Source organism: Heloderma suspectum, chromosome 3 (genome assembly GCF_057233095.1).
Source record: "Heloderma suspectum isolate Gila_16-S chromosome 3, 16-S_ref, whole genome shotgun sequence".
NCBI lineage: Eukaryota > Metazoa > Chordata > Lepidosauria > Squamata > Helodermatidae > Heloderma > Heloderma suspectum.
The window spans coordinates 224,786,473-225,058,831 of NC_139460.1; the positions used below are offsets into that span (position 1 = coordinate 224,786,473).

The 272,359-nt window shown below is 43.1% G+C and overlaps 2 protein-coding genes and 1 long non-coding RNA gene across 6 annotated transcripts; 1 reads left to right on the forward strand and 2 right to left on the reverse strand.

The window, feature by feature from the left end:
- Window positions 1-9,710: 9,710 nt before the first annotated feature.
- LOC146350823 (uncharacterized) lies at window positions 9,711-64,479 on the reverse strand. Its single transcript, XR_014789414.1, has 3 exons — window positions 64,114-64,479; window positions 40,134-40,303; window positions 9,711-10,108 (listed from the first exon to the last, which is right to left on the reverse strand). It is a non-coding gene; the product is annotated as an uncharacterized LOC146350823 (long non-coding RNA).
- Window positions 64,480-65,018: 539 nt separating this feature from the next.
- HECTD2 (HECT domain E3 ubiquitin protein ligase 2) lies at window positions 65,019-150,939 on the forward strand. Its single transcript, XM_084845816.1, has 21 exons — window positions 65,019-65,353; window positions 80,628-80,757; window positions 92,374-92,512; window positions 95,485-95,587; window positions 97,587-97,676; window positions 113,071-113,135; window positions 118,456-118,501; window positions 119,501-119,610; window positions 121,599-121,747; window positions 123,153-123,276; window positions 126,740-126,836; window positions 131,842-131,949; window positions 134,776-134,908; window positions 136,358-136,446; window positions 136,954-137,112; window positions 141,992-142,066; window positions 144,630-144,717; window positions 145,048-145,154; window positions 147,726-147,841; window positions 147,945-148,088; window positions 149,608-150,939. Exons 1-21 carry the CDS (start codon window positions 65,084-65,086, stop codon window positions 149,726-149,728), a joined length of 2,463 nt encoding a protein of 820 aa, XP_084701942.1. The 5' UTR covers window positions 65,019-65,083; the 3' UTR covers window positions 149,729-150,939.
- Window positions 150,940-230,016: 79,077 nt separating this feature from the next.
- Window positions 230,017-235,916, reverse strand: PPP1R3C (protein phosphatase 1 regulatory subunit 3C). 4 transcript variants are annotated; one of them, XR_014789415.1, is made up of 3 exons: window positions 235,694-235,916; window positions 232,469-233,810; window positions 230,017-231,098 (listed from the first exon to the last, which is right to left on the reverse strand). XR_014789415.1 is itself a non-coding variant. In XM_084845818.1 (3 exons), the coding sequence occupies exons 2-3, from the start codon at window positions 233,807-233,809 to the stop codon at window positions 231,074-231,076; spliced, it is 969 nt and encodes a 322-aa protein (XP_084701944.1). In that variant the 5' UTR covers window position 233,810; window positions 235,694-235,916; the 3' UTR covers window positions 230,017-231,073. The 4 variants fall into 4 exon arrangements, 2 of the variants coding, with proteins under 2 accessions (XP_084701944.1, XP_084701945.1); XM_084845818.1 differs by having other exon boundaries at window positions 232,866-233,810; XR_014789416.1 differs by having other exon boundaries at window positions 230,057-231,098; window positions 232,663-233,810.
- Between the last annotated feature and the right edge of the window lie 36,443 nt (window positions 235,917-272,359).

The following is a 272,359-nucleotide window of genomic DNA, read 5'->3' on the forward strand; positions in this document are numbered from 1 at the left end:
GCTTCTTCATAGCCTCGAGGTCTGGGGAGAGGAATCTGTGCCCCCCTCCATTGGTCACGTTGGCTAGGGCTGGCGGGAGTTCATAGTCCAACATCACCTGGATGGTCCCAGGTTCCCCACTCCTGCTTTAGGTCTAGATTCAGGCATTGCTCCCTATGGACCTTGTAATAACTTTGGGGCCATGAATATAAACCATAGGATGAGCACTGGTACAAAAAACTTCAGTGTGTACAGTCAGTCAGTAGTTTGTACAGCGGTCTCAGGCCATGCTCCAACAGCCCCAGGACATGTTTCAACAGTGATCTTAGGGCATATGCACAAATTACTATTTTTTAATAAATTGTTGACTAGTAGCAGGAGCGCCCTAGCTGCCTCTTGCAGTCCCCACCAATAGCCAACTCAGGACACAGGCAACAAGGATTCTTTCCCAGACTTTATTCCTTTATTACTTTATGACTCTTTCAGATACTAATCACTAGCAACATAGCAAGGAACAGCAATGGGGAAAGATAGCAGAGTAGCCTAAGCTCCAGGTGAGGCAGTTGGTCCCCGTTTGAAGGAGAATCACGAGAAGACCCTGAACTTATGGGCTAGGGAGAGAACCTCCCTCTTTCCCTTGGGTCCTCAGGATGCGACCATTGTTTGAGCGCCAAACAAGCAGTATGCCTCCTTTCTGCGCCCTCCATCTGTCATCGCTCCCTGAGTCTGCGCCGAGTGTCCAGCAAGCCCCCCTCCAGCGCTCTCTCACTGCCAGGGTCACTATTTCTCCCAGGAATGCTGGCAGGAGGAATCTCTGTGAGAGATGAGCGAGCTCCTCTCCCATGGATTGCTGTTGCTCCTCAGAATCAGAATTGCACTGGGGCTCTATTGGCTCAGTTTCCACCCTGACAACTAGTGCCCCAAGTAAGGGAATATCTCTAAATTTGAACCATTGGCAGTATCCAAGAGGGCTCTTCTGCACGTGGCCAGCACTGCCGGTCCGTCTGCATATGACCAGACCTGCTGGGCATGCGGCCTCTACCACTGGCAGCCACGATGTAGTGCTTCTGGGGAGATGCCCCGAAACAAGTGAAAACACTTGTTTCTGGAAGGGGCCATCTGAACGTGCATCAGGACCAGCAGGTCTGGCCACCCATGCACGGGCACAGGTGGATCCTATCGAATGGCTACAACCCTGCCTGGGGCAATAATCCAACTGAGGTCAGTGGATATGTTGTTTTTTAAAATATGCATAACTGAATTCTGTTGCTTAAAGAAAGAAAGAAAAAAACAGCTTCAGCAGTGAGGAATTTGGAACAGACAGTATGGTGAGTATGGGCATTTCTTTTTGTTGTTCAGTCGTTAAGTCGTGTCCGACTCTTCATGACCCCATGGACCATAGCACGCCAGGCCTTCCTGTCCTCCGCTCTCTCCCGGAGTGTGCTCAAGTTCATATTCATTATGGCCATTTCTACACCAGCCTAAATTCCTGCACTTAAAACGGGGCTTTCTGCTTCCATTTTCAATGCAGGATCACAACAACTCCCATTACATCTGCTTCCTTCCCCCCCTTCTCCCCGTATCTGACTGTTCCATTATCTTTCATTGATCTCGCTCCTCTTCTTGCCGCTTTAAGTCTTTTCACAGAGGAAACTGAAGCAGAACACCCCAGGGTACTTCGGTAGCTCATTATCTGCGATCTATTTAAATACAGAACAAAGGGCATTTAGTGCAGGAGGGTCACGGCAGGGTCACAGCTTCATGTAAAGAGCCTGCAAACTTCCATGAAGGAGCAATCTCAATTGCAGGATAAAAGCCCGGTGTGAAGGAACCCTATAAAGAGCAAAATCTAATGGGGCACTTATGCCCCCACCGATTCCCATTTGCCAGACAGAGATTTAGCACTTCCAGGGGCAACTGGAACAAATGAAAATGCTATTTTCTAGAATGGAGCAGGTTGGTGGAGCTCCACCAGCCTGTCCAGATCCAGAAATGGGTGTTTCCACTTGTTTGGGGGTTTCCTCTGGGAAGCATTAAATCTCTGTTATGCAAGGGGTGGGTCCCACTTGCACAACTGAACTGGCACGACCCACTTGTGCAACAGAATCTGCTGAGCACAAGAATCGATGGGAGCTATGTTTGAGCACATCTCCTATATCTGTCAATCTCATATGGATGCTTACTTAGATATATGGAGTGCTTATATTAACATAAATATTTGAAATACAAGTGTCAAATCCTTCTTTTCCTTTAATATTAAGAGTGATGTAAATGTTCATTGTGTATTGTTTCATGATATGTTCTTCCTTTTTTATGTTTAAAAAACCCCCTATCATTTCTTCTTCCAGAGAATCCTGGCTGTATTTCTAGTGAGGAAGCCAGTGTTCTCTAACAGAGACTCCCTAGCGCCTTTGCCAAACTACAACCTCCAAGATTCTTTTGGGGAAGGATGATAGATGGTTACCAGTGGTGTAATGGTAAATGTTGATGTGCAGGAGCTCATCATGACAGCCCCCGTAGCCATGCCCAAAGGGTAGTCAAATTCAGGCAGCTGTGTTGATCATTCATATATATATATATATATATATATATATATATATATATATATATTTCTCCCAAATATGCTGATTCAAAGTGGCCGCCCTGAGAGAAGGCATGCTGTTTAACTGGCATGGGCAGCTGGCAGTGTCTGGTGCACACACTGTTTGGCCACATCACAGCACACAAACCATTCCATGGCCAGTTGGCTAAGGGCAGGGGGGTGCTCAGTGCACTAGAGTGGTAACTCCTCCACTCCTGTCTATACTTGAACTATAATTGCATGCTTACTCCAAGGATGACACCAGTGCATGCTTTATTATTTTGATGGCCTCATCTCACATGTACATTGCACTTTCTGCCACTATTTGTACAATTACAACAAGGTGGTCTATTACAAAATGAGATGTCATTGTTTTGGAAAAGGAAGTGATAAAAGCAGTGTTTTTGTTGCTGTTGTCAATTCTTTCTGTTTCAGCCACCCTGCAAAGATAAACATGCTGCATAATTTGAAATGACAGTCAAATGGCAGCAGAAGTCATTTTGGCTCTTATTTTTAAGTGTTCTTTAGCATTTTTCAGCTTGTGATTTGATTTGTTATGTTTGATATGGAAACAATATTAGAGTGAAACATGCGGCATTCATGCATGCAAATGCTTTGAAAAGTCAGTATTGTGTCATCTAAGTAAAGAAAATAACAGAATTTGCAATGCAAATAGCCTGCTTTTGGAATGATTGGAATTAATGAATATACAATGTGTAAAATGTTGGGATCATTCATGCAAACTTTCTAAAGGATAATCTGTTACACCAGAAGCATTTCCCCTCCCATTTTTAGCTCATGGGGGGTTTTGTTCAGAAAATTGCAATAACAACTCATTTTGATGAAATACACTCAGGTATATATGTATCCTCAAAGAACTGGAAAAAGCCATACCTTGGCCACAAAATATTAAATGAAAGACTGTCTCTAAGAAATTGTTGTTCTTCCATCCAAAAGCTTGGACACCAGACATCAACAGAAATCCTGTCTTAGGTTGCAATCCTATATAACCACTTTCCTGGGAGTAAGTTCCATTAAATTCAGTGGGATGTACTTCTGAGTAGACATGTAGAGAATTACATTGCTAGAAATTCTCTTCTATCTGGTCCCAGAATGCTCAATAACAACATCCCATTATACACTTCTAGTGATTTTTCAAAAGAAGAAACAACAACCCTAAGAAATCTTCAGGTGAGAAGAGAGGTGGTGATTTAATCAACTGATAAAAGTGATGTGAAAAAGCCGCAGACTACACCTCGGAAAGCTTGGGACAACTAAATGATGACAAGACATACAAACTTCTTGACCAGAATCTCATAGCAGATCTCAAGTGATTATATTTCAAAAACCATAATCATTCAAAAACAAAAGAGTTGTTCAATTAAAAAACACACTGAGGGAGAAAATGACGGAGCAATGAAATAACTAATCTTACCAACCCATATCCCACTGCTGGAATGTTTTACGTATTACTCAGACCTAAATAAAATAAATAACCCACTATTGTGGCTATTGAAAGGATGTATTTGAATCACAATGTATTATACTTATCAAATGTGGTACAAAACTTCCATTGTATATCACTGATTTTCTATATAAGACTGAAACATTGAATAAACAGCATCAATTCAATTATTTAAAAAATATTTGTCATATATTTTATGTTATTTCTCTTTATGCCAATTTTTACCACCTCATGATGGGAGGCTCTAAAGCAGAGCTTTCCAAACTGTGTGCCGCAACACATTAGTGTGTCGGCGGTAGTGTGTAGGCGTGTCGCGCGAAATGCAGAAAATTGTGCAGAAGGGCACCGCGGAGCTCCCTTACTCGCGTTTGCTTCCCTTGGCCCCTCCCCCAGAACTTCCTAAAGCAGCTAATGTTAAAGCAGCTAAGGCTTAGCTGCTTTAACGTTAGCTGCTTTAGGATCGTGTGGCGTCTTGATGTAGGACGCACGTGACTGGCGGTGTCGGAGCAGTACGGCGAAGAGTGTGGTAATGCTGGCTGCACGAAGAGTGTGGAGAATTTGGAATTCTCGTTGGAGACTCCTTTAACGGAGCAATTAGTTGTGAGTTACACCACCCCCAACTCTCGGCTGTGCTGAGCAGAGGAGTCCCCCGGAGGTCCTGGACTGGGACTGCACCGAACGGGCCGTCCGCCATCTTAGCCAATTGGAACGGAGCTCAGTGGAGGCTAGAAGCCTCAGGATCAGCCTGCTCCCAATCACCCGGGCGAGCGCAGCTGCAGGCTGTCACCCAGTCAGCCCACCTGCTGCTGGCTGAAGGTAAGCCACCGTCCCACCCAATGTGGCAAACAGCAAGCCACCCACCACGTGGCACTTATAATTTGATTTCTGCCATTTATTTTTACTCTGCTGTAATCATGGATTGACCACCCACTGGCAGTGTACCACCGGAGAGTGCTGGAGCTGGACTCTGGACATAGGCATTGCAAATATTTGCAGCAATATAGCCTTGTAGTGAGACATATATATTTACATCATTTTTGTTGGACTTTTGCTTCTCTACTTCTTGTGTTTTTGCAGCTGAGCTCCTACCTGGGCCTATGTGTCCTAATACGTATTGTAAATACTTTAGTTAATTTTGTTTATTTTTCACATTTTCTCCTGGTCCTGATTCCTATCTTTATCTCACCTTATCACTGTGGGAGTGGCGCGCAGGTGTTGTTATTTCCATAAGAAAAAACAGAGAAAGATAAGCACTAAAAACAGTCCTGTTATTTTCATATTTAGTTAATGCTAAAACCTAAAAATAAATTTGCATAGATTTATTCATTAAATGGCAGTTGAATTACCCATAAAATGGATACGTTTCTAATTAAGAAAAGGAAAGCTGGTGAAGATGACGTTTGCGATGAACAAAATTTAGCCGCTATAGAGGAAACTATGCAAGAATCAACTGTTGAACAGTCTGTTTTAGAACGTAAGAAATATAAAGGAAAAATTTCCAAGCCTGGTTTATACAGTAAAGATTATATGAAACTGGGGTTCACATTTTCTTGTAATGAAAACAATCCTTGTCCCTAGTGTTTAGTTTATGGGGATATACTTGCAAATGAAAGTATGGTACCAAATAAATTAAAGCGTCATTTTACCTCAAAACACTGTCATTTGTCAGAAAAACCAGTAGAATACTTTATTGAGCTTTCAAAATCTATAAAGAAGCAGTCTGCATCATTCACAAAGAGAATGAAGACATCAGAGAAAGCTCAAAAGGCAAGTTACTTGGTTGCTCAAATAATTTCCAAAAACAAGGACTCACACACTGCTGCAGAAACCACCATAAAGCAATCTTGCTGTGCTATTGTTCGAACAACGTTTGGGCCCGAATTTGAGATAGAAGTTAATAAAATCCCTTTGGCAGATAACACAATTGGAAGACATATTCAAGACATGTCTGATGACATTAAGCAGCAAATGAAGGATATTTTTCAAGACGATAATATGATCTTTACATTGCAATTAGACGAAGCAACAGATGTCAGTGGGTTAGCACAATTATTGGTTTTTATACGTTTCATTCATACTGACAGAATTACTGAGCAATTCTTGTGTTGTCTAGAACTTCCAATGAGAACTAGAAGTGAAGATAAATCTAAAACTTTAGATTGCTTCATGAAGGAAAATAATTTGTGATGGTTAAATTGTGTAGGAATATGCACAGATGGCGCACCCTCAATGGTTGGTTCAACAAAAGGTTTTATAACTTTAGCAAAGAAAGAGAATAAAAATATTATAATTACTCATTGCTTTTTACATCACGAAGCACTAGTCACGCAAACCACTGGAAATGAATTAAGAAAAGTTTGGACAAAGTGGTTCAAATGGTCAATTACATTAAAAGTAGACCTCGTCAATCAAGATTATTTGCTCATATTTGTGAAGAAATGGGGGAAAGGTTTAAAATGCTTCTACTACACACAGAAGTTTATTGGCTCTCAAGAGGTCAAGTGCTTTGTCGTGTATACAAATTGAGGGAAATGATGCTTAAACTTTTTGAGAAAAATCAGCAAAATGAATTCTGCGATCTAATTCAAAACAAACTTTGGTGCACAAAATTGGTATATCTTGCTGACATATTTGAACATTTGAATAAAATAAACACCAATATGCAAGGAAAATGAGAAAATATCTTAACAGCGGTAGATAAAATTTGTGCTATGAGAGACAAAATAGCAATTTGGAAAACGAAAGTGAAAGAAGGAAATTTTGAAATGTTTTCCAAAACTGCTGAGTGCCAGCTAAAATGTGATATCAGCTCACTAATTGTTGACCATTTAACATTGCTCGGAGAGAAAGTTCATCATTACTTCCTAAATGTTGAAATCCAAGACTATGATTGGATCAGAAATCTATTTCTTTCAACTGCAACGAGGAACTTTTCACTTATTGAAGAAGAAGAATTAGCTGACATAAAAATGATGGAAATCTGTTAATGATGTATGAAGAGGGTGACTTAGACACCTTTTGGATTCGCATTTCAGAAATGCATCCAAACATAGCTTTAAAAGCACTAAAAATTCTTCTGCAGTTTTCTACTACATACATTTGTGAAGTATCCTTTTCAGCGATGGCAAACTTAAAGACACTGAAACGTGGAAGCTTAAAAATGCTTGATGACGAAATGCGAGTGTCTTATCTAATATTCCACCAAATATTGAAAAGCTGTGTTCATCCCATCAACCTCATACATCCCATTAAAATGGTAAGTAGTTATTGGTGTTATTCAACTTCTTTTAATTCTTGCACATATTTACATACTGTTACTCATAAATGACAACAATATATGTTATTATCTTACAAATCATATATTTTTAAAAATATAAATGAAAGGTTTTCATGAGATATGTTGTGTCCCCATACATTTCATTATTACAATTTATGTATGTGTCCGTATCTCTTATAACGGGTTAGTTTAACCTCCAGTTTGCTAGTAAAACTGAATTACTGTGTCGCGAAATGATGCTTGTCTAAAAAGTGTGTCACCAACATGAAAAGTTTGGAAAGCTCTGCTCTAAAGACATTTCTAAACAGAAGACTCTGATAAACTCCCTACACAAGCTATCACCATCTTAGCAACACTGGTTGTGACCTGCAACTTTAAAGTTTAAACACTACCTACAAATAGAAGGTACATCTATCTTATGCCTGTTTATCTGTGGACATACAAGGGCCAAAGGCATCTTCTCTCTTGGGGTGGATAACAACTGGTGGGGAGGATTATCATCAGGACCAAGATGCAGGAGGAAAAGGTTACACCCCCGCCCCCCGGATGCTGCAGTCTTGCTCCTGATTGTGTCTCCCTGTGGGTGATATTTAAATAACAAAAATCAGACACAATTTACTCATCTAACATATCATCTAGTTTGGTCCCAAATCATCCTTTAATGTCTGGTGGTGATTAATTGATACATCTTTGTAATCAGGGTCAGTGGCAAAGCATTTTTGGAGGAATTAATGACTTTATCAGCCCTTTCCACCCCACAGTGGAATTTCATGCACGCACGTGCGCACACGCACACACAAAAGAACCAATGGCCATTTATGCATCCCTTTCATTGATGCTCTTCTCACCATAAAGCAAAAAGGTCACAGATCTGCACAGTAAGCCCACTGATACTTCTTTAAACTGCCATCCAAAATACATCAAGGAAACCCATAATTTTTTTTTTTAGTTTGTACCTTAGAATTAAACTGCAACAGCAATGAAATTTATCTCCCAAAGAAACCAACAAACTTAAAGAGCATCTTCCCAAGAGAAGATATCCTAATTCTTGGGTGCTTTCAGACATGGGGGTCTAGTGCTAAAAAATCCTAAGGCACTGTGCAGTGATTCCATCTTTTCTTACTTAATGGATTTTCAGTGGTAAGAAAAAAGATGGAAGAAGCAATGGGAAAACATGAAAGGGCCCAATCTACACAGCTGATTTAGTGCAGGGCGACAGCACATTGGGGTCATTTGCTACAGATGATGCCATCACCAGTCTACAGCAACTGTGCAGCTTCCCTCTGGAAAAGGCACATTTTCAGAAAGTTCTTTTAGTGTGTCTTTTTTCCTTGAATGGGTTCGTGTGCAGTTCTGCTGCAGTGTGCTCCTTCCCCCTGTATTAAATCCTGGGCATGCCTATTTCTGTAACCTGGCAATGATCTGGTCAGGGGTGGAGCCACCCCCTTTTCCCCTCCATTCCCTCTTCCCTGCCCATTCACAGTAGGGCTGCTTTCCCATTTACAATATCTAGCTTCTTTTTCCCATTCACAGTATCAAAGTATTGAAACTATATTGTTTCAGGCATTCAGAATAGTGCAATAGCTACTTTCCCCATTCAGATTAGGTAGCCTGTTTTTCCCATTCACAGTAGTGCAGTATCTTTTAACCTTTGACAATATCCCAATGGTGGATGAGAGAAGAGAGGGGTGAATAATTTTTTTTATTCACAAGCCCAGCTTTTACAGGGGCTTTATTCAGCTTTTCCAGTAAACTTCCCTGAGCAGGGGAGGGTGGACAGGGGTGGGGAACAAGCTTCTCTCATTCACTGAGCAGCACCTACATGGTTGATGATGTTCAGTTCTACTCCGCCCACCCAACCTCTAAGTATGGGGATTTCAAGTGCTGTGTGACCCATGAAAGCAGGTTTTTAGGTATCGTATACTATGTGTTTCTTGCTTCATGCACCCCTGATGGGCCAAAGCAATTTCAGGAAAATCTGGATATAACCAGAAAGCACTTCTCATTCTGTTTCCATGTAGATGGACCCAGGATTATGATGATGTTGGGACCCACTGTGAAATTCTGAGAATGAAGCAGGGTGATTGCACATTAAAAGCCTCATGTTACTGACTGTAACATTGCCAAGGCACCCCTGATCCATCCTCCACAAAGGCCAGGAGGATCCTAACAAGGAATATCATGTCCCTTCTGTGACAGACTTTCAGCTCCTGCCTTTCACCTTGCAATTAAGGAGAGCTATCCCTTGCTTGCTAATTCACAATGCCTGGAGAAAGCCATCATCAAGCTTCCTTTCATTGTACTCTGCCAGCCAAATGATAAACATCCTAGTTTGGATCTTGTTACCATGATCACAGTTCTATACTATGGATGAAGAGAGGCAGATGGCCAATCACTCTGGAGTCTAATGAATATGAAAAGTAGATCTTTATATTTTAGAAGTTAATGTGATCAAAGGCTAACAAATATAACAACATACAAATGATCCGATGACCAAACCACTGTTGATTACTTGTCATGGTATTGATTAGCTATTGCTAGTTGAGTAGCAGTTTCTGCCATAGTTCGTCTAGTCTGTTGCTCATGTTCCTGTTAGTGATTTCTGTCACTAGTGTTTATTGTCTGAAGTCTTGTCTGTCTGCTTCTTTCTCTTCTCCCTTGGCTTCTCTACTGAGTTGCTCCTCTTTATTCCCACTCATCTGTTCTTCTCTGCTTCTTGCACTTCCAAGATCCTCTCTCCTCAGTTTCACCAACCAATTTTTCTTTCTTTCACTCTCCCCACATCCTATGCTCTCCTGTCACTAATCTGGAAATAAATAAACAAGGTGCTCATTTACGAATCAATTAATCAATGCTGTACTCATTTACCATTTAGCTTCCATGCATCCAATTTAGCTTCTTTCAGCCCCAATCTTCTTCTTCTGTAAGTTGGGGGTACAATGAAGCTGAGATCAGTGTACATCAAACTTTAATAAGGTACATGCATTTTCATTTCAGACTTTTAATTCTGACAACCAACCTCTTGTATAGCTTAGCTTATGCCTCAGATTGCAAACTTGAGCATATTGAACCAAAAGTAAATTTAGCGAAGTAACTATTCAAGTGTATCAGACTGACATACATGCTTTGCTCAGCTTGTAAATTCGAAAGATTTATCCCCAGCCCTATATATGTTGTTCACTCATATGGAATTTACTGAATTCAGTGGTTTTTACTTCCAGATAACTGTGCACAGCAATGCATCTTTGCTTGTCTTTATTTATTACATTTCTATACTGCCCAATAGTGGAAGCTCTCTGGGCAGTTCACAACAATTGAAATACAACATAATAAAATATGAAAGTTTAAAAGTTTAAAACTACAATATAAAATAAAAATAAAAACCAAAGTAAAACTTAGCAGCAGTGCAAAGATTTAAAACACAGTAACAGACTTAAAACAACAGAAACTGAAAATTAATTCATTTTAAATTGAGCCGACTTCTTGAAAAGGTCAATCCTAAGCATGTTTAGCCATAAATATAGACTTTACCTCTTCCTTTCTCTTGCCAGCGATATGTCAGCAAATACATGCAGTTTAATTGATTAAAAAGCAAACAAGTCCTCATTAAATATCTTCTTTAATGGGGTGGAGCTCTAGCTTGAATGGTTTCCCCATCTTTCAATATTTGAGCGTCCTTGTTTAAAACCCACAGGAGGATTTCTATTCTTAGTGACATACGCTTGCCGGCTCTGAAGATGTCGACAATGTTCTAATGACTTCCTGGGCAGATCCCCCAGCACAGGCCAAGATCAATTAGCGGAAGATGGAACGGCACTGGCTAGCTTGAGCGTACACTGCAGGCAGGCAGGTTGCCGACATCTGTGGCCCAAATTGCCAGAGAAGATCAAATGCAATTTCCAAGTGGCACAGGAAGAGTATTCCACTCATGACTTGCTAACCAAAACATAATTGCAAAGATGTCAGTGCAGAAAAGGAGGTAAGGCCACAATCCAGGGTCAAAGGGGGGGAGAAAGCTGGCACTGCACAACCTACTGCTTATTTGGCTCAACCTGTTTCAAAGGAAATCTTTCCCAGGGTCACTGTGACATATATATGATGACCATTTAAATAATATGAATTGGTATTAAAACAAAACAAAAATAGCAAAAACATTCACAGTATTAACATACTATTAAATAAATAATAAATAACATTTTAAGAGTTGTTGTGTGGGGTGGGTGGGGTGGGACACTACAATAGCAGCAAGCCCTGAAAACCCAAGGCAGCCATTTTTCAGTGTTGCTCAATTTAAAATGTGGAAAAAGTGGCTATGGAGGGCACCTATTGGTTAACACCTGTAACATCACCACCACACAGGCTTGCATCTGTGACATTAGTAACTAATACAGTCCTTGGAGTTGTTTTGCATTTGTTGAAAATGTTTACAAGGGGATGGGCTATGCAAAGAGTGAGTCAACTGTGCAAGGCATTTGTTCTTAATGCTAAAGATTATTCTCAATCAATACTAATGCTGGCTGGGGACTTCTGGGAGTTGTAGGACTTTTTTCTGTCTAAACATGCATAAAATTGTGCCTTTAACTGATCTACAGAACAACACCATTCTATAATCCAGTGGGACTTGCTCCAAGTCGCTCAGTAATCTCATGAAAGAGTTTAGATTTGAATGCAACTTCAGCACTTGAAATGCACATTTTTAGTGATTTAAAAGAAGAAAAAATGTGGGATAAATCTGCTCATTTTGCAAATATTTTGTCTTGAATAGATATTTGCTTGAATGTGGCATTCAGTACAATAGCTGCAGGATGATTTCTAGGATTAAGTATTGATTTACTACCCTTTCCCAGAAAAACTATTCTGTCCCTACCAAAATAAATCCCATTTATACTCTTCTCAGACAAAACATTATTTGTCCCCTTTCCACTGCTTTTGGGGGTGGGGTTGGATGCCACCAAAACCCATTAAAATAGGGGCTGCAAAGCTTGTAAATATATCACAAACAAAGGCGGCATGTCTAAAATAAGGAATGTCATAAATTATTATTGAGCTCCTTTATCTCCCTCCAGCAAAATCAACAAGCGCACTTTAGCTGTACTTGGCGTCAGGGAGTGTTTCGTAAAACAAAATAAGCATTCCTCAGCTATAGCTGGATTGGAGCCTCCTCCTCTACTGTGTGTGATTCCTGTTTGTACATATGGGGCTGAATCAGGGGAGACTGAGGGCCACTGAACTCTGTGTGCAAGGGGCTTGTGGGTGTGCATATTTGAACATTCTGTTCATTGTAAGCCAATTTGAGGATCACTCAATCAAGAGGCAATTTAGAAATCTTCTAAATACATAAATATTACTGGGTCTCAGCCAGTGGCTATTAACTAAGGTACCACAGACATCCTGAAACATCAGACAGATGGAGAGTGCAAGAGATCAACACCTGTCACGTGGCAGCAGCCTTTCCAGCAGGCTGCGGCAGTGGGAGATGAGAAGTAGTGTTATTCTATCAGGTTGGAGCAGAGGGGGATGGGAAGCAGGGTCATTCCATCAGTACCAGTGAAAGACCAACTCCACTACACTCCTTCTTTTACTGTCACCTGGCAGCAGCCATTCCATCAGGTTGAAGCAGAGAGGGATGGGAACCAGGGTCAGTCCATCAACGCTGCTGAAAGGCCAGCTCCATTGGCCTCCTCCTTCCACTGTCACCAGGGAGCAGCCATTCCATCAGTCTAGAGGAAAGAGGATGGGTGGAAAGCAGAGGCACTCCATCAGCTCTGCTGAAAGACCAGCTCCATTGGGCTCATCCTCTCCCTCAACTGTTTTCATTCCAGCTGACCTTTATAAGAACTACTATTTAACTTTAAGAACTGGTGACTGAGTTTGGTTCCCCACCACGCTTTTCTTCCAATCGCCTTTTCCATTTGCAGAATATCTTTTAGGTTTTAAGCTTGAGGGTGGAACTGTCTTGTTTTATTGATTTATGTATGCTGCTCTGGGATCTTTTTGGGTGAAGAGCAGAGTAACAATGCTTTTATCATCATCACCACCACCACCACCACCACCACCACCATCAACAACAAGGGCTAGTGGCTTGCAATTATATAGACTTGCTTTGGAGCCTCTGTTAACTCTTGGATCCTACATTTGATGGATCCATGTTTCTATTATCCCTGGCAACAAATTATTTCCTAAGCACAATGATTACTCTTTTTCATTACCCATTTTACACTGGAAAAATGGAAAATGTACATCAGGGCTTTTTACACAGGAAAAATACAAGATGTACATCAGAGCGTTTGGCTAATATGATTCGTTATGCAGTTTTCTTGCTACAAGAGAAGCCACTTAAGAAAATGGTTGTGTATGGCTCGGAATGAGTAATTCTTCAAAGATTATCATGCTTCATTATAGAAGGAAAGTTGATACAGCTACTCTACCACGTGGCATGTGGTACACCCACTGATCTACATTATTTCATAGAGAAGGTATTCAGACTATGTTACCAGTAGAGAACTCTGCCTTATTAGGATGAGACAGGCTTCTCGGAGAGGCTATATTTTTCCATGTTCCAGCAAGATTGTGGATAACGAATGCCCACCCAAAAGTACCTTTTATGCTAATGTAAGCTATAAAGTACACCTTTAAAATCCAAATGATATAATCTGTTATTAAGAGAAATGTTTCATGGCATGGCAGAGTCATCAGACTGAGTGGGGACCGCGAAGAAGTTTTGCCTTGCTCTGGCATGTGTGACACGACATGCTTGTTTGAGCCATCTGGCAGTACGTTACTAAAAGTATTCCATGGTCTGCTGCAGAGTTAAACTGCTGAGTGGTGTCTCCCTCCTGGCCTATATTTCCTTATGCTGCTGGGCATGAGCATGCAGATGTGGTCAGTGTCAGAAACTGACCATGCTAACATTTACGAACCATTCTGAAGGTTTTAAAAGGCCCAGAAGTTAATGTCAAGAAAATTATGGCATGTAGCAGAAAATGTCAAAGCCAAGTGAGTGCCTTCAATGAATGTCCAAATACCATCCTTGCTTCATCATATACCACTGAAGAACATTTTAGAGCAACCTACTGATTGAGGTGGATTGTGCCGACATCACCAAAGAATCCATGGGGGAGTACTGTTCTTTTCTTTTCCAGGTATGTATTTTCTTTTGTTAACTGTTTCCCTCCCATTAATGCCAATTGGAAGGAAATGAACTACAGGGCTGGCATAGTTCTCTCTCCCATTCTTGGTGTGTGTTGGGGCCTGAAGGGCTGTGGATCCACATCTTCCCCCAGCATGCCCATGGAACACCCCCTGATTTGTCCCCTTTTCCCCTCTACTGATATCAGAGTTCCAACGTCAAAGAGGTAAGGGCTGCAGAGATTTCCATGGGAAATCAGCCGCTAGTTGGTGCTGTGGTCCAGCTCCTTTTATTGCAGCTTTTCCTTTTTCACAAGGGAACTGAAATGGAACTCAAGTGCGGTAATTTGATAGCTCAGTATCTCTGATCTTTAAAAAAAATGGAATAAAGGTCATTTAGTGCGAAAGCCCCCTGGAGGTTAATGACATCATCTAAAGGGCCCACAAACTTCTGTGAGTGAGCAATCTCAATAGCAGGATAAAAACTCCATGTGGAGAAGCCCTCTGTCAGGGTTCCCCTTATGACCTGGACCCCCTGAGCATCCCTCCTTAAGGATCTCTTGCCTCCTTAAGTGTCCCACCTTCCTTCTTTTACCATCCCTTTTCCAATAACGTGGGGTTTAGGCTGTTGATGTGGGCCGACTGACACTCTAGACATGGGGTTTAACCACAACATTTACTGATAAATTATAACAAGCAAACCACAACTAAAGGTATTTACACAACAGAGCTGCATGATACAAAAGGCATCAAGAGAAAATAAAAGTTGCAAAACTTAAGTTCTTTTACCCTAGCTGTACTTAAACTTCTCCAGGCTGCTTATTCCTACTCCCTCTTCAGGCTCTGGTCTCCCTGACCCTGCTCTTACTCTTCTGGTCTCTCTGACTCTCTCTTTTTATACCCTCCTCCCCCAAAACCAGAAGTAATGCTTCAAACTTGAAGAAATGAAACTTAGTTGGGGAAATGAAACTGAAACTTAACTAGGGAAATGAAACTACTCCTCTCAGGGATACCCCCAACAAAAAACTCCAGGCCTCTAGGCCTGGCCTTTTTCCTTGCGTCTGTAGGCCTCAAACCTTCACAGATAATGACCACAGACACTTCCAATTTTTATGCAAAGGAATATCTGGTTGGAAATGACATTTGCAGAGTCAGGTTCCCTCCAGCAAATGGGATCCTCTCAGTGCTGTATTGTCATACCCTCCATCATTTCACAGGCAAAAAATAGGAATTCCACATGAACTTGTAAGACCTCTCCTCAAACTAAGGATCAATATATGCCATTGAAGGCTCTTCTCCACCTGCCATATTATATTCATTTATGTTGCAACAGCTCCCAGAGAAGGACTGCTGATCATGCCACCAAAGTGTAATGCATTTTGCAAAGAGGACAGTCCCTGCCCCAAGGAGCTCACAATCTAAATTCAAGACATGAGACAACAGAAGAATGGGAGGGGAATGGAGGGTGATCAGAGGAAGAATATGGTGGAGTGTTTGGTGTTCATATGTGTGCAAGTGTGCATCTATGTGCATGCACACTAGAATCCAGATGTATCTGTCCAGGGCAGAAACCTGAGGGACTCTAGTTAGTGCATGGTGCACACTAATGTTTTTAAAAGGCACCACCAATGTTTTTTTAAAGGGACAGCACTTTACTAGGGATATGTACCACAGAACATACATTGTCCCTGATTAATAGAGACTGTTGAAATGGATGGCCATGCTCTATACAACTTTCTTCAGAGGGTATTATTAATCATCAAACCTCCTATCTTTGCATTCTGTTCTTAAAGAACAAGTTTCCCAGGTTAGACTTTTACTGAATGTTATAGTGTGGAATCTTTATTGCTAGTATATTCCTGACTACCTAGTAATTAAGACTTTTTCTCTTTGCAGGCTCATTTGTTAATATCCTGTTTGCATGAATCTCAGCTCTTCAAGGAAGAGCATATAATAGCAAATGGGGCATATGTTCCCATTTTCCGATGTTTTCATTTTAGCACACACCCATTTCTGGGCAGCTCTTGAGTCTTGGACTAATAATAGCTTACACTTCTTTAGGATTCAGTTCCCTCCACAACACTTAATACTTCTTTTGAATTTCCCTTAAGCAGATATTTCTGAGATTACAAAAACAAACAACAAAACTCCCATCTAGTCCATCAAAATTGGACATGTGTGACTGCCACGCAAACCTGTTCCAACTTTTAAAATTTATTTTCTGCAAATTTATAGCTTTTACTTCATAAAGTCCCCCACCCCGGAACATTCCATAATTTCTCATTCACTAAGCTTTTTACCAAGCTGCAGTGGAATTACACCCATCACTTCCTCCAATGCATGCCAAAGAGAAAACAATCTTTGTGTGTGTGTGGTATCTTGTTCAGTCATAGATGCCTTTCTGTGCTCTTCCAAGCCACTTAACACTTCCCATGTTCAGCAGTTAAATGAGAAAGAACCATTTGTATATTTTATGGCAGGGGTGTGGAACTTCTTTCCGCCCAAGAGCTGAATTTAATTTCAGAAAAGCTTTTGGAGGTCACGTTCCTGTGGCGGGTGGGGCCTAAGGCAAATGGGGTGGGGCCAAAGACAAGGGGATGGGGCCAAAAGCAAAGGGGTGGGTGCAAAATGCAACAAGTACTAGTACCGTTTAGCTTAAAGTTCTTACAGCCAATATTTAAGCCTTAGGAGACACATATCTACCTTTTAGAATGGAAAAAACTCCATGCAAATGCCAGGAAGCCACCACATGATTGATCGTCAGGGGAAAAGGGATAGGGCCGGGGAAAGGAGACACGGCCATCTGAGTAACCCCAGAGGGCCAAATTTGTACCCCAGGAGAGCTGGATTTGTCCTGCAGGCCAAATTCTGCACACCTGCTTTATGGAGTGCATATCATACTTTTAAAAGTTAACCCTCTCAGAAAGCCTATTTTTGCCATCAAGATAATGACTTTTGTTCTTTTGCCCTACTAGAAGTGCATCTAATTTGACTTAAAAGCATTTTTTGGAAACAAATCTTGCTACCATTTCCAGGTTACAGCCCAAGCCCATAGAGCTTTCAAATCCCAGTCTTTCACCTCAACTATGACTCCACCGCCCCCCAGCTGGAAAATGGGCACTGGCCCATGCATCCTTATAATGTCTGGCTGGCGATGCATATGAATGTAAATGTTAACACTGAATTCAGAAGTAACACTGGCAGTTAAAAGAAATCCATATGTATGGAGTTACACATGACCAAAGTTACATTTGAATTAGGGCGTCGGTTCCTGCATGTGCAGCATTAGCGTGCCAGAAACCCCAGCTTAGCCACTGGTATGCTAATACTGCACAGATAAGAATGGCACATAGCTGTCAATGCTACATCCTAATGCTGCACATAACATTAACTGTGACACCGGCCACATGTAGCCCAGCATAGGTAACCTTCTTTTATGTATCCATTAAATGCATGGCTTGCAAATAGGGTGGCCACTTACACGTCACCGAAAAGGAGGAAATGCATCACCAAAAGAGGACAAAAGCAGACACACTAATTTGCATAATGATTGCATATGCAAATTTACATGTAGAGGTGCAAATTTAGAAATAACTATAATTTAAATTAAACAATGTATCTCACCACACTAGGGAAAACTGACTAGATGACCTGCGTGCCTGCCTGCTCAGGTGCTGAGTGTTGATGGGCAACTTCAAGGCCGCTGCTTTTCTCCCTCCTGATAGTTCTTTGACTTTAAGCCAGACTTGGACTGGACACCTCTTCAAATAGAGGACTGTCCTCTGCCAACTCTCCAAAATAGAGGACTGTCCTCTGTAAAGTAGGACACCCTAAGCTTCCAAAGGAGTCTAACAGATGAAGTTCTTTAATTTGCACCAGATGACTCCATTTTATTTTCAGGCCAGTTCCTTGTTACCTGGCACAGAAAGAGGAGAGTGACAGCCAGCAGGAGCAAGAGTACAAATGACTGATGTCATACTAATGGTCAGTTGGCCACGACAGAGTCAGCTGTGGTGGTGACACAACGTGTAATAAGACATTATAATGGGATTAAAACTAATGAAGTTTTAGCTCCCAATTGCCTACCATATGACAGTACCATAGGGGATTAGCGGAATGGCTAGCTAGCTAAAGTCCTTAACAGGAGTGTTGCAACATTTTGTTGCTGATCTCACTTTTTAAAGTAGAACACCTTCATGTCCATCCTCTTCTAAAAGAGTAGGAAACACCAGCCGTCTTCATGTGTGACTCTTGTGAAGGGGCTGCCATGCTCCCACTTGAGGAGTCCTCCTGAGATGAAGGGCTAGAGGCCCTGGAAGCCCAGGGTGCCCGAGGCCAGGGACTGCCACCAGACCCACACGAGCCTGGACCCTCGGGGGAGGTGGCTGCAGGGCCATCCCTGTCAGGAGAGGGGACTCTGCCTCTGAGGCAGAGGCTGAGCCACCCCCATCCCCCGAGACAAGCTAGCAGGGCTCCTATGTGAAGGAGTGCTCGCCTCCAGAAAAAGTCTCCTCAGGAGACAGTGACCCCTCAGGAGGTTGCTCTGGAAACGGAGTTTTGATTACTGCAGCTGAGCTCTGGATGGGATCCAGCTTAAAAGCCTTCACTGGAAACCCAGCCAGTGTTGGAACATTGTCCATCTAAGCTCTGTGCTGTGCACCTTGCCTCCTGAACTGTGCCCCGTGATTGATGGTTCGTTTCCTGACCTTTCGGGCTGCCTAACGATTCTGCTTTGGGACCGTGTAAAGTACCCAATTGTTTTACTGTGTTTGACCTCTGGCTTGTTATATGGACCACTCCTGCTGTTGCCTGATCCTCTTTCACTGACTGACTGACTGTGTTCTGACTTCTGCCTGGATTTAGACCACCTCTGTTGTAGCCTGAACCCCACTGGATGTTGGCCGACTTCACTTTAGTTAGAGTTTGCTCCAGTCAAAGCAGGACAGGGACAACATGGATATAAAAAATGGAAGATCAGGATTCTAAATTGTGCTGGGAGCCTCCACAGATATAGAAGGCTCCCTCAACACATGAAGGAACCACAAAACCTTGTGGGCAGGGCTAAACACATGGCCTCAGCACCCGTGTTGCCCCTTTGTGTGAGTGATGCATGAAGCCAGAACCAGCATCAAGGGTAGGCATGGTTGGGTATCTGTCAAGGGCCCACACCACAGCAGGGGCCCACCAAAAGCTTCCTGGAGTTGCTCTTCCTTTTCACCTACCTTGTTCACCTGCTTCTTGGTCTGGCCAAGACATGGTGGTGGTGAGAAGGAAGAGCAGTAGATGCCACTACCTACTTGCTCTCTGCCTGTCTAGCAAGCAAGTGGTAGCAATGAGGAGAGAGAGGATGAGGAGCAAAAGCAGCTGTTGACAATGACAGCGAGATGGTAGACTCACTGAGGGAGAGGGCCATTGACGGTATTGTGCCCAAGGACCCTCAAAAACCTGGAGCTGGCACTGCATGAAGCACTTATGCCCCCAGATTTCCATTCCCACTACCAGAGGTATATCCTATACATTTTTCTCAGGGGGCTGCTGGGGGCAGACATCCCAGCAACATACCCTCTTTAACCAAGGACAAAGCGTCATTGCCATCTAAGAGAGGTTCATGCTGACCCTTACTAGACTTTCTTTGAACTTCTTAATGAGATTAGCTAATTCTTATAAAAACATAAAAAGAGTTCTGCGGCTTCAGACCCAAGACCCACTTGGTTTCAGTTTCCAGGTGTATCTAGCCCAGGCTTCCCCAACATGGTGCCCTCTAGATAGGTTTGACTTCAACTCCCATCATCCCTGCCCATTGGGCATGGTGGCTGGGGCTGATGGGAGTTGTAGACCAAATATCTGGAGGGCGCCCTGTTGGGGAAGGCTGGCCCAGCCAGATGCTTCTGGTAAGCTTACAAGCAAGACATAAAGACCGAAGCCCTCCAGTTTATTCCCATTGATTGGTATTGATCTACAGACCAAACTTACACTTCTCTCCCTTGCAATATTATATGCTCTCCTATGCAGTATTTCATGCTCTTTGGAGGGGGCAAGTTATAGCAATGAAGGTGGGGAAGGGGTCCTTAACCTTTCCCCAGCCAGCCAGCCAGCCAGAAATCCGTCCTCTAAGTTTATTTTCTACCCCCACGGTTGATGATCTAAGTTTGTGAGGTAAACCCAGGTCTGGCCCTGCAAGAAGGGGGGATAGCTGGAGGTGGGTGTTTCTGGGCAAAAGTGGGGGAAGGGATAAGACACACACACTTCTCTACTGAAAAAAATCCCTTCCCAGCAAAGGAGAAGTAGCCATTAGACTAATGTTACACACAGTTGTGGGCATAATCTTATGCTTTGCCTTAAGCGAGTGGCCATAATCGTATCTTGCAGTCGTGAATTTCGCAAGTCTTGCTTTGCCATGTCCTTGGGATGTCTTTGCATGACTGAAGTTCTCCCTAAGGGAGACTGGTGCTGCCACTCGGCATTTCAGACCACTCTGCCTGGCTATTTTTGAGGCTGCTTGTTCAAATGATGATACATCACGTTCCCGCACCCACCCACCCCATTGGTTTCTGTCAAAAGAACAGTGAGTGGCATGATTCCAAATGGATTCTGTCATGCTTGATGCCACAGACTGGTGTCTTGATAAGGATCTTTAGCAGAAGTAAAAACTGTTGTCTTCATGTTGGCCTCTGGCTTCTAGCTAAATGTCCATTTTCAGATACATTTAGAAAATGTTGTCCAAAGCTGTAGAGAATCAATGTGCATTCCTCCCCCTGCCCCTGAAATCTTTAGCACTTTCAGTTCAGTTCAATTTTATTGTGTATAACCCTTGGTCATCACAATTTAGTTTAGCACTTTCTACAACAGCCTTCCCCAACTGGATGGCCAATGGCACCCAGTTGGGAAAAGCCATTGTACAATATCCCACCAAAAGACCTGAAATACAACTGTGCAAGCAGTGCCTTGGCTTATCCATCTGTGAAAGAAAGAAAACCAAACATTGCGTTCATTTCTCTTTGCATTCACAGTAAAATGGAGTTTATTGAAGTGAACATTCCTGTGCAGAAGGTATTTTGTTTTGCAGAAGTCCTTTTCCCACTCCCCACTCCCCAAGGAGTTACTATTAAAGCTCTACCTTGGTTAGATTACAATACAAGAGGTGGCATCTAAGGGTGTGAGAAGGGGCCAGTTTGAAAGTTCAGTCTGCACCTGAGCCACAAAGTTGCTCAGACTATGGACTAAACCACACTTTTTGTGGAAGACACTTTAAAAAAAAAGCATGCTTAGTAGCAGCCACTTTTTTGAGACACAGCAGCTGTGCAGGGGCCTGATCTTGATCGGAAGCATGGTGGGCAGGGAGAGTGATTTAATTATTTCCTCCCAACTGTTATTTGCCCCTGAAAGTGCCATTTGCAGTAAACAGCACCTTCTGAGGATGACAGCAGTTGGGAGGGGAGGCAATTTTCAGCAGGAAATCTGCACAAGGAGAAGGGGGCTTTAAAACACCCCTTCCCCTGTGGCATGGTCACAGTCCTGCTTGGGACTCCTCATGGCTGCTCTTTCTGAGAAGAGAAAGCAGCCAGTGCTAAATACACTTTTAAAAATGTGTGCTGGAATGTAACATGCAGTTTGTCTCTAAGGAGCACATGGAATGCCCCGAGCAGTTTCAAACAGTCTTCCCCACCTGGTGCTCTCCGGTTGTTTTGGGCTACAACTCCTATCATCCCAGACCATTGGCCATTCTAGCTGGGGCTGATGGAAGTTGTGTCTGGAGGGCACCAGTTGGGAAAGGCTGCTTTAGATTCTAAAGGTTTAGATCAGTTGTCTATGCTCTGGTTAGCTCCAAGTTAGATTACTGCAATGTACTCTATGTGGGGTTGCCACTGAAGACAGTTCAGAAGCTGCAGCTTGTGCAAAATGTGGCAGCCAGATTGATAACTGGGACTAGAAGGTCCACACATATAAGACCAACTCTGGCCCACTTGCACTGGCTGCCTATATGCTTCCAAGCTCCTTTCAAGGTGCTGGTTTTAATATATAAAGCCCTACACAGCTCAGGACTGCAGTGTGAACACATCTCCCGAAAGGAGCCTACCTGTACTCTACGTTTAGCAGCTAAGGTCCTCCTCTGGGTGCCTCCTCCGAGTGAAGCTTGGAAGGCAGCAATGAGGGAAAGGGCCTTCTCAGTGGTGGCCTCCCATCTGTGAAACAAGCTTCCTGATGACAACTGCCTGGCACCAACATTGCTATCTTTTATTCGCCAGGTTATGACCTATCTCTTTTCCCGGGCATTTGGCAGTACATGATGAGTTGTAATCCATCCTGGATGTGTCTTTAGTTATGACTGACTGTTCAAAGTTGTTTTTAGTTATATACTGTTTGTGTATATTGTCTGTGTGCTTTTATGTAAACAGCTTTTAAACTTTGTATATTGTATTTTAATGTTTTAACTTCTGTAAACCACCCAGAGAGCTTTGGCTATGGGGTGCTATAGAAATGTAATAAATAATCATAATCAGGGGTAGGCAAATTGGTGCCCTTGAGATGTTTGGACTTCAGTTCCCATGTTTGGACTTCAGACCATTGGCCATTCTAGCTGGGGCTGATGGGAGTTGTGTCTGGAGGGCACCAATTGGGAAAGGCCACTTCAGATTCTAAAGGTTCAGATCAGGGGCGAGCAACCAGGTGCCCTTCAGATGTTTTGGGCTACAGTTTCCATAAGCCCCAGCCATCATAGCAAATGGTCAAAGATATGGGAGTTGTAGTCCAAAGCATCTGGAAGGACGAAGGTTGCCTACCTCTGATTTAGATTCTAAAGTTTATAATGTTGGGGAGGAGCTATGTTTGAGTGACAGCTGCATTCATAGAATCATAGAATAGTAGGGTTGGAAGGGGCCTATAAGACCATCAAGTCCAACCCCCCTAGGTACTTTACACCAATGAGCTGAGCTGATGGAGTGTGTCAATGATGTTTAGTTGGAGACAGGGAGTCAGTTTGACATTGCCACTTTTAGAATAAGTATGTTTAGTTATTTAATTGTTGTTGTTCATGTTTAATTTGAGAGCCAGTGTGGTGTAGTGGTTAGAGTGTTAGACTAGGAGTCAGGAGATCCGGGTTCTAGTCCCCTCTCAGCCATGGAAGCTCACTGGGTGACTTTGGGCCAGTCACAGACTCTCAGCCCAACCCACCTCACAGGGTTGTTGTTATGAGGATAAAATGGAGGAGGAGGATTGTGTAAGCCACCTTGGGTTCCTTAAGGAGGAAAAAAGGCAGGATATAAATGTAATAAATAAATAATTTGTTTTCAGAATGACTTCCCAGTTTTTGGATACCAACAAGTAATCGTCAGTGGCTACTAGCCATGATGGCTATAGGCTACCTGCAGGATCAGAGGCAGCTTGCTCAGAAGACCAGCTGATGGGGGACAACAGCAGGAGATGGCTGCTGCCTTCATACCCAGCTTCTGGGCTTGCCATTGGCTGGCTGCTGTGGGAAACAAGGACAGGGGCGGGGAAGAAGCCTCTCATTTGCTCAGCAGCATCTGCCTGTTTGATGACGTTCAGTAATAATGGCGGGAATCCGCCCACACGACCCCAAAGTAAGGAGCATTGATTTGCAGTGTGACCTGTGAAAGCTCATTTTAAGGTACTGTATACTCCACTTTTCTGGCTATGTGTGTCCCTGACGGACCAAAGCCGACTTCATGAAAATCCACATTAAACATGAAAGTGCTTCGCATTCCGTTGCCATGTAGATCTGGCCCATGCCCGTGCATCATTTAACACAAGATACATTCAGAGCTCCAGTCCAGAAAAGAGAGATCACATTTTGAGTGTTAGCTTCAAGAGCTTAAGCAGACAAGATATTAACTCACTAGTCATCGTTTTTGTCAAGAAATGATAGAAAGTCAAAGCAAAAGCAATATTTGCTATGCAATGTATCACTGTATGTTCATAATGTCACACAAGAGCAAGTGAGAGAGAGAGAGAGAGAGAGAGAGGACATTCTATTGGTGCTTCAGTTACAAGCGATAGTATTCTCCAGTGTTTATCTGCTGAATGTTTCAAATCGCACAGAAGTGAAACTCGATCGCAAAGTTGTCAGCACTCAGGCAAATGACTTCATGTGCATTTTTAAAAATAACAGTTTGCAAGGGCATTGGATGAATGTGCACTGCAGACTTTTGAGAGAAAGTGGTTTGAAGATGACTGCCTAACACTGGAAAGTACCGTAGCTCTAGAACTTGCACAGCGGAAGCTAATAATAAACACTCAGCACTCGCCCTTTCAGGTCGGTTTACTAACATGCGGTCACCAGCGCTCATTTCTGCTTCCTTGAACAAGAAAGGCAAACTCTAAAAAGCAAAAAAAAAAGAGCAACCTCCCCCCCCCCCGCAGCAAAGTTGCAAGTACATCTAAAACAAATAAAATACTCCAAATTGTTGATACACCTTGCAGATTTGAAGAAGTCTCCTATGCGTGAATGCTAACTGAAACTTTTGCACGAACAAACCCACAATTACACTAAACAACTCTCATAATTTTTTTCAATTAATTTCTAGCCTACAGTTTAGAATGTGCACCTTTGCATTAAGAATCAGACGTGATACCATTCTGACAGGCCGCAGAGCAGAGAGAGAGAAAAGTTATTCCATTGCCTCTTCTGAAAGATGAGCTGCCTTTGGCCATCCCTCAACTGTCACCTAGAACCAGCCATTCCATCAGGCTAACTCAACAGTTTCTGTTCCAGCTCATCATGATAAGAACTGCAACTTTAAGAACTAGTGTTTTCTTCCTCCCCCCCCCCCCCATCCCTCATGTATCATGTCTGTCTTTCAGATTGTACGCCTCAGAGCAGGGACTGTCTTACTACTGATGTTCATAAGTCATTCCCGGAACCTTACAAAGATCAGCTGAAGAGTGGGGTAAAAATTCTTTAAATCAATAATAATTATGGGTTAAATCCAAGACTGGACTAGCATGACATAACTTTCTCCCTCTCTTCTCTCCCCCTGCAGCCCTCCCTACGCACCACCCGAAAACCTGCTTCTGAGGATTTCCTAGCCCTCTGGAGCAGAATTTGACTGAACATGGGGGGCTGCAGGGAGGGAAGAGAAATCACCCCTCTCTTGGTTCCACCAATGGAGCTGCTTCCATCAGTGGAATGACACCATCGAATACAACCCTATGTTGCAGTTTGAAGATTCATGGCTACACTGCTGGATCTAGAGACAATGAAAGAGCCTGCAAGGTCCAATATCATGGGCCATAACTCGACACCTATGCCCAGGGGTGGAAGTCGCACTCGAGAAGCAGGTAGGTGCCCACAGATGATATGAAGCACTCAAACATTGTGCCCCTCACGGATCATCATTCAGTGTTAAGCACCCAGACCAAGAGGCAAGCCAAAGAAACATGATGAATAATGGGAGGTGTTCTAGTGTGTGTATATAATCTTTCGAATACAATAAAACTTAATAATAAACTGAATATTAATTTCCTAAATATTTCTGTTGCTTTTTATTACAAGTAACACAAGTAAAAGGTTAATACTGGGACCCCAAGATAATAATAACTAGGCAGGGCAGGCCGACTCTTTAAAATAACCAGGGAGCTTGGACCCAGCCTCAGCTCCCTCCCCTGAATTCCACCCCTGCCTATGCCTAGTCTCCAGATTGACTCCTGCGTGGCACAGCTGTTCATTGGTAGAAAAAAAAGACTGCTAGCACCACAGTACTCAGACTGCAATTGGGTCCATAGTCCAATCCTGGAACCTCTGCACCCAGTGCTCTAAGCAGCTGTCTCAGAACAGAGCCACACTTTGTGTAACAATTGTGTTTGCCATGGGGCGATTCGTGTTTCACTGGTGTCTCTTGCAGACCCATGTAAAATGTGAATGACAGCTGTATGTTCCTAAACACCCATGCACCTAGAAATCCAGATTGGGTTGCAGCTCCTCTGTGCATACACACAGGTGTTTAAGGACATGCATTTGTCACACTTCATATGTTTGCTGTGAGAAACAGCAGTATATACCCTGGTGTACCCTCAGCAGGCACAATTGCAGTGGAAGCTGGCGCCCACTATGGCTGGTGGGGCAGGGGCAGGTCACCAGAAGCAAAGCCAAGAGAAAGGAACATGTCTAAACTCAAATTAACTTCTTGTGCCAACCAGCCAGACTGCAATATTGTCCTGTGGGGAATGCTCCTAGTGCAGTGACTGAAACAATTGGGCTATAAGAAACATGGCAGGCCATGTTGGGTTGGGTTTCTTTTACCATAATGTAGTAGTAGTAATTACATTTCTATACCTCCCCATAGCCAAAGCTGTCTGGGCAGTATACAAAGATTAAAAGCATTGAACATTGAATTACGGTTAACAACAAAATTAAAATGCAGTGTAAAAGTTTAAAAACCATTTACATAAAACACACAAACAAACAGTATACATGAAGACAACATATATCTTAAAACAACACTGAGCAATCAGCCATAACCATAAGACAAATCCAGGACTGATTAAAAAACTCCTGATATGCTGCCAAATGCCTGAGAAAAGAGATAGGTCTTAACCTGGCCCTGAAAAGATAATGTTATTACATGAACTATACATACCTAGTACATGAATTCATGGTGGTGGTGGTTTTTAAACAGTTATAAATATAGCACAGCTACCTGCTGATGCTAAGAAGGTTCCGGTCTGGACAGTGCCTGGATGAGAGAGCCCATCTATGCCACCTTGAATTCTATGATGCCAAAAAGGTGGAATGTAAACGTGCTAATAAAAGAGGGAATGACAAATCAGTTTAAATTTATTGTATGCAAATGCCTATTATGTCACCTTCCTGAATGTTTTGTAAATAGGCTGAACGTGCTTCACTGCGTTCTTCTCATACAAGTCAGTCTCCAGCTACATCTGTCATCAGAAGAGGCTTTAAATAGCAGCAGTAGTTCCAGGGCCAGATGAAAACAAGAGGCACTGGCAGGGCACATAAAGCCTGACTTCTCCCTATCATCCACCATGAGTGAAGAACACAATGGTGTGATGAGAGGTTGCTGGGAGAAGGTAGCAATCACAAAACAACACTTTTTAACAACCATCAATAAGCATAAAATCACAAATATGGCCACAGGAAAGTGAGGCCCATTTTCACCACAGGGTGAGCAAGTCAGTTTACTTGGCTCTGCAACGAGGGAAATCTAATATCAACCCAGAGCCCTGGAAGACTTACATGACATAACACTGGTTATGTAAACTCAAAGCTGGAGCAAAAACTAAGACAAACTATTAAGGCTGCAGCCAGACAGGGGGCACAGGTGAACCTACTGTGGGGACTCCAGAAGCACTCTTACGTGGCCAGGGATTGTATGAGCCAGGGTGGGCCTAAACACAAATAGTCCTGAAAGCTATGCTGAACTGACTGTTGGCTATGGGATACTTCTTTGTCTACTTGCACGATTCCTTTCTCGTTTGTTGATTTAGGGCAGGGTTGGGCAACTTGCGGCCCTCCAGATGTTTTTGGCCCACAACTCCCATTGGATATTGCTAGGGCTGATGGAAGAGAGTCACAAGCCCATCTCTGGTTTAGGGGATGCGGTGTGTCAGGAAAGCAGAACATCAAAGAGCATTTCCAGACAGAGGGTTTTGCAAGTGTAAGCCATGACAAAGCAGTGCACCTGACACCCACAAGCCACACGGGGAATGTGACAATGCCCATGCTGATTGCTGCTAACAGGATCAGCATGAATGGATAATTTCAGTAAGCGTGTGTATATCAACTGAGGGTGCAATCCTACTCATGTTTAGACAGAAAAAAGTCCTACAACTCCCAGCATTACCCAGCCAGCCAGCATGGACTGGACTTGGCTAAAACTGAGGCACGCTTGAGGTGGAGCTACTGTCTTTGGAAACCTAATGCCAGGTAAGGGGTTGCACCATCTGCCTCTAGGAGTCTGTTTTCTCCCAAAGCTGCCCTGCTTGTGCATTTGTAACTAAACAAATATTACAAAGACATCATACATCTGCAGCGCTCTCTCAACCAAAGAAACAAGATCCTTATAATATTTCACCTGGGCTGTCCTTACGGGAGATTTGCTGCGAAGTGAGAGCATTTTGAGGTTGTTGGTGGCAGATGATGTTGCGGCAAATTTGCCACCACACCAGAGATTTCCAATGGAAAAGCTAGATTGTCTGAGACTACTTGTACTGTTTTATTTTTTTAATTCAGGTTTTCCGCGCTTCTGGTGCTGTGTGCCCCCATCCTCCGCATTTACTTCAGCATGATAGCCCTGCCCAGGGGTGTGTCTTTCACCTGACCTCACTGAGCCCTTCCAGCCTTCAGACTCTCCCTGCACTCCCATTCCACTAGTAATTAGCCTCCATAATGATGCACTTCTCTGATATTTGCATTACTTTGCTTCTCCACTGTTGTGTTAAATTGCATCTCCAACATTGTGTAAAGTCACTTCTTCGATGTTATGTAAAGTCACTTCTCCAATCTGGCGAGGTCTCAGGATCCTGCCATTGCAAGCAGGAAGAAAGTATCCAAGGAAGGAGAAAGGGTGGTGGTGGAAGCATTAACTCTGTGACAGTTTGCTGGAAAGGGACAAAATTGTGGGGGGGATGCTCTCAGGAGGAGCCTTCAGATGCTGTACTGGAGAATTGGGGATTTTGCTTCTTCAGGCAAAAGTGCACACACTGGGGAAAGCCGGGGGAGCAATAACTCTGTGACAGTTTGCTGGAGTGGGACGAAATGTGGGGGGATGGTCTCATAGGGAACATTCAGATGCTGTACTGGGGAAGCGGGGGGGATTTGGGCTTCTTTATGCAAAAGTAGGGGAGCCTGGACAGGGGCAGGAAACAAGCCTCTCTCATTGGTTGAGCAGTCCCTGCCAGGTTGATAATGTTCTGTTCTACTCCCTCCGCTGTGACCAGCGAAAACAGGATTTTAAAGGTACGGTACACTCGGTTTTCTTGCTTCGTGTGTCCCTGATAGACCAAAGCCAATTCCATGAAAATCCGGCTAATACTCCGAAGTGCTTCTCATTCTGTTGTCGTGAAGATCCCGCCCTGGATACCCTCTGCTATGGGGAGATGGGAGCGATTTAACAGTATTTTTATTGCAAACTGAAGCTTTTTTTACTGTTAAAAATAACCTTTTTGGCTAAAGGAAATTTGTTTCCTAAGCCTTGCTGATGACAGAATAAATGATCCTTTCATTTGCTAACACTTTATAGGTGCATTTTTGCTGAGACATCAGAGTTCATGGATCCTTTGTCCATTCACAGGCTTGGCCAAATGCCAGGCGTATGCAAACCCACTCGTAGAAGCAGCTTTCATCTGCAATTGGGTATCTGAGTGATGCCGCCTTATTTTAGTCTCTTCAAACCAATTTCTCTTATTATGAGTTCTATGAAGAACAGCCTTGCTAGGCAAATTAATGTACTTTAAAGTCAACGTTGCAAAAGATTGGAAATTGCATGTGCATACAGCCATAGGGGGTGGAGGGAGAGAGAATCGGGCCAAGGTGAAGAACTGAATGTAATGTATCAAAACAGAACAATCCTTTCCCCACCTCACTGCAGTTCCTGAAATACTTTTGCTAAAACTTTTTTGGTGTTCAACACAAATGAGCTTGTGACATATTTTCTGTTGTTTCATTGTGTCTAGATTTTGTATGAGTGTTTTTCCTCTTTTTTAGGCTATTATCAAGGAGAGATGGCTTAGCCATAGGCAGGGCTATCCGGCTGCTGGATAAAGGAAAGAATCCCATGAGATTCCACATTCATCCCTACTACAGCAACAGGAGGCTAGAGTGCACAAGGGACTCATAATGCCTTGCATTTAACCTATTAGTTTTATCCATTCACTTCACAGTTATGCTTCCAAAATTTAGATCAGAGTCTTAGTTACTCCACTGTTAGAACACAATGACTAAAGGTCAGCTCATACAACCAACACTTGCCATGTGGCCAATTCAGAACAGATCACATGTTCTAAATGTATGACAAAGACTGATCACCACTCCATCACATGTGCTGAACTGAACAGGGTGAGTGGAATTCTCACTACATTGCCCCCAGACGTAACTGTAGGCCTTAGTTATTGACGTTGGAACTGCCACTGACTGGTAACTGTGGGGGAAAGGGCAGAACACTGCTGCTGCAACTACTCTCTTTACTGATCTTTCCTCGGCTTCCCTAGGACCTCTCTGTTCAGTTTCTATCTCTCGATCCTCACACTTTCCTCAGAACCTTTCTTCCGGATCTACAGTATGTCCCCTTTTCTCTCTCTTCACAGTCTTCTCAGAGTCTACCCTTCTACTGTAACTCCTCAGGGTCAAAGAAGCTTGAACTCTAGGCATTCCATCAGGGGGCTGCACTGCACAGGGTTATAAATATCTTTAGCTTTGTGAGGTTTGCCTGAAGAAAAAAGAAAGGTATATAAATACCTTAAATAAATATGCTCATGGTATTGCCATGATTTGTGAGTGGTTGTCCATCTCTGATGGAGCCATTTGCTCTACTTGACATTTACTTTCACAGTGGGCCCATATTCTGAGAACTTGCCCCACTAAAAATGTATGAAGAAGATGTGAAGCTCCATTTTGCTGCCACCTTATTTGGAATCTTCCAGTGCTAGAGACTGTAACCAATTGTTCTCGGGGATAATGGACAGGATTACTGGTGGGGTTTAAATAGGAGCTAGCAGAATTAACACTTAACCATATTTCAGTAAAATATTTTCTAATAACAAAAGTGGGATGGAACAAATTATTGAGAAAAGGAATATAGTCCCAGTCTTGGAACTTCAAAGATTCTGAACAAATAAACATGTCAGGTAGGACTCTATTATATGAATAAAGATAATGCGAAGAATTAATTCTAGTGGGGTAGTTTTTGTAGCAAAAACATGGCATCACAGAGACCATCAAATCTAATCCACATAAGCTTAAGGTGCCATAATATTCTTTGTAATGTTATTGGGTCATGAACCTTTTCTGGACCCGAGCTCATGTGCATCTAGAAAAATGGGTTCTGGCCCATAAAGGTTTAAGTCTTTGATGTGAAGAACTAAATTACCTTCAAATGCACTTTAAAAATCTGCTGTTCTGTGTGAGGGCAACAAATAGGTCTGTTTCCACGTGCCTGGACGTGTTGTGGATCATAATAAAGAAATTAATGTTCTGTTCACGACCTTAGAATAGCAGATGCTAGGGTGCCCCAAAATTAATCACAAAGAATCACAAAAAAAGAGAAAATGCATCAGCAAAGAAGAGTACAACGATTTACATAACATTTGCTTATGCTGATTTATATGTATACATGCATATTTGGAAATAATAATTATTATTTAAATAAAAATACTGTACAGTCACCATGCTTTGGAAGACCACGACCAGGTGACGAGGTGCCTGCATGTTGTCAGCTGTCCAGGTGTTAACTATGGATGGGCAACAATTCTTGTGGTTCTTGATGTTTAAACTGGAATTGGACAGGACAGCCCTTCAAATGGAGGATGGTTGTCTGGCAGCCCTTCAAATAGATGACTGTCCTTTGTAAAAAAGGGCCACCCGGGCAGGTACTAAGGCCTAGACTACACAAGCAACAGAATTAGCTAATTAAGTGGTGGCTTCCAGAAGGAGTAGAATGGATGGCACCAGGCTGAAGTCTGTACCAGTCTGTAGTGGTACAGTCTGCTCTACCATCTCAGGATTCTGCCACTTTATTCTGCTGTGTGTGTAGACCAGGCCTAAATTGTGAGCCAATGAACATATGTAGGGACTGATAACCTTACACCCTTGGGCAGAAACTCTTGAATAAAAGTAAAAGTTGAGGCTACAGCAGAAGCTCTGTGGTTTTAATATTTTGTAAACCGCCCAGAGAGCTCTGGCTACTGGGCAGTACAGAAATGTAGTAACAGTAACAACAATAACTATCTGCCTTTTGTGGTATTCATTTTATGTACAAGGCATGTGGGAAGAAAGGGTATGGCATTTTATATATATTATAATAACCAGGAATTCAGTCTGCTCCTGTGAAGTCAACTGGCTAGCAAGAAGAATTTGGTCTATTTAAAAAGAATATAACAAACAGAGAATTTGCAGGTGAGGTGGGAATAACAAGAGTACAAGTAATAAAAAGACACTGACTATACAGTATACAGATTGCTCAGACCAAGCCTATTGTATGTGTGTGTAAGTTCTATTTAGAAGCTATGATGAATGTGTGTAGGGCAGCCTTCTGCAACCTGGTACCCTCCAGATGTTTTGGATCAACTCCCATCAGCTCCAGCCAGCATGGCCAGTGGTCAGGAACACTGGGAGTTATAGTCAAGGATGTTACTTGGATGAAAATGGCCATTTTGCTGGTCCCATCATGTGTGGGCTGAATTTGCTTTCTTCTGTTGTAGCAACTGTTAAGGTCACAATCCTATGAGAACTTACTAATGAATATCCCATTGAAATCAGTGGGATGTCTGATAAACATGTATAGAATTGCACTGTAAGATAACCAAGTCAGAAGGCTTTACAGCAGCATTTCTTTTCACAGTTTGTACTTGACAGAAGATTCAGAGAGATAGCGAAGCATAGCTGAAACCAAAAGAACAGTCAACATCCCTTCTAAGGCTCTCTTCACACCTGAGTTTTTTAGCAGGATCATTCTACTTTAATCACTGGTTTTCACAGGAGCTTTAAACGATGATGCTGCTCTCCTGCTGCTAACTCACAACTTTTCTTTCCTCTCCCTGTGTTATCTGAGAACAGGGAAACCCTGGCATTTTCTGTGCTTGCGACTGAAACAGTAATTTCCCCCGTGAATTTCCCCTTTTGCACTTTGTCCCGCTTTGTGTGGGCGTGTGCTACGGGGTGTTGCTGATTAACATTGTCATGACAACAGATCGATGGCGGGGGGGGGCAGGTCACTGAACACGTTTCCAGTGACCGTTTCTGCCTCTCTCCCATTCCACTATGGGCTCCGAGATCCCCTTGAACACAGCAATCCTTTGTTGTTGTTGTTCAGTCATTCAGTGGTGTCCGACTCTTCGTGACCCCATGGACCATAGCACGCCAGGCCTTCCTGTCCTCCGCTCTCTCCTGGAGTGTGCTCAAGTCCATATTCATTGCATCAGTGATGCTATCTAGCCATCTCATCCTCTGCCGTCCCCTTCTCCTTTTGCCTTCCATCTTTCCCAGCATCAGTGACTTTTCCAGTGACTTTTCTCTTCGCATTTGGTGGCCAAAATATTTGAGCTTCAGCTTCAGTATCTATCCTTCCAATGAGCACTCAGGGTTGATTTCCTTTAGGATTGACTGATTTGACCTCCTTTGCAGTCCAGGGGACTGGTGAGAGTCTTCTCCAGCACCACAGTTCAAAAGCATCGATTCTTTGGCGCTCAGCCTTCCTTATAGTCCAGCTCTCACAGCCATACGTTGCTACTGGGAAAACCATAGCTTTGATTATACGAACCTTTGTCGGCAAGGTGATGTCTCTGCTTCTTACTATGCTGTCTAGGTTTGCCATAGCTTTCCTCCCAAGGAGCAAGCATCTTTTACTTTCATGGCTACAGTCACCGACTGCGGTGATCTTGCAGCCCAAAAAAATAAAATCTGTCACTGCTTCCATTTCTTCCCCTTCTATAAGCCAGGAAGTGATGGGGCCAGATGCCATGATCTTCGTTTTTTTAATGTTGAGTTTCAAACCAGCTTTTGCACTCTCCACTTTCACCCTCAACAAGAAGCTCTTGTGATCCTCTTCACTTTCTGCCATTAGGGTGGTATCGTCTGCGTATCTGAGGTTGTTGAGAATTCTCCCGGCAATCTTAATTCCGACCTGTGATTCATCCAACCCGGCATTTCTCATGATGTGCTCTGCATATAAATTAAATAAACAGGGTGACAATATACAGCCTTGTCGTACTCCTTTCCCAATTTGGAACCAATCGGTTGTTCCATGTCTGGTACTTACTGTTGCTTCTTGACCCTCGTACAGGTTTCTCAGGAGACAGGTAAGGTGGTCTGGTACTCCCATCTCTTGAAGAATTTGCCAGAGTTTGTTGCGATCCTCACAATCAAAGGCTTTAGTGTAGTCAATGAAGCAGAAATAGACATTTTTCTGGAATTCTCTTGCTTTCTCCATGATCCAGCGAATGTTGGAGATCTGATCTCTAGTTCCTCTGCCTCTTCGAAACCGAGCTTGTACTTCTGGTAGTTCTCGGTTCACTTACTGCTGAAGCCTAGCTTGTAGCATTTTGAGCATCACCTTCCTGGCATGTGAAATGAGCACAACTGTATGGTAGTTTGAACGCTCTTTGGCATTGCCCTTCTTTGGAATTGGAATGTAAACTGACCTTTTCCAGTCTTGTGGCCATTGTTGAGTGTTCCAAATTTGTTGGTATATTGAGTGCAGCACTTTAACAGCATCATCTTTTAGGATCTTAAATAGCTCAGCTGGAAGACTGTCATCTCCACTAGCTTTGTTGTTAGTAATGCTTCCTAAGGCCCACTTGACTTCACTCTCGAGGATGTCCGGCTCAAGTTCAGTGACCGCACTATCATGGCTATCAGGGACATTCAGATCTTTCCTGTATAGTTCTTCTGTGTATTCTTTCCACCTCTTCTTAATCTCATCTGCATCTGTTAGGTCCCTGCCTTCTTTGTCCTTTATCATGCCCGTCTTTGCACAAAACGTTCCCTTGAGATCTCCGATATTCTTGAAGAGATCTCTAGTCTTTCCCATTCTGTTGTTTTCTTCGATTTCTTTGCATTGTTCATTTCAGAAGGCCTTCTTGTCTCTCCTTGCTATTCTCTGGCACTCTGCATTCAGTTGGATCTATCTTCCCAAATCTCCCTTCCTTTTTGCTTCCCTTCTTTCCTCAGCTACTTGTAAAGCCTCATCAGACAGCCACTTGGCTTTCTTGCATTTCATTTTCTTTGGGATGGATTGAGTTGCTGCATCCTGAACAATGTTACGGACCTCCGTCCATAGTTCCTCAGGCACTCTGTCTATCAGGTCTAATCCCTGAAATCTATTCCTCACCTCCACATTCACAGGGGATATGATTTCGGTCATACCTGAATGGTTTAGTGGTTTCCCCTATGTTCTTCAATTTAAGCTGAAATTTTGCAACAAGAAGCTCATGATCTGAGCCACAGTCAGCTCCAGGTCTTGTTTTTACTGACTGTATAGAGCTTCTCCATCTTTGGCTGCAAAGGACATAATCAATCTGATTTCGATATTGACCATCTGGTGATGTCCATGTGTAGAGTCACCTCTTGTGCTCTTGGAAAAGAGTGTTTGCTATGATCAGTGTGTTCTCTTGGCAAAACTGTATTAGCCTTTGTCCTGCTTCATTGTGTACACCAAGGCCATGCTTGCCTGTTATCCCAGTGATTTCTTGACTTCCTACTTTGGCATTCCAATCCCCTATGATGAAAAGGACATCTTTTTTGGTGTTAGTTCTAGAAGGTGTTGTAGGTCTTCATAGAACCGATCAACCTCAGCTTCTTCGGCCTCAGTGGTTGGGGCATAGACTTGAATTACCGTGATGTTGAATGGTTTGCCTTGGATTCGTACTGAGATCATTTTATCGTTTTTGAGATTGTAACCCAGTACTGCTTTTCCCACCCTTTTGTTGACTATGAGTGCTACTCCGTTTCTTCTAAGGGATTCTTGCCCACAGTAGTAGATATAATGGTCACCTGAATTAAATTCTCTCCTTGCTATTCTCTGGAAATCTGCATTCAGTTGGGTATATTTTCCCCTTTCTCCCTTGCTTTTTGCTTCCCTTCTTTCCTCAGCTACTTGTAAAGCCTCCTCATACAGCCACTTTGCTTTCTTGCATTTCTTTTTCTTTGGGATGGATTGAGTTGCTGCCTCCTGAACAATGTTACGGACCTCCATCATAGTTCCTCAGGCACTGTGTCTATCAGGTCTAATCCCTTAAATCTATTCCTCACCTCCACTGTATATTCATAAGGGATATGATTTAGGTCATACCTGAATGGTTTAGTGTTTTTCCCTACATTCTTCAATTTCAGCTGAAATTTTGCAATAAGAAGCTCATGATCTGAGCCACAGTCAGCTCCAGGTCTTGTTGACTGTATAGAGCTTATCCATCTTTGGCTGCAAAGGACATAATCAATCTGATTTCGATATTGACCATCTGGTGATGTCCATGTGTAGAGTCGCCTCTTGTGCTGTTGGAAAAGAGTGTTTGCTATGATCAGCGTGTTCTCTTGGCAAAACCCGATTAGCCTTTGTCCTGCTTCATTTTGTACACCAAGGCCATGCTTGCCTGTTATCCCAGTGATTTCTTGACTTCCTACTTTAGCATTCCAATCCCCTATGATGAAGAGGTCATCTTTTTTTGGTGTTAGTTCTAGAAGGTGTTGTGGGTCTTCATAGAACCGATCAACCTCAGCTTCTTTGGCATCAGTGGTTGGGGCATAGACTTGAATTACTGTGATGCTGAATGGTTTGCCTTGGATTCGTACTGAGATCATTCTATCGTTTTATGAAATTGTATCCCAGTACTGCTTTTCCCACCCTTTTATTGACTATGAGTGCTACTCCATTTCTTCTAAGGGATTCTTGCCCACAGTAGTAGATATGATGGTCAACTGAATTAAATTCGCCCATGCTTGTCCATTTTAGTTCGCTGATTCCCATGATGTCAATGTTCAATCTTGCCATCTCATGTTTGACCACCTCCAGCTTACCTTGATTCATTGATCTGACATTCCAGGTTCCTAAACAATATTGTTCTTTACAGCATCGGATTTTCTTTCACCACCAGACACATCCACAGCTGAGTGTCCTTTCGGCTTTGGCCCAGCCGCTTCACTCTTTCTGGCACTACTTGGAAATTTCCTCTGCTCTTCCCCAGTAGTATATTGGACACCTTCCGACCTGAGGGGCTCATCTTCCGGCGTCATCTCTTTTAGCCTTGTGATACGTTCCATGGGGTTTTCTTGGCAAGAATACTGGAGTGGGTTGCCATTTCCTTCTCCAGTGGACCACATTTTGTCAGAACTCTCCACCATGACCTGTCCGTTTCGGGTGGCCCCGCACGGCATAGCTTATGGCTTCACTGAGTTATGCAAGCCCCTTCACCACAAGAAGGCAGTGATCCATGAAGGGGTCAGCAATGCTTACTTCTGAGTAAACTCATTGGCTGTAAGGCTTTCCTTTCCTGTGAGTAAGTGCCATTGAAATCTGTGTGGCTTGCTTCCGAGTAGGCATGCATAGGAGTGCATTGTAAGTCTACTTAGAGTAGCAGTCTTAAGATCTCTCATCCCCTTCAATGCATTTACTTTGAACCTCCCCCTCCCATTGTCTTCACGGACTGCTTCTTCTCCCTTTTGCTCACCAGAATGATGGGGTTATTTTCCTCCCAGGGTGGATGGGGAATTCTCCCTTCTCAGCCACACAGGAGAAAGGCTTGACAGTTAGGATTTCAATGGGTATTAAAATGGGTGTCTTTTCTCCTCCCCTGAATAAATTCATCATGCAGAGCTTGGAATTGTCATTTTTAATGGTTTCTTTTTTGTGTGTGGAGTTGTTTTAGATAAAGCAGTAATGCTGGGGTGGTTTTCCATAGTACTCCCTCCCACCTAGCCAGCCACTATCTCTTCTCCTAGCCCACCTTGCAGGGTCGTTGGGAAGCCAGAATAAGTGGGGAGACCAACAACAGGATGGGGGGCAGGAGGCAGCCACTATCTCTTCTCCTAGCATACCTTATAGGGTTGTTGGGTAGCCAGAATAAGTGGGGGGGGGGAAGCAGCAACAGTGCATGGGGGGGGCAAGCCAGGTCTAATGAAGAAGGTTCCGTTGTGAAGCGGTCACCAGGGGCAGGAGGGGGCTGCTAGGGATGGCTTGGTGTATTGATTGGTGCATAAAGTCCATTCGTAGATTTCTTACTTCTGTAGTTGGGAACCTGGAAATTGGTATACCCTTCAAACTCAGTAGTGCAAGCAATATACTGCATTTTATTCCATCACACACTGACATATTTAGCACATAAGGACTAGCAGCACCAGCAACCTCGGGGTAAGCCACTGAGAAGACTCTCTCTCCCTCGGAAGAAGGAGGAGACCAGTTCCCATAGCCCCCTATCAGGTCACTAGAAGTGCTTCCAACTTCCCTCCTGCTGTGGAGGAGTGGAGGGATGGGGCAGAGCCATCAATCATGTTACAGGAACCAATGATCAGGGGAGGGGAGGGGGGATGGAGTCAGCAGCCCCTTGCTGTCCTGACTGTTCCATGCAGCTCCACCCACCTATGAAAAGATACAATGCGGAGGGATGCGCTATGAGAGATGCCTGTATACAGGGCCAGTGTAAATCCTAGAAAGGATCTGGAATTAAAAGGGCCGGTTTTGTAGTGGGATAAAATGCCAGGTGTGAAGACAGCCTAATTCTAATGCTTACTATTCCTTCACATGTTCTCAGCCCTTCTACGGGGCTTAATTCTATAACAAGAGCGCCACATTCCTGGAGAGCAGGAACCATTTCTTATTGAAGGCTGTTTACTTCCTAGACAGCACCTAAGGCAGGAGTGGGGAATCTGTGATCCTTCTGATGCCGTTGGACTCCAACTTCCATCAGTCCCAGCCAGCATGACCAAAAGTCAGGGATTATGGGAGTTGTAGCCCAAAAACATCTGGAAAACCACAGGCTCCCGATCCCTGATCCAGGATGGGATTTAAGATGGGTCTCTTTTATTCTGCAAGCGTTTTGTTGATCAAAACCTCTTAAAAAAAAAAAAAAAGCCCCCTTTTGCAGTGTTCTCTTTATTGCAGGATAGAATTTCTTAGTACAATCTTCAATTTAATGAGGAGAATTCAGGAGTGCTTATATGGTGATAATGGTGCCTTTATGTATAATACTATCCATCCCATCCTTTTCAATTAATAGAAAGCTGATAGCCTTTAGAATCCATATGCCTTCCAAAATACATGCAATACCTCTTCCCTGCTTAAGACTCCATCTAGTGGTGCTTAAAAAAATTAAGTCACAGAAAGGATAAAAGAAACTTGAAAGTAATTGTGTACATGAACATGATGTTATCATTATCCACTGGGTCAGTGGCTCTCTCTACCATGAAGGAGAAGCGTTCCACCACTATGAATGCTGTACATTATATCAAATATCCATGGCAACATTCTAAATAGAATGCCATAAAATTGTGCCATTACCCAATCTTGTGCTGCATTTTGGACTGATTACATAAATATGTTTGTTTTCAATCCATCAGCGTGCGATGGAACTATATGTCTTGGCACTGTAGGTCAAATTACAATAGAAATAGCTGGTAACAGAGGAAGTACTTATCAAAAGAGATGTTCCCACTGAAAGGCAATAGTAGTTGTCAGAACATAGCATAATCTAAGAGTTCTCATACTTGGAGTGGGCCTTATGATGAAGGGGAGTGTTAGGCTCCTGGAGTGGGAGGACACAACATTCTCATGGGAAGAGGATTCTGCACCAGTCAGAGACAAAGACACTTTCGTCCTACTAGCAAAGGTTTAGCAGTAGTCACAGCCATCCAAACTGTAGGCTGGTCACTTACACATCACCAAAATAAAGGAAATTCTTCACCAAAAAGGAAGACAAAAAAAAAAGACACCAATTAGCATAACATTTGCTTATGCAAATGTACATGTATAGGTAAAATTTAGAAATAATACCTATTATTTAAATAGAAATACAATGTATCTCACCATAGTGGAGAACACGGACTAGGTGACCTGTGTCTGTGTGTCTGCTCAGGCTGTTGTCCAGGCCCTGTTGATTGTGCAGCTTCAAGGCCCCTGCTGCTCTTCCTCCTGATGGTTCTTCATCTTTAAGCTGGACTTGGAACTGGACAGCCTTTCAAATAGAGGACTGTGCTCTGCAAAGTAGGACACACAGCCATTCTAACTTCAAGGTCTTTGCTCTCCCTCCTTATCTTCCTTTGACTTTAAACCAGAGTTGGACTGGATACCTCTTCAAATAGAGGACACCTTCAAATAGAGGACAGCCCTCTGCCAACTCTCCAAAATTAAGGACTGTCCTCTGTAAAGCGGGACCCCAATGGCGGGGGATGCTGCCCCCAGTGGATTCCAGGGGGCAGAAATTCCAGGGGGCCTAAGGATGCGGACAAGGTGCTTGGCCAAGTCCGATCGACCACTTGTGTGCTTGACCCTTGCCCTTCATGGCTTATTAAATCAAACAAGGAGGGGTTGTCTGGCTGGGTCCAGGAGGTTGTAAATTCCTCCTTGAGAGAGGGAGTGGTGCCTGCCACTTTAAAAGAGGCAGTAATTAGACCACTCCTGAAAAAGCCTAACCTGGACCCAGAGGATGTTAACAATTATAGGCCAGTGGCCAACATCACCTTCCTGGGCAAAGTGCTTGAGCGGGTGGTTGTAGGACAGCTCCAGGCACTGTTGAATGAAACGGATTATCTAGATCCATTTCAATCGGGCTTCAGGCCTGGTTTTGGAATGGAAACTGCCTTGGTCGCCCTGTGGGATGACCTCTGCCGGGAGAGGGACAGGGGGAATGAGACCCTGTTGATTCTCCTGGACCTCTCAGCGGCTTTCGATACCATCGACCATGGTATCCTTCTGGATAGGTTGTCTGGGTTGGGAGTTGGAGGCACTGCACTACAGTGGTTCCGCTCCTACTTGGATGGCCGATTCCAGAAGGTGGTGTTGGGGGATTATTGCTCTGTGCCATGGCAATTGTGCCATGGGGTTCCACAGGGCTCTATTTTATCCCCCATGCTGTTTAACATCTACATGAAACCGCTGGGGGAGGTTATCCGGAGGTGTGGGCTGAGGTGCCATCAATATGCGGATGACACCCAGCTCTACCTCTCTTTCTCATCAAAACCAGGTGAGGCAGTGGCTGTTCTGAACCAGTGCCTGGGCACAGTAATGGACTGGATGAGGGCTAATAAACTGAAACTCAATCCAGACAAGACGGAGGTACTGTTAGTGGGTGGTTCGTCTGCCCGGCTAGGTGATATTCAACCTGTTCTGGAGGGGGTTGCGCTCCCCCTAAAGGATCAGGTTCGTAGTTTGGGGGTGCTCTTGGATCCAGAACTGTCACTTGAGGCACAGGTGAACTCAGTGGCACGGAGCACTTTTTATCAGCTTAGGCTGGTATACCAACTACGCCCTTATCTGGACAGAGATAGCCTAGCTACAGTTATCCATGCTCTGATAACTTCTCGTCTGGATTACTGCAATGCGTTATACGTGGGGCTGCCTTTGAAAACGGTCCGGAAACTTCAGCTGGTCCAAAATAGGGCAGCAAGATTGTTAACAGGGACTGGCCTGCGAGCTCATATTACACCAGTACTTTTCCAGCTGCACTGGCTGCCAGTCCATTTCCGGGCCCGATTCAAAGTGCTGGTGTTAACATTTAAAGCCCTTAACGGCTTGGGGCCAGGTTACCTGAAGGATCGCCTCCTCCCATATCTGCCTGCCCGGACCTTAAGATCATCATCAGCGGCCCTTCTCCGTGAGCCCCTGCCAAAGGAAGTGAGGCGGGTGGCTACTAGGAGGAGGGCTTTTTCTGTTGTGGCACCCCGGCTCTGGAATGAGCTCCCTAGTGAGGTTCGCCTGGCGTCTACATTGTACTCCTTTTGGCGCCAGGTGAAGACCTTTTTATTTTCACAGGTATTTTAGCATTTTAGCTTTCTAAATTTTTAGCTTTGCTGTTTTAAATCTGTATTTTAAACTCCTGTACTGCTGCTAGGTTTTATTGTGGTTGTATTGTTATATTGTGGTTTTAATGTTCTATATATTTTAAATTGTTTTATTGTGTGTTGTTTGGTTTTAATTTTTGTGAACCGCCCAGAGAGCTTCGGCTATTGGGCAGTATAGAAATAAAGGAAGGAAGGAAGGAAGGAAGGAAGGAAGGAAAGAAAATTGGCCCCTGGACCCAAGGAAGTTGTCCACTCCTGTCCTGCATGACACTTGCAACTACTCCATCCAGTGCTTGGAGTAGAGAGCAATGTTGTCTCTAAGAGCCAAACCTACATGTGATGCTAAATGCATAATTTCAAGTTCTTTGTTGACTTAACTCAAAATAGCAAGTGTGTGTGTGTGTGTGTGTGTGTGTGTGTGGAGGTGGGTGATCAGGACTGGGTCTGTGGTAACAGGGTAAGAGTTTTTAAGCTTTTCTTCCCCTTCCATGGTCTAAACAAAATTCCCACCTCCCTGAGGCGGTTTTAGCCCCCTTGAGTGGGAAACTCACACTGGCCCCATGGAAGCTTCCCTCCTGGGTCTCCTGCACTCCTACCACCCTGCCACCGAAAAAGGGGGGGGGGTTAGTTTGCCACCAAAATTCAGCAGCGAACCTCTACAGAGACGTCAAATGGATAAATTTAGGTTGAAAACAAACAAACCTTATCCATTTTAATTCTTTCTAGCCACTACAGAGGCTCAGAATGGACTAATTTCGTGTATTTCCAAGCTAATTATTTTCTGTTTTAAGCCTCCATAGTGGTTTGCTGCCACATTTCAGTGATGAACTATGACCTTTACAGTAAAAAAAGGGGAAAAAAAGTGTGGCCAGGGGCAATGCCCACAGACTGCATGTTCCCAACCCCTGCTTTAGGCTTCCTGGATCTGCATTGTTTTTCACTAGAACCCCAAGGTTCACCAACTTGGAGTAAGGTGAAAAATAGTGGCATAAGAAGGTAGGGATGTCAGAGAATTCCACCACGGACCTCAGTGAGGCCGAATGCCAGTGCATTTGGCCCCCCGAAATCCATGGTGGAACCGCCTGCCACCCCTCGCCCCCCCCCGCGGATCCCCCCTGGGGCGAGACTTACCTGGGGCAGATGTTCTAGACAGCGGTGGCTCCAGCAGCGGCTTCGGTGGTGGCGGCTGGTCTTCCGACCGGCTGCCACCACCATTTGCAGTCTGGTCTTTTTTTTTTTTTTTTACATAGACGTGATAGGCTACATAAAGACTTACGTAGCCTATCACGTCTGGGTTAAAACAAAAACCAAAAAAAACGCGTACGCAAATGGCAGCGGCTACGGCGGCCGCCATTTGCGTTCCTTATTTTTCGCCGTCTTAGTCTAGGTAAATATTTACGTAGGCTAAAACGGCGAATCAAAAGGGAATGTAAATAGCGCCCACTACGCTATTTGCGTTCCCCTTTATTTTCACTGTAATAGTCTAGGTAAATATTTACGTAGACTAAGACGGCGAAAAATAAGGAACGCAAATGGCGGCCGCCGTAGCCGCTGCCATTTGCGTACGCGTTTTTTTTGGGTTTTGTTTTAACCCAGACGTGATAGGCTACGTAAGTCTTTACATAGCCTATCACGGTTGAATACAGGGACACAAACGGCGGCGGCTACGGCAGCCACCATTTGCGTCCCTACTACCCAGCGGCCGGATGTCCAGCTGCTGGCGGAGTGGGCCAGCAGCTCCGCAGAATCCCTGCAGAACGGAGCTGGCCGGGCAGGACTCTGGGGGAGGGACGGAGTGCCTCCCCCCTGTCGAGGATTCTGGAGGGAGGGATGGAGCACCTCCCCCCCCCACCGCGAAGCAGATCCGTGAAACGGTAAGTAACTTTCATACATCCCTATAAGAAGGCAGACATAGAATTGAGGAACTGGGTGCCTCTGAATACATACTCAGCTCAGGAATTTGTTTTCAGGACCAGAATGGGACTTCACACACAAATCTACAGGTATTTCCTAGGGATGTACGAAAGTGACTTACCTTTCCGCGGACTATGTTGATGGTGGGGGGGAGGCGTTCCGTCCCTCCCCCCGGAATCCTGGCCGCGGGGGGAGGTGCTCCGTTCCTCCCTCCCGGAATCCTGGCCAGCCGGCTGTGCTCCGCAGCGATTCTGCAGAGCCGCCAGCCGGCTCCGCCAGCAGCCGGACATCCGGCTGCTGGCTAGCAGGGACGCAAATGGCGGCAGCCGTAGCCACCGCTGTTTGCGTCCCTGCAGTCAGCCGTGATAGGCTATGTAAACGTTTACGTAGCCTATCACGGCTGATTAAAAAAAACAAAACATGCGCGTACACAAATGTTTACGTAGACTAAGACGTGCCAAAATAAGGAACGCAAATGTACGCGCGTTTTTTGGGTTTTTTTAAGTCAGCCGTGATAGGCTACGTAAAGATTTACGTAGCCTATCACTTTTTTTTTTTTTTTTTTAACCTGGAAATGGCGGTGGTGGCAGCCGGTCAGAAGACCGGCTGCCGGAGCCGCCACCGCCGAACCACCGCCAGAGCCACCGCCGCCAGGAAGATCCGCCCAAGGTAAGTCTCATCCCGGGGTGGTGGCGGGCCATTCCGCCACCGATTTCGGGGAGCTGAATGCACTGGCATTCGGCCTCCCCGAGATCCGTGGCAGAACTTTCGTACATCCATAGTATTTCCTGCATAACCCCTCCCCCACACACACACGTTTTCTTGATTTCAGCAGCCTAATTTAGAGAAGGGAGGAGATGTTTTGTTGTCATTATTGCTAAACAACAGGTGTCAGAAACCCTTGCACCCCCCCCGAGATCTAGCATTTCAGCCTGATCTACCCTCTGCCCACTCCTGAGATAAACCTCCGCCCCATGCACAGTAGTCCCGATCTTGATCAGTTCCATTCCCAGCCCAATTTAGAGTCTAGAGAGATACAGAGCTTGCAGTTACATGTTTAGCATCATGTGTTGTTTGGTTCCAAGTGCAGCACTTTTCTGCACAGGAGTTAATGGCAATTTATAGAGGAGAAAATAAAAGGGCAAACATGTGTAGGTATGAGGTGGGAGCTAAATCTGCTCACTGCCCCTGGTGACAGCCAGTGATCTTTGGCATTAAGAATCAAGCCTCCTTCTGACTCCACTGTCCAATCCTATGTTCCTTTGAGGCGGGGAGAGATCATGGTAGAATGTGACAGAATATTCTGAACGGGTTTATACAGAGATAATATTTATATAGGACCATCAATATACAGGTAGAATTACAGAGTGACATAAAAGAGGCAAGTCCCTTTAGATAAGGCCTGGCCAAGTTGTGACCTACCAAACCTAACACAGCCATGTATTGGGTTCTGCCAAGTGCTTGATGCCACCCCAGGCAGGCAGCTAAACCAGAAGATTTATCAAACCCCAGGCAGGCCATCATATATGCCTGGTGGGTTGCATTCAGTTTGGTGGATCACACAACTTGGGTAGGCCTGCTTTAGGAAAAAATGCTGACTATAAAATACCAAACATTCACTTGTTGTCATCTGGAGTGCTGGGAAGAATGTATACAAAATGGGTGTACTGTCTTTTATTGGATCACCTTCTGCTGATGAAGAAATATGCAGCCTGAACAGAGCAATCCTAATGGGGTAGGAGAGGGAGAATCCATGTCTGAGGAACCGCCAAATCCAAAGCACTTCCAGGCTCGGGCCAACAGGGTGGAAGGGGGGTGGGTAGCTTTTGATCTTTTTTTCCCCTTTCCCATGCCACCAGTTGCTCTCCTTTTTTATTTTCCCTCCCATTGCTTACAGTGGGAGAGAAAGTAAGAATACTAGCTCAGTGCCAGCTCCAGGTTTTTGAGGGGCCTTGGACACAAAAATTTCAATGGGCCCCGTCTCTCAGTGAGTCTACCTTCTTCTCATGGCCATTATCACCAGCTGCTATTGCTCCTCATCCTCTTTCTCATCATTACTACCATTTCCTTGGTTGGCAGTCAGTCAGCCAATAAGCACATAGTCAGTTGTGTCTCCTGCTTGTCTTTCTCACCACCACTATTGTCTGGGGCACAAGAGAAGGAGCAACTCCAGGGATCGCTTGTCAGTGGGACCCTGCTGGAGTGTGGGCCCTTGGCAAGTGCCTGAGCATGCCTACTCTTGACACCGGCCCTGCACTAGCTCCAGGGCTGGCATACTTTCTCCCGCCCATCCTGTTTTTGGAGGGATGTCCAGGTGGATCCAAAGCCACCCCCCAATCCACCCCTGACATGCTCCAGAATACTTTCTTTGGTCTGTTAGCACTGACGGCAGGGGGAGCCATGGAGTCAGAGGTTTCTGCCAATGCACCAAGCAGGCATCAAAGGGGGGACCTCCCTCTACTGACAGAAAGGGAGGTCTGCTGTATCCTATGGGACACCTCCCAGGGACCATAGGATTGCAACTTTAAAGTTCCTTGACCCTGTTCATCAGAAAAGGTAAATGATTTCCAGCTACAGAGAATATAAAGCTGATTATTCATGCCAATACTTAATCTTTTTTTATCTCTCATTAAATGCATCTGCAAAATAGAGTAGTAATATAAAAATTCACCCTCAACAAAACAAAGAGGATATAAGTCATAAATCGTTAAAACATACATTATGTGTTGCAATAAAAATAGACCTTTATATGGTGATAATGTAACACCCAGTACCTGTGACTCATTTCTAAATATAGATCCATTTTCATTAGGGGAGGGAAGGCAGGGAATTTGAACCAAGCACTGGCATGTTTTGCTAGCCTTTAAATTTTTAAATCTAAGATTTCAGTGCTCACTCCTCTCCTGTGGCAACTGACACCCTGTCTTTCCATGCTGCATGGGGTAACATTCCTTATTTCCATGCACGCAACATAGGGTATTTTTAGGCACACATTACAGTTCCCTAGAAGGGAATCAAAACCACAACATCATATCTCACTCCATAGGTATCATTTCTAACCACTGCCATTCAGGTGACACTTAAGTCATACATCCTTAATTGAATTTGTCAAATACTGGGCTGGAGACTTTGACCTTGGGGGATTGCATGATAGGTCCTGCATCAGTTCAATAGTAACAACTCAAATTGTGTATTTGTTTCCTTTTTTATTCGGTACACAGGGATTTGTTTGTTGGTCTCAACGGGTAGGTAAAATGTTTTCATTTATTAGATTAACCAAGGCTAGCATATGAAGAGATTATGAAAGTAAAAAACATGCAGGTTTTTAAAGAGACCGGAGTTGGTCCCATATAACATATCATCTTTGCTTTCTTTGGACATTTCTTGCCCTAGGTAACAATGGATAGTTATTGTTTTTACTTTAATCACCCTGATGCTTCTTGTCCCAAGAATGGCCCATTCTCTGTTTTCAAACTCAAAGGGTCTCAGATTAAACCAGGAATGGGGGAACTTTTTCTGTTCAGGGTCACATTCCCTCAGGGGTAGTCTGTCAGGGGGAGGGGGTGGCATTTGCCCACAGTGGGTAGGCCTGCAGCCAGTGTGGGTTAGGCCAGAGCCTAAAGAGAGAGGGGCTACCCTTTTCTCTTTCTTTCTGCCGCTACCTCTCTCTCACTCCCCCTGCACAGTGGGCTGCCAAGAGAGGGACAGAGCACTCTTGCCAGAGACCTGAACTGATGGCTGGCAGAAGGCATTTGAAATTGGGCTGAGAACAACATTAAATCAAATGCTGCTGACCATATGGCAATGGCCTTCTAAAAAACATAAGACTAGCCCTGCAGGATCAGACCAAAGGCCAATGGAGTCCAATATTCATAGCGTCTCAGCCTCCAGTTTGGATCACTCATCACAAAAGTTCTTTACATCCAGGGCCCACATTTAAGGTTGCATCCAATGTTAGTCTAACTTAAGTCCCATTCATTTAAATGGGGCTACTCTATGTAGGACTAACATTGGCTATAACCCTCAGGATCCAATCCTCAAAAGACTTCGCAGGAAATGTTATCATCATCATCCTTAACGTTTACATAGCACTTTCGAGTGTTCAAAACGCTTCACACAATGTATTGTCTAGTTGTAATCTTTCAACAACTCTGAAAGGTATGTTGAAACAATATGTCAGTATTGTTATCCGCCATATTGCAGGTGCCGGGGGGACTGAGACTGAGTGAGAGGGGCTTGCCTATGTCAGGCGTAACACCCTGACTTTGTTTTTCTGGGGAGGCTTTATTGTTTTATTGTATTGTATTTTGTATAGATTGATAGTTGATTTTACAACTTTCTGTAAATTGCTTTGGGAGGCTTGTCCTGGAAAGTATACTAAACAAGCACACAAATAAATAAACAAAATGGGGAAAAGTATATGAAAGTACTCGGGTATGCTATCCGGATAATGATCAAATCTGCTGCTGCTGATCCAGTTAAGAATCAACTCTAATCTCCTTTGCACCATCATTTAAAATATGTCAAGCTCTCTCAAAAAAAAGGATGCAAAACTAATTCTACACCCACTCTTGAGAAACTATTGTCAATCTCCAGCCAAAAGCTGCTAATGACTGGCTGATGGTGTGGTGCTTTGCTAAACAAGTTCACTCTGTTTAGCAAACCAAATCATCATGACATAGCTAATTTTTCACAGACTATTTCCCACTTGACCAAAAAGGCCACATTCCCCAGCTGTTTAGGCAAATGCATTGCATGGGAAAATGTCCCATTAATATGCTGTTACAGATGCTGGCTGACACGCGCGCGCGCGCACCCCCCACCCCCCCAATGGGTGGCTATAGTCTGGCTTTGTTTCTTCAATGGAAGGTAATGAGAGGAGAAACTCTCCTGATAGCTAGTTGAGCTTTTGGGTGTGATAGGCCTCAGAATTTGGAGGGAAGCTCCAGATGATGGAAGGAACAGAGAGAGAGCAATAAAAGCAGTTGGCAGTTTCAATTTGTGCACAGCTCTACTATAAATGATCCAAGAAAACAAGAGAATGGAGGGTTTTCAGCTAGAGCTGTGGACAAATAGCCTCTCAAAATGATCCATCCTATTTGTGGGAAGAGAAATTGGGGGTGGGGACAGAGAGACTATTTCACAAAATTTCTCCAGGGAAGGAGAGATTCTCCAACAGTTTATTGGGGCTTTTCATTAGCAGTGGCAGTAACACAGCTTCTTTCTTTTTCCCTAAGGCTTTTAAAAAAATGCTGCTGCAAGTGACAACAGCAGCAACTGTGTTGGCATCCTGGCCACCATTTTGCATCATACAGAATTCCCAGACATAATGTTGTTCCAGGGCATTGTGTTTGTGCAGGAAGAGTGGGGAATGGCAGTCGCCACAAAAAACAATAGTGGAGAATATTTGGAACAAATTCTGCAAAGTGGCCTTCTTTTTCTAGTGGGGTGAGAAAAAGAAAAATCTCATGCATTTTTTCAGAAAAAATGCCTTCTAAGACATTTGAGCTCAGCTCTATTTCTAGCGGGAGTCAGCTGAAATGGAGAGCGCAACATTGGCATCAGTGGTACAGAAGTTGCTTTCTGGCTATCTGCTATCTGCTGAAGGAGGGCTTGCTTACTTCAACAGTGCTTTGAACATATATTTGTAAATAAAGCCATTATAAAGATGATACTATAAATTTCCAGAGCTCTTTTTCCCCCAAAGGAAATGGAACCCTGGAACTTTGTCCCTGGAACTTCTCACAAGGAACATAGCACATAACAATACTCTGAGCCAGCATATGGCAATCCATAGAATGTGTAGCCTTGTCTACAAGTAGATTAGGGATGGGAGAAGACAACAAGGTGAAAAACATCAGCAGTTAGTTCTGAAAAGTTAGTTCACTTTTCAGTTTGTAACACAATTAGGCCCCTTCATGGATCACTGCCTTGTTGTGGCGAAGGGGCTTGCGTAACTCAGTGAAGCCATAAGCTATGCCGTGCAGGGCCACCCAAGACGGACAGCTCATGGCAGAGAGTTCGGACAAAATGTGGTCCACTGGAGAAGGAAATGGCAACCCACTCCAGTATTCTTGCCAAGAAAACCCCATGGAACGTATCACAAGGCTAAAAGAGATGATGCCGGAAGATGAGCCCCTCAGGTCGGAAGGTGTCCAATATACTACTGGGGAAGAGCAGAGGGTATTTCCAAGTAGCACCAGAAAGAGTGAAGCGGCTGGGCCAAAGCCGAAAGGACACTCAGCTGTGGATGTGTCTGGTGGTGAAAGAAAATCCGATGCTGTAAAGAACAATATTGTTTAGGAACCTGGAATGTCAGATCAATGAATCAAGGTAAGCTGGAGGTGGTCAAACATGAGATGGCAAGATTGAACATCGACATCTTGGGAATCAGCGAACTAAAATGGAAGGCATGGGCGAATTTAATTCAGGTGACCATCATATCTACTATTGTGGGCAAGAATCCCTTAGAAGAAATGGAGTAGCACTCATAGTCAACAAAAGGGTGGGAAAAGCAGTACTGGGGTACAATCTTAAAAATGAATGATCTCAGTACGAATCCAAGGCAAACCATTCAACATCACAGTAATTCAAGTCTATGCCCCAACCACTGAGGCCGAAGAAGCTGAGGTTGATCGGTTCTATGAAGACCTACAACACCTTCTAGAACTAACACCAAAAAAAGATGTCCTCTTCATCATAGGGGATTGGAATGCTAAAGTAGGAAGTCAAGAAATCACCGGGATAACAGGCAGGCATGGTCTTGGTGTACAAAATGAAGCAGGACAAAAGCTAATCGAGTTTTGCCAAGAGAACACACTGATCATAGCAAACACTCCTTTCCAACAGCACAAGAGACGACTCTACACATGGACATCACCAGATGGTCAATATCGAAATCAGATTGATTATGTCCTTTGCAGCCAAAGATGGAGAAGCTCTATGCAGTCAGTAAAAACAAGACCTGGAGCTGACTGTGGCTCAGATCATGAGCTTCTTGTTGCAAAATTTCGGCTGAAATTGAAGAACGTAGGGAAAACCACTAAACCATTCAGGTATGACCTAAATCATATCCCTTATGAATATACAGTGGAGGTGAGGAATAGATTTCAGGGATTAGACCTGATAGACAGAGTGCCTGAGGAACTATGGACGGAGGTCCGTAACATTGTTCAGGATGCAGCAACGAAATCCATCCCAAAGAAAAAGAAATGCAAGAAAACAAAGGGGCTGAAGAAAGTAGGGAAGCGAAAAGCAAGGGAGAAAGGGGAAGATATATCCAACTGAATGCAGAGTTCCACAGAATAGCAAGGAGAGACAAGAAGGCCTTCTGAAATGAACAATGCAAAGAAATCGAGGAAAACAACAGAATGGGAAAGACTAAAGATCTCTTCAAGAAAATCGGAGTTATCAAGGGAACGTTTTGTGCAAAGACGGGCATGATAAAGGACAAAGAAGGCAGGGACCTAACAGAAGCAGATGAGATTAAGAAGAGGTGGAAAGAATACACAGAAGAACTATACAAGAAAGACCTGAATGTCCCTGATAGCCATGATAGTGCGGTCACTGAACTTGAGCCGGACATCCTCGAGAGTGAAGTCAAGTGGGCCTTAGGAAGCATTAGTAACAACAAAGCTAGCGGAGATGACAGTATTCCAGCTGAGCTATTTAAAATCCTAAAAGATGATGCTGTTAAAGTGCTGCACTCAATATGCCAACACATTTGGAACACTCAACAGTGGCCACAAGACTGGAAAAGGTCAGTTTACATTCCAGTTCCAAAGAAGGGCAACGCCAAAGAGTGCTCAAACTACCGCACAATTGCGCTCATTTCACATGCCAGCAAGGTGATGCTCAAAATCCTACAAGCAGGGCTTCAGCAGTATGCGAACCGAGAACTACCGGAAGTACAAGCTCGGTTTCGAAGAGGCAGAGGAAATAGAGATCAAATCGCCAACATTCGCTGCATCATGGAAAAAGCAAGAGAATTCCAGAAAAACATCTATTTCTGCTTCATTGACTATGCTAAAGCATTTGATTGTGTGGATCACAACAAACTCTGGCAAATTCTTAAAGTGATGGGAGTACCAGACCACCTTACCTGTCTCCTGAGAAACCTGTACGAGGGACAAGAAGCAACAGTAAGAACTAGACATGGAACAACCGAGTGGTTCAAAACTGGGAAAGGAGTACGACAAGACTGCATATTGTCACCCTGCTTATTTAATTTATATGCAGAGTACATCATGAGAAACGCCGGGTTGGATGAATCACAGGTCGGAATTAAGATTGCTGGGAGAATTATCAACAACCTCCGATATGCAGACGATACCACCCTAATGGCAGAAAGCGAAGAGGATCTAAAGAGCCTCTTGTTGAGGGTGAAAGAGGAGAGTGCAAAAGCTGGTTTGAAACTCAACATTAAAAAAACGAAGATCATGGCATCTGGCCCCATCACTCCCTGGCATATAGAAGGGGAAGAAATGGAAGCAGTGACAGATTTTACTTTCTTGGGCTCCAAGATCACCGCAGATGGTGACTGTAGCCATGAAATTAAAAGACGCTTGCTCCTTGGGAGGAAAGCTATGGCAAACCTAGACAGCATAGTAAGAAGCAGAGACATCACCTTGCCGACAAAGGTCCGTATAATCAAAGCTATGGTTTTCCCAGTAGTAATGTATGGCTGTGAGAGCTGGACTATAAGGAAGGCTGAGTGCCGAAGAATTGATGGTTTCGAACTGTGGTGCTGGAGAAGACTCTTACGAGTCCTCTGGACTGCAAGGAGGTCAAATCAGTCCATCCTAAAGGAAATCAACCCTGAGTGCTCATTGGAAGGACAGATACTGAAGCTGTAGCTCAAATATTTTGGCCACCTAATGCGAAGAGAAAACTCTCTGGAAAAGACCCTGATGCTGGGAAAGACTGAAGGCAAAAGGAGAAGTGGACGGCAGAGGATGAGATGGCTAGATAGCATCACTGATGCAATGAATATGGACTTGAGCACACTCCAGGAGAGAGCGGAGGACAGGAAGGCCTGGCGTGCTATGGTCCATGGGGTCACGAAGAGTCGGACACGACTGAACGACTGAACAACAACAACAACAACAACAACAACAACACAATTAGGATTTTACTTTTATTGAATACACCCAGAAGTGTTTTACGTATGTATTTTGGATTACAACCCAATGTTGTTTTCATATGCAAATTAGTTATGCACAAGGAAAAGGTCTTCTGAAGGGCATGCATGAGATGGTGAACATATTTTCTAGTCATCCCAAACAGCTGTTAGGAGAGGCAACTCTGTGCCAGGTTTCCCACATATTAATGATGAGGAAATGGAAGGTGTGTTCTTCCTGAACTGGTGGAGTTTTATTTGTAAAAACTGATGTCAAAGAGTACTCTTCCTGGAACTAATTCAAAGCATGGCCAAACACTCACTCTGTATAAGATGCGGTTGATCAGCAGTGCTTGAAACGCAAGGTCAGATCCCTTACATATATCCACACTGACATAATGGGGTAATTTTGAAAGCTCTTTTTGTTTGTTTTGGTCATACACTGGGGCTGGGGTTAAATTTCTGTGTTGTAATCACAGGAAATGCATTTATCAGGTTTCACGCTACACTTTCAACAGGTTTGTTGTTCATGTTGCCTCTTGGGGAGGACAGTCAGTCAGTGATCTTGCCCAACATGGTGCCCTCCAGGTGTTTTGGAAAATTCCCATCAGCTCCATCCAACATGGCCAATAGCAAGGGAGATAGGAGCTGTAGTCCAAAACATCTGAAAGTACCACCTTGGGGAAGGTATTTCTGAAGTGTAAAAAATGGCAGCATGTGCACATCCCACGTTCCTAAGCAGAAAGTAAGGTGGGAGACAGTCTTTATTAATCATAGAAACTCCAAACCCTTGCAGAAAAAATAGTTGTTAGAATCACCCCTGCCTCCCCCAAAACTGCCCCATATTTTTTTTTAGCTTTAATTGGCCCTTTTAAAATCTGTTCAAACGCAGATAGTTACCCATTATCTCTTTTGTCATGCAGAAATGTACCAGTAGTAAGGGACTTTAAGTATAGCTATTTCAGTTTCCCTTAAAACATCTTGAAATGAAAAATCACACACTGTCTTAACCCTTTTTATCCCCCAAAGAAAACTAGGTACCTATACTTATTCTATCAAATTCAGCATGATACAGTACTGAAATTAACAGAGACAACTCTGACAATAATTTATTTTTATATTTATTCTAGGTTTTCATTAAGACAGCTTAATTCTGTATATAGGATGGTCTAAATCTGGCATTTGTTGTTGTTGTTCAGTCGTTCAGTCGTGTCCGACTCTTCGTGACCCCATGGACCATAGCACGCCAGGCCTTCCTGTCCTCCGCTCTCTCCCAGAGTGTGCTCAAGTCCATATTCATTGCATCGGTGATGCTATCTAGCCATCTCATCCTCTGCCGTCCCCTTCTCCTTTTGCCTTCAGTCTTTCCCAGCATCAGGGTCTTTTCCAGGGAGTTTTCTCTTCGCATTAGGTGGCCAAAATATTTGAGCTTCAGCTTCAGTATCTGTCCTTCCAATGAGCACTCAGGGTTGATTTCCTTTAGGATGGACTGATTTGACCTCCTTGCAGTCCAGGGGACTCATAAGAGTCTTCTCCAGCACCACAGTTCGAAGGCATAAATTCTTTGGTGCTCAGCCTTCCTTATAGGCCAGCTCTCACAGGCATACATTACTACTAGGAAAACCATAGCTTTGATTATACGAATCTTGTCAGCAAGGTGATGTCTCTGCTTCTTACTATGCTGTCTAGGTGTGCCATAGCTTTCCTCCCAAGGAGCAAGTGTTTTTTAATTACATGGCTACAGCCACCGTCTGTGGTGACCTTGGAGCCCAAGAAAATAAAATCTGTCACTGCTTCCATTTCTTCCCCTTCTATATGCCAGGAAGTGATGGGGCCAGATGCCATGATCTTCGTTATTTTAATGTTGAGTTTCAAACCAGCTTTTGCACTCTCCACTTTCACCTTCAACAACAGGCTCTTGAGATCCTCTTCGCTTTCTGCCATTAGGGTGGTATCGTCTGCGTATCTGAGGTTGTTGAGAATTCTCCCGGCAATCTTAATTCCGACCTGTGATTCATCCAACCCGGCGTTTCTCATGATGTACTCTGCATATAAATTAAATAAGCAGGGCGACAATGTACAGCCTTGTCGTACTCCTTTCCCAATTTTGTACCAATCGGTTGTTCCATGTCCGGTTCTTACTGTTGCTTCTTGTCCCTCATACAGGTTTCTCAGGAGACAGGTAAGGTGGTCTGGTACTCCCATCTCTTTAAGAATTGGCCACAGTTTGTTGTGATCCACACAATCAAAGGCTTTAGCGTAGTCAATGAAGCAGAAATAGATGTTTTTCTGGAATTCTCTTGCTTTCTCCATGATCCAGCGAATGTTGGCGATTTGATCTCTAGTTCCTCTGCCTCTTCGAAACCCCGCTTGTACTTCCAGTAGTTCTCGGTTCACATGCTGCTGAAGCCCTGCTTGCAGGATTTTGAGCATCACCTTGCTGGCATGTGAAATGAGCTCAATTGTACGGTAGTTTGAACACTCTTTGGCACTGCCCTTCTTTGGAATTGGAATGTAAACTGATCTTTTCCAGTCTTGTGGCCACTGCTGAGTGTTCCAAATGTGTTGGCATATTGAGTGCAGCACTTTAACAGCATCATCTTTTAGGATTTTAAATAGCTCAGCTGGAATACTGTCAGCTCCGCTAGCTTTGTGGTTAGTAATGCTTCCTAAGGCCCACTTGATTTCACTCTCGAGGATGTTCAGCTCAAGTTCAGTGACCGCACTATCATGGTTATCAGGGACATTCAGATCTTTCCTGTATAATTCTTCTGTGTATTCTTTCCACCTCTTCTTAATCTCATCTGCTTCTGTTAGGTCCCTGCCTTCTTTGTCATGCCCGCCTTTGCACAAAATGTTCCCTTGAGATCTCCGATATTCTTGAAGAGATCTCTAGTCTTTCCCATTCTATTGTTTTTCTTGATTTCTTTGCATTGTTCATTTAAGAAGACCTTCTTGTCTCTCCTTGCTATTCTCTGGAACTCTGCATTCAGTTGGATCTATCTTCCCCTATCTCCCTTCCTTTTCGCTTCCCTTCTTTCCTCAGCTACTTGTAAAGCCTCATCAGACAGCCACTTTGTTTTCTTGCATTTCTTTGGGATGGATTTCGTTGCTGCATCCTGAACAATGTTACAGACCTCCGTCCATAGTTCCTCAGGCACTCTGTCTATCAGGTCTAATCCCTGAAATCTATTCCTCACCTCCACTGTATATTCGTAAGGGATATGATTTAGGTCATACCTGAATGGTTTAGTGGTTTTCCCTACGTTCTTCAATTTCAGCCGAAATTTTGCAAGAAGCAGCTCATGATCTTTACTGGCTGGATGGAGCTTCTCCATCTTTGGCTGCAAAGGACATAATCAATCTGATTTCGATATTGACCATCTGGTGATGTCCATGTATAGAGTCACCTCTTGTGCTGTTGGAAAAGCCTGTTTGCTATGATCAGCGTGTTCTCTTGGCAAAACTCTATTAGCCTTTGTCCTGCTTCATTTTGTACACCAAGGCCATGCTTGCCTGTTATCCCAGTGATTTCTTGACTTCCTACTTTAGCATTCCTATGATGAAGAGGACATCTTTTTGGTGTGTTAGTTCTAGAAGGTGTTGTAGGTCTTCATAGAACCGATCAACCTCAGCTTCTTCGGCCTCAGTGGTTGGGGCATAGACTTGAATTACTGTGATGTTGAATAGTTTGCCTTGGATTCGTACTGAGATCATTCTGTCGTTTTTGAGATTGCACCCCAGTACTGCTTTTCCCACCCTTTTATTGACTATGAGTGCTACTCCATTTCTTCTAAGGGATTCTTGCCCACAGTAGAAGATATGATGGTCACCTGAATTAAATTCGCCCATGCCTGTTCATTTTAGTTCACTGATTCCCAAGATGTCGATGTTCAGTCTTGCCATCTCATGTTTGACCACGTCCAGCTTACCTTGATTCATTGATCTGACATTCCAGGTTCCTAAACAATATTGTTCTTTACAGCATCGGATTTTCTTTTCACCACCAGACACATCCACAGCTGAGTGTCCTTTCGGCTTTGGCCCAGCCGCTTCACTCTTTCTGGCGCTACTTGGAAATTCCCTCTGCTCTTCCCCAGTAGTATATTGGTCACCTTCCGACCCGAGGGGCTCATCTTCCGGCGTCATCTCTTTTAGCCTTGTGATATGTTCCATGGGGTTTTCTTGGCAAGAATACTGGAGTGGGTTGCCATTTCCTTCTCCAGTGGACCACATTTTTTCAGAACTCTCCACCATGACCTGTCTGTCTTGGGTGGCCCTGCATTGCATAGCTTATGGCTTCACTGAGTTACGCAAGCCCCTTCGCCACAACCAGGCAGCGATCCATGAAGGGGAAATCTGGCATTACTATTTTATTAATATTACTATTGATAATATTAATATTATTTTAGAGGCTCTGAGCTGGAATTGGTGCCAGTGCCAGTACACTGGTGCAGAACCACAAAAGGGGTTGGAAGGTTCACTTCCTTTCTGGAATGGGAAATGATTTTGGGTAGGCGGCTTAAAGTTTGGTGCTCAAACCCATCTCTGACTTGTACTCAACTGCTGCTCTTGGCAAGACACTTGTCCCCCAACCTCACTTTTTTCTGTTAAGGAGAAGTTTCATTGCTGCACCAAATGTAGGGTCAAAGGAGTGGGCTCAGACCCAACTCTGGCTTGTACTCAGTTTTATCTTATCTTCATCTAGACCAGAGCTCTGTTTCCAATTATGGACGCCAAATGCCTCTCGGTAGCTCTCAAGCAGAGCATGAAGACAAGAGTATCTCTCCACCCCCATGGTTTGTCCCCAGCATCAGGGCTGGGTAGGTGTCAAAGGTAGGCATGGTTGGGCACCCCAAGCAGGGAGCACTGACAAGAGCCCCCTGGACTTGTTCTCCTCCTCACCATTGCAACCTGCTTGTTCACCTGCCTCTCACTCTGGCCCAGGTGATGAGATGAAGCACTGCCTGCTTGCTCATTGGTTCTCTGTCTGTCACACAAGGAAGTGGTAGCAATGATGAGAAAGACGATGAGGAGCAATAGCAGCTAGTGACAATGGTGGTGAGAAGATAAGAGTCCCTGAGGGAGGTAGCCCATTGAGGGCATCTTGCCCAGGAGTAGAAACCTGGAGCCAGTATTGCCCAGCATCTAGTCTTTAGAGCAGCCTTCTCCAACCTAGTGCCCTCCAAATACATTGGACTACATTTCCCATCATCTCCAGCCACCATGGCTAATGGTTGTGCTGCACGATAGGAATTGTACTACACCAGATCTGGAGGGTGCCAAATTGGGGAAGGCTTCATTAGAAGTGTATTGTCTCTGAACATGGAGGTTTCATTCATCTATTATGGCTGATAGGAAGGGCTTCTGTGAGCAGAGCCCTTCCAGATGAAGGGAAGTTTGATAGGAATGATTTGGCAGGGTGGGGAATATATATCACCCTATTTTTCGGAGGCATCATCTACTCCAGGGGTGGGAAGAGAGGATGGAAGATTGGGAGTGAGGGAAAGGCAAGCAAGGGTTGAGAACAAGGGGTGAAAGGAAGGGAGGAAGGAACAGTGTTTAAGGCAAGCTAAGGGAGAAAGCTGAACAGGAGTACTGAAAGTGCATAGTGATAGTAAACAGGGAGAGGTGGGGGAGCAGGATGAAGTGAGAGGTGGAAAGAGAGGGGCTACGAGGAGGAGCAAAGGATTTTCCCTTTTCTCTTCTTTCACCACACCTCTTCCCATTGCCATTTTTGCTGTTCCCGCTTATGTCCCCTGCTCTCTCAAATATAATTATATTCTGGCTACAAGTATTATTTGAAGTACTACTGTGGAAAGACAATCTCCACTATTATAATATCATGGTTGCATCCCTCATTTTCTTGACTGATTGACTGAGGACAATAACTGACAGGAAGTGAAATAAGGCATTTTGATCTTCATTTGTGATGCCTTTGCATAGTTAGAGCTGCTGCAATAATAAAAAGATCTGCATAAATAAACCACTTGTTCCTCTAAAAAAGAAAAAAGAAAGACTGGCAGCAGGGGTGGAGGAGAGAATGCTTTGACGTTCTATTTATAGAACAAAACTGGGATGCCAGCTTGGATGCCAGCATTCAGCTTAAATCTATAAATTTTAAACAACCAGGATAAAAGAACCCTGGTTGTTTAAAACGGAGAGCCACAGGATTGCAATTGACACACATGATATACAACAGATGAGTTACATGATTCCTTACTCAGATGCTGGCAAAGTTCTAAGTGTTGTCTACAACAAGAATAAGCATTGGCCACCTGAAAGGTTATTATAAATAGAACATGTTAACTCAGTTTGAATAGAAATGACTTAATCACTTGACAGCCCCAGTGACTGTGAAAGAGACAGAAAGAATTCTGCCAAATTCCTGTCCAACTTCAGATTGTAATCTTAAATCAGAGGCTGCAATCCTATGCACTTACCTGAAGGTAAGCTCCACTGAACATAGTGGCACTTACTTCCAAGTAAACATGCAGAGAATTGCTGTTACAGGCTAAGCTTCTCCATATTTACTTAGAAGTAAGTTATGCTATGTTCAGTAGGACTTTGGAAGCTTCCAGATGGAGGGGTCCGAGCACTACCAACCAAAAGAGACTGTGCGCCTATTTCTCCCTTTTCCTCCTTGATAGATTTATTTTTCTGGTAAGAAAAAGATGGAAGAAGCAGTGAAAAAATGCAGGAGGGTTACAAGCTGAGGGTTACATTGTCTGCACCACCACCATCCCCATAAATTTCTGTGAATGAGGCAGGGGAATCACACACGAAAAGCCTTGCCTGGAAGCAATCTTACTCTCTAGTATATGTACCTGGGATTGCAGTTTTAGGCTGTAATCCTAAACACATTTACTACAGTGTAAGTGTTATTGTACTCAGTGGGATCTATTTCTAAGTAAATTTTCATAGGATTGCCGTCTTTGACACCTCTATATGTACATGTACAAACAATGCAGTTTCTATCACCAACTGAAAATAAGGGAGTTTTTAAAGTGCAGATTCAAGCAGCTAGTCTTTGACTGCCCCTTGATGGCAAGAACAGGAAGAGGAATAGCATCCAGTCGCCTGATGTGACATTTATATACTTTGAGACTCTTGTCTAATACCACCATTTCTAAAATGTGCAAGAATATATCCATACATAGTTCTTTCAAGAAGTTGCAAAAGTTAATTAGTTTACAGGATTCACATGTTTCATACATGTATGATTTGGATTTCGGCATTCTCTGTGTGTTTACTGGAAAAGAAACAAAAACAATTTTAAAAATGAGTCTCTTTCTTTAAAAAAAACATTTTACAGAGGTCCTCGGAGCAAGGTCCAACAAACTTTGTACACATTTTTTGAGAGGGGAGAAGTTGGGATAAAAGTTAGGAAAAGAGAACCCTTTATTCCCTTCTGCCCTCTTACCAGCAGTGGGAGCACGTGCTGGTGGCCGTAGTGGTTGGGTCCCCCCAAACAACCCCAAGGCAGGCAGTAGTAGTGGCCAGGCAAAGCTTGGCACACAGTACAGGAAAGTGGTACATCAGCGAGTTCTGTTTGCAGCCATGCGCCATGTTAAATCACAATTTTTTCCCTATTGTGAGAGTGGCGTATCTATACAACACATCAAATTCACATGTTCTCTCTTGCTCTCTTTTTAGCTTTGTTTGCTAAATGTGTCAAATAAATATGCTAAATCAGGTCCCAAGTGAGTTACGTCATAAGAAAAAATTCTAATTCAGAATTTTCTGTAAAACCCACATCACTCTCTACCCATCTCTAGTTTCTCCCTATCATCGGCAGCATCTTGTCCACCAAGGAATGAGTCCTACTGCCCTGAATATTCCTGATAACATGTAGTTGCAAAAAAAGGTGTGAGGTGACATAATCATACTAATAACTCCCCACACCCCACATGTGGCAATCAATGAAGTGGAGCAGGGCATGGGGATATTTGTGTGATGATGCCATATAATCATGTAAACCACAAAGCCATCAGGATGCCCATTCCATCTGCAAAGTGCACATATTTGTGGAGAGCCAAGGCACAGGCCAGCAAGTGACACCAACTGATATAGAATAAAAAGATACAGAGTTTGGAAACAACTTAGTTGCAAAAGACAACACAGGTTATCTCTAGAATTTGGGGGGCCTAAATTGTTTCCAGCCTCTTCAGAATATGCTACTTTCAGAAAATGCCAGTGCTTCTTGAATAGAACTTCAGGATCATTTTATTTTAAAGTAATGACAGACATTCTAATTCTTATAAATAGGAATGCCTTCAAATACTTTTGCACACAACCACACACTCTTCTTGGAAGGGGACTGTGGGGGGGATCAAATGTGCTCAAACTTAGGTACTGAATTACACACCTTTGCTGTGAAAAGGCTTTTAAGAAGAGTTTTGAGAAAACAAAATGAGGGAAAGAGGACAGAACAGACCAACTGAGCTGACTGAGAACAGAGGAAGAGAGCCTCTATGGATCTTTAAAGGCTCAGAGAGACAAAGCACTTTCCTATTTTATTTCAATGGCTTTAAATGCCACAATCCAATTTACTTGACACCGAGGTATACAATTTGACCATTTGAAGATAGTTCCAAAGACCACGGTATAAACCACCAATCATCACTGATTGGTTATATAAAATCCATTTATAAGGCCATTTAGAATCTCCGTGTATTCTAAGGCCATCTGCATTCCAGTGGCTATTTGATGTTATTTTTGTTTGTATGCCTTCACAGCAGAACATCAAGTGGGATACTTGGAAGATTTCCCTTTAACCCTTAGCAGACAGAATCCCAGTTATGTTCAAGTCCCAACACATGCCTACAGTTTCACTTGGTTTGGATGAACAATGCATTTCTAAAGCTATTCCAAAGAAGTGATAAGCCTCACCGATACAATTTATTAGAGTATGGGGAAATCTGGTTATTCTGTACCTCTGGTATTACTGTTCCAAAATAACACTAAGGGTGCAATCCTATGCCTGTTTACACTTTTTTTCTGTCTTAACAAACATAGGATTGCACCCTAAGGGACTAATAATACATTATATGGAAGCATCCACCTGTGCCATAACACTGTTTTAAGAGAAGAAAGACAGCTTTCCGTCTGCAGTCTTGAGCACAGAAGCACCAAGGACTTTTAATCACTTCTCTGACACCTTTACTCTCTTCCAAATTCCCTTCCCCAAAGTGGCTCTCTCTCATAGCGGACAAAATGGAGAAAGCATCCAGCTCGTCCATCACATGATAGACCACCAGGCCCATTTCTTTGGGGTGCCAAACTGGGCAACTGCCTTGGGCCCCAAATTCTGGGGGCAGCAAATGAACTTTTAAGGTGGCAGCGCCGGCTTGTGATGGTGGCGGCCACTAGTGGGGGCACCACTAAGCTGATGCTGGGAGCCACAGCTATACACCTCTCTGCTGATGGGAAAACTGTGCCGGAATCAGTGAGCCATGAAGCAGTTAACCCAGTGGAGGGGTTCTCAGAGTGAGGCATCAACACTTCAGAGATCCACAGTAGGGATTCAACTGCTAGAGAGTGCCCGGTGCAGCTCTCTGAAAAGCCAACCATCCAATACCCCTCCAAGCTAGGCATGGGATGGGGTAGGCTCTCTAGGAAGCTCTGCCAGCCACTTCCCTGCTGTGGCAAATTCCATAGCAGAAAAACAACAGGTGAGGCTCTCCAGAAGGCCCACAAGGCAGCAGCCCAAATGCTTCACTGTGAAGGATCCTTCCTCATAGCGAGGCATTCTGGGTGAGATAGCCCTGGAGACTGCCTCTGCTGCCACAGCACAGGCAGTCTCAAGGGCCACCTCACCCAGAATGCCATGCTAGGAAGGATGCTTCATGGCAAGCAAGGCAGTCAAGTAGCAGCAGCCAGGCAGGGAGGTGGAGGATGGTGGTGGCAGAGGGGATGGAGAAAAGGGAAAGAGGAGGAGCAGGAGATGGTAAGAGCAGATGCATGCGGAAGGGAAAGAGAAGCTGAGAAGGAGGCAGCACTACCAGGAGTTAGGAGGGTGGTGGTGCTGGTGGGCTGGAGGCGAGGTGGTAACAGTGGCATTGGTGGGCAAATTTTTCCCTGTGGGATGCCAAAATATTACCTTGTCTAGAGTGCCAGAATAGGTCAAGATGATCCTGTGGACCACCCCTTCCTTCAGAACAGCCTACAGGTGCCTCAGTTTTTACCATTTTGGTCCTACAATCCTAAATTCTGCTGCCAATGTGGTAATGGGGGACAGTTTCCTGTCCAGATTTTATCTATTAAAATATTTATGTACCAATTTTCTGAAAAGGCTCAAAGCAGTGTATTTGTTTTTAGATGTTTATAGCTTATAAAATAGAATTTTAGGGGTTGCACACAACATCCTGCTTATTTACTGTTAATTATTGTCAATAATAGCTCAAATATTGTGGCCACCTAATGCGAAGAGAAAACTCCCTGGAAAAGACCCTGATGCTGGGAAAGATTGAAGGCAAAAGGAGAAGGGGACAGCAGAGGATGAGATGGCTAGATAGCATCACCGATGCAATGAATACGAACTTGAGCACACTCCGGGAGAGAGCGGAGGACAGGAAGGCCTGGCATCGAAGAGTCGGACACGACTTAACGACTGAACAACAAGAAGTGTCAATAATAATTATTCCATCAATGTACTACCACTTTAGCATAAGCCCCCAAAAAGGAAAAGAAAAAATTCTCTGGCCTTAAGAGCTTGCAGTCTATATTTTGACAAAGGGGAGAGATGCAAGGAAGGAGACTTGGGAAAGACAGAAGGAGAACAAGCGATGTTCAGGTCCTGCTGTAGGCTGAAGAACTGCCTCAGTGCGACGAAGCCCGCGCTCTGCATCCCTCCTTCCAGCGAGGTGCGGACCAGAGGAAACCTGCCCGGCGCCCACTACGTACATGACGTAGAACCAGGCCAGTTCCGTTGCAAATCGTCTGGCAGAGAATCTCTCTGAATCGCTGCACTTACGTGGAGGGCGATCGGGTCGTTCTTCTCTCGCACTGTTTCTAGGGTCACTGCAGCTCCCCCCCCCCCCCCGGCGCTACGGAGTTTTCGTAGCCGCGTGGCCTTTCACCCACGCGCCCACCTAGCCACCGGCCGCGTTTCTTTCCACAACATGGCGGCCCCGCTTTCTCGCCCCGGGCTGTAGGTGGCGTGGTGGCTCTGCGGGGTGTGGAGAAGACGCGCGAGCGAGCCGCGGGTGGGGAGGGCGAGAGGGATCGCCGCAGTCTGACAGCTCCGTCTGCGGTTCCTCCCTCACCAGCCGGTGGGAAATAAATTAGTGGGGGCGGCGGCGCGCTGAGGCGACCGCCACGTCTCGTCTCCCTTCCGCGCGGGGGTGTCTCCGCTACCGGCGGGGTAGCGCGCTGAACGCTGCCCTGCCGCCGCCTCTCTCCCCCTTTTCCGGGGGCGGCCTAACGAGGTCGTCGTTGTTCTGAGGCTGGCAGAAGGAGCAGCGGAGAGGCTGCCGCTGAGCGGGGGAAGGCGGCTGGCATCTTCTCGCTGCCTGGCTGTGGGATTTGGGAAAGGCGGGGAGGCGCAGAGAGGAGGAGCGCTGTGTGTGGGGTGTGTGTTCTGTTAACCCTATGAAGCCGGGGGCTGTGGGTCGCGGGTAGGAAGAAGCTGCGGGCAGATCCTGAAGGGGCGGGGGCGGGGGCGGGGGGGGTAAAGATTATTAGGAAGGCAGTGACGGGTAGAGGATTTTTAAAAATATATAAAACAACACCGTTGCTGCTTGAGGAATTGTGTTTCTTCGAGGCGGGGGGCCGGTGGTGGGTGTGGGTTGCGCGTGCTTCTGAGGTAGAGAGGTTATTTGAGGTAATTGCCGGTGTGTGGGGAGGAAGACAGAAGAGGACGAGGTGCGACCGGGGGGCGTTGAGAAGGGCCGAGCATGGCAGCTCTAGCGATGGTTGATGGGGAGGAGCGCCGTTAGAGAGCGATGTCCCTGCAAAGCCCGCAGCCTCCCGCGGCGGCCGCCTCGGATGTGCCCCTGCCCGCCGCGGTCGGCGACAAGCGTTCCTTGCTGGGTTGCAAAATGAATGAGAGTTTGGATCCCGCGTCGGCGGAGGCGGTGGTGGGATCGGAGCAGGAAGAGGGGGTGGCGACTGCGGAGGAGGAGAAGGAGGAAGCGAAGGAGGAAGGGAAGAAAGCGGGGGAAGAAAACGAGGAATTTCCGCCTCGTCTGACTGAATCTAGGACAGCTTCTGGGGTATGTACCAGCGCCTGCTTCTTTAACTGATGCTAGAAAGCTTTGTGCACTCGCACAGCCGCTTCGCTGAGCTGCTCACAGGGAGATGCTTGGATGAATGACTCGGTCTTTTTAATTTCTGTTTAAAAGCAGCTAAAAGCCAAATCTTTCACAATGGCGATGTAAAACTCATGGGGCTTTCTTACTGTCTGGTGCAGTCTGCCTCATAATTTACGTGTTGACTGGTTTCACTGAAGCAGCAGCACCCACTGAGTTGCTGAATAACTTGGGTATTCATTCATTGACATAAACTATCAATAGACATACAGCCATTTTTGGCAACGCTCCTGAAACCATTAAACTGGTAAATGGAATAGATTGCTTATTGCTATCTTTTCGAGGGTTAAATTCTAATAGGATATCGGTAGATAAAAACAACAATTTTTAGTTTTAAATTAAGTTTAAATTGTTGTTATAACATCAATATATTGACGATTAAATATAAATATTTTAACATTTATATGTAAAATATATGGTTTACATCTTTGTGTGTGTGTTCATATTCGTGGATTAATGTCAAGGAAGTTTTCTCAAGGTTTTGGAGGAAAGGGGGTTGCAGGGACAACTCCAGGAAAACTAGCTTGCAAGTGCTGCAACTAGGTAATTTTAGATACTTGACTTAGGGTGGAATCTTATGCATGTTTTTACTGAAAAAAGTCCTACAACTCCCAGCATTCCCCAGCCAGCATGTGCCTTTAATGGTTTTACGGGGGGGGGGGACACCCCTCCATACTTCAAATGGAAAGCACACAATGATCCCCACCATCTCCTCAGATAAACACATGTGGTATAACCTGATCCTATGCATGTTTATTCAGAAGTCTCACTATGTTCAGTAATTAGTTTCTGCATAAAGTTTGCATGATATACCTAATATAAGCCAGGAATGAAGGAATCAATTCATCATATTACTCACTGGTTCCTGTGAATTTAATTTTCCCCCAAGTAATTTCAAGTCAATTCCCCTTTAGCATTTTTTTTTAATAGGAAGGGGCAAAGATCTATGCAGAACAAGGAGGCCCTGCCTCCTGGAAATACTGCTGTTTTCTCCACCTGCCATCTAAAGGGATACAGAAAAGCTTTGCCACTTCATTCAGTTAAATGTATAAACAGACCATCAGAATGCTGAATTCTGAGAGTGATTGGTGCTCTAGATTTCTGGAGATGAACAGCATGGTCCATCACCAATGTTTGAACAAAATTTCCTCAGATGGGATGACATGCAGATGTAGAGCAAATACAAATCAGTAGCCTTGAAGAGAATTTGGTTTTAAGTGTTTAAACATCCACCTCTATATGACATGGAAAAGCAGTTCTCCCCCCCCCCCCGAAGCCATCTCAAAGGAGCAGGCAGCTTTCATAACTTCAAACTGTTCCAAATCACCCAGAAATGTCCTTATTATCATCTGATAATCCCAGGTGAATCACTGACCTGAGAAAATGTTTATACTTGCACAGTAGAGTCAAGGGTACTCAGTTGTGTTGGTTTTGGAAAGCTAAACAAGCATATTGGAATTTCTGAAAAATCTCATGTGCTGCAATGCCTCTTTAAAAGACATTTGGAGGCAGGCTAGTTCTGAACTGATAGATGAAGATCTGAGGTGCAACAATTCCAAAAAGCAATGTGAAAGCAACATCAGTCTGTATGACTTCCTTCTGAGTAAATAGGCGTAAATACCTGAATAAAAGGGGGGAAAGCGGGGGGGGGGGGGCGGAGGACAGCAAGTACCTGCATTTCCTGTCTGTTCCTCTTGACCTCCACCAGCCAGCACCCACTTCTCCTTGCAGAAGCTGCCCACTTACAGCTGCAGCAGCAAAGCTAGACTGGAACAAGGGAGTGCTAGCTCCCACCCATTTCCCCTCCCATCTGGTTCATTCTGAAAGGAAGGGAACAGCTCCATTTTCAAAACAACAGCTGGCAGCCCAGGCTGTTGCCCAGCGCAGCGCTTGGAGTTGGAATTTGGATTTTAAAGTGAATTTTTTCCTGTTTCCAAGCTGTTGCTACAAGTATGCTCAGTCAGAGTCCCTATGCTCAGTCAGAGAAAGAATGAAAATCCAGGGTGTATCATTGGGGGCCCTCCTTGCGCACTGGGGCTGCAGGGTCCTAGACTTCTGTCTCAAAATCTGGTGCTCAGGATCCTTTGCTAACAGCACCACTGCTAGCCTGGGGAAGTAAAGGGCGGCAAAAAATATTATTACGGGAGCAAGGATTTTGTTTATATACATTCGATATAAATATGCTGTGACAGAAAGCTGGGAGGGCAAATGGGATTCTAGAAATATTTTGGAGGAGCATTACCACGTGGAGATCTCGGGGGATGGACTGGATTGTGTTTTGAACTACCGCTTAACATGTCAGTAGGACATAATATAAACATTTATGGTATGTCGGAGTCTACTACTGGTCACCCAATCAAGGAGAAGACGAGGATGAAACGTTTGAAAAGCAAATAGCCAATGTTTCAAGGAAGCATGATGTAGTAATAATGGGGGACTTCAATTTTCTTGATATTTGTTGGGAGACAAATTCTGCAGAACATGGCCCCTCCAGGAAATTCCTGACTTGTGTGGCGGATAACTTCCTCCTACAGAAAGTAGAGGAAGGAACTAGAGGATCGGCTATCCTTGACTTGATCCTAACCAACAGAGATGACTTAGTGGATAAAGTAGCAGTTACAGGAACTCTGGGGGAAAGCGACCATGTTGTACTTGAGTTCTTGGTTCTAAGGGAAGCAAAAGCCGAGTGTAGTCAAACGCGTACCCTGGATTTTAGGAAAGCTGATTTTAATAAACTCAGAACAATGATAAATAAGGTCCCATGGCAAGCGACTCTAATGAGAAAAGGAGTCCAAGATTTTAAAAAAGGAAATTCTCAAGGCAAAATTACAAACAATTCCAACAAGAAGAAAAGGTGGAATACAACAGAAGAAGCTAATATGGCTTCACAAAAGCTTAGAGATGGCCAGAAAACAAAAAAAAGGACACATATAGGAAGTGGAAAGTAGGGATGTTGGAGAAATCCTCCACGGACTCCAGTGAGGCCGTGGCGGAACGGACGCCACCCCCTGAAATCCTCCCCCGGGACGGACGTACCTGACGGATGTGGCAGCGGCTCCAGGTCGTCTTCCAGCCGCAGCCGCAAATGGTGGCCATCATAAGTAAGTAAATACTTGCGTAGCCTATCATGGCCATTAGCAGGCACGCAATGGCAGCTGCTATGACGGCCGCCATTTGCAGCCGCAGTGTTCCAGCAGTGGCCGGAAGTCCGGCTGCAGCCGGCTGGCAGCCTTGCTGTAGAGCGGAGCCAGCTGTCAGGAATGCCCTAGCTGCCTCTTACAGTCTACTCCAATAGCCAACTCAAAACACAGACAAAAGGATTCTTTTCAAGGCTTTAATCCTTTCATAACTTAATGACTCTTTCAGATGCTAATCACCAGCAACTAAGCAAGGAACAGCACTGGGGAAAGATAGCAGAGTAGCCTATGCTCCAGGTTAGGCAGTTGGTCCCCATTTAATGGAGAATCACGGGAAGACCCTGAACTTATGGGCTAGGGGGAGATCCTCCCTCTTTCCCTTGGATCTTCGGGACGCAACCATTGCTTGCGCACCAAACGAGCGCTGCGCCTCCTTTCCGCGCCTTCCATCTGTCGTCGCTCTTGGCGTCGAGCGTCCAGCAAGCCCCCCTCCAGCACTCTTTCACTGCCAGGGTCACTATCTATCCCAGGAATGCTGGCAGGAGGAATCTCTGCCAGCTGCTGTGCCTGTGAAGATGAGCGAGCTCCTCTCCCGCGGATTGCTGTTCCTCCTCAGTATCAGAACTGCTCTGGGGTTCTGTTGGCTCAGTTTCCACCCTGACATCATCCCCGCTCCCATGAGGCCCCCCTTGTGCTCCTCCTCTGGGGCCCCAGGTTTGTGGGGGTACAGCTGGTCGAAGCGCCTCAGCAGCAACAGAGCATGCACATTTTCCGCGGGTTCCCAGGATCACTCATCTGGCTCATACCCCTTCCAGTCCACTAGATATTGCAGGCGGCCTTGAGAAAGGCGGGAGTCCAGAATCTCCGCGACCTCAAACTCCTCCTCTCCCTCCACCAGCACTGGTGGCGGGGGGGAGCCGACCAAGCAATGAGGGTCGCCAGAAACCAGGGGGGACAGCAAGGACCGATGAAAAACAGGATGGATCTTCATGGAGCGGGGGAGAGCCAGGCAAAAAGCAACAGGGTTAATTTGGGCCGTAATCTGGAAGGGCCCTGTTTGGCGAGGCGCGAGCTTCCTTGTGGGCGAGTGAGAGGGCGGTATTGGGTGGAAAACCAAACCCAGTCCCCCAGTTGCAGAGACGGACCCGGCATGTGCCGCTGGTCTGCAGAGGCCTTGTAGGCTGTCTTAGCTTGCTCGAGGGAGTCCCGTAAGAGGTGGTGTACTGCTTGCAACTCCTCTAAAAAGTAATGGGCTGCCGGCACTGAAGAGGGAGCTAGGGTGGACAGGAAAGCCTTGGGGTGGTAACCAAAATTGGCAAAAAATGGAGTTTGGCGGGTGGAAGCATGGCAGGCATTGTTATAAGCAAATTCTGCGAGAGGCAGCAAGGAAAACCAGTCATCTTGTTGGTAATTGACATAACAACGCAAATATTGCTCCAGAGTCGCATTGGTGCCCTCAGTCTGACCATCCGTCTGTGGATGGTGGGCGGAGGAAAGATGGAGCGTCACATGGAGAAGCCCAAGTAGCTCCCTCCAGAAATGGGCAGTGAATTGGGGGGCCCTATCCAAAATGAGACCCTCGGGCCATCCGTGGAGCCGGAAAACATGTGCCAAAAAAAGCTCCGCCATCTCCCTGGCTGTGGGCAACCCAGAGCAAGAGATGAAATGGGCCATCTTAGAAAACAAATCCACCACCACCAGAATAGTGGTCTTACCGTGTGAGCGAGGCAAGTCAGTGATGAAGTCAAGGGAGAGCAGTTTCCAAGGTCCTGAAGGGGTAGGCAGGGGGTGAAGCAAGTCTGTGTGTGGGCTTGCCTGAGGGGGCCTTCGCCCGCTGGCAGGTTGGGCAGGAGGCGACATAGGTCTTGATGTCCTGGCACACACGAGGCCACCAAAAATCCCACGTCACTCCATGCAGGGTCTTGGCAAAGCCAAAATGACCAGTGGGGGGGGAGTCGTGGCACTGATGGAGGACCTTATCATGGAGGGGTCTAGAAGGCACATAGACCCGGCCAGAATGGTAAAGCAGGCCACCTCGCAAAGAGAAGAGGGTAGAGTGGGGAGGACCAGAGGGTAGCCCCAGTTCCTCCACTTTTGTGCGGACAAAAGCATCCTGAGCCTGTGCAGAGTGAAGGAGCTACTCCCAAGAGCGAGGTATCGCAGCTGCCGTCAGGCTCTGGGGGGGAAGAATCAGAGGGGGGGATTTCCCTCACCCCCTGGCTGGAGGTCCAGCTTACGAGAAAGAGCGTCTGCTTGTAGGTTGTTGGAGGCCTTCACATGGCAAATCTTAAGGTGGAACCGGGGGGAAAAAAGCGACCACCTAATCTGCCTCTGGTTTAAGGCACAGGCTATCTGAAGATGTTCCAGGTTGCAATGGTTGGTTCTAACTTCGACTGGGTGCTGTGCTCCCTCCAGAAGATGACGCTAGGTCTCTAAAGCGGACTTGATGGCCAACAGTTCCTTCTCCCAGATGGTATAATTCCTCTCAGACATGTTCAGCTTCCTGGAGTGGTAGGCGCAGGGTTGCCTAGCATCTCCAGTATGAGGGGGAGGGGGTACTTGTCGGGAATTGAGATAGAATTCAACGCTCTGAAATCATGCACCGGGCGGAGTTCTCCTGATTTTTTGGACACGAACATGGTAAGGGCGCAGGCGGGGGAGGAGGGGCAAATGAAGCCACATCTGAGGTTTGTGTCCAAAAACTTCCGCAGAGCTCGAAGTTCCGGCTCCAACATCGAATACAGCCAGCCAGTGGGGATTGTCGCCCCAGGAATGAGGTTAATGGCACAGTCAAAAGGGCAGTGGGGGGGAAGTTGGTCGGCCTCCTTCTTGTCAAAAACATCCCGAAAAGCCGCATACTTCTCTGGGAGGATCACAGTAGCTGAAGAACTGCCAGAAGTAGACAAGGAGGGGGAGGAAAGAGTTAAGGCCTGGACTGGGACTGACGCCTCGGTCGGGAGGCAATGCTCCCGGCAGTAGGGAGACGCAAACTCCACTTGCTGAAGCCCCCAAGAAATCTGAGAATTATGCTTAGAGAGCCAGGAAATACCCAGCACGATAGGGTATTGGGGAACCTTGGCCAAGTGAAACTGAATCTGCTCAACGTGGGACTGGGCGCGCAGAGTGAGCGGAGCTGTAATCCGTAGGGATGGCAGGGAATTCCGCCATGGATCTCGGTGAGGCCGAATGCCAGTGCATTCGGCCCCCCGAACTCTGTGGCGGAACGGCCTGCCACCCCCCGCCACCCCCGCAGATCCCCCCCGGGACGAGACTTAGCTGGGGCAGATCTTCCGGGCGGCAGCGGCTGGTCTTCCAACCAGCCGCTGCCGCCACCATTTGCAGTCTTGTCTTGTAAAAAAAAGAAAGACATGATAGGCTACGTAAAGATTTACGTAGCCTATCATGGCTGAGTTTAAAAAAAAACAACAACTGTATACGCAAATGGCGGCGGCTATGGCCACCGCCATTTGCATTCCTTATTTTTGGCCATCTTAGTCTATGTAAATATTTACGTAGACTATGACAGCGAAAATAAAGGGGAACGCAAATAGCGTAGCAGGCGCTATTTGCATCCCTTTTTGATTTGCCGTTTTAAAACGATGAATCAAAAAGGGACGCAAATAGCGCCCACTACGCTATTTGCGTTCCCCTTTATTTTCGCCATCATAGTCTACGTAAATATTTACGTAGATTAAGATGGCCAAAAATAAGGAACGCAAATGGTGGCAGCCATAGCCGCCACCATTTGCGTACGTGGTTTTTTGTGTGTTTTTTTCTCCAGAGCCCTCCGCGGCCGGAAATCCGGCTGCGGACGGCTCTGGCCTGGGCTGGGCCTGGCCGGCTGCTCCACGGAGCTGCTGCGGAGCACAGCCAGCTGTGGAGGATTCCAGGGGAGAGGAACAGATCGCCTCCCCCCCGTTGAGGATTCCGAGGGGAGGGATGGAACACCTCCCCCCCCCATCAACATAATCCGCAGAAAGGTAAGTGACTTTCGTACATCCCTAGTAATCCGGGTCACTGCGCCCAAAGAAAGAGGACACCCATCGATGGCCTCCACTGCCAAGGGGGCAGGAAGAGGCAGGGTAGGAATCTTGTGGAAGAGAGCAAACATTTCATCCATTAAACTGGTCGTAGCCCCAGAGTCCACTAAAGCTAGGGCGTCCACCCCACCCCACTGGGAGGAGCAAAGGTGAACCTGCAATAGCAGATTGGAGGGTGGGGGGGTTGTGGAAGGCACCCACCTGGTGGGGAACCGACTCCCACACTGGAGACCCCCAACAGGCTTGGGGGGCAACCTAGGCAGGCCTGGGGGCGAGGAGGAAGGAGAGGAGGGGGAGGCAGTGGGGCTGCGAGTCTAGCGCGGCAGGTTTTGGCGAAATGTCCCAGCTTTCCACACCGAAAGCATCGGCACTCTACATGCTGCTGCTCTAGCTCCTCCAGCGGCAGTGGGGCTCGGATAGTTCCCAGCTGCATCGGGGTCTCCTCTGCCCCCACCGCAGGGGCGGGGGGTGGGTGAGGGGGCAGGAAATGTGGGGGAATGGGAGGAGGAAAATCTCAACACCCAGTGCCCCGCCAGGTCTGCCAGCGCCCCTCCAGCCAACTATCTATCTGGAGGCAGGTCTGGATGAGGTCCTCCAAAGTAGGCGGGCTAGGCGTATGTGCCAACTCATCCAAGACCTCATTCAAACCGTCCAAAAACTGAGCCACCAGCGTGGCATCATTCCACTGTAAATCCTGCATCAGCAAGCGAAAAGTTGTCGCATAGCTGGAAACTGAGTCCTTGCCCTGCCTGAGGTGGCAAATCTCCCGAGAAGCCGTCTGCGTGCGCAGGGGGTCACCGAAAAAACAGGCCATCACTGTCATGAAACCTTGATAGTCCCCGAGCAGGGGGTCATTAGCGAAAAGAAGTCCCGAAGCCCATTTAGCTGCCACGCCTGAAAGTAGGTTATGCTCTGACTTGGATTCCTGCATTGAGCAGGGGATTGGACTCGATGGCCTTGTAGGCCCCTTCCAACCCTATTATTCTATGACTATTCTATGTATTTAGAATATATTGTGTATTAATGCATACTATATTACATTCCTCATAATTTAACATTAATTTCCCAGCTTTCTCCCACAGTTTAATAAGTGACTGCATATTCTCTGTAGAATGATAATTTTTCAAAGTCAACAGATAAGCAAGGAATGAATTATTAGAACTGCTTACCTACAAACTAAATAACTCATCAACTTTCTAGTGATCCACGAATCTATATTAAATTAAAAGGATGGATGAGTTTGGGTTGTCCCTCAGCACGTTTTAGTCTACATCATTGCTCTGAGCCAAGATCTCCCATACATTAAATGGCATCCATGCACAAATGACATAAGTGCACATCGAAGCAAAATGAATGAGATGCCCCACTCTTGAGGGCCAAGTAAAACACTGTCCACTGGGTACTGAATGTACAGCCTTAAAAAAAAAAAAAGAGCTACATTTAGTGCATACACAAAAATAAAGAAAAGAAAGGGTCATTGAGGTGCCAGAAACACTGTTGCAGAAAGAAGGGGCTGCCTTGTTGTTTTTCACAATTTACTTGTGTTTAAAAGGTTACATGAGCATGCTGCCACACACTTAAATAGTACAGTAAGAGGAGTGCTCATCTTCTAAAAGATTTTTTTAATGACTAAAACAAAACTTAAAAGTAGAAAAGGACGTGAAGCAGAGTCATTCACCAACGATGTCATGGGCACTGACGTTCAAGTAATCTCATTCTGTGCACCGCTTAGGATCACTATATATGCACTTTATTCACAGAGGACTGGGCAACTTGTGACCCTCCAGAAGTTTTGGCCTACAACTTCAGTCAATCCGAGTCAGCACAGCTAATAGTGAGGGATCATGGGAGTTGTAGGCCAAAATGTATGGAGGGCTACAAGTAGCCCACCCTTGCAATGAATGGAACAAAATCTTATATTACCAATGTTAAAACATTGTGATTTATTGCTGGGAGCATGCATCTTTCCAACAACAGATGCTATAAAACGGGTGCATAACATTTTTAGCCCCCACGGTTACACTGGGTGTCTGCTGGTGTGGTGGGGGCTACACACATGTGTACATTCGCATCCAACTCACGCTATGCTTGTCTTGTGTACGTTCTGATATTAAGGCCGCAATCCTATGCATATTTAGACAGAAAAACATCCTATAACTCCCAGTTCCCTGAAAGACCTACATTTTAAGATGGAGGGGGGTGGCAGGCAACTTGTGGACTATGGCCCCCCTCTTTTATGCACACATGTACTACCCGCACTCACTTCTCCACTCACTTGTACACAGTCACTTCCTCCTACTCACAGCTTTAATCATTCCCTTCCTTTCATGGCCAAAAAATAAGAAATGGGAGCAGTGGGGGTAGGGGGAGAGGAAAATGGTTCCTGCCATAGAAGCCTTGTTCCTAGAGCATCCTAAGAAGCAGGCAGGAACCTTCAAGCACTGCTTCCTATAATGCTCTAGGAATGAGGCTTCTATGGCAGAAACAATAGTGCCTGTTCCTAGAGCATTTTTCCACCCACCCCCCTTTTTTAGCAGTGGCACATGATGGGGGTTTCAGGGACCCTCAGACAGGGCTTCGGGGACCATCTGCTGCCTGCAGGCCACATGTTTTGCACCCCTGCCCTAAAAGCTGGAAAGCCATTTGGATCTTTGCATCAATTGAGTGACAATGCGCATTTGCCAAATGTAGCTGAGCATAGGAATGGTACTGGGGAAGATCCTCTTCCAAAGATCTTCATGAGCTGATAGGTTCATGTGAGGAGGATTTAAAAGCTATCTTTCAGGTAGCTTTTCTCCTACTAAAAGAAAGTTCAGTTTGCCAGCTGGATGAAAAAGCAGCAGGGGGTGAGAGTCACTAAGTCTTTCAGCTAATAATGAGCATCCTTTTTCTTCCTGGCCAAAAAGCAACAACAAACATTTTGAAACCTTTATTTTTAAAAAAATTTACAAAGTAAAGGTTTCAAATTATAATCACTCATGTTTGTGGTGATGGTTATTCATAATTTAGTGAAAACTTTTGTTAAATTAGTTTGAAGTTAGGTGCCTAGCTCCCCTAAAAAAATCCAAATACCTGGGACTATTTCCAGGTGTATACAATGTATCATACAAGTTATATGTTAAAGCTAAACAAAAATACTACATGAGAAATAAGATTTTTTTTAATGTGGTTGCTGTAAAACTCTGAGGGCCAAATTAGATAAGACAATGAGTGATTTGTAATTGGTTCTCCAGCATTGTGGCCTTATCCAAATTGAGGAGGGGCCTGTAAGTACAATTAGCTTATTTTTAATGCCAGAGATCTAATTGCAGATCTCCCACTGCCTCACAACTTCAGATTTGTTGTAGTTGCATAAGAAAGAAACTACTATTATATATATTGGGAAGAAATGTGAGTGTGTGTGTGTTTGGTTTTTTTTAAAGACCTTTTAAATTTACAGTGCAATCCTATACATGTCTCATAAGCAGTGTTGAATTCTGTGGGACTTATTCCCAGGTACATGTATATAGGATTACACCCTTAAAGACGATAAAGTTGATGTATGTATTTAAAACTGAAGTTAGTATTGGTTATCTTCTTTGTAAATGTTCAGAAAGATAGCTGTAACATTAAGAAAGCCAACATATCTATTTTAGTAGAAGCATAACAAAACACGAATCTATATTAAATTTATTTATCTGAATGGCTTGGGTGAAGTTGGCAAAAGAGGAAGTAGGAAAATGTGTTAAAATTATAACTCCATTACAGAAATGCTTCATTGTATCTAGTGAAGGAACAGATGGAGATACGGGAACACAATGATATTTTGGTAATGAACGTCAAGGCTTATAAAACATTTTAAAACAAGAAAAAAAGAACTATGTTGCACTGGACCTCATTTACCCCAAATGAATTTTTTCTTTAATGTTCTAAACAAGAATTTCTGCCTTAAATTGTTTAATGTGTACAATATTATATAGCTTGAGCTGCAGATATTTGAATTAAGAGACAGGACTGCATATGCTGTGATTCTGTGGGAGTACAGAAAAGACATAGATTGAAGTAGTGAATAGAGAATCAACATCCTGAGAACCTTGGCTTTATTTTATTTTTGTTCTAAAAATAAGTTTGTAGCCCTTATGGTTATGTGGGCAATTCCTGTTGAAGTCATGGGAGCTATAGAGATGACTGAATGAAATTTTCAGTTGTTTGGGGGTTGGGATTTGCCCATTCCATGACTAGCAAAATCAAAATAAATTATGCAAACTAAGAATTTTTTCGGTTTGCATAATGCATAAATCAGAATTCAGGTTTTCATAATTTGAATTGCTGGGCTATGGAATGTTAACTTTTTTTAAATCATGGAATACAGATGGCTGTAGACTAGCTTCAGGAGTGTGTGTAAAGAACTTTAACTTGACTTTTGCAAGTGCTTTGCCTGAAGAAAATAATATGAAGGAATACAGACTCAAAATTTCCTTTTTCATAGTTCAGTTTTTCCTGTGGCTGGACCTATGCCCTGTTTTCTTCAACCTCAGCTTAATAAGGTACTCTGTAGAGCAGGAATGGGGAATGTGTGGCTCTCCAGATGTTGTTGGACTGCAACTCCCATCATCCCTCACCATTGGCTGTGCTAGCTAAGGTTGATGGGAATTGCAGTCCAACAGCATCTGGAGGGCCACATCTTTCCCATCCCTGCTTTAGACTTTGGACCAATCTTCCCCAGCCTGTTGCCATTTGGGTGTTTTGGACTACAATGTCCATTGTTCCTGACTTGGTTGTGCTGGCTGAGACTGATGGAAGTTGCAGTCTGAAACATCTGGAGGGTACCTGTTTGGGAAGGCTGGTTCAGACATTCCCCGCGCGCGTTGGAGTTGCTTGCCTGCAGCTCTTGCACAGGCTTAAATGGCCCAGCTGATTAGGCAGGGCTTAATTTTGTGAGTCTTTTCCATGAGATTGGCACTACATCAGGAGGAATGGGTGCTGACTCTATGAAAAAGATCCATCTGATTGGACCCTACCCATGTGTCTGGGTCATTTAAATGCTCTCCCAGCTTTACAGGAGCTTCTAGCTGCTCCCACATGGTTGGGAGAATATCTAGATGCACTTTCAAGCAATGGTTTTGAAGGGGGATATATGTGCCTACAGTGTCCCCAATAGTCCACATATGCTGGTGCATCCATCTTCCATTAGCCTCTGTTTATTCACTCCTACTCTGATGCAGAAACTTCAGCTCCAATTCAGTCAAGTTGTTTGCAGAACCTAAGTAACTTTGATTATTCAAAATGTAGTGTACATTCTATAGGTATCCCACCCAGCCACCCACACTTCAGCTTCCCACATTATTTTGTAGGCACAGAGGCATTGAATTGGCAGCGCCTTAAACCTTTTGAAGAAACTGACTCACATCTTTAGCATGTGAAACATACGTTTTTGTACTATAGGAGTCCTTTCGCCATTATGAGAATTCAGCCTACTAAGATTCTCTAAATGGTTCTTAATTTGTAATGAAATCAGATTAGTGAATGGTACACTGTAATTTTTGAGAAGCAAAGTAGATCAGTTTTATTTCCTGTGCTATTTTTAATAGTGAGTGACATTGTTTCGTGCTTTATACAAGTTTTATTTTTTCCAAGAAGTAGATTTTTCTATCTCAGAACAGCCACCTGGAGTGCATTACATCTTTGTTCCATTATATATCATCACTGTACTAATTGTCTGCCCTAATTCTTAAGCATTATTTGTGTATAGCAAATGGTGTGGTAATGTTCTATCTAGAATCCTTGCTGATAAGAGACAAAGGAATTCGAGAATACTCTCAGCACGCCGTAGGAGAGCTTATAGTCCCTAACCTCTTACTTCTTGTCAGCTATGGAAAAAAATGAGTAATTTGCTATTTAATTAGATACTGATTTAATATTATCATTTTTTAAAGCCTACATAGAATTCTTGACTTCATGGGAACACTTTAAAGTACTGACCTTTTACACTTGTAACAGTGTTTTTTCTTATATCAACATGGGAAATATATTTATATATCATATATTAAAATACAGGAAATTATAAGAATCAGTTTTCTTTATTGAACTATGTGATAGTTTCATTTTATATGCAAAACTTTTAATTTATTTTGTATTACTTTTATTCAAAGGAATGTTCATATTACAATGACCTGGTTCACATGATTGGTGGGGGAAACCATGCACTGTAGCTTGTTTCCCCCACCCCACGCATGCTGCTTGGCACTTGCATGCCCACCATTTGCTTAATCATCTGCACCGTGGGTTGCCATGTCATCTGAACCCAGCGCAGTGCATGGCAGAAGTGGCTTCTAACCCACCCCACAACCCTTACTACAAACCATGGGTTGTGGGGTGGATTAGAAGCCACCCCTGGCACACACTGCACTGGGTTCAGACAACATAGCAACCCGCAACACGGCGTGTGTAATTAAGCAAATGGCAGATGTATGAGCAGCATGCGTGGGGGAGGGGGGAACAAGCTATAGTGCATGGTTCCCCCCTGCTAATCATCAGTTTTAGAATGCAAACTACCAGTACAAATGATTCCTGGAAAACATAGTTTCATGCCCTTTCTGGGTAAAACACACCAAGGGTTCAAGAGTTTGTTAACAAAGCATCCAAGTTTAGAGAGTAGGTAGTGGCTCAGTCTCTCTGTGCAGGTATCATTGATCTGGGCCAATCTAGTTCTAATGGGCTCAGCCTTTGGTCGTGGTCCTTGACAAGGGAAGTTCTGTTTTTCAGATCCAGGGATTCTTCTATAGACAGTCACACAGGGTTTGTTCCAGACTGAGTGATGTTTAGAGTAGACCCATTGAAATAATGGGATAAGCTAGTCATGACTAACTGAAGTTACATTTATTACAGTGGGTTTAGTCTCAACATGTCTAAAGGTAGATCCAACCCATAGATTTATCCAGTCTCCAAATAGTCCAGTTGCTTCTTGAGGTTGCTGGAGGTCTTCCTGAAGATTTTGACATCTACCTGCAGAGAAGCACTTTATCTGCTGAATGCTTACTTGCACGTACCTCTTAGGTACATATAACTTTCTCTAGATTGTATTCTAACAACCATTTCACATGTTACATTTTTAAAGTATATGAACTTAAAATAAAACATGACAGATACACCATATGATGGTTATATGACCATAAAATGTTAACATGTTCCTTAGGAGCCATGATTAACCACAATTCATTGACATATGCATAAGTATTTAAATATGTCTTTGTCTCCCATAATATTTTAAGTATTCTTACATTCAGTTAAAGTCAATGGAATGTTGATGTTTAGTGGTATACTTAAATCCCATTGATATCAAAAGACTTAGGACTATGGGTTACACCTTTGTGAGGTGGAAGCCTCTGAACTTGGAGGCTTCCATATATCTAGTGCCAATGCCCTACTGAGCTGCTGCCAGCAGGGCAGGAAGAGCAGCAGAGGAAATTCTTGCCTCTCAGTCCTCCTTGTTTTTGTTTTTGTTTTCTGTCCTCTAGACGGGCCTCTGAGCCAGTTTAGAGAGGACATGTGGGTGGGACTTGGACTGGGAAGGCCATCAGATTCCTCACATCCTGGTCTTTCCCCTCCCCACCCACCAGAACGCTACCCTTACAGACCTCTCTGAGGTCCACTTTTGTGACTTCAGAAAGCAGGTGGCATGGTTCTTTCCATAGCAGCTAAGAGGCAGCAGGGGAAGAATTAGATACTGGAGTCCCCCTTCCGACATCAGTGTCTACGGCCTCGGAGGGGAAAGTCCGAAGAATTCTGTGGTCCCTGGGACACTCTCCCAGGAACATAGGATTGCTCTCCCTAGCACAGATTACCTTCTCTGAATTTCACTTCTGATAGTTTTGTTTTAAACATGGAAAAAATTACCTTCATGTTCATTCAGATCTTCCTGTTCCTATGCCATTATGCTACTCTTCAGCAAAGAGATGTTCCGTGAACTAGAAGCTTTGTAGTATTAAGTTACAGCATTTGTATTGTTTTTTCTAATTGCAGGGTTTAGAGAGAGGTCCCAAAAATGATATTTCCCCCTTCAGCAGTTTCATTTCAACTATCAGCCAGAAGAAAGAACACCCTGGAAGTGGAAGTTCCCCTACACAATTTGTTATTGCAGATATAAAAAATGGTAAGAGCACAAAAGGCTTCATTATCTAGACACTTCTAACTGTGGGAGGTACTTGGTGCACTACTGTTAGTGGCTATTTGTGTATTTATTTGTGTTGTGACGGTGCTTTAGGTAGTTGCTTATAAAGCTGTCTTTGTGTAAAATGCTGTATAGTCATAATAAATGTCACTGCAAAATAATAACTAACATTCTAACAAATGTAAGTTATAACAGAAAAGTCAGTAAGGAGTTGCAGCATGAAGTAACGATGATGAGCTTTAGCATAGACTGTGTGCAATTTGCACATGTAGTAAGCTAATCAGTGGCAATAATAATAGCCTACCACCTGCTTCCTCTTCATGGATCACTGCCTTGTTGTGGCGAAGGGGCTTGTGTAATTCAGTGAAGCCATAAGCTATGCTGTGCAGGGCCACCCAAGACAGGCAGGTCACGGCAGAGAGTTCTGACAAAATGTGGTCCACTGGAGAAGGAAATGGCAACCCACTCCAGTATTCTTGCCAAAAAAACCCATGGAACGTATCACAAGGCTAAAAGATATGAGGCTGGAAGATGAGCCCCTCAGGTCAGAAGGTGTCCAATATACTACTGGGGTAAAACAGAGGGTATTTCCAAGTAGCACCAGAAAGAGTGAAGCGGCTGGGCCAAAGCCGAAAGGACACTCAGCTGTGGATGTGCCTGATGGTGAAAAGAAAGTCCGATGCTGTAACGAACAATATTGTTCAAGAACCTGGAATGTAAAATCAATGAATCAAGGTAAGCTAGAGGTGGTCAAACATGAGATGGCAAGATTGAACATCGACATCTTGGGAATCAGCTAACTAAAATGGATGAGCATGGGTGAATTTAATTCAGGTGACCATTATATCTACTACTGTGGGCAAGAATCCCTTAGAAGAAACGGAGTAGCACTCATAGTCAACAAAAGGGTGGGAAAAGCAGTACTGGGTTACAATCTCAAAAACGATAAAATGATCTCAGTACGAATCCAAGGCAAACCATTCAACATCACGGTAATTCAAGTCTATGCCCCAACCACTGAGGCCGAAGAAGCTGAGGTTGATCGGTTCTATGAAGACCTACAACACCTTCTAGAACTAACACCAAAAAAGATGTCCTTTTCATCATAGGGGATTGGAATGCCAAAGTAGGAAGTCAAGAAATCACTGGGATAACAGGCAAGCATGGCCTTGGTGTACACAATGAAGCAGGACAAAGGCTAATACAGTTTTGCCAAGAGAACACACTGATCATAGCAAACACTCTTTTCCAAGAGCACAAGAGGTGACTCTACACATGGACATCACCAGATGGTCAATATCGAAATCAGATTGATTATGTCCTTTGCAGCCAAAGATGGAGAAGCTCTATACAGTCAGTAAAAACAAGACCTGGAGCTGACTGTGGCTCAGATCATGAGCTTCTTGTTGCAAAATTTCAGCTTAAATTGAAGAACATAGGGGAAACCACTAAACCATTCAGGTATGACCGAAATCATATCCCCTGTGAATGTGGAGGTGAGGAATAGATTTCAGGGATTAGACCTGATAGACAGAGTGCCTGAGGAACTATGGACGGAGGTCCGTAACATTGTTCAGGACGCAGCAACTCAATCCATCCCAAAGAAAATGAAATGCAAGAAAGCCAAGTGGCTGTCTGATGAGGCTTTACAAGTAGCTGAGGAAAGAAGGGAAGCGAAAAGGAAGGGAGATTTGGGAAGATAGATCCAACTGAATGCAGAGTGCCAGAGAATAGCAAGGAGAGACAAGAAGGCCTTCTGAAATGAACAATGCAAAGAAATCGAGGAAAACAATAGAATGGGAAAGACTAGAGATCTTTTTAAGAAAATCGGAGATATCAAGGGAACGTTTTGTGCAAATACAGGCATGATAAAGGACAAAGAAGACAGGGACCTAACAGAAGCAGATGAGATTAAGAAGAGGTGGAAAGAATACACAGAAGAACTATACAGGAAAGTTCTGAATGTCCCTGATAGCCATGATAGTGCGGTCACTGAACTTGAGCCGGACATCCTCGAGAGTGAAGTCAAGTGGGCCTTAGGAAGCATTACTAACAACAAAGCTGGTGGAGATGACAGTATTCCAGCTGAGCTATTTAAAATCCTAGAAGATGCTGCTGCTAAAGTGCTGCACTCAATATGCCAACACATTTGGAACACTCAACAGTGGCCACAAGACAGGAAAAGGTCAGGTTACATTCCAATTCCAAAGAAGGGCAATGCCAAAGAGCGTTCAAACTACCATACAGTTGCGCTCATTTCACATGCCAGCAAGGTGATGCTCAAAATCCTACAAGCTAGGCTTCAGCAGTAAGTGAACCAAGAACTACCAGAAGTACAAGCTGGGTTTCGAAGAGGCAGAGGAACTAGAGATCAAATCGCCAACATTCGCTGCATCATGGAGAAAGCAAGAGAATTCCAGAAAAACGTCTATTTCTGCTTCATTGACTACGCTAAAGCCTTTGATTGTGTGGATCACAACAAACTCTGGCCAATTCTTAAAGAGATGGGAGTACCAGACCACCTTACTTGTCTCCTGAGAAACCTGTATGAGGGGCAAGAAGCAACAGTAAGAACCAGACATGGAACAACCGATTGGTTCAAAGTTGGGAAAGGAGTACGACAAGGCTGCATAGTGTCGCCCTGCTTATTTAACCTATATGCAGAGTACATCATGAGAAACGCCGGGTTGGATGAATCACATGTCGGAATTAAGACTGCCGGGAGAATTCTCAACAACCTCAGATACGCAGACGATACCACCCTAATGGCAGAAAGCGAAGAGGATCTCAAGAGCCTCTTGTTGAGGGTGGAAGAGGAGAGTGCAAAAGCTGGTTTGAAACCCAACATTAAAAAAACTAAGATCATGGCATCTGGCCCCATCACTTCCTGGCATATAGAAGGGGAAGAAATGGAAGCAGTGACAGATTTTATTTTCTTGGGCTCCAAGATCACCGCAGACAGTGACTGTAGCCATGAAATTAAAAGACGCTTGCTCCTTGGGAGAAAAGCTATGGCACACCTAGACAGCATAGTAAGAAGCAGAGACATCACCTTGCCGACAAAGGTCCATATAATCAAAGCTATGGTTTTCCCCGTAGTAATGTATGCCTGTGAGAGCTGGACTCTAAGGAAGGCTGAGCGCCAAAGAATTGATGCTTTCGAACTGGGGTGCTGGAGAAGACTCTTACGAGTCCCCTGGACTGCAAGGAGGTCAAATCAGTCCATCTTAAAGGAAAATGAACCCTGAGTGCTCATTGGAAGGACAGATACTGAAGCTCAAATATTTTGGCCACCTAATGCAAAGAGAAAACTCCCTGGAAAAGACCCTGATGCTGGGAAAGATTGAAGGCAAAAGGAGAAGGGGACGGCAGAGGATGAGATGGCTAGATAGCATCACTGATGCAATGAATATGAACTTGAGCACGCTCCAGGAGAGAGCGGAGGACAGGAAGGCCTGGCGTGCTATGGTCCATGAGATCACGAAGAGTCGGACACGACGTAACGACTGAACAACCACCACCACCACCACCTGCTTAGCTGTGTTCTCAAATGGTAGATGTTTTTCTGTAGGCACTATAGAAGAAGTGGGATTGCAGAAAGGAGTTGACATAGTTTACATGTTTTGAAAGGCCTCTTTTTTATTATAAGCTTTTGAGAATAGTTGGAGTTGAGTCAGCCATAAGAGGAGAAAAAAGCATTAAATTATATAGATAAAAACTTTGGGACTCAGTGGCAAAAAATATTTATGGAGAAAGCAATCCTGTCTGGATCAACAGTCACCTCCAAGCCCGGGGCAACCGCCTATCCAGTGCAAGGCGGGAGGAGTGGTGAGGAGCAGATCTCCTCCTTGCTCCCCCAGCTCTGCTTTTGAGGCTAGACAGCCGATTTCGTCTGTCTAGCCACAGGACATTGGAGTGCAGGAAGCAGCAGCCGGACAACACATAGGATGTGTCGTTATCGGCATTTCTGACCTCCCTGCCCCGCCCCCAGGAATGCCCCATTTTTGCCATTCCACACTGCTCTTACGAGCAATGAGTGTAGGGCCAATCTGCACTGCCTACAAGGCAGTGCTGGAAGGGATGGGGGTTGGTTCTCCGAGAACCAACCTATCCATCTAGCTGCTGACTAGCAGCCATAGGATTGCACCCTTAGTTTTATTAATATTTCTGTAGGTCATTCAATGTACAAAGTGCATTCTAATTCTTAACAACAAAACTTAACAAAAAGAGCCCATGAGGTTGGTGACTGTTCTATATACAGGAACTGTAGCTGCAAGATAAAAGTTAATTCATGATTGCATTTGGGTTTGAACTTTGCTGCCCCTCATCATCCAAGTTTAAACTCTATCTGCTCTATCATACTGTTCCTCTTTCTTAGAACACACTAGGACAATAACAAGCTATGCCAAAAAGCAAAATTCAGCAAGGAAGAAAGTAGATATGCATTCTCTGCAGTCCAGCAAATACCTTGATCCTATAGATATGAGTAGCTTCAACAGCATACAGAGCAGTTTGGAGCAGCATAGCTTTGCAAGCATATTAAGCTCAGCATGTTTGGCATGTGCACTCTGTTATGCAGCCTGTAGGTGCAGAAAGTTATGTCAATGTGACTGGCTCTGTGATGAACCAAATGTCTTTCAGATGCAGCATAGATGAGCTGTTTCTTCCTTCCCACCCACACTGGTACATCTTTTTCATCAGTTCTTTGCCATGCAGTAACATACACAGTATTACTGTAATCCCTTCGCCTTGTGATTATGGTTACTGGCATAGCACAGTTCTTGCATAGGCTGAGGGTTGGATCCAATGGTGCTTTTTCACCTGTGGAATGGAAACCACTGGTAGAACAGATTCCCCTCCCCTCCCCTCGTGTACCCAACAGATCTGATCTGGAACGTTCGGGGAACCTCCAAAGCTGATTTTGGGGACACGGGGAGCTGCAGTTGGGAGGAGAAGATGGGGAAGTCTCGCTGCGTAAGCAGGCTACCACTCACACACAGTTGAATCCAAACCAGAGTGTCCAGACTCTGTTCATGGTATTAGCACAAGATCGCAATCTGGGTGGTGTGCTTGTGCAGCAGTAATTATTTCCTTTCCAGCACAATGAGTCCTGCTGATTCATGGTATGCTATACATGATTAATTCTTCTTGCTGTTCTCACATATGCACTTCCATGTGTAACATAACGTCAGCTTGTCAATCATGGAGGGAGAGCTGGAAAAAGTGCCACAATACTTGCAGTTGTATCTGTGATAGCTTTCATGTTATATTAGCATTTTTTAGTGTATGGTGGAGTATGGTTGGTACAGCTTGGGTGTAGAACAAAACCACCGGGCATTAGAATTCAAAACTAGAATTATATCATGTTGCCATGTGACGGTTTGGAGAGTACCACCTTTTCAATCATTGTATCAGTCATTGAAGAAATGCCACTGTTTTACACCCATTCATTTTTAATTTAATCAGTCAAGGCTCCATTCTCTTACAATAAATGTTTTGTCCATCAGATTTTTCTTTTACACTCTTGCCTCTCATGCATTGGTTAAGTGATTTTTACATAATGTAACCAAGCAACATTCAAAAAACAGGTATTCAGCATAACAAAAAAGAAGAAAAATCTATCACTACTTAACAGTTGAGCTCATGAAGTTCCAGGTATTCTTAGAATGGAATTCAGGCAGGACTTTAATTATTTTTACAATGAATATATTTCAGGGTGATACACCCTGTTGTACTGTTGTAGACTCTGATACCACTGATACAACTATTTAAAACTTTATTTTAAAATTTATGTAATAGTTTGTCTTATTGCCGATTACTTGTTATATAGATGATTCCATGGTCATACAAGAAAAGGAATAGTTTGATTTTTATTTTGGGGGTTTTAAATTTTCAATTATTTATATTTTTGAATAATTTTAATTTTTTTCTCAGTTTTTATGCAATAAGAACTATTCCGATGATGTTTGAAATGGTTAATGTAAACTAAGGATGTATTTGTCATATCACTAACATTATAAAAATTTAGTTATTTCTTGTAAATCTGGAAAGAAGTGTTTGGGTGGAGGGGCAAATAATTTGCTTTTGCATTTTCAATGCTTAACGTGACTTCATGGAACGTCAAGGAGCTGCGAAATATAAATAAGCAGAAAAGAGTTCTTTCTAAGTTAAAAGAGCTTAATGTTGACATGGCCTTTTTACAAGAAATCCATTTGATCGCTGCAGATGGACAGATGTTGTGAAAGGACTGGGTTGGTGAGGCTTATGTCACAGATATTTCAATACAGTGTAAAGGGGTTACAATTTTAATTTATAAGCGACTTTCTATTTCAGTTCAACAGATGTTTCTTGATACTGAGGGGTGTTTTTCAATTCTGGTAGGGAAGTATACGGGTAAATTAATTGCTATGATCAATGTATATTGGCCGAATATTGATTCTCCGGCTATGTTTCATGATTGTTTTGCTAAACTGATATCGCGTATAATTATTTGGTTGTGGGTGGGGACTTTATCGAGGTCTTAGATCCTTTATTAGATACACTTTCTTCTAAGACCCAGTCTGCTGTGAGACTGGCACTCCAGGCTTACATGATGGAATATGGTTTAACTGATGTTTGGAGAATTTTACATCCTGCCGACAGAGAGTATACTTTTATTTCACCATAATTGCTTTAGATTAGAATATTTTTTCATCTCTCCATCTTTAGTATGTCAAATTAAAGATTGCAAGATTGACACATTGGTAGTGTCAGATCATGCCATAGTATGCTTGGAAATGCAATTTTCTGACACTCCTAGGGCACCCGGTCTTTGGCGTTTTAACGTTTCTCTACTCAATGATGAGAAGTTTAAAACTCAGATGTTAGCTGAACTAACAGAGTATTTTAATTCTAATGAGGCTATGCGGGTTTGTGTGCCATTGAGTGGGAAGCCAATAAAGCTTTTATAAGGGGCTGAATTATTTTTATGCTTCTTATCAAAAGAAACTTATTTAAAAACATCTGTTGAGGGGTTTTTTAAGAAGCTGAAATCTCTTATAAGTCAGCTTACCATTTCTTATAAGTCAGCTGTACCCCAGTGTACAGCCTTATCAAGAGCTGCAAAACACTAAGCATGAGCGGAATAATATTCTTTCTCAGCAGGTGGAATTTGCTCTGACCTGTTTACGACAGAAATACTGGGAAAATGGTGAATGTCCTAGTAATATCCTTGCACATCAACTTAAACAGCATCAACATCAAAATTTCATTTCAGCTATTATAGATGAGAGTGACAAAGTATATACTTCTCCTATAGACATAAATTTACAATTTTTAAAGTTTTGTTCTGATCTTTACAGCACCGGTAACAAGTTATCAGAGCAAGATATAGATGCTTTTTTTCTCAGATTAATCTTCCATCTTTCGATTCTTCACAACAACAGCTCCTTTCAGTTCCTCTGCACTTAGGGGAAATTATGAATGCAGTTATGAAAATGAATACTGGGAAATCACCCAGTCCAGATGGATTCCCAATTGAGTGATATAAAGCATTCTCCAGGTTTTTAGCTCCAAAGTTGTACTGCCTCTAGAACCATATTTTTGAGATGGGCTCCCTTTCTTCTTTGTTAAATGACGCTTATATTACCGTGATTCCTAAGCCTGGAAAGGATCATACCTGTTGTGCTAATTATCAGCAGGATGATAATCTTAGATTAGTCGTTGATCTGGTCATTTTAAACTCTGAAAGAACTGACCAGGCGACCATCATTTCCTCAGATGCAGAAAAGGCCTTTGATAAAATTCATTGGAAATTTATTTTTACCACATTGATTAATTTTGGTTTTCGTGTAGAATTTTTGAAATGGGCGTATAAAATTTTATACTCAGCTCCAAGACTGAGAGTAATGACTAACGGTTTGTTTTTGGCTTTTTTTTTTTACTTGGGCGGGGCGCTAGATGAGGTTGTCCACCTTCCCCACTGATATTCAACTTATGTTTGGAACCCCTGGCATGTGCTGTTAGTCAAAATAGTAGTATTCATCGATTTGTCCATGTTGGCTTAAAATTAGCCTTTATGCTGATGATCTTTTGTTGCTTATCTCGAAACTCCAGTCATCAGTTCCAGCTTTGATGAAATTAAAATGATTAATACTTTTTGGTGAACTGTCTGGCTATTCAATTAATTGGTCTAAGTTGTAAATAATGCCAATTGGAGGTAGGGTATACTGTAGTGTATTGGCCAATTGGCAATTTCGACAGTGCCCAGAGTCTATTACGTATTTGGGAATAATTATCCCTAGAGATATATCTCAAATGATTAGGTTAAAATTAAATAAGTTGATTAATGATATTTCAAGAGATATAGATAGATGTGCATCTTTAAAGTAGAGTTTATGGGGCAAGGTTAATACACACTATACCTCGAATTATTTATATTATGTGTGAGATCCCCACACTTATACCTGGCAAATATTTCCAAAAACCTAGTGCTTTGTTTTGTAAATTCTTTGGGGGGTTCCTTTCCACCAAGAATATCTTTGAAAAGGATGCAACTTCCAATTAATGAAGGTGGGTTCAGTTTTCCATATCTTGCTACATACCATCGGGCTTATTTGCTGACCTGGACTAAATTTTGGTCTTTTCCACTCAGATTTGAATTTCCACCCTGGTCAGTGTTGGAATTTTCTTGTCTGGAGCCTCTCTCTAAATGGATGGCATTAGGTTCTCAGCATATTGAGGCTGACAGAGCTCCTCCCACAATCTTGGCAGTTAGGGATGTGTGGCGTATAATGTCATGCCACTTACAGTTTGACCCATTTTCCCATGCAAAATTGACTTTATGGGGAAATCCAGATTTAAGAATTGGAAAGAAAATGTTATTTTGGTGGACCTGGACAGATAAAATGATCGTTACCCTGGATCAATTATTGGGTGTAGATGATGAGTTTTTGCTATTTTCAACTTTGCGAGATACATTTGATTTCCTTCTACAGCGGAATGGCAGTATTTGCAATTGAAACATTTGTTAGTATCTAGATTCGGTCCTGCTGCTTTTACTGCCTCGGAGTCTCCTTTGCTATTGGAAAAACGTATTGAACCTGACCACAAATATCGACCCATGATTCATGCTTACAAATACTTAGTATCAATGAATAAATATGATACGTGTGGTCTACAGTAGGAATGGAACAGGGAATTGGAATGTCCTATATTGTCTAATCAATGGACTGCCGTTTTGGTGTCTGTATCGGATATCTCTGTGGATCTTCGGTTACACCTTATTTAGAAAAAACTTTTGTTTTGGGTCTATTGGATACCACAACATCTCTTTAATACAGGTTTGTCAAACTTGGCTAATTGTGGGTGGTGTAATGCAGTTAATGCTTCTCTTATTCATATGTTCTGGAAATGCCCAATAGGTGCCTACTTTGGGGAAGAAGTTATTATACAGATACATTTTGTATTGGAAAGCTCTTTAATTTACTGATGTAAATGTTCTCTTAAATTACTTATCTGCTTTTTGCAATGTAACACATGGTCAGCGTGAATGGATTATTCGTGCCCTTATGGCTGCTAAAAGACTGATATTACAATACTGGAAAGATAAGAGCTCACCGCCTATAATGCAATGGATTGAAGACTTAACAATGCTAGCAACATTTGAAAGAGTGGTATATAGGCGTAACTTGCAAATGAACTTATATTTGGATAATATAAATCTGGTCTGCTTTTACTGAAGTTTGTGTGTAACCTATTCTTTCTCTATTTTTTTTCTTCCTAGAATATTGTAATATTTGAAACTGAGGATTTTAGAATATGTTGTTATATTTTAATTATTTCTTTGGTTTTGTTATGTTTTTTATTTGTTTTGTTTCTTAAAATTCACAGTAAAAAATGGGGGGGAAGAAAAAAGAATTGAACCATATGTTAGTGATATTCAGAAGCATAAGGATGCTGAAACATGTTTATTGTAAGCCTATCATATGAATAATTTCCTTCTTTGGTTATATTATCCTACTGAGACTATAAACATTAATCTCCAGCTTAAATAGGTGTAGTAGAAGGTAGTTATTCTTTTCTTCCATATTCTGGGACTTAGAACAAGAAAGATTGCAACAGTCCCAGAGGCATTACATTGGAAAATATTATATCGTATAATATAATATGAACCTATAACTATGACTTTTAGGAAATTTGTATGTGTTCTTTGTGGTTGGGTTCGCATGCTCCCCCTTTCCATCTTTCGAACCAGCAATAATTCACTTCTGATTTTAAGCAAACCACCGTTCCCTGTAATGTCCAAACTAAAAAAATGGAGGTTTGTTTAAACTGTAGTTAGTGAAAACAAGCCATAATCAAACTATGGTTTCAGATCCGGCCTTGTTCTGAAACCATAAACAAATCAAAGTTCTGAGTTTGGATGTCAAAATAATTTGTAATTAGTTTAAAACTGGAAGTGGATGCATTTTACCTCCTCCTTCTGATGCACAGAAGAGGGGAAGGAAGGAGTATGCCAGACTGAGGCTCCCTACAACTCATTCATATATGTCTGAATCAGGCCATATTCCCTGAGATTGTATTACCAATTTTAATCAACTGGCCTTTGAGCAACTGAGGGCTAAATCATTTCCCCTCCATGCTTAAGACATTGGCCATCCCTGTAATAAAGTAAATATTCCCTAGAGATTTTTAAATCACATTTCTATATATGCCTGTGTATATGTTTACATTTAATGGTGGCATTTCTGTGATGACTTTTTACCCTGAAACATTGTTATTTGCATGAATAGGTTATTATGCATATACTTTGGCTGGGTTCAGACAACACGATAACCCATAATCAAGGGTTGAGTGTGGCTTGTTGAAACATGGGTTGTTGTTGAAACATGGGTTATCATGTTGTCTGAACCCAGCCACGATAACAAACTATGGTGAACAACCCACAGTTCATAACCCAACAACAAACCATGGGTTCTCTTCATGGGTTGTTTGTGGTTAACAAACCATGATTTGTTAGCGTAGATGGATTCAGACAACACGATAACCCATGGTTCAGCAGCAACCAACAATCAACCCATACTCTTGAGTATGGGTTACCATGTTGTCTGAACCCAGTCATTGGCTTGAATCCATATAAGTGCTGGCAGAAGGGGGCTGGTGGAAGTTGACTTTCCTACCCACTCTTTCTCCCAGCAGCCTTGAAAATCCTCTCTTAAGGGTCAGGGCCTCTCCAGAAGATGGTAGCTGTTGAGGAGGAAGGAGATTTAATAAAAATCAGTTTCCTTTCCAAGGGCTGCTGAGGGAAGGAGGGGGCAGAAAAGTCAACTCTGCCAATCCCCTTCTGCCTGTGCTTCTTTGGATCCAAGCCACAGAATTGTAATTTTTTTATGTATACTGTATGGCTTGTGCAAATCTAGAGTCATGAGTTTTTACTTAAACTTAATCCTAGCCATGTTTACTTGGAAATGCCGTATTTATTTCAGTGGTATTTACTTTTTAAGTATGCATGTTTAAGTAGTCACACTTTCAAGATTTGCTGTTCATTTGAAGGCTATATAGAGTTATTTGTTTTTGTAGTTACAATTTATGATTTGTTAAAATTTATTTTTGAATCAGCAAAAGAGCTCCCTTCCCTGGGCCATGATGTTAGACAAAAACAGCGCACCTCTGTTGATATACTTTCACCAGAAATGAAAGTTTCCATTCCTCCAGAACCTCGTCTTCCCATCCAAACAAAAACTGTGAAAGATTTCCGGTAAGGAACATTATTGTTTTGTGAATGTGTACTACTAACTTACATTTATTGTGTGTGTTTTTAAAATGTAACTAATTGCTCTTAGTTGCTGCTTGACTAGGACCTTGGGATTAATACATTCAGGCATATGGCTGCTGAGTAGGTAGCATTGCTCAATGCAGACATGGACCATAACATCAGTGGACCCATGCTAGGCACCTCTACCCATTCCGTAACCATGTACCTGCACAGTGCTAAGGTAGCCACTCCTGTTCCTTCTCCACCATCTCATATAGTTCTCTGATGAGGTCATGTAGCCCTCCTCTCCCACATAGGGGCGCTCAGAGACAGAAGATGGTAATTGTTCAACAAACCACTGTATCCACTGTTGTGGATGAGGCAAGAACTGTAGGATTGGCAGGTGGCTCATATGGAGAGGGCCTTTTCTGTAGTGGCGCCCTGGTTGTGGAATCCCTCACCTGGCACCTAAGTTGTAGTCTTTTCAGACCCAGGTGAAGACCTTCTTTTTCTCCCAGGCATGTTGGTCCTTTAGTTTTTGTTATTTTAAAATCTGTTATTGTATCTTTAAATCTTTACACTGCTGCTGGTTTTTACTTTGGTTTTATACTGTAGTTTTAAACTTTTAAAAGTTTTATATTATGTTTTATCATGCTCTATCTTATGGTTTTAATTGTTGTCAACCTCCAGAGAACTTCACCCTTGGGTGGTATAGAAATGTAACAAAATAGACGTTTGTACAAGCATGAATATTGCAACTATAATTTTTGGAGCAAATCCTCATCCTTCTAAAAATAATCAGGGTCTCTTTATAATAATATCACCTCCTAAATAAACAGAAGATCAGTTCAACTTTAATTATTTTAAAAGGTGAATTCTGGCCGTAAGAGTTTTCTGGGTCTAGGTAAAACTTTGATGTAGAGCTCCTTAATGATGTTGGTGTCAGGAACAAATAAACATTTTGGAGCACTGTAATGTCACAAAGTAAGCATATAATAAGAATGATATAATATTTTAATTATTTGTTTTTACTTTAATTTTCTTTCAAAATCTTAGTTGTTTGGCAAGTTTGCTTAGTAGCATCAGATAGGCCCAGCTAACAATGGAAATTCTTGACTTTCAGGCTTTTAGATTTTAGTCAAGCGCATTTTTCAGCCTCTGAAAATGTGGGGCTTTGGGTATAAGTTCATGTGACTCCTGAATAAGGCAGAAAAACGATACAAGGGTTATTTCTAGAGCAGAGGTGAAGCAGAGAGATAGTCGTGCCACTGATACCCACTTGCATAGCATTTGAAAGCTGATGAAAATGGCTCCATGGCCATAGCACCACTGCAAATTTGTACTGGCAAAAACCTAGAAAGAGAAGCAGAAGCTTTTTTTCTTAACGCTTCTAAAATAATCCCTTACTGATTCTATCAAGACCTTGATAGATTAATTGTAATGTTTTATTATCTTCTCAAACCTCCCTAGTCCCAGTCCTACATTCAGTTTCATGTATTTGATCTTGCTTGTCACTTTGGGCATATATCTCTTCTCTACAACTCTCTTTATTGGATTCCTTTTCTTCCCATACTTTGTTTGCAATTCTACTTTATACCTTCACCTCCACATTTTCACCATGCTGTACTTGTTTCCGTTAATTTGTTGTTTCATTCTTGCTCATATCTTTTGTTCTTCCAACTGTAATTTACTTGGTAATCCATCATCATCATTTGCTATCTTTTATTTCTGTCCATCTTCTCTTGCTTCTCCTTGAACTAGGAATTCTGAGTTTCTTGAAATACATCTTGCTCCTTCGTTTTCTTAGCCTAAAAAAACCCAATCTTTTTCCTCTTTATTTTCCTCCTTGAGCTTTCATCTTTTATCATTCTCAGTGTCATTCAGCATATAACCTAATGTTCAACAATGTTCCCAGGTCATCCACTTCTATTCAGTTGTTTTAACTGTTGTACTCCGTCTAGTAAATTACTGTATAAATAGTGGATGGTGGTGGTGGTGATGCCTCCAGTTGAATATTGCTTTAGTTGTCACAGTAGACGTTTTATAGCACAAGAGCTGAAACCTTACAATCAAGGCTACCTAAATACCCTAACACAAAATCATGCATTGTAAAACAAAGGGTTCAATAAATAATTTACATGTTAAGTACAACTGGATATATGATGCACATTGTCTATGAATTTTACACATTTGTATGTATATTATGTTCATTTAACTATGAAATTATATGAAATGATATTTGTACCAGTAAATACAAACAGTCATATAGATAAAACTTGCATAAAATGGTGAACAGGCATTATCCACCTGCTCACTATAGAGAAGCAGCGCTCTTATGGCCAGATTCATTGCTGGGCTCTTTAAATTACTTCTCCCAGGCTGTTAAGTAAAAGTAGAAGGAATGCCACACATGCTGGTGTGAGCATAAGAAGGGATAGATCATCGCTTCAGACACGTGGATGTGTATATCTATTTATCTGAAAAATATCCAGACCAGGATCCAAAGATCTAATTTAGGTGAACTTTAGGGGTTAGATACAATAGTGACAGTTTTTTTAGCTTTTTTCCTTTGAACAACTGACCTCATGTCAAATCACAAACTACCTGTGACCATTCTCTCACTTACAAAAGTAATTTTCTGTGTGGCATTGGGAGCTTTTGTTCTAGAAACACAAAGCTGACCTTAGATATATGGAATCAGTTGAGCAGATCTTTGGATCCCAACCCCAGTTTTCTCTGTTATTTCATGCCTAATGGTTAACCAAAAGTATGTAAAGATCAAGGATTTGAAGTTTGTGTGTTTATTAATGTTATAAATGTGATTACACCTGTTTGAATGTAATTTAAAAATTCCGTGTGATTGGGATGCTTCTTAGTATTTATAATTCTGGATTTCTAAAATGTATCAAAAGTTGTTTGTGTAAAATGTTGTATTTGCTGTATAAATTGGTTGCATTTTGTCCTTTCATGTTTAGGGAAGACGTGGAAAAAGCTAAATTATCAGGAGACTGGAAAATAGTGTATGATTTTTATTCAGCGACCTTTGATTCTTTTTCAGAAGTCAATATTGCATTTAAGGTAAAAATACTACCACAATATGCACACACACATGAATTCACTTTAAACAGCAGCTACTAATAATGCAAATATGTGTTTTATATGTTATATAATTCAATGATCAAAAAACCCTGCCCATTTAAGACCAGAAATTAAAAAACCACAAACTAAAAAACAACACAAACACGTCATTAACTGAGTAGATGTGTACAAATGACTGGATGTGTCCCTGTATAGTCAGAATAGCTTACTTCTGAGTAAGCTTGCACAGGATTCCAGCATAGCTTTTTCCTTTTCTTCCCTCTCTTTGTTGATGATCTGTCAATCAGCGAGAGTGATTCCTTCAGCCTTCAAAACTATCTTACTCTTATCTTAGTTTAAGTTTCCTGCTACCCCTCCCCACTGTCAGAATGCTAACAGTGGAATTCAAAACACTGGAGTACTGGGCACATTCTAGCTTCAGAGTGAAACGGAGCATACCTCACATAACTTTGCAAGCAGTTCCTGGCATGGGCTTTCATGAGGCAGAAAAACCTTGATAACTTTTAAACCACTGCTCAGAATTTCACCTAACTGATGAGAGGCACACCTTATCAACAAGCCTGAATAAAGTACATCTGTAGATTTCCTCAGAGTTTGAAAGAAATATATGATATGCTGACCTATAGCTTGGAGTAAAAAATACAAATGTATCAATTTTCAGCACTTTTTAATGTGCTGTATCTGTGGCAATTTATATTGGATCAGTGAGAAATTTTGCATGATTGCAGATCTTGTCAATTAGGTTATGGATATCAAGTTTCACATCATTAGTTCCACAGGTGTCATTTGTATAAGCAGTAGAAGTTTGAGCCATATAATGGCAGAACCAGGGGCGGGGAGCAGCTCACCTTAACTATAGGGCACTCCCGTGCCCCTTTAATTAAAACCAAATAATTAAAAATAAAAGATAGATGAATGAAAGGAAAAGGCACACTCTTAAAAAAACTGGTTCTGTATAGGAAAATACTACAGGCAGTATCCAACAGTGCTGCTTTGCTTATGTGGAAAACCCATCCTGCCAGCATATGGTATTGGAGTTGCACTAGAGGTTGCATATGCTAGCACCACATCAGTTGTGTACATGGAGCAGCAGCGTTGGATACTGCCCTAAAATTAGTTTTCTGTATTGGTGTTTAAAGCTGATTGTTAGGCCCTTTTCACAAGCTTCTGTGATTTTGCATTTATCATATTTGTAAGTAGGATGAAAACCCTACAAACATTGCAGTCCAGCAAGAGTGAAAACAGCATGCACACTACATTCACTCATAAGGGTGAATGTAAGCACTGCACTGACAATTATCTGTTCAGTCGGTAAGGGACTGAATCTGGTCACCACTACCCTTTTACAGGTGATCATTGCTGTGGATAGTTCTATGGCTTTTTTAAATGAACTGTGCTTATGAGTAACTGCTCAGTCTAAGTCTAGTCCAAGACATATTAGCAGGGTCTATTTTTTAGAACTTGCCCCTACATGGACATTACTGCTGGCATCCTAGAGTACTTAAAAAGAAAGAACAAGTCGAATTTATAGTTCCCTTGGGTTAATGTTGACAAGAATCATCCAGTAAGTATGAGGTAGAGCAATGTAAGGCTCACCTTTGCCTTACATCTATATAAGGCAAGGGTGAACAACTAGATGTTTTGGCCTACAACTTCCATCATGCCTTATCGTTGCCTATGTTGGCTAAGGCTGATGGGAGTTGTAGGCCAAAACATCTGGAGGGCCACAAATTGCCCACCCATGCTATAAAGCTATGTGTAATCCCAGGCAGTAGGATGGCATCAGTATAGCAAGGCTTGTGTATTGCACTCTTTCTATCAGAACTTAAGAATTAATAAAAATATTTAAAATTGTAATTGAATGATTTTTATAAAGGACATCACTCTAGAATTTGCATTTGTAATGGAAGTTTTAAAATGCACCTGACATAACCAGTCTCATGAAACACTGTTTTTAATGTCTTATCTTAATTTACAGAAATATACTGAAACTCCTCTTAATTCTATTGAAGATTGCAGAGTTGATGTTAAATTTGTGAACGCTGTTTATGATACCTTACTAAATGCCGTAAGTAAGATGAATGTGTGATTTTTATAAAATATATTTTATACACTGGTTATACTGATTCATTCTTGTACAAATTCTAATTGTTATAATACAGCTAGAACTTTGCTATGTATAGATCACTAATTCATAGTTCAGGTATCTTCAGTTCAATAATTATATATTACAGATAACGGGTTGGATCCAGACTAAATTAATATGCTTTGGTTCACTGAAATTAATGGGTCAAGTTAGTCATGACTAAAGCATGACTGCCTTGGTCTGGATCTAAGCCAATATAGATTTTAAACATTTATATGGAAATGTGTTATGTTATATATTTTCAAGAGATTATAAGAACATAAGATAACTCTTGAATTAATCCAGGGATCTATCTAGTTCATAGCAGCCAGCCAACTACTTCTGGAATACCCTTAGCAGTGAAGGCAAAAGTCGTCCTACATTGTTTTCCCCCTAATAACTACTATTCAGAGGCACAATATCTCTGAGTATGAAGGTGCTATTTAGCTATCAGAGTTTATAGCTGTTGATAAGCCTATTATCTGATAATTTGTCTAATCCTCTTTTAAACTGTAGTTGAGAATTGAGGTACAATGTTGTAAACAGGTTTATTAAAACACAGCATTATAAAACAAACTTTAAAATGTAAAACATCTATTAAATATTTCAAATTGTTATATGTCATTATGTGTTAAGATGTTTAGGATTGTCTGATACAGAAAAAGACAGCATATAAGAATCCTGGTGGAATAGAGAAAATGTATGGGATATGGTTAGCCCTGTATAGAGCAGCGGTAGGAAACCTGGTGCCTTCCTAGTGTTTTGGACTACGACTCCAATTATCCCTGGTTGGGTCTTATGAGAGTAGTAATCCAAAACATCTGGAGAGCACCTGGTTGCCTCCCACTGTTATAAGGAAGTACAGGAAGGTCATATTGGGTATCATGTTTCTCTACATTAAAGAAGGCATAGTCCAATAAACTACAAAATTTAAAAGGAATAAGTTCTTCCACAGAACCACTGTGGGTGGAAATCCTAGGTCTAAAAGTAATTTGTACTTGAACCGTAGTATTGCCTCCCTGGATGATCTTGAGATGAAATCAGGGAAACAGACAAAGGATAAAGTGTTGTAATAATGGGTAACTTTAACTATCCTCACCCTGACATGTAGTACATGTTCTCAAGGTACATTTTTAGGTACAATGAATGACTGTGTGTTAGAACAGTTGGTCATACGGCTGACTAGAGCGGATACTGAGTAGTATCCAATAGGGGCAGTGCTCATGCAGCCAACCCCACTGGCCCAGGTCCGTGCGCAGCTGCAGTATAGCATTCTGGAGGCAAGCCCCAACAAGGGGCGCAGCCTGCCCCTTCCAGAAACCAGCACTTTCCCACTTGCCCCCAGAAATGCTATATCATGTTCACATGTAGTAGGGGCTGTGCATGGACCTGGGCTGGGCGCGAACAGACTGGGGCCTGGCAGGGCTGTCCACACGCACACGGCCCCATTGGTTGCTACCCACTATATTCTCAGACCTCTCTGAAACAGTGATGCTGGTGATATCAAATTCAATGACCAGGTTTGCATGATCACTGCAGGGAAATAAGCCATAGTGGCTTATTTTCCCTGCTGTGTGTGCTGGCAGAATTTGCCTAATTATCCTTGCTGGCACGGGTTGCCGTGTCGTGCAAATCCGGGCAACATGGCTTGTTGGAGTGGGCAGCAACCATCAAATAAGCCATGAGCTTTTGTTGGGTTGCTGCCCCCTCCCAAGAAGCCATGTTGCCCAGGTTGGCATGAAATGACGAGCCGTGGTAAGCAGGGTGCCCATGGGCAACTGGCACAATACAACAGTCCTTGCGGCTAGATTAAGCCATGGTGGGCTGTGACATCATGCGAACCAGCCGAGTTTATATACAAGTGGAAAGTTGCCCATAAATTCTAGGGCAATCACATTTAATTTCAAAAAGGGAACCTTTTAAAAATGAGAGAGAGAGGATAAGTTGAAGTTGAAAGTGAGAGTAAAGGGGGTCAGGTCTCTTCAGAACACTAGGATTTAAAAAACACACACCATGATAATACTTCAAGAGGATGCCAGCATGCTTAGTGAGCAAAGTCAAGGAGGGTAAAAAAAATAAAAAGTAAAAAGGCTCTGTTTAAAATAAATGGTGTCTTGCCCAAATGAGGACATTGGAAATTCTGGGCAACTTTTTTCTTACATATTCATTTGATAGAATTGGTCACTGGTCCTGAGCAATTCCAACAATTCTTTCACCTCACCAGGTCCTGAGCATCAAACAGATTAGATCTAGGGTTGCCTCCCTTCTGGTCAGCTCCATGGGTGCCTGTCTTAATGCAAAGTTATTTGTCATACTTGGAATTGTTAAGTGCATGCATGCATAAATCAGTGGGAGGGTAGTTGGAAGTCGCCCAGTATTAACCTGTTTTCCTTTAGGCTGTCTCCATGATTTTGTTCTTTATCCCAAGATCACCCTCAGTTTGGGTCACAATAGTATATTCTCATTACTGTGTTTCTTTTTGGGACAAGTATTTCTATTTATACTGATTTTGAGGAGAAATTTGTTCCTCCAAGAGGAACTACATTGTCCTATAAGAGGAAGTACATAGCTGCTATAATTGTGTGTGTGTGTATACATGTGTGTGTATGCGCTCTCTCTCCTTCTCACTCTGTGTGTGTGTGTGTGTGTGTGTGTGTGTATATATGTATAGTCCCAATCCAGAGATCATCAGGCTGTATGCAGGTCCATCCCAGGCTATATATCTGTACTTCTCACTTACGTTCACATCACTTATTTGACAGCTGGTGTGTGCCGGGTGGTTTTTGTATATTCAAGCCGCAGCTTGAATATTCAAAATTACCACCTGCACATGCTTATTTAACAAACAAGTATGGTATTCTGTTTGATAGTGCTAACTGGCCCATAGAGTGCATTCCAGTAGTCTGAATGTGATGTAACCAAGGCATGGATAACTTGCCAAGTCAATCTGATTCAGGATGTGTTGCAGCAGGCGCACACAACATCATTGTGCAAAGGCATTCCTTGCCACCATCATTACCTGAAGATCCAAGGACAGTATAGGATCAAGGAGCACTCCAAGCTAGGAACTTGATCCTTCAGGAAGAGCACAGCCCCTTCCAGTACATGTTGAATCCCAATCCTTGAGTCTCGCTTTCTACTGACTAGCAACACTTGTCTTACCAGGACTTAACCTCTATATCAGGGGTGAGCAACTTATGGTCCCCCAGATGTTTTGGCCTAACATCACTCACTATTGGCAATGCTGGTTAGGACTTATGGGAGTTGTAAGCCAAAACATCTGGGGGGCCACAAGTTGCCCATCCCTGCTGTATATAGTTAAACCACTATATAGTACTAAAAGCTTGAGTGCTCAAACCAAGTAAACCTTATTCACTCACAAAAATTTGATTCAGTTCTTATTCTGGCCCACAGCCAGTTTCTATCAATCAGCCCAAGTGCAAGAGTACCTTGCTTTTCTTCTTCATGTCTCTTTGCATCACACATATGGTGCAGAGCCTCGATTCAGGAAACTTCTATAGCTGTGGAGTTTCGGTAGGAATCCTTACCCCACCATCGCAGTGTGTATGTCCCTGGCGGGTTCCCACCTATTCACTCAGTTGTCTTTCGACCGCCTTTGTGGTGACCTCGTTTGGGAACTTCTGCGATCAGATCTTTCTCTGATAGTGTTTTTTTTATCAAAAAGCTGAGGTTTTCTTCTCTCTTTTTCTCTCTATTGTTTTCTGACCTATCCTTTGCATTTATATTATTTTTCTATTATTTTTTGCGATCCTGCAATTGCCATCACAGGTGTATCAGGCTCTGTTTAGAAAGTGCTCCCATTGTGGAGCAATGTTGGTTTGCCACTATCGATCTCACCTACTTTCACATTGCCATAGTGAAGCCACACCAGTGTTACCTGTGTTTTCCCATCGATCTAGACACCTACCAGTTTTGGGTGCTCCTGTTAGGCCTGTCCACAACTCCAAGAGTATTCACCAAATGCATGTCAGTGGTCTGCTCGCATCTCAGACTACAAGGGGTCAAGATATATCCGTGCATCAACAACTGGTTGCTGGTAGCGTCAGCACGAAACCATCTTCTGTGGTCAATAGAGGTCTCCTCCAAAGGTTGGGACTTTGTATCAACTTTGAAAAGCCTCATGTACAGCCAACCCAGAGTGTGCAGTTTATTTGGGTACACCTAAACTCCAGGTCAGGCAGAACATTCCTTCTTTGGGACTGACTGGAGAGACTGATTTTGATGGCAGCGGAGCTACATTGCTGTGTGACTATCTCTGCACTAAAACTGCAGTGCTTGCTATGTTTAATGGCTGCAGTGACATTGGTGGTCCAGTATGCCTGACTGCATGCAAGACCTTTTCAACACTGGCTGATATGTAACTTCAGTACCGAGCAAGACACTCACCGAATAAAGTTCCATCTACCAAGCAGAGTAAAGGGCTCCCTACAGTGGTAGACATTTCCAGGCAACCTGTCAAAGGAGATGCCCTTCTTGCAGCACTGGTCATCCTGAGTACAGATGCCTTGCTCTCAGGATGGGGAGCTCACTGCTTGAATTTATTTATTTATTTATTATTAAATTTATTAATCGCCCATCTGGCTGGTCACCCAGCCACTCTTATGGTCCATGGACTGTGGTCAGCCACAGAGACAATGCATCACACCAAACTCTTAGAGCTCAAAGCGGTATGGAAGGCCCTTCAGGCATTCATACTGGATCTAGTGTGCAGACTAGTCCAGGTTGCATCAGACAGTTGCATACTTGAACAAGGAAGGGGGCACGAGATCACTCCCTCTCCTGGCCCTAACGCTGCAGATTTTCAATTGGTGCCTACCTCATCGGATTGGACTGGTGGCGACACATGTAGCAGGCATGGACAATGTATTAGCGGACCAACTCAGCCGGACTGTGTCAGCATCCCACGAATGAAAGTTAGACAGGTCAGTCCTGGAGTCTCTGTTTCACACTTGGGGCAAACCCCAAATGGACCTGTTTGCCACCCTGGACAATGCAATCTGTGGCAGGTTTTGCAGCAGAGCAGGCAAGGGCCAAGGCTCTCTGGGGGACACCTTTCTCCTTGATTGGACATGAACTTTATTCTACATCTTCCCACTATTTCCCCTAATTACCAGGATCCTGGCCAAGATCAGAAAGGATGGCACCAAATGCATCTTGATAACACCTTGGTGGCCTCACCAGCCATGGTTTGCTCCACTTCTGCAGATGGCCTGCTGCTGGCACCATTCCATCCCATCCATCTCTTCTCACCAGGGAGAAGGGCCAGATCCATCACCCAACTCTGATGACCCTCCAATTGAGAGCATGGAGGATCGGATGATAGGGTTGTTCCAAAATCAGTACAGAGAATCCTCAATGCCATCACAAGCGATCAACACAATGTTCATATGTGAGAAAATTGACAGCTTTCACTGCCTTTGCTTGCAGCCAGGACTTTTACCCTCAACGATGCTCTTTGGCACAGATACCACAGTTACTTTTCTTGCCGTTTGACAAAGGACTGAAGTTATCATCATTACAAGTTCATTCGTCTGCTGTTCCTGCCTACCACCCTCCTGTTGAGAGTTGTTGTGTTTTCTCACATCTGATGGCAAAGGGATCAGGAATCTCGCACCACCAGTTCGTCCTACGATACCAAGCTGGAGTCTTTTGTTGTTGTTCAGTCGTTCAGTCGTGTCTTGAGCCGCTTGCAACAATGCCTTCTTTCGTGGAAGGTAGCATTTCTAGTGGCCATCACAACTGCGTGCAGAACTAGTGAGCACTGTGCACTCAGAGTGGACCAGCCTTACTTAACTTTCCACAAAGTAGTGGTTAGACCTGACACAGCCTTTATACTGAAAGTTGTGTCTGATTTCCATTTGACTCAGGACATTGTATTGCTTTCTTTCTTTACATCCCCATCTTCACTGCTGGAATCGACTTTGCACACTTTGGATGTTCGTCAGGCGCTGGCTTTTTACAAGACCAGAACTGAGCAGCTCAGACTCTCCCTCCAACTGTTTGTTTGTTATGGTGGGAAGCACAAAGGTCAGCCTCTCTTGATCCAGCACCTCGTGTCGTGGGTTGTTAACACAATTGAACTATCATAAGAGCTGGCTGGACTCAAACTGTCTGCCCCTGTCTGAGGTCATTCTACTCGTGTGGTAGCAACATCGGTTGCATTTGACAGGGGTTGCCGTCCCTGAACTGTGCTGTTCTGTGACTTGGTCAACACCGTCCACCTTTGTAAAGCACTGTAAATTGGATGTCTGGGCTAGAGCTGATTGTGCCTTTGGACGTGCTGTCCTCTCGTCTGTCTTGTAGCTGGACACTAACCTACCTCCATGTAAGTTAGCTTGCTACTTGCCGATATGTGTGATGCATGGAGACCATGAAGAAGAAAGACAAGTTGCTACCTCTAACTGTAGTTCTTCGAGTCGTCATCTATGCGTTCACACAACCCACCCACCATCTCTCTTCAGTGTCATAGTCGAGTTCAATGTTGGGTACTGAAGGCATTCCTTCTTGGTTCCAAGGTACAATGTCAGTCTCCAGGAACTGAGGGAATAAGCAGGAACCTGCTAGGGACATGTGCACTGGGATGGTGGGGGAAGGGTTCCCACCGAAACTCGTCAGCTATAGAAATTTCCTGAATCGAGGCATCGCGCAGACACAGAGCCCATACGTGTGAATGCATAGATGACTACTCGAAGAACTACACATAGCAACCTGTCTATACCCTCCAAAGTCTGCATGTATAGTAGAGAAACAAGCAAAAGATAAACCCACCCACAAGAGCTAAATAACTAAGTGCCAGCTTCACTCACCACTGTATATAATGTACTTCTTTCCTGATTGTTTCAGAAATAACATTGTTACCTTGTTTGCATAGTTTTGTCTGCCCTCAGAAACCTGAGCTGAACTTCAATCCAGGGTCAGACTTTGTTCATTTCCTTGGCATGACTTGCCAAATCTTCTCTAGCTTACATCAACGCATAAGTTTCTCTGTCTGGATAATCTAGTTCACTTTGCTATTCTGAAGTAGTGAATAATTCTGTATTTTTATTCTGTCTGGCATCATCTGAGATGGATCCTGCCAATTAATTCCTATCAGCTATTAATCTTTTTTGCCAAAACATTTTTGCTCATTTCCCTACAATCTCTCAAGGTGGAAATATAGCAAGGATGACCGAAATATGAATTTGCAAATATATTCATTTTGAATTAGTAGTTCTAAATAACATTTTAATAATAATAATAATAATAATAATAATAATAATAATAATAATAATTGAATAATGTTGGTATCCTTGTACTGATGCTTAGGCCCAAACCTTTTATGCAGATGTGTGTAATGGTAGCCTGATGGCCTTTTTCAGCATGAAAAGCCTTTTTGAGAGGAATGACTGAAAGTTCATCCCTTTCCACACGCACACTTATTTGTAAGAGTTAGAAGCATTGTCTGACAGGCTCTGATTCATAGATGCAGGAGTCAATTAAACTGTTCCCTTAGACCTTAAAAACCCATAGTAACACCATCCGTAATCACTAGTGTTCTGCAGTCCTGAATGATTTAGCATGATTTTTATGTAAATTAATTTGAATTTCTATGGTACTTTCTTTATTTGAGTATTTATTCTTAAATGAAGGTATAAAGGACTGGGAAATACTCAAAATGAGTGATCCACTGATGGTTCAGTCCTATAAGCCACTGTGCTGGTAAATAAGATAGTGGCTCAGCAGTCCTTGTATCACAGCTAATATCACAGCTTGTATATCTTTTATTTTATTTTTGCTGCTGCTGTACATTTTCTTTTGTATGTTTTACATTTTCTCTTGTAGCTGTTTTATACTGGTAATTTCACCCCACCCCCAGGAATTCCCAGTTTCCTTGTCATGGGCAATGACCCAGGGATGGAGCATCCCTGGGTTGTTCAGGTCAGCAGGAACAGGTGGGAGGCTGGGAACCAGCATGCTGGCTCTCTTCCACGTGTTCACAGCTAGTAGATTGTTCCTGGGCCTTGTTAATCTGTTTTTTCACTGAGTTGGGTGAGTGTTGTAGCCTGAGGAATGCCTGATTTAAATCCTGAAGTTGTGAGTCTCTGTACAAAGACTCTGAACAGATATGGTTGTATTGTAGGGCTTGGCTTGTAGACAATGGATCTTGTGGTATCTTCTGGGTGGAAGCTGGAAGCATGTAAGTATGTGTAGCAGTCAGCAGGTTTCTGATATAAGGGAGTGCTTCTTTGTCCATATATAGTAAAGAGAAATCTGTTCTCATGGTAGTGTTGCCACACATTATGTTCTTCAGCATTGTCTGAAGCTGGTGGATTGTAGTCTACAAATGAGTCGCAACTGATCTAATGTGGGTTGCATTCATGGAATCATGATTATCTTTTGGAAAAAGAGAAAAGGGAGAGGAAGAAAGAGCATATGAACATATAAACCAGGTCAGTTATGTCCTGGAGGCTGAAAACCCACTGGGTTTTTTTTTATATTGCCATTTCTGATGTCAGATTTTTGTCCATTTATTTTTTTGCATAGAGACTGGCTTGTTTGCCCTATGTAGAATGCAGAAAAGCATCACTTTTGGGCTTGTTTGCCCTATGTAGAATGCAGAAAAGCATCACTCAAACCAAGTAAACCTTATTCACTCACAAAAATTTGATTCAGTTCTTATTCTGGCCCACAGCCAGTTTCTATCAATCAGCCCAAGTGCAAGAGTACCTTGCTTTTCTTCTTCATGTCTCTTTGCATCACACATATGGTGCAGAGCCTCGATTCAGGAAACTTCTATAGCTGTGGAGTTTCGGTAGGAATCCTTACCCCACCATCGCAGTGTGTATGTCCCTGGCGGGTTCCCACCTATTCACTCAGTTGTCTTTCGACCGCCTTTGTGGTGACCTCGTTTGGGAACTTCTGCGATCAGATCTTTCTCTGATAGTGTTTTTTTTATCAAAAAGCTGAGGTTTTCTTCTCTCTTTTTCTCTCTATTGTTTTCTGACCTATCCTTTGCATTTATATTATTTTTCTATTATTTTTTGCGATCCTGCAATTGCCATCACAGGTGTATCAGGCTCTGTTTAGAAAGTGCTCCCATTGTGGAGCAATGTTGGTTTGCCACTATCGATCTCACCTACTTTCACATTGCCATAGTGAAGCCACACCAGTGTTACCTGTGTTTTCCCATCGATCTAGACACCTACCAGTTTTGGGTGCTCCTGTTAGGCCTGTCCACAACTCCAAGAGTATTCACCAAATGCATGTCAGTGGTCTGCTCGCATCTCAGACTACAAGGGGTCAAGATATATCCGTGCATCAACAACTGGTTGCTGGTAGCGTCAGCACGAAACCATCTTCTGTGGTCAATAGAGGTCTCCTCCAAAGGTTGGGACTTTGTATCAACTTTGAAAAGCCTCATGTACAGCCAACCCAGAGTGTGCAGTTTATTTGGGTACACCTAAACTCCAGGTCAGGCAGAACATTCCTTCTTTGGGACTGACTGGAGAGACTGATTTTGATGGCAGCGGAGCTACATTGCTGTGTGACTATCTCTGCACTAAAACTGCAGTGCTTGCTATGTTTAATGGCTGCAGTGACATTGGTGGTCCAGTATGCCTGACTGCATGCAAGACCTTTTCAACACTGGCTGATATGTAACTTCAGTACCGAGCAAGACACTCACCGAATAAAGTTCCATCTACCAAGCAGAGTAAAGGGCTCCCTACAGTGGTAGACATTTCCAGGCAACCTGTCAAAGGAGATGCCCTTCTTGCAGCACTGGTCATCCTGAGTACAGATGCCTTGCTCTCAGGATGGGGAGCTCACTGCTTGAATTTATTTATTTATTTATTATTAAATTTATTAATCGCCCATCTGGCTGGTCACCCAGCCACTCTTATGGTCCATGGACTGTGGTCAGCCACAGAGACAATGCATCACACCAAACTCTTAGAGCTCAAAGCGGTATGGAAGGCCCTTCAGGCATTCATACTGGATCTAGTGTGCAGACTAGTCCAGGTTGCATCAGACAGTTGCATACTTGAACAAGGAAGGGGGCACGAGATCACTCCCTCTCCTGGCCCTAACGCTGCAGATTTTCAATTGGTGCCTACCTCATCGGATTGGACTGGTGGCGACACATGTAGCAGGCATGGACAATGTATTAGCGGACCAACTCAGCCGGACTGTGTCAGCATCCCACGAATGAAAGTTAGACAGGTCAGTCCTGGAGTCTCTGTTTCACACTTGGGGCAAACCCCAAATGGACCTGTTTGCCACCCTGGACAATGCAATCTGTGGCAGGTTTTGCAGCAGAGCAGGCAAGGGCCAAGGCTCTCTGGGGGACACCTTTCTCCTTGATTGGACATGAACTTTATTCTACATCTTCCCACTATTTCCCCTAATTACCAGGATCCTGGCCAAGATCAGAAAGGATGGCACCAAATGCATCTTGATAACACCTTGGTGGCCTCACCAGCCATGGTTTGCTCCACTTCTGCAGATGGCCTGCTGCTGGCACCATTCCATCCCATCCATCTCTTCTCACCAGGGAGAAGGGCCAGATCCATCACCCAACTCTGATGACCCTCCAATTGAGAGCATGGAGGATCGGATGATAGGGTTGTTCCAAAATCAGTACAGAGAATCCTCAATGCCATCACAAGCGATCAACACAACGTTCATATGTGAGAAAATTGACAGCTTTCACTGCCTTTGCTTGCAGCCAGGACTTTTACCCTCAACGATGCTCTTTGGCACAGATACCACAGTTACTTTTCTTGCCGTTTGACAAAGGACTGAAGTTATCATCATTACAAGTTCATTCGTCTGCTGTTCCTGCCTACCACCCTCCTGTTGAGAGTTGTTGTGTTTTCTCACATCTGATGGCAAAGGGATCAGGAATCTCGCACCACCAGTTCGTCCTACGATACCAAGCTGGAGTCTTTTGTTGTTGTTCAGTCGTTCAGTCGTGTCTTGAGCCGCTTGCAACAATGCCTTCTTTCGTGGAAGGTAGCATTTCTAGTGGCCATCACAACTGCGTGCAGAACTAGTGAGCACTGTGCACTCAGAGTGGACCAGCCTTACTTAACTTTCCACAAAGTAGTGGTTAGACCTGACACAGCCTTTATACTGAAAGTTGTGTCTGATTTCCATTTGACTCAGGACATTGTATTGCTTTCTTTCTTTACATCCCCATCTTCACTGCTGGAATCGACTTTGCACACTTTGGATGTTCGTCAGGCGCTGGCTTTTTACAAGACCAGAACTGAGCAGCTCAGACTCTCCCTCCAACTGTTTGTTTGTTATGGTGGGAAGCACAAAGGTCAGCCTCTCTTGATCCAGCACCTCGTGTCGTGGGTTGTTAACACAATTGAACTATCATAAGAGCTGGCTGGACTCAAACTGTCTGCCCCTGTCTGAGGTCATTCTACTCGTGTGGTAGCAACATCGGTTGCATTTGACAGGGGTTGCCGTCCCTGAACTGTGCTGTTCTGTGACTTGGTCAACACCGTCCACCTTTGTAAAGCACTGTAAATTGGATGTCTGGGCTAGAGCTGATTGTGCCTTTGGACGTGCTGTCCTCTCGTCTGTCTTGTAGCTGGACACTAACCTACCTCCATGTAAGTTAGCTTGCTACTTGCCGATATGTGTGATGCATGGAGACCATGAAGAAGAAAGACAAGTTGCTACCTCTAACTGTAGTTCTTCGAGTCGTCATCTATGCGTTCACACAACCCACCCACCATCTCTCTTCAGTGTCATAGTCGAGTTCAATGTTGGGTACTGAAGGCATTCCTTCTTGGTTCCAAGGTACAATGTCAGTCTCCAGGAACTGAGGGAATAAGCAGGAACCTGCTAGGGACATGTGCACTGGGATGGTGGGGGAAGGGTTCCCACCGAAACTCGTCAGCTATAGAAATTTCCTGAATCGAGGCATCGCGCAGACACAGAGCCCATACGTGTGAATGCATAGATGACTACTCGAAGAACTACACATAGCAACCTGTCTATACCCTCCAAAGTCTGCATGTATAGTAGAGAAACAAGCAAAAGATAAACCCACCCACAAGAGCTAAATAACTAAGTGCCAGCTTCACTCACCACTGTATATAATGTACTTCTTTCCTGATTGTTTCAGAAATAACATTGTTACCTTGTTTGCATAGTTTTGTCTGCCCTCAGAAACCTGAGCTGAACTTCAATCCAGGGTCAGACTTTGTTCATTTCCTTGGCATGACTTGCCAAATCTTCTCTAGCTTACATCAATGCATAAGTTTCTCTGTCTGGATAATCTAGTTCACTTTGCTATTCTGAAGTAGTGAATAATTCTGTATTTTTATTCTGTCTGGCATCATCTGAGATGGATCCTGCCAATTAATTCCTATCAGCTATTAATCTTTTTTGCCAAAACATTTTTGCTCATTTCCCTACAATCTCTCAAGGTGGAAATATAGCAAGGATGACCGAAATATGAATTTGCAAATATATTCATTTTGAATTAGTAGTTCTAAATAACATTTTAATAATAATAATAATAATAATAATAATAATTGAATAATGTTGGTATCCTTGTACTGATGCTTAGGCCCAAACCTTTTATGCAGATGTGTGTAATGGTAGCCTGATGGCCTTTTTCAGCATGAAAAGCCTTTTTGAGAGGAATGACTGAAAGTTCATCCCTTTCCACACGCACACTTATTTGTAAGAGTTAGAAGCATTGTCTGACAGGCTCTGATTCATAGATGCAGGAGTCAATTAAACTGTTCCCTTAGACCTTAAAAACCCATAGTAACACCATCCGTAATCACTAGTGTTCTGCAGTCCTGAATGATTTAGCATGATTTTTATGTAAATTAATTTGAATTTCTATGGTACTTTCTTTATTTGAGTATTTATTCTTAAATGAAGGTATAAAGGACTGGGAAATACTCAAAATGAGTGATCCACTGATGGTTCAGTCCTATAAGCCACTGTGCTGGTAAATAAGATAGTGGCTCAGCAGTCCTTGTATCACAGCTAATATCACAGCTTGTGTATCTTTTATTTTATTTTTGCTGCTGCTGTACATTTTCTTTTGTATGTTTTACATTTTCTCTTGTAGCTGTTTTATACTGGTAATTTCACCCCACCCCCAGGAATTCCCAGTTTCCTTGTCATGGGCAATGACCCAGGGATGGAGCATCCCTGGGTTGTTCAGGTCAGCAGGAACAGGTGGGAGGCTGGGAACCAGCATGCTGGCTCTCTTCCACGTGTTCACAGCTAGTAGATTGTTCCTGGGCCTTGTTAATCTGTTTTTTCACTGAGTTGGGTGAGTGTTGTAGCCTGAGGAATGCCTGATTTAAATCCTGAAGTTGTGAGTCTCTGTACAAAGACTCTGAACAGATATGGTTGTATTGTAGGGCTTGGCTTGTAGACAATGGATCTTGTGGTATCTTCTGGGTGGAAGCTGGAAGCATGTAAGTATGTGTAGCAGTCAGCAGGTTTCTGATATAAGGGAGTGCTTCTTTGTCCATATATAGTAAAGAGAAATCTGTTCTCATGGTAGTGTTGCCACACATTATGTTCTTCAGCATTGTCTGAAGCTGGTGGATTGTAGTCTACAAATGAGTCGCAACTGATCTAATGTGGGTTGCATTCATGGAATCATGATTATCTTTTGGAAAAAGAGAAAAGGGAGAGGAAGAAAGAGCATATGAACATATAAACCAGGTCAGTTATGTCCTGGAGGCTGAAAACCCACTGGGTTTTTTTTTATATTGCCATTTCTGATGTCAGATTTTTGTCCATTTATTTTTTTGCATAGAGACTGGCTTGTTTGCCCTATGTAGAATGCAGAAAAGCATCACTGACAGAAGATAGCATATATCATATTGGAGGATGAGAAATTGAATGAATTCCTAATGCTGTGGCTGACATTATTAGGTCCTGTAAAAGTGTTTCCAGAGTAGATATGGGGACAGAGCTGACATCTGGGTTTGTTGCAGGGTGGTCTCTGCGTTTGTAGCCTTGGTATGTAGTTTGGTGTTTGATAGTGAGTAGTTGTTTTAGGTTAGGGGGCTGTCTATAAGCAAGTACAGGCCTCCCACCCAAGGCCTGTGAGAGGGAAGTGTCATTGTACAGGATGGGCTGTAGGTCATTGATGATACATTTGAGTGGTTTCAGCTTGGAACTATAGGTGACAACAAGTGGTGTTCTGCTGTTTTCTTTTCCGGGTCTGTCCTGTAGTAGATTGTTCCTGGGCCTTGTTAATCTGTTTTTTCACTGAGTTGGGTGAGTGTTGTAGCCTGAGAAATGCCTGATTTAAATCCTTAAGTTGTGAGTCTCTGTACAAAGACTCTGAACAGATATGGTTGTATTGTAGGGTTTGGCTGTAGACAATGGATCTTGTGGTATCTTCTGGGTGGAAGTTGGAAGCATGTAAGTATGTGTAGCAGTCAGCAGGTTTCTGATATAAGGGAGTGCTTCTATGTCCATATATAGTAAAGAGAAATCTGTTCTCATGGTAGTGTTGTCACACATTATGTTCTTCAGCATTGTCTGAAGCAGGTGGATTGTAGTCTACAAATGAGTTGCAACTGATGTAATGTGGGTTGCATTCATGGCACCATAATTATCTTTTGGAAAAAGAGAAAAGGGAGAGGAAGAAAGAGCACTAACAGAAAAGGGGAGGGGGAGAGAGAGAGAGGACAGATCTAGATTCATAGATGTACCAAAGGTAAAAATAATGCATGGGTCCCATGTTTTAGGTTAGGGGTCTCCAATGCTGCGCCCACAGGAAATCGCTCCATTGTTTTGTATAGGGAGCAAAAAAGCCCCCTTGTTGAAAAATACCTGGAGGCTGGGCACAACCCTAAAACAGGCCATGGGCTCTGGGTGGTACAAGCAGAACTACATTACCACACTGTACATTTGAACAAATATGAGCATCAAGCCTCTGATTAGCCCATTAAAGCTGGATAAGAATACAAAGACAGGGCAACAAAAGAGTTGAGAGATTTTGATGGCTTTTATATGGAAAAGCTTAGGAATTTTGAACTTAGAGAAGACTATCAACAGGAAATTCAAGAAATAATTTGATAAATGGGTTGAAAATATGGAGGTTTACGCTGAATTTTTGAATTATATTATGAATTGGAATTTTTTGTTGTATCTTGTGTAACAGTATAAGTGCTGCTTTACTGCAATTTCAAAAATAGAAACCACCTCTAGTCCTTTTGATAAGAGAACTCTTTTGAGTCATGATCCAGCCACATGGTGAAAATGATAACTGTAGAAGTTGCTTCTTCGTTAAAAAATGCTAGTTGTGGGTTTTTTCTCTTTTCATTTGTTCTAGCCTCAAGATATCCAGAAGTGTGTCCTAAAAGGAATAATTAATGGTTTATTACAGGAATGGAAAGGGTAATTATAACTAACTTTTGTATATTTTTATATCATTGAAGTCATTTAAAGTTTCTGCTGAGATTGGCTGTTGAAAAGTGAGTAACCTGTAGCACAAATGATGGAGTCCTATGGCAATCAACTCTATTTAGTTTTTTTCAACAGGAGCTCACTCAGTCAGATTTAGAAAGCATTACCCTTTTTTAACAATATATTTACATGGGTTCAGAAAAGAAGTTTGTAAACAGTGAGGCCAAAAGGCTGTAACATTTTTGTGTAGCAATAGGTATTTCCTTGAGTACACAAGATAAGAACAGAGTGACCCCTACATAACAGCAGTCACTGGTTTTTTATTTTGTTGTTGTTGTAGTAGTAATTATTACTATTACTATTACTATTATTATTATTATTATTGATGATGATGATGATATTGTTATCATCATCATGCTAGATTCCAGGACACTGCTAATAACTACAAAATTGCCATAGTTCAACCTCATCATCATTCACTTGTTATTTTTAAAGCTCCTAAAATTTACTAGCTGCTGCATAGAAATAAACAGCTTCCTGACTACAGGCTCACAATCTAAAAATCATGAGATAAACTGAGAGGACACATGGAGAGAAAAGAAAAAATCAAAACAAAAAACATTCAAATGGAGGCTGCAGTGTGAAATTGAGCTATGATTTATCTGCAAATTCGGTTGCAAATTCTTTTTGGGCTTAATTGAAATTGCGGATATCTTTCCCATTTCAGAAAGGTATTATCTGTCTTCAGGTATTAAATTAACCCATAAAATCAGTATTATCAGTGAGTTACTCTGTTCTATTGTTCTTAAGAAGAGAAAAGTTCTGCTGAATGAGACAAAAGGTCTATCTAGTACAGCATCCTGTTTCCCAGAGGAGTCAACCGCATCGCTCTGAGAAACCCACAAGCAGAACTTGAAGGCATGAGCTCGTCCCTGCTTTTTTCCTTAACAATCTATCCTCCAGGGCCCCATCTACACCGGGCTTTTACTCCAGGGTGGGTGCGAGTCAAGCTCCCTCGTGATAGATGATGTAGTCGCAACTTCGCAGCCATCTGTAGTTTTCGCCTGGAAAATGTGGAGTTCCAAGGAGTTGTTTTACTGCAATTTGGAGGGGTAGCTGCGGTTTCCCCCACGGTTGCGGGCCATCTGTTCCTTCCCCGAACCGACTTTGCATTTTACAGTGGGCATGTTGTAGGCATGCGTAGTGCCTGCATCAGTCTGTGATGCCCCTTGACTCCCCCCTCCCTTCACAGCTGCATAGTTACAGAGGCACAGAGGGGTGTTTTCATCTATTTAATCACACTTTCGCACAGTTTTGCAGCTTCATATCTTCGCAACAGTTGTGGACTCACTACCCAAGGGCCAGGGGGGTGGGGTCTTGGGGGAGGACCAACATCACTCCAGCCACCATTTCAAAGCGATGGCTAGGCACATAGCGCTCACGCTTGTGAGTGTGAACCATTGTGAGAGTCTCGGGCTAGGGAATTGACAAACTGATGGTGCAGAAATGGAGGAGCACAAAACACCCACTTTTTACCTAAAAAGGGACGGAATGACATAGCAGAGCCCCTAAAATACAAAACAGCCACTGAAGTGTCGCACCCCCACACTCACGAGACTGCACAGCTGCATATTTCATTATAATGGCAAAAATACAGGGCATGGCGAGTCTGTTAGGGAATGTGCAGTACATCACAAGTGTATTGCAGGGTGTGCTGACTCGAAGCTGCATTGCTGCGCAGTTGCGACCGGGGTGGGTGGGTGTCAAAGTGGTGCCATATAGATGCAGCCCAGGAAAGATTGCTGCATACTCTGGGGAAGGCCAGGGTACACATATCTTTTCCTAAAACAAGCATTCCAAGGGGACCAGTTCCCCCAAATGAAAATAGCCCTTGCTCTTTGTGGCAATTTGCATTTTCTCTTTATGTGTGGAGGTCTGCTTTTTTCCTTATGATAGAAATGGATATGGTGGGGGAGTTGTGCCACTGCTGTACGTCATTGTCAGGCCAGCCCTTTAAGAGGAGCTTGAGCCAGCATGATGGGAGGTGGAGGCAGATGGGAGAGCACCTGTCCTGTGGACTCCAAACAGCATATGCAGCAGCTTCCCAGAAGTAAAACTAGCAGGGCTAGCTCCAATTTTGAGGGACCCTTGGCAAAATGTGCTCTGAGAGCACCCTCCTCTGCCAGTGGGCCCTGGCTATAGTGGCAGTGCTCCAAGCAGCACTGGGTAGTTTAAAGGGTGTAGGGACCCTTTAAATTTCTATTTCCTCAGAGAGATGCAGAGTTGGGAGAATTATGGGAAATTAAAATGGCTTCTCAGATCCCCAGGCCATTAAAAAAAATTAAGGGGACTCCAGAGCAGGCATCAGCCATGGGCCCTGCCAGGGTGTTGGTGCCCTGGCAGCTGCGCAAGGAAGCTGGCACCTCCCTACAAACCAGCCTGCTTGTTCAGAAAGTTGGCTTTCTCTCCTCCCACCCACAGAAGCCTGCATGAGCCAATGAGAGGAATAGGAACTAGCTCTCCATCAGCCCAGGGCCTTTGAACTACCTAGATCCAGGCGCACATGTCTGCACATCCCCAGGAGTCACCAAAGCAAGAACAAGCAACAATGGCTACTCACAGTCATCAGAATGTGGATAGTACATAGCATAATTATCGAATCCTCCAGCCCCATAAGTGACTATATCTGTAATTTTGAAGAGACAGACATTTCATTTGACAAGCGATGAAATGCTCAATGCCCAATGCTCAGGATCAGAAATCCTGTGCAATATCATGTTGCAGGTCCCATGTGTCTTTTTTTCTAAACTAAAAAGCTGGAGCACTTTAGCTTTCTGTTGTAGGGGATACTCAACGCCCTGACCATTTTGGTTGTCTTTTTCTGCACCTTTTCCAGCTCTCTGAAATCCTTTTGAGAAGGAGTGACCAGACCTGTACATAATATTCCAAATGCAGCCACACCATAGATTTATGTAAGGCAGTGGTGCAGAACCAGAATTGAGTAAGAACCAGATGATCCCCCACCCAGCCCTCCGCAGGCCAAATGATGTCAGATGGGCATAGCCACATCCATCTGATATCATTTGCTACTGGCTGAACCATGGGCCAAGACCAAGGCATTGCTGCATGTCAGCTTTCATAGTTAGGGAAATCCCTGCGTACAGCAAAGTCAAGCTAGTCAAGTCCCCTTTGCCCCTCCAAAGGAAGTGTGAGAGGGACTCAGACAGCTCTGCCCCAACTTCACCCACCTTGCTTTCTTCTTCCATAGAGAAGGAGGCGGGGTGGGCACAGCTGACAGAGAAGTGAAAGGGACTCGGCCAGCTTGGCTGCATGTAGACTTTCTCAGTCAGGGAATCCCTGTGTGCAGCAAGGCAGCAGCACAGTAGAATCCCCACTGTTATCTGGAGCATCCAGAAAATTCTGGAGCAGATCATAAAGCAATCCATCTGGAAGCACCTTGACAACAATGCCGTGATTACTCGAAGCCAACATGGATTTGTCAAAAACAAGTCCTGCCAGACAAATCTGATCTCATTTTTTGATCAAGTCACCTCCCTTGTAGACCGTGGGAATGCTGTAGACATCATATACCTCGACTTCAGCAAAGCTTTCGACAAAGTGCCCCATGATATCCTGATGAGCAAACTTGCTCGAAGTGGGCTAGATGAAACAACGATCATGTGGATCCACAGCTGGCTACAGAATCGGACTCAAAGAGTGCTTATCAATGGGACCTTCTCAAGCTGGGGAGAGGTAACGAGCGGGGTACCGCAGGGCTCAGTCCTGGGCCCAGTGCTCTTCAACATTTTTATTAATGACTTGGAGGAGGAGGTGCAGGGAATGCTGATCAAATTTGCAGATGACACAAAATTGGGAGGGATAGCTAATACTTTGGAAGACAGAAACAAAATTCAAAGTGATCTGGATAGACTGGAGTGCTGGGCAGAAAACAACAGAATGGCATTTAATAGGGACAAATGCCAAGTTCTGCACCTAGGAAAAAGAAACCAAATGCACAGTTACAAGATGGGGGATACGTGGCTCAACCACACTACGAGCGAGAAGGATCTTGGAATTGTCGTCGATCACAAGCTGAATATGAGCCAACAATGTGATGTGGCTGCAAAAAAGGCAAATGCTATTTTGGGCTGCATTAATAGAAGCATCGCTTCCAAATCCCGGGAAGTACTAGTTCCCCTCTACTCAGCACTGGTTAGGCCTCATCTGGAGTACTGTGTCCAGTTCTGGGCACCACACTTTAAGAAGGATGCAGACAAGCTGGAGAGGGTTCAAAGGAGGGCAACAAAGATGATCAGGGGACTGGAAACAAAGTCCTATGAAGAGAGACTGAAAGAACTGGGCATGTTTAGCCTTGAGAAGAGAAGACTGAGGGGAGATATGATAGCACTCTTCAAGTACTTGAAAGGTTGTCACAGAGAAGAAGGCCAGGATCTCTTCTTGATCATCCCAGAGTGCAGGACACGGAATAATGGGCTCAAGTTACAGGAAGCCAGATTCCGGCTGAACATCAGGAAAAACTTCCTGAGTGTCAGAGCAATACGGCAATGGAACCAATTACCTGGGGAGGTGGTGGGCTCTCCCACACTGGAGGCCTTTAAGACGAGGCTGGACAGCCATTTGTCAGGGATGCTCTGACTTGGATTCCTGCATTGAGCAGGGGGTTGGACTCGATGGCCTTGTAGGCCCCTTCCAACCCTACTATTCTATGATTCTATGATTCTATGATCTCCAACCAATAGTGAAGATTCCCCACATCCTCCACAATCCTTGATAGCAGTGGGGCTAGTGGAGGAGGTGGGGCCCACAGAGGGGATGCAAGCTGCCACAGGCCAGATGCAAAGCCTCCACGGGCCAGAAGTTCTGCACCCTTGATGTAAGGGCATAATAATATTGAATATTTTTATTTTCACCCCTGTCCTAATAATCCCTAGCATGGAATTTGCCTTTTAAACATCTGCTGCCCACTGTGTTTATCCAAGATCTCTCTTCTGGTTAGTCACAATCACTTCAGACTTCATCAACATAGATGTGAAATTAGGATTTTTTGCTGTAATGTGCATTTCTTATTTACACTGAATCTCATTTGTTATTTTGCTGCCCATTGTAAGGCCCTTTTATGTAGCCTGAAAATAGGTAAACGACTACATAGTTTTTGTGCATGGGCACACATACACGGGTACATATCCTGATTGGTAAAAAAGAAGTTGAAACTGATGTTAAATGCATTTGTGGCAAGCAAACACAAACGTACATTTTATCTTTCATTCTTCGTCTATTCATCTGCTTTCAGGCCACGAACAAAAGAAGATCTTAGAGCATATTTTGTACTTCTACAGGTAGGAAGAATAGAAGCATTTACTTATTACAAGGCGGTATGTACAGCATTAAGATTCCCTCTGTTGCTGTTGATTTTAGGGGTTTTGTTGTGTTTTTTCTTGCTCCTAATCATATACCATTGCTGCTCTTTGCATGCTGCAGTGCTTACGCACAAAAAGGCAACAGAGCAACAATGAGGAAAAAAATGACCTGAGAACAGACAAACCAGATCAGTTTTTCATTTTGAAAAAGCATATTGGCACATCCACTGAGAAGTGTATTTGTTTGTGGGTAGGCATGGCCTGTTGGCACATTAGAGACCTAGTTGAGATAAATTTCTAACCAGTTAGCATGTGTCACAAAACTGTTCACCTGACAGGACTTGAGCACTTCCTTTTACACTGTGCCTTCCAGGTTTTGACTAAAATATGTCCTCTGGGACATACCACAGAGGTAATTTGCTACCCCCAGACCCCCTAAATGATTTTTCTCCCCCAGGATACCACCACCACTCCACTTAGGGAGATTGTTAAGGAGGGCATGTGCTGGGTACATGTTCTATCACCTTCACTCTGCGTATGTGTGGTCTTTTCAACCTTACCCAGTACCTACCTCCTTTACAGGCCACTAATCCTGCTCAAGCATGTAAATATATGGGGTTATATTTAAACTTGTACATTACACCAGGCTGAAGTCTTTAACCAAAAAAAGTATTTATTAGTAAAACAGGAGAAGAAAAAGTAATAAATACTAATTTAGAAAACAAAAGAGGAATATAATTATCTACTCTGGCTTGGAATTGATGGTAGTTTGCTGAGCCAACTCTACAAATCAGTACAATGGGGGGGGACGGACTTTCAGCTATAGGCCAGTGGACAGAAGAATTGTGTAGCTATTGCACTAAATAGGTGTTGCAGCAAATAATCTTATTATGATCATTTTTGTAATAGTATTTTAATTATAACTTCAAAAGGTATAATTTATTTTTACACTAACTCAGTGTTTTTAATCTTTTTCAGAATCCTCTGTTTAGTAACACATCAACATATGTCATATATGCTCACTTGCTAAGACAGATTGCTGCCTTAACAGAAGGCGATCATCACTTCCTAATTCACTGGTTTAAAAAGTAAACTATTTTCTATTGTCTTGGATCACAAATGTTGTGCTTTCAATGGCAATTGGTTTATTCATTGATTTTGGTAATTGACTAGTTCTAAATACGTCCACTGTTCCCTTTAAAAAGTCATTAGAATAGTGGCAGCTGTTAAAGAAATAGCTCAGTATTTGCAGCAGCAAATAAAAAATACATAAATTATAGCATGTTTTATGTAGTAGTCCATTACTGTAGCATGAATATGAAGACTGGGAACCTAGGTGCAGTTTTGCTGAAGTCAGCCTAAAAGCATCTTAATCATACCTATATTATTTGGGTTGAAAACTAGTAGTACCCCGATTTCACATTTTTCATGTCTTTTATTATATATATAAATACATATTTTGTTGTATAGTGAATGAATTTCCAAATATAATGCTTTTTCTCTGCCTTACTCCATAAGAAAAAATAAAAGACTGAAAAATTTCAGTTTCTCAACATGAAAAAATTCATACTGAGCAGAAAAAAGTTGAGCCGCTCAACCTTTTTTTCTTGGTCTTTTCTAGCTCAAAAGCACCTTTTCCAAGCTGATTTTTCTCCCATGGTGGGAAAAAAATGGAGAAACTACAGGGGTATTGTAAGCGCTCTCTCTCTCTCTCTCAAACACACACACACACACACACACCCTCATTTAGAGAGCAATCCTATGGTCCTTGGGGAAGTGTCTCAGGGACCATAGAATTGTTCAGATTCCCCCTTCTGAGGTCGGAGACAGTACTCTGACCTTGGAAAGAGGAGTTAGCGATCCGACCCCTGCCCCTGCCACATTGCAGCTAGCACAGAATGACTGCACCAGCTGCCCTCTGAGGTCAGAAAAGCAACCTCAGAGGAGGAGGAAAGGAGGCATTCCACTAGGTGAGGAGGGCAGAGTTATCCTGAGCCTCCTTCCCTCCCACTCCGAAGCGGCCTCACTAGGCAGGTGAAAAAGTCTGTCTCGCGAAATCTGAAGGACAGGGATGCAAAGATAGTCTCTGCCACTCCACCTGCCCTATGTTGGATGATTGGATACCCTTGAGTTCAAGGCCTTCTGATCATCAAGGGTGCAATCAACAGGATTGTGCCTTCAGTCACTGTGTCTCTGTCTGTTTTCTCTCTGCAAGTAAAAAAGCTGCTTGAGGAGAGTGATTTTGAGCTGGAAAAGGACAGAGTAGGAAGGGTTGAGCAGGCCCCCTCTCTCTCCAACCTTCCTCCACTAAGAATTGCACCCTGCCCCAGCTGGTTTGGATGTTTGTAAAAGCATAGGAAGGAATTAATAGAATTCTGGCTAAGGCAATCTCAGATTAAGGGCAATAATTAAATCTCAAATCTTCGTCAATTATTAAGGTGTCAAATGGAAATAGCCTTAGTTATTTGGATATTAGTTCCAAAGTTTTACGGTGTGTAATATTTCCCTTTTTTTTTATTCCATCCCTCTGAGATATGAATATTTCCTCATTCTGCAGGGAAGGAGGGGTCTAGGAGTGAGGGAAGCTTGACAGACAACCATTTTCCTGAATGTTGCACAATAAAAATGTGTGTGTTCCTTACCCATGAGCATATACATGCTGTTTTCTACATGTGTGAAGTAGTCCTGAGTGATCTGGACTTTCTCAAGGCTATAAAAGGAGTCTGGCTGGACTGGAATACATAACCATGTCTCCCACGTCCAAGGCAGACCTTTTGTCCATTAGACCGCACTGGGTCTAATGACATAAATTCACCAATACACATACTCTGAAATAACACTGTCAATACCATGCTGACAGCAGTCAGACAGAATTGGTCCACTGGAACAGTTAACAGCTCTGCTGACCATTTAATACTATTCCTTCAAAAATATTTAGATTCCTCATTAATGCTGTAGCACAGTTTTCATGGAAAGTTGTCAACTCTTAAGTATTTTTCATAAAGAATTATGATTTCCATTCATGTTCTACAGCTGAGATGGTATCATCAAAATTACTTCAGTATATTTCTTCTAGGATGTCACAGAAAAGATTCAAGCAGGTGATAGACAGACTGCTACAGTTTATTTCTTTACGTCTGTTCCCCGCAAAACCTGAAGAATTGCCTCCTATGGAGAAGTGTACCTGGTGGATTCCATCAGCAACCAAAGTCTTGTCTTTATTTAGTAGGTTTTCCCAGGTGCAATTAGTTTTTGTTCCTTCTTCTAATGTGATGCTTTTCTCACTATAGTTACTTTTTACTATAGAGTACAACTGAATATCTGCCAATGACCTGACTATTCGGTCAGATCTATATTCTTATATTTGTTTCCTCCCCTTACCTTTTTGGCCTCCCTTGCAACAGTGACCGGCCTCACAGTCTCCTTTGCCAGCAACAACTCCGCCATCCATGAGCCCAGTGTGAGATTTTTCTCACTGTGTACCCCGTTGAAGTTGGATGGAATGTTTTCCATCCAAACTGAATTACTTCTCTCACATAAGCTGCACTCTTCGTTCAGCATTCTATTGCTGACACCTTCCACCTCAACAAAATGTATATAACAGCAGGTCAGCTAATGGCTTGGCAGATTTGCAGACTAATGCCAATGTTTAGCCTATTGCATGTATCTAAGATAAAAATTAATACCAATGTAAGTAAATAACATACTTTATTATGGCAAAGATTTTGTTTTCTGTTGCTTAAGAATATAACACTGAAAACATCATTACCTGAAGAAAGTGTCTAATAATGGAGTACTCTCAAATGTTGTTTAGCTGTTAGTAAAACTTCATTTAATTAAGCAGTTGCATATGACTACCAAGATGCTTTGTATAGTCCTCTGGTTCCACAGATAAGGTGAAAAATCTATGCACAAATGCTGAAAGTTCAGGAAATTATACATTCCACAGGTTAAGATTTTTTCAAGGGTTGACTCAGGCCTTTCATGTTTGACTAAGAATATTATACCATAAATGCAGTTTGGTATATTCCACCTTCATGGAAATTAGACTGATTAGTTGTGATTAAGGTGCAATTATGCTGTGGCCATCTTCCTATGATCTTTTCCAGCATGTCCCTCAAAGCAAGTTACTCATAGGAATCTAAGTAACTCAAGTGATGCCTTTTTAGGTCGGCTTCTTAGATTCAATACTTTATAGAGCTACTTTTCAGACAGAAAACACTCCCAATTAATTACTGTGGAGGCAAAGAACACATCCAGTCCAAAGGCCTTCTCTCCACAGTAGCATACATTAAACAGCCCCAGGAAGCCAAACATGAAAGACAAAAAAATATGGAGGAGCTGGCATGGTATTTGATCTTCAGTTTTTTGCCCTAGGACGAGTACAAAACATGGTGGGATTGCTGGATGCAGGGATTCATCAGCAATGGGCTGTAATAAATGTCCTACTTCAAGTGAGCTCCTCCTTGCATTGATTATAAAACGCAAATGGCCTGGATATAATACAAATAATATGGGATCAAATTGTGCATCATAAGATATTTTTGACAAGTCTTAATTTCATTCCTTAAACAAACTTGGTTGTCAAGAACTATTTCTGAAAACTCATTATTTAAATATATCTTTACAGATGCTTCAAACAGTCTAGTTAATCCTTCTGTTATTCCATATATGGATTTCTATAATTCAACACTGGATCATATTGATCTCATGGAAGAATACCATAATTGGCAATGTTACGGAAATTCTCATAGGTAAGGAAAACTGTAAAAGTTTAGCACCACAGTTGAGGGATTACTAAATGTCATGGAGTGGGGTTATCAACAATAAAGAAAGAGGATCATTCTTGTATGTAATATTTTCAGGATTTGCTTTTTACTAAAATGAAGCATTCCACCTATAATTGTTCACAATCTATAATTATGCTCATGGCATCATTTTGAATTATAGTTGTTTAAAAAAAACCAACTTATTCTCAAAAAGAGCTCTCTTGTAAATAGATTATCAAACTGGTACAGATTATAACTTTAACATCTTTTTTAACATCTAAGGTACAATTCTTTACCTTTTACATTTCTCATATGTTTTTTGAATATAGCGTAGTGCTTTTTCAGACACATTCTTTCAGCAATGTGTAAGTCCTTTCAGAAGACCTTGACCAGTTCCATTCTTAATCAGCATTTACCATAATCTGTACTGCTTGAAACATTAAGGTCAATGCACACCAGATTGCAAACACTGGAAGCAAATAAGAATTGGCCAAATGTTATCTCTTACTAGAGCAATAAAAATCTTGCAAAATATTTGTTCTATAATAATTAAGTGCAGTTTCTGAAGCTGCCAAACTGGATTGCAATGGATGGGCTACTGTGACCGATTACTGTACCATGGCTGGACTTCTGTTCCATGGCCAATAGCGTTCAGTGTGTATTGCTTTTATATATCAGGTATACTGTTTTCGTATTATTCAAAGTTAGTAGTTTTATATTCAGGGGTTATATGCTATCACCTATTCACTACTAACCTACTTATGCTTCCTTTCAGCTTCTTTAACAAAGTGCCCCTCCCAGCCCACATATACCAAAGTAGGGTCAAAGCTAACTGTATAGGAAATCATTATCAGAGGATGGCTTAAGCTTTATAGTGCATTGTATGTAATCAATGATGGCATGATATATTATGTCAACACCATGTTTCTAATCCCATGCTTGCTGAATAACAGGAGTATGGGGGTAGGGGCTATTCTTCCTCAGCAACAATGCAACAACTTGGGCATATGAGAGGGCAACTCCTCTGGAATGATGAGAGGTAAGACCCAAACTGACAACTCCCTGCCAAGGGAGAAGCTTCCTCATAAGGCCAGTCTGAAGAACACAGCAGGATGTTACCCAAGGCACAACTCAACACATTAAAAACAAACATTTTTTAAGGAAGAGAGTAAATAGCAAGAAGAAGACCAAGTTGGAAAGCACTGAACAGTGGCACCCTGCCTTTCTTCATTTCCAGTCTCTACCCTAGTATAGATAGGTGGGGCGGGTGCATAGAAGACTCCAGGAGGCAACATCATGTGGAATGATCACTATGTTAGTTTCTCTGACTCCTGTACTGTATTAATTTATCTAACCCCTCTGCTCTACTCAGTTATACCAAGTGATTCCTGAGTCTCCTCCAGGTGGACTGTTTCCTCCAGGGCTTTGCATCCTTTTGGTATGGAACTATTAAAATCAGTGAGTCCTAAAATGGTGAGGGAAATGCACAATGGAATATTAGCATATTCTAAAAGACAGATTTCACCCTATACTGAGATCAAAGAAACCCATCAACTGTGGAAGCCATAGATCACTTGCAGATTTGCACTGTAGAGGTAGTTTGTGTCCAAGATTAATTGTGCAGTCTTCTTTATCATCACTATTCTGAAAAGAAACAAGTAAATCTGGGTTATTCTGCATCTGAAGCACCTCAACTTATCTTTGGTAAGTACATGGATACCATCAGTTCCATGGTGGGAGCAGAGGAACTAGAGAATTAACTATCCTCCATAAATTTAACAGGAACTGATTTGCATATCCCTAGTCATTATGCATACAGTAGGTATCTGTGCTTCTACTATGATAGCAAGGCATACCAGTACCATGCCCTCTCATTCATCCTGGCCTCAGCATTTCACCAAGGTTCTGGTTGCCCACGTCAGGACTCAAGGCTTACACTTATCTATACCTAGACAACCTTGTGAGCCCTGTCACCAAAGGCAGATGTACAAGTGATGGTAAATTGCCAGCAAAAAACATGGATTTGGTCTTTTTTTAAAGAGTTTCTTATAGTTGAGTCAATAATTTAGTACATTTGTGTCTGGGAGTGATTTTTGACACTTAGAAGGGCATGATAAGCTTATTACTAGAGATTCAGAATCTTTCAGTTTTGCTTTACGTGTATGGAGGGGGGTCCACAAATAAAATGAGGAGTGGGACAGTGCCACTAGCTCCATCCCTGACGTTACACAGATCTATATGGGCAAAGGCATCCTCTCAGGTATCCAGGTTGCTAGGGCCTTGTAGTTTAATACCAAAGTCGTAAACCTGACCAGGTAGCAAATTGACAGCCAGTGGAATTCTTTCAACAATGATGTAAATAGGCACTTTGTCTAGGTTGGTTGCAGCTGTAACCATTGTAGCTGCCTGTAATGCCATTGGTGTAAAAGTACTTGAAAGTACCACAGCCTGTTCCATCAGCTTCCCCTTCTGTGCAGTTTGGGAGTAGCGTACCCTTAGAAAGACCCTCTTTAGGGTCTACGATTTTTATGTTTCAAGAGTTGAGGCTATCATCCTACTCCTGTGGCAGAAATGGAGATTTTACTCTTCATTCACTTGTACATTTCCATTCTCCATGAGTTGCAGGATGACAGCTTACACCATGACATCTTGCACCACTATATCAGTTACTGGACCAAGGCACGGGGAGACCTAGTAGCTGATAGGTAAGCTCTGGAGAGACTCCCCAGTGTCGGATCCTTCATGTCTTCTAAGAAGCAGTTTGGTGTGAATGATCTTTTATTTTTCAGTAACCTGAGTGTATACAGCTTTTTTTCTTCAAAAAGGATTTCAACATACTGACCTTATGAAGAAGCCCCTCCTTTAGGAGGAAGTCATTCATTTGGATTCTGTCTTCTATCATCCCAAGAAGAGGACACCCCAAGTGTCTAGGCTGTCCTCCTGCTACACAAGGAGAATACAGACAGGTGTTTAAATAAAAAAAAAGTCAGGTTCTTGTGGGGGAAGAAGCAGGTGCTTAACGCTTCCCCTGTCTGATGTCTTTCTCCCCACAACCCTTTGCCACAGATTGTATTGCCCTGAACTGATCTTATTTCTGGTCTCTGAGTCGAGCTGGAGGGAAATATTGGCAGAGACGGCAGGGAAAAGAGCTGCAGAGGAAAAGCAGTAGGCAGGAGAAGGGTTATACGTATACCATCTGCCTCTTCTCCCCTGAAAATATACACATGCACACTTATTCAGGAAGCACAGCATTGGGAACTTGTGTTCACTGATATAATATGTAGTTCTGACCCTTGAAATAGGCAAGTGTCTGCAAGAAATTATGAACTGTTAGGCAGTTAACTTCTTTTGGCATTTGTTTTTTATATTTAGCTACTGTGATTTATAGTGAAGTTTTTTAATATGTTACTTCCAAAGTAATTCTCTTTCTATCCATTTTACCTTTCAGGTTTTCCTTCTGTCAATACCCATTCATTATTTCTATAGCAGCAAAAAAAATGATTATTCAAAGGGATTCGGAACAACAAATGATAAATATTGCACGAGTAAGCATTCTTATTCATAAAAATATAAGATGTATTAAAATCAGTATAATGAATATTTTGTACTGTTGTGCAAAGACTAAGAGAAAAATGAGAAATTGCAGGATTGCCCATTTGCCGGATGCCCTTTTAAAAAACTACCCTTTTAGGTTTGAATATTTTGATCTGCAATAACTTTTGTTTGTTTGTTTTTGCCTTCTTGTAGCATGTTGCATGGGTTATTTACAATTTGTAATTTGTGGGGTTCTGTATGGAGGATGATATGTGGAGAGGTTTCCAGGATGGAGAGACGGACCAGTTTTTCTTCATGGTCTCTGTGCATCACACATATGGGCTCTACGCCTGGGCAGAGCCTCATTTCGGGAAACTTCTATAGGTGAGGCACATTCTTCTCTAACTGATAAAGAAGGCATATGCCTTGACCTACTTGAGAGGAGATTGTATTCTTTGGCAGTGATGGGTTTAAAAATCTCTGATTATCAGGCAGCTATGTCTGGGTATCAGCTGCTTCTGTGGAACAAGGGTAGCCACCATTTTGAACATCTTCCGGATGACAAGAAGGAAGTGGCCTGCATCTTCGAATCAGAGGTGATGAAGTTGTCGAGACAGCAAATAAATACGTCTCACCGTCAAGTTGATTGTGACTCAACAGTACTTGTTAGTTCCATCTCTCTGTGTCATCACCCCTGGTTGATGCCTGGGTCATCTGGCCTCCCCCAGGAAACTAGAGCCCGGATCAAGGATCTACTCTTCGATGGCCAGGGCATGTTTAATGCAAAAACTGACGACGTATTAGACTCAGTGCAGAAGGCCTGGACCATGGCACAGTGTATGGGATTCCGGCCCCAGCAGCCACCAAGGCTAAGGCGCTAGTTCCAAACATCTTCCATCAGATATCAACCCCAATAATGGAGGTCTTCACAACAGCACCACCCTCAAGCGGTGGCACCAGGAAAGTCTTTATTGACTTCGAAGTTTCGCAACTATCGCCATAAAGGAGACAGCAGAAATAAGTGGCGACTTTGACTCAACCCCCCTTCTTATTCATCCCTCTGCTCAACTCCACATCTTCGGAACTCTTCTATCCTCTTATCATCTGGCCTGGCACAATATCACATCAGACTCATGGGTCCTCTTCATTGTCCACAGGGGCGCCACTCGGTACCATGCGTGTGAGAGCTCTGTCTCAAGTCCTCCACCTCAAAGTTCAGGCATTGCTTGAGAAGGGAACAATGGAACCTGTCCCACACACCCAGCTGCAGAACAGCTTATATTCTAGGTTTTTCACAGTACTGAAAAAGGATGGAGGACTTCATCCGATTCTGGACCTACGGGAGTTGAACCTTTACATTTCTCCCAGGAAGTTCTGTATGATCTCCTTAGTGTCAATACTCCCTCTTCTCTTCAGAGGAGATTAGTTTGCCTCTATTGAACTCAAGGGCACGTTTCCACATCACCGTAGAAAAATCGTACCAACATTACCTTTATTTTGTCTTTGGTACTGCCGCCTACCAATTCTGGGTGCTACCCTTTGGCCTATCCAACATTCCAAGGGTATTCATGAAGTGCATGGCTGTGGTGTGCTCTCACCCCAGACTGCTAGGTGTCGAGATATAACCGTATATAGACGATTGGCTACTGGTGGCGTCAGCATGGAACCGTCTCCTTTGGTTAATAGAGGTGACCTATAATCTCCTTCAGAGCTTGGGACTTTGCCTCAGTCTCGAGAAATCCTATCTACAGCCTACCCAAAGTCTTTAGTTCATTGGGGCATTGCTAGACTCCCACTCAGGTCGGGCTTTTCTCCCTCGAGATTAGATGGAGATGCTAACTTGATCGGCAGCATAGTTAGGCCATTCCAGGTCCACTTCGGCATTCAGGATCCAGTGTCCGCCGCCGCCATTCCAGTAAAAGTAAAAAAAAAAAAAACGCCCCCGTGATAGGCTACGTGACGATTAACATAGCCTATCACGGCTAGATTTGCAAAGTCAGCTGTGATAGGCTACGTTAATCGTCACGTAGCCTATCACAGGTGACTTTAAAAAAAAAAAAAGCGCGTACGCAAATGGCGGCCCCCATAGACTACAGCGACCAAATAAGGAACGTGAATGGCAGCTCCCTATGGGGGCCGCCATTAGCCGTACGCGCTTTTTTTTTTTTAAGTCACCTGTGATAGGCTACGTGACGATTTACGTAGCCTATCACGGCTGACTTTGCAAATCTAGCTGTGATAGGCTATGTTAATCGAAAGACCGGCTGCCGCCTCTGCCCCTGTCGTAGACCTGCCGAACCACCGCCGGGACCCACCGCGGGAGGGACATTCGGGAAAGGTAAGTCCCATCCTGGGGGGGAGGTGGGGGGGCATAGAATTTCTCCCCGAAACTACTTCGGGGGGCCGAATACGTTGGCACGAAGTTTCGGGGAGAAATTCTCCCCCATCCCTATCAAGTGCATCCTTGTGACCCCATGGTGGCCTTGTCAGCCTTGGTTTGCCCCTCTACCCAGACTGGTGCAAGGTCCATACCATCATCTCCTTTTGCATCCGTCCCTTCTCACCAGGGAGAACAGGAGAGTCTGGCACCCAGACCTTGCAACTCTCTGCTTGAGGGCATGGAAGATCAGGTGACAGAGGCTGACCTGATCTCGGCATCAGTACAGAGCATTTTCGATGCTGCACCTAAGCCTTCCATGCAGCACTTGTATGCAAGGAAATTGACTGCTTTCTCATCCTTTGCTCGAGCACAAGAGTTTCATCTGTCATAGTGTTCCTTGCACCAAATCCCCCAGTTTCTTCTGTCCCTCTTTGAGAACAGACTCAAGCTGTCATCTTTGAGAGTTTATCTGTCTGCTATTTCTGTGTTCCACCCTCCCATTGAGGGGTTTTCAGTTTTTCACATCTGACTGCAATGAGATTTCTGAAGGGGATAAGGAATCTGGCACCACCTGTTCACTCCACAGTACCGAGCTGGAACCTGTCTGTGGTGATAAAGGCACTCTCATCTAAGCCCTTTGAGCCACTGGTGACTACAGTGTCTTCTCCCTTGGAAGGTGGCATTTTTGGTGGCCATTACATCAGCACATCACGTCAGTGAACTCTGTGTGCTCAGAATAGACGAACCTTTTCTCACCTTTCATCAAGAGAAAGTGGTGCTCAGACCTGATTCTGCTTTGCTGCCAAAAGTTGTGTCAGACTTTCATTTAAATCAGGACATTGTTTTGCCTGCTTTCTTTACTTCCCTGTCTGTGCTTCTGGTATCGACCTGCACATGCTTGATGTCCACCGCGCTTTGGCCTTTTACAAGTTTCAACTTTCACCTTGCCTCTTTGCATGCTACAGTGGAAAGCGCAAAGGTCAGACTCTCTCGATTCAGTGCTTTGCCTCCTTGGTCGTGAAGACTATCAAGCTATCATATGAGCTGGCTGGACAAGAACTGTCTGCCCCAGTCTGAGTTCACTCTACTCATGCAGTAGCAACATCGGTTGCGTTCAACAGAGTGGTTGCCATCCCTGAACTGTCAACACCGTCTGCCTTTGTTAGACATTACGACTGGATGTTCAGGCTAGAGCTGACTAGATTTGGCCGTGTTGTCCTTTCCTGTGTTTCTTGATAGGACACTGATCCACCACCTTGTAAGTTAGCTTGCTCCTCGCCCATATGTGTGATACACAGAGACCACAAAGAAGGAAGACAGGTTGGTACCTGTAACTGTCGTTCTCTGAGTGGTCATCTGTGCATTCACAGAACCCACCCACCATCCCCTCTTCAGTGTTCCTACTCAAGTTCGATGTTGGGTACTGAAGGTATTTCTTCTTGGTTCCGAGACTACAATGTTGGTCTCAAGGAGCTGAGGGAATAAGCAGGAACCTGCTAGGGACATGTGCACTGGGACGATGGGGGAAGGGTTCCTGCCAAAAGTCCTCAGCTATAGAAGTTTCCCAAATCGAAATTCTGTGCAGGCACAGAGCCCATATGTGTGAATGCACAGATGGCCACTCAAAGAACTACAGTTACAGGTAGCAACCTATCTTTATCATTCAGATCCCCTCCAGCAGCCTTGTAATTTAAAATAGTTTCATCTGCTGCTTATCTGCAGTGTACTGACCCAATTTCTACCAGATCTAACAGACATACCAAAACAATTAAAATATTAATGAAGTGGGAAAACATTTGTCTGAAACATTTAATCAGTTGTGTTCTTGTTAATGCCAGGAGTGGAGTGGCTCAATGGCAAGCCATGATTTCCAGAATTGCAATTTGACATGTTGAAGCATGTATACCTCTTTTTTTTTCACCTAACCGTCTCTTTTCTGCCAGTAGTGATTATCCCCAGCTGTGGTATGCCAGGCGTGCTTATGGTTGTAAGGAGGTGCTCGTTACTGGCAAATATCAACAAACAGATTTATGGTTTACTTCATTTTCTGACAGTGTAAACCAGGGGTGGGCCCATCAGATGTTTTGACCTACAACTCCCAGCATCCTTCATCACTGGCTATGTGGGATGATGGGAATTATAGGCCAAAACATCTGGAGGGTCCCAAGTTGCTTGCTGGTGTAGACCTAACAGTGCTGTGTCAGTACTGTCCTTCCTGTTGCCAGCATATTGCTCCTGAAGCTGTGCACAGAGGAAAGATGTGTGTCTTGTTAAATAGCTTGTGTTTACATTTGTGTAGTATCACTTTAAATTGTTGTTCCAAAGACTCTTTCTGATGGGCGTCTAAAGACTATTATGCAACTTCTCACAGCCATTGCATTTGTTTTGTCCTTTCTGTTTTTAAAAATATATTTTCTGTCAACTAGTAGCACAGCTGCAGATTTTGTATTTACAAAGATAATAAATTAAGTATAGATTACTCATGCAAAGTAAGCTTTTGTATAAATGATTAGACATTAAATTAGAAGTTTGTTGAAACAGTTAGTTCATTAATTCAGAACCCTACATAAGACTCAGAGGATAATAATATATGGTAGTTAATCCTGTTTTTTCCCTCCTTCCTGAATTCTAAACAGCAAAGCCTTGTGGACAAAGTCTCTCGGAGGCAGAGACCTGATATGAATATGTTGTTCCTAAATGTGAAAGTAAGAAGAATGCACCTCGTTAGTGATTCATTGGATGAGGTATACAAAATGGTTTCTATAAAGATTGTTGAAAGATGTCTGTAAAGCTCTGAACTCCTGACAGGTTCACATTGATACCCTGGAATACCCCACATAAATTCGGATAAAGTAGACATAAATCTGCTTTACCCGAAGGTACTTCCCTAGTTTCATATCCTGGTTTGTATTTGAGATGAAACCACAGTTTCCTGGTTCAGATGTAATTGCAAACTATGGTTTAACAAACCCCAGAAGTCTTCCACTTCAACACTTGACCAGAGAAAATAGAGCAGGGGAGGGGAAAGCTCATGGGCACAGCACTCATTGTAATGAAGCATGATCTATTAGAACCTTATGTCTAAACCAGCCCAGTGTGTTCAGTGTTGCATCTACCGAATTGAAGAAAGTGTAGGGACGTCGGAGAATTTCTCCATGAATCTCCGGGAGGCCGAATGCCAATGCATTTGGCCCCCTGAAATTGGTGGAGAAACGGTCCGCCACCCCCCCGGAATGGGACTTACCTTTGTCGAATGTCCCTGGCGCTGGCGGCTCCCGGCGGCAGTTCGGCGGCAGCTCGGCGGCGGCAGCCGGTCTTCCAACCGGCTGCCACCGCTGCCATTTCAAAGTAAAACAACAACAACAACAACAAACATGATAGGCTACGTAAAGATTTACGTAGCCTATCACAGCTAGATTTTCAAAAAACACCGTGATAGGCTACGTAAATCCTTACGTAGCCTATCACGGCTGACTTTGGGGGGGAAAAAAAAGCGTGTACGCAAATGGCGGCGCCCATGGGCGCCACCATTTGCATTCCTTATTTGGGCACGTGTAGTCTACGTAAACATTTACGTAGACTACAGCGAAAATAAGGGCAACGCAAATAGCGTTCCCCTTATTTTTGCCGTAGTCTACGTAAATGTTTACGTAGACTACACGTGCCCAAATAAGGAATGCAAATGGCGACACCCATGGGCGCTGCCATTTGCGTACGCCCTTTTTTTTTCCCCCCAAAGTCAGCTGTGGTAGGCTACGTAAGGATTTACGTAGCCTATCACGGCTGACTGCAGGGACACAAACGGCGGCTGCTACGGCCGCCGCCATTTGCGTCCCAGCAGGAGACGAGATTCGTGGCCGGAGGGATGGAGCGCCTCCCCCCCGGCAAGAATTTTGGCGGGGAGGGATGGGGCGCCTCCCACCCCACCCAGAATTTCGGGGGGAGGGACGGAGCGCCTCCCCCCCACCGCAAAGCAAGCTGCGGGATAAGGTAAGGGACTTTCATCCATCCCTAAGAAAGTGGGATGTACTCATACCTAACAGATGTGTGTGTTGTGTACAGTGCCTTTTAACTAATTTAATATTACTACTGATATTACCAAAAGGATGGATCCTCTTCCTTACCTTTTGAAACTCACATGAGATCTCTGAACACTCATTGTTAACACTCATTACCATAGAATGAATGGAGATAAACTGCACTGAACCTAGGAAATCTTAGGATTATGGAACACTCTACTCAAGAGAGCCTTGACTGGTGCTTCCTTGGTGCTTTTTTGGTGCCTGGGGAAGACATTTTTATTTTTTCAGAATTTTAAATCTGTTTTAACTTCTAAATTGACTTTTATCTCCACAAAATGATGCTATGCTGCTTTTATATATTATCATTGCTGGTTTTATTCTATATTTTATTTTTAATTTATTTTTATGTATTCTGTTTTCAGTAAGCTGTCCTGGGAACTATGTTGAAGGGCAGGCTATAAGTTGTTAAAAAAAATAAATGAAATCTATTTGTAATTTTACAAAATAAAATAGTGGCAGGGGCTTCCTTTTAATTTTTGTGCATAGGAGCTGACTCACAAATGATTACCATACTGTGCATGTAACTGTAACAAATGTTTTAATGCACTATCAGCTGGATCTCCTACGTTCTCTAGGCAAATGAGAAAATTCCTCAGTCATTTCTTTCCATTTGGAGACTATACTTGGGACTCTTTAGGAAAAACTGAAGTCTGCACAAACTATCCCTGCCTGCCCATGTCTTGCTCTTCTAGTAAGAACACAATGACTGGGCTTGGATGATACAACCCATGATGAGCCACTGTCTCCATGAGCACCATGTTGAGTATGCAACCCCCTGCTTGGGGGCTGTCATGTCATGTGAACCCAGCAAGTGTGGATTATGCGAGGGTTAAACAACCCTCTCATAACCCTAAAACAGACCATGGGTTTTATGAGGGTTTTTTAACCCACTCATAACCCATGCTCACCGGGTTTGCACAACACAAGAACCCCTGAGCGGATGTTGCATATTCAAAATGGTGACTGCGTACACACTGCAGCCTCACTGTGGGTTACATAACTGTAACCATAGCTTTCAAAGCTTTTTCTATGATTCAGAATAGGAAGAAAATGCTGTTCCACAGTCATGGACAGTTGATTTCTCTAAGACAGCCTTCCCCAACCTCCAGATGTGTAGTACTACAATTCCCGTTATCCCCAGCCTGCAGCCAGGTTGGGGAAGGCTGCTCTAGCTGGATGTGTTTCTGTGTGTTTGAATTTTAGTTCACAGAATAAACTAGTGTTGTGTACAAAGTGCTACAAAATTAAAGGGTTGGATTCAGATTTAGTCATACATAGAGTAGACCCAATGAAATCAATGCGACTTACTAATGACTAAGTTACTAATGACTAACTTAAGTCCTATTGATTTCAGTGAGTCTACTCCACTTACGTCTAAATCTGGACCCAATCCAAAATGTTCTGTTAAAAGAAATGTTAAAAGAAGATTACTGTTTTGTTTCTTGTTAAATAATTGAAGTAGTTTTATGCCTGTGTTCTTTTAAACAGCTGACAAGGAAGAGAGCAGATTTGAAAAAGAAATTGAAAGTTACGTTTGTAGGAGAAGCTGGTCTTGACATGGGTGGCCTAACAAAAGAATGGTTTCTTCTTCTAATTCGACAGATTTTTCATCCAGACTATGGTGAATATTTAAATTGAAGTTCTTCTAACTGTTACCAAAATGAGATTAATAAATGCAAATGTGGGTTGATTTTGAAGGGTTTTTAAACAAAATGAACCCCTTCAGATCTACTCTTTTATATAAAAAATAATTATTCCTAAACATCTGGGACTTCATGGACTCCTTCTATATGAACCTGGCTGCACACTTAAGAGAGCAATCCTATGGCCACTAGACACTGTCTAGAGGGCCATAGGATTGTTCAGTTTCTGGAAACCGAGCTCGGAGCCAGGGCTCGGAGCTCTGTTCCCAGAAACCACACTTCCTGCCCCCTTATAAGCAGTGCAGTTCTTTCCATGCCCGTTACTTTTCCACATTTGGGAAGAGAGCATGGCGAGGGTGAGTAGTGGGCGGTCCTGGGTTCAGGGAGGGCAGGAGACCACAGAAGCCTCTTTATGAGGCTTCCTATGCACCGCGCCGCCTCCCCGCTCCAGCTCTGACGTCCCCAACTAGATGTGCAAAATTGTGCATCTAGCCAGAAATGTAGGGCGGCTGGAGCATGGAGGAGAGGATTCCCTCCACGATCCGACCGCCCTGCATTGGTTAGGCATCAGCGTCCGAGTTCGGAGGTTGATGACTGTTTCCATAGGATTGCACCCTAAATCATCTGTGGAGGCCTTGCTACATGCTACTCCACTGTCAGAACTATGGAAGGTGATAAAGCAGGACAGGGCCTTTTAGTGGCTCTACTGAAGTAGGCTCGTTTTGCCTCCTCTCCATTGCTGTTCAGATGTTAAATGAAAAAGTTTAATTGCAAAAGGCATTTTGAATCACCTGAGTTAGGAAATCGTTTTAACTGCTACTGCTTGTTTTATTTTTTAATTTGTTCTTGTTTTATATTTATACTTACATGTGTAATCATAATTATATACCGTATATTTATAATGTTTAACTTTATATGGTTTTATTGTTTTATGTTTGTTTTATTGGATGTTATTTATATTGTTATGCTTTAATTGCGTTATAAGCAATTTTATGGAACCTGTCTCAAATAAATACCTCAAATAAATAAAAATTAGAACATTGTTGATAACGTCATTATTGGTTAGATTTATGGTACCCTTTTCTTCAACTCAGCTTCCAGCTTTACTTATTTCAGAATTATGGTACTTGCATTTTACTTTAATATATAATAACTAATGATATGAAAGGCGAAGGCAGTACCTGAAATAAAACCAACCACTAATACAGTCTGGGAACTAACAGAAATTATATAAAGGAATTGTCTTTCTAATGCTCTTATAATACATGCATGCAGTCAATGGAAGTCATCATTTGAATAAATCTGAGAGCAAATTTTAAGTCTATTTGAAATCAACAGGGGTTGAACATTCTTGGTTTTAGCTGTATCACTGAATATGGGGCAGGAGTAATAGAATTTTAATATAAAACATTTGTTCTATTCTACAGGCATGTTTACATATCACAAGGACTCTCACTGTCATTGGTTTAGCAGCTTGAACTATGACAATTATTCTGAATTCCGATTGGTTGGAGCTGTATCCTTTTCTGCCCACTAGAAGGTGCTGTATACACAGTTCCCAGAACTGTATACACAGTTCCCAGAAATATTCATCATGTCAAGAATATTTGAATTTGTTATAATTTATTTTTCGTTTCATAGTCAGCATTACATTTTTTGTTTATGCAATGTAGAAATATTTATGATTGAAAAGGAAAATATATACTTCACTGATTGTGTAATTCACGTATGAAAATTCAACTCAATACAAAAAATAGTATATAATTTGTATTGCACTGATGTCAGTGTCAGAACTGATATAATGTTAACTAAATTAGGCTTGTGTTATAGAACATTATAGTATAGACTCCTAAGGTATTACTGGTAATTTAAACATAAATTAAAATTATTTTTCATCACCTTTAAGTGTTACTTGATATTATTTACAGGTCATCTCTAATCTTTTTTGTTCAAGTATTACTAAAACTATACTGTGATACCTTATTGCAAAAGTATGAGTTTAAACTTAACATCCAGCATTTAGCTTATGGGGCTAGCTGTCTATAACAGTATCACTTTGGATATTCGATTTCCACCATGCTGTTACAAAAAGCTGCTTAGTCCTCCCATTGTACCATGTGACCAGAATACACCTGTAGGAATTGGTAGCGTTACTATTGATGACCTATGTCAAGTTATGCCGGTAGGTAAAAAAACATTATTTTAAAATTACACTTTAAAGTAATAATTTTTGTCCTGCTGTTTTCTAGGTTTTCATAACAATTTAACTTCAACCATATTTTTTATATTCTCCAATGTTGGTTTTGATTGTACATTTTCAAACTGTAATTGTATTGGAGCACTTACAGCATGTGTTCTGCAAGGATAGATACATTCCTGGTTGCCATTTGAAAACTCATACATTACGATGCCAGGAAGCAGTACATTTCATACATCATTGATGAGGGCCAATGCTTACAGTGCTTTGTGTCACTTGTAGCTTTACGCTTGTCATGAATGGCCATGTGAATCTTCAGCCATAAGCCAAAGCTGCAAGTTAGCCCTCAGCCACAATTGGGAGGTTTGCAGTTGTGAGCCAAAAGGAACTTCCATTTGGATGTACAATTAAAATCATTCATTGCCACAAGAATGGAGCTATAATAAGTAGTGAAGAAAGCAGCCACTGGAAGCAGACAGATATGTGTTTGCCCTAAGACTTCTGAATCTACAATTGTAAATGAGCTTAGAACACTTCAGGGCCCTGTTCATATGAACAATGACTTCAATTTAATAAACATCCTTTAACTTCTGTACTATTGTCATATAGTTTGATTTACTCCTGCGTGTTCTTGATGATTGCTCAAGATTTAATGATTTGCAACTGAAGTGTGCATTGCCTCTTTTGACAAGTATTGTAGTTAAGGTAATATTTACTTCCATCTGTGTTGTTCAATAAGTGATGGCTATTTCACACATAGAATCATAAAATAGTAGGGTTGGAAGGGGCCTACAAGACCATCGAGTCCAACCCCCTGCTAATTGCAGGAATCCAAGTCAGAGCATCCCTGACAGATGGCTGTCCAGCCTCATCTTGAATGCCTCCAGTGTGGGAGAGCCCGCTACCTCCCTAGATAAACAGTTCCATTGTCGTATTGCTCTAACACTCAGGATGTTTTTCATGATGTTCAGCTGGAATCTGGCTTCCTGTAACTTGAGCCCATTATTCTGTGTCCTGCATTCTGGGATGATCGAGAAGAGATCCTGGCCTTCCTCTCTGTGACAACCTTTCAAGTACTTGAAGAGCGCTGTCATATCTCCCCTCAGTCTTCTCTTCTCAAGGCTAAACATGCCCAGTTCCTTCAGTCTCTCCTCATAGGGCATTGTTTCCAGTCCCCTAATCATCTTTGTTGCCCCCGCTGAACCCACTCCAGCTTGTCTGCATCCTTCTTAAAGTGTGGTGCCCAGAACTGGACACAGTACTCCAGATGAGGCCTAACCAGTGCTGAGTAGAGGGGAACTAGTACTTCCCAGGATTTGGAAGCTATGCTTCTATTAATGCAGCCCAAAAGAGCATTTGCCTTTTTTGCAGCCACGTCACATTGTTGGCTCATATTTAGCTTGTCATTTATTTATCTATCTATCTATCTATCTATCTATTTATTTACTGCATTTATATCCCACCTTTTTTCCTCTTGCAAGGAACCCAAGGCGGCTTACATTATCCTCCTCTCCGTTTTATCCTCACAACAACAACCCTGTGAGGTAGGTTGGGCTGAGAGTCTGTGACTGGCCCAAAGTCACCCAGTGAGCTTCCATGGCCAAGTGGGGACTAGAACCTGGATCTCCCGGTTCCCAGTCCATCACTCTCACCACTACACTACAGTGACTCTGATGTACAACAATTCCAAGATCCTTCTCACTTGTAGTGTTGTTGAGCCAAGTCTCCCCCATCTTGTAATTGTGCATTTGGTTTCTTTTTCCAAGGTGTAGAACTTGGCATTTATCCCTGTTAAATGTCATTCTGTTGTTTTCTGCCCAACGCTCCAGTCTATCAAGATCACTTTGAATTTTGTTTCTGTATTCCAAAGTATTAGCTATCCCACCCAATTTTGTGTCATCTGCAAATTTGATCAGCATCTCCTCCTCCAAGGCATTAATAAAAATGTTGAAGAGCACTGGGCCCAGGCCTGAGCCCTGCGGTACCCTGCTCGTTACCTTTCCCCAGTTTGGGAAGATCCCATTGATAAGCACTCTTTGAGTCTGATTCTGTAGCCAACTGTGGATCTACCTGATCGTTGTTTCATCTAGCCCACTTTGAGCTAGTTTGCTCATCAGAATATCATGGGGCACTTTGTCAAAAGCTTTACTGAAGTCAAGGTATATGATGTCCCCAGCATTCCCACAGTCCACAAGGGAGGTTACTTGATCAAAAAATGAGATCAGATTTGTCTGGCAGGATTTGTTCTTGACAAATCCATGTTGGCTTCGAGTAATCACTGCATTGTTTTCAAGGCACTTACAGATGGATTGCTTTATGAACTGCCCCAGAATTTTCTCAGGGATTGATGTCAGACTGACTGGTCTGTAGTTCCCAGGTTCCTCCTTTTTACCCTTTTTGAAGATAGGACAACATTAGCCCTCCTCCAGTCATCTGACACTTCACCCGTCCTCCATGATTTCTCAAAGATAATAGACAGTGGTACTGAGAGTTCTTCTGCCAGTTCCTTTATTACTCTAGGGTGCAGTTCATCTGGCCCTGGAGATTTGAACTCATTCAAAGTCATTAGGTGTTTCTTGACCATATGCCTATCGATCTCAAGGTGTAATCCTACTCCTTCAGCCTGTACTTCACCTTTGCCAGGGAGGTTATAGACTCTCTTTTGGGAGAAAACTGAGCCAAAGTAGGAATTGAGCACTTCTGCCTTTTCTTTCTCATCTGTTATCATTTTGCCATCCTTATTTAATAGCTGAACCACCATTTCTTTCCTCTGTCTTTTACTATGCACGTAGCTGAAAAAAGCTTTTTTGTTGCTTTTAGCATCCCTCGCTAACCTCAGCTCGTTCTCAGCTTTAGCCTTCCTGATGCCATCTCTGCATTTCTTTGCTACGGTACCTGCCTGTACTATTCCTTTGTTGTTTGGCCTTTCTTCCACTGCCTGTATGTGTACTTTTTTGTTTTCAGGTCATCTGTAAAGTAAGTAATTATGTAAGTAATCATTTGATGTTGTGCCACCTGTAGAGCTGCTTAGGATGTTAAGACACTGAAAATATGAATTTTACTTGCAGTACAATTTCTGAAGAGGGAATTTGTGCATCTTTGCAGTGGTGAGATTATGAGTTCCAAACTATTACAATTTTTGATCTTATTTGGTAGTCAGTTTGGGAGAGACTGACTACCAGAGTTGGCTACAGATGTCCATAGCCCCCGCTACGATATATTAAATATCTACTATGGGTGCTTCCAGACCGAGGGCTTGTAGCGCTAACAGTCAAAAGACATTATGCAGCTATTCTGTCTTTTCTTCCTTAACTGAGTTTTTCTGGTAAGAAAAAAGGTGGAAAATGTGGTAGGGAAAAGGAGGATGGCTACAAATTGAAGATAACATTGTCTGACACACACACACCCCAAATTCTGTGACTGAGTCAGTCAAACTGCGCAATAAAAACTTCATCTGGAAGCATATAAAGGGTATTTCGAGGCAAGGCTTTGGTTGTGCAGTTGCACTGCCTTGTTCACATCTTCAGCAGCATCTCTGAAAATCTACATTGTGCGGAGGGCTTCCATTGATAGAAGAGGCATTTTGCTTCAGAGATTTGCCATAAAAAACAAGGGGAGTGACGAGATTCGAGGCTGAGGGGGGCAGAGCTACCATGCTTGTTCTTGCTCTCCCTCCTTGCGTGTTGTTTTACATAACATTTAAAACACCTGAAGAAGGTTGTAATCTCCCTGTTAGGTCCTTGGTACACCAGAAAAATTAGTGTACCAATCCAATGTTACAAACAAAGACTAGCGTTACGTGCGGAGGTGTCTGCCTAAACGTTTAGGGTCAGGGATAAACTATTTCCAGAACCTTGGTATTGGCAGCAAAATCTAGTAAAGAAACCGGCAGTCTGCTCTTTTTAAAAGAAAAACTGCTTCAGGTGATTTTGAGCATTAAAGTACCTGGGGTGGTGCTTAACTTTTTCCTGCCTGTGATTTCCTCATTCAGATTCCCCCAAAGTGGCTCCCAAATATGGCACTTAAAATGCATATTAAGAAAATAATATAATTGATGTTTGCATGTAACATGTAGTTAGACTAAATTGGAATGGGGAGCTTTCTCTTTAGGTAACGCTTGCCAACAGTAGATTCCATTTCTGAACACACAAATCTTCATTTTGTTTTTGCATTCATATGGAAAAGTTAAAAGCAAGTATTGGAGTCCTTAGGACAAATACTTTGCTAATACTTCCCGACACCAGAAAGATGTGGCACATGGAAGGGTTTCTTATTACTATATGGACTTACTACCCTTACTGAGAGCAGCATTTAAATAGGTAGCCAGGAGTCAAGTCATCTTTATTTCTTTTGTACTACCATTCTTAACTATTACAATGATGGTGAAAGAAGCTCCATGCTGAGATGGAGATTCAAAGCAAGAAGAAAATCCACAAAACATTGTACCACAATATATTAAATCAGTATAGCTGAGTTTCTGATTATGAGACTTGGGCAAATTGATGTCCTTCAGCTGGCCCTGTAATGAGACAGAGAAAACAGATGGAAGTGGTCACAAGGCAGCTTTTCACACTACGTTTTGTGCTGCACTACAGAAACACAAGTACAAAATATAAGCGTACGTGAGCAGCAACTAGAAAAGGATTGAACCTGCTATGTGTTTTAAAGGGGAAAGCAGCAGTTTATACATGCATATAACCATCACATTTGATGCAGAATTAGTATAAATAAATAAATATATGATTTGATATCTGTAGCATGAGATGCTCATGCCTTCCCAATTGACCTCCTGCACTTCATGCTTTGAGATTTATGTGAAAAGAGAACATTATATGTATTATAAATGTTACAACTCTTCTTACAGGAGCTAGCTCATGGACTAAATGAGCTTCTGTCCTATGAAGGGAATGTTGAAGAAGACTTTTATTCGACCTTCCAGGTACAGTCGGTATACAATTGTAAAATACGATATATATTAATCAGCAAGTGCTGTTAGACTATTTAGCTTTTCCCATCTTCCTTTGTGGATAGCCGTATCGTGTGTTACATGCCTGGTCAGAGATAGCAGATTAATTTATCATAGTCCTCAGCTGGTGAGGAAACATTACCCTCCTATCACTTCCAGCCTGGTGACAGGAAAGTCAGTCTTGTAACTCCTGTGGGTACTGAAGCTCCTAGACTTCTTTTTTTCTTCTTCCTTTATCATTTTCCCTCTTATCATAGGGTCCTGAGGGTTGTGGCAGCAGATCTGTCTTAAGAGGGGTCATTTTGAGGTCTTATTCCATGAGTTATTTCCTTCACTCTTATTTCCCTCTCCCGCACAAAGAAAAAATCTACTTCTTTAATGATGGGTGCCCAGTAGAAACAGGATATCTGCCCTCCCATTGCTCAGACTAGGCTGTACTATGCCCAGCAACCCTAGACCCTCCTGCCTTGCCACACTCCCTTCCCCTTAATTGGGATCCAGGCAGCTCTTTAACTGCACGGTGGGTGGGTGGAAGGAGAAGCCCCACCCAAGTCAAGCAATCCAAGCACTTCACACTTTATTTAAGTTCCGCAGGCCACATTCAGTTTTGAGTCTCCCATTAGCCCTTCATGGGTAGCTCTGAGCTTTTCAGAGTAGTTTAACCAGTGCCAACTTATCATGGGCAGCTCAGGCTCTTGAAGTTTTCAGAAGTCCCTCTTCATTTCCACCATCAGAGTTTCTACAAGAGTGCCATTTTACCTAATCCTGGGACCATGACCATTTTTGTCGCCATCGAAGAATATTTGTAATAGGAAGAAATCTTTAGAAATCTTTTTAAAAAAAGATGATCAGCAGAGCAAGTACTTGAAAACTAGACCAAAGACAAAGATAACATACAGGCTGTGGACAAGGACACTGTATATATCCTTGATGATTCATGACCAGAACCACTAGCACACAGCCTGTATCTACTCAGGGTGCAGTTAGCTGTACTGTAGGATACTGATCAAGTTAAGAAATCGCTAGGATCCAATTCAGGGACCTGAAACTAGATAAAACTTTTAGCAAAGTGTAGAGAAGTTCTCCAAATAGAACTTCCCTGAAGAACCCAGTGGTACGACCACTGAAAGGCAAATAAAAGGGAGTGGCTGGCATTTGATTATCTGTTGATAGCCATATAATTTCCTCTGATGTGTTCAAATGGATCTGTCAGCCCTTATATAGTACATAAGCTTAGGGGAAGTCTGAGTCCAAATAAGCCCATTAAGGGAATAAAATCCACTCTGATCACTATTGAGTGTATACAGATGGAACTTAACAATAGGACGTTTTCTTCTCCTACGATGAGCCTGACTTCCACTCACATCCCCTGTGAGAAGGGAAAAAAGTACATGCCACCAACTTCAGTGCTGATCTTCAGATTGCCTGTATCCCCATAATTCAGGCAAACTGTCTGCCTTTAAAAATAAATAAATACAGTGCTACATATATGTACATTTATTTGGTTAAATATACATTCATCCCCCTTAAAAACAAGAAGTAGGGTTACATTTAAAATGTTGAAAATTTGCTCTAGGGAGGTGGGTCAATGATGTCACTAATTACAGCTAATAAATGCTCTGCGCAACTAGTATCTGCTGCAACGAGGCATGACCAGTTTGCCATGAACTTGTTTTGGTAAAAATGGTACATCTGAACAAAACTGGTGATGTGTTTCCACAGCAAGGTTACCACTAAAATTAGGTACATCTGTATACACTCTTATGACCCTAAGTTTCAAAGGCTCTGGACATCAACTCCTCAGATCACAAGACTGATATTGAAAAGGCAGGAGCGTCCCTAGGTCACTAATGATAGTCTAGGATTTACAAAGTCAAGCAGGGTTGCAGGTGGCCTGTTTGGCTTACAGTTGCAAATGGCACTAAGATTGAGAGCAAGGTTGAAGCCAGGAGCAAAACATGATTAGTGTGGTCAGGAGTGGTAGTAGGGAAGTCTTTTTTAGAGATGAGCATAGGAGATTCTAGGTAAGCCAAGATTAGTAGCCATAGTCTATATGGAGGCAGAATAAACTGGGTTCAGTAAATGAATAATCCATTTAAAGGTAGGAGCAGCTTGACTCTTCAACTTCAATTCTAGCTTAAGGGACAGACAATTCAGGAGCATTGAGACATTCTCACCTTATGTTCATATGTGAATGGTATTTTTGCTATAACTACTAAGATGTCTTCAATGGCTAAGCAACATATGATATGGCTGATTGTCCTAGATATTCTGACAAAAGAATTTCAAGTAACAGATATATGCATGCATTTATTTATTGCATTTATATCCCAACTTTCCTCAAGGAACTCAAGATGGTGTACATGGTATTCCCCTCCCCATTTTATCCCCACAACAATCCTGTGAGGTAGATTAGGCTGAGAGATACTGACTGATCCAAAGACATCCACTGAGTTCCATGGCTAAGTCCTAGTTTCTCAATCCTAGTCCAACACACTAACCATTACACTACACTAGTGTTATCTTTTTTCATCAGGTTTTTCAAGAAGAATTTGGAGTCATCAAATGTTACAACCTAAAGCCTGGTGGTGACAAAATTCCAGTTACCAACCAGAATAGAAAAGGTAAGTTGACCGCCTAACTAAACTTGCAGATATTGAGATATGTTTTTAATTAGTTGAGCTGATTTGTAAAAATACACCTGGTAATAATATAGAAACTCTTAAGGGTGCAATCCTATGCATATCTAGACAGAAAAATGTCCAGCAGCTGACAGCATTCCTCAACCAGTGTGGCTGGCAGGGGAATACTGGGAGTTGTAGGACTTTTTTCTGTCTAAACATGCATAGGATTGCAACCTAAATATTCTTATTGTAGCAGAGTTTAAAAATAAAATGCAGTAAATAGCAGTGACTAATGTTGACAAAAAGAAAATCAAAACTATTTCTTTTCAGAGTATGTGCAGCTTTATGTAGACTTCCTTCTCAACAAATCAATCTACAAACAGTTTGCAGCATTTTATTATGGATTTCACAGCGTCTGTGCTTCATATGCATTGATGGTAAGAATAAAAGTTGAAAACTCTTTGAGAAGTTTATTTAACAAAAAGGTTGAAGAATTTCATATTTACTAGACATTGTGGATATGCACATATACTGTGAATAAGGATTGTGCATATAATACAGTAGACATTATACTCTGTGATGCAGGACTTAGAAACCTATTTGAAAAACCTTTTGTCCACAAAAGAAACAAGGGAAACACTCCCACCCCTAAGTGCCAAAACACAGAAGCACTGCAAGTTGGATAGTTGTGGAAATATTTAACAGAGTGCAACAGAGTTTTTAAGAGTGACCTTGAGAAAGGTTTTTTACAACCCAAAACACGTTGAGCTTATATTAAACATTTTTGCAACTATCCAACTTGCAGTACTCCTGTGTTTTGGCACCTCGGGGGGGGGGGTCCCCTCCTTCAGTCTGTTTGGTGATTCTCTCTCTTGTGCTTCATCACAAAAGAAACAAGTAGTGATGTTATGGTGCCTAATGCTGCTGATGAATGACTAGTCAATTGCTACAGTACATCAAAGTCTCTGTGGCCCTGTTCGGACATCACGCTAAGCCAAGATAGTTAGGAGTTTTGAGCTAACCCTTAGTGTGATGTCTGAACAGGCATCTGTCCCAACCATGCTGGTTTATTAACCACAGACTAACCACATTTACTAACCACTTGCTGCATGATAGTTACTGAGCTCTATCATGGCTTAGCGTGACGTCTGAACAGCCTCTGTGGTTAATTGACAGCTGCCATACAGCCCCATGGCAAGAGTGGCCAAAGATGGAGTAGCTGCTCATAGCTGAGCGCAGATCTCTATGGTCGAGATCTGCCTAGCAGCAAATGATGCGGCTGCCAAGAGCCTGCCAATACGCTGCCCCTGGCAACAGGCCACTGTAGACCAGCAGAGAAGCGAGCATAGAGCTGTGGCTCGCAGCCACTTGTGGCCAGCCCACCACTACTATGGCCATGTCAGGCATCGCCACGTGCGATTGCACCTCTTACAGTGCAACTGCAGAGGCAGCATGGACTCCAGCACTGCGCCTGCAGCAGCATAAATGGTCGGCGGAAGTGATGGAAGCTGATTCCTGATGGCCGCCTATGTCCGTTTGCGCCGCAGGGGGCGCTTGAATTAATTGTGCATCGGGGCAGTGGATTACGGTGGTGAGCGGCGATTATAGGCCTCCAGAATGGGAAAGACGGATCTCAGACCATGTGAGTCCATGCTGCGGGATGTGCCCGGGGGCCATATGCCATGGCACGGGGCAGCAGGCTGCTGAAGTGCTGACCACCAAAATGGCCAGCAGCACCAAGCACCAAAATGGCTGACAGTGCAAAGACTGCTGGGATGCATGGCCACTCATCCAGAGGACTGTGGTTAGAGACTGGATAGTCTAACCACGATGCGGAACATGGTTCCCTGCACGTGTGGCAGTAGCACTTGCAGTGGTTAGTGGTAAGCACCATGCATCATGGTTAGCCTAACCACCCTTGCCCAATGTGTGTCTGAACAGGATCTATATGTGCATAAGAGGTTTTATGTGCTCACTGGACACTCATTGACCAAGTTCGCATGATCACTGCAGCCCACCGTAGCTTATTTAAGCCGCGGTGGGTTGCGGTATGGGTGGGTTGCCATTTTGAATATTCACCCCTTGTGGGGGGCTGCTATGATCTTTGTTATCCAAACCCAGCCAGCAGGGATTGTTTGAGAGTTAAACAACCCTCAAATAACCCATGGTCTGTTGTAGGGTTATCTGAGGATAGTTTAACTCTCAAACAACCCCTGCCATTTGGCTTCAGACAACACAACAAACCATGGCAATCACCCACTGGGGGTTGAATATTCAAAATGGCTGCCTGCACATGCCACAATCCACCCTGTTTTAAATAAGCCACGATGGACTGCAGTGATTGTGTGAACCAGCCCATTTTGTTGTTTCTTCACTTCTGCTCTAAACTGCAAATAACCCCTTGGCTTAGGGAGAAGGATGGGTGAAAGAACCCTATGAGAAATAGGTGGATGTTTTAGCAGCTGCACTTTCTCTTGGTGCCTCAGAGCTTTTAAAGGTATAGGGACCATTTCTGGGCAAGCACTTGGCCTTCCTAAGAATAATATGATTATCCAAAATATATAAGTAAACTATCTCACTCATTTTGTTTTAATCAATTTGTGGTGGTGCTTTTTAAAAACAAACTCTTTAGAAGCCAGTGTGGTGTACAGCTGGATTGCTCACCTCAGATACAGGAAACCCAGGCTAAATTGCTACTCTAAGCTCCTGGAACACAGGGTGGGATATATATGCAATAAATAGGAGGATCATTGTACAAAGTACTGAGATTTAAATATAGATTAAATATAGATCCTTTTCTTTACTCTTGTTTTGTACAGGATAGTAACAATGGGTTTTCCCCTTTAACACCTCAGTAATATTGTATGTTAATAATCACAGTCCAATCCCCACAGTACAATCATTCTGAATTTGTGTTTAAGTGCATAGGAATAAGTGGAACTGAATTAGTATAAATCTAGTACTTCCTGATTTGTGTGATCTAGTTTTCAAATATAATGATTTGGCAGCTGCTTCGTCCTGAAGAGGTTGAAATTCTAGTTTGTGGAAGTCCAGAACTGGATATGCATGCTCTCCAGAGGCACACACAATACGATGGCTACCAGAAAACTGATCTTACTGTCCGGTAGACATATTTTTTTCCTTGATTCTTAATGCAAATTTATATTGACATACATTAGGAACAAATTGCAAATGGAACCTAACATTGGACTTTATGCATGTCATAGGTATTTCTGGGAAGTAGTACTTGAATTTCCTCTTGAGCTTCAAAAGAAGCTCCTGCATTTTGCTACAGGAAGTGACAGAGTACCTGTAGGGGGAATGGCTGACTTGAATTTCAAGATTTCAAAGAGTGAAGCATCAACAAACTGGTAAATATCTTCTGTTTCCATTCTTATTATTTTGACTTCAAATACATTATTTCATTGTTCCCTGATACTAGTTTCATGTGCTTTGCTAAAAAAAAAAAAAAAACACCTAAATTTATTTATAATAAACATTTAACTTAGTTCACTTGAAATTTTTTAAAAATTGTAAGTAAACATTTCACAATCAATTTAAGCCATGTAAGCCAAATAGCTGATCAGTGTTAATTTTTAGGCTGTTTGCTTTTTTAGATCCATACCCCAACACCTAAAGTGTAGGTAGTTTAAACGTTATGAAGTAATCAGTTGTGAAAAGTGTTCAACCACAGGTGATAAAAAAAATTCATGGCTTTTATTGTTGATGAGAAAGATCATAGATGATGCCTTTGGTATTTTCATGTAATTGCCAAAAGAAGCACTACTTGTCATGAAAGCCACTTGTGCTGTGTATATAAGTAGCATATTTTGGGCTCTGAAATGAGAGGCAGAATTCCTCCAAATGAGTATTACTCAGGGACCAGCCACCTTGAGATAAAGCATGATAAAGTAATATTTTATGAAGAACTATGGATCTTTGTGCAATAAAATAATTGGAGAAACCAAATGGCTGGTTGCACTATAATGATGTAATGCTCAATTACATAATGATGTAACTGAGCACCAATCTCTTGACTAGACTATACCAGATTTCACAAATGGTGGCTATACAGGTACTTTTCCCTGTGCTGCATTAGGAAAGTAGTATTTTTCTGATAGAATACAATCCATTTTGCTCTCAACTGTGAATCGTATTTATTGAACCTATGAATGTACAATTTCTTTGAGCATTTCCTTAATATATATCAGCTTCATATAAGAAAGTAATGTACTTTTGGTTATGTTGATCCTCCAGTGTAACTAGATAGTGAGGACTGCCTCCGCTTCCTTCACAGGGGGAGGGTATTGCTGGGAACTAGCCCCTGCCACTTTAGATTGCCCAGGCCACAGGTAAGAAGTATAGATCAGCTTCATCAAGAAGTCACCAAGGGCAGGAAGAGAATCTAACCAAACTGCCACCACTTGCCAGGACACAGTCCATATTTCTGCCCCCTTTCCACACTTGGCCCACTGCTAAGGCGGGCTGACATTCTGCCAGCCCTCTTCTGTTCCACCACTGAGTCAAGGCAGCAGAATCCATCATAATATTCAGTTAGTCCCAGGCATCGGGTGAGTAAAGCTAAAACTGTGGGGAATTGCCAAAAACAATACTTATGCAATTCATAAGTCACATAAGCTATCCGGGCACAGAAATTCCAGTTCCTGGTGCTCTGCCCAGAATTGCGCTGTATTAATTTCAATGGAGAGAGACAATTCATGTGAATTCATTTGAGCAAAAATGTATTCCTTCATTGAAATGGATGGGATCAACCTCACTCTGAGCACAGCGTACATATTTACACATGTGGAACACTGAATTTCAGCAATGGTTTGAGTCAATGGAATTATTTCTTATGAAAATGTGTACATTCTTTTACAATATTTGTAGGTTACCTGTTGCCCACACGTGCTTCAACCAGCTCTGCCTGCCTCCTTACAAGACTAAAAAGGAGCTGAAGCAAAAGTTGACAATCGGAATTTCAAATGCAGAAGGCTTTGGTTTAGAATAAGAAGACTTGAAAAGCATAGCAAATGTAGCACTTGCTTTCCTCTGATGGTGCCTTTAAAGCTTTTCATGTTGTTGGGTAGTATCCAATGTTAATCCTACATAGCGTAGACCCATTGAAATGAATGGAACTTCAGTTAGTCATGACTAACTTAGCTCTCATTCATTTCAATGGGTCTACGCTACTTAGGACTAACATCGGATACTAGCCTCTGTCTCTTAATACTTACCTAGAACTGTGTGGAACTGTTGTTTTTTAAAATGAACAGTGCACTCATTTTTTTCTGTATAAAAGTATATTTACTCTTTCTTACAGAAATTTTGTACAATATTCATAATATTTACAATACTTGATAGAGGAAAGCTGCCAAGGCTGTCAGATTTGAGTTTATATATATTTGCCTAGTCTAGCTGAAAATAATTGCCTCCATTCTCATTACCAGAGCCAGCTTGTTTCATCAGGTCGCTCAAGCTATAGGCAAGAGGTGCAGAATACTTTACTGTTGAACATAATTGATTTGGCTCATGTATATTCCCTGGGAAGTGCAACATATAAATAATATATTTCTTGATTAGTTAAGCCCAATGAAAGATCATCTTCAGTTCAGCAAAGCTTATAACTGCCATTAACCTGAGGCATGTGGCTGTGTTTTCAAGTTGAGGCAAATAACAGTTTTAAGGCTGATTAAATATTTTGGTTGTCATTTTCAAAAATGAACTGTTGATATAAAAGCATGTAAATAACTGCCTGTGGGCCAATATGATTTTGATAGTGCCATTTACAGCTAAAGATTTATTTTTTACAAAGTATAGGGCTTCAGATGTTATATATTCAGCTTTTACAGTTGAACAGACTTGATTGTACAGGAATGTAAAAGCTGCTATTTTAAATTACCTAGATTCATGGACCAACTTTAAGTATCAAACTGTTTGCATGTTTATGATATTGAAATGGCAGTAAATTAGACAGTTTGACTGTTGTACTTTTGTAATTGTAATTTAAAGAGAGAAATGTAATGTTTAATAATAAATTGAGTTTGTTTATTTGATGGAAAGCAAGTCATCTCTCAGCACAATGAGATTTTGATAATTTGATATTTGTAAATTATGCATATTTTAATTAGGAGCTTCATACTGTAAATCTTTTACACAAAGTTTAAAATAAATTCAGCACGTTTTATACAAAAGTGAATGTAATAAAACTGTATCAAATGTTCCAGCTTTTATTTAACTCACTGCCACAAGATGTGATGGCAACTAGTCTAGATATCTCCGTGATTTTAGCCCTATTCTTGCATTGCCTGCTCGCATCTAGGGGGATGTGGGTAGGCACATAAGCCCCACTCCCAACATCCCCCCACACCCGGTTTCTGTGTAGACCTTTGCACATTGAACGCAAAGGTCTATATACAGTCAGGGCCAGAAATATTGGAACAAGGATAACTGTTTTGGCAGTTGGCCTCTGTACACCACCACACTGAAGGTGAAAGAAAACACACCCAGATGGGAGCGAAGTCAGGACTTTCAGCTGTAATTCGAGGGGTTCAACAAAAGTGGGGCACTAACCATTCAGGAAGCACAGCCAGTGGCATACACACACCCCCATCATTGGTGGCTCATAAGTAATGGAACGAATGGCTGACAAGCAGCTGCATGGCCAGGTGTGGCCTGTTTCCTGGGCACCCCATGACCAATCAAGCAGATAAAAGGCTTGGAAGTGGTTCTCAGTGTTACATTTGCATTTGGTAGCTGTTCACTGCAACTCCCAACATGAGGCCCAAAGAGGTGTCCATGCGAGTGAAGGAGGCCATCATTAGGCTGAGAAAACAACATAAACCCATCAGAGAGATAGCAGAAACAGTGGGAGTCGCCAACACAACAGTTTGGAACATCCTGAAAAAGAAGGAATTAACTGGCAAGCTCAGCAACAGCAAAAGGCCTGGAAGACCACGGAAGACAACTAAAGTGGATGACTGCAGAATTCTGCTCATGGTGAAGAGGAACCCTTTCACAACATCTAGCCAGGTCAAGAACGCTCTTGAGGAGGTAGGCATGTCATTGTCAACATCTACAGTCAAGAGACGGCTTTATGAATGTAAATACAGAGGCTTCACAACAAGGTGCAAACCACTGGTAACGCTCAAGAACAGACAGGCCAGATTAGCCTTTGCCAGCAAACACCTAAAAAAGCCTGCCCAGTTCTGGAATAAGATTCTTTGGACTGATGAAACCAAGATTAACTTGTACCAGAATGATGGGAAGAGAAAGGTATGGAGAAGGAAAGGAACAGCTCATGATCATCCAATCATGATCATGATTGACTGCAAAGGATTTTCATCCAGGTATTAAAGGCGATCCTTAAGTTTGAAATGATGTTGGTTTGTTCCATTACTTATGAGCCCCCAACGATGGGTGTGTGTGCGTATGCCACTGGCTGTCCTTCCTGAATGGTTAGTGCCCCACTTTTGTCCAACCCCTTGAATTACAGACGAAAGTCCTGACTTCGCTCCCATCTGGGTGCGTTTCCTTTCAACTTCAATGTGGTGGTGGTGTACAGAGGCCAACTGCCAAAACAGTTATCCTTGTTCCGATATTTCTGGCCCTGACTGTAGGGTTCTGTAAGCATGTTCAGCTGAACCCGCTAACAGACATTCCCTAATCACAAACCCTATTTTATCAGGACTTCTGATCATGGAATCCCTGTAAGCCCATTCAGCTGAACGTACTTATGGAACCCTATACAAACCTTCGCGTTCAATGGGGATGGGGACATTGCGGGTGGGAGGCTTACATGCATGCCCATATCCCCATACTCAGTTTAGCCCTTCATGCAAGCAGGTGAATGCCTTAATAGGACTTTTGTCTAATCCATTTTTAAAGCCATCTGCCATGGTAGCTAAGTGGAACCTCCATCTTCATAGACAGCAGCATACCTCTGATTTCCAGCTGTTAGCAACAAACAGGGACAAGATGTTATCTTCAGGTTGGTCATTTGCTGGAGGTATCATGATGACAACTTTTGAAAACAGGATGGTAGACTACATGGATCCATGCTATGGTCCAGAAGTTCTCCTCTTTTTCAGAGAAGGCTTAAACCAGATAACCCCCTGTGAACATATGGGGCTTTTGCATATGTAGGCTGCCTCAATCACTTCTATGGTGGGAAGGGAGTTCCATATGAATTCTAAAAACATTGCAGCTCTCTCTAGTGTGATTCATGGAAAACTGACTCAACAGCTCTATATAAGCCTTTTTTTCACCATCAGCCCCACATCCAATGAACAGAGTGCTAGTATTCTCCTTTTTTCACAAGCAGCTATAGATTTCTATAGGCACAGTTAGTTTGGCACACTGGGGGAAGTTATTTGAAAGGAATTGACTTGTAAGCCACATACCAATTTTTTGCTGTGGGTGGGCAGGTAGGAATATTGACTCCTGGCCTGCCTAGTAGCCCAATAAAGTCACAATCTCTGGGACTGCTTTCACCTATAGCTCTTCCTTGAAGTTCCTGGCTCCCTTCCAGTGCCTAATTAAAAGTCAATATATGTTGATTTTAGTCTTGGTCATTTACTCTCTTGGCAAGAGTGAAGAGCTAAGAAGTGAAAGGGAATGTGAGTGTCAAACACATAGAGGGTAGTATGGATAGTTTATGACAGTTTGAGAAGAAGGGGAGACTTCTCTCCAGCAAAAACATTAGTGCCATCAGGAACAGAACAGAAGGGCTTATTAGAAGAAAGTGCCAGTCAATCCACATGGCACTCAATATTTTTTCTAAATAGTGGATCTCTTAATTCAGAATTATCTGAAGACTTTTATTTCAGACAACTCTGGAGCAGTGCCTTGGGTGAACAGGTTAAGGAAACAAATAACGTTTCTACATGAGGCATTTGTGCGCTTGTCACTCCCTACTCATGGTTGTTTACAGGTTCTTTAGATGACATTGTGACCTTCCAGTTTCGCTTGTTTTTAAACAGCACATTCAGCTAGTTTTTTTAGAGCAGGGAAAACTTGGTATTATTTGTGAAAGCAAAAGAAAATGCTTTTTCCACTTGTGTAATTGTGCTATTCTGCTATACTACAGTGCCACCTAGAGGTTATATAGTGAAAAAGGAGGAAAGGAAACACTGTGTACTGCTCAGATCTCAGTTCTGCAACAAAACCAAAAGTAGATTCAGCGGATTAATAGCTGATTAGCAGCCTCCTGTAGAAAAGTTCATTGTTGCCCACAGCTCATTCCAAGCATAAATAGAAATACTGGCATTCAGGTAACTACTGGCTACAAGTCACCTTTGAATCAGAGAGGGGGCATATTTATAATCCACTGCACATTATATACTCCTTAAATGGTATCCAGTAACCTCTCTGAATTTTAAATCTCTAGCTTGCTTGTTTGTTACAGGTATATCCCACCCATTATCCAGTGAGTTCAGAGTGCTGTACATTGTTTTATCCTCACAAAAATATAAGCTGAGAGATAATGGTGACTGGCATAGCTGCTGAATATTTTGTTCATCCAATAAAACTAGTTAGCTGGGAGTTACAAAACATTTTCACAGTAGGGGTGTACGAAACCCCGCTTACCTGGTTCCGCTGGGGGGGGGAGGCGCTCCATCCCTCCCCCCAGAATCCTTGCCGGCCAGCTCCACTCTGCGGAGATTCTGCGGAGCCGCCGGCCGGCTCCGCCAGCAGCCGGACATCCGGCCGCTGGCTAGCAGGTACACAAATGGCGGCGGCCATAGCCACCGCCGTTTGCGTCCCTGTATTCAGCCGTGATAGGCTACATAAAGACTTATGTAGCCTATCACGTCTGGGTTGAAAACAAAAAACAAAAACGCGTATGCAAATGGCGGCGGCTATGGCCGCCGCCATTTGCGTTCCTTATTTTTGGCCGTCTTAGTCTACGTAAATATTTACGTAGACTAAGACGGTGAAAATAAGGGGGAATGCAAATAGTGTAGCGGGCGCTATTTGCGTTCCCCCTTATTTTCGCTATCTTAGTCTACGTAAATATTTACGTAGACTAAGACGGCCAAAAATAAGGAACGCAAATGGCGGCGGCCATAGCTGCCGCGATTTGCGTACACGTTTTTTTTTTATTTTATTTATTTATTTCACTTCTATACCGCCCAATAGCCGAATGGGCTATGTAAGTCTTTACGTAGCCTATCACGAATGGGGGGAAAAAACAACAACAGACTGCAAATGGCGACGGCGGCAGCCGGTCGGAAGACCAGCCACCGAAGCCGCCCGGAACATCCGCCCCAGGTAAGTCTTATCCCGGGGGGGATCCACGGGGGGCGGGGGGTGGCAGGTCATTCCACCACGGAGTTTGGGGGGCCGAATGCACTGGTATTCAGCCTCACCGAGATCCATGGCGGAATTCTCTGACATCCCTATTTCACAGTAGTTAATTTCTTGGGTGTTCCTTTGCCTGGAAAAGGCAGGGTAGAAATTGGAGGTATAGATATAGATGGGTGTTTGGACACAAAATCCCAACACTAATGTCTGGGGGGTGGGGTCAATGGATTGACTGACTGCAACAATTCAGTGTTGAGGGAAATGCACTCTGCATAGGTTCAGAGGCATGTTGGTGAACAGAAGAAAGGCACAAAGAAAAGCCATTATGATATCCCCGCAAAAGATCTTTAAACAATTACCTAAATACTAAGCCTCCTCTAATGAAATCAAATGGACAAATTACTTTCATGCTTGATAACAGAAAATGTGTGTATATACCAATTTCAGCTATGGAAAATAAATTATGCAACTGTCAGTGAGACATTCATACCTGTGGTCATGGTATTCACTTGGTGGATTGTGGGCACTGTCTTTAAATTAGAGAGAAAAGTAAAATGAAAAAAAAATAAAGCAACAGAAGAAAAGGAAGTGAGGCAGCATGGACAGAGCGTAGGAGAGGTTAAATCTGAGTTGTCTTGAACTGCTGTATCAATGCAAATTAAATAACAAAATGAATGGTTTAATATATATGTCCTGAAAAGGAATCAAGTTTTTAACGTACCATTCATGAATATTTCAGAAATATATATTTACAGTTGTGGGGCAGACCTAATGAGTCTCTCTCCATGATACCTTTGTTCCTGTAACATTTGACCTTTACTGCACAGATTGTTTGTTCCATGCCCTTGAAAGATGGCAGCCATATGAAGACCTTGAAAGATGGCAGCCAGATGAAGGCAAGGGGAGTGCTGAAGTAAGTATGCAGGTAAAGTAAGGGGGGGCAGCCTGAGCTAGTCAAAGTACCCTACATATTGTAAGGGGGACAGGGATAGGAGCCTAGCACCCATGATGATGGTGTAGTGACAGCCACTCCTCACACTCCCTGTCTATTCTAAAAGAACTGTCTTACAGTCACTTCTTAGTTCAGTGCTGTGAGATAAGGGCACCAGACCAGAAGGGCTTTTGTAAAAGTTTCCATTCATCTTAGAATATTGTTGGACTTTCATTGGTTTGCTGCCCTTGTTAAAAACTTTCCCAGTCTCCTGAAATTTCCAGTTCTATTTCTGACTTCTCAGTCCTTTATTGGAGCAGGTATTCTTGCAGCAGACCATAGCCAAAGAATGAGAACACCAATTGCTCTCAGGTTCATTCCCACTGGGGTTCTTCCAGTGAGCTTCGGAGCAGCATCATTGGCAAAAGGCTGCAATCATACTGAGGGCTTCCCACCACCATTTTGATGATTGTATTGCCACGTCATTGCTCACAGTTAATCTGTATAAAATCTGCTCACATTTCAAGGTTCTGAACTTTTTTTTAGATCTGTTAACTTATTAAGGGCACAATCCTATGAAATCTGCCCTTGGTGCTCATACACCTCCAAACCCAGAGGCTTATGAGCATTCAGTGCAGAGCAGGAGGTGTGGCAGAGGCAATCGTCAGCTCCACTGCATCTCCCACTTTGCATTTTAGCTAGACGGGCTTTTTTGCCCATCTAGTTTGGGCCCTGTGGAGGGGTAGGGAAGGAGGCTGGGGAGGCCTGTGGATACTGCGTAAGCTGGCCTCTCGCAGTCCACTCCCCACCCATGGAAATGACCCCTTTACTTCCTCTCCAAGGTCGCTTTTGCAACCTCAGAGGCACAGCTGGCATGGTTCTGCGCCAGCTACAAGGGGTGGGGTGGGGAGCGCAGACTCCTGGGTCCAAGGTCAGAATGCTGTCTCCAACCTCAGATCCAGGAATCCAAAATATCCCCCCCCCCGACACTGTCTGGGGGCCATAGGATTGCTCCCTAAATAATTTTTAATTGAACAATAACTTGCTTACATATTTTACTCCATCGTTGGATGCTGTGGCATGGGGCTGTCTTCCCACTCCTGGTTTCTTTTATCAAGTCTCCTTTAAGATAGTCAGCTTCTTGGAACTGGGCCAGGTATCTTTTCCTTACTTAAGAGATGGCCCCTTTCTTTGTTCCAGCTTAACCAGGAGTAGGTGTGTGACTCTTTTGTCTTCCTCCTTTGGCTAGCCTGGATAAAAGGATGTGGAGTTCCTGCTCCTTTTGAGACTGGGGTCTGTTAGTAGCTGGATGTATTATTGGCTCCCCTCCCAGTGAGGAGGTGGTGGTTTGTGAGGAATTCCTTGGTAACTAATGTGGGAGGAAGTTTGGAGTCTGTGCAGGTTAGTTTAAAAGGATAGGTTTGTTTTCTGTTTAAATGTATCCTCTGTTCTCCCTTTGTATCTGTAAAAGCTTTTTTTCATAAGAAATGTATTTTTTTCTTCTAGTTTGGATGAGAAGTGTGTGATTTTGGTTTCTGACCAAGACCCCAGGGTGAGGGTTTTCTCTCCCCCATGTGGCCCTACCACTCAGGAACACTACCAAAGCACTTTAACTAGGCCCTGGAAGGGGGAAATGGTAGCATAAATGAGCTCTCGTAATCTCCAGCTCCATCACAAATGCTATTCCCAGAATATAGTTTAGCCATCCAGTGCTGATTGGCTTGTCTGTCACTTACAGTTAGTAGTTCTATAAAGAAAACCAAGGATGCCTTCTACTCCCATACCACATTAGAAGAAATGGTGTCAAGAGGAGTTTATACTACATATTACATGTACTACATCCTTAAGCATTTCTTCTATTTCTTTTCATTGTTTTTCCTAAAGCTATATATAAAAATACAGTATTCAGATTCTAGAATTTGGTATGTAGAATCTTAAGCAGGCCTTGTGGCTTTATTCTTGTTGCCCAAGCACCATGAGTGCCAATTTGCCCATGGATGTGAATGTCACCCATTCTGGGAACATGAACTGAGGAAATAAATGAGAAAAAAAAGGATCTTATGGGAAGTTTTCCATGTCACCATCCCAACTGGGGAGAGATACTGGGATGGGAACTTTCTATGATTGTCCTCTCCCATGTGAATTATCTTGTCATGTTTCCACAGCAGAATGAGAAGTAACTTGAGGTCATGTATGGATTGGGCCTTTGTCTACATACATAAGTTATGTTGCCCTATCTCAGAAGGTGTTCTCATACCATTGAGCATGGTTTTAAAAGCACTAGAGCTGAAGTAAAGCGTCATACATACCTAAAAGTCTACATCTGAGGTTGTTGATTACTACTACCTTTAGACTTCAAAAGATGGGGGGGGGATTTAGCCCATTACATTAATCAGTTGCTTGGAAGTCTCAGTAACACTCGGGTCAATCATGTTGCATGGTTCCTGTGTAATTCAAAACTTGTGCCAGGTTAGTCTAGCTCAGGGGTGGGCAACTTGGGGCCCTTGAGATGTTCTGGCCTAGAATTCCCATCAGCAATAAACAGCCTAGCCAATGGAAACAGATGATGGGAGTTGTAGGGCAAAACATCTGGAGGGCCACAAGTTGCCCACCCCTGGTCTAGCTATATCCAAACTCAGAGGTTCCTGATCCTTTTAAGGGTTGCACAGAATGGAGAATTTTTGCCACATATGGTGATTTCCATTACACACTTGGCCAAATTTTCCCTTCTAGCCCTATGCAACTTTAAAAGTTAAGCCCTCTTAGGGTCTGGATGTAGCAACTGAAAGCCATATTTGATATATGCCTGCCCTTCCTACTTATTTATTATCGAATAGGGGAAATTAAAACAACTTGATATTGTCTTAATCTGCTTTCCATATCAAGTATTTAGCTATGCATATCATTTCGCTACACACATCAAGTATTTTAAACCCCTTCTGCTATAACAACTTCCTGATAACTGCTATATGTCTGTAGAGCTTCACCATGATCTGACAACTAAGCTAATGCTAAAGGCATCCAGAGAATGTATGTGAACATAGGACATGTTTAACTTTCTATACTGCTAAGCAATGTCTCATGGTAGTTATACTGGAAGTGAACTGGAAACTTAGACCAACTTTTGTTACAGTAACATTAAACCTCTAGTATATGACTGATTTACATTAACAATATAAAAAGTCTGTTGTGCTGCAATCCACAGTGAATTTTCTTCAGAAAGTCTTATTAAAACTAGTGCAATGATGTTGGAGTCAGTGAGTTGTGGGTTGTCGTTAATGATACTGACAATCTCACTAACAGTATTTCATAGATGTACAACCATAGAAAATAGGAGACTACTGGGGCATATTTATCAATAGATACTATGTTTCTTATAATTCAGGAGAATCCCACTTGTCGTTTTATAGTTTCTGAGATATGAAATGCAGTTGAAAGAAAATATATATAACTGTTCAGCGCATCAGCATATTACTTTTTAAGGAAGCAACTGTCTTGTCTCAAAAAAGGTTGCTGCTATGCTTGGCATGGAATGCACAATACAGCTGCAGAACATTTTTCATTGTAAAGTGGGTGTCATGCCATCATTAAAAGCAGCTCTCCTACTGATAAATACAAGACACATCAGAGATGCTACTCCTTTATGGTGCATAAAAAGACTTAAGTCCTGGGGAGAGGGAGAGGGTGTTGCATTTCCAGTGTGCAGTTCAGATATTAAAGTAGGTTGCACGATATTGGCTCCTTGCATTAAAATTATGTCTCCAAGAACTCTCAAAACTACATCCAGCATGGTGCCACTCTTCTTTAAAGTCCCTTCTCAAAAGAGTTTCATGGAAGTTTTGGTCCTTACCCTTAGCAGATTTCCCTAACGTGGGCCCTTTCAGATCCGCCTTCACCAACCTGGTGCCCTCTGGATGCTTTGGACTTCAGTCCCAGCCAGCATGGCCAATGGTCAGGAATGCTGGAAGTTCTACTCCAAAATGTTTGGAAGGCACCAGGTTGGGGAAAGCTGGCATAGAGATAAGCATCATCATTTATTACGTGTCTATACGGACAGTTTACAAAGATTAAAAACATTTTAAAAATACAGTATACAGAGGTTAAAAGCCATTTACATAAAAAACACATGAACAGACAATATACACAAGACCCTATATCTAAAACAACATCAAGTAAGCAATCTCAAGCAATCAACCATAACCATAAGACAATCCAGGATTACCACTATCTTACCATTAGATAAGCTAATGTGTGCTGAACAAGCTGCTGTTAGAGGGCCATGAGAAACAGACAGTAAAAAAGTTGGCAACCTTATCCACGAAGTTGCAGCCTTTTTACTGGCCCTCTTTTTTGCCTTTGCCATTTGTGAACGTACTCGGAATCCAAAAACTTGACATTGTCCCCAGCTGTCAGTAATTCTTCAAATGACTCCAAGGTGCTTGACATTCATGGTCTCCTCTCCACAACCCCACCCAGCATTTTCTACAAGAATTGTATGACAACTGCCAGATTCTTTTTTCTTTTTAATGCATGAGATTGCCAAATTTTGATGAGCATTATTTCCCCTTCAGGAGGCTTTTTTCATTTGTGCTGAGTTATTATTGTGTCCTGTCGCTTAATGTACCCAAACTGAGTTTAGTAGTAGCTCACTGAATTGAGCTACTACTATTTATTTATTGGATAAATAGTTCTATTAATATTTGCCCTTCCTACTTGTTGGATACCTATGAGAGTCAGCAAGAGCCTTTAAAAACAGGATTTATGGATTATCCCTTCCACCCCCACACCCCAAAGAGCATGCAGCTAGCCTTTCCGTCCAGCCCTGCTGACAACAGTGTGTTTGACTTCCAGCAGTTATTCCACTCCAAAGCTAGATATTTATGCCAAATCTGGAAATTTCTCCCAGTTTCTGAAGTTAAGCTGTAGAAGAGATTCAGCAAGATTTTCAAAGAGCAGAGAAATCAAAATGCACTTCTTCTTTTAAAGCTAAAACCTATCAGAATTGTCCAAATCCAGATTTCATACTTTCCTAGTCAAACTAAGGTGACAAATTCCAGAGAATCTGAACAGGGTTTCTGTACCTTTGAGAGGTCCATAGGTGGTACAATTTTGCCAGGTGTTGCCAGGAGGAATTATGGTCACCAACCAACAGGTGGGCAAGTGAAGAACAAGCTTGGCTGAATTCTCAGGCCAAGTGCCAGGCCACCTCTTACAGGAGCCCCCTCAACATTTAGACCTGGGAATTGTAGGTCTCATTTTATGTTGTTCTTGTAAACTGTTCTGGAAGCTCCGTTGAAGGACAGCATAGAAATTTAATAAATACCAAAGAGTTTTAAGTAAAGCGGTGCTATGATTACAAAATGCCTTTGTTCCACTGCCAGCATGCAGAGCATGAAAATAAATGATATTTTAGGTTAGATTCTCTACCGCTCCATGTCATTGTTTAGGGTGTGGCAGAATACCATTGCTTGCCATTCTCTGATCTTGCCAACTGGCCCTGGCATAAATTAGAAGGAATATAATGGCATAAAATCCACATCATAATATACTTCGGATGACTGTAAATTCCAGCACATGAGAACTCCTGTTCACTGTCCCATTATTACCAATTTCCAAGGGGTAGCTCAGTTGTGAACATAAGAGCCATGCTGAATCAGACCAAGAGTCCATCTAGTCCAGCAATCTGTTTACACAGTGGCCAACCAGCCGCCTGTGGGAAACCCACAAGTAGGACATGATTGCAACAGGCCCTCCCAGTCATGTTCTTGTGTTCTGTGGTGGTCTCTTGCAGCAAAACTAACAAAGAATCTTGTAGTACCTTGAAAATGAACAAATGTATTATGAGACATAAGCCAAGTATAGGCTATCTGGCGCCCTCCAGATGTTTTGGACTATAACTCCCAGCAGCCCCAGCCAGTTATAGCCCAAAACATCTTGAGCATGCTAGGTTACTGCCCCTAGATAAGCTTTCACAGATAAGAGCCCACCCTACATAGCTGATGATGTTGACTCTGGTCCAGGAAAGCTTATGCCATAATAAATTGGTTCATCTTTCAGGTGCCATTATTACCAACTACAAATTATCATCCTGCCAGTCACAGAGATCTTCTGATGAGATTCTCCTGATGGTCCCACATGGGTCAGAGATCCACTTGGAAACCACTCAAAGCAGGGCCTGTAGTGTGGCAGCACCCACCCTATGGCAGGCCTTTCCAACTGAGATCAGGCATGCACCAACACTACTCTGCTTTCAATGTTTGCTGAAGACTTTTCTTTTCAGGCAAGCATTTTCTGACTAATGAGTGAGTTTGAGCCACTGTTTCATTGATCTGTTTGCTTTACTGTAACTTTTTGTTTTTTGCTTTAATTTATTGTACACCAAGCAATACAGTGGTTTATAAATTCTATAATTAAATAAATAAAAATAAATGATGGAGGAACAGGGCAGGTGAATCTATGTTTGCATCTTCTTCTGCAACTTCGTAACTTTTAAAGGGAAATAACATCTCTAAGCTGCAACCTGGCAACCCTAGCAAGTCTTTGGAGTCGAAGCATCTAGTAGGAACCAGATAGCAGATAGTGAGAATGTATTCACAAATGGTTTATTGCATGGAGCACCTGACAGGTGGAGGCAGTTCTGAGCGGCTATTAAAATAAAAAGTTGGAAATTTGGGAAAACACAGCTTTATAACCAAACTCCTATATTAGTGCAAATTGATTTGATCTTGTCACACAATTATGTGATGTAATCAGTGTAATAGAAAGGTTTTAGAATAATTGTCAAGGACTCCCATGGGAAATGTGTGTATGTCTACATAATCAGCCCCCTGGTTCCATTAATATGTCAGCATTGCAAATCACTCCAAAACTGCTGTCTTTTTTTCTTCTCATGTACATGCACTTAGTACAGTACAAACCTCCCACAGATACTTTGGAATTCATCTATTTGGTTATCACAAGACACCTGTTCTTCCTTTATTTAGAACCTGCATGTCACAGTGGAAGAATGGGAAACGCGCCACAGTGTCATTTTTGAGCTTTGCCGTCCATCCTGCAAATGCATTTGACTTCTATGAGATTCATTGTTTTCATGCCTTATTATAAGTGTTCTTTACCCGCAATTAACATTCTAGCAAACAGGACCTGAACGAGCAGAGTAGTTTATGGTTTGGACTGCAGGTTTGTGCAATGCCCTGTGCAAAGAGTTGATAACACAACCAGAAAATGGTGACAATTTTCTGGTTTTGTTATCAACTCTGCACTGGCCATTGTACAAACTTGGAGTCTCACACACACACACAGACACACACACACTGTAAATTTCCCCTCCAACATTGTGACTTGTAATGTGCCACTGACATGATCCAGCACAGGATGTGGTGTTGGTGCAATCCTTCTGATATGTCCATATCGGGAAAAGACACCATCGCCACATAAGAAGTACTGTCGTTGCTCATGGCTGTTCTACAGCACAAGGAATAAATGGAGAAGGCAGGACTGATTCATACATACGCTGTCCTTAAGTGGCTCACTCACCTATCACACATCAATGACACTGACTTCCAAATAAACATAGAATTACACTGCAAATAGAAAGCTGCAAGTGGAACCTGCAAACACATTTTGTATTGTGAGGTGCTCCTGTGGGTTCCAGCCAGCCCTGCCTTTTCTAGGATACTCCATTCTGTTCCCCATCCCATCTCTAGTTTTCCTTTATTTCCTCCCAATAGTCAGCACTCTGTGCCTACTGAGCATGTTCATTCCTCATTGGCCTGTTTTGCCCCTCCAAACTTTTTTCTAAAGACTATTTGTACTTCTGCAATCTGTGGAGTTCCCCCCAAGCCTCCTGATATTTCCCTCTTGTGCATGGATGGTGCTGTTTTAGCTACATAAAGATCTGCACCTGGAGAAAGAGTTTGTTAATAGAATATAAGTTACTATTGGAATATCCAGCAATGGTAGAAAAAAATGACTTGCCAACTGAAATTAGCTGATGACAAAGGCAAAATATCTGATTTCTATGAAATACAGCAAATAGCTCAGATCCCTGCCTCCCCAGTCTCCTCCCCTCCCCTCTCCACCCACCAACACACACCCTTTCACCCCTCTACAAGTTCACATATTTGAGCTTGTAAAAGCAGCTGGCATGGTTCTCTTTGCATTGACTGGAAGGAGAAAGGGGAAGGGAGCTCAGTTTCCTTCCAAGATCAGAGCACTGTCTCTGGCCTCAGATACAGGAATCTGAAATATCCTATGTCCCCCAGAAGCTGTCTAGGGGCCATAGGATTGCTCTCTTAATTAGTTTAAATATTGTTACTCACTCCCCACTACTCTGAATGGTGAGAAGTCCCCAAGGTAGTTAGGGTGAGAGAACACTGGAAACATATGGCATCTTGATAATATTTACTTCGTTTCATATGTGATCCTATGCATGTTTAGACAGAAGAAAGTCCTACAACTCCCACCATGCCCATCTAGTTTGAAATGGAAACTTGTAAAAAACTTTATCTTCATTACTCCACTTACCTTCATAATTTGTCCTGCCAGATCCATAAGAAAACAATTCTTGTTTTATAATATCCTGTGAGCTCATCTAATTTTTATGTTGTTTTTTCAGTGGTTAAAAAAAAACTTAATTGGTGGTACCCTGGGAGATGACCATGGGATTGAATTCCTCTCTCAAAGAGTCTGTATAATTTCAAATCAATGTATGCTGTCTTTGTGTCTTGCTGCTCTGGCTGTAAAATGAGAATATCTTCTCTAGTCTCAGAGGGAAGAGCAGGTTTGGAAGAATAATTCTAAATTCTTGGTAGGGATTCAGTTGGTATGATGAAAGAACCCCCACAATATAACCCCAAGAGAAATAGGCCAGTTTTTGAATGAATCTGAAATGTTACGGAAAAAATGAACTGTTTTTCAAATACAGAGTACCTTTCGATTTCACACAGAGGAAGAAGTTGGGGCACAGAAAACCAAGAGGGAGACTAAGGAAGCTAGAAACTGCAGGATAGCATTAGAGAGGATTACAAATTCAGAGGACTATACGCATAAATGAAGGCTAGGGCTCAGTGGTAGAGCACATGCTTTGTATGCAAAAGATCCCAGGTTCAATCCCTGGCATCTCCAGCTAATGCTGGGGAAAACTTCTGTCTGAAACCCTGGAAATGTGCTGCCAGATCAAGGGTAAAGAACATTTATGAGCTCATAAACCCCCATGGACAAGCTCTCACGGGTTGTGTTCCTGCCAGAGGCAAAAGTAGGCCCAAGGATGTACATACACACACACGTGTGTCCACATGGACACACACAGAGGCAGGCATTCTCAGGGCATGCAGGAAGAGAGCGAACTCTTCCTGCATCTTCAGCTAGCTGCATTTCCTCTCTGTGCACAGAGAAAGGCTTCCCTGTCTCAGGGCGCAGAGAGAATCCTTTGGGAACTGCTGGAACAGTTCCATCTTGGCTGCTGCTTCCTAATCAGAGGATACAGTTGAGCAGCAACGTAAAAGGAACCTCCTCCCCAAAGCTGGATGGGAGGCCTGGTGAGCCAGAGGTTACCCACTACTCATCTATAGTGCCAACCTTCCCCAATCTGGCGCCCGCCAGATGTGTTGGACTGCAACTTCCATCATTCCCTGACAGCATGGCCAATGCTGCTCTAGAGGGACCAATGGCCTTACTTGTTATACGGCAGCTTGCTGTAAACAAGTAACTCTCTGCTGACTTACGCTGAGAAAAGGCTAGGTCTGCAGTCAAGAGAAACATTGCTGGCACATTCTCTACCTTTATGGCCATTGTTGGAAGCACTGGGGCTTGAGGACCCCTATCTCAAGCAATATTATCTTTGCTGGGAAATACAAGTAGTTTAAAAAGCACATATAGACGTTGGGACAAAATAATGATAAGCAGTGGCTAATTACTTTGATTCTGGGTTTGTGGTTTGGAGTTAAAACAGCTATGCCCTGGGCTTCAGCTGAAATTGCTTGAAGCAAAAATGAACTACTTTTCTGTTCCTTTCCTTTGAAAATCTAGCAGCATAAGTGGCTGCCAACAATTGTTGGCTCACTTACAAGATTCTCTCTTTCTTTTCCCCTTCAAGATCAGCTTTACAGATACCTTAAAATTTCCGGTATATTTGCTTTGGCTTGATGTGGTGGTTTTATCCCAAGACAGGCAGCTTCACCCACTTGTCATAGCATGCATTTAGTTCATGAAATGCTAGGTCTTGTCTTAATAAGGATTCTTTGCTATTGGTAAAAGCTTTATGTTGAAGTAAAATGTGGATTAACCTAACAATTGTTCATTTACATTTTGAAGCATAGCGTTCTGAAGAGGGAGTGAGGATGGAACACAAGGATCCTTTAGCACCGCTGAGACATTGCTTTTCTGCACTCAGCTTGAAGTGGAATTAAAATAGTTGTTCTCCACAGCACTTAATATGGCACCATTATATATAGCAACATCCATTTCTATGGCCAAGATATTTCTTTAATGTTTGCTCAAAAGTAAGAACTATTTAGCAAGGATCCCCTGCTATGCCAAGTAAAAGCTTCCTCTTTGTAGTTTCTGCCCTTTGTGTTTCTTTCTCAGAATGGCAGTGAGGTTGCTGGTGAATACCTTGTAAATTCCCCCTTGAATAGCCCCGTAATGTCAATTCCTGGGGGGCAGAGGAGGCTTTGATTTCTGATTTCCTGTTACTATTTATTCCACAATACACATGAAAAGAATAAATAATTAAGGAAATCTGAGAGCTTCCTCCCCATCTCACTGTATGAACATGAACTTACATTAAGGGTGCAATCTTATCGGGATACTCGGCTGCCTCCGAACTCAGAGGCGGCTGATTATCCAGTGCAGGGCAGCTGGAGCACAGATGGGATTCTCTCCTTTGTGTTCCAGCTGCCCTGCATTTGCCGCTAGACTTTGTGTTCCAGCTGCCCTGCATTTGCCGCTAGACTAGACCGCAACTAGACAACTTTTGCTGTCTAGTTGGGGACTTGGAGTCGGAGGGTGGAAGGCCAGACAGCGTATGGACTTATAGAATCATAGGGCTGGAAGGGGCCTACAAGATCATCAAGTCCAACCCGCTGCTCAGTGCAGAAAGACTTATTCCCAGGCAGTCTCCTATCCAAGGACTAACCAGGGCTGACCCTGTTTAGAAAGTGTCATAACGATGCTTCCATGGTCTTCTCCCCTCCCCGCCCCCGGGAACATCCCTTTTCTGCCCACTCTGTGCTGCAGTTATGAGCACGGGGATGGGGAAGAACCACGCTGCCTACAAGGCGGCAGGGGAGGGGGCGACGGTTTCTGGGAACTGAGCTCCGAGTCCTGGCTCTGAGCTCAGTTCCCAGAATCTGAAAAATCCTATGGCTGTCTAGACACTTCTAGCGGCCATAGGATTGTTCCCTAAGGGGCAATTAAGAGGCCATTCCTTAGTAATCCTGCTGCTATGCTCAACAGGAAGTAATAAAAGGGCAGAAACTATAAGCAGGGAGCTTTTAACTTAAGGTACAGAAGCTCTAAAAAAACCTCTTCACTTGCACTTTAAATGTTAAAATATCACCACAAATCAGGTCTACAAGCACTGGAACGCAATGGACTGGTAATACCATCATCTGGGCTCTCTGTAAAAAGTGAGTTAACAGAGCTGGCAATTCCAAACTATACTGTTAGTGTAGAAGCAACGCGTATGATAGCCTACCCCAATCTGGTGCACACTAGACGTTTTGGGCTACAACTCCCAGTATTCCTGACCATTGGCCATGGTGGCTGGGGCTGCTAAGAGTTGAAGTCCAAAACATCTGGAGGGCACCAAGTTGGGGAAGGCTGCTCTATGAGGTAACATTTTTCTCTTTCCAAACAGTAATGGACTAATAAACTTTCCTTTCCTTGGCCCTTCTTCTCTAGCACTTGTTTCCTATCAGACAGGCCCCTCATTTCAATATTTGGGGGAGGGGGTGGAGGAAGACATTTCAATCATACAGGTGCAAGTCTCCTACCAAGATCCAGAGGCCTGGTCTTACAATATACTCAAGCTTAAATTGCAAAACACACACACACGCTAAAACCACACTGGTGTATTCTTAGAACAGTTTCTGTGATTACTTTTGTATCATCATATACTCTATTCAGCAATCAAGAAACCTGCCAGTTTAAGAACAGAGTTAATCACATGTGGGCCCAAGCTTCACAAAGCCAGGAAATTGGAAGCTAAGGCTGAAGCCTTAACAGATGTGCCCCATGATCAGTAATGATATTGTGGAATATCACAAGCTGTGCTTGCTTACAACTTATCCGCCCCGCAGCCACATTTTCCTTGGTCTTTCAGGCCCAAATCCATTCCAGGAGATTGGCCAGCAAAGATGTTCCACATTGTTCTGGTCCTGTAATACCTTTTGAAGCATTCAGTATTATTAAGTATTAAAAAAATACTTAATGAGGAAAGGAAACCCCCAAAACAACTCAATGTGGACAAAATGTGCCCATTGCTCATGGAAAACTGACTGACTTCTGAGAGGGGGAAAAAATGAAAACCAGGTTGGAGAGGGAATGGAATGGAATCGCTGGGAAAGGAAGATGGACAAAGAGGCACATAGATATAAAAAATGTATTGAGAACCATCTAATTGTTCTGGATAGCTCATTTTCTGGTTCATTCTGAGAAGCTATTTTTAAATGTCCTCAGGAATGGACGTGAGAGCTGCCCACAGAATAAATGGGGAAATCCAAGATTTTATTGTAGCTCACATTGAGCACCTGTATGTTCACCCCTATCCCATCTCAAAAAGCCTGCATGGTGGAGGGATGGAGAAAAAAAACCCTTAAAAACAGCACAGCGGGAACAGAGCATGTGCAGTGGGTGTAGAATGCTGACTGAATGTTGGAGGAGGGGGAATGGAACGGAGTGGCAGCAACCCTGAACACAAGCATGCCACGTGGCAACAATTTGTTGTAGGGACTCATTTGCTTCATTATAATCAGAGCTATAGGTGCTCCTCAGGTATATTTTAATGTGATCTGCAACTTGGGAGTGAAGGAGAGAAATGGCTACTGCTGTCCCCCTGAATTGTGCTGTTATCATGTTTCTCAAAATTTGTAATCACTGACTAAGCTTTTAAGATCAATATATCTGGCCACTGTAAAAAAAAGAAAAGAAAAAAAGACCTTACATTTTTCTTAATGCTAATGAGAAAAGTTCTAAATGGTTTCTGTGCAATTTTGCAATTAACCTCAAAAATAATATCACGTGGAATAAACTTTGCACTATTTATTTTTAGATAGAGATCATCTCCAGAGTGGCCAAATAACCCAGGAGCTGCATTCTGAAACCTGAATACAGCCAAGAGCCATAAGAGACTTTTCTCCTTCCAGCAAACCAGTGACTTCAGTCTGTCCCAGCAGCTCCTCTGCCTCTGCTTCTGTACTTCTACCTTCACTGCTGGCTCCAGGGTTTTGAGGGCCCTCGGGCAAGGCACCCTCAATAGTACCCTTCCTCAGTGAGTCTGCCTTCTCACCATCATTGTCACCATCTGCTATTGCTCCTCACTGGCTGGCTTGACAGGCAGAGAGCCAGTGAGCAAGTAGGCAGCAGCGTCTACTGGTCCTCTTTCTCATCACCATTTGTCTGGGCAGGAGCAAGAGGAAGGTGAACAAGCAGTTTGCAGTGGTGAAGAGGAGGAGCAAATCCAAGGGGCTCTTGTCAGTGGGCCCTTGCTGGGGTGTGAGCCACCAGCAGGTGCCTGACTATGCCTACCCTTGATGCTGGCCCCGTGTACCTTCTTCCCAACCTGCTTCTCAATATGAAATGCCCAGAATCTCTGAAGAAGACAAACAAAATCTCAGAAGGAAAACAAAACTGGCCTTGTGCCAAAATTCAGCCACTTATGAAGGACACTTTTCTTTCTTTCTTTCTTTCTTTCTTTCTTTCTTTCTTTCATTCATTTCTATACCGCCCAATAGCCGAAGCTCTCTGGGCAGTTCACAAAAATTAAAACCAAAGAGCACACAATAGAACAATACAAAATATATAAAACATTAAAACCACAGTAAACAATACAGCCAGAATAAAACCTAGTAGCAGTTGTTGTTCAGTCGTGTCCGACTCTTCATGACCCCATGGACCATAGCACGCCAGGTCTTCCTGTCCTGCGCTCTCTCCCGGAGCGTGCTCAAGTCCATATTCATTGCATCGGTGATGCTATCTAGCCATCTCATCCTCTGCCAATCCCCTTCTCCTTTTGCCTTCAGTCTTTCCCAGCATCAGGGTCTTTTCCAGTGACTGTTCTCTTCGCATTAGGTGGCCAAAATATTTGAGCTTCAGCTTCAGTATCTGTCCTTCCAATGAGCACTCAGGGTGGATTTCCTTTAGGATGGACTGATTTGACCTCCTTGCAGTCCAGGGGACTTGTAAGAGTCTTCTCCAGAACCACAGTTCGAAAGCATCGATTCTTCGGCACTCAGCCTTCCTTATAGTCCAGCTCTCACAGCCATACGTTACTACTGGGAAAACCATAGCTTTGATTGTATGAACCTTTGTCGGCAAGGTGATGTCTCTGCTTCTTACTGTGCTGTCTCGGTTTGCCATAGCTTTCCTCCCAAGGAGCAAGCGTCTTTTAATTTCATGGCTACAGTCACCGTCTGCGGTGATCTTGGAGCCCAAGAAAATAAAATCTGTCACTACTTTCATTTCTTCCCCTTCTATATGCCAGGAAGTGATGGGGCCAGATGCCATGATCTTAGTTTTTTTAATGTTGAGTTTCAAACCAGCTTTTGCACTCTCCACTTTCACCCTCAACAAGAAGCTCTTGTGATCCTCTTCGCTTTCTGCCATTAGGGTGGCATCGTCTGCGTATCTGAGGTTGTTGAGAATTCTCCCGGCAATCTTAATTCCGACCTGTGATTCATCCAACCCGGCGTTTCTCATGATGTACTCTGCATATAAGTTAAATAAGCAGGGCAACAATATACAGCCTTGTCGTACTCCTTTCCCAATTTGGAACCAATCGGTTGTTCCATGTCCGGTTCTTACTGTTGCTTGTTGTCCCTCGTACAGGTTTCTCAGGAGACAGGTATGGTGGTCTGGTACTCCCATCTCTTTAAGAATTTGCCACAGTTTGTTGTGATCCACACAATCAAAGGCTTTAGCGTAGTCAATGAAGCAGAAATAGACGTTTTTCTGGAATTCTCTTGCTTTCTCCATGATCCAGCGAATGTTGGCGATTTGATCTCTAGTTCCTCTGCCTCTTCAAAACCCCGCTTGTACTTCTGGTAATTCTTGGTTCACATATTGCTGAAGCCTAGCTTGTAGGATTTTGAGCATAACCTTGCTGGCATGTGAAATGAGCGCAATTGTACGGTAGTTTGAACACTCTTTGGCGTTGCCCTTCTTTGGAATTGGAATGTAAACTGACCTTTTCCAGTCTTGTGGCCACTGTTGAGTGTTCCAAATGTGTTGGCATATTGAGTGCAGCACTTTAACAGCATCATCTTTTAGGATCTTAAATAGCTCAGCTGGAAGACTGTCATCTCCGCTAGCTTTGTTGTTAGTAATGCCTCCTAAGGCCCACTTGACTTCACTCTCTAGGATGTCCAGCTCAAGTTCAGTGACCGCACTATCATGGCTATCATGGATATTAAGATCTTTCCTGTATAGTTGTTCTTCTTTGTATTCTTTCCACCTCTTCTTAATCTTATCTGCTTCTGTTCTGTCCCTGCCTTCTTTGTCCTTTATCATGCCTGTCTTTGCACAAAACGTTCCCTTGATATCTCCCATTTTCTTGAAGAGATCTCTAGTCTTTCCCATTCTATTGTTTTCTTCGATTTCTTTGCATTGTTCATTTCAGAAGGCCTTCTTGTCTCTCCTTGCTGTTCTCTGGAACTCTGCATTCAGTTGGATATATCTTCCCCTTTCTCCCTTGCTTTTCACTTCCCTTCTTTCCTCAGCTACTTGTAAAGCCTCATCAGACAGCCACTTGGCTTTCTTGCATTTCTTTTTCTTTGGGATGGATTGAGTTGCTGCCTCCTGAACAATGTTACGGACCTCCGTCCATAGTTCCTCAGGCACTCTGTCTATCAGGTCTAATCCCTGAAATCTATTCCTCACCTCCACTGTATATTCATAAGGGATATGATTTAGGTCATACCTGAATGGTTTAGTGGTTTTCCCTATGTTCTTCAATTTCAGCCGAAATTTTGCAAGAAGAAGCTCATGATCTGAGCCACAGTCAGCTCCAGGTCTTGTTTTTACTGACTGTATAGAGCTTCTCCATCTTTGGCTGCAAAGGACATAATCAATCTGATTTCGATATTGACCATCTGGTGATGTCCATGTGTAGAGTCGCCTCTTGTACTGTTGGAAAAGCCTGTTTGCTATGATCAGCGTGTTCTCTTGGCAGAACCCTATTAGCCTTTGTCCTGCTTCATTTTGTACACCAAGGCCATGCTTGCCTGTTATCCCGGTGATTTCTTGACTTCCTACTTTAGCATTCCAATCCCCTATGATGAAGAGGACATCTTTTTTTGGTGTTAGTTCTAGAAGGTATTGTAGGTCTTCATAGAACTGATCAACCTCAGCTTCTTCGGCCTCAGTGGTTGGGGCACAGACTTGAATTACTGTGATGTTGAATGGTTTGCCTTGGATTTGTACTGAGATCATTCTATCGTTTTTGAGATTGTACCCCAGTACGGCTTTTCCCACCCTTTTGTTGACTATGAGTGCTACTCCATTTCTTCTAAGAGATTCTTGCCCACAGTAGTAGATATAACGGTCACCTGAATTAAATTCGCCCATGCTTGTCCATTTTAGTTCGCTGATTCCCAAGGTGTCGATGTTCAATCTTGCCATCTCATGTTTGACCACCTCCAGCTTCCCTTGATTCAGTGATCTTACATTCCAGGTTCCTAAACAATATTGTTCTTTACAGCATCGGACTGAAGGGATGAGCGAGAACTAGTGTACCCCGCTCCCCTCCCCGTTGACTGGTTGGTGTAGCCCTGTGAGGGCAGAGTCCTTTGGGGAAGAGCTGTTGTTGTTGTTGTTGTTGTTCAGTCGTTCAGTCGTGTCCGACTCTTCGTGACCCCATGGACCATAGCACGCCAGGCCTTCCTGTCCTGCGCTCTCTCCCAGAGCGTGCTCAAGTTCATATTCATTGCATCCGTGATGCTATCTAGCCATCTCATCCTCTGCCGTCCCCTTCTCCTTTTGCCTTCAGTCTTTCCCAGCATCAGGGTCTTTTCCAGAGAGTTTTCTCTTCGCATTAGGTGGCCAAAATATTTCAGCTTCAGCTTCAGTATCTGTCCTTCCAATGAGCGCTCAGGCTTGATTTCCTTTAGGATGGACTGATTTGACCTCCTTGCAGTCCAGGGGACTCGTAAGAGTCTTCTCCAGCACCACAGTTCGAAAGCATCAATTCTTCGGCGCTCAGCCTTCCTTATAGTCCAGCTCTCACAGCCATACATTACTACTGGGAAAACCATAGCTTTGATTAGACGGACCTTTGTTGGCAAGGTGATGTCTCTGCTTCTTACTATGCTGTCTAGGTTGGCCATAGCTTTCCTCCCAAGGAGCAAGCGTCTTTTAATTTCATGGCTACAGTCACCGTCTGCGGTGATCTTGGAGCCCAAGAAAGTAAAATCTGTCACTGCTTCCATTTCTTCCCCTTCTATATGCCAGGAAGTGATGGGGCCAGATGCCATGATCTTAGTTTTTTTAATGTTGAGTTTCAAACCAGCTTTTGCACTCTCCTCTTTCACCCTCAACAAGAGGCTCTTGAGATCCTCTTCGCTTTCTGCCATTAGGGTGGTATCGTCTGCATATCGGAGGTTGTTGATAATTCTCCCAGCAATCTTAATTCCAACCTCTGAGCAAGTCAGCTTCTTTTGCTGATGAGTTAAATAATAATTCTGGGCTATTATCACTTTGTATAAGTACACTGAATTGATGTTGTATATGCGTGACTGATTAGCAAGGGGATGGGGAATTCATTTGTGTATTTCTGGTATTATTTGTTACATTTGCATTGTTATTGCTGGGCTACGTCCTTCAAGATGTAATTTATAAGTTTCTCATTTTTCTCTTGGACAAGGAAGGTTATTGGTTGCATAGTTTTGTGTTAAATAGATTACTTACTCATTTAGCTCTATGTGGGCAATTACTGTGTTGTTCTGTACAACTGGGGTTCCAACGAAAGAAATTTTATTGAGTTCAAATCTTTGCCAGTTTTATTCCAGCTCAGTCCCCTAGGACCCAACCAGGGAGAGATGATATCAGCCCCGCCCAGCTTGTTTGACTCTGCTTCCTCCTTCTCTGTAGCCCTTGGGACCCCCACCTCAGTCCTTGCTTCATCTTTTTATCAGACTCCTGCTCCTTTCCCTCTTGTTTTCAGCCCTGTTCAGCTGTAGCTAGTCCCTGCTGCATCATCAGCTAGATGTTAACTAAGTGGGGAAAATATGTGTGGACTGGGAATGTTTGTGTGAAATGGCTTAGATATGGGTGAGTCTCTACATAAAAAGCAGCATTTAGGAGGGGGGAATTGGGGGAGTGTGTGTGTGTGTGTGTGTGTGTTTGTTGCCCTAAATCTTGGAGAATGTGTTCCTGCTTCTCCAAGTCCATTAATCCAAATTTTAGAGGAGAAGATAGGAACAGAGAAGATGGCATGCATTGATGTCATGCATACATTATAACCTTATCTTTTAAAACAATATTAATGTTCTAGACATTCTGGGAGCCACGTTTTGGAGAGCTTAGGAGACACATATAGGTCCCAAGTCAAAATATGTCCACACTCAGTGCCTGTAGTGAGCCCTTGGGCAAGGTGCTTCCAGTGGGCCCCACCAGTGGGCCCCCATCTTCATCACCACTTTTGCTGCTATCCATTCATTTACTTCTTCCCTGGGTCTAATCCACACCACCTCCTAGATGGAGAGAACGAGGTGCATGGAGGTTACTGCTCTGTCTCCTCTCTTCATTGCTTGCTTATTTGCTCAGGGAAGATGGGTGAACAAGGCAACAAAAGGAAGGAAGAAGAGGAGGAACAATACTAGAGGAGTCAGCAGTGCCCCTGCTAAGGCAAGAGCCTTGGCAGGTGCCCAGTGATGTCAACCCTTGTCCACACCTGATGACCACCTATTCTAAGTGTGTGTGTGGGGCTTTTTATTTATTTATTTATTCAAGTTTTTACAAACAAAGAAAAAATTGGAAAGCTGAACAAACAAATAAAACCAACATCATTTTTAACCATACAGAATAGATATATTATTATGAAGGGCTAACATATAGAAAGGGAATTAATAAAACTCAGAAGAAACCACCATCTGAAACAGCTTCAGGCAATAAAATCAAACCTACAGAGAACTCAATAGATTTTTTTTCCACATAGGCCAACAAGAACCCTTAAATGTTACATGTTAACAACTTCACTAAATGCAATGAAAGAACTTCTGAGTTCAGTGTTATGTATGTGGATTTTGCAGAATCAATAAAGTTAAGAAAAGGAAACTAATATTGGATTATTGAAATTTTCCAAGTTTAAGGATGATTATTAACGGGTGGGGGAGGGATGAAAGCACTGGAATTCAACCTGAATCCAGTTTTGTTCTGATGCCTAGACACATATTTGTTCAGTGTTTTCTGTGCATTAGCAAGGAATAAGGAGAAAATATGTGAGGTAATAGCCAGTCTATACGGCAGAGAAGCTGGGTAAGTTTCCACATACACTATAGGATTGGATTAGAAATCTGTATAGGAGTCTGTCACCACCGCCACAACACTGGTTTGTCCCAAAAGGTAAAACAAGGAATGTAATACTTTTCTATATTTATACACACATAGGTCTGATTTTACCACATATTTTTAATGATTTGCAGAACGGAAACAAATTGAAAAATTAGGCTCAAACTTCACATTACATGGAGCTCCATCATTCTTTCCTTTGCATTTTATAAAACCCAAAGCAGCCTGGGCAGGCTGCAAATTTGAGGGGGAGAAGCAGGGCTGGAAGAGACTGCTTAACTCTTTCTCCACCAGCTGTTTTTCAGCTCAAAATCAACTACGTTTTTCACCCATGGGGAGAACAACCCCTATCTTCCCTTCCGTGGGTGAAAAAGCAGCTTGGAGAGGGTGATTCCAGGCTGAATGCATGATCAAAGGAGAAAGGGTTAAACAGCCTCTCTCCACCCACCCACCTTTTGCTCCAAGACAGATTGCCTAGGCTAGTACTACAAAAATTCAAGGCCCAAACAGACATTACTTTAAATGTGTGTCTATGTATTTTCCCCATTTTTACTCTAGAGTAGGCACAGGGGGCCTGAACTGTATCTTAAACGCCTCCCTACTCCCCACACTAGAATCCCAATCTGATTTGAGGCCCCTGCCATTCTAGAGTAAAAACGGAGAAAAGATGTCGCTGCTAGACGTACATTTAAAGTAATGTGTGCTTTGGCCCAGAGGCGCTAATCTTAGAACTCTGTGTAACATGTAATTTGAACCTAAGGCTCCTGTGGAATCGCCACTGAACCTCTGAGATATAAATTTAACAGATATGAACTGATAAGATCTTAAGAACATGAGAAGAGCCCTGCTGGATCAGACCAAGGGTCCATCTAGTCCAGCATTCTGTTCACACAGTGGCCAACCAGATGCCCATGGGAAGCCCACAAGCAGGGCATGAGTGCAACAGCATCCTCCTGCCCATGTTCCCCAGCAACTGGTATACATGGGCTCACTGCCTCTGGTTCTGGAGATAGCACCTAGCCATCAAGGCTAGTAGCCACTGATAGCTTTTTCCTCCAGGAATTTGTCCAATCCAAGCCATCCAAATTTGTGGGCATCACTACATCTTGTGGAAGTGAATTCCATAATTTAACTAAGTGCTGTCTGAAGAAGTACTTCTTTTTATCTCTCCTGAATCTCCCATCAATCAGCTTCATGGGATGACCCCAGGTTCTAGTATCATGAGAGAGGGAGAAAAATGTCTCCCTATCCACTTTCTCCATACCATGCATAATTTTGGACACCTCTATCATGTCCTTGCCCTCCTTTTTTTCCAAACTAAACAATCCTAGATGTTGTAAATTTTCCTCATAGGGGAGTTGCTCCAGCCCCTTGATCATTTTTGTTGCCCTTTTCTGAACTTTTGCCAGTTCTACAATATCCTCTTTAGGCACACTGAAGAGCAGTAAACTGTCAGTTACTTTGTTTACCATTATTGCCACCACAAGGAAGGGAAAATGCCATGGATGGATGGATGGATGGATGGATGGATGGATGGATGGACATGGCAGTATCCAACTGTGCCCTTGCATGGGCCACCAGGCCCATCAGTCTGGTGCACGTGCAGCCCCTACCACTGGCACCCACGATGTAGCACTTCCAGGGGCAAGCCCTGAAATGAATGGAAACACACCCCTTCCAGAAACGAGAAGTTCTGCTTGTTTGGGGGCTTGCCCTCAGAAGTGTTACTTCGCTGCTGCCAGTGGTAGGGGCTGTGGGTGCACCAGGAATGGCGGGCTTTGCCACCTGCACAAGAGCAGGGCTGGATCCTTCCCATATATATTTGCCTCAGGCACCAAAATGTCTCAGTCCATCTTTGCTTCAAGATATTCCATTTGTTCTTCCAAAAACACAGCTAATGATGGCAAAGAATTCAGAACCAAGGAAGTTCTGAATATGAACTCCTACAGTTCAAAAAGCCTTACCCTACAAGCTGAACTCCAACCTTCCTGAATTCAGACTTGGTTTGTACTGGGGTTCATCCAGCCAGCCAGCCAGCTGTCCCTCCCTGCTCCCCTTCTCCAAAACCTACCTGGCAATGGCAGGGACTACCTGGAGGCCTTTGTACATGGCCTCCTTCCCTCCCTGATGCCTCAAACCCTGACAAAGGGTTGTCCAGATGTATTCCCATTGGCATCATCAACAGCATGACAGTATTCCTGAATATGACATGGAGCACAACAAAAGAGCTACTTTCCAATGGTCTTTTTTTTTTTTAATGGCTCATTTTGCCATTACCAGTTCCCAATCACATTGAGGGAGTTCACCCATTAACCCATTACTGTTATAACTAGGAAAATTCAGACGAGGAAGAACAGAAGGACCAAACAAATGTATTAAGACAGGTTCTGGCTGTCAAGGGCTCTTTGGTGGCCTCTTTCAGTCTAATCAAGTAGCCAAGTCCAGACACAGACAAAGGGATTCTTTTCAAAGCTTTATTCCTCTTTTACAACTTAATAACTCTACTGTTAGCAACTAGCTATGAGCAGCAGAGTACCTATGCCCTAAGTTGGAACAGTTGGTCCCCGTTTGAAGGAGAATCACTGACAGACCCTGAACTTATGGGCTAGGGAGAGTCCCTCCCCTTTTCCCTTGGATCCTCTGGGCACAACCGTTGTTTGCACGCCAACCGGACACTACGCCTCCTTTCTGTGCCCTCCATTTGGCGCCGCTCCCTGCGTCAGCGTTGCTCGTCCAGCAAGTCTTCTTCCCGTGCTCTCTCACTCCAGGGACTGCTATCTATGCCAGGAATGCCGGTAGGAGGAATCTCTGCCACCTGTTGGCCCTGGGAAGGATGAGCGCGCTCCTCTCCCAGGAGCGGCTGCTCTTCCTCAGAATCAGAACTACTCTGGGATTCTATGGGCTCAGTGTCTACCCTGACACTGGCCCACTTGCACTGGCTGCCTATATGCTTCTGAACCCAATTCGAAGTGCTCGTTTTGACCTATAAAGCCTTACACGGCTCGGGACTTCAGTACCTGATGGAACACCTCTCCCAGAATGAACCAACCCACACACTACACTCTGCATCTAAGGCCATCCTCCGGGAGCCTCCTCCAAGGAAGGCTTGGAGGGCGGCAGCAAGGGAGAGGGCCTTCTCAGTGGTGGCCCCCCATTTATGGAATCCCTGATGAGGCCCGCCTGGTGCCAGCATTGCCATCTCTTCAGCACTAGGTTGAAACTTCTCTCTTCTCTCAAGCATTTGGCAGCATATAATGAGTCTCTCTTATTTTTTCTTGCTGATTGTTTCAAATTCTTTTAGATAAATGTTGTTGTGTGTGCTGTTCTGTGTCATTACATGAATGGTTTTATACTTTATATAATGTATTGTAATGGGGGGGGTTAATTTTTGTGAACCTCTTCCACTATGGGCTGGTATAAAAATATAATACATGAATGAAAATGAATTAATTACCAGAGTACATATACACAGAGATACACCTTATGCAGACTTTTTCCTCATGTGTTCAACGTGTGAGGAAGAAGTGGGGGGGGGGGTTTGACAATGAATAGCCGCACCCTACCTTGTGCATGCTAACCTGCCCTGCCCCCTAGCATCCATGCATACCACATGAACATCTGCAGGGTGGAGGACAGGGCACATACAGCTGTACAAGCGAGGACTGCCATATGATCGGGAACCCTGCACTGTGTGTGTGTGAAGGCCCCCTCCCTCAGACAATTGCTGTGTGCATGCAGACACCAGGGGGCGAAGCTAGTTGGTGCACATTATGTGGAGATGGGGTAGGTGGTGCAACTCCACTCCCCCCCGCCATCATGCGCTGATAGAATGTGTGAAGGAAACATCTGCATAGGGCTACATTCACACATAATAAATGCAGACGACAAGACATAATAGCCCAACCTTCCTCAACATGGTGCCCTCCAGTTTTATACTACAACTCCCATTAGCCCCAGCCAGCCTGGCCAATGTGATGATGGGAGTTCTCATCCAAAATATCTGGAGTTCACCAGGTTGGGGAAGGCTGTAATAGCCTATTCAATATTGAACTCTGGAGTACTTTATTTTTGACCAGGCTACGCATCTTTTCACTATTTTGGTTTAATGTGTTTCTTTCATTTTAAGCCAGTGGATGTTGAAAAAGACTACTGTTTTGTGAAACGGGTCCAAGAGAATATTTCATCACGATCAAAGCAAGCTTTTATCAGACAAGAGCATTTATACTGGCAATTTTTCGAAGGCTACCTACTAACCATTCACAAATCAGGGTAGCGATACAGATAACACCTTCTTTACTCTGGGCATCGCCTCTGAGATTGTAATCTTGTGGTAAAAGCAATGTGTTAAATTTTAACTGACATTTAAGGGACTTCTTAGTTTTCCTATAATGTATAAACTCAAGTTAACTAGGAATAGTAAATACCTGTATTTTTAGTTTTGTGAATATTCGCAAACAACCGAAAGCTTTAATTCCTTTAATTTGCAACTCTTTTTGAGGTATTTGTCTTTAATAAAATAATATCACTGATTTATGTTCACTTCCCTATATTAAGCTCTCTTTTATAGTTCTGTTATCTATGAGCACATTAGTAATCTTAACTAAGACCTAGGCTGAATCTACACATAGCAGTTATACCGTTATCATGCCATTATCATAACTATTGGTACACATGACACCAATGGGCACCAATAGTTATGATAACGGTATGATAACGGTAGAACTGCTATGTGTAGATTCAGCCCTGGCGCAGCCATGATAGTAGTCAATCTCTTAACCATGGGTAGGAGCTAAAGAGCACCCCACAGGCCTGTGTGTTCCTCTCCAGCCCTTTTCATGCATATATTTCTCCCTCTATTAAACTGGGTGGAGGGGGGAGGGAATTAACCATGGTTAACATTAGGTCTGTCCAAGTATTTTTTGCTAATCATGGTTACACCTAAATCAGTTTGCAGCCATGATTAGAACCAGATTTTAGAAAATGTATTTTAAAGTATCCATAATTAGCAAAAGTGCCAATGCAATAATCATGGTTACTTCCAGAAATGAAAAGGAAGGAATGCACATTCAACAAGTGTTCATTTCTTTTAGCAGAAGCTACACTTGTTTCCTTCACAACCCGGTAATCTGGCAAACTCGCAATTCCATTTCATCAAAAGTTATTGGAAGGTATATACAGTGCTCGAAGTGGGAGGGGGGAAAAGGGAGTAGGATGGCTTTGTTTCATATTTAGTCCAGATTCAGTTCTGTCCATTGAAAATAAGTGGTATGGTTTTAGGGCCACCTGAAAGGGAATGGAATTACATTTTATCTCATCCCAAATCACTTTGAGCATTGTATGTATGGTTATATGAGGGCATGGATTCAACTGCACACATTCAGTATGTATTAAGAAAACATTACAATACAGAAACTCAAATCTGCAGTTCCAGAATGGCGAATAACACATGCCCAAGGTAATGACTGTTCAGACTTGTTTTTAGTTGTATCTTGTTTGTGTATATTGTCTGTGTGCTTTTATGTAAATGGATTTTAAACTTTGTATATTGTATTTTAATGTTTTAACATCTGTAAACCACCCTAAGAGCTTCAGCTATGGGGCGGTATAGAAATGTAAGTAACAACAACAACAACATAGTTTCCTCCTCTTGTCCAAAGATATAATAGCAAAAGCAGGGTTTCTAGGTAAGGTTTAGAAAGACACTTTAGAGCAGGGACAGGCAACCTGGTGCCTCCCAGAAGTTTTGGACTGCAACTACCAAGAGTTCTGACCCTTGGCCAGACTGGCTGAGGCTTATGGGAGTTGTAGTCCAAAACATCTGGAGGGAACTAGGTTGCCTACCCCTACTTAAGAGTCCAACTATGCCATAATCCAGCTATGCTCACGTGAAACTAGTCATGCATAACAACTAATGCAGATGCCTATCCCTATTTGCATCAAAAAACACACCCAGCCCAGTCCAGTAGAGCTTGGATAAGCTTTATGATGTACATCTTCTTTACAGAGAGGCTATGCAGACATCCCTTTTTGACTTGCCCAGTATGAATAAGCCTTAGAGTTTTTCTACACGAGGCTGTTAATCGGCCGTTAATCTGCTATATCTGCTTTTGGGTTTGTTGCAGAATTGAGATCCGAGAACTACACAAAGAGGGTTTCCTTTCCTGCTTTTTGGCTACATAACTTCTAGGTGGCACTGCAGTATAGTGGAGCAGTGAAAATACACAAGGGAAAACAGATAAAATTCTTTCACTTTCACAATTAAATGCCACATGTTCCCTGCTCTAAAAAACCTCACCGAAAGTGCTTGTTAGACACAGAAGCGAAACTGGAGGGTCAGACATTGTCTAAAGAACAACCATAAACAACCACGAACAGGGAATGATGAGCACACTATAAATGCCGCATGAACAAAAGCCCTTAGATCAGAGGTGGGTAGAAGATAGATCTGGATGTACTAGTAGATCTCTGAGTGGTTTGCAGTAGATCAGCAAGGATATCTGACTCCCAACTGTTTAATAATAGCAGCAATAAAATGATTCAAGGCATCCCTAATGTGTGATAGAAGACCTATATTATAAATAGAGTTGTTTCAGTTGCACTTGCTGCTCTGGGCTCTCCCACACTGGAGGCATTCAAGACGAAGCTGGACAGCCATCTGCCAGGGATGCTCTCTGACTTGGATTCCTGCATTGAGCAGGGGGTTGGACTCGATGGTCTTGTAGGCCCCTTCCAACCCTACTATTCTATGATTCTATGAGTCTATGAACCCTACCCTAAATTACACTGCTGAAATTAAGAAAGCTTGGAGTAACCAGGAATGGATTTTTGTGTTGTAAGGACTGAGAGCTTCATTCAGTTCCAGTTCTCAGGGGGGAAAAATCCCTTCAGATCAGAATTATGATGTGTATATCTTTTGCACCAGGCCCTGGTTGGGGGATCTCAGGATTCTAGTAAAACAAAGGAGTAGATCCCACAAGCCTGAAGTCTGGCCACCCCTGCCTTACATCATAAAAAAGTATATAATGACTGATAAATGCACTAAAAGGCCACTCCCAAGCAATTCAGAAAGGATAATGCTTGACATTCTCCATGCATTGTCCTATTACTGAATGGGCAGGATCCATAACTCATTGGTAAAGTACCTGTCTTACATGTAAGAGGTCCCAGGTTCATTCTTAGGGTGCTTCTAGATGGATGGCACCCTAGTGCTACAGTGTCAAAAGACATTTTCCTTCTATAGTAGATCTTCAGTGGTAATAAAAAGATGGAAAAAGCATTTTGGAAAACACAAAGGGGTTACAAATGAAAGAACCTGTCACCTAGACCCCCCATAAAATTCTGTGAATGAGGCAGGATGATTGTGCAATAAAAGCCCCACCTGGCAGAAGGCTCAGTTAAAAGAGGGGGAAGGACTGGGAAAGACTTCAGCCTGAGGTCCTTTTGAAGACACCCTCACTGACAGAGGCTTGCTGTCAGACATGCAGGAAAGGGCTTTCTGCTGCTGTTGCTCCCAAACTCTGAAGCACATTACAACTGGTCTCCACTATCTCTGCATTAAATTTTAGAATTTAAAAGTCTCCGCCATCCATCCACTCACTGTTACTGTAGAATTTTTTAATTGTTATAGTTTTTGAAATTGTTGATGTTGTTTTTAAATGTTTATTTCTGGTTTTGTTTCTTATTCTTGTTTTTTTTTATTATTCTTGTAAACTGCCTTGGTTGGTTGCAGAAAGGCAGTATATAAAAGCAATAATAATAAATAATTGTAATAACAAGACTTAGAGCGGACAGTCCCAAAGAGAAGACAAAATATTGGTTGGGTGAGATGAATCAGTCATGTGTTTCAGAATAAAGCAAGTTCATAGACACATCATCCAGAATAGAACTCTGTGTTGCAGCCTATTTGTGCATACTGATTGCTGTTGTTGAATCATCAGACAGAAGATGCACAAAATGAATTTTGGTATGACTCTTTGGCTGAAAACTGCAATTGGGACAAAGCGTTCTTTGTGCACTGCCTGAGTCAGAATTTGACTTTCTTAAATGTCAACAGAACACCAGAAGGCGACTACTGATGCAGCCTATAACAAATACTTCTTTATGTATAATTAGCACAGGCAAGAATACCAGTGGTACTTCTTTTCTTGTCAGCATCCTATTTTCTACCGCTGTGTGCAAAAGCCAAAAAAACATCTAATGATGATGTTTTTTCTTCTTCCAGAAAAAACATCCCCCAGAAAAACATCTAATGATCTACATGCTGCAAAATAATTACTTGCTTCCCAATGGGGCCTCTTGGACAACAGTGGTCATGTGTAGCTTTTCACATATATTGGGCGATGTCCCAGTAGGACAATGAACTTGGAAAAATGTGCTGTTGAGAGGCCTGCTCACTCCTTACCATTTTCTGTTGCACAGCCTTGAACTTGAAAACACTGCTGTTGTGCCACGCAAAGGCAATCAGTCTCTCCCCGTGACCAGAACTTGAGAGGCCAACACAAGCGTAAACATGATTTCTAACATTATTTTTATCTTAGTTGTAGGTTTTCTTTGACCTGTAGTAGTTTGGTCTTATTCCGAAATGGGCATACCAGGTGAAGTATAATACACTCCCTCATTCTGTATTAAGTTACATCCCAATGTGTTCTGTGTATTAACAGAGGAAATATTTAGGTCAGGTATATAGAGTAGATTTGTGATGTGTCGTTTACATAGGCTATTTTTTTCCCCATTTCAAGGACTCCTTTGTGTGGGTAAAATAATGTGTGAATTATTTTTGCATGAAAGAAGAAATCCTGTGAGACGAACTCAAAATACATTGGTCCAATACCACATTATGCTGCTTGGGGATTTTAAAAAAAGTCTTGGTTTTAAAAGTTGTACAAATACAAGCATAGGACAGCCATGCTTCCAGCAAGACTCCCAGGTATAATGTTAGACCCAGTGGGGAGACAGCACTGCTACATCAGAAGAAATATAGCAGCCTTCCCCAAGTCAGTGGCCTCCAGATGTTTTGGACTACAACTTCCATCATTCCTGACTATTGGCTATTCTGGGCTGACGGGAGTCGGAAGTCCAAAATGAGTGCAAGGCACCAAGTTATGGAAGGCTGAACTATAGCAACATCCATGAAAATTCAATGCAAAGCCTTTCAATCATATATAGTGACCCACCAGGTACCCCTTACCTGTTTTTGTGGTCGCACAGTGACTATCTATCACCTGGGTGCTGAGGGTGAGGGAGGTCTGGCTTAGTAAGATAATTCTTTGGTCCTGCACTGCCATGTAGATGTTTTAGGCAAACATGTGCCAAGTCTGGTTCCTAAGGGAAAATGATGCCAAAACTTAGTTTAATCTCTTAATGCCTATAATTGCTTCCTTCTAAATGAGATATGATTACTCCCATGCCTGAAGAAACAGTTTGGCAAAAGTTATTCACACTGTTTCTACAAGGGACATCATCATTCAAATGGCAATAGACAGCTTCCCCTCTAGTGAGTGAGTGTGGGCCGCAGCTCACTTGCTTGAGCAAGTGGTTATTACACTTACTACTTTGTACTACAGTGTTCTTTTCCTTACATGACACACCTCAGTCTCTCCTTCCCCTCTTCCCTGTTGGTGGCAAACTCTAATCTTGTCAGGTGTTTCCAGTCTCTGCTTCTTCCACAGGCAGAGTTGGCCCCCTGAGGCAAGAGGCCTGCATGCCTTCCCCACTGAAATCATACTACTCTCTCACTTATATGAAGTATTATAGGATGCTTTTCCTTATTTAAAAGCTGGACTTTAAATAACATAGGAGGGCAGGTTCATGCAGTTCACTCATATATGGCTGCTCTTTCTAATAATAAATTGTATTAAATGAATTGGCTGCCATGAGGACAGAGGTGTTTCAGTACTTTGCCCAGGATTACAGTCTCCAGGTCACCAACAAAAGCTCCAGAAATTTATTTTATTTAATGTATTATTATTTATTGGTTACGTTTATATCCCACCTTTCTTCCATTGTGCAACTCAAGGTAGCTACGATTCTCAGGTGGTCTCCCCTCCAAGCACTGACCAGAGCAGGCCAGCTAGCTTCAGCAAGGTGGCTGCCTCATGTGCCTTCAGACCATGTCTTGGGACTAAGATTTTGAAGGTCAATCTTTCACAAAGACCAGCCAAAGGTCCATCCACCACCTCAACAGGCATCTCTACACCAGCCTAAAACGCTGCATTTAAAACGGAGCTTTCTGCTTCCTGCTTCCCTTTTAAATGCAAGATCACAATGACTCCCTTTTTCACATGCTTCCTTTCCCCCCCTCCCCCCCGCTCCCCGAATCTGAGTCTTCCATTATCTTTCACTGGGCTTGCTCCTCTTCTTGCCGCTTTTACACTTTTCACTGAGGAAACTGAAGCAGAACAGAACAGGGTAATTTGATAGCTCATTATCTGCGATCTATTTAAAAATAGAACAAAGGGCATTTAGTGCAGGAGACACCCTGGAGGTTTAGGGCCTCATGTAAAGAGCCCACAAACTTCCGTGAAGGCGCAGCCTCGCAGGATAAAAGCTCAGTGTGAAGGAGCCCACCATTCTCACCTTGCATGGAGTCCCTGAGAATGTCAAATGCTGGTGAGAAAATGCTAAATTTGTATGCCCCACCACTTCCAGTTAAAGGGAGAGAAAGAAATTATATAGCTAAAACTATGTGATAGAACGGATACATATTGTTCATCACTATATGCGTATTATCTTCTTAACGTCGTATGAGATAAGTCCTGCCACTTTGGCCGTGGGTTGCCAACTCTGCAACTGTAGACGGTTGACCTCAGTTTGAACCTCATTTATTTTTGCACATGGAGCTTGTAAAGTGATAACAAGAATGAGGGGGGGTATTTTTATTTTATGATTCAGGCACAGTTAAGTATATCTGCCAGAGCTAAATTCAGAAGGCATTTAGCAATTTAGGGCTGCTTGTGTTTCCTGCTGTTTTTTTTTTTTCTGTACCCTCAAAATATTATTTGTAGTAGCTCACAGAAAATGGCAAAGCAGGAGAGCTGAAGGCCTCTGTTCATAACATAAAAAACATTTATTCATGCCTGTGAACCCAGTCCCATCCAGGGAGGAGACCCTGCCAAAGTAAATAATTCCAGAGAGCGCCAGAGATAAGAATGAGGCAAAGGAAAGGGCTTAGCAGAAATTACCGAGCTATAAAGAATAACAAAAACTTTTCATAGGTTAAATCTTACTTGCAGATATTGAAGCCTCCAACAGACTTCCAGTGTGATGGATTCAAGGGAGGTGGGGAGGCATTGAATCTTTGCCTCACTACACTCAGTTTCTGATAAACATTGAAAAGCAATTTCTAGAGGTATCAAAGGACCTCTCTCTGAGCTGTAGATGCTGAACTGTGACAGCAAAAGTACAAATTTCTATTAGGACTAGATCAACATTTCAGATGTAGTTTGCATCTTGGTAACATTAACTTTTATATTAAGACTTGAAGAACTGCAAGAATTTCATAGGAACATTGTGTCATTGGTCTGTATCTTTTATTGTACTTGATTTTGCCTTTGTTGTTGTTCAGTCGTTCAGTCCTGTCCGACTCTTCGTGACCCCATGGACCATAGCACACCAGGCCTTCCTGTCCTGCGCTCTCTCCCGGAGCGTGCTCAAGTTCATATTCATTGCATCCGTGATGCTATCTAGCCATCTCATCCTCTGCCGTCCCCTTCTCCTTTTGCCTTCAGTCTTTCCCAGCATCAGGGTCTTTTCCAGAGAGTTTTCTCTTCGCATTAGGTGGCCAAAATATTGGAGCTTCAGCATCTGTCCTTCCAATGAGCACTCAGGGTTGATTTCCTTTAGGATGGACTGATTTGACCTCCTTGCAGTCCAGGGGACTCGTAAGAGTCTTCTCCAGCACCATAGTTCGAAAGCATCAATTCTTCGGCGCTCAGCCTTCCTTATAGTCCAGCTCTCACAGCCATACATTACTACTGGGAAAACCATAGCTTTGATTAGACAAACCTTTGCCGGCAAGGTGATGTCTCTGCTTCTTACTATGCTGTCTAGGTTTGCCATAGCTTTCCTCCCAAGGAGCAAGCGTCTTTTAATTTCATGGCTACAGTCACCGTCTGTGGTGATCTTGGAGCCCAAGAAAGTAAAATCTGTCACTGCTTCCATTTCTTCCCCTTCTATATGCCAGGAAGTGATGGGGCCAGATGCCATGATCTTAGTTTTTTTAATGTTTAATCCTGCAGTTGCCCTCTGGCAAACAGGTTTGCAGGGTGTTGCCTTGTTTCAAAAACCTGCAAAATCTGTTTAGCTAGAGGCAGCCGTAGGACAAAAGAAATGTGCATGCCCATAATGGGAAGCAAAGCCTCTACAGTCTCAAACCAGTTTTAAATTCTCTTTAAAATGATTGTTGGTCTCCAGCCAAGGAGTTATGACATTTCAAAGGTGGAGGACTTTTGCAAAATATAATTAATGATGAATGATCAGATATCTGTATTATTACTGCTTTGTGAATGGTGACTTAATAACATAAGTGTCACAGTCCATACTTCGTGCATTTCATTTCCCTCTGACATCACTACTTTACAGCACACACACACACACACACACACACACACACACACACACAAAACACCATGTGTATATACACCTGCAACTTAGGAAAACACTTCATGCATCTGATGATGCCGACTCCAGTACACAAATGTTTATACTAAAACAAAGGTGTTGGGTCTTCACAAGTGCCACAAGACACTCAGTTGTTTTAGTGCAACTGACTAACACTGCTACCCCTAGTTTTAAGCTATAGAGCTGCTTTGATCTGGATTTGCAAAGATTTAACAATAAGAGTGTCTACTGACACAATTTGTTGTTCAAGTCAGTTGAAAATACCTCCTTTCCTAAAAGAAAGTAATATTTTCCCACACACCATAGGTCTTGAGGTTTTATACCCCTGCACACATAGATAATGCTTTAATCCTCCAGTGGTATAGTGCCACTGCTTGTTCCTCTGTGGAACTGTGTCAACACAAGTTTTTTGCAGTGGTATTTACTTCCTTTCCTTCTGTTTGACCTACATACAGTTATATCCCAAGGGCTTTGTACAGGTAACAGCAAATCTTTATTATGAGAGAAAGAATGCAACATTCTCAGCCCTAGGAGCTCACATATCAGCCTCAACCATTGGCCATGCTGCCTGGGGATGATAGAGTTGTAGTCCAAAACATCTGGAGGGCACCAGGTTTGGGGAGGCTGGGCAAAATTCTCAGAAGACGTGGGAAAACAAAAGCATAGAAGAAGCAACTTCTCAGCAGCATCTGAGTTTGATGAAATGACACTATCAAAGCACATAGGGATACTTAGGCTACAGTCCCATAAACACTTACCTGGAAGTCAGTCCCATTGAAGTAAAAGGGTCTTACACCTGAGTAGACACATATAGGATTTCTCTGTAAGGCTGGAGACACAAAATTGTTTTTGAGAGCTGGAAATAGTTTGAGAGGGGTTTACACTGGTCTGTTACATACATACTTTTGTCCCACTATCACCTCTGTTCAAACAGATATGGCAGGTTTATTTAAACAATAAAAACCTGCAAAAACTATTTAGAAGAAAGGAAAGTGCAGTGAGTGTACACATAACAAGCACTGATCCCTCTTTCAAATCACATTTGACTCTATGAAAATAGACAAACAATTGTTCATCTCTACCACCTTTTTGCCATTGATTAATAGTAGCATGGGCAAAAGGAGAAGGGGACGGCAGAGGATGAGATGGCTAGATAGCATCACCGATGCAATGAATGTGGACTTGAGCACACTCCGGGAGAGAGCGGAGGACAGGAAGGCCTGGCGTGCTGTTGGTCCATGGGGTCACAAGGAGTCGGACACGACTGAACGACTGAACAACAATAGTAGCATGGCTGCCCAACAGCACAGCTTATTTTTCTCAAGTTCTATCACATCCTGCCATTTTATATTCCTTCCCTTTGCTTTCCCCACTTTAAATTCAGTTTTGCATTCCCCCCCATAGAAATAATGATTTTACAAATTTCCAGTGCCTGCAAAGAAGCAAACAGCAGGGGGAAAGCACAGAGCTGGAACTACAGAAAGGGCCACCATGAGGGATTGTCGTGGATGGCTGTGAAAAACACCGTTTTGTCCACCACTACCACCGCTCTGCATTATTAACATAACTCATTCCTACAAGTTAAGCACCGATAATAACAGAATCAGCAGTTTCAGACAACATGCCATGGTTTGTCATGAGCTGAATAACCTGCGATGAGCCATGGCGCCAACAGGTGCCCAACTGCACATGCAGTAGGGCTGTGCAGGGACCCCCTGACCTTCCTCGAAGGCTGCTTTCTTTGGGTTCAACCCGACCACCTTCAGGCTCCGGGCTGAAGCAGGCTTTGGGTGGCCGAAGCAGACTTCTCCCCTGGTGCCCCTGACACACCACGCAAGCCCCCTGCTCTGTACCTGGACCCTCAAGATGTGTGCCGCTGGCCTCTTCAAGGGAGCCACCATTTTGGTGACTCCCTCTATTTTCAGAAATTGAATCCTCCAGAGATGGAATTGCGGTGAAGTGCTTCCGAGTGACCTGACCCATTTCAGGTTGCTTCAGGCCGATCCTAACCCACTTTGGGTGTGGCCCAAAGCACCCCACTTCAGCTCAGAATTTGGCTCCAGAGCAGAAGCAATGCACAGCCCTAACATGCAACCCCTGCTATCGTGTCGTGTGAACCTGGCAAGTGTGGGTTATGTGAGAGTTAAACAACCCTCGCATAACGCTAAAATAGACCATAGACTATGCAGTCTGTTTAACCCTTGTATAACTTATGCTCACCAGGTTTGCATGACACGATAACCCCTGAGCAGGGATTGCATATTCAAAATGGTGGCCACGTTTACCCTGCACACACGATAGCCTTACACGATAGCCTGCACACACGATAGGTAAACGGTCATGTTGTGGGAGCAGCTTCAGTGTATCCTTCCTATATATTTTCACTAGTGTTTACACTACAGGTTTTCACATATACTGTTGATGATAACAGAAGTATAGTTGTCAACTAACCAGGGAAAAAATGATTCAGCCATTTTTGTGCCTTTCTTAACGGTGTCTGCTGCAGGAATCAGCAATTGAAACTTTTCATGACATGGAGAGAAGTATTATCACCTGCAGATCAAGCTTCTGTAAAGGCAGTCTCCCCCAACCTGGTGCCCTCCATGTGTTTTAGACTACAACTCCCATCATTTCTGACCATTGGTCATGCTGACAAGAGTTGAACCTGGTGCCCTCCAAAACATTCCTTAAAGAAACATCTGGAGGGCACCATGTTGGGGAAGGTTGATTAAAGGCATTACAAGAGGAACAAGATGTTTCTTTAACAGGGAGGCAGTTGCTGAAGTTAAATTCTGCAATGTTGAAGAGGGAAAAGATGCAGGGCAATTTCCTGCATGGGGTTTAAATTATTTCTTGCTTGAATTGGCTTATAAGGTGAATGAAAAACCTACTTTGGCTAAAATACACATGTACAGTGTAACCCTATGTGCAAAAGTCTCTGTGTTCAATGGGCTTTATTTCCTTGTAAGTGAGCATAGGGCTCCAGCTTTTCAGCACAATCCTATAGACGTTTACTTGGAAGTAAGTCCCACTAATACCCAGGCAACTGGGTATATGATTGCAGCCTTCTAGCACAATCCTATGCATATTTCCTCAGGAGTATATCCCCTTGTGTTGGGTCTTACTCTCAGGTAAGCATGCATAGGATTGCACTGTTAATTTTTCTTCTGAGGTCCACCATGTATTACCAATATTCATACCTAGCAAAAGCATTTTTAGTGTGATAATGGTCAAAGAGCTGCCCAAAAACAGAGCTGTCTTTTCTTGTATAGTCAGGGCCAGAAATATTGGAACAAGGATAACTGTTCTGGCATTTGGCCTCTGTACACCACCACATTGAAGTTGAAAGGAAACACACCCAGATGGGAGCGAAGTCAGGACTTTCAGCTGTAATTCAAGGGGTTGGACAAAAGTGGGGCACTAACCATTCAGGAAGTACAGCCAGTGGCATACACACACACCCATCGTTGGGGCTCATAAGTAATGGAACAAACCAACATCATTTCAAACTTAAGGATCGCCTTTAATACCTGGATGAAAATCCTTTGCAGTCAATGACTGCCTGAAGTCTGGAACCCATGGACATGACCAAATGCTGAGTTTCCTCCCTTGAGATGCTTTACCAGGCCTTTCCTGCAGCTGCCTTCAGCTGCTGCTTGTTTGTGGGTCTTTCTGCCTTCACTCTTGTCTTCAGTAAGTGAAAAGCATGCTCTATTGGGTTGAGATCAGGTGACTGACTTGGCCATTGCAGAACATCCCACTTCTTTGCCTGCAGAAACTCTTGGGTAGCTTTTGCTATATGTTTTGGGTCATTATCCATCTGCAATATGAAGCAGCATCCTATCAGTTCGGCAGCATTCAGCCGAATGTGAGCAGAAAGTATAGCCCTATACACTTCAGAATTCATCCTGCTGCTTTTATCAGCAGTCAGGTCATCAACAAACACCAGTGACCCGGTTCCATTGGCAGCCATACATGCCCATGCCATAACACTGCCTCCACCATGTTTGATAGATGATGTGGTATGCTTTGGATCATGAGCTGTTCCTTTCCTTCTCCATACTTGTCTCTTCCCATCATTCTGGTACAAGTTAATCTTGGTTTCATCAGTCCAAAGAATCTTATTCCAGATCTGGGCAGGCTTTTTAAGTGTTTGCTGGCAAAGGCTAATCTGGCCTGTCTGTTCTTGAGCGTTACCAGTGGTTTGCACCTTGTTGTGATTGAAGCCTCTGTATTTACATTCATAAAGCCGTCTCTTGACTGCAGATGTTGACAATGACATGCCTACCTCCTCAAGAGCGTTCCTGACCTGGCCAGATGTTGTGAAAGGGTTCCTCTTCACCATGAGCGGAATTCTGTGGTCATCCGCAGCTCCAGCTGGTCCAGGGACTACAGAAGCAAGCAAGCTCCCAGATAGCGAGCGACCAGAGTGAGCAAACAGGGGGAGCAAACAGGAGTTGGCCAGGGGAGTTGCAGTGGTAGAAGAGACAAAGGAGACAGAGGCTAAAAGGTAAGTGGGCTGCAAGATGCCCTTTATCCTTCTGAGTGGCTGTGAGCTCACCAGGTGCTTCTGAGAGCTCCAACTGAATTGGGGGGGGGGGTGGCCTGAGTACTCCCAGCAGCTGAGTGGGCAGGAAGCTTCAGTCTGTTTCTGCCTCCCAGCTGAGCAGAGCAGAGCAAGCTGTTCCAGCTGGTCTAGGGACTACAGAAGCAAGCAAGCTCCCAGAGAGCGAGTGACCAGAGCGAGCGAACAGGGGGAGCAAACAGGAGTTGGCCAGGGGAGTTGCAGTGGTAGAAGAGACAACGGAGACAAAGGAGACAGAGGCTAAGAGGTAAGTGGGATGCAGGAATCCCAAGGGGCTGCCCTTTATCCTTCTGAGTGGCTGTGAGCTCACCAGGTGCTTCTGAGAGCTCCAACTGAATTGGGAGTGTGTGGCCTGAGTAGTCCTAGCAGCTGAGTGGGCAGGAAGCTTCAGTCTGTTTCCCGCCTCCCAGCTGAGCAGAGCAGAGCAGAGCAAGCTGCTCCAGCTGGTCCAGGGACTACAGAAGCAAGCAAGCTCCCAGAGAGCGAGCGACCAGAGGGATCAAACAGGAGCTGGCCAGGGGGATTCGGCAGGGGAGGTCAAGGGGAATGCCCCTAACATTTTTTTTTCATTTTCAACTTTTTTTCCCCATTTATTTGTCTTGTAACACACACTTCCACACCAGTGGGACTCTGCTTTTAACCTCTACTGAGTAGAGGAGCAGGCACAGGCTAGTCTAGAACAATCACAAAGCTAGACACACTCCAGTGGTGGTGACCTGCAAGGTGTGTGCAATGTTTGTTTTCTTGCCTGAGAACAACATGGCCTACACCTGCAACAAGTGCAAGTTGATCACGCTGCTGGAAGAAAAAGTAAGTGGACTGGAGCGGCGACTGTCGACCCTCCGGGGAATAAGAGAACACCAAGAGTTCTTGGACAGAATGGGGGAACTACAGCAGCAAAGGGAAGACCAGAAGCTTGAAGAGCAACAGCAAGATGAGACAGAAGTGGGAAATGCTGAGGTGAAGAAAAATGGAGTAGAGGATACTCCTTGGAAAAGGGTGACAGTTAGGAGAAGAAGAACTAGATGCTACTCTGCACCAGTGGAAACAGTGGAGCTGTGAACCGATTCCAGGTACTTGCGGATGAAACTGGAGGACAGCCTGCAGAGGAAGAATCACAGGGGAACCTACATGAGAGTGAGCAAGAGGCTGAAGGTCAAACAGAGGCGATGAAACCCAGGCCTACAACAAGAAGAAGAGAAGAGTGGTAATAGTGGGAGACTCCTTGCTGCGTGGGATCGAGATCCAAGTATGTCGTGAAGACCCGTGGACTCGCCAGGTATGTTGTCTCCCAGGAAGACGGATTAGAGACGTGACTGAAAGGTTGCCTGCACTCATAAAGCCCACTGACAGGTATCCCTTTCTTCTCATCCATGTGGGAACAAATGATACCGCCAAGCGGAGCTACAAAGAAATCATGTCAGACTTTGAAGCTTTGGGAAGGAAACTCAAGAACTTTGGGACTCGGATAGTTTTCGCATGCATACTTCCAGTAGTTAGAAGAGGGATAGAAAGGGAACGAAAAATACTCTGGGTGAATGACTGGCTATGAAGGTGGTGCCGACAAGAGAGATTTGGATTCTGGGACCACAGGCTATACTTCCTGGAAGATAGGTTGTTGGCAAGGGATGGGTTGCACCTCACAAAGGATGGGAAGAATGTGTTTGGCCACAACATGAAGAACTTCATCAGGAGGGCTTTAAACTGAATCCTACAGGGAAGGGAGATGTAAAGTTGGGGGTAACAATGGATGTAGGCTCATGCACTGCAACGGAGAGAACAGCTCTGATAGCGCCCAATAATAGTCTTCAGACACATGTAGGAAGAAAGCCAGACTATGAAGCACATGGTCTTCGATGTCTATATACTAATGCCCAGAGTATGGGAAACAAACAGAACAAACTTGAACTCTTAATACAGGAGGGATATTATGACTTGATAGGTATAACTGAGACTTGGTGGGATGACTCTCATGACTGGAATACAGCAATTGAAGGATATAACTTGTTCAAAAAGAACAGGGGGAACAGAAGGGGAGGTGGGGTTGCACTGTATGTGAAAAATACATATCTCTGCGCAGAAATACAGGAGGATGAGCTTGGTAGCCCCATCGAGAGCATCTGGATCAAAATAAATGGAGCAAAGAATAAAAGGAACCTGATGGTCGGAGTCTACTACCAGCCACCCAATCAAGGAGAAGACAAGGATGAAACTTTTGAAAAGCAAATAGCCAATATTTTAAGGAAGCATGATGTAGTAGTAATGGGGGACTTCAATTTCCCCAATATTTGTTGGGAGACAAATTCTGCAGAACATGGCCCCTCCAGGAAATTCCTGACTTGTACTTTCCTACAGAAAGTAGAGGAAGGAACTAGAGGATCGGCTATCCTTGACTTGATCCTAACCAACAGAGGTGACTTAGTGGATAAAGTAGCAGTTACAGGAACTCTGGAGGAAAGCGACCATGTTGTACTTGAGTTCTTGGTTCTAAGGGAAGCAAAAGCCGAGTGTAGTCAAACGTGTACCCTGGATTTTAGGAAAGCTGATTTTAATAAACTCAGAACAATTATCAGTAAGGTCCCATGGCAAGCGATGCTAATGAGAAAAGGAGTCCAAGATGGGTGGGAGCTTTTAAAGAAGGAAATTCTCAAGGCACAATTACAAACAATTCCAACAAGAAGAAAAGGTGGAATACAACAGAAGAAGCCAATGTGGCTTCACAAAAAGCTTAGAGATGACCTGAAAACAAAAAAGGACACATATAGGAAGTAGAAAGAAGGCCAAGTAACAAAGGAAGAGTACAGGCAGGTAGCACAGAATTGCAGGGATGGCGCCAGGAAGGCTAAAGCTGAGAACGAGCTGAGGTTTAGCAAGGGATGCTAAAAGCAACAAAAAAGCTTTCTTCAGCTACGTGCATAGTAAAAAGCAGAGGAAAGAAATGGTTGTTCAGCTATTAAATAAGGACAGCAAAAACAGATGACAAAGAAAAGGCAGAGGTGCTCAATTCCTACTTTGGCTCAGTCTTCTCCCAAAAGAGGGTCTATGACCCCCCTGCCAAAGGCGAAGTACAGGCTGAAGGGCAGGATTACAGCTTGAGATCAATAGGCATATGGTCAAGGAACTCCTAATTACTTTGAATGAGTTCAAATCTCCAGGGCCAGATGAGCTGCATCCTAGAGTAATAAAGGAACTGGCAGAAGAACTCCCAGAACTGCTGTCTATTCTCTTTGAGAAATCGTGGAGGACGGGTGAAGTGCTAGATGAATGGAGGAGGGCTAATGTTGTCCCTATCTTCAACAAGGGTAAAAAGGAGGACCCTGGGAACTACAGACCAGTCAGTTTGACATCAGTCCCTGGGAAAATTCTGGAGCAGATCATAAAGCAATCCATCTGTAAGCACCTTGAAAACAATGCAGTGATTTCTCAAAGCCAACATGGATTTGTCAAGAACAAGTCCTGCCAGACGAATCTGATCTCACTTTTTGATCAAGTAACCTCCCTTGTGGACCGTGGGAATGCTGTAGACATAATATACCTCGGCTTCAGCAAAGCTTTCGACAAAGTGCCCCGTGATATCCTGATGAGCAAACTAGCTCAAAGTGGGCTAGATGAAACAACGATCCGGTGGATCCACAGTTGGCTACAGAATCAGACTCAAAGAGTGCTTATCAATGGGATCTTCTCAAACTGGGGAGAGGTAATGAGTGGGGTACCGCAGGGCTCAGGCCTGGGCCCAGTGCTCTTCAACATTTGTATTAATGACTTGGAGGAGGAGGTGCAGGGAATGCTGATCAAATTTATAGATGACACAAAATTGGGTGGGATAGCTAATACTTTGGAAGACAGAAACAAAATTCAAAGTGATCTGGATAGACTGGAGCACTGGGCAGAAAACAACAGACTGACATTTAATAGGGATAAATGCCAAGTTCTGCACCTAGGAAAAAGAACCCAAATGCACAGTTACAAGATGGGGGATATGTGGCTCAACAACACTACAAGTGAGAAGGAACCTGGAATTGTTGTCGATCACAAACTGAATATGAGCCAACAATGTGATGTGGCTGCAAAAAAGGCAAATGCTCTTTTGGGCTGCATTAATAGAAGCACAGCTTCCAAATCCTGGGAAGTACTAGTTCTCCTCTACTCGGCACTGGTTAGGCCTCATCTGGAGTACTGTGTCCAGTTCTGGGCACCACACTTTAAGAAGGATGCAGACAAACTGGAGAGGGTTCAGAGGAGGGCAACAAAGATGATCAGGGGACTGGAAACAAAGCCCTATGAAGAGGGACTGAAAGAACTGGGCATGTTTAGCCTTGAGAAGAGAAGACTGAGGGGAGATATGATAGCGCTTTTCAAAGACTTGAAAGGCTGTCACAGAGAAGAAGGCCAGGATCTCTTCTCGATCATCCCAGAGTACAGGACACAGAATAATGGGCTCAACTTACAGGAAGCCAGATTCCGGATGAACATCAGGAAAAACTTCCCGACTGTTAGAGCAATACGACAATGGAACCAATTACTTAAGGAGGTGGTGGGCTCTCCCACACTGGAGGCATTCAAGACGAGGCTGAACAGCCGTCTGTCAGGGATGCTCTGACTTGGATTCCTGCATTGAGCAGGGGGTTGGACTCGATGGCCTTGTAGGCCCCTTCCAACCCTACTATTCTATGATTATATCCACTTTAGTTCTCTTCCGTGGTCTTCCAGGCCTTTTGCTGCTGCTGAACTTGCCAGTTAATTCCTTCTTTTTCAGGATGTTCCAAACTGTTGTGTTGGCCACTCCCACTGTTTTTGCTATCTCTCTGATGGGTTTATTTCATTTCCTCAGCCTAATGATGGCCTCCTTCACTTGTATGGACACCTCTTTGGACCTCATGTTGGGAGTTGCAGTGAAAAATGCAAGTGTAACACTCAGAACGACCTCCAGGCCTTTTATCTGCTTGATTGGCCATGTGGCACCCAGGAAACAGGCCACACCTGGCCATGCAGCTGCTTGTCAGCCATTCGTTTCATTACTTACGAGCCACCAACGATGGGGGGGGGGTGTATGCCACTGGCTGTCCTTCCTGAATGGTTAGTGCCCCACTTTTGTCCAACCCCTTGAATTACAGCTGCAAGTCCTGCTCCCATCTGGGTGTGTTTCCTTTCACCTTCAATGTGGTAGTGTACAGAGGCCAACTGCCAAAACAGTTATCCTTGTTCCAATATTTCTGGCCCTAACTGTATGTGATTCTGCCTCATTTCTACTAAACAAGACAAACATTGTTGCCCATTAGGTTATACATTTTCCTTCTTTCTGTGCAGCTTCTAACTTTTGGCACAGTGCTTCTTGTGAATCTTGTCAGCTGCAAGGCAAACCAATTTAGTGACAGAGGATGAGTCAAAGTGCATTTTGTGATGTTTTTGTCTCTCTGGCTCTCATTCAGCTTCTGACCACAGTTCAGCCAGCAACACATTCTTAGGGTAATTGCAATTGTGTTAAAGGGAGTAGGGGAAGTTTTGTGGTTAAGCCACAGGAATATGTCAAGAAATTATTTGAGCTGCAGTCCCCAAGTCACTTCCTTCTCTGCACAGTTTCACTGAAGCCTTTGGACCATCTTTAGAATAATAAGTCTTACTCCTTCCAGTTGCACCCACTATGCAAACAAGTTTCTGGAGTTTGTCAGATTTGAAGCTTGGCTTCTAATGAGTCTTGCATATTGAAATTTTCTTGCTGTGGACTGTTTCAGGAATGATCTGTTGTGCAACAGGACAAATGCACACATTTATGATACTTACACATGAAAATATACTTTCTCCATTTCATGGAAATGTATATTTAAAGTTAATATATTGCAAACGTTCTTGAATGGAGCATATTATGAAAAAAGCCAAGGGAAAGCTCACTCAGTTACTCAGTCTCCTAAAAGCCTCAGAGACTCAGAGACTCAGAGCAAACAGGAAGAAATGTGCAGATATAGCATCTGCAATAAAGGGCTTACAATCTAAGATCTCAGAACTAACATTCCTCAGGGGAGGAAGATTGGGGGACAATTATGAGGGGGAAACAGATAATGGATAATGGGTTGAGCATCCTTCTTCCCACTGTTCCTCCCCAAATTGCATCCTCCCAAGGCTACTTTTCATTTTTAAAAAATCAAGACAAATCTGTGACAGTGACACCCCCCCCCCCATATTCCGATGTAGCTCAGCAGTGCTCTCTAGAGCATCTGGTAAACTGAACCCTGCCAGAAAAGCCTGAATAGCGCAAAACTTATCTTTTGTCTCCAATAAACATTTGCACAGTAATATCTTTTTCATAATAACCAATCAGATTGGACCCAACTGTCTCTTTTGAGACATAAGATTGAAGTTGTTAAGAAGATGGGTCCAGCCATAAAGTAATTCTTTGACTTGCTGGCTAGACCACTGACATCAGAAACAGAGCTTATTGCCCCGTTGGACAAAACAAGAGTCAGTCTCCGTTAAGAGGCTAGGTTTCACTGATCTCAGATTACCATAAATATGTAATTTCTTCTCAGTCTGAGTCATCCTAGCAACACTGAATCAGCAAGCTATGATGTATTCTCTCAGACCCTCTTATTTGCAATGAACTCTGTATATGCTCTGAAACCCAAGATTCTGCTTAGATAAGTAAGATGTAACTAGCTAAATTAGATTGACTTCATTGGTTTTTATTTAGAATTCTGTGTGCGTGATTTTTGCATTGCCTCATTATTCCTATTTTCCCAAATAAATTCCTTTTTATATCAGCAGATTCATCTGTATTGTTTTAAAAAGGAATTTCTCACTAACGTGTTCCCCACTTGCAGGACTGCATGGCTGCAAATCTATCCCTTGTGTTCTTAGAATTTTCAAAAGATTTTGTTAAATTCTGAATTATGGGCAAGATAATCCAAAGTGCCTTCATTTTATTTTTTGGTACTCCATTTTTGTATACTCCATTTTTTAGAGCTGGGCTGAAGGGTGGGATCCTTGGCAATAGGGCTCAGAAAGTCATCTTCACTCCTAGATCCATAACAATATCACATCTAGTTTCAGCTCCTGTTACTAGGGCCCAATCTACATGGAAACAGTGTGAGAAGTGCTTTCTGGTTATATCTGGATTTTCATGAAATCGCTTTGGCTCATCAGCGTCACATGAAACAAAGAAAGCAGAGTATACATTACCTAAAAACCTGCCTTCACAGGGTCAAACAGCACTTGAAACTGCCTTACTTTGGGGTTGCGTGGGCAGAGTCCCGCAAGTAGAACTGAATGTCATCAACCGAGTAGATGCTGCTCAGTGAATGAGGGTGGCTTGTTGCCCAATCCTGTCTATACTGCCCTGCTCAGGGAAGTGTATGGAATAGATGAATGATGCCCTTGTAGTTTACCCCACATCTCTCCCCTCACATCCACCATTTGTCTTCAGAAGTGCACTCCACTTCTAGAATGGTTACATTGATAGGAAGATAGGCGTTGCCATAGCACCGAATATATTTTTTGCATTATTGAAGCCCTGCTCCCTGCATCCTTGGTCTTTGTAATGGTGGAGAATGAGTTACTACCCCATACAAGTCGATTATGAGTATCGTGCTAATGTTATTGCACTATTGCGCGATTACAGCACTGCGAAGCAGCAATACTGTGAAATCTGAAATCCAAAACAAGCAGGAGTGCTTTTTCTCCAGAAATTTTCCTACATTCCTGAATTTGTGATCCCACCCAGTACAAGTGTGTAACCAGTACCTCTTCCTGTCAGCCTCCTTTCTCCACAGAAATGACTGAGTGACTCTTCTATGGTCATTGTAAGTGGCAGTGAAGGTGTGGCAGGAAAACTTCTTAAGCCCCTGGTAAAAATACTGAGCTCTAAACTGCCCCTGAAACACCGAAACAGTGCTACTGCAAAATAGTGCAAAGTAAAAATAAACAGGGGAGAAGTGCCCTGGCTATATCTAATGCACATAACTGCGAAGTAGTAAGAGACTGAAACCACGCTACTGTGAAATAGCGTTACTGCGAAATAGTACTAACTGGTGGGAAAAGAAGCCTGTATCCAAAAAGCACGTAACTCCCAATGGTAGGGAAAAAATGAATGGGGTGGAGAAGGGATGGCCCCACCACTTGACCAGGTCACAGCCAGGTCACAGACGCACCCCTAGGTATGCCCAGTATGCAGGATCTAATTCAGGGGACAGGGCACACTACAAGTGAACTGCGGGGGAGCTGGGTTTAAGGGAAGAAGGCAGTAAAAGGACTTTGCGAAAATGTGACATTTTTAGGGGAAAGGTGTGGGGTTGCTGCAGAGTGGCAACAATGTCATGTGTCATGAATAACCCTGATATACTCTTGCTCCATGCTAAATCACCCATGTAGATTGGGTTTAGGGCTTAATACATTGTCAATGCTTTTCTTTCTTTTTTCGTTCTTCAGCTACTGTTTATCCAGCATTGGCAGTTTTATTTTGGCAAACTTGTTGATGTGTGGGTGAAGGGAGGTGGGGGGAAAAGCAGTAATAATGCAATTATCCAGGGTCCAGATCCCTGGTGTCTTGAGAGTAATATAGCAACATTGGCAAGTTTTTTGCCAACTATGGTTCTGCCCCATAAATCACATTTTTATTTTGGGGGCCTAGCCATGCTCTTAATGGGATCATGAGGGCCATTCTTGCACATTGTCAGCTTCTTATTTTCATAAAGGCAGGTTTTTACATTCTCCTGAAATAAAAGTAAGCTGTGTAAAGAAGCAAAAACCTAAATTGCATCTGAATAGGTTTTCCAAGTCCAGTTGTACGCAAAAGTGTAAATGAAACAGAGCCTTTTGCTCATATGGATTTCTTGCATGTGCAGTGCTGCATGTAGATTTAACATTTAATTACACATCTTTGGGGTAAAACCAACCAGAAACTGTAATTAGATTCCATGTACAGTGAAGATATTTCTGGAGATAATCATGTGTTAGTAAAAGAGGGAATTCATGCATGATCTTTTTTCCAAATGTTGTTTTTTGAAACACAGGCTGTAGGAGCAAGTATGCTATTTTCTATTATCTTAATGTAAGAAATGTCTATTTTCTATTATCTTAATGCAAGAAATGGCAGGAATATTTTAGTAGCATGCAAAGACTGTACTATGAACTGATTTAAGCTCCAAACAAAATCACAGACACAGCATCTGCAACAAATGACTGACAATTTAAAATCTCAGTACTAAAATAAGATCTTATTTCTTCCATTTCAGTGACACATTTATGCTAACCTATTTCATGCAAACATGTTAAGGTATCTTATGCAAACATTTATGCTAATGTATCTGTCTGCAACACAAAGCGCTGTGATGGTTCAGCAACATGAGCATAATATATTACTTTGTGGTGGTATGAATTGGAGGAACAGTATGAATTGTTCTCTTTCCCCAGATCTGTCTTTTCAATTACACTGAAAACTCACTGGTTTGCACAGTTTGCAGAGTGGCTACTATCTCCGCTTCATCATAATTTGCTTAGCATAACTGTATCCATGTTTGTCAAATTAAGGAGCAGCATAACTCTATTACCCCTTCATGGATCACTGCCTTGTTGTGGCGAAGGGGCTTGCGTAACTCAGTGAAGCCATAAGCTATGCCGTGCAGGGCCACCCAAGACGGACAGGTCATGGCAGAGAGTTCTGACAAAATGTGGTCCACTGGAGAAGGAAATGGCAACCCACTCCAGTATTCTTGCCAAGAAAACCCCATGGAACGTATCACAAGGCTAAAAGAGATGACGCCGGAAGATGAGCCCCTCAGGTCGGAAGGTGTCCAATATGCTACTGGGGAAGAGCAGAGGGTATTTCCAAGTAGCGCCAGAAAGAGTGAAGCGGCTGGGCCAAACCCGAAAGGACACTCAGCTGTGGATGTGTCTGGCGGTGAAAAGAAAATCCGATGCTGTAAAGAACAATATTGTTTAGGAACCTGGAATGTCAGATCAATGAATCAAGGTAAGCTGGAGGTGGTCAAACATGAGATGGCAAGATTGAACATCGACATCTTGGGAGTCAGCGAACTCAAATGGACAGGCATGGGCGAATTTAATTCAGGTGACCATCATATCTACTATTGTGGCCAAGAATCCCTTAGAAGAAATGGAGTAGCACTCATAGTCAACAAAAGGGTGGGAAAAGCAGTACTGGGGTACAATCTTAAAAATGATAGAATGATCTCAGTACGAATCCAAGGCAAACCATTCAACATCACAGTAATTCAAGTCTATGCCCCAACCACTGAGGCCGAAGAAGCTGAGGTTGATCGGTTCTATGAAGACCTACAACACCTTCTAGAACTAACACCAAAAAAAGATGTCCTCTTCATCATAGGGGATTGGAATGCTAAAGTAGGAAGTCAAGAAATCACCGGGATAACAGGCAGGCATGGCCTTGGTGTACAAAATGAAGCAGGACAAAAGCTAATAGAGTTTTGCCAAGAGAACATGCTGATCATAGCAAACACTCTTTTCCAACAGCACAAGAGGCGACTCTACACATGGACGTCACCAGATGGTCAATATCGAAATCAGATTGATTATGTCCTTTGCAGCCAAAGATGGAGAAGCTCCATACAGTCAGTCAAAACAAGACCTGGAGCTGACTGTGGCTCAGATCATGAGCTGCTTCTTGCAAAATTTCGGCTTAAATTGAAGAACGTCGGGAAAGCCACTAAAACTTTCAGGTATGACCTAAATCATATCCCTGATGAATATACAGTGGAGGTGAGGAATAGATTTCAGGGATTAGACCTGATAGACAGAGTGCCTGAGGAACTATGGACGGAGGTCCGTAACATTGTTCAGGAGGCAGCAACGAAATCCGTCCCAAAGAAAAAGAAATGCAAGAAAGCCAAGTGGCTGTCTGATGAGGCTTTACAAGTAGCTCACGAAAGAAGGGAAGCGAAAAGCAAGGGAGAAAGGGGAAGATATACCCAACTGAATGCAGAGTTCCAGAGAATAGCAAGGAGAGACAAGAAGGCCTTCTTAAATGAACAATGCAAAGAAATCGAGGAAAACAACAGAATGGGAAAGACTAGAGATCTCTTCAAGAAAATTGGAGATCTCAAGGGAACGTTTTGTGCAAAGACGGGCATGATAAAGGACAAAGAAGGCAGGGACCTAACAGAAGCAGATGAGATTAAGAAGAGGTGGCAAGAATACACAGAAGAACTATACAGGAAAGATTTGAATGTCCCTGATAGCCATGATAGTGCGGTCACTGAACTTGAGCCGGACATCCTAGAGAGTGAAGTCAAGTGGGCCTTAGGAAGCATTAGTAACAACAAAGCTAGCGGAGATGACAGTATTCCAGCCGAGCTATTTAAAATCCTAAAAGATGATGCTGTTAAAGTGCTGCATTCAATATGCCAACAAATCTGGAACACTCAACAGTGGCCACAAGACTGGAAAAGGTCAGTTTACATTCCAATTCCAAAGAAGGGCAACGCCAAAGAGTGTTCAAACTACCGCACAATTGCGCTCATTTCACATGCCAGCAAGGTGATGCTCAAAATCCTACAAGCTAGGCTTCAGCAGTATGCGAACCGAGAACTACCGGAAGTACAAGCTGGGTTTCGAAGAGGCAGAGGAACTAGAGATCAAATCGCCAACATTCGCTGCATCATGGAGAAAGCAAGAGAATTCCAGAAAAACGTCTATTTCTGCTTCATTGACTACGCTAAAGCCTTTGATTGTGTGGATCACAACAAACTGTGGCAAATTCTTAAAGTGATGGGAGTACCAGACCACCTTACCTGTCTCCTGAGAAACCTGTACGAGGGTCAAGAAGCAACAGTAAGAACCAGACATGGAACAACCGATGGGTTCAAAATTGGGAAAGGAGTACGACAAGGCTGCATATTGTCACCCTGCTTATTTAACTTATATGCAGAGTACATCATGAGAAATGCCGGGTTGGATGAATCAGAGATCGGAATTAAGATTGCCGGGAGAATTATCAACAACCTCCGATATGCAGACGATACCACCCTAATGGCAGAAAGCGAAGAGGATCTCAAGAGCCTCTTGTTGAGGGTGAAAGAGGAGAGTGCAAAAGCTGGTTTGAAACTCAACATTAAAAAAACGAAGATCATGTCATCTGGCCCTATCACTTCCTGGCATATAGAAGGGGAAGAAATGGAAGCAGTGACAGATTTTACTTTCTTGGGCTCCAAGATCACCGCAGACGGTGACTGTAGCCATGAAATTAAAAGACGCTTGCTCCTTGGGAGGAAAGCTATGGCAAACCTAGACAGCATAGTAAGAAGCAGAGACATCACCTTGCCGACAAAGGTCCGTCTAATCAAAGCTATGGTTTTCCCAGTAGTAATGTATGGCTGTGAGAGCTGGACTATAAGGAAGGCTGAGCGCCGAAGAATTGATGCTTTCGAACTGTGGTGCTGGAGAAGACTCTTACGAGTGCCCTGGACTGCAAGGAGGTCAAATCAGTCCATCCTAAAGGAAATCCACCCTGAGTGCTCATTGGAAGGACAGATACTGAAGCTGAAGCTCAAATATTTTGGCCACCTAATGCGAAGAGAAAACTCCCTGGAAAAGACCCTGATGCTGGGAAAGACTGAAGGCAAAAGGAGAAGGGGACGGCAGAGGATGAGATGGCTAGATAGCATCACGGATGCAATGAATATGAACTTGAGCACGCTCCGGGAGAGAGCGCAGGACAGGAAGGCCTGGCGTGCTATGGTCCATGGGGTCACGAAGAGTCGGACACGACTGAACGACTGAACAACAACAACAACAACACAATAACTCTATTTGGCTCACCATGGAAAACCTGGGTTGAATGGCAGTGAGCAATGTTGCAATGTCTGCTCATGGTACAGAGGGATGATTATGATTATTCATTTGCCATGCACATAGAGTTCCCTTATTAAAGCAAGAAATCCGCCATTGCTAGCAGAATGTATATGGCAATAAAAACTTATGTTACAGCATGCATTACAACTTGCAATCCAATAGGGGGAGCTGTAGTAATGATGCTCTGAGCATAGTAACAACAAAGAATAACAATAATAGTAAGAAATATAGATAATAAGTGGCAAAGAATTGTGTACGTTGCACAGAGCTTGAGGAGACAGATACAAATGTAGGCCTGTTCCTCTGAGTCTCAGGGGCACTATTAGAATGCTTATTTCCACCGAGGTCTCCTGTGCCAGGGTTTCCTAAATCATGAAGATTTTTGCAAACAGAGAGTAGCTCCAAAGATGCAATTTGTGGTTGGTCTGATCCTGACTGGTGCAGTGGAGGGGGAATACAGAGGAGCACAAGTCTGGGTCTTTTTTCAGAGCAGGAACAGTGACATTATCTGCCGGAGCAGTAGGGTAATTGATGGTTCCTCCTTGCTGTGACAAGTGAATGAGGTGATAACAAGGCTTTCAAGTTTTACTACTGTTTGTGACAGATTAGCATAGAGGAAGTAGGAGAATGAGGAACATAATCAAGCACAGGCTGCATACTTCTTTCTTTTGTTTGATGGGGTTCCTGCGTCACAGGAGCATATCAAATGGTAACACTTCTTAGTAAGATTGTTTGCAATCCTAATTAAAAGCTAAAGGTTGCATTTCAGCAGACTGCATATCTTTTATTAAAGCTCAATGTGCTTTCCAAGTTGAACCTATGCAGTCAAAAGTAAGCACCGCTGGGCTCCGTGGAGCTTACTCCCAGGTTAATATGGATAGGATTGCAGTCATGCTGATCCTAATAGCCTGGATATTATGCTATGTACTGCTGCTGCTCTCTGTCAGGATGAGCTCCTGTACTTCAAATTGGAACCACGACACTTCTGCTGGTCACTGATATTTACTGACATTGAAAAACAAGCACATTTGTTTGAAATGCTCAGTAATGATTTCCTGTGGGAAAATACACAATTCAGCACTTCGTACAAGCCATTTTTTCTTGACAAATAGAGTATACAATAGTGATAGGCACTGTTAGAGAGATGGCAAGCAATAAAGGCCAAGGCATTTAAATGTCCTTCTGAAATCCTTCCATAAAAGCAGGGTTGGCAGCAACATATGGCCATGGGCCAGTTGTATTAAACATGCATGTTCCTTCTGGGTTGAACAAGATTGCTAGGACAACGGATGGAAAAAGATACAAGTGTGTGCCCTCAGTACCTCCTCCCCAGCACCAGTGTAATTCAGAAGGGATCTATATGCTGATTGCATTGAAAAGAAAAGGCACAGTAATAGCAGAGTAACCGAGGAATCTTAAAATGTGTGCAAAACATAATTTATGGGTAAGAACTACTATAGCCTGAGGGACAAAATGTTGTGCTCTTTCTGGCACCAACCTTTTAATTTTCCTAGGCATTTTAACATTTTAGCATCTTAGTCTTTTAGCTCTGTTGTTTTAAATCCATGATTGTATTTTAAATCTCTGCATTGCTGCTAAGTTTTATTCTGATTGTACTGTTATACTGTAATTTTAAGTGTTTATATTTTATATTGTATTTTATACTGTATTTTGTAGTTTTAATTTTTGAGGACTGCCCAGAGAGCTTCAGCTATTGGGCAGTATAGAAATGTAATAAATAAACAAACAGATGTTGCTTTAAATCTGTGTCTAGCAGCTGTGTCTTTTTTCATTTTCACTCTAGAGCAGGTGCAGGGCCCCCAATCTGGATTGAGATCCTACTGTGCTGGATAGGGGTCCTTTTAAGGTCCTGACTGGGGCCTCTGCATCTACTCTAGAGTAAAAATGAAGAAAAGATGTACCTGCTTGACACAGATTTAAAGCAATGTCTATTTTGGTCCAGAGTGTGAGTCAGGGCTGACCTAACCAAAGTTCCTGGAACAAGAAGCACTGACTCATGTCAAATAAAAGAGGGGATGTGGCCATCCATCCACTCAGCGTTCATCTTGCTTCATTTTGCTAGGGTGTTATGCGAATGGGGTATCTTGTAGAAGGGCACCATGCTTTTTACGCCATGAATGGAGCCGAGCCGCTCCATCGGAGGCTGCTCTATCCACCCCTCCCAGCCTGCCTCAGCGCTTGGCTGCTGCTGCTCTCCGTTCATGTCACATTACAGGCAGAGCATTCATTTGGGGGCAAGCATCATGTGTCACCCTGAAGCACTGAGTGACCTAGCTCTGCCCTGTCACATGGGCTGTGCTTGGCAGACACAGGAACAGTGCTGCGTGCCAGGATCTGAGGAAGCGATGCTTGCCTGCAGTAGAGAGTCACTCCATGTCCTGCTCTCTGTGCATGGAAGAAGCAGGAGCACAGATAAAATTAATAGAAAGCTTTTTCCCAAACAGCCTACGTGGCTACAGTGTATAAATTTGCATGCTTTGTGCAGAGGTTCAGATTAGCATGTGGAACTCAAGGCCAGCGTCAGCAGGCACAACACACACACGTGTTAATTGTCCTCAGAATTTGGCCAACCTACTGAGCAAGTCTTTTTTTAACCACCCTTATGTTGGTTCAAATTGTGTGAATTGATTTGGTTAAATTCCCAAGGTAGTTGTGTGTGGCATCCAAATGATCTCTTAGTAGGGTGTTAATACCGGCAAAAGTTGGCTCATTATTCCCAGGGGAACTGTGTGTTCCTTTGCATTAGGGTTAGAGGTGGGTGAACCGTTCTTCTGTATATACAGCTTAGTAGCTGAGTTGCAAGTCTGGAAGTCCCCTGTTCGAATCTTGCCTCTGCCATTAATTCACTAGGTGGCCTTAGACAAGCTACTCTCTCTCAGCCTTAGTCCTCCCCTCCACTTGCCATATCCGCAATATGGAGGATAACATTATTAACGTACTTTACAAGATTGTTGCAAGGACTGACAACAAGATAATCCATGTGAAGCTCTTTGAACCTTTGAAATAACTCTACAAATGATGATAATTATGATGATTATGATAATGAGGGAGGCTTAGAGAATGGCAACAAAGGAGAGGGCCTTCTTGGTGGTAGCCCCATCTTTTCGGTGCCATGTTAAGAATTTCTTCTACTTCCGGGCATTTTATTGGCATATCATGGGGCTTTTAATGTCAGTTGCTTTATTGGGTCCTGGTATTTTATTGTTAATTGTTTCTACCTGTTTTAAATTTTAACTGTTTTAAATTTTGCTTGAATTTTTTTAGCTGTTTTACATTTTGTATGTTAAAGATTTTATGTTGTTCTCATTATGTTGTATTTTGCGTTTTCATTTTTGTCAGTTACTCAGAGAGATTTAGCTATGAGACAGCATAGAAATGAATGAATGGGCAGTATCCAATGGGGCATTTATACCCCCACTGATTTTGTTGCACCCCGCCAACTCCCTTCCACAACTGGCATGCATCTAACGCTTGTGGAATGGAGATTTAGCACTTCTGCGAGCAACCAGAAATGAATGAAAATGCTAATTTCTGGAAAGGGGCAGGTCAGCGGAGCTTGCATGGGGGAGCTCCTCTGACCTGATCCATTCCAGAAATTAGCATTTAACACCTCTAGGAAGCATTAAATTTCCATTGCACAAGGGGTGGGGGATCTTTGTGCAATGGAATTGGCAGGGCGTTAACAGAATTAATAGGGGCATAAGGGCGCTATTGGGGCCGCGGTGGCTTAGTGGTTAAGACGCTGAACTGCAGACTGGAAGGTCGGCAGGACAGCAGTTCGAGACCCGAGTGCTGTGTGACGGAGTGAGCTCCCGTCTTCAGTCCCAGCTTCTGCCAACCAAGCAGTTCGAAAGCAAGAAATTGCAAGTAGATAAATAGGTACTGCCTCGGCGGGAAAGGTAACAGCGTTCCGTGCACCTTGGTGTTCAGTCATGCCGGCCACATGACCACGGAAGCATCTTCGGACAGCGCTGGCTTTTCGGCTTAGAAACGGGGATGAGCACCGCACCCTAGAGTCGGACATGACTGGTTGGGGACACCTTTGCCTTTAAGGGCACTATTGGATACTGCCCAATGAATTATAATATTGGTTCTATTTTTCTCCATATTTCTAAGATGACTCTTAGGAGATTAGACACACACACACACACTTAATTCTCAAATAAATGAATTTATATGATCATGTGAAATCAAGCTGTCATTGCTCAAGCATCAAGGTTTAGACTTGTTGGGTAAATTTCTGAGATAGGAGTTCTTAGCTAATGCCACGGGAAAAGTTGCTGAGCTCATGAAACTTTAGAGATCTAATGAGCTCCTGCTCTCACGACATTGTTTTCTACTTATAGTAACTGGATCTAGTCCAAGAGCCTTATCCCCTCTGCTGCTGCAATTCTATGCTCCGCTGAGAACTTGGCTTGGAAGGGGCTCTGCATTCCTCTCTGACTCCCGTCACAGACACTCAGCTCCAGGCTGAGAATAAACCCAGCAGTCATTAGCACTTTGGAGGCACGCTGTCTGCTTTCCCTCCTTTTAAAACAACCTTCTGTCAGCACTGGGCTCTGCTCAGGGAAGCCTCCGCGCCCCTGCTAGATTGGGGCGATTGCATTTCCAGCTCCTCTCCTTTCTTTTCTCCAGAGCGCTGGGAAGGGAGCAAGCAAGTGCTGGCCACTGAAAAACAATGCTTTGTTTTTCTTGGGATTAATTTAAATTGCAGCTGCCTGTAGTGGATGCTGTGTAGTGGTTTGAAACAATGACCCACCAACAAAACAAATAATCTCCAGAGTGTGTTCATAGCTTCGGGTTTCATAGGTTTTAATGAAAGCTTTAATGGAATAATTGATATATGCATTACTTAACTGGTTAATTCCACTCAGCTTAAAACATGCTTATGGCGTTTTAATCAAAGCTGCCTACTGTAGGTGGTTCTAGGAAGTAACTGGATGCAAGCCCAGAACTTCTCCTGTTCAGAAGTTAAAGGCCAAGAGAAAGAGAGAGTGGAGCATGCTGCAGCAGTGAGCAGGCAATGGCGCAGCGAAGAAAGGGCGTTGGGACCAGTGTCCAGGGACCCGCAGCCCAGAGGACTCCCAAATGACCACCTAGGGAGCAGCAGATAAAGACAACCAGCCAGCAGACACATTCATTTTATTCCTGTAGTCATGATGGTGCTATGATTTAAGGGAGCTTAAAATACAGAACTGCACATGCTCAGAGTATTTCTTTTATCAGGGTTGGCAAACATTTTAGCATATAAGGAATGTAGAAGCAGTTGTAAAGCATGGAATGGCATGGGGGCAGCAAAGATAAATGTTAGTATGTGCTTCACAACTGAAGTAATACACAAGGCCATTTAAAGCCTCCCCCCCCCCATTAGACCATTAGGTCCAGGGTCTCAAATTACCTAGCTGCACCATTAGCAGGAGCAGGTTCTCCCTCTCTCCCTTATGCCTTTACACACCCTAACCTTACACAGAAGCAGGAGGGGGCCTCCGTTTCTGTCTCTGCCTACAGCCTTTCAAAACGACAGGCAGAGTTGCTGGTTTTGCATCTGGCAACCGCAGAGCTGATCTCAGTTGTCAGTGTTGTTGTTAAGAACATAAGAAGAGCCAGGGTGGATCAGACCAAAGCCCTATTTAGTCCAGCATCCTGTTTCCCACAGTGACCAACCAGATGTCTATGGGAAACCCACAAGCAGGACCCAAGTACAATAGCCCCACTCTGCACATGCCCCCTAGCAACTGATATTCCGATGCATACTGCCACCAATACTGGGGGTACTATAGAGCTATAATGACTAGTAGCCATTGATAACCTTATCCTCCATGAATTTGTCTAACCTTTTAAAGCCATTCTAATTGGTAGCCATCGTTACGTCTTGTGGTAGTGAATTCCATAGTTTTAACTATGAGCTGTGTGAAGAAGTACTTCCTTTTGTCTGCCCTGACAAAGATATATTAGACATTATGGTGACAGTCTTCAAACCAGTTATCCTCCAATATTGGACAGGTAAAAATATCCTACATCTATTTTCTATTCAGTGTACAAAGCTCTGAATGAGAACTAACACATAAGAACTAAGCATCGTGTTGTAATACAGATGGAATAGCTGGACATTATGATTTAACTAGCAAATAAAATCATAGGTTATGTTATACCAAAGGCAAAGTATAGCTCTGACTACTGTAATAGGAAGTCAGTGCTGTTTATTATTTATTTATATAGCACACCGTCTATATATTTATTGTTTTACAAAGTACAGTTATGACAGATCCATACCCCAAGGGGCTTATAATCTAAAACAGACCCAGGGAACCAACACAGGAAGGGGAAATGGAGGCATGAGGAAGTAGGGGTGGAGAAGAATATGTAATTATTTCAATTACACATACTTTGGCTTAGTTACAATATAAGGTATAAGGGAAGAGGGAATAATACAAAGGCTTCCTGGAAAAAGTGACTTTTGAGAAGGGACTTAAGGGAGACAAGGGAGGTGGTCACACTGAGGCATTCTGGAGGGCGTTCCAGATATAAGGGGCAGCAGGAGAAAATGGGTGGAGTCATTTAAGGGAGCAAGAGACCTTTGGACTGCTGAGGGTGATGGAGCTGGACAAACAAAGGTCACAAGAAGTGATGTGCTGGGATATAAACAGAAAGACGCAAGAAGATAACATCACACATGAAGAGGTCCTGACAGATCTTAGATGTCAGAAGAGTTCCCCTTTGTTCTTTTTAGAGCAAAAGAGGAGCAGGACATTTAATGGACAGCTCTGTAATGGAAAATTTTCCCACTGAGAACTGGAGAATGTTACCACTGTGAGAGTGTAAATGTGGAGATACTGATATACACATTCCAAACACTTAAGACAGGCTCTGATACGTAGACCAATTTGGAAGCTCTCTAAGGGGCTTTCTCCCCCTTCCTAGCATTTACTTGATGTAGCCTGTCACACATTGAGATGAATGAACGAAGGACATGCTCATGGCTTTTGCCTCAATAGTCTTTCAGCATCTTGGTGCTAGGACCAGCTTGTGTTTGGACCCCAGGCCTGATGAAATTTCCTCTACAGAGAGATTACTGCAAGTCCCAACGCAATCAGGGTCCATGGAGAATTAATATCCCCTTAGGGTCAGTTGCCATGCATCCTCATTCACACAGAGACATTGACTTTTGTCTATACACTTATAATGATGAACACAGGGCTAAGGGGGCCTTTAACGAAAGGTGCGGTGTGCACACAGCAGATTTATGCACTACACCAGGGATCCCCAACTTTTTTGGACCTCTGGGCACATTGAGAATTTGAGACCATGCTGTGGGCACCTCCACAAAATGCCTAATCAGTGGGTCGCCACTTTGGCATCTGACTTTTGTATCTATGGATCTTAGGCTGCATCTTATTCAGCAAAAACGTTTGCTTTGTGTCTTCTGGACGCTGCAACGTCTCTTTAATACGGGATTGTCTAATTCAGCTAATTGCTGTCAGTGCAATACAGCTGATGCTTCTTTTAAACATATGTTTTGGCAGCGTCCAGTAGTTGCTTCTTTTTGTGGGGAGGTTATTACACAGAAAAATTTTGTACTGGAACAGTTGTTAATATTCACTGATGTACATGCTCTTCTAAATTATTTACCTGCTTCATGGAAATTAACAAATGGTCAGCATAATAGGATTCTCTGCGCCCTTTTGACAGCTAAAAGGCTGACATTACAACACTGGAAGGATAAACACTCACCTCCAATAATGCAATGAATTGAGGACCTGACAAAGCTTTCAGTATTTGAAAGGGTAGCACATGGACGTACCACTCAAATGGATACATATTTGGATATTTAGTCCACTTTTGTTGCAGCCTATGTATAATTGCTAGAAAGCTGTATGTATTTTGTACAAATCCATGTATGTATATTTAAAAAATAGAAAAATAATAAAAAATAATAAAAAATGTGGGTGCCCACAGGCACCACATTGGGGACCTCTGCACTACACTTTTAGGAAAGTGGAGTATAGCTATATCTATGCAAGGATTAAATGTTAGAACTACATGAAGCTTATCTCCATTCCTACCCTCAGAAATGCCCTAACCAGACTAATGATGCAACAGATGTTAACCGCCATTTTAGAAGGGCAATTTAACAAAATAGCATAAGATTCCAGATTGTGCCCATGCAGCAGTGGGGCACTGGAGAGCTTCCTTCATTATTTGCTTAACTGTCCTGTTTTTTTTTAATAAAAATCAAACAACGTTTTTAGATTCTGTCCTCACGGAAAAGATGCTTGGTCTGATTTGGAGAATATTGTTTTTGTTTGTTTGTTTACATCTCACATAATGGGGCTATTTTATTGGCAGTGGCAGACTTTGTTCTTATGGCAACTAAACTTTGTGCCAATTTTTACTCTCTATGAGGAATGACAAATATGTTTTATTGATTATGAATAGGGATAGCTTAAAGAGTTGGCATGGTTGGTCATTAACAGCAATAAATTATATTGAACAGATAATAAATAAAATATTCTTGGTAATATGAAAATTTAGTAAGAAAACTATTTAATTGAGATTGGGAATTTGCTCAGAAATGGGCTAGTCAAGAGTTATGGGAAAATTATTGAACAAACAGGACAAAACAGTAACCTGTTTTTTCCAATACTTACAAGCAAGACACATAATTTTAAATTTAATAGTTAAATATGGTTCCTTGAGGGGCTGATCTGAATTTGAAATGATAATTACAGGTAATTTATCCAGAGGAACATTAAGTCAAATCTATATAATACTGGCTAAACAAGATGTCAGGGAAACATAATATCAGATCATAGGGGGAAAGGATTTAGGAAGAAATATTGACCAGAAGATATGGGAGTGGATTTGGAAGATCAACCCCAAAAGCACACTATGCATGAACATCAAGGAAAGGTTTTTTTTATAAATGTATGTTTAGATGGTACTTAACACCAGCTGGACTTAATTACATCTATATGCAGGCTGAGGATAAATGTTGGAGGTGTGGCTCTGAGAAAGAAACCATTCTGCATATCTTTTGGACTCGCAGAGTGATTTTGACTGTGGTCCTCAGTGTTGAATGAGATCAGTTTAATTTTGGGATATGTACTCCCTACGGACCCATTAGTAGTTCGTTTTGGATATCTTGAGGGCACAGTTGCTTGTGAGGATATTGAAATGGTGGCCCAAATGGCAATCAGTTTTAGTTGAAAGGTGGTTAACCCACCTTTAATTAATGCTTGGTGTCTCAGGGTCTGGGATATGGCCACTATGGCTGAACTGATTAACATGATAAGAGCTGTGGCTTAGTGGTTAAGACGCTGAACTGCAGACCAGAAGGTCGGCAGGACAGCACTTCGAGACCCGAGTGCCGCGTGACGGAGTGAGCTCCCGTCTTCAGTCCCAGCTCCTGCCAACCAAGCAGTTCGAAAGCAAGAAATTGCAAGTAAATTGAAGAACGTCGGGAAAACCACTAAACCATTCAGGTATGACCTAAATCATATCCCTGATGAATATACAGTGGAGGTGAGGAATAGATTTCAGGGATTAGACCTGATAGACAGAGTGCCTGAGAAACTATGGACGGAGGTCCGTAACATTGTTCAGGAGGCAGCAACGAAATCCATCCCAAAGAAAAAGAAATGCAAGAAAGCCAAGTGGCTGTCTGATGAGGCTTTACAAGTAGTTCACGAAAGAAGGGAAGCGAAAAGCAAGGGAGAAAGGGGAAGATATACCCAACTGAATGCAGAGTTCCAGAGAATAGCAAGGAGAGACAAGAAGGCCTTCTTAAATGAACAATGCAAAGAAATCAAGGAAAACAACAGGATGGGAAAGACTAGAGATCTCTTCAAGAAAATTGGAGATCTCAAGGGAACGTTTTGTGCAAAAACGGGCATGATAAAGGACAAAGAAGGCAGGGACCTAACAGAAGCAGATGAGATTAAGAAGAGGTGGCAAGAATACACAGAAGAACTATACAGGAAAGATCTGAATGTCCCTGATAGCCATGATAGTGCAGTCACTGAACTTGAGCCGGACATCCTAGAGAGTGAAGTCAAGTGGGCCTTAGGAAGCATTAGTAACAACAAAGCTAGTGGAGATGACAGTATTCCAGCCGAGCTATTTAAAATCCTAAAAGATGATGCTGTTAAAGTGCTGCATTCAATATGCCAACAAATCTGGAACACTCAACAGTGGCCACAAGACTGGAAAAGGTCATTTTACATTCCAATTCCAAAGAAGGGCAATGCCAAAGAGTGTTCAAACTACTGCACAATTGCGCTCATTTCACATGCCAGCAAGGTGATGCTCAAAATCCTACAAGCTAGGCTTCAGCAGTATGCGAACCGAGAACTACCGGAAGTACAAGCTGGGTTTAGAAGAGGCAGAGGAACTAGAGATCAAATCGCCAACATTCTCTGGATCATGGAGAAAGCAAGAGAATTCCAGAAAAACGTCTATTTCTGCTTCATTGACTATGCTAAAGCCTTTGATTGTGTGGATCACAACAAACTGTGGCAAATTCTGAAAGTGATGGGAGTACCAGACCACCTTACCTGTCTCCTGAGAAACCTGTACGAGGGTCAAGAAGCAACAGTCAGAACCAGACATGGAACAACCGATTGGTTCAAAATTGGGAAAGGAGTACGACAAGGCTGCATATTGTCACCCTGCTTATTTAACTTATATGCAGAGTACATCATGAGAAATGCCAGGTTGGATGAATCAGAGGTCGGAATTAAGATTGCCGGGAGAATTATCAACAAGCTCCGATATGCAGACGATACCACCCTAATGGCAGAAAGCGAAGAGGATCTCAAGAGCCTCTTGTTGAGGGTGAAAGAGGAGAGTGCAAAAGCTGGTTTGAAACTCAACATTAAAAAAACGAAGATCATGTCATCTGGCCCTATCACTTCCTGGCATATAGAAGGGGAAGAAATGGAAGCAGTGACAGATTTTACTTTCTTGGGCTCCAAGATCACCGCAGATGGTGACTGTAGCCATGAAATTAAAAGACGCTTGCTCCTTGGGAGGAAAGCTATGGCCAACCTAGACAGCATAGTAAGAAGCAGAGACATCACCTTGCCGACAAAGGTCCGTCTAATCAAAGCTATGGTTTTCCCAGTAGTAATGTATGGCTGTGAGAGCTGGACTATAAGGAAGGCTGAGCGCCGAAGAATTGATGCTTTCGAACTGTGGTGCTGGAGAAGACTCTTACGAGTCCCCTGGACTGCAAGGAGGTCAAATCAGTCCATCCTAAAGGAAATCAACCCTGAGCGCTCATTGGAAGGACAGATACTGAAGCTGAAGCTCCAATATTTTGGCCACCTAATGCGAAGAGAAAACTCCCTGGAAAAGACCCTGATGCTGGGAAAGACTGAAGGCAAAAGGAGAAGGGGACGGCAGAGGATGAGATGGCTAGATAGCATCACGGATGCAATGAATATGAACTTGAGCACGCTCCGGGAAACAGCGCAGGACAGGAAGGCCTGGCGTGCTATGGTCCATGGGGTCACGAAGAGTCGGACACGACTGAACGACTGAACAACAACAAAAATAGGTACCACCTCAGCGGGAAAGGTAACAGTGTTCCGTGCACCTTGGTGTTCAGTCATGCTGGCCACATGACCACGGAAGCGTCTTCGGACAGCGCTGGCTCTTCAGCTTAGAAACGGGGATGAGCACCGCACCCTAGAGTTGGACACGACTGGTTGGGAACACCTTTACCTTTTTAATTTATAGAAAAGTGGAATCTTTGTATTATTTATTGGAATAAAAAAGCTCAGGAATCATTAAAACCCCTTTCTTTACTGGGGAAGATTTCCATGTCACTTTTGGTATAAAAATTATTGTGTTTAAATTCTTAAGGCTGCTTTTAATTTGTGACTATCTTTGATGTTAAAATGTGATCATTTTAGCGTTATTCCATATTGGGCATTATTATATCGCTATGTATTATGTAAATAACAATGAAATAGTCATAATTTTAAAAAAGAAATAATTTGGGGGGAGTAAAAGGTGGGTAGCAATATATAATTGGGGAGGGGAGTAAAGGCTGGGTAGCAAAGGAGTCCTTGTCTTAAATTATTTATTCATCATCCTAAAAGAAAATATTTCATAAGCCAAAGCTGTTCAAATGGGGGGGGGGATAAAAAACAGAAAAAAACATAATCCCCGCCCCCCAATTTTTCAGTTTTTTCCCCAGGCTTTCATATCTCTACGTATGACTCCCTGAGGAGTATGCACTGTGCACACTGAGGCTCCTGTACCTTTGTGACAGTCCAAAGCTTTACTGACATTGTGCCTGACAGCTTTTCAGGTTGTGCCTTCTGGAACCAAAATGGATTCTTGAACTATGGTGTTGGGGCAATGCCGATTAAATACATGGTACATAATGCACATTTCAGAGAGCCTGCGCAGCTGAGGTTCCTCTGGAACAGGACAGCCTGCTTGCATCAGGAGGCTGTGATGACAAGGACCCAATAGCCCCTAATGGGACCTGCCCAGATCCTTAAGCAACAATAGGTTAGTCAGTCATAACTAACTTAAGTCCCACTAATTTCAGTGGGTCTACTGTAAGTAGGATTCAACCTAGTGGCCCATGCCAAAGCCCAGCACTGGAAACATGGCACCTGTTTGACAGCCCAAGGCTTCTCCTTCCACAGTCCTACTCAGGTTACGAGGAGGAGACAAATACTGGATCATGGCCTACTGAGCTCCAGGATGAGGGGGATTATTTATTTAATTTATTATTACATTATATCCCATTTTTTCCTCTTGTAAGAAACCCAAGGCAGCTTACATGATCCTCCTCTTCCTCTCTAGTTTACAACCTTGTGAGGTAGATTAGGCTAAGAGTCAGTGACTGGCCCAAAGTCACCCAGTGAGCTTCATGGGCATGTGGGGACTAGAACCTGGATCTCCTGAGTCCCCATCAAACACTAACCACTGCATTACACTGACTCTCCACTGGGTTGCGGATTTATTCCAAAATAGAATAGAACTCTATTCTCACCCACAGCTGCTCAGTGATGTTCCTCATATAACCTTGCTACCCCAGCTTTGACTTCGACTGGGTGGCTCCCCTGATAATCCAGGTTGCTGGTTTATGGTGTAATTTTTGCTTAATAAAGATCCTCTAAGCTCAGAGAATGGGTTCGCTATTAGTATATAGGATTTTATTAAATCTAATCCAGCAGATAATTGTTCTTAGCCTTCTGGAACAGAGTGATGGCAGAAAAACATGCAGACCGCTTCCATCGCTGTGTGACAGGATTAAAGTTTAGCAGTATCTGTGAAGGAGGAGTGATGGCAGAACATGAGATGTGGCGCTTGGGTTTATGGAGCATATTGTTGAACGGCGGCTCATCATGAGAAGGTTTCAGAGTTTCCCTTGCAGCTGCTAATGCTTGGGGAAGCATCTCTGAGCCAGAAATCACTGGCAAGGAAAAAAGGCAGGGTGCTCAGAACATTGTATGCTCTGCTTATTTGGGACCTGCCAGGAAACTCAGTCATAAGGGGCTATTTAAAGGTACTGCCAATTGAGGGGAAAATACACCGGCATAAGGATTCAGCCACTGAAGTCTCCTCTTGCTCAATAGTGGGCTGGATGGATAACATGGAAATGCTGTTCGTGGGTATGTAAATAGCTTGTTCTTGATACTGTTGCACTTACTTGAAGGGCCAGATTCACAGCAAGGACAATTTCCTGGTCCAGCTCTGATATCAGGCAGCTGCTGTAGCTAGGGCTGACTTCTACTACCAAGTTCAGCTAGTTCACCAACTGTGCCCTCTTTTGAGTGATCAGGATCTAGTCATCACAACACATCATGCCTTGATCATCTCTAGGCTAGGCTACTGTAATATAGTCTACATAGGGCTGTCCTTGAAAAGTAGCCAAACATTTCAGCTGATCCCAGTGCCTGGTCTTGGCCACTGAGAACATAAAACGTCAAATTTGAAAGATCTGTGCTGGCTTCCAGTTGATTTCTGGGCAAAATTAAAATGTGTAGAGTTAGGGTATCTTAATGGTAGCCTCTTCCCATATAGATCCCCATGTACACTGAGATCATCTCGGTAAGCCCTGCTACATATGCTTCTGCCTCGAGAGGTAAGGTGGGTCACCAGGAACAGGACTTTCTTGATAGAATTTCCCATTATATGGAATCAGTTCCTTGGGGAACTGCCAAGTCAGTTCCTTACCATGTATTTTGATGCGTGATCTACTCTTTCTAGAACGATCTGCTCTTTGGAATATTTTCTGTTGCTCTTGTATTTCATGTTGTTCTTCCATGGTATATACTTTGTTGTAATTTTTGATGTTTTAATTGTAAGCTGTTTGAGAATCCACATTGGGTTATAAGCAGGATATAAATGTCTTAAAAGAAACAGACAGTGTGTTCTAGTGGTTAGAGTGTTAAATCCCCACTCATCCATAAACTTACTGGGTGGCATTAGGCCAGGCAGTTTCTCTCAGCCTAACCTACCCCACAGGGTTGTTGTGAGAATAAAGTGGGGTAATGAGACCATGTCTTGAGTTCCTGAGAAGAAAGGTGGTATAAAAATAAATAAAAATTACTTCCCTCTGCAATCCACAGCATGGATGTCTTCTAAGCTATAATCTCAGTTCATGTGATATGACAGCAAAGTTCAGCTGGCAAACTTGCACACAAACTGCATAGGAGTCCTAGAACATCTCCTTAGAATCCTCTGGAACATTCTGGAGTTCCTTGGAAGATGGGGTAAAAGTTTGGAAACCATTGTGTTTGGGGACATTGACAACTAAATGGGAGGTACTGTTGACTCTTGCTAAAGGACAGGGAGGCAAACTGATAATTTCATTTTTAAAAAACAGGCAAAGGTATGAGGAAATTATATGATCTAAATGATGGTACATTTTTTTCTACCAAAGAAACCACTCCCTTTCAAGCAGTTAACCAACTTTGGACAACATCCAGTGTATACTTTTTTTGCTCAATGAAGGGTGCAACAGCTGCTGACATTATAGCATCAAAAAAGCATTCGGTACTTCAGAGAGATCTGCTGCAGTGCTTTATTTTGCTACCACAGAGTGGTTCAGCAGCCTTGTATGAAATGTTAGGGATTTCTTGATGAAGTGTGTTCTATGCAACTAGTGTTCTGAATCAGAATATTGGGCACCTGCAGTTCACAGGCTGAGGGTGCAGATCCCTTTGCAAACTGTTAAAATCCTTGAAGGATTCATATTATTAGCACAGGGACGCAGCTTAAGGCTCCTCACAACAGTGATGGTAGTTCTGCACACTTGCAGTGGTGACCAGAATTTGAACTGAAAACTTCACAAATTGTGGTGAGACCTAGTTTGGTGAACTATGTAGAACTTCTTTCAACCTGGGCAGCTCGCTCTTGGAAACTGTATTCTAGTGGGACCAAAGGCAAAAGGAGTGTGGCAAAAATGCCAAACATACAAAAAATACCAGCATATTTTAACTTAAAAGTCTTACTGCCAGTAATTAAGCCTTAGCTTTTAAAATGGGGAAAAAACTCACAGAAGCACAAACTGCACAAAACAGTTGGTGGTTTGGAGAAGGGGCGGGGCCTGGCCAAGGGGTGTGGTCATTCAGGAAACCTGGAGGGCTGGATTGGGATCCCAGGAGGGCTGGATTTGGCCCCCTGGGACTGAGGTTCTGCACCCCTGTGAATATCCTAGACTTGGAGCTCTTCAAGTGCAGCACGGAATTAGGTATGTGTAGCATTAACCCTGGCAACCGGCAGTCAGAATGAAGCCTCTGTATTGGTCAAACCTCATATAAATACTGTGACCCTGGCTGTTTGATGTTGCCTAGTCAACACAGCAGCACTTGAGATTCTAGCTGCCTCCAGTTTCCAACTTCCCTTTTTTCCCAGTTTCTCCACATCCTCCAGGTCTAGATTTGGGTATAGATGCCCACAGCCCAGCAAGGTCCTGGCAAAGATGCTTCCTCTTTTATATTGCTGCTGGGTCAGTGCAACATCTGGAACTGCCCTAAGGAAACACTTAAATCAGCCAACGCCTACAACCCTACCCAGTCCCCATCACCACGCAACAAGACTAAATCCATATCAGAGAGAAAGCTGACTTTAGTTAGGAAAAAAGAGAGAAAGAAGTTAACCAAATGCTAGAATGTTCAAATCAAGTTTGATTTCCTTCTCTGGCACCTCAGTGCAGCTTAACGTCCAAGTCCTATGCATAAGACCACAGGTGCTTGCAATGCTAAGCATGCTTACTTGGAAGCAAGTTCCATCATAAACAGTAGGAATTACTTCCAAGTCCAAAAGAAGAACACGCTTTCAGTTTAACTGGAGAGCAGTTGTTTTTTCATGCCCATTGTAACATAATTGATTCAACTGAAGAGGTGAATTGAGTTATACCTTTCTCTGCATGCTAGGCTTTACTCCAGTCCCCTTGCATGCATGCCATATTTCCCCCCATCCCACCTTATTTGTGCATGCGTGCGTGTGAGAGATGGATGTGGGGCAAATGCTTGGCAATCAGCGTGGGAAGAGTGAAACTGGTGGTGAGTGTTAAATACAGCACTGTGGAAACCAGGGACTCTTGTCTACCACTCTCTCATTGTTCCATCTCATGCAACACACGCTGCCAATTTATAACAGTACAAAGACACTTAATTTAAACCACTGCATGAATGAATCTCCTGCTTAGGGAGAGAAGGAATGGGGGCAGGGATAGTAATGGCCTGTGGCATCAGAAGTAGTTGCCCTGTGTAGAATCTCAGGGAAGGGAACTTGAAGGCACTGGGAACAAACTCTGCTGAAATGGAATGAAGGCAGAGCCCTACAGGTTTAAAACAAATTACCCACAAGGGCCAAATTTACCTCATGACTCAAACTGAATTAAACAAGCAGTGTGCAGAGTTAACAAAAATAGGCAGCAGCCTGAAAACACCTAGGTTTTTTATTTGACAGCGAGAGTCAAAGATAATTTTAATGTCTAAAAGTTAAATAGGAATAGAAAATAAAAGCAAATAAATGCTCCCACCGGCTGTTTGTAAGTCTGAGATATTTGGAGCTAATACTGCTGTAACATTTTTTTTCTGCATAGCACATGTATGTATGTATGTATTACATTTTTATATCACCCAGTAGAAGAAGTATGGTTCTGGTTTTGGTGACATGGATTATCCACCTCTTAACTATTAGTGGGATAATCCTGTAAAAATGACCCTTATAGGATCATCCCAGGAAAAATTACACAGAGGGCATCTCTACATTAAAGGAAAAACCCGCACCCTTACCAGGCTTTCTTTAGACGGTGACCAACAGCGATCTCCTGATTTGTAATTGAAAACTTCCCCTCTTGGCAATGCTCCATAAGGTTCAATGAAACAATGCCATCTAGTGGGTATATTATAGTGCAACACCAACTTTACACACTGGGAATATCCCACAATAATTTTAAATAGTGCGTTATCTCCGATCTTTTTAAAAGCAAGATTACCAGGGGAAGGCACTGGAGATGTTCTGGAGGTCGATGACATTGTGTGAAGGACCTGCAAACTTCCATAAGTGGCCAATCATGAACATACAATAAATTGTTCATATGGAGAAGCCCAGAGAATGCAAACCCAACTTTTCCGCACATCATGTTACAGCCATAGGCTGTGTTAGCATGTAAATCTAAACCATTTTTTAATACTATGTGCATGAGCAGAAAGAAGCCATGGCTTGTTTGTGCACTGCATTTATATACTGCCTTTCTGTATCCAACCAAGCTGGTTTACAAGAATTCAAAAAATAAAGAATAATAAACAAAAATACGCATAATAAAACATTAAAACATTTTAAAAATCTTTAAAACATAACATTTTTTTACAAAATTAAAAGATGTGTCTTGATCCCCTTCCTGAATACCGAGAGTGGGGACTAGTCGTAACTTCAGAGAGAGCAAATTCCAGAGTTTGGGAGCAACACAGCAAAAGCCCCTTTCCTGTGTGTCCAACAATCAGGCCTCTGTAAGCAAGGGTGTCTTCAAAAGGGCCTCTCCTGCTGATCTTAGTAACTGACCAGATTCATACTGTGATAGGTAGTTCCTCAGGCCCTAAGCCATTTTGGGTTTTAAAGGTTAAAACCAACACTTTGAACTGAGCACGGAAAACAGTTGGCAACCACTGCAGATATTTCAGTATTGGAGGGATGTGATCCCAATACTGTGCATCAGTTTAACATAAACTCTAGTTTGCCAGACAAGCCAGCTAAACATCCCAGGATTTGTTGCTTAGCAATTAGCAAGAGTTCTTTTAAAACCATAATTCCTGGTTTACACATAAACATAAGCACGAAAGTGAAACTGAATGCAGTTTATTTGTCATTAATTAATTAATTAATTAATTCTATTTCTATACCACCCCATAGCTGAAGCTCTCTGGGTGATTCACAAAAATAAAAAAAACATTAAAACACATTATACAAAGTACAAAAAAGCATTTACATAAAAACCATATAAACAGACAACACACACAGACAACATATAGCTAAAAACATTCTTCCTTCTGATCGTGCAAGGAAAGAAGGCCAAGGAGCATACAAACCCAAAACTTAGCTTGGGCTCCTTTCTGCTTCTTCAAGTAGTGCTAAACCATAGTTTAGTGTTACATGTGAATCTTCACATATTGAAGAGATTATAATCACTCTGATTTTGTATAGCTTGATTGATAAAAGTGCTTGTTTAAGCACTTTTGGCCAATTGATTTTCTTAGAGCCTAGAATACAGGTCACAAACGTCTCTGAGGTTTTGGGCAAAAAACCAACATGGCAAGAACAAGAAGAGCTGAAAGAAAAAGTTTTACAGCTTTGAATCTGGCTAGAGAAAAAGGAAACGGATTGTGGGCCTGGTACTGCTTTAAGATTAGCCCTCCTTCACTATTCCTTGTAAATGTGCTGTTAGCTGTGGGTAGTAGATTTCACATCTAGCACCCTTAGATGATAACATATCCATATAGCTTATATGACCCATTTGTGAATTCAAGAGGGTTACTTTAGAAATATTATCCTACTCATCATTGATTAGGGATGACAAATGTTGAACAACTGACATCTGTGTGTTCAGGATCCATATATGGTGTCCTGTCCTGTTCCTCATGGGTTACATTTACTTCCTTCCACACCTGAAAGGCATTTAAAACCATCTGTCTTTCTGTGTATTTGGCAATGCCTTGAACCTTTTGTCATGCCAACGAATAGACAAGTGTTTCCCAAATGGGGGCAAAAATTACACTGCAGATACAATGAACCAGTCTGGATGATCATTGTCAGCTAAACAAGCTACAGTGGCTTTTTTAAACCACTGCGCTTGCATAGTTATCCGCCCAAGTTACAGCTTGTCATGTCATCTGAACCCAAGCAGCATGGGTTGTTTGAGGGGGTGGGCAGGGCAATCTAGGCCCATTGTTAGATTATGAGGTAAAAGACTGAGTGTTACAATGGTGTTTACCTTCAGACATTAATATACCTTTGTGGATCAATGTGGCGATAGCCTGTTGGACTTTGACCAGGAGATCTGGAGTCAAACTACCAATCAGCCATGATGTTTACTGGGTTATGTTGGACAAATAACCATTTCTCAACCTAACTTACCTCATAGGGTTGTTGTGAGGTTACAGCAGTGCGGGGGGGGGGGGGGGCATGGATGCTGTCATTACTTCCTTAAAGAAAGGATGGGATAAAATATCATAAATACATCCTAATATATTTGTTACTTCCCTAGTTAAAAGCATTTCTGAAAACTCAAGTACTATAAAGCTAGGAATACCACACACAAGATTTTTCAATACAAGAAATGTAAACATTACAAAATATTTTTTACAAAAAGGAAATTGGACTCAGGCACTGAAAAGGAAAATCTGGAACATATATCTGGAACATATGGAGGAGGGGAGATAATTTTACATAGGCACACTATGCTGTGTCTCCTTCCCCCACTAACGTTGGGCCTCAACTATTTCTACAGTCACAGCATGAGGATATATGATATGAAGTAACTTCAGCCAGTGCTGCCCAAATTTGGGATGGAGCTCTCAAATGCATCCCTGGATCTACTGTTTCCAGCTGTTTTCCATCACTAAGATGATTCATGTGCTGCTTTTTTTTAGGGATGAACTGGTGGAAGCTTACCCTAATGTCATTGCCCATATACATGCCCTCAAACTATGCAAAGCAAAAAAAAAAAAAAAAAGGATTACAAAGGGAACATGAACTCATAGAAGTGTGTGCTAATTTTCATCTGGTTCCCCATCATGTCTCTGCTTCAATGTAGGACCTGTCACAAACTTATTTTAATTCTGTGGTAAATGGCTCTGCAATTCCAAGCCGCAAGGCATGCACAGACAAATAGCATAGCTCTCTCTTTCAAAAGCTAGCCCCAAAATAAAATGAAAACTTTGGGAGATTATTTCTGTCTGAGAGGTACCCTCAGAGAAGTTCTTATGGTTGTACGATTTTTAAATCCATGAGAGCAATTTTGTTAATAGCTTTGCCGCAAGGCATTAAAAGACATTTGGTAAACAAACAACATTGGTGGAAAAGGTACAGTGGTGTTGAAAGAACTGTAAGGGCAGTGCAGATAGTGAAATGTCATGGCTGTTAACAAATTTCTATTAAAATGGTGCAGGGGGGGCAGGGAAACTGCATAGCTTGGACACTTGATCCTTTTTTCAACAAAAGAGCACTTTGGAGTTGTGGATTTAGAGACCAACCAAAGGAAAGCGCTACACTGTCCATGTATTTAATAAGACATTTGCAAATAACCAATGCTGTTACAAAAGCATTTATTCTGGCCCTTTGTCATGCAAACAGAAATAATGGATGTTTCACAACTGTTCAGTGGGCTTGCCCAAGAAATAATGAAAAGATGAACCCAGGTCAAGGGATGCCATCAGAGTCTACAACATCCACTTTTCCTAATGGAAACAGAACCCTGATTAACCACACCCTCACAGGCTCTTTCCCAAAGACAAACAATTATATCCAACTTGTTCCTTCAATATCCAGAAGACAGCATTAGTGTATCATATAGACTGGGTGTTTTCCTCTAGAGAAGAAAACCTTGGACATTGCCCTCTTTGAGGTGTAAAACTATTTTTGTCCAGCTATGTAGACTTAACTGTCTGTGCCCTTTGCCTACTGTGAGAGTGGGCCCCAACTAACTCTTAACTGATCTATTGTCAGTGCTTTGCATTCAAGGGACCTCTGCAACTCAAATAACAATAGGACACTCTAAACACTAATTATATCATGGGTTTGTTACATTCCCATTGCTTTTCAGCCACAACAATATAAAATTGTTTTTCAGGGTGCTATACAACGATGTAGACTCATTGCATCCATTCCGTGATTGATCGTTCCATTGGACCTTCAGAAAGACCTCTGCCATGCTCCATGGCTGGGCCTCCAAGCCCACACACTAGCTTCCCTCTCCTCACTTTCCAGACCACAGCAGGAAGAAAGAAAAGGAAGTGGAGATCCTAAGAGAGTCCTACTACAGGGATGGAAGGACAAGGTAACCCCCTTAAACCGTACAATGGACTGAGGATCTCACCAGTCTTTCCTCCTTCAAGAGAGTATATTACCAAAAGCAGCTTTGCCCTGACTAACATTCTCAGCCTTTATGAGTAACTTAGATCAGGAGTAATTTTATATGGATTTGGATTTTGTGTTATATACATATGCAATAAAAAAAAATCAATACATCTATACAGATTTTTTATTTTATGCCATTTATGTATTTATTGTGAGATTCTTCGGTTGTATTTGGATATATAAATGTTAAATACAAATTGTGGATATAATGTTTAAAAAGGAATCAGAGATGCCAAGGGGAAGGCATGGAGCTCAGAGGAAGGGAATATGAACTATGTGTGGAGATACGGGGTTTGTGTGTATGAGAAATAATGGATTGAGACAGGGGGGAGAGGGGGGGAGAGGGGGGGAGAGGGGGGGAGAGGGGGGAGAGGGGGGGAGAGGGGGGGAGAGTGCTGCCCACCACCAGTATGCACACCCCTCCCCCAACCACTTTTTCCCATGGGAATGTGGTCTTTGACTTCAAAAAGGCTACCCACCTCTTTTAAAAACTCTTTTCTACAGCACCTGGTACCCTATCAGCTTGGCACATGATTTACAAGTAGAGCTGTCCACCCTGGACCCTGATTCAAATGATATCCAGAAATAGGAGGATGCTGGGTGCAATCCATGCTGATTCCTATCACGTGCAAGAGCTCTACTTGTCTTTCTTTTAGCTGCATGTGTACACTACATCAGTAGACTGTGGGAATCAGTTATGGGTCCTGTTCCCAAATGCTGGTGAGTACATGGTATAAAGACCTGTGCGTGGGTCTCATGCACTATGGGGAACAAGATGTATACAGTTGTGTACTTGCTACTTTCTGGAATATGCGAGGCAGCCCTGTAAGATGGGCTCCTGTTTTTACTGTGGTTCCTCCAGCCATTTTGCATGTTTCAGTGTGTGCAAGTCTGGGCAGAGTGTGGAAGACCAGGGATTGAAGTGCCTTGCTGCCTTTTACACACACCTAACTCTTTCCTGGATTACTTACCTGTTTAACATTGCACTTCATCATCATGACTTAGAAGCCACCGTTGTGTCCTGTCCAGTTCAACAGCAAATGGTTGTTAAGCCCAGATACTTCTCGGTGTGTGCCTGATAGCAGTGTGTGTCCTGGTGCTACAGTGTTTTATTGGTGGTGTGGCCTTCAAAGCCAGAGGTTCTTCTGCTGTGAGGCTGTGGCTACTCGGCCACTGAAGAAATCCTTTCTTGCAGATCTTCTTGCAGTCTTGGAGGTATTTCCTAAGCAACTGTAAAATGCATATGAGGTCCATGGAAGAATTCTGGGCAGCGAATCATACTACTCAATGTTTGTTTGGCTTTGGCTCAGCTATGACTGAAGTTGTTCCAGTCCAATTGTGGTTCAAGCCACATAAAGATTTGATAACAGGCTCGGCACACTTCCAGTATCAGTCCAGTTTCAGCTCATCTGGGAAAATTTTCCACCTAGATTTATAATTTCATTTTACCTAGTACACTAAATGGTTCCCTGAAGATTGAAATTGCATACATATGTACGCAGCTGCCTTATACAGTGTCAGACCACTTGTCACTGTCAGTACTTTTTGCGCTTACTTCTGACCCCACTATTTACAATTTCTACATGTACTGTATATATACCTGAAACTCTGACTCTGATGAAATGGATTACAGCCCACAAACACTTGTGCCAGAATATAAGGGCTCAACCCTATGCATATTTAGACAGAGAAAAGGCCTACAACGCCCAGCAATCGCCAGCTGGCTGGGGATTGCTGGGAGTTGTAGGCCTTTTCTCTGTCTAAACATGCATAGGGTTGCGCCCCAAATGTGTTAGTCCTTAAGACGCGACTCGACTCTTTGTTTCTACTCTCGACAGGGAACGTTCCTGGGTCTCAAGCGGAGGTCTTCCCCCCCCCCTCGTTCCTAATTGGAGATGCCAAGGACTGAACTTGGGACCTTCTGTGTGCAACCCCCAAGTGATGGTCCCCAAGCCTTGAACTAGAACAGGGGTAGGCAGTCTGGAGCCCTCCAGATGCTTTGGACTACAACTCCCAGAAACCCAAGTCAGGGTGGCCAAAAGCCAGGGATTATGGGAACTGCGGTCTGAAACATCTGTGGGGCACCAAGTTGCCTATCCCTGATGCAAACTACCTGCCCAAATGAAGGCTTTCTTACATCACTAACTCTGTACAAGAAAATACTTTTTCTTTGATTGTACTGAGGCAGATTGCGCTGCTGCATATTATGTGGCTTTGTAGCATAAAATGTATTAAAAGGTCCGCATAGTTAAAGCAATGGTATTCCCCATAGTAACCTATGGCTGCGAGAGCTGGACCATAAGGAAGACTGAGCGAAGGAAGATAGATGCTTTTGAACTGTGGTGCTGGAGGAAAATTCTGAGAGTGCCTTGGACTGCAAGAAGATCAGACCAGTCCATACTCCAGGAAATAAAGCCAGACTGCTCACTTGAGGGAAGGATATTAAAGGCAAAACTGAAGTACTTTGGCCACATCATGAGAAGACAGGACACCCTGGAGAAGATGCTGATGCTAGGGAAAGTGGAAGGCAAAAGGAAGAGGGGCCGACCAAGGGCAAGATGGATGGATGATATTCTGGAGGTGACGGACTCGACCTTGGGGGAGCTGGGGGTGGCGAGGGCCGACAGGAAGCTCTGGCGTGGGCTGGTCCATGAAGTCACAAAGAGTCGGAAGCAACTGACCGAATAAACAACAAGCATAAAATTTAGTTGGAATCCTTGACTGAGAAGGTGGAATAGAAACATTTTAGTAAATATATGTTTTAGGGTCATATTAGCTCTAGGAACAAGGTGCTTTAAGGAAAAGTCTCATTTTTAATTGAGGAGCCCCAAAAGACACATTTGGTTCTTTGCAAAACCGCCAGATCTGACCATTCTATACTGTTATTTGGAAAATGGAACTTAGCAGCCATAGATAAAGGCTAATCTGCTTAAGCTAAACATTGGAAAGAAAACATTGCCTGTTTAATAAAGGCTGATCTACGTAAAGGAAATAAAATGTAAAATTGTGTGTAAAATCATGGCCACAATCCAGCCCTTGTTTGCATATGAGGGCAGGGTGCAGATATCCATATCTGCAAAAGCGCCCAGGACACTGGCTAGTAGACACAACTATCAAGGCTTGCAGCCGATCAGGAACGGGAACTCTCATCCATCCACCCCTCTGAAAGCTCTGACTAATTAAAGCACATGGCAGTGATAGTGGAGCAAATTTATGGTGTGTGCATGTATGTATTGGCCTTCCTTCTAATGAAGGGGTGGGCAACTTGTGGCCCTCCAGAGCTTGTTGGATTGCAGTTCCCATGGTCCCCCTCACCACAGGTTATGCTGGGTAGGGATGATGGGAGTTGCAGTCCAACAACATTTAGAAGGTTGCCAGTTGTCCACCACTATTATAGCTCCTACTCAGACACCATTTTCACAGCATCAGCCGTTTCATCTGATTATCCCTGTCCCAGACATTTATTTTGTGGTGGGATGCTAGACTGTGCGACGGAATCTTGGGCTGTGAAGAGCATGAGAGAGAGAATAAATATGAATGACGGGCACTGGCTAAGGGATATTATGCTGTAGGTGTAGCCAGTAAATCTATTCAGTCAAACTATTCCCTCCTGGCCAGCACACAGATGGACATCAGCAGATGAGAGGAACTCAGGAAGAAAAAAGTATGAAGATACATCCAGCAGCAGGTGGTAAGAGGTCCCTGGTTTGTGCCATGACTGAACAATCCATTAATCTCAACTCTTACGCCTCCCATGCCAAGATGTTCCTGAGAGAGAGAGAGAGAGATCAACATAATATCAAAACACAATTTATTTTTAAAGTTAATTGTTTACACAGTAGTATGATACAGTGGGGATGGGGGGGGAAGGTGGAAGAGGCTTTTCCCTTTTTTACAATCCAAATGCCACCTCAGCATTGGTGTGACAAACACAAATGTTTTGATTAGCCTTTTCCATAGACATTACCACTACAAAAACAGGTAAGTGATCACACATATGTGTCCGCACTTCTATCCTGATTGGCTTTGTCTTATACAGCCTGTGTCTAAGCAACAGTCACACACTATTATTTACAAAATGTGATATATCCGGGGAACACTACAATTAAAACAACACACACACACCTTTCTGCATCTGTAAAAGCTACAGAAGAAAAATGAGGTATGAGAAAGTGAATAGAAAACTATTTCTATGTATGTGCAAGATGCATACTTTGTCATTTTAAACTGATTAGCTTGAGAAGTACAGCTACGTATCACCCCTTCAATATGAAGGACTTTAAATGGCTTAGGTTTATGCTACTGTTGTGAAGAGCTGTTTTTAGGGGGAGAAATGTTACTAAATTCTGCAACAACAAGCAAAATAATAGGAGAATTTGTGTCTACTTTTACAAGGCAAGTTCAGCAGACCCAGCAGCCAGTATCTACAGATTAAGGCATTTCACAAGAGCCTCGCTTCAAAACAGAACAGTATAATCTTCGGACACCCTATGGGATTTTGTTTCAGGCATATCCTTTGTGTATATAAGATTGAAATCTAGTGTGAAGTGAGGTTTCACAAGTGTTTACAAAAGCAAAATTAGGCTATTGTATAGCAAGTTGAAAGAGCTTCCTGAAACCAAGTCTACAACTATGCACAACTGTGCTGGGGCTATATTTTATAATCACAGTTTCCGACCCCTTATTCTTTCTTTTCACACTTCCTCTCACCTCCTCCACACATACCCAAGCCTGGCAGGCAGAAATGTAACAAGTGCAGTCCCGCCCTCCTTCAAATACAGCAATACATTGATAGAGAAAGCTGCATTTTGCCTGTCAGACAGCTCCTAAAGGCACAATGTCTCTCTTGGGATACAAAGGTAGCAACCCTATTTTGTAGAAATAAAGTACTTTGGATATTATTGCTCTTTACAAACCCCCGAAGAATTCATTTTGGGATTTTAAAGGCCAGATCCTCCCGCACTTTATTTTTCCCTATAATACAATGTACCATACTTCCTCCCCTTCAGTCTCTCTCATTCCTCTTTATTCCTGTTGAAAGATATTTCTGTACCAGAATCCTAAACACTGAATCACGTTATGATCAAGACTTGTCTAGCCTCGATTCAGGCCTCAGTTCTGGCAGTTCAGTGTCTCACCGTCTGTGCCCCATCTTAAAGCAGGTGCTGGTTTTTGTGGCTGTCTATTCAACATTCCACAAGTACAGCTTCCCCAAAAGCCACCAAACACTGTTACTTTCCAACAAGCCTCTCCGTCAACCTCCACCCCCTGAGTTAAGGCAAGTGAACAGCAGAAACAAAGTCACATATATTGATCACACATGACATTTTACATCAGGCGATGTTCTATTCTCCCAAGTCTAAGTTGTGGCTGGTAGTTCTATTCCATTTTTAAAATATATGAAGTTTAGTTTGTTTCTTTTTAAGTAGTCAGCAAATCCTTCTAGGAGGTTTGCTTATACTGCACATTAAGAAGCTTAAGATCAGTGATGTTCAGCTGCCAACAGCAGATACTACTGTGGTTTATTTCATTCACCAATATGGGGAGGAATTTTCAATCCTGCCCCAGCTTTGCCATTCAGGGAAGAAACCGCTGGATATCCGAGGGCTGCCAAGCTGTTCACAGCCTGTTTCATGCACTTTTCTTGAGGGTTTGAGTGTCATGCAGTCTTTCCTGGGAGATGCTGGAGCTTGGACTCCATCAGATTTCCATTCTGCATGGACGATCTTGTAGTTCTGCCCATCATTATTGTCCCAGAAGATGTGCTCGCCACTTTGGTAATAAACACAAAATTCAATCTTTTGTTCAGCGGGAATAGCTGGAGGCAAGTCAAAAGCAAAGGAGAAAGTGTCGTTGTCTGAGTCTCCATACACATTGTTCATGTAGATGCAATCAATATCGGAATAGGTTTTCCATGAATCATAGGTGATCCGAACTCTCACCTTCTTCTCAAAACTTACATTTTTCACTTTCACAGTCCCCGACACAGCCCTTTCTTGGAGGGTGCAGTTTTCAAGACACACAAAGTTCTTCTGTAAGTGGTTCCGGAAGTCTAAGTAGTCAGATGAAGGCTGAGTGAAACCCAGAATCAAGTTCTTTTCCTCATGTAGTTTTAGGCCAGCTGTTATGTCTTCAAGGTCTAACAAGTCAAACTGAAGATCCCATGCTGAATTCTCCTGGAATTCTGAGAAGACATGAATTGCAGTCAGAGAGAGTCCTTTGGAGTCTGCAAAGACGACTCTTTTCTTGGCTCGTCCGGGAGAGAGTTTCCAGTCACTGCTTTGGGACTCAGTTCCCCGTTTCACATTGAGGCATGGTCTGAGAGGCTTGAATCGGTCCACAAAGTTTCTTCTTCGATATTCATCAAGTGGGTTGAGAAAACTCTTCACAGGTGGCGAACGGGCTAAGCATATTCTCATGGCTACATCGACAGGCATGATGGAACTGGGCAGAGGCCTTGGGTCCAAGACTTGGATCATTCTGAAATGTAAACACAGACATGTTAGGCTGACTTTTGTAGCAGAGAGGTGCTGGAAGAAACCCTCTTCAAAGGCTTCCCCAGTTGCACTCACCTTCGTTCATAATTCATGGTTTGCTGGCTGGAAAGCTTTAAATAATTCAATCACAAGGAAGATTAGCCAGAATTGTGACTGACAGCCAGAAGCAGAATGGATGAAATAGTAAGACATCACTCAAAACACTTGGATGTATCCCACATAGCATTTTGAGTCAGCTTAAGCTTTTATTCATGTCTGCTTTTCATCTATGATAGTTTCTTGCATTTCTTTCATCATAAAACACAGACAAAATGTTTGGATGCTCATGTTTGCACATTTAGAAAGCAATCGCAGCTCCCAATACACAAGTTCTGGGAATAGTAAAGTATTTATTTATTTATTTATTTATTTCTATATCGCCCAATAGCCGAAGCTCTTCTGGCTCTGAAAGTAAGCTTATCCTGTGCTAAAAATAAAAGGCATTTAGCAACATTCATGAGCCCCTGCAAGAACTCATCTTTATTTCCCTTTTGTGGAATCTTTTATGAATAACCTTTTGCATATTATTGATAGTATTTTTATGAAGCACTCCAGAGCCTAATTTCAAATATTATTCATCTGTGCCTGGAGAAGTTCAAATAGATGCAGCAGTAAATTCACTGAAATTAATCAGTTATCTTGTGAACATCTCTGTTTACTTATATCCAGGAATCCCATTCTCCCTCCCAGCACACTTCCTCATATCCAACTATGGCTTCCTATGACAGCCCTAAAGTAATGCAGCAGTTGTAATAATCAGTACTATTTAAAGCTACAATAGCTGCTTTGGATTTTTTTTTCTTTTGAGTGAAGGTGCTTTATTACTACTGCTTTTCCACAAGTTCATAAGAGACACAGTTTCAGCTAAAGTGCATATGGATCAACTTTTACGATAGGCCTAGTGATTTTGAATTAGAATGTTCTAGAGTCTTGGGAAGAAAATTTCCAAGTAAATCCATTTCAAAGGGAACTTCAGGAACACAACCTCCTTTTGGCTACAGGATCCTGAACTAGACTCCAATTCTGACATGGCTACAAGCAGCAGCAAAGCAAACTGAAAAGGAGAATATCCTTACCTTCTTCCTCTCCCCTCCCCTTTTAATTACCCTTTGATTAAGAATTCAACAGCCATATTTATGATTCATGAAATAACTGATTTTCAAAGCAAACCCAGAAAGTCTTACTACATAGAAATTACAACAATTTTACTAAACAAGTCATTAGACAGCAAAGGATTAACCCAAACATTGGTAAGAACAAGTTGATCATACCGACTGTTTTGCAAAGAAAGAAAGTAGCTTTACTAACTATAAGAAAAAATTTAAAATCCATATTAGTGCAATACCTTTATTAGGCCAAACAAAAGCTAGTTGGCTTAATAAAAGGTATTACACCAATATAGATTTTGGAATTGTTTTAGAGTGACTAGTAAAAACAATAAAAAAAACCGTATCATACCAACACCTTTTCGAATAGAAATTCGATAAAAAAATTTAAGAGACTTCTTCCAAAAGTGCTTAGTCAGAACACAGCCTCTGTCGTGCAATCGCTAGCAGCCTAAAGTATCAATTACATACTGTACTGATCCGCACTGCCGTTTCAGCCACCGCACAATTCCCACCCCATGACAGAACACAAAATATAAATAGAGAGAGCTCGCCCCATCCCATACATGCTTACTCGGAAGTAAGTCCCGCAGCCGTTGGCTGCCAGAACTGCAGCCTTCTTGAAGTAAACCCGTGTATTATATTAGACATTCGCTTTTTCGTTTACAAAACACAATCGTATTTTGAAAACCTTTATCCCCCCCCCCCCCCCCGGGCTTACCTGGTATGCTTGCGTTAAACAGAACAGACTAAGCCCAGGGAGAAGAGCATAAGGATGCAGGGGAGGTCGTTGAAAGAAACGTGTGACGCACAGAGATGCTCTTGGCTTGCTCAGCAGAGGACGGACCCCGCGTAAGGTCTACGGCTTGGGGCTTTCCTTCGGGATTCCTTCCCCAGACGACCCACCCTCCCTCTACTGCAGCTCCTCGCGCACAGACTACGCTACCACGCCAGCCCACTCGGGCTGCTTATCAAACGCTGCGCTGCCTTTTTCACGTGAAAGCGCCGGAGTAACCAATCCCGTCGCAGGCGAGACGGCCGCCAAGCAATCAGCGCGCGGCTGCCCCTCGCTTGGTCAGCGTGATAGCTCCGTTGGCACGGGGTGGTCGGCCTTGTGCGGGATGGGGCGAAGCATGCGGCTCTGTTGACACAGCTTTGAGCGACCAGACCCCTCGGCTCGGCTCGAGGTCAGCCCCTGCCGGCGATCCAGCTTTTTCTAAATGGAGAGGCTCATAATGGAGATCCTGTCCAGGTATCATTAGCACACGTCGCTTTCCAAATCGGTCCAAAGGCGGTTGAATTGTAACTTTGCATTATTTAGGCTGGCAGTCCTATACCCCTTTCCTCCTGAGCAGGCATGCATGGGATTGCGCCGCAGCCTACTTAAATTAGGTTGCTTACTCTAGGGGAGACCAACTGAATCTAGTGAAAGGCCTACGCAAGGCGCTTTGCAGAGGCGCTTTCCTTTCGGTTCTCGTTCATAGACATTTCAGATCCCCGAGAGTTTAAGTTTTAAGAATCGTTTAACTGAACAATTACATACCTATTTTCCCCTCCTTATTAAAGAAAATTAAGTTTTCAGGATATGATGTCCACGGTTTCTGGGAGGGCTGTACAGCAGGCAGAAGTTCAATAGGTGGACCTCCTCTAGTCATCACCTTCGTGCTGTGCACCTGTTTAATTTCTGCCTGTTGAGCTGTCACAGCACACCTCCCCCCAACCCCCCACATAACAGCCACAGTGGTGCACAGATACTCCTATTTCTGGATGAAGTGGCTGCAAGGAAAAGCAATATATAATCATATTAAACCGTATTCTTCTGCCTGTGCGGTGTTTATATTGCAGCCTCTGTGGTGTTTGGCATTCTCTTGCAGCTTTAATTGCTGGAGTCACACGATCTATTATGTAACTGGAGACATCTGCTTTTGGCAGGAGGTCCTAAGCTGCAGGTTTCAAACTACCTGCTGCCCAATCCTATGCAGGTTTACCACTGTGCTCAGTGCACCTTCTCCCAAATAAGTTCACATAGGATTGCACTCTTTAAAGAGTGGATTGACTGCTGCAGCCATGCCAAGGACCTTCTTTGAACACATTTAACCTGAAGGACTCAGAAGGACTTTGTAAAGGCTTATCCCTCCCTTTTTTCCTGGCCAAAGCCCTGTGCATGTACTTATGGGCTCCCTACTTCCCTGAGTGCAAGCAATTCCAGGGGCAACACTCCCAGGTTCAGGGCACAATCCTATGCATGTCTAGACAGAAGAAAATCCTACAACTCCCAGCATTCCCCAGCCAGTGGTGGGTGTGGCCAAAGGCAAAAGGGGTGGGGCCAAAAGACCCAAACCACCAGCATATTTTAGCTTGAAGCTGTTACTGCCAGTAACTTAACCTGTGGAGGAGCATTTCACACTTTCAGGATGGAGGAAATTGTGGGGAAACCACCAGACAATAAAGGGGCGGGGCAGGATGGGATGGGAGGAGTGAAAACCACCTGGTTACATGGGGAAGGGGGCGGGACCTCCTGGGAAATCCCAGAGGGCTGGATTTGGCTCCCCGGGCCTAAGGCTCAACACCCCTGACATACAGAGTTATCACCATAGTTTCATGTTGCATGCAAATGCAGTTTAGCAGAATAAAATAATGGGGTGACCTTGGTGGGTGGGCTAAACCTTCGCCCTGCCCTGATGACCCCAAGCATGGAGAATCAAATGAGCTCCTGGCTGCAGACCCTGCATTGCCTGGATTGTGTTGCTTGGTCATGCTGTGGAAGTGGCTTTCCTATTTTCCTCCTTTACACATTGGCTCTTCTATGGAGGTGTATTCATGCATCTCACTCACCAGATGTTTTGGACCTGACAGATGTCCTAGGAACCTGCTCAGTGTTCTGTGGTAGCACACTTGGTGGTAGTCATAGAAAATCTTGTCTGTTTCTTATTGGAAAGGTTTGAAAACCATTAAACTAGAGCAGTGGTTCTTGAACTTTTCTTTTGGGGGGCGGTGTCTCGGCATCAGTTAAATATTTTTTTTGTTCTGCAAATCAAAGCACATACATAACCCAGATTTTAATAACTGCAGTCTTGCCTTTCTAATGCGATGGATTTGCCTGTTTTTGAGAGCAAAGATCTGCGAAGTCAACTCATCCATTTCTAGTGAAAAAGTAGTATCCTGCATAAACTTTGTATTATGAAAATCACAGGCCCTAGGCCAGGGCCATGTTAGTCTGTTTGATAATCCGGCCTGGGTCGAAATGGCCTTGGATTTCTTTCATTCGAAAAATAAATCAAGCACAGGGCCAAGTACAGGTACTCTTGACTGTTCTGCAAACTTTCCACAGACCTCATGAATAGAATTTGCAGACCACAGTTGGAGAACCTCTGTACTAGAGTATGACAGGGAGAGTTGCATGAAGTGGGGGTGGGGTGGGGATTTCATATGTATTATACATGCATACACTGACACAAAAAAGCACATTAACAGTCTATTCAGAGACACCTGTCTATTCAGAAGCAAGCCCCATTGAGTTCAATGGAACTTTCTCCCAAGTAAGTGCATATAGGATTGCAGCCTAAGAAACCAATTCCTAAATAGACAATGGCAAGAGGGTCAGTGGAGCCTGTTCCAGTAAGGTTTTGGGCCTACCCTTAGCATGCCTTGGAACTAACCTTGTTTCGAAGAGCCACTGTCTGCAGAGATAAATCACTGTCTGGTTAAGGTGGGAAGAAATCTAGTGACACAAACTGGAAAACTGGGTTGCACAACTTTTCAGAGCAGGAACAAATACGAGCCAAGAATTTATTTGTATATCTTGGATTCAATCTGACAGTGACATACAATACTGCAATTTTCTTCCTTTGATGCTCCTATTAAAACTAATAGTACTTTTCCAAACTCAGGATTCAGTCAGGTAATTAGGGTGCCCAGGAGCGGAGGAGGAAAAGCTCCAGGAGCTTGAATAGTTGTGCAGAAGAGGAATGTTTTTTTTGCAGCTTCTCTCATCCCTTTTATGAAAACTGCGCTTGCCAAAATTCCTTCTTCTGCTCTCTGATTAAAAGTACAGGAGTCCTATAGATAAGGGGAAACATCTGTAAGCACAGCTTCACATATTATGCAGTGCAAACTCCTTGGCATGTTTACCTGGGTAACATATGTTTGAAAATGCATATTTTGTCACTTCCATATGTTGTATGCGCGCGCCTATTTTGTGCATAGTGTATGATTTGCCCTTAAATGTTTGTATGATTGGGACCAAACTCAATATTAACCCCATGTTCCAAACATGTGCTATGAGATGTTTAATTCTTGTATTGCTGGAGCCATTATGGCCACAACACTAAGCACTCTGCACCCAGCACTCACTCCTGTTGAAACCACTGAATCATATTTCCAAATAATCATTATTAGAATCAGGCTACAGGCGTGTCAGGGAGAAAAAAATCTGGGTCATTTTTTTTCCCTCGAGCAAAGAGGTTGTGTAAATTAGCCTGCTGAGCAAGTTGGTTTGTCTTTGGATTCTTGATGCAATATAGCTAACCTACAGAAAAAGGGAGAGAGTCAGTGAGAGGAAAGCAGTCACTCTTTCCCAACCCAACTATGCAAACAACTGTCAAGTCCATTCATTCATTTCACGCAGATAGAAAATGTAAGAGGCATTGACAATGTTTGCAGGGTTTTTTTTTAAAAAAAAATTCAATGGTGACTCTGTAAATACTGTTCAGTACGGTGAGATTGTACAATTCATCTAGCATAAAAGAGTGCAGAGGAAGCGCCCCTACTTGTCTTAGAATTTATCATTTGTTTAGCTGCACAGCTCTCCTGCCTTGTTTTGTGTGTGTTGCAATGTGCGCACACATTGAGAACATAAGAAGAACCATGCTGAATCAGGCCCAGGGCCTACCTAGTCCAGCATTCTGTTCACACAGTGGCCAACCAGATGGCCTCAATGGGAAGCCCACAATCTGGACATGAGCGCAATAGCACCTTTCTGCTTGTGTTCCCCAACAACTGAATTACAGAGGCATAGTGCCTCTGATCCTGGAGGTAGCAAATAGCCAATATGACCAGTAGCCATTGATAGCCTTGAATCCACCATGAATTTGCCTAATGTTAGCAGTTGATAATGTTTTTCTTCATGCAGTAAAAAGCCCTACCTGTTGGTTTCTGCAGATCAGACTGTGCTAAGAGGCACAAGACCAGGCCGGATAGGTTTTTGCATGGCCAGCTGCAACCCATGCGATCATTTTGTGACATGTTTACTTTTATATTCATTTCCTGTTAAAAAATAATTGGGGAGGCACCATAGCTCAGTGGTAGAGCACCTGCTTTGCCTGGAGAAGGTCCCAGGTTCAATCCCCGGCATCTGCAGGTAGCACTGGAAAAATCCCTGCCTGAAACCCTGGAGAGCCACTGCCACTGCCAGATGGACCAATCATCTGACTCTGTATAAGGCAGCTTCTGATGTTCTCTCCTGAGCCAGCAATGTTTTGTGGTGGTGTGTTTTTTTAAATGGGCCATGGACATCCCCCACCTCCAAACATCCCCATGACTGCAAGGCTATTTCCACCCCCCACCCCCCATCTCATGCCATTGTCACTGAAAACCAGTTCTTAGGAAAGGAGCATTGTACAAAGGCTTCCATATCCTAGGGCACACTTCGCTTATCCAGGAAGCCCCCCCCCCCCCGCCTGTAATTATTTGACAACAAAAGTATGCAGCCACCTTTTCACGCCTCCTGCAGTCCATAAGTAATCCCTCAAACCGTATCCTTACTGTCCTGTTAGTTCGTTTCACACTTTTAAAAATATCAGCCTCAATGTGGGATCCAGGACAGAGAATGATGTATAGAAAGTTCTGAATGCTGGTTGTCACCCACCCGTCTGTAGCAGTTTTCAGCGGACTCCTTCAATGCAGTCTTTGAGCACTGGCCCACATCATTAATCTAGGCAAACACCCGCAGCAGTCACCCTACTTCAGAGGAGCCCAATTGCAAATGGCTCTGGCCGGACTGAGAGGGCAGCTTCAGAATTTGGAGCATCTCCGTTGTCAATGCTTTAAATCTCTCAGGTTAGTATGTTCATTGACGTAGTGGGAGTAGTTGAACCAGAAAGACAAGGGGGCTAGTCTGTTTTTCAGCCTTCCCCAACCTGGTGCCCTCCACAGATTTTGGACTTCAACTCCTGTCAGCCCCAGATGCCATAGCCAATCCTGGGACTTGTACCTCAACATATCTGGAGGGCACCAGGTTGGGGAAGGCTGCTCCAGTTGCAATCTATGGACTGCTTAATTTCAGTGCAACTCAGTAGGGCTGCTGTTTAGCAGAGGGATTTTTCATGTTCTGGTACTTGTCCTGAAAGTAATCTGCTGGACAAAGCTCTGTGGATTTTGCTAGATCTCTCATTTGATGCTGTAAGTTTCTGTGTAGAATCAATGAGGTGTGGTCTTTTGGATCAATGCAGTGTGGTCTGTTAAGACCAGTATGTGGCCTGACCAAGTAACAGGTGTTAATGGCACAGGGCAAAGTGAGTCAGGTGTGTGGAAAGAGTGTTAGACTTAAGCCAAAGAGCACTGGGTTCAGAGCCTGCCTCCCCACTCAATAGCTATGAAGCTCACTGGTTGATCTTGATTTTGACCTTTCTCTGCTTCCTCTAGCAGCTACCTGGATTGGGAGGGAAAAAGGAGGAAAACCCCTTTTACACTGACTGCCCTCTGATCCCTAGGAAAAGGGTGGCCTGCAAATAGGATAAATGAAACTGCAGAAACTTGTTCCCAGGAGAAGCCATGCCAGTTGCCCCCATCTTGTAAGCCAGGGGTGGGAATCACGTGGCCCTCTGGACATTTTGGGCTATTACTAGGGGTACTGGAGAAATCTGCAGTGGATTCAAATGAGTTCAGATTTCTATGGATCTGACCCGCATATCTCGCAATGGACCAACTTTTTCCGAATTGCACAGATTCCATAGACTTGCAGAGTGGTGTTTTTGCATGCCGGGGGAGGTGTTTGCGCAAGTGCACAGTTGCGCTAGTGCACATTAGCACAATTGTGTGCTTGTGTGCCTGCACAGTTGTGCTAATGCTCATTTGCAAACAGGAACAAAATTCTGATACATATCTAAAAAAAATCCAATTCCGTCAATGAGTGGACGACAGAATGAAAGATGCTTGACAACCCACAAAACGCAGACCGAATGAGTTTTTAAAAATCCATGCATCCCTACCTACAATTCTGATCATCCCTCACCATTGGCTATGCTGGCTAGAGCTGATGTTGTAGGCCAAAATATCTGGTCAGCCACAAGTTGCCCACTCCTGTTCTGAAGTATTGGGTAGACTGGGAACAAGAAGCCCATAGTGGGTACCCTGACCTGCCCTGCCTACCTGTCACAGACTTGATCAAAGCAACTCCCCTGCTTTTTCTCTTGAGAAGCTGCTTTTTCCCAATTGGCACTGTGAAGAAGGGAAACCCATACCAGTCCCAGCCTTGGTTCCCTGCATCACCCTCACTCCCCAGTCCCCAATCCCATTTGTATGCAGGCAGGCAGAAGCAGCTTATGTGCCTGAGATCACTGAAGTTGGGGTTAGGGTGTCTTTCCTGCCCTCTCTTCGACTGAATTACTTTCTGTCTGTTCTTGGCTTCCTGTGAATCTAAGCTTTCTTTTCTTTCCAGCTATCCCTTTTTTTAAAGCAAGTTTCTAGCTCCTTGACTCTGGAGAAGGAAAAACTAGATATTCTACTATTGTCCATCTGGAAACTGAAAGGAGTCTCGGACAGGTTTCATCTGCCTTAAACAGCTTCCCATCCCTCATCCCTCTTCAGGGGCAGTCAGTTTCTCCTCCCCTCTCTTGCACTGTGCCATTCTTACAAACGTATTTTACATTCTGTGGAAATGCAAGTCTTAAAATACCACATTATGGAAATCAAGTCTATGCATACCTGCATGATTAATTTTTTAATGGAAGTGTAGTTCCTGTTGGCACAGGATCTCTTTCATGCTGAACACTGTCTATCTGTGCATTTAAAAGAAAAAAAAACAGAGGGAGGGACAAACTACCTGTTAATCTCCACCCTTGCAGTGGAACTCTGACAGCCCTCTTCTATGCAAAGTGCTCTTGGGAGGGGCTGATCTACATCAAAGAAGGAATGGCAGGGGAGAGAATGCTTTAAACCTTTGTTTCACATGGCTGCAGGGTATTATGCAATTTGCCCCTCAAGCAGTTCCAGATAGTGCTGGGGACAAGATTGAGGGCACAATCCTAACTAGATAGGCGGCTGCCTCCGATGACGGAGGCGACCCCCTATCCAAAGCAAGGCAGGAGAGGCACGGGGGGGGGGGGATCGTTCCCTCTGCTCCTCTCCTGCCTTGCTATTTTTCGCCAGACAGCCATTTTCAGCTGTCTAGCGGCGGGGGAGGGGGGGGCTGACTGGGAGAGGAAGCTGCTGTACACGCAGCTCTGCTCTCCCAACTCCGGATCGTCCCCAGCCCCTCGCCTTTTCATTTGCTCCGCACTCCTCTTCCGAGTGCGGAGGACGGTACTTCTCCGTGCTGCCTCCGAGGCAGTGCAGACGAGGGGGACAGTTGGTTTTCTGGGAACTGATCTTGGAGCATGGGCTCCGAGGTCGGTTCCCAGAAATTAGCATATCCTATGACCCTCTAGACAGTGTCTAGTGGCCATAGGATTGCTCCCTTAATTAAATATAAAGATATGCCATTGTTATATTATTATAGACACCTAGAAGTCATTCATGGAAGCCTTTTTTCTTGAGGTCATGAAGTCTAACCAAAAACACAAGGATGAACAGCAACAGTAGGTAATTATGTAAAGGTGGGAGATGTGTGGAACTTAATATTTTAATAAAACCCATCATATTGGGCTTTTTATTGTTGTTGTTCCCATCTGTCATCTTTGAATCTCCATTCATTATCAGATAACATCTCATCCTTTACAGGTGTGTTTTGCTGAAGGCAAGAGACAGATCTGAGTTACAGCTGGCCTTTACGTTTTCAGAATCAGGAGTCAGACATTGCTTCTTTGTCCCAGAATGCTAGGTGTCGTCTGATACCCACAGCACCTACCAGTGAGTTGGTGACCAGGATCAGACATTCACGGAGCGGGGGGGGGGGGGAGAAGCCACCATGTTTTCTTTCCCCACTCCCATGCACGACCACTATTTGCATAATTACTAGGGAAACTGCACAGGTTGCTGAGTCATCTGAACCTGGCGCGGTGCACAGCGTGGGTAGTTTCTTACCCACTCTACAACCCATGGCTTGTAGTAGGGGTTGTAGGATGGGTAAGAAGCCACCCCTGCCATGCACCACATCGGGTTCAGATGACCCAGCAACCTGTGCGGTGGTGTGGGTAATTATGCAAATGGCAGTCGTGTGTGCAGTAGCTTCTTTCCCCCTCTGATCGTCCGAACAGTGCCATTCAGTCTGCAATCTCCATCTTGAGACCGAGTCTAAGCTGCCAAACTCATGGCCACAACACCTGGCCTAATCTCTGTACTTTCTTTTGTGTGTCCCCCCCCCCTTTGCTTTTTGTACCATCTAAACCAAGGGTAGGCAATTTGTGGTCCTCCAAGTGTTTTGGCCTAGAACTTCCAGGGAAAGGGCCATAGATCAGTGACAGAGTACATGCTTTACATGCAAAAAGTCCCAGGTTCAGTCTGACTCAGTATAAGACAGCTTCCTGTGTTCCTTACTCCCATCATCCCTCGCCATTAGCTATCCTGTCAAGGCCTGATGGGAGTTGTAGGCCAAAACGTCTGAAGAGCCACAAGTTGCTCACCCCTGATCTAGACCGATGCAGAGTTCGGGAGAACTTGAAACCTTGCACACTCTTTTGCAGCAATTTGGTTGGTCCTAAAAAAAAAGGTGTAGCTACCTTTGCTTCTTGTAATAGTTCCTGCATTTTGAAATCTGATGGCTGCAAAGCAGGACATAAATTCTTAAAATAGCATGAATCTGCAATCATAATCAAGTACAGAATTATAAATTTGGTACAGAATTCAACATGTTGAGAATCCAGGCTTTTGTTTTTTAAAGCAAGCTTCTAGCTCCTTTTTAGCTTTACTAAGTGGTGCCCACACGTGTTCAAGCCAAAGTAGGGAATGGGAGCATCAAGCACAAAGTCTGGTGGTGAGATGTTTGTGCAGCTTCTGTGCTTTGCATACCTCCTTGCTTCTGGGTAGCAGAACGAAAATAACCTATGCCAACAAGTATTGCATTATGACCTGCATTTCCCCCTTGACTTTTTCTTGGCACAGGACTGGCTTTACAGAAACTGTTACTTTAGGTAGCAGATTCTAGGAGAGCACCATATCCCTGCCTCCAGCCTCCTATTTCTGTCTCTCCATATACTGTAAATTCAGACCAAAGAATAAGAATGTAATTTGGACCATTCAAGACCATTCTTTTCAGGTGGAAAGATGTTTCAAGTTTACTAAAGTGCAGAATTTGATGTGGGTTTGTGGGTAGACATTTGCCTGAATATAGTTCAGCTTGAATACTCTGCATTCCAAATGGATTGTGTAGGATGAAATTACACTGTTCCATCAGCCTTCCCCAACTTGGTGTCCTCTAGAGGTTTTAGACTTCACCTCCCATCAGCCCCAGCCAGCATGGCCAATGATCAGCCATGCTGGGAGTAGTAATCTAAAACAGGTTGGGGAAGGCTGCATCAGCAGCAAGAAGTGTGGAATGTGCTCCGTTATCTGGAGGCCAGGGTAGTCCGACATTGGCAGACATCACAAGTGGATTCTGAAATGAAGACTTGCCATACTTCAGGCTTCATCGTAAAAGCATAGCTCATAAAAGACCCATGGCAGAAATGCCAGAGACCAAAAATGTTGTAAGAGTGGCAGTCAGAGCCCCATGGTCACTCCACCCATGCCAGTGGCTTAAGCTTAAACCCTAGAACAAGCCATGGATTTCAGGGAAGTTTGTAAACCATCGCAGCCATCCAACCTTGCCAGGTTTGGAAATTGTGACAACTCCCACCTGGTGAGGGTAATTATGCTAATTAGGCAGCTTGCAACCAGCACGGCTTATTTTGGCTTATTTTCCATTTGCAATCATGTGAACCCGCCCATTGCATTTTTGTTTCCCTTGCATAAATTATCTTCTCTTAAAACATCACTGCTCTTTCTGTTCAAGTGTGAACATTTCCTTTTATCTCTGGTGTTTGAGATGAGATTAGTGTCAGAAACATTTCCAGTACATATGATGCATTTTTAATATCATGATTGTACAGCTGTCCTTCAGTTCTTTCATGGTAACCAGGTGTTTTTCTCCAAGGCAGCTCTGCTGTCACAGATGTTTTCCTAGCATTAGAAATAGATAGTTACTACAAAAAATATTTTACACTCCCTGGATAAATGCATCTGTTGTAATTATGAGTGCTGTGTGAAATGTGGTCACACATTTGCTAGTTTCTATTATATAATGAATGGTGAATAATGTAACTCCACATATATGTATGTCATTTTGTATACCCACTCTCCTCACAGAAATATTACCATTTCATGGATTCTCCCTTCCTTTCATTTTTGTTTACTTTAGTGTTTTGATTTTTTTAAGTTATCCATCTGTTTTGTCCACACTACAGTGCCATATCACTTGATTGGAGAAAGAGAGATGGAGAGCGCCTTTTCAGTTTACTTCTCTGCTTTCAATAGCACCAGTGACATTTCAGATGGCCCCTTAGGGCAGAAAAAGGTGGGGGTCTCAAAGTAGCACACACCCCTGTCTGTTCAGCGAGATCTGGCTACCCTTCACAATCTATATTCTTTTCCATAGGGACTGGTACTTTGCAGGATTTGTGGACAGATCATGCAAAGAAAAAAAAATAGAGAGGTGCGCTTTGTGGGATTTTGTGGATAAGATTTGGTTCATACAGTTTGTGAAATGCTTTTTCTCTTCCTTTCTATGTATTCTGAAAAGAGATGTGAAGGCTTAGGAAAAAAACTAGATAAATTTGGGGGAAATGGTGTGTGTGCCCCCCCCCCCATTTTTCCAAAAATCTCTGGGAAAGCCCCAGAACAAATAAGTTTAAGAATCTGTTCCCCCACCACACACATTTCTCATATATTTTTTAAAAATTCTGAAATAGGCCTGTTGACTTCAATTGAATTGCTGTGGACCACGTGCTCAGAGGACTGCAGCCATAGAAATGTACAAAACTATACTTTTCCAATTGCTAAATTTATCCTTATGCAAGACAGGCTTATGTAAATCTACCCAGTTGTCTGATATTAAATCCATCAACAAGACCCACCTTGAGGAAAGTTCAGGCTCTCAAAGTCATTTCTGTAGTAACCTTGAAGAGGAATCATGTTGTTGGATTACAGTCTAGTAACATGACTGCATTAACATATAAAGAATCTTTGAAAGAGATTCATGGACGGACTGGATGGTAATGAGATATGAGAACTGCTGGGCCAACTATCAAAATCATGTCTACAATTGGAACCTTTATGATTTGGCATCAGTTTTGAAACATGGAATAAGTACACAGTCTCTTTCTGTTACCTGCTTGACAGGTGTCTATCAAATCCCTCTTGGCAGACCCCCAGTGCAGGGAAAATTACTCACCCATAATAGGCTACGCAGGGTTTACCCAAGGCACACCAGCAGGGTGATACAAGGTCATAAGCCTATTTGTTGGTACCAGTGATGTACTTGTTCTATTTATAAATAGAGGACTCTGCTCCATTTGTTTAATGCTAGCATCTTTTGCTTTAAAGGGGCGGTGGCAAATTCAGATGAAAGAAGCACTGCTGTTTTGTTTTCTTTTAAGCTAAATTTAAAAGAAATGGAAAACTGAAGGTTTTTATTCTTTTATAAAAAAGTTGATAGCACTTTGAAATACCAATATCGGTTGTATTTAAATGAACAATCTCTTTCCATCTGTTTGTATTGCTGTTGTCATTTTGATCAACTCTCGTTCTATAATTTAGTGAAGGTTCCCTAACCCTCACTAATTTTTTACCTTTGAAGGTTGACCTTTTAATTTGACCTTTTAAGGTCAAATTTCAAATCCAGAATCTCAGTGTCATTTCTTTTCTTTTTTTACAATCTCATTATATAACCAATGATTATAGTATGGCACAGATTAACATTGTTCTGAGTTGGGACTCCTTCCAGTGTAATCTTCTCTTATATTAGATTCCTTTTGGATTGATTCCCCTGGGGGCTATACAACACAAAACATTTGTGAGCAGCTGCTGATACGATCCTTCCTACAGACCTTTCCTGAAAAGGTGCCACATTTTTTACATGGGTAGGCCTCCATAAAGATAATTCCAGAGAGCCAGTGTAGTGTAGTGGTGAGAGTGACGGACTGGGAGCCGGGAGATCCGGGTTCTAGTCCCCACTTGGCCATGGAAGCTCACTGGGTGACTTTGGGCCAGTCACAGACTCTCAGCCCAACCTACCTCACAGGGTTGTTGTTGTGAGGATACAACGGTGAGGAGGAGGATAATGTAAGCCGCCTTGAGTTCCTTGCGAGAGGGAGAAAGGCGGGGTATAAATGCAATAAATAAATAAATAAATAAAAATTCCAAAAGTTGTCAAATGGAGGAAAACCTTACATTGGAATTATCTGTCTCACCCATCTGTTATTGTCATTGTAATTAATCATTTATCAAGCCCATAAAATCTTATAACAGCTTGCATAGATTAGAATGTAAGGCACTTCCTGCTGGTGGTTTACAGTCTAAAAGACACAATACTAAAGGAGGAAGGGACAAACTCAGGCACCAATTCTTAAAGTAACATTCTTATAACGACCAGCTGGATCAAGCTTCCCTCCGTGAGAGTGGATCCAAATGGGAGATGGCCTCTCAGTTGAGTTGAAGTGGGCCCCACTGTCCCACCTCTCCTGCAGCTGAAGGCCACGTCACTAAACCAAGGGTGGGGAACCTGTGATCCCCTAGGTGTTTCTGAACTCCAACTCCCATCAGCCCCAGTCAGTATGGTCACTGTTCAGGGAAGATGGGAGTTGTGGTCCAGCAACAACTGAAGGGCCACAGGTTCCCCATAGTAAAAGGATGTGTCTAGCCATCAAAAATATTCTGCATTCTAGGATAATCTAGCCATGTCAACCATAAGAAAAATTCCAAAATCCATATTAGTGTGATACTTTTATTAGGTCAATCAAAAGATCACCCCCTCAAAATATGCAAGATTTTGAAATCTCCAGATCTCTTCATCAGGTAAGATATTACAAAAAGCAAGTTTGGTAGTGGTGGTGGGGATTTGGGGAGTACAAACCCCTGATTTGATGTTGAAATCGGTGTCTGCATGTTCAGAGTCCACGGAGGATGTGGCTAGTCACATAATGGCTGCTGTGGAGGCTTGGTTACTCAAACGTGAGCTAATGAGGGGCAGGGAGAGAAACAGTGGGGCTAGAGGCTGGGAGGGAGGGGGAAATAGCAAGGCAAAATGGTAGAGGGGAGAGAAAGCAAGGCTAGCAGCTGGGAGTGGGGAGAAACAGCAAGGCAAATGGGTAGGGAAAGAGCAGGGCTATAGGCTAGGAGAGTGAAAAACAGTGAGCTAAAGAGGAGGCGGGACTAGCAAGGCTAGAGGCGGGGGGGGGGGAAATAGCAAGGCAGAGGGGAGAGGCTAGAAAGGGAGAAAAAGAAAACTGCCCTAACATTTTCCAAGGTTTTTCTTGAAAAATATTTTTGAAGGGGGCAGGGAGGGGAGAGGCTAGAAAGGGAGAAAAAGAAAACTGCCCTAATGTTTTCCAAGGTTTTTCTTGAAAAATATTTTTGAAGGGGGCAGGAAGGGGAGAGCTTTGTGGGTACTATTGGAGGTCCCTGCAGGTGCCAAATTGAGGGCCCCTGTTATAGATCATGAATACAATGGACCACTCAAACTGTAAGTGTAGTGGCCCAGTTGTGTAGGATCCCAAAAGAGCCCTCTTCCTTCCCCTGCCACCTATGCCCAGGAACCACAATGGGATGTTAGAGGGAATGGGAGAACTACGCTCCTATCCTGCATTCTCATTCTCATGCTTCAGTTGGGAAATGGGGATACAGCTGTACCGAGATCCTGTGCACAGAGTTGTTGCATCTGCAGTGCCAATGAGCTGTGTCCTTCATGTTTTTAAAAATATTTGAAATATAAACAATTGAATTCAAAGGTTGTCCTGTAAAAAAAAAAGGGCTTTATTCCTGAAGACTGCTATGTGGTTTCCAGTCTCGTTCACCCTCAGCATGAAGCACACAGACCTAAATAGTCAGTGAAGTTGCAAAATATACTCTTGTGGCATGTAGCCACATCAACCTTAAGTTTTTTCTGGTAAAAGACAAAATGTTGTTGTTCAAACTTTACAAAGAATCATTTTACAGACTCATAACCCCAGCCTCTTTCCGTCATTAACCCACGTAACTTTACAACTTCTTAAAAACTATTTTTTGAAATGGATTAAAATGTTTGTATGTTCATGTCAGCTAACAGATGCCTAATCATTTGTTTATTTATTCATTTCCTGCAAGAAGACTTTGCTGTACAGGTAAAATGAAAGAGCTTCAGTCTGTAACCTGTATTGCAGACTTGTAAGTGAATCAGGCTTTCATGGTTATTTGGCTTAGGGTGCAATCCTATACTTGGGCAGTTCTGCCAGCTGAGGGAGCTATAGGATTTGGTGGAAGACCCACTACGCTGGCAGAACTTGAGATACATCACAAGCAGAGCGTGAAAGATATACCAGCAGAACACCCTGAATACACCAGTAAAACACTCAGCCAGCGCAATGGCTAAAATGGGGTGGAGTCATGGGCAAAGGGGATGAGCACACTTACACGGGATCTTATACTGCTGCACACCATGGCCCTATCAATGCTGGAACTTCACACCTGACACAAAGAATTTCCCTCTCATTGACTTCAATGGGGAAGTTTTTTTAAAAGCCGCCCCTGCGTTGATGGCTGCTCACATTGCCACAATAAAGCATAGTGTAACTCAGTACGCCATCACAAGTATATATACACAACACAAGACAACCATAACACAGGCTGTGCAGTATATCTCTTTTACCCCATGTTGTGCACACTTAGAGCTCACAAAAGGGAAGTATGGTGATGGGGACCGTGACAAAAGGGCCTTTTGAGCAAGAAGGGTGCAGTTTGCAGAGGACAACCTGTCTCAGAACACTCATAGGAATTTGAGAACATTGGGCTCTGGGGCATGGGCCATTCCACTCTCCGCTCGTTCCAGTTCCCTGAACTGTGAGGGGGAAGGTCTCTCAAGGTGCCTGCGTGGGTAAGTGCTGCCTGCAGGTTATGAGGCACTCAGTGCGGGGAAGAGATGAGCACCGAGGCTTGCAGGGATGCTACTTCTGAGGGCAGGCCTGTCAGGCAAAATAGCAGGGGGACTGGGCACATGGGTTGCCAGGGAGGAGGAAGTGGGCCAAAAAGGATGGTTGCCCCTGCAGGAGTCAAGCTATTGGGTGTGTCTTAATATGGAGGTCCCTGCCCATCTTTTCTCATAGGAATTTGAGCACACTGCAAATACTTCTCTGCCTGGAACACTTACAGGCACCTTGCTTTGCAATTCCGGGCAGAAGCAACAGCTGCCACCCCCCCACCCCCCACCCCGTGCAGCGATGTGTGTGCCAGGGTTGGGCACCCAATGCAGGTGCTTCTCCGCTGTGGGGCTGTTAACTTCCCTGTTCCAGGCAGTCTCCAGCACCCTTGCAAACTCTGTAACAGGCAGTTATGCAGCAGGAAAATGTTCCCCAAACATGGAGCTGATGTCATAAGGGTCATTGCACCTGTTACCCTGCTGTCTGCTGAGCCACTTTCTAATGTTTTACTGTTTTAATGTCCTTATTTTATTGTTTTAAGGTGTGATTGTTTTAAATTGGTGTGCACCACCTTGATAGATTTTTAGAAAATATGGCAGAATATAAATGTTAATAATAAATAAGTCACAGGACCCTACACACGTATCTTCCCTTTCAGGAGCTGCTTCCCAGATGTTGTTCAATAAAGGCTATGGCTTGTGTTGCTTCTTTGTTGCTATGGAGTGGTAGATAGGGATCCCACACCCTAGTACAGCCTTCCCCAACCTGGTGCCTCCAGATATGTTGGACTACACTCCCAGCATGCCCCAACCAGCTATGGGAGCGGTAGTCCAAGACATCTAGAGAGCACCAGGTTGAGGAAGGCTGTACTAGTAGGCTATGGCTTTAGCTGCTCTAAACCTGGCCTCAGTATGGGACTCTGAGGGAAAGGGCAGGGAGCTTGATGGGCTCTGGGGCATGGGCCATTCCACTCTCCGCTCATTCCACCTCCCTGAACTGTGCAGGGGAAGGTCTCTCAAGGTGCCCATGTGGGATAAGTGCTGCCCACAGGTTATGAGGCAGTCAGTGAGGGGAAGAGATGAGCACCGAGGTTTGCAGGGATGCTACTTCTGAGGGCAGGCCAGTCAGGCAAAATAGCAGGGGGACTGGGCACATGGGTTGCCAGGGAGGAGGAAGTGGGCCAAAAGGGATGGTTGCCCCTGCAGGAGTCAAGCTATTGGGTGTGTCTGAATATGGAGGTCCCTGCCCATCTTTTCTAGTGTGTGGTTGTGTCCTGGAGACAAAAAGCCAGGGCCCTCTACATGTAAAATGTGAGGTGCCACACCTGATTAGGGTGCCTCCTGCAGACCCTGTGTTCCTGCCATCTCTAATTAGGTGTTGAGGCTGGGGAGGGAGAGGCAAATTATCCATAATGTGTCTGACACTTGTCTGCTGCTGTGACTGAGTGGTTAGAAAATTGCTTTGGGTTTGAGTCCTAGGAACACCCTTCTTTTGCCCCTGACATGACTTTTTGTTGTTTTTGCCAGGCAGCTAAAAGGTGAGTAGGGACATTTCTTCCTTCCCCTGGTGGGGCTCAAACGCTCATCTGTTGCTTCTCAGCCTTCCTGCTTTATGGAATGACTTGTTGGAAGCTGCTGCTGTCAGATGCTCCTTTTTGTGTGTATCCTGACCTCTCCCATTGGCTGTTTGGCAAAAGAGTCTTGAACCCTTGTCCCATGGAGGGCTGTGTGTGCTCTTTGCAGGCCTCCTGCCCAAATATTTATATGGTGCTGTGTTGTGCTTCAAAATAGTGTTCGTGAGGATCATAGGGGATTCAAACCCCTCCCTGTAGGGTTGCCTGGGGATTGGCAGTAGCAGCGGTCTTGCTGAGCTGAGGCTGCGGAGCGTTGAGTGCTGTGGCATTGTTTTTCACATCGGGTGTGTGGTGATGCAGGGGTATGTAATGGAGGTGTGTCCTCATCCTTGTGAGATCATCAGCTCCCTCCATGTGTGGGTGACCTGTGGCCATTGTTGCTGGCACAGTCCCTAGTTGGTGGGCACTAGCGGTGTTTCCAGGGATGTTTGGGGCACGCATGTCTGCCATTTAAAAAAATACTGGTGGTATGTTTTTCCCCTCCCCTCCTGGACCAAATTTATAGTGGCCATAAGAACCATTGCCCATCACCGGTTAGCAGCTGAACAGCAGACTGAGCAGGCAGGCACACAGGTCACGTGGTCACCGCCTTCCACACTATAGTGAGATTTATGGTGAGTTCACTGTGGAGAATTTCTATTTAAATTATAATAATTATTTATAAATAATCTGAAAACAAATAAATTAGTAAATGCTAATTTTATGAAAATTTGTACCCTCTTTTGCACTCTGTGTTGGAGATGTATTTCCTCTTTTCTGGCAATTCATAAGTAGGCACTCTATCCCCAAATATCTGACTGCTTGATGATGGTCATCGGCTTGGAAGCTGGGACAATGGTTATGACCATCCAGTGGATGGACTGGCCCTCAGTTAGGGCATGTTTTCAGTGTTTTTATACAAAACGTCAGTATTCAGTGAATAATCAAACCACTCCATTGTGAATTTTGTGTAGCTTCCAAGAAGTCTTAATACTGAAGTTGACTGAATCGTATATCTAAAACATTAAACAGATATCTGGCAAAAAACTAACAGTGATTTGGTTTGCACGACACAGCAGCTCACTGTGGGTTAATTTACCAGTGGGGGCTGTTTGTCATGTCGGGGACCTATGGGCAACATTTTTGCATGGTGTCTATGGGCACCTGGCTTGCCATGGCTTATTGTGTCGTGCGAACCCAGGTGGCAAGTTGTTTCAAGGATAGACAACTCTCAAATAATCCATGGCTTATTTTAGGGTTATTTGAGGGTTGCCTAACGCCCACACTGTTGCCTGGGTTCGCATGACACAGTAAGCTACAGTAAGCCAGACACCTATGGGCATCTGACACGACGCAACATCCCCCGTGGATAAATTAACCCATGGTGGGCTATCGTGTCATGTGAACCAGGTAATTGTAAACAAAGGCAATTAGTGCATCTTATTCATTCCTCTAACTCCCCTCAAAACACATTATACATTCTCCATGACTCTAATTCCAAATCTCTAGATAATAAATCTGAGAAAGCTGAGTAAATTAGCAATGAAATATTGGCTCTGGTCCATAAGAGGCGTGCAAGAAAAGCTGTTCGTTTAGCATTGTTTTACAGTTCCATTCCAAAATTTGCCATCCCTTGAATTTAAAAGGTATGACATGGTAAAGGAAGGATTAGCTGGGAGCAGGGTAGGGGGTGGGTGGGTCGTGTTATAGTTTGGAAATGACAGTAAAAACAAAAGACCACTGTAGGCATTGCATGCATGCCTATACTTGTACATGAAGAAACTGTCTGCACTAGGGGCAGTAATTTCAATCTTCATGAAGGCCTAAATGCAATTGCCTTTCAATAGCATGTTTTAAATTATATATTCTTCTTGGTGGATTCATCAATGCTTGATTGATTAATAACTTGCATGCTTTTAAAACAAGTTTTAAAATGTCATCTGTGATTTGGGGGAGGAAAGTCTTTGATACAAATATTTTTCATTTCCATGTCATTCTATGATGCTACACCCAAGTCTCTGAAATGCTGTCAAAACATACAAATATATAAAATAGACAGATATATACAATCTCTTCCCCCGCCCCTCTCTCTCTCACACACACACACACTTGCACCAAAGAATAATTTATGAAAGAAAACTTTCAAGATAGAATGAAATGTTTTTAAACAAAGTGTTCCACATTTATTCAGATACTTGCAATAACAATTCTCTATAACTGGCCACATGACATGCAGCTTTAGTCACCTCCAGCCTAGTTTAAGTAGCAGCTGGCAAATGTGGCCACTAATGTAGTTGCTTTCGGGTACTGCTCTCCCAGTAAGAAAGAGACGCAAGGACCAAAATATAATTTTGATAACTTAGGACACGTTGTAGCCAAGGTTATGCACTTTAAAATTGCATGAATTTCAGTGAAAGTGTGTTTTACTTCTGTAATAAGGAATGATGAGATGCTGCTTTTCTATGCTCTGTGTCTGAATCTTGACTTCTGATTCTGGCCCACACAGGTGCTGATGCTGTAACAGGGTATCTAGCTGCCTGGCAGGATCTAAAGTGGGGTGGAAAACTTGTGACATTCCAGATATTTTGGCCTCCAGCTCCCATCAGCTCCCATATTTCCAATATTTAGGCACTAAGTTTTAACAATGATACAGTGCTCATGTGCTGATGTTTCATACAGTGCCTAAGGGAATTGTACACAATGTGTCTTCTTTATGTGTGCATAAATTTCATATTTATAATGGCAGAATTCACGTTTGGATTTTGGTCTGTTCATGAATGCACTCATAGTTCCCCCACAAATATTATAGGAGGCAGTGAATAATGAATATTTTGATTAATATTCTAATACCATGTCTTAGCTTGGGTCAGTGCTTAGTTCTAACATTTATTCAATATGGCAACCTATGCTACATGGCGACTCATGCTGGGAAAGATTTGGGTCCTTTCTATCTTGATATTTTTTCTGTACTCTTAACCAAACAGACACAGTTAGTTCCTCGGGGGGGGGGGGGTCTCTCACAAGGTCCTTCTTGTTTTGTGTATCACAGAGAAGTCTTTCCTCAGATATTAGCAAAGTTAGAATACTTTTTCCAAGTTTTTCTTGGACATGCTACACAAGGAAGGTCCTCTGTAAAATAGACCCAAGGTGAATGAAACCTTTCTCCTCCAGATTCAGTCTGGATTCTGACTTGCATGCACCTTAAAATAGGAGTTTATTAGGGGCCTGACATATTTACTTCAATTTACTTCTGTATGTTTTCTTTTTCCCTGCTTCAATTTCTCTAGGGTCATAGCTGGTATGGCATACAACTTACCTTTGAGTTTTGCTGGTAAGAATGACACTATTCTTGAATCTGAGGTTGACAAAAAGATCATTCTTTTTGGAGAAACAGACAAGGGACTTGGAATACTTAATGGGGTTGCAAAGGTGCCATTACTCAGACCATGTTTTGCGCAACATGTCTTCAGTGTTTTGGTTTCTTGGTTATTTGAGAATATACTTGCTTTAATTGTGAATTTCATGATTTTAAAACCACTGTCAGGAAGCATTTGCTCTCTTAAGCTCTGCTTTACTTTTTATTTTATTTTTATTAATTATTTAATGGTTTTATTACAACAAATTTACTATTGTTTTTCAAAACAATAGGCACGTATATTAAGTGGCATTTAAAATATTTTATTTTTGATTGAAAATTGCCCTGCGAAAGATCAGACTATCTTAATATTCCAAACTCCTACCCCTGGTTTATAAAAAGAAATATCACTTCTCACAGAAGAACAATTAAAGTTGCAATTCTTTACCTACTTACTTGGGATAAGCTCAATTGACATTAATCAGACTTACTTCTAAGTAGACATATATAGGATTGCAGTGTAAGTGGTGGATTTGTGCACCGCATATAACCAGTGGCTTCCAAACATATGTAATTGATAAAATAAGTCATTCTGGCAATTTTGAGACATGTCTTTGGTAAGTAAGCTGTAAACCATTATTTTAAGTATGTTGACTTAGAAGCAAGTCCCACTGAATTCAGTGGAATTTGTTGTTGTTCAGTCGTTAAGTCGTATCCGACTCTTCGTGACCCCATGGACCATAGCACGCCAGGCCTTCCTGTCGCCAGGCCTTCCTGTCTCAGTGGAATTTACTCCTAAGCAAATGTGCTTATAAAAGGATTTATAGCCCTTTGATACAAGCTGAACCATCTTTATATAGAAAGAATCCCATTGAACTCAATGTGCTTTACACCCTAGTGCTTAAAACTGAAATCTTGGACAACTAAAACTGCAATCCTATACACATCTAGTAAGAAGTAAGTTCAGTTGTGCTTACTCCCAGGTAAATGGTTATAGGATTGCAGTTTAAGAGCATTGACCTCTGCATGTTTACTTGGAACGAAGTCCCATTGTGTTCAGTGGAATGTACTTACTCCCTAGTAAAAGTTTTGAGTTGCAGCCTAGCCTAAGGGACCTGTAGTTTAAAACTCCACCAATTTCTGCTGAAATGTATTAATGTTTTGTTCATTAGATGTATATCCTTCTTTTCCTCCAAGAAGCTCAAGGTGTGTAACAATATGAAGGAACTACTGGCTTCAGCCATAATGGGTTGTGCTTCATGGGAGGAACCAGGAAGTAGTTAAGGGTAGCACCCACTGCTTCTGGCCACAGCCTAAGAGATCTCTGTAGGAAAGCCTCTTGTTAAATAAAACTTACGAATTTCTTCTGATTTCTGATTCTATCAGGTGCAAACCACCAACTCTGAAACAAGGTGGTATACGGGATGTTGCCCATTGTTATCCTCACAACAATCCTGTGAGGTTGGTTGATTAGGGAGAGAGAGAGTTAAAAACCTAAGCTTCATGGGAAATCTGGATTCAAATTCCCACTTAGTTGTAATCCAATACTTTAACCACTAAAGCACAGTACATGATTTTTGTGGATTGTAAACCTGCCATGTGCATCATCATTAATATTTTCCAGGATTTATGTATTATTTTTGAACTGTTTAAGCAAAGAATAACATTCTCCCTGTTGTAACAAAGATTCAGTGGTGTTCTCTGGCTACCATTAGGAATAAGTACAGCTTCGTACAAATGAATTTAGGATGCAATCCTGTGCATGTTTAGACAGAAAAAAGTCTTAAACTCCCAACATTCCCCAGTAGCATGGTTTGCACCCTTATGTTTATTTTATATAAACACAATTCATCCTCTAAGGATGGTCAGCCAGTTTAACAGAAACAACAGGGCTTCCCTCTGGGAGCCAGCTGCCCCCTCTTACAAAGATTAACTGTACACTCACCACAGTACTGTTGCTTGCACCTTACCACACTTCCAACAGCAGAACAATATAGGTCTTATAGGAATCTAGAGAAAAAATGTTGCGTAACAGCACAACGACCACAGAAATGCTGCATTTCAATAATATGATTTCATAAACATGTTTGGAATACTTTGTTGGGTAATTTTTGCATTAATTTGTTATTGATTTCAAGCTAGGTCTTTCCAGCACTAATATTAAATATTTGTTCTATTTTCCTGGAAAGGAACACAAAACCAAACAATCTGCATGGGGCATTATAGGATAACATTTTAGTCATAACTACATGAGATAACAAATAGGCACAGGGTGTCCTCTCACACTGGCAGTTTCTTGCCGCTTTAAGTTGTCAGTTTTTGATATGCAGAGGGCCAATTGGGTTTTTGTTGCCTCTCTTTAATTATCATTCTTCTCTGTCCACCCCACCAATTCAGAGGCAGAAGGAACTGGCACAGATTGTGTGCTAACATATAAACTGAGTTCCTGGCACTACAAAAAGAAAGAACAGTTTGTCAGGACTTACGGGCCCCATGTTTCTGGATTCTGGACTTGGTTCTCTTTTCCCCCAAATGCAGATGTCACTGAATTGCTATCAAGCTTCTTATTTAATGTGGGAAAAATGAAATTATACAAATCTTTGCATTAGAAAGTCCTGAAGTCAATTAACAAGCAAGCCATAGGTTGCTAAGGAAAGTGCCAGCACAGGTCTAATCTGTTATGTCACCAAGGCTGCAGTCTTATTACATACTTACATGGGAGTAAGTCCCATTAACATCTGTGGAGCTTATTGCTGAGTAGGCACACCTAGGATTGAACTACAAAGGCATAATATGTTGCAGTCAGTGTATCTGCATATGCTGAAATAATGCTTTGTTAGTCATGAAGAAAGAGAGCACCAATTAAGTCAGTGGTGGTACTAAATATTTGTCAAGGGAGAAATTAGGGTCAGTGCATGTGAAACAGAAAGCACTGAGCCCAAGCAGATAAGTCACTTTCTCAGAGGGAACCATAAGACACTGTTAAGAAATGTTTGCATACAGTTCAGAGTAAAACCCAAGGTCATGTAATATTTCTGCCTATTTTAGGTTTTAAGCATGAAATGTTTACAGTAATAATAATCACCGTCTCTGGTCTTCCATTGACCTAAGGAACAGTAACATCTGATCATACTTGAGTTGTTGCATGGACTGGATGGACTGGTTGGTATGTGACCCATGGGCTGGACAAAGGTCAGGATGTGGAATTAAGTCAGTTCAGTGCTGCATCTAGTGCAGGACCTTGGACCCAAACAGACATTTCTTTAAATCCATATCTAGCAGTTACACATTTTTCTTCTTTTTCAATTCTTTAGAGTAGATCCAAGGGGCCCAGTTCAGAGCAAGACCCTAACATGGGCATAGAGGGCCTTTTAAGATCTAGATTGGGCTCCCTGTGCCTACTGTAGAGTAAAAATGAAACCAAAAGATCTAGCTGCTAGATATGGATTTAAATTAATGCTTGTTTTTGGCCCTTTGAGGCAGAAATTCAGGGTCCTACTCAGCAGAATGAGCACAAGGGCCTCAAACACAGCAGAGCTGGCTTGCAACATTTTAAAGTAAGTAAAGTAATCCACATTACTATCTAAAGTTGGGGACTTCTGTAAGACTATTAAGCCCAGAGACTAAAATCACCTAACTGCACCCAGGGCTGGCCCTCCTATGAACCAAGGTGAAAGTGTTGGCTAAGGTGGCAGATCAGGAGGGACAGCAGATCACACCACCCCATCTCCCACCGTAGCTCTGCCTGCTGTCAATCGTCTGCAGGACCTCCTTGCACTGCCACTACCCATCAGCTGCCACAGGTCTGCCCACCATCATCAATCTCGAGCCCCCCCGGCTGCTTCCCCAGCTGCATTAGCCCATTTTTCCCCTTCTACCATTGCCCACCATGAAAAGATGGGCCCAAACATCTTTGCTGGGCCAGTCTTGGACCAGCTACTGCCAGTTCCTCAATAGGAGTGATACTAGCCAATTTAACATGGTGGCAATACTTGTTTAAAGTTCTTTGACTTAAAACAGTATTTATTGCCATGGCGACATGACCAGCGGCGCTCCTTTGAGGCTCTCTGAGGCGCAGACGTGACGTGCCTTGCCCTGCCCTGCCCTGCCTAGGAAGAACCCTACACTGAGGCATTGTGGGGCAAGGTGGCCTTGAAGAGCACCTATAATATTGGGGAGGGGGTCCATTTTTGCTGCTGCAACAAAGTGCCCTGTGTCCTCATTAGCACCTTCCTCAGAGCGAAGCAGTGTGGGGGCGGGGGGTGGCTGCACATCCGGGCTTGGGGAGGGAGGAAAGGTGGAGGAAGCAACAGAGGCAGAGGGAGCAGCAGCAGCCAGGGTGGTCTGCCTCAGGCAGCAAAATGTCTTTTCCCAGCCCTGAAAGCACCACTAAATTTGTTTAACCATGTTTAGCCATCCTTGTTTAGCCATGAAGTCACGAGGTGGTTTTAGGCAAGTCAACCTCTTTATTGATTGATTTGAGCCACACCTTTCTACCAAAAAATGGCACACAGGACGGTTTACAGGCACAATTAAAATCGATTAAACAATACATTAAAATACAATAAAAACATTAAAATTACAGAATAAAAAATTAAAAAATAGCACCCAACCCAATAGACTCACTTAGAGGCCAAAGGCCTTCTTGAATAAAGCAGTCTTTGCCTCCTGGCAGAAGCACAGCGGTAAGGAAGCAGGTCTACTCGCTTGGGAGTTCCGCAGCCTGGGAGCCTTGGTTCTTCATTACATTGTATTAAAAATGAAGTACAGAACATGTTTGGGTGTGCTGGGTAAGTTAATAATAATAATAATAATAATAATAATAATAATAATATAAATAAATAAATGTTTTCCTGTGGTTTGAACAGCGGAAAGGTTGTTCCAGTTCTCAATTTGAAGACTCAGATCCACAAGTAGTCTCTCATGTAGGTACTCCTCAGGACCAGAACCCCTTACATTCAACAGCTCAACATTATCATGCTCTTTTAGACCATCTGAATGTTTGGACCACAGGCAATATGGGCCCAGATCACAAAAACAATAATGACAAAAAATGACAAACCCCCAGTCTCACGACCTAATAGATTTATTGTGACATCTTCGTGGGCTGAAGCTCAGTTCATCAAATGCAAATTTGGCTCAGATCAGGTGACAAGCCAAATTTTTTGATCTTGTTGACCATTAAATCTGCTACTGCTAGTGGCACTGGCCACCAAGGCAGAGGGATCACTTAAGGGTGACCCTGAAAATAAATTTAACACTGGCCTTACCAGTGGTGGATCTTGACACTTGTGAAGCAGAGGAGCCACCACAACAACTGATCATGTAATGTTTTCCTTTTCAAGACAGTACTGCCTTGGCTTCCTCAACCAAGCTAATTCAAGCCAAGCCAAACCTACCAGCAAGTTCTGTTTCCTTATGTACCAATTTGCCCCAAGGCTGATACATGTTAACCTTTAATACAGGTACGGGCAACACATGACCCATGAACTGCATGTGGACCATGCCATGCCACCCCTCAACGTCCCCCTTTGTCTCCCACTACTTTGTCTCCCACTGTCTGGCCCTCAACATCCTGCTTTGTCTCCCACTACTGCCACTGCACCGCTGATGTCTGGAGGTGCAGCAGCAACACACAGCAACAACAAACCCCACATGTTTGCTGCCAAATACCGGTGACAATCTGCTACGGAGTCTTGCTGAGGTCAAATTTATCTTGAAAACAAGCCAGTTTTGCCTTTAGTAAGCCTCCATAGCATTTTGGTCCCAAAATTCAGCAGCAAATTGCTGATTTAAAAAAAAAAATGCTGCCACTATGCTACCAAAGATTCTCTTACTTGGAACAGGTTTGTGTTTTTTTTCAAATTCATATATAATTAGGAAGTTCCAGAAGCTTTTGATCTTCAGATCATATTTTTCCCTGAAGACTTTATTCCAGTTGAAATTCTAATTTGGAGAAGAATACCACCCCTGCTAGATATACCTCTGAAGTGTGTGTGTGTTGTAATTGGAGGAAGAAAGATTAAATCTAGCTTCTGTTGCATCAAAGGGATGACTATGCCCCCCTCAAATATAAAATAATATCTGAAGCATTTGGCTTCTGTTGAAGGATATTGAAAACTGCATCATTGCAAAAATTCTCCTGAATGATAAATGAGTCAAATGGAGACCCTTAGGGAAAATTGTGGCATCATATTCCTGGGTTGGAGGGGTGTTGGGGGGAACACTACAGCTTTCTTTTAAATATTTTAACACTGCACCTGCATATAAAGTTTACTCTTTACCCCATCTTTGGAAAAGCAGCTTGATGGAGCAGATTCTAAGGACAAAATCTGTAGGGAAAGGGTTAAGTCAGGGGTGGGGAACCTCAGGCTCAGTGGCCAAATCAAGCCCTCCTGGGGTCCTCCTTTGGCCCTCCAGGGTTTCCCAGATGACCACGCCCCTTTGTCCCTGGCTTTTGTGCAGTTTTCCCCCATTCTAAGATGTTGAAATGCTTCTCCTAAGGATCAGTTAGTGGCAGTAAGCTTGAAGCTACAATATGCTGCTGTTTTTTGTATTTTTGCACCCGACCCTTTTAACTTGCCCCTGCTTTCCCTTTAATCCTGTCCACCTCTGGAATGCAGCCCCAAAGACAGTCTCCAAATTGAATTCAGCCCTCAGGCTGAAAGAGGTTCTCCACCCCTGGGTTAAGCAGCCCCTCCCTTCTAATATTCTTTTGCTCAAGCTTGCAGCCTCCTATGCCTGACTCTTTCATTAAAACCAAACTGTCAGGAGATTGTGTCATGCATCCCCCATGATGTAATATTTACTTTGGCCTGCAAACACTATTAAAAGTGAAAATCTGTTTACCTTCCCTTCTCCCTCCCCCCAAACTGATAATTAACTTACTAAATTAAAATGTTTCCACAACATTTGTTGTAACTAAAGGAAGAAATCTCATGTGTACCAATGGTAGGTTAGTGCTTCACAACCACCTGTGCTTAACTCTCAGCAGGGTAGGGATATAGGATATTCTTTTTGTTGATGGGATTATCTGAGCCACATATTCAACCCTCTGCACTCCATCATAGCACCCTAGTGGATGGTATGCTTTCTATGTACAATGCCCTAGGGCCAGCCCCTGGTGTAGCTCTTAAGAAAGAAGGAATTCTGAAGGGGGAGGGCAGGTCGTAGATTAGCAGTGACCCTGCTAATAAAAAAGTACCAGTCCTGCACCCCTGTGAGCCCTGGTTCCCCTTCCCCATTGGAGATGTTATTATATTAGGTCATTACTGTTTTGTGTGTCTTCGGTTACCCATAATTAGAATGGTGTATCGTGTGGCTTAAATTGATCACAGGGATGAAGTTAAGAACTGTTGGAAGGATGACAACAGAAGAATAACTCTGGAGGGAGGAGTTTGGGGAGGAGATGGATGTGTATGCAAGGGTTAACTTGACTTGGCACTCTAAGCTTTTTGGGATAACTCGGGCTCAGGGGTTAATAGAATGAACCACTCCAGCAGTGGCTAGGGAAGATTTCCTAGGCATTGCCTAGTAACCAGTGGGTGATTGGGTCTCCCCCACACACACCTTTTTTTGTGTATTGGTATGTTCCTTTTAGCGGGGCCGCGGTGGCTTAGTGGTTAAGACGCTGAACTGCAGACCGGAAGGTCGGCAGGACAGCAGTTCGAGACCCGAGTGCCGCGTGACGGAGTGAGCTCCCGTCTTCAGTCCCAGCTCCTGCCAACCTAGCAGTTCGAAAGCAAGAAATTGCAAGTAGATAAATAGGTGCCGCTTTGGCGGGAAAGGCAACAGCATTCCGTGCACCTTGGTGTTCAGTCATGTTGGCCACATGACCACGGAAGCGTCTTCCGACAGCGCTGGCTCTTCGGCTTAGAAATGGAGATGAGCACCACACCTTAGAGTCGGACACGACTGGTTGGGGGCACCTTTACCTTTTTATGTTCCTTTTATTTGCCTAGAAGGACACCATTCCTTTCCTCCATTCCCTGCATGATAGAGCTAGGAGAAGCTCCCTCAGTTTTCTCTCTCTGTAGACAGTAGAAGCTATGATTGTTTTAAGTTACACTGTTTAAGTAAACTTCCAGTTTTAAAAGTATTTCTTCTCCAGACTTAGTCTTGTGTTCAACCATCCTCTGCTATCAAGAACAGGCTCACCTTTTGTGTGCTTTAAAATTAGCTGTTCCATGAAGTGCTGAGAAACTGCCTGTCTAAGCTTTAGCCCAAACTGAATTTAGCCATTTTATGTGTTGGCAACTGAAGTCACATTATTGCTGCTTTAAAAACTCAGTTGCCTCCTTTTTCTCCTTCCATGTCCTTTTCCCGATTAGAAATCTGGCAATGAAAATATCACTAATCTTATGACTAAATGCACATGTTCACACAATGTCTACTCTGTAGAGCTCTTTAGTGCAGAAATTCTCTTCCTTTAGAGATTTCTTTCCTGCTTAAGCAGAAAAAGTTTACTTCTATAACTTAAGAAAGTGCTCCCCACCCACTCCACTTCATATACTTGAACTCCCCTAAATTTATCTTTGATCTCTGGGAATTAAAAGAGGTGCAATTTTCTGGAAGCAAGCCCTTGAGTAAATCCAGTACAATTTATAGGTTACAAAACAGAAACAATGTCATTCTAGACCTCACTGAACCAAAAATTTAGGGCTCCCTATTTAACAGGAAAATTGAAAAATTGCTTTAATGGTTAGAGCACCCTAAAAAAAACCTTTTTCAGATTTCTAGATTCCTGTCACAAACCCTCATGCTTCTTGTAACTTCCCCTTCATCAGGTACAAAGAGCCTCTGGGTAACTAAGAAAAGTGTGTGTGTGTTCCACTATCAGAAAGCTAGAGTCTGATTTCATATAATAGTTATGATTGGTTAGCACCCTGTCATCATGTGACCGAAGTCTTCAAATTGAGAACTGGAACAACTTGTGCTTAGGGCTCCGTGCTTTTCCTTTAGCACCTGTTCAGCAGATATGTCCTCCCAGAGAGTTATATTTGTGATCTGACAACTAGCTTTAAATGGGTTCTTACATTTGTATTTACTGCCTATAGGTTCATAGGCAGATCACGGCATGTTCAAGCCATCATCATTACATCAAAAGCAGGACCTATCTAAGGCGATGGTTGGACCATTAGATGTGTGAAGAGAGTGCTGAAGGAGGATAGAGAGAAGGTGAATCAAGTAGTTACATCTGTCTTCACTGTGGAAGATGTAGGATATACACTCATCCCTTGACCAATAATTTGGTCCAGCTCAAGAAATTTGCTGCCTGAACTGGAGCAACAAATAGTGCCACTCCCTACAAGTCAAGGTACATAGTCCAGAGCTGGCTAGGTTATTCCGTAACTGTGGCAAAAAAATCCCACAAGCGCCTCTCCCTAGGACTAAAAATATAATAATAAATTAAATAACTAACAATTTGCTGCTCCTTCATGGTATCCAAAATCAGCTGGTAGGACCAGGCCTGTTTTAGTCCCTCACTAGACTATTATATTAGAACAGGTGGGCAGAAAGGAAATCTCCTGTGTGCTGTTACATGTGTCTGATCTGGTGCACTGTTACATGTGCCTAATTTCAATGTGTTTACTTAAGAGCAGCCTTCTCCAAGCTGGTGCCCTCTAGATGTTTTAGACTTCAACTCCCAGCATTCCTGACCATTGGCCATGCTGGCAGGGTCTTCCTGGAATTGAAGTCCAAAACATCTAGAGAACTACCTTCTGCCCACCTCTTTTTTAGAAGGCCCATGAGCACAGGGGCGTCTATATGTGACACTAATGAAGTAAATGTCATACTGTGGACTATGACACCCAAAATCAGCTTCCTGAGGCAACCATCTCACTATGCCTAATGGCCTGCACTGGGAGAGAATATGAAGAACTAAGTCAGAGAGAATTGTCAAAGAAATTAAGTACTGGGCTAGGGTTTATTGACAAATGATAAATTAGCAAGTTATGGGGTCTAGATGGCATCCATCATAAAAGTTCTTAAAGAACTCAAATGTAAAGTTGCTGATCTTCTAACACAAATATGCAGCTTCCCTAAAATCAGCCATCATACCAGAGGACAAGAAAGTAGCCAACATAACACCAATTTTTTTTTTTTTAAATGATCAAGGGGGGATCCAGAAAGCTACAGGCCAGTTAGTTTAACATCTGTTCCAAGTAAATGAATAGAAAGCATAAAGAAAATATTATTTAGCATTTAGAACAGATTTCCCCATCAGCTTTCCAGATGTTTTATACTACAACTTCCAGCATTCCTGATCATTGCCCATGCTAGCTGGGGCTGATGGGAGTTGAAGTCCAACATATCTGGATGGCACCAGGTTGGGGGAAGGCTGATTTAGAAGGACGGTACATACTGAGGAAGAATCTATGATGCAGCCACATTTGTAATACTTTCTAGAGGAGTATCCATGTTAGTCTGTAGCAGCAAAAACAACAAAGAGTCTTGTGGTACCTTAAAGACTAACATATTTATTTATTCTGGCATAAGTTTTTGTGGACACTACATTTCATCAGATGCAAGAAGTGCTAATCTCGAATTAGCTGATCTTGATACACATGCCAGGGGTGGGGAGACAGCAACAGTGTTGTCAGAGGGAATTGAAATGCAAAAAACTACAGACAGTGATAATTACCTTAACAGTTGCCATTAACAAAACATTGTTGGGTAATAATACAGACATCATTGCAATGGTGAGCTGATTCACATATGTAGTATGTTGTGTGTGTGTGTGTGTTTAAAAAAAAACACCTTTGTCTCTATTCAAAAGGAATAAATTTGAATTTGTTAGGGTGCAATCCTATGCATGTTTAGACAAAAAAAAGGCCCTCAGCTCCCAGAGTTGTAGGCCTTTTTTCTCTCTAAGCATGCATAGGATTGCACCCTTAATGATCTGTACTTCAGCAATTTCACCTTGGTATCTATCTTTGAAATTATTTTGTTCAAGAAAGACCACTTTAGTGTCATTCACAGACTCCTTGGTGAGTGAATTTTTCCCCACTGGTATCTGAACATTGCCATTCCTTATGTCAGATTTATGTCCATTAATTTATTTGTGTAGAGACTGGCTTGTTTGTCCTATGTAGAGTGTGGTGGGGCATTGCTGGGAAATATGGCAGATATTACATTGGAGGATGAGCAGATATGTGAATCTCTGATATTGTGGATGGCATTATTAGGTCCTGTAATAGTGTTGCCAGAGTAGATACGTGGACAGAGCTGGCATTTGAGTCTGCCACAGGGTCTGGCCCTGCATCTGAATCTCTGTTGCGAGGTCTTTTCTTGGTAGTGAGTATCCTTTTTAGGTTGGTTGGATGTCTGTAAGCAAGTAAAGGCCTATGAGCCAGGGTCAGTGAGAGGGAAGTGTCATTGTCCAGAATGAGTTGTAGATCACTGATGATACATTTGAGTGGTCTTAGCTGGGAACTATAGGTAACAACAAGTGGTGTTCCGTTTATTTTCTCTTCTCGATCTGTCCTATAGTAGATTATTCCTGGGTATTCATCTGCCCCTGTTGATCTGTTTATTCACTTCGTTTGATGAGTTTTGTAGTCTGAGAAATGCCTGATTTAGATCCTTAAGCTGAGAGTTTCTGTCTGATGGGTCAGAGCTGATGTGGCTGTATCTTAGGGTTTGTCTGTAGACAGTGGACTTTGTGTTGTGTTCTGAGTAGAACTGGAAGAATGTAGGTATATGTAGCAATCTGTAGGTTTCTGATATAGGGTAGTGTTTATATGAGCATTATGTATTTGTACTATTGTATCCAGAAAATGGACCTGTTGCGTGGACTGTTCTAGGCTCAGATTGATGGTGGGGTGAGTTACTGAAATCCTGGTGGAGTTTTGTCAAGCCCTACTGTCCATGACTCTAGATAATAAAGATGTCATCAATGTATCTCAGGTAGAGGAGAGGGTTTTGGGGACAGGACCTGAGAAAGCATTGTTCCAAGTTAGTTATAAAGATACTGGCATACTGTGGGGCCATGCAAGTACCCATGGCAATGCCATTGATCTGACAATATATGTTCTCCCCAAAGCTAAAGTAATTGTGGGTGAGAACATAGTGGCAGAGTTGGTGGCTAGATGCGCTGTGGCCCCATCTGAAATTATATTCGGAGGGCGCAATCCTATCGGGATAGGTGGCCATCTCCGAACTCAGAGGCAGGAGAAGCACAGAGGGGGTTGTTCCTTCCACGCTTCAGCCGCTCTACATTCACTGCTAGACAGCCGATTTTGGCTGTCTAGCCACAGGAAGGCAGAGCGGGGGCGGGCAGACACCAGCCGACGCATAGGAAGTGTCCAAACGACACTTCCATCTGCCCCAACATGCCCCCAGGAACGCCCCGTTTTTGCCACTCCATGCTCCTCTTCCGAGCGCGGAGTGCGGGGCTGTTCTGCGCTGCCTACGAGGCAGCACGAGAGGGCGTGGAGGTCACTTCCCAGGACTAGCACCCTTAATTGCTTGTAATTCATCTTTGTGGGGGATGTTGGTGTAAAGGATGGTGTTTTCTGGGAGATTGTCAATTGACTGTAGTTTCCTGAGGGAGTCTGTGATGTCCCTTATGTAGCTTGGAGTATTGATGGCTTATGGTCTGAGAATGGAGTCCATATAGCCAGACACCCTACCTGTGATGGTGCTAATGCCCAAGACAATGTGGCGTCCAGGGTTGCCTGGTTTGTGGATTTTGGGTAGTAGATAGAAAATGCTTGGTTGAGGCTCCTGAGGTGTATTTCTATGGATTTGGCCATGTACATCTGTAGGAAATTCCTTTAACAGGTTGTATAGTTCCTTCTGTTACTCCTTGGTGGGAACTGAGAATAGGGGCTTGTAAAATGTGGTTTGGACAGTTCCTTCTCAATCTCTTGTATATAGTACTATTTTTTCATGGTGACAACAGCTCCTCTTTTGTCAGCCTCTTTAATTATGATGTCAGTGTCAGGAATGAATCTGAACATGTGGAGATGTCTAGCAGCTCAGATTTAGATTCAGAAGGGGAACAGCCAGAACAGAGGTAGGCACCCTCCCTAGTGAGCTCAGATACCGCAAGACTTTCTTCCTAAGACCTTGACACACAGATGGCCCAGCCTGAATGGGGGGCCCTTTTCTCTACCATGAGAACCCAGGTTTTGGAGGAGGAGAGCAAGGGGCATGACTTGAGGGATGCTAGGGTCCGTCGCAGAGCGAAGTGGGAAAAGTTAGAGGCAGGGCTCAGACACTCTGCTAGTTGGCCACTTGTGAAAGCCAAAGTAGGAGGGAGCCACCCTAAGGGAGGGGCATTCCTCCAAATCTAGTCTTGCCCAGACATTCTTGCTCAGACTGCTGACAACTTCTCTAACTTCCACTTTGTCTTCTGTGTTGATATTCATAGCTGTGTGGATTAGCTGTTCCTTTGCAGTCTGAGAGTTTCCTATAATCTGCATTTGTAAAGAAGCTAGTTGTTAACTAATAAAGTAGTGTAGCCAGAAGTCTTGTTTCCTGGAGTGTGTTGATTGAGAAGGGGGAAGACTAAGGAAGTTGACAGTCAGTGTTGTTTCTGAAGGCATCATCTTCTGTATGGCTGAGGTTGTGTAGTGAATGAATGAATGAATGAATTACATTTCTATATCACCCAATAGCTAAAGCTCTCTATTGTTGTTTGCTGATTACTTCAGCTTGGCTTAGTGGCAGTAGCACTATTATGTAAAAATCTAATCTAGTGTTGCAACCATCTGGAGGGGACCATGCAGAGTACTTCCTTGTATAGAGTTTGCAATACTCTATAGTATTGTACCTCAATACTAGATGCAAAACTCAAAAAGGATATTATAGAACTGAAAAAGGAGCAGAAAGAGGTAACCAAATGATCAGGGTTGAAGCAGCTTACTTATGAGGAAAGGCTAAAGCTTTTAGCTTAGAACAGCCCTCCTCAGCCTGGTGCCCTGCATATGCCATTAGCCAAACTGGCTGGGAATGTTGGGAATCGCAGTTCAACACATCTAGAGGGCAACAGGTTGGGGAAGGTTGGTTTATAAACACAAATAATGGAGTACATGATACTGGTTTATTAAAGTATGCATGGTGTGGAGAAAGGAGATAGAGATTTTTTCCTCTTGTAACTTTATTGATTAATTGATTGGCTGGTTGGCTGGTTGGTTGGTTGAATTTCTATACTACCTTTCAGGATCCAACCAATGTGGTTTACCAAAATTTGGAAAACAAAAATAATGAACAAATAAGCACATAGTAAACCATTAAAACAACCTTAAGGACCATAACTCTGACCCTAGAACTCCGATAATCCAATTACACTGGTTAGTTGTAGATTCAGAACAGATAAAAGAAAGTACTGCTTCACACAATGCATTATGGCGACTATGAGTGCCATTGTCTTGGTAGGAAGGTGGGGTACAAATGAAATAAATAAATTATGAAATTAATTGCCTCAAGATGTAGTGACAGGTATTAAGATGGCTTAGGGCGCAATCCTACCAGGATAGCTGGCCGCCTCCGAACTCGGAGGTGACCGCCTATCCAATGCAGGGCAGGAGCAGTGTGGAGGGGATCTCCACACTGTGCACTTCAGCCGCCCTACATTCATGGCTAGACAGCCGATTTCGGCTGTCTAGCTGTAGGAAGTCGGAGCGGGGTGGGCAGACGCTGACAACGAATAGGAAGAGCCGCAAAGACACTTCTGCCCTCCCTGCCCCGCCCCCAGGAATGCCCTGTTTTCGCTTTTCCGTGCTGCTCTTACGAGCACGGAGCTGATCCGTGCTGCTTATGAGGCAGCGCAGGAGGGGTTGGAGGTCAGGTCTCAGGGAACCGACCTACCTTATGGCTGTCTAGCCACTGACTAGCGGCCATAGGATTGCGCCCTTATAAAAGGATTTAGACACATGAATGAAGGATGGATTTATCAATAGCTATCTGAAATCAACCCTGAGTGCTCATTGGAAGGACAGATCCTGAAGCTGAAGCTCAAATATTTTGGCCACCTAATGCGAAGAGAAAACTCTCTGGAAAAGACCCTGATGCTGGGAAAGACTGAAGGCAAAAGGAGAAGGGGATGGCAGAGGATGAGATGGCTAGATAGCATCACCGATGCAATGAATATGGACTTGAGCACGCTCCGGGAGAGAGCGCAGGACAGGAAGGCCTGGCGTGCTATGGTCCATGGGGTCACGAAGAGTCGGACACGACTGAACGACTGAACAACAACAACAACAACAACAATCTTGATAGAACATCCAGATTTAGTACCAGTATTCCTCTGAGTACTATTTCCTTGGGAGCAGGGAAGGGCTGTTGCCTACATGCCCTGCTTGTGGGCATCCCATAGACATCTGGTTAGACATTGTGGAAAACAAGATGCCAAACTAGATGATCCAGCAGGGTTATTCATATATATGGCCACAGAATGGGGCAGAGAACCTAACAGATCTGGATTAAAATTGTTAGCCCAGAGGCTTCCCTTTATCTTGAAACTGAACAGCTAAGATGTGATTTAAATGTGGTACAGATCTCATTTTTCTTTTCTTTTTTACAGTTCCTCTTTCAATCAACCTTGAATCGATAGACAGACAGAGTCTCCGTTGTTGGTTTGTTTCTAGAAATGGTCTGAATATCAATTTATTATGATGGCCCTGGTAATGAGTGCTGTGGATTACACAGAATCATTTCGTCCTTTGTGTTTTTCTGCCCTCTGGTGGCAAACATATTTTAAAAACGTTTTTAAATCCATGAAGAGTGAACATAAGCAAGCACAGCGGTAAATCATCATGCCTAATTAGCACATTTCTTATGCTTTATAAAACTCCATAGTACAATGTTGAATGCTGAGCATGCAGTTGCCACATATATGGAAAGGCTCCCTCATAATGAATTATTCTGTAAGGGCCTTTCTGCATTTATAGTTTTAGCCCAATAAATGGTCAGTTGTCACTAATTTGAAGTAGTCCAGATTTCTTTCCATGTGGTTTTACTTTCATTGTGGAGATGCTGCAATTTCTCCAGCATTGCATGCAACTGATTTGGTATGTGGGAAAATGCAACTCTTCCCAATAATAATAATATAGTTATATATGCCACTCTTCTACTATTGTACTCAGAGCAGCTTACAGCATAAGGATAAAA

Coding starts and splice junctions, on each gene's coding strand:
- HECTD2 (XM_084845816.1), top strand. CDS start 65,084: ATGTCCCTGCAAAGCCCGCAGCCTCCCGCGGCGGCCGCCTCGGATGTG. Junction 131,950..134,775: donor TTAGTGATTCATTGGATGAG/GTATACAAAATG, acceptor TCTTTTAAACAG/CTGACAAGGAAGAGAGCAGA. Junction 136,447..136,953: donor AATTCCGATTGGTTGGAGCT/GTATCCTTTTCT, acceptor TCCAGCATTTAG/CTTATGGGGCTAGCTGTCTA.
- PPP1R3C (XM_084845818.1), bottom strand. CDS start 233,809: ATGATCCAAGTCTTGGACCCAAGGCCTCTGCCCAGTTCCATCATGCCT. Junction 231,099..232,865: donor GAAAATTCCTCCCCATATTG/GTGAATGAAATA, acceptor TCTCTCTCTCAG/GAACATCTTGGCATGGGAGG.